The 243,793-nt window shown below is 42.7% G+C and overlaps 5 protein-coding genes and 2 pseudogenes across 5 annotated transcripts; 2 read left to right on the top strand and 5 right to left on the bottom strand.

The window, feature by feature from the left end:
- Positions 1 to 101,641: 101,641 nt before the first annotated feature.
- On the bottom strand, positions 101,642 to 102,704 carry LOC150013518 (POU domain, class 5, transcription factor 1-like; annotated as a pseudogene).
- Positions 102,705 to 110,259: 7,555 nt separating this feature from the next.
- ACTL7B (actin like 7B) lies at positions 110,260 to 111,513 on the bottom strand. Its single transcript, XM_090275950.1, has one exon. The coding sequence runs from the start codon at positions 111,511 to 111,513 to the stop codon at positions 110,260 to 110,262; it is 1,254 nt and encodes a 417-aa protein (XP_090132076.1).
- A 5,030-nt stretch (positions 111,514 to 116,543) lies between these two features.
- ACTL7A (actin like 7A) lies at positions 116,544 to 118,772 on the top strand. Its single transcript, XM_090275249.1, has 2 exons — positions 116,544 to 116,632; positions 117,379 to 118,772. The coding sequence occupies exons 1-2, from the start codon at positions 116,544 to 116,546 to the stop codon at positions 118,748 to 118,750; spliced, it is 1,461 nt and encodes a 486-aa protein (XP_090131375.1). The 3' UTR covers positions 118,751 to 118,772.
- Positions 118,773 to 122,555: 3,783 nt separating this feature from the next.
- ELP1 (elongator acetyltransferase complex subunit 1) lies at positions 122,556 to 180,220 on the bottom strand. The gene is made up of 37 exons (XM_090274528.1): positions 179,941 to 180,220; positions 176,814 to 176,976; positions 175,365 to 175,517; positions 173,726 to 173,807; positions 173,266 to 173,346; positions 170,299 to 170,384; positions 168,749 to 168,845; positions 168,330 to 168,420; positions 167,155 to 167,278; positions 166,135 to 166,228; positions 163,637 to 163,867; positions 162,106 to 162,276; positions 156,956 to 157,055; positions 155,128 to 155,310; positions 152,413 to 152,519; positions 152,009 to 152,112; positions 147,687 to 147,740; positions 147,497 to 147,602; positions 146,545 to 146,660; positions 146,116 to 146,189; positions 145,339 to 145,417; positions 145,167 to 145,246; positions 143,849 to 143,986; positions 143,651 to 143,736; positions 143,219 to 143,367; positions 139,896 to 140,019; positions 138,968 to 139,065; positions 137,298 to 137,499; positions 135,471 to 135,532; positions 134,639 to 134,701; positions 134,251 to 134,311; positions 132,555 to 132,671; positions 131,971 to 132,082; positions 129,034 to 129,161; positions 128,438 to 128,592; positions 126,123 to 126,198; positions 122,556 to 123,216 (listed from the first exon to the last, which is right to left on the bottom strand). The coding sequence occupies exons 2-37, from the start codon at positions 176,961 to 176,963 to the stop codon at positions 123,149 to 123,151; spliced, it is 4,002 nt and encodes a 1,333-aa protein (XP_090130654.1). The 5' UTR covers positions 176,964 to 176,976; positions 179,941 to 180,220; the 3' UTR covers positions 122,556 to 123,148.
- Positions 149,858 to 150,252, bottom strand: LOC150013522 (ATP synthase F(0) complex subunit f, mitochondrial pseudogene; annotated as a pseudogene).
- A 212-nt stretch (positions 180,221 to 180,432) lies between the features above and the next one.
- ABITRAM (actin binding transcription modulator) lies at positions 180,433 to 185,844 on the top strand. The gene is made up of 6 exons (XM_090274529.1): positions 180,433 to 180,567; positions 181,627 to 181,678; positions 182,259 to 182,388; positions 184,297 to 184,373; positions 184,453 to 184,522; positions 184,612 to 185,844. The coding sequence occupies exons 1-6, from the start codon at positions 180,435 to 180,437 to the stop codon at positions 184,747 to 184,749; spliced, it is 600 nt and encodes a 199-aa protein (XP_090130655.1). The 5' UTR covers positions 180,433 to 180,434; the 3' UTR covers positions 184,750 to 185,844.
- A 582-nt stretch (positions 185,845 to 186,426) lies between these two features.
- Positions 186,427 to 241,275, bottom strand: CTNNAL1 (catenin alpha like 1). The gene is made up of 19 exons (XM_090274530.1): positions 241,078 to 241,275; positions 226,055 to 226,244; positions 222,569 to 222,756; positions 220,771 to 220,890; positions 218,194 to 218,283; positions 216,967 to 217,137; positions 213,655 to 213,855; positions 211,702 to 211,788; positions 208,186 to 208,344; positions 206,368 to 206,460; positions 202,821 to 202,971; positions 197,476 to 197,513; positions 194,498 to 194,548; positions 194,243 to 194,397; positions 193,053 to 193,101; positions 190,469 to 190,525; positions 190,210 to 190,323; positions 189,472 to 189,555; positions 186,427 to 187,329 (listed from the first exon to the last, which is right to left on the bottom strand). The coding sequence occupies exons 1-19, from the start codon at positions 241,216 to 241,218 to the stop codon at positions 187,264 to 187,266; spliced, it is 2,205 nt and encodes a 734-aa protein (XP_090130656.1). The 5' UTR covers positions 241,219 to 241,275; the 3' UTR covers positions 186,427 to 187,263.
- Positions 241,276 to 243,793: the final 2,518 nt, after the last annotated feature.

Here is a 243,793-nt window from a genome sequence, read left to right on the forward strand (position 1 = left end):
ATAAAAGGATGGAAGTAAATTTTAAAGAGACACAACCCTGAACTGGGACAAACAAGTTGGAAAATAATTATCTTATTTATTTTAATTAATAATTATATGTATGTATAGCTCACATTTAGTTCAATGTTTAATATCTGAAGTGCTTAGGGTCTCTATGAGTGTGATGATGTTTTCTGTGACTAAAAATATGCTGTAAGAACTTAACGCTTGTTTGTATCAATTAGCCTATGGTCAAGTTGGTTTGTTTATATGTTGTTTCACTTTAAGTCAGTTCCTAAGACCCTATGATGGCCTGAAGTGAGGACTTACTGTATAAGCTTTGGAATGAAGCAGAACAGAGCATGAGTCATTTGTTCTACCATTTACTTGAGCAACTTATAAAAATCTCAGCCTCAGTTTCCTCATCTACAAAAGGAGCAAGAACAGTATGTCCCTCAGAGTGCCTTTGGACAGACTGAATGAAATAATGCAGGTAAAGCCCTTGGCACAATCCCTGGTATTTAGCAACTGGCCATTAAATGGTACTGATCATGACACTGATTCTGCCAAAAGATCCCTTTCCAACCCCCATCCCTGGCCTAGTAACAATCTTGTAACCTAACTTTTTCACTTTAACTATCATGAGCATTGTATGATATCCCATCCTGTGAAAGTTCTATAACTTGACTACCCCCTTTTTGTTGGACATCTTGTTTGTTTCCAGTATTTGTTATTTTTTTAATCACATACACTGTTTTCAACTTCAAATGAGAGAAAAACTGGACTTAAAAATTTTTAAATAGCCCTGGCTGCTGTGGATCAGTGGATTGAGTCTTGGCCTGCGAGACAAGTGTCGCTGGTTCGATTCCCAGTCAGGGCACATGACTAGGTTGCACGTCAGGTCTCCAGTCTGGGGCGTAAGTGAGAGGCAACCACATAGTGATGTTTCTCTCCCTCTCTTTTTCCTTTCCCCTCTAAAAATAATTAAATAAATAAACAAACTAACACACAAATAATTTTTTTAAATCAAATTATCAAACATTTGAAAATAATTTTTTTAAATAAATTTGTTGAGAAAGAAGACAGCTTGAATATTCCCAAATATTGTGAATTCCCTCCTGCTAATTCTTTCACCTCTCTTCTTGGGTTATATTAACTTTGGGATACAATATTCAGCTTTTTTAACTGAAAAGACCCCAAATTATGGGACCATTTCACAGGCCACAGGCAGAAAGAACTTCTAGCAAACATGTATTTTCTTCCCTTCCTGCATTCACGTGGGCCACCTTCAGCAATGCTTGTCCCTTTCCTGAAGAATCTTACTGAAGACAAAGAGAATTAGGCCACCCATGCCATCACCCTGAGCTGGTCCTACCATCCCCCAATAATGGATCTCCACAGGCTTACAGTCAAGAGCCTAAGGCATCACAGGTGAGATGTTAAGAAAGAAATTTGTGGTGACATTAACAAGAGTCACCAACTTCTCAACCTGAGATAACTGGGTTATCTCAGACCAGGACATTTCCTCTACCATTTAGCTACTCCCACATTAGGAAGGCTTGCAAATAACTCAGGATTGCAAATAATAACAAAAAAACAAAACAAAACAAAAAAAAGCAACTCCATTCAAAATGGCTTAAATGGGAATGCTTCAAATATTAGGATGAACCATATAAAACTGCCACTTTTCCAGCCCCTTCACCATCCCTCCCCCCCAAAAAAGGCCCAGTGTCAGCAATTTCATACTTTCAACCAATTATTTGACCATGAGGTAAAATATTAGAATTTGATTTCAAATAGGAATTATTACACAAATATTTCTGAGTGCCTACCATGTGACATGCAAGATTTAGGCCATGGATATATAATTCTATATAAACAAGACAAGCACAGTTTCTGTCTTCCTGGAGTTAACTCTGCTATGGCAAAAAGCAGGTAATAGTTCAGCTAACAAAAAAAAAAAGTAAACTAATTAAAACATGGAAAAGAGAAATTACTGAGTGCTCGGAGCTAGAACAAGGACACAGTTCGGACAGAGTGGTCCAGATGTCCCTTTAAGGCAGGACACTGAGGCTGAGAGCAGAAGGCTGAGACTGGGCCAGTCACGTGACAAGCTCTGAGGATGCTTCTAGGCGGAGACAAACTAGGAGCAGGCTCTGAAATGAACTGAGGCTGGTGAGTTCTGGAATCTGTCAGGAGGCCAGTGTGGCTAGAATGTCATGAAGTGGGTCCCCGGGCCGCAAGCCAAGCCTGAGCTGGTGTCTGTGTGAAGGAAGTGAGATGTTTTGTATTGAACGAGGATTAAGAGTTGGGTTTGGATTGGGCTTTTCATACTGGAAAGTAAGACATCTCTGACAGCTGAAAGTGACGACCAAGCCAGTCGGAGGCACTGTTGGGAAACAATAGAACCATTTCCTGACTGTAGCAAACGACTTTAGTCGTCCTACAAACTAGTTTCACAAGCTGGAGAGGAAGCCAAGGCCAGATCTAAGGAGATGTTGAACTTTATTTTAGAAACTAAAAGGAAGCAGTATGTTTTCGGAACAAACGCTTGTTTCTCCAAAATCAGAGAAGGGGTGGTAGAACCCTAAGACAGAAGACAGGGGAGGATTCTGCCTCCCTGTGGCGCTCAGCTGTGGCTGGGTCTGCATTATTTGTGCATACTTTAAAAGCCAGCAGAAAACTCCAATGAAATAAGATAAATTTTCATAGCTACCCCTAGTCAAGAAGGTGACTCAACTGGCCTGTTGTCATATTTCAGAAAAGACAAGTTGTGTCGGATGCTAGCTGAAAGGCCAGGGGCAGAGAAAAGCCCGAGCATGGTTTCAGCCAAGGCCATAAAGACTGGGCTTCTGGAGGGGAAGGGCCCCGATGACAGCAAGCTTTCCAGCACTTAGGCAAAATATACATACATTGTGTTATCAAGGGACAGAATGTGACATGTGGCAGGAGACGCTTGAAAGCCCAGGGTAGAGCAGAGATGGCAGAGAGAGGTTCCTGTCCGCAGGAGGAAACTGGATTGCAAGCTGGACCAAGGCTCCAGACCTTGAAAAGGCGAATAGGACCAGATATTTGATTGGTACTGGAGTGAAAAACAAAAAGAGATCTCCAAGAGGCTGGGGCTGTTTATTCAAATCCAAAGGGATCTAACACCTGAGCAGAGAACAGTTGGAAGGTGGAGAGTCAGCGAATCTGGCCTGGGAGAAGGCAGCAAAGCAGAGGTAGGGCAGGGCAGGGTCTATCTGGCCTCACAGGACAATTTCAGCCTGACGACAGCAGCCATCCAACTTCACCCCTTCCCTTTCCACGAGGAGGCTCTCCTCCCCCTCGCGGCCTTTCCCGGATTATGTCTGGGCATGTTAAAACTCTGACGTGAGCTATTGGAAACGTAACTTGCTACCTGAGTATAACAATGCAATAGAAGAATGAGGACACACTGAGCGTCACACAGAGACTCAGGAGCAATGGGCCATTTGTCACCTTGGTTACCGCAATCAAAACAAGTCCAGCTTTCCTGAAGCTGGAGTTTAATGATGGTGTTTAGCGATAATTGTGTGACACAGAGAGTAAGTAATCCCACAGTGCATTATAAACAGAGTTGCTAGTATCCAACATCATCAGTGATGGAAAAAAATACCTTGTAACTGGACAAAGTATGTTTCTCAGGGTGTATGTGCAGTTCATGCCAAAAACACAAGGGAATCTCTTTCAGCTCAGCTTGAAATCATTGCTTTATCCTAGCCTCCTTATTTTCCTCTCCACCCCAGTTTTTAGGGAGGGATAGCTTCATGAACTCTTTAAAAACATGATAAATTTGCTTATAAACCCAGATATGCATATCCCTAGCAGTACGGGTAAATCAGACAAACGTGTAATGGTTACTATAAAATATTCACATTTGAAGTAGATCTAAGAACCTCCTCTTATGTGATCAGGGCAATCTATAACCCAGGTTTATCTCTGTGAAGCAGACTGTTCCCTTCTAAATACCTGATGCAAATGTTGAACACAGCCTTCCTCCTCTTTCCTAATGCCCTCCCCCTGGCTGGGACGTAGGACCTGGGCTCTAGGTCCACTGCTGCCACCCACTGGTTGGAAAACCAAGTCACAGCTTCCCTGGGCTGGGTTTCCTAAGTCTCTCCAAGGTCACCTGGCAAAATCACAGTGATTCTGGGATAAAGTACAAGTTCAGAGATCTCTCTTCTCTGTTTCAAAGTCTGTTTCCCTTTCCATCTCCCATCCAGGTCTCAGAACAAGAGAGCCGTCTGGACAAGAAGGAAAGAAGCACACAGTGAAACCAACTCCAGTTTTCTTTTCCACTCTGACTCATCATTTGGGCCAAAGGCCCAGGACCAACTTACTCTAGTTCCCACATCTTATTTCAAGTTTGCGTGAAAAGTCTAAGTTGCTGATCAGGCAATGGACGGACCACCTGTCGTCGGGGGTCTACCACTGGACCAATCAGCTCTGGCCAGGGTGGGGCTATCTGGTACCAACATGACTGTCCAGTCTGTCCCCAGAGGTGGTTCCCAAAGAATGGGATATAGTAAGGTTCTCAGGAAACCATACTCTTCCTTGGGCTCCAACATAACTTAATCTTCAGCTGTAAACTTTCTTTCACTGCAGGTGCTATTTCCTTGACTTTAACATAGAAATAATGTCATACAAAGAGTACAACTCAAGTGCCTCTTTAGAGGCTACACCATTTTCTGGCTGTGTGGCCCCACAAGCAATGACCTAGCCTCTCGGAGCTTCCATTTTTGTCACCTATGAAATGAATCTGTTTCATGGGACTGTCTAAGACATTTTTACAATATCATGTATGTAAACTACTTAGCATAAAGCCTGATACACAGTCAATGCAAAATCACTATCATCTCTTGTCACCATCATCATCATCATCATCATCATCATCATCTAGCCAGGAAGGCCATTTTCAGAACTTCAAGTTGAATACTGAGTTTACTCCCAGCCAAGCTCAGCCACCCTTGGCCTGTTTATTACACCACAAATAATCAGCTGGTCACGTATTGAAACACTTGCTGTTACGACCCAGGATCTGAGTTTTCCCACTCAGCAAGGTGAGTGGAATAGATAAAGTCAGTTGTGACCAGCTTCCACCAGAAACTGGATAGGCCAGAGATGCCTAAGGACACCATGTGAGATGAGGGAAAAGAGGTGCTACCTGCACCTTTATGATTCCTGGATGCTGGAGTCCGATTCCTCAGAATGACGAGAAAGCTAAGGAAACCAACCAAGATGGAATTCTAAAGGTAAATCTGATCCTGTGTCAGGAAGTCCCGCTAGGAGAAAAAGAGTGCCTGAGAGTAGGAGAATGTTTCAAGGAACTCATCAATAATTCCTTAAAAAAAAAAAAAAGAGGCTCCCTGTTGTGAGTTTGTGGGTTTTGGGGGCCATTGCAAAGCAATCGGGCTATCGGGCTGCTCACATCCTCAAGACCCTAAAGGCTAAGCGATTGGGAAAGAGATAGACGGCACCTTCCTTTAGTTGCCCCTTGTGCAAAGAACTTTGCCTGGAGAGGATATTAAACAATACTTCACGATCTAAGTCACAGCAGGAACACTGGGGGTGGGAAGGGGAAGAAATGTAGGCAAGGAAACTACCCTGGACTTCAGAGAGCTGAGTTGGCAATATACCAGCTCAGAGACCCTGGGCAAGCAACCCAACCTCCAGGTTCCAGGAGAGAATTTAATGAAATCAATAATATTTGAAGGTCTCCACCAAGCCCTACAGTCCTCTATAAATTCAGAGGCCACTGCGGGTTTTGGGGAAAAGATACTTACAAAGAAGTGCAGGTATGGGTGAGCCCCTGAGTCCCACCTCCTCCTCCACAGCTCCTTCGGCTAGAGAACCGTTGCCCTTTTGATGTTCCATAGAAGATTTTAAGAAAAAAAAATCCTTCATGTTTTTGAAGCAAGAAAAATAACTAAGTGATATCCAAATCTTCTCCAGCCCTGACAGTCTAGATTCCAAAGGGAGGGGAGGGGATTACTTCAGGAAGAGGCTGGAAGAGAGGTTATAAGAGACTGTGAACAGCCTGGCACGCCATGCTTGGGCACTTGAGCTTTATCCAGTAGGGAGCCATGAGGGAAGGACAGTATGACCAGGTCACACTGTACTAGCAAAGCCCCATGAAGAGCTGAATGAGCGGAGGATACCACTGGGAGCTGGAGCACTATCCAGACAGGAAGTAGGTTATCTGTGTTTTACCAGAGAGGTGAAAAACAAGGACAGAAAAATGGATGGGCGAGGGGGAAGCCTCTTTCACTAGTAAGTAACCTTAATCCTGTTTTAGGTTTTTTCATTCATTTGTGTGTTTTGCTTTTGTTTTCTTTATCCTCTAACTCCATTCCCACCCTCAAAAAGCAGAGTAAACATGACTCTTCTCACTTGCAGCCAAGGTTGCTGACCAGTCCCCTTAGAGCAGATGAGCGCAAGGACACCGTGGCAGAGGGCATGTCTTCAGCTAATTAATAAAGGCCGGGACACTGCTCCCAGTCAGATCATGTCAATGGTGGCTGCCTGTCCTAGATGGGTCCTCTCTTCCCCAAGACCCAGATGCTCCCAGGCTCCTAGGTATGTAGCCGTACCTCCCTAACTGGCTTCAAAGAAGGACTTTCGGGCTGTCTCCGTCTCAGCAGCTTCCTGGCCCTCTACCGTACCTCCATCATCTGGGCCAGAGAAGGGAGTCCCCACAGATGTCCCAGCATACCTGTTAAAGATGGAACAGCCACATCTAGGCCTCTGATTGATGACACGGCATGAACTTGACACTTTTCTCATGCTCTTGAGCCCAACACAAATGACCAAAAAGCAGATACTTAAAGCTGGTGCTAAGAGACTATGTTGTGCCTTTAAGCACCTACATACGACATTCCTCAGCTGTCTGGCAGCCTGGTGTGGCCTGAAACCCAGTTCTGGAAAGAGCTGCTAGCTTATGCCCCCAGCACCGGCCTCTCCTCTCCCTCACTCTGAGTAGCCTCGTAGCCCTTCTGCGGCATGTGCACATGTTATTCTTCTGCCAGGAATACCCTTCCCTCAGACTCTTTTTAGTTGTTCATGCACTTAAGTCATTTTTGAGCTAATCCAGCAGAGGAATGAATGGATGACAACTGCTTCCTGAAATCAGAGCAACAAAATCTTGGAACCAGAGAACTGAAGTGCAAAATTCTCAATAATTATCAAGCCCAACCCATATACTTTGAATTTAAAGGAACAGGCCCAGAGAGGGGAAATGCCTTCTCCGAAATAACCCAGGGATAACCAGCGCTAAGAGTTATGGGTGCTAGGATCTAAGGAACTGTGCTCAGTCCTGCACACCCATTATTACATCTAACCCCCACGGAAACCCTATGAGATAAATGCTATTATTAGCCTCATTTCACAGATGAAAAAGCTGAAAGGGGATATGACTAGCCCAAGTGATGGAGGCTTGATGGTGTCAGATAAAATTCTAGACAGGTGACAACTGGGGGCTGGGCAGGGAGAAAAGGAGAAAAGGTGCAGTGAAGGGTTTTCCCCATGAACAGGCCAATCACGTCACCTCTCAGAACCACAGCTGCTGCATGTGGGAATTGAGGATAATTATGCTTAGCTGCAAAGCACTATACAAATGAAAGAGAAAAGAGTGTTTTTTCCAGACAAAAAGAGGATTTATTATTATTTTCTGTTTGAAAAAATAATACATGCTTATTCTAACAAAGAATAAAATATAACAGAAGAAAATGAAGCAAACACCATCCAAATTTCCACTGTCCATAGATTATTAGCATTTTAATGCTAATACTACAAGAAATCTGTTTGTTTATATATGTATGCATATAATTATTAATAAATGGGCCCATCCTATGAATGCTGTTTTCAGATCTATTTTTTTCACTTGTTATACATATGGTGAAAAACCAAGAAAACTTAATTGTCAGGGGGCCACTCTTCAGAGATGAGTTCGGCCCTGTGAAAAGAACCAGGTGGTTTATTTATTGTCCTCTTCATGGCTCATGAACCTGGTCCTTAGAGGAAACAGAAGTCACCTACAGTGGTATAGTCTGTGCCATGCAGAGGACCCAGGGAGACACACGGCAGCGAAAGCAGCCTGCTCCAGGCTCTAGGTCAACCCCCTGGCACAGCTACAGCACCCAAGGGAGTCCTTATGTGATCTGCACGAAGGCGCCATGTGTGCTGGCCCAGGAGCAGGGTTGATGCTAACTAGCTACAGAGACCCTGGAGCCAAAGAGCCTGCTTCTGAGCAACACTGGAGCCAGCAAGGGCGAGCGGAGCCAGCGCCATCCGCATGCCACGTCGGTGCCAGATCTATGCCCCATGCCCCCGAGCACAGGGCCAGGCCCTGGCCTGTACAAAGCGGGCTCTGAGAATGTGTGCTAAGTCAGCTGTGCGCTATGTATGGAGTGCTGGTGGTGCTTTCATTCTTTTCCTCTACGCAGATTTTAGGAAGATATCCAAGTGATAGGAAATTGAGCAAAGCTTTGGCCCAGACTCCACTCCTAGGCTGCCTCTGCTGGGAGAACCAGAGGCTCCAAGTCCAGTTTCCCAGTAGGCTGTCTTGGGGAGGGGGGGGGGGGGGTCTCCATATTTACCCAAAGTTCACTGAATGCCTTTAAAGCAGTTGCAGAGTTAATTCATTTTCTATTGCTGCATATTACATTATCCCAAAACTTAGCAGCTAAAAACGAAAAGCATTTTCTTTTATCAACGTTTCTGTGGGTCAGAATCTTGAGTGTAGCTTAGCAAGACACATCCAGTTCAAGGCTGCTCGTGCGGTGGCTGTGAAGCTGCCAGCCAGGACTGTAGTTGTCTCAAGGTGCAAGTGGGCTGGAGGATCTGCTTCCAAGCTCAGCCACACGTCTGTGGGCAAGTTTCAGTTCCTTGCCACCTCGGCCTCTCCACTGGGCTGCCTCATTACACAGCAGCCCACTTGCCCCAGCACAAGGGAAGCCCAGAGAGAGGGAGAGGGAAAGGAGATGGTAGGGAGGGGAAAGGAAAGAGAGGGGAAGAGAAAAATAAAGGGAGAAGACTGAGTAGAAAGGGAGAAGAGGAAGAAAAGAGTAGCTATAGTCTTTCTGTAACTTAATCTCAGGAATGACATCACATCACTTTTGCTGTATTCTGTTCACTAGAAGTAAGTCACTAGGTTCAGCCCAAACCCAAGAGGAGGGGACTACATAAATGCACCAGCCTCCACCCTCTTGCCTGGAGCATGGATATAATAACTACAATCCTCCCAGCCATTTGGCCAGTGAAGATAAGGGACATTACCCTAGGACTGGTGGGTGAAAAAACAGGAAGGAGAAGCCTGAGCCCCTGGTGATCTCATTATATCATCATTGCTTCTTACTCTAAAAAAGAAAAAGAAAGAAGAAGAAAATGAAAGGAAAGGAAAGGAAAGAAAAGAAAGGAAAAGGAAAGAACAGAAAAGAAAAGAAAAAAGAAAAGTAAAGTAAAGAAAAAGAAAGCCTAAAGTGTTAAAATTACTCTTCCATTCCTTTCACATGCAGGTGAGTCTAAGCTGATACAGGCTGTCAGCACTAGCATCATGAAGGGCTCAGAATCAACCAGTATTTCTTTCTTTTACAGATGGGACACCTAAACCCAGAGACATAAAGTCCTTCACCCAACATCACGCAGCGACAGGCTGCCAGGGCTGAGGCCCAAATTCCTGATCTCCACATTTACCCAAGCTGGTTCTGAGTGTCCCCAAAGTTTGCCGGACACTCGAGGCTCTGTTTGGGATGTTCCTGGCAGCTGGAGAAATTCTGACTCCCTCAGGCTATGTATTTGTACCAGAACATTCCCTGCTCTGTTTCTCTGCTCACCAAGTAAACAAGTAAAATAGAAAAGAAAAAATATTTTGGATGAATTGATGTTTGCAGTTCAAAAACTTTTGTCTTATGCACACGCAAGCCAGGAGCCATGGAAATGCTCACTTCCTTTCCTCAGCCTGTCTCTCTTTGCACACCATTCCTTCTTTTGGAGCTGAGAAGTTAGCAGCAGCTATAGATTAAATATGTTCTGTAGAGCGACAGGTGACATGTTTTTCAAAGGACCTTGGTACACACGTCCATAACCTGGGAATGATCATGTTTTCGTTACAGAGCTGTCTCAGGTGGCTTGTCTCTTTAGAAAAAGCTTTCCGCCCCACCTGCCAGAACTGTCAGCAGGGACATACAAGACAGAATCATCACATCAGCATTGTTAAACATTTTATGTTGCAGAAGACTCGCTTGGTGTCCTTGACCAGCCACATCCCTTGCTCCAAGAACAGCTACACTCAGCACCTGCTGAAAGGCTGGGCCTAAGCAGCTACATTTTCACTATGTGATACTGCTTCCACGGTCTCAGGTAGTCAGACCAGGGGAAGCCAATGTATCAGTTAAGAATCTTTCTCTTGAGCTTTTGAATAAATGCAGGGACTGTCATTATTGATGGTGGGCAGCTAAACTAAAAGGTCATGTAGCATGAGAGGTGGAGCTACCCTTTGTTTGGCCTTGTACATAATAAGAAAAAAAATATCTGCAAAGAAGAAGGTGACTGGCTCAGACAGGAAAAAGTGAAAAGAACTCATGTGGTCCCAGAATGAGAAAACAAGCAAGCAGCCATCTCCAACTCTAACGGCCTCCCAGGCCCCAGCTCTGATTCCCACAGGCCAGGGTGCGCTCCATTCCTCTGTCTCGCCTCAGGGCCTTTCAGGGCCTCGGGTCTGAACAGCTTTCTGGGATGCACCTTCACCTTACAAATCTTTTCCACCTACATTATGTTGTCTGCTCTTTCCCAAATCCTGGAAGATCAGTAGGCCTGGAAGGATTGCCCTCACTCTCTTTTTCTTTACAGGAAGGGAAACTGAGGCCCGGAGAAGGAAGGGAACTTTTCCAAGACTACTCACTCATCCAGCTAGTTATATGTTGCAGAACTTGGACCTCAGGTCTTCTGACTCAACGCCTGATGTTTTACCCAATAGATCACGTGATCAACAAAAACCAGAAATTCAAAGTTAATTTTGAGTGGAACTCCCATAATTCTCTTGGGCATTCAAGGTTTCCAGAAGAGACAACTAGATGTGGATTCTCAGTGGCGAATAAAACAAGCCAAATCATAAAGCCTGTCTTATCTTAATCATTTTACTTATTGGTTTCTCTCCTAACTCACATGCCTAGAGGGCCCAGAGAAGTAAAGAAAAAAGGAAAACAATTTTTTTTTCTTGGAATAATTCAGATCTCCAAGGTAACCCTGGGCTTCACAAGCCATGAATAGTCAAGGAAAATCATTTTCTAATGATAATGAGGCACACGTAGTGTAATCGAGTGGAAAGAACAATTCTATTTTTTTCTATGATAAAGACCCCTGATTTTTAGCCAGGGAGGTGGCTTACCTGGAATACAGAAATCATTTTCTTGGCCTCTTCGGTAGCTAGGTGTGGCCATGTGACTAAGATCTGGCCAAAGAGATGACAACAGGTTATATATGCAACTTCCAGGAACTATCTTCCAAGAGTGGGCTAGGCCCTTCTCCTTTCCTCTCCTTCTTCCTGCTAGAATGCAGATGTGATGCCTAGAGCTGAAGCAGCCATGTAGGGCCATGACAGGCAAGCCACATACTGAGTATGGTGGAACAGGAGGATAAAAGAAGCTAGGTCTTTAATGATTTGGAAGCTAGCTTAGCAGCAATGAATTGTTTGATTTTCCATGGAAAAAAAATACACAGTTCTACCTTGTTCAATGTACTGTTTTGGGGTTTCTAAAAGAACAAATCCTCATTCTCTATTTCCTCATCCGACTTCATTTGTTACTTATTTATTTATTTTATCCTCACCCAAGGACATACTCGCTGATTTTAGAAAAGGGGGGGTGGGGAAGCATTGATGTGAGAGAGAAACATTGATAGGTTTCCTCCTGTGTGTGCCCCAACCAGGGATCAGACCTACAACCTAAGTGTGTGCCTTGACTGGGAATCAAACCTACAACCTTTTGATGCATGCGATGATGCTCAACCAACTTAGCCGCCTGGCCAGGGACCATCCTGATTTATTTTTATTTAGCACTTAATCTAGCTAACATAATAGTATATATTTAATTGATTTGCTTATTATTTTTGTTCCTACTAGACTGTAAGCTCCATGACAGCAGGGATTTTGTTTTGCTTACAGTCATATCCTCAATGTTTAGAAGAGGGCCTGACATATGGTAGGTGCTCAAAAAATAATTGCTGAAAATAAACAAGATGGGTTGAAAGTGAAACAGAATTAAATAGCCCAGACCTACTTTCATACCAGCCAACATCAGCCAAATTTGCTCAGTTAACAAATTATCCCAAAGGTTTTGGTCAAATGCAAATGAGGGGGAAAAAATTTCAGCAATCCAAAGGACTTGTCCCAAATTCACAAAAATTATGGAAAAGGAAAAAAAATACCAAAAAAAACCCCCTCACACTTCCACTTTAAAAGGCGGCACTTGCACAACAGCTGCCCCACTTTTACTCAGGGACAGCCAGGCAACCAGTCCAGTGCTGCTACAGTGAGCCACTCCATGGCCTGGGTTCAGGGCTGGCCTCCTAGATTCTAAATAATATATTTGTAATTGTTCAATGACATTCCGATAGGAAGATAAGCTTCTGCTCTGAAAGTGAAGCCCCCAAATAAGGCCTGGGCCAGCCCAGGGAGAGCCCGTAAGACTGGACCCAGACCACAGCAGAACATGGCAAGCCCCCAGCCACTGCATGGTTCCTTCTCAGAGGGAGTATCAGTGATTTTCCTAATTAACAGAGCAAGCCCCTGGGGAGCTGGGGAACCCCAGAAGAGGTAGAAAGCCCAGATAAAAAAAAAGGTTCCAAACTCACAACTCTGGCTCTAAAGCTGAGGACCAGAGGCTAGACCTTTCCTGAAAGAACATTTAGAGGGAGGCAGGGAGTGGGAAAGAAAGACTACGTGTGCTAAAATGCCACATTATATTCTCAAAATAAACACCTGGCAGATCACCTCCGCATCTGGAGCACGTCACAAGACTCAATTACATTTGGTCAGGCCAAGTGCCCCACAGCTGTTACAGGGTGAAGGCAGATAATTAAAAACAGCAGGTTGCCATGGCACAAAATTGGTTGCTGCTGAACAATTTGTGTGTTTGTCTTGGAGCTAAAGGAGTAGAAATGAGTTATGTCTTTGCGGGGACAGGAAGGTGATTTCTCAAGACACCCAAATGAGAAGAACTAAAGGATAAAAGGAACTAACTTATTAAGTACCTCACCTGTGCCAGGCACCACGCGTGCATGTTTTCTTTTAATCCCCACCACAATCCTATAAATAGGAATTAGTATCCCTTTTCTCCAGATGATGAGATGGAGGCTCAGTGACGTGCCCGGATTTCCACAGCACAGCCAAGGGGCCTGACCAACGTGCAGCCCAGGTCTGACTCCAGAGTCATCCTCTTACCCTTCTACCACCCTGGTCTAGCTCCCTAGTCTAGGCTTGAAAATGCAGATGTGGTCAGAGGATGTCTAGGCACAGGCAGAAAGAAGGCCAATCAGCCGGTGGACATGGGGAAAGTGCTGATCCCCCAGGTCATTTCCAACAAGAGGACAATCTGACCACACAAATAGCACACACACTCAAGTATTTATTATCCGTTAATCATCTGGTAAAGATGGGCAGGGCTGAAGGCTTTCTGAGAATCAGCAGACGGCTCTTTGATCAAAAGGTGAAGGAAAGCTTCAGAGGGTGGTATGCCACTGCACATTTGCGTGAGAAGGGCAGGGCCAAAAACGGGCTCTGGGATTCAGGATCAAGGTGGCTGACTGGCTGAAGAAGGCGATAATGTATGTGCAGTACATGGGGTGAAAAAGAAGGACCACCCCACTCACTCTGTTCTCGCTAGCTGTACGCCAGCAGGCAGATAGATCATCAGGCTTCTGATCCTGAGCTCTTCAGTGGGCTGGATTGGCGGTCTCCAAAAAGCTATGGCCACATAACATCCTGGAACATGTAAATGTTGCCTTACTTGGGAAAAGGGACATCGCAGATATAATTAAACTAAGAACCTTGAGATGAGATCATTCTCAGTATCATCTGGGTGGGCCCAAAATCCAGTAACAATTATCCTTATAAGAAAAGGGTAAAGGAAGACTTGAAACACAGAGAGGAGAAGCAAACGTGAAGACGGAGGCAGAGATTGCAGTAAGGCCGTCACAAGGAATGCCAACACCCACCGGAAACTAGAGGAGGGAAAGAACAGATTGTCCCCTAGAGCCTTTGGAGAAAGTGCAGCTCTGCCAACACCTTGATTTCAGACTTCTGGCCTCCAGAACAGAGGAATAATAATCTATTGCTTTAAGCCACCCAGTTGTGGTCATTTGTCACATCAGCCCTAGAAAATTAATAGAATCCCTTCCGAAGTTTCCATTCTGGCCCAATGAGCAGGGTGACCACACATGGGCACCACCATAGAATGTCCACGGCTTACTTTTCTCCTGCTGTGTCATCCTTTGTCAGCTCTTGGGCCTCTGTTGAGTGGCAAGTCATGTGACTGTGTCTCCTGCCACCATACTGCTAGCACCCACCAGTAGGGTACAGTGAGTAAAGGGAGAGGCTTTGTCCCCGGATGCTCACAAAGCCACAGACCTGTTTCATGCTGCTGTTAATACTACTGTCACTGTCAGTCCCCATCAAATCCCCTGATGCTGCCATCTCATAAAGCTGCAGGTACCGTAATCTGCCACAAGGGAGCCTCAGGAAAATCCCCCCAATGGGGTCAAAAATGCCTGGCACCAGCCTTGACAAGACTGCTGGCAAGGTGCACAGGGGCAACTAATAAAGCCCAGGCAAACCCCATTCCCTCTGAGATACCTGCATGTCTGTGTTGAAGAAAAGAGGGTGCTGTCCACTAGACCCACAGAGACCTCCTCTGGTGTCAGAAGTGTGTTTGCTCTTCTAACATGTTAATCATCATTAATAAAAAGGTGCTTGTCTCCCTGTCCCAAATGAAGCAAAAGAGCCTAATTGAAATTCACCTTGAATCCACAATTTCTGCACTAAAGCAAATACAAAAAGGGCCAGAGGAGTAAAATCTGAGACAATTTACCAATCTCTGTTCCTAGTGGCCCAAAATGTCCATCCCATTAATGTTAATACAAATAGAAGAGTCAGGCCCAGAGAAAGAAGGTATCCCTAAGTGGGGAAGACCCTGAAAAGGCACTGAAGATTCTAATCCTATCCACTGAAGTCAGCCACTCCGCCAACACCCTTCCTAAGACAGCCAGTCTGGTGCTGTTCCCTGCCAAGTGAGAGAACTCCTCTCTTCTACAAGCGTGCCACATTCTACTGCATTGACCCTAAAGTTATATGGCCTTGGACTCAGTGTCACAGAATTATTGCATTTTATTTTAAGAGGCTTATTGAAGTATAACTGACACACACAAAGAAAATGCATGCTTAATGTATATAATTTAATGAGTTTGGATTCATGCATAGACCTATGATGTGATCAGCACATTAAGATAACAAACATACCCATAACCTCCAAAAGTCTCCTGTGTCCCTGTGTGTGTGTGTGTGTTATGAATGCCTAACATAAGATCTACCCTCTTAACAAAATTTAAAGTGTACAGTATTTGTTAACTATAGGTACCATGTTATACAGCAGATCTCTGGAAGTGAAACTTTATGCCGCTAGAGCAACAACGCGTGATTCCCTTCTCGCCTCCGCCCCTGGTCAACCACCATCCTACTCTGCTTCTACGACTCCGACAAATATAGACATCGCCTATGAGCAAAATCATGCAATAATTGCCCTTCGGTAACTGGCTTATTTCACCTAGCCTAAAGTCCTCCAGATTCATCCATGCTGTCACAAATGTTAGGATTTCCTTCTTTTTTTCAGGCTGAATAATATTCTATTATATGCACTGTATATATGCCACATTTTCTTTATCCATTCATCTTTCAATGGACATTTCGGTTGTTTCCATGTTTTGGCTATTGTGAATAAATGCTGCAATGAACATGAGATACAGATACCTCATGAAGATCCTGATTTCAACACAAAATGGTTTTAGACCAAAGAAAAAAGAACAATTTTACACACAGTACCCACTCCTCTCAGGATGAAGACAGGAATCCACCAGGGCTGAACCAGAAGAGAAATCTAAGTGGGAGCAGGATTAGCATTGCCCCTGCCCTGGAGGCTGGAACCAAGCTTATGCATCTGACTGCGTCTTCCTTTCAATGAACTTTTCACAGGCGGCTCCATGGTGGATGATGGAAGCAGATTACTGTTGGGCACACCCTCCCAGCGCCCTATCCGGGTTTGAGTCCATGGGTAGGGGGATGTTTAAATTAGGTTACTGGCCACACAGGTTCTGAACAGTCCCATACAGTCTCTACCTGACGACAGGAAACTCATCTTCAGTTCTGAGAGCCCCTTTCTTCTAACTCAAGGTAATAAGAGGTTGTGTTTATTAAGCACCTATTACGTGCCACCCCTATCACAGACATTACTTCATTTTGTCATCACCACCATTTAGGATAGGTTTTATTATTCCTATTTTACCCACTTCTACTGTGACCTATCCTCTTCCTGGGGACAAGATTGCAGGCAGCCTGCAACAGGACATGAAAAACATTGTGGCCGATAAACATTAGCTGCTCTAACAAGTCCTGGGCAGGGTGTGTCCCAGGCTAGAAGTTTTCATTCCTTCTCAAAGCACGAAGCCCACAAATTAGAGGGCACCCAGTCCAGACCATCGCGTCAGCATCCGCTTTCCTGGACTCTTTTCTTTAATAACCAAAGTATTTTTTTCCTGAAGAAAGAACTCTTTGAGTCCAGCACAAAAGCTGAGCCTGGCATGTTCTATGAGCATTTAAGACTCAGCAATCGAGTGAGGGATGGAGTGGGAAGGAGGTGTGGAGAACGATAAGTGAGAACTCACTGAAGTTGTTGAAAGCTTAGGACTTTGCAGCAACAACTCGACCAAAATAATACTACTCATGGTTTGGGGTATTTGTGTAAAAAGTGATGCATTGTAGTTCAGATGCAGTCAGACAAGACTATTGTTCCCACTGAAACAATAAGACCAAGACAGGTATACTACAGAATCATAGTTTTTTAGAAACGCATTAGAGAGGTGACGACATAAAGAAACCCAAATGAACTGAACTCCAGAAAGTGGCAAACTCTTCCCAGGGGAGACATGAAAGGTTCACCATAAAGAGAGAAAAGAGAACCCAGCTGAACTTTTAATGAACTGTTAACGTCTAGGTGTAGGGAGCAATAACGGATCAGAGCTCCAAGGGTCCCAGTCACGGGGTAACTCTGACCCCACAAACCAAGTTTTACCAAGGTCTTTACCACATGCATGGAAACAGTATTCCAAAGGATTGGACTGGGGTGGAAGAACTTGAGGTACATGGACGCTTGCCTACTCTAAGGCAAGTGGCCTATTGACAGCTATGGGTAGGAACAGGAGAACTAAGGAAAATCCCTCTAAGCCACAATAGGACTTCACAGAGTGCTCAGCAGTGGCCTTCCAAAAAACAGGGACAAGCAGAAGATCTGAAAGAACTTCCTCCCAAACACCCAAGCCATTTGCCCAGTGCATCTGAACACTGAGGGCAGGGCAGCCAGGTATCTCAAGGAGCAGAGGCTGAAAGCAGAAGAGATGAGGGAATGCATATTGAATGCATATTAAAGGCAACAAGTAAAACAAATGAGTACCTATAATACACATACATGTTTCTTTAAAAAAACTTAACTGCCCTGGCTGATGTGGCTCAGTTGGTTGGAACATCATTCCATACACCAAAAGTTTGGGGGTCTGATTCCCAGTCAGGGTACATTCCCGGATTACGGGTTTGATCCCCAGTTGGGGTGCATATGGGAGGCGACCAATCGATTTTTCTCTCTCACGTTGATGTTTCTCTCTCTCCCTCCCTCCCTTTATCCCCCGCCCTCTTTCCATCTCTCCCTCCCTTCGTCTCTCTCTAAAATCAATAAATATTTTAATTAAAAAACAATTAACTATCTAAAGCAAAAATAATAATAATATTTATGGGATTTATAGCATAATTAAATTTAAAGTATATGATAACAAAAGTACAAAGGTTAAGAAAGGGTAAATTGCATTATATCATTGTAAAGTTCTTATGTTCTTTGTGAAGAAGTGTGAAGATAGACTATTACAAGGTAAAGATGAATAATGTTCTCATGGGAGCAGTAGTTCTCCACCAGGGGCAATCTTGCCCCCAGCGAACATTTGGCAACGTCTGGAGATATTTTTGGTTGCCACAACTGGAGGGAGGGAGTGCTCCCGGCATCTAGTGAGTAAAGACCAGGGATCCTGCTCAACATCCCACAATGCACAGGACAGCACCCCACGATGAAGAATTACATGACAATAGTCCCAAGATTGAAAAACTCTGCTCTAGAGCAACCACAAAAAGAGATCTCATGTAATACAATGAGATATAGGAAAAATATTATAGTGGCAACAGAATGAAATACTTTAAAAAATATTCAATTTACCCAAAAGAAATCAGGAAAGGAGAAACAAAGGGACAAATAGGAAATAACTAGCAAGACTGTAGCCTTAAACTAACCATACCAATGATTACATTAAATGTAAATAAATGATACACACCAACTGAAAGACAATGATAATCAAACTAGATAAAAAAGCAAAAGCCAACTATATGTTGTTCTCAAAAAGTTTCTTTAAATGTAATGACACAGAGAAGTTGAAATCAAAGGGTGAAAAACATACACCTTGCAAACACTACATACAAGAGAGCTGATGTGATTATATGAATAACAGAAAAAGTAAACTTCAACATAAGAAATATGATCACATACAAACATTTCATGATAATCAAAGTTCAGTTCATCAAGAAGACATAATTCTAAATGTTATGCACCTAATAACAGATCTTCAAAATACATGAAGAAAAAAATTAACAGAACTAAAAGGGAAAAAAGAGAAATCCACAATCATAGTTGAAGGTTTTAACATTCTTCTTTCAGTAACTTAAAGAACATGTAATCCCCCCCAAAAAAATTAATAATAGAAAAAATTTGAACAATACTTTATCAACCAAATTAACCTAATTGATATTTATAGAACATTACATCCACAACTGCAGAATTTACATATTTTCAAGTACACACGAAACACTGACCAGGACTGACCATATGCTGGGCCATAAAACAAATCTCAATGAATTGCAAAGGACTGAAATTGTACATCTGTATTAAACAGTCAATCACAACACAATATCAAGAAAATTCTCCAAATATTAAACAGTGTAGTTATAAGTAACTTTTTTTAAATCATGGGAAAAATAGAAAATATGACCATCAAATATGTGGGATACAGCTAAAGTATGAAAAAAATTACATAGATTTAGATGCCTATATTAGGAAAGAAGCAAGGTGTAAGTCAATAATCTAATCTTGAATATTAAGAAACTAGAGAAGCAAGATCAAACTAATAAATAGAATAAATAAGTACAGAATCAATGACATAGAAAATAGAAAAAAAATAGAGAAAATTTTAAACATCAACACTTGGTTTGATCCAGTAATTCTACTCCTGGGAATATATCCTAAGCATCCCAAAATACCAATACAAAAAAAAAAAAAAATTCAGTCCTATGTTCATAGCAGCACTATTTACAATAGCCAAGGTCTGAAAACAGCCTGAGTGTCCACCAGTAGATAAATACATAAAAAAGCTGTGGTACATTTACATAATGGAATACTATGCAGCAATCAAAAAGAAGAAACTGATGAACCTGGAAAAGATAATGCTAAGTGAAATAAGCCAGTCAGTGAAAGACAAATACCACATGATCTCACTTATATGTGGACTCTACTGAACACAATAAACTAATGAACAAAATAGAAACAGAAGCATAGATACATGGAGCAGACTGATAGCTGCCAGAGGAGAGGGGAGACGGGATGAAATATGGTAACGGGATTAAGCAAAGAGCGTCTGTGCGTGACCCATGGACACAGACAACGATGTGGGGACTGACTGGGAGGAGAGGAGGGGGTGGGGCTGGGTGGAGGTGAGAAAAGGGGGAAAAGGCAGGAATAACTATAATAGCATAAACATTTTTAAAAAAATTTTTTTTAAAGATGGTGAAGGGATTAACCAAAGAACATTTACACATGACCCACTGACACAGACGATATTGGGATTGAGTGAGGGAGGAAAGAGGATAGGGCTGGGTGGAGGTGGGAAAGGGGAGAAAAAGGAGAAACAACTGTAACAGCATAAACCATAAATGTTTTTAAATTTTTTTTAAAAACTTGGTTTTGGGTCAGAAATAATAAAATTGATAAAATACTAATAACACAAAATAACAAAAAATAGAGAAAACATAAATTGCAAACATAAGAAATGAAGGAATGGACATCATTCTAGACCTAGCATGCATTAAAAGTATATTAGGGACATTATAGATAACTTCATGCTAACAATTTGAAAACTAAAATAAATAAATTTATTTTTAAAAGCACTTTAACAGAAGTGAACCAAAAAAAATGCCCTTATCCATTTTGTAATTTAATTCACTATCAAAATTCTTCCAACAAAGAAAACTCCAGGTCCAGATAGCTTCACCAGTGAATTATACCAACTATTTAAGGAAACTATAATACCAAATTTCACAAACTCTTTTAGAAAACAAAATTGAACAAAATACCAGGTTGATGTAAAAGTAATGTCCTGCTTTTTTAAAAGAAAGTTTTAGATAGTATTTATTAAATTTGTGCCTCTTTTTTATAATTTTTTGATGTCACAGTGACTGATTTATACCTTACTTTTTCAGATTATTGAAGTATTGTTAATAATCATCCGCAATATTTGCACCCATGTCTGTCCCATCTAAAGACTACATTAGAAATGATTTACTCTATGAGTTTCATAAAGGTGCCAATGCGGACAGCAGCAATGTCTATTCAGAGCACTTATGGGGACGATGCAGTGACTGAAAGGAGTTGCAAGAGGTGGTTTTCCCGTTTCTGAAGTGGGGATTTTAGTTTGAAAAATGAACCAAAAGAGGGTCATCCAAAAAAACTTGATTCCGAAGTGTTGGAAGCTGTTGTCACAGAAAACCCCACCATTACCTCTAGGGAACTTGCAGGACAATGTAACGTAGCCCATACAACCGCGCTACACCAACTGAAAAGGATCGGAAAGGTTTCAGTGGTTGGAAAATGGGTCGCACACAAACTGTCGCCAGGGAATCTGCAACAGCGTGTTGCTCATTGTGAATCATTGCTTTTGCACCTTCAGGGACCATTTTTAGGTAGGCCTGTTACAGGTGATGAGAAGTGGATCCTTTACCATAACATTAAATGCCGCTGATTGTGGATCAGTCGAGGGGGAAGAAGAGTTCAACAACCAAGAGGAGGACTTCATCCAAAGAAGATCATGTTGAGTGTTTGATGGGATATGGAAGGCACTGTCCATTACGAACTGTTAGACAACAATCAATTACTGCTAATCTTTACTGTGAATAACTTTGTCGTTTGAAAGCAGCTTTGAAACAAAAGCGACCCTCCTTAGTCAACAGAAAGGGGTCATCTTCCATCACGATAATGCTCGTGCTCACACAGCTCAACTCACCAAAAATTTCTTGAAAGAGCTTGGTTGGGAAATATAGCTTCATCCTCCATATTCTCCTGACCTTGCTCCTTCTGATTATCACTTATTTTGGGGACTACAGAACCATTTTGATGGTCTTAGGTTGACATCAAGAGACGAGGTTGAAAATGAGTTGGATTCATATTTTGCTTCAAAACCTAAAGAATTTTACAAGCATGGCATTTATAAGCTAGTTGACAGATGGAATGAGGTTCTAGAAAACAAAGGAGGTTATGTTAACAAATAAATATTTTCATAATCATGGGCTTTTTCATTTTTAAAATAGACCTTGAAATTGTACATTATTTTTGCACCAACCTCATACCTTTCAACCCAGTCAAGGCCAGCATTACCTGATCTCAAAACCAGACAAAACATAACAAGAAAATAAAATTCCTCATGATTATACATGTAAAAATTCTTAACAAAATATTAACAATACATAATTCAATGATCTTAACACCACCTCACCAAAGAATATACACAAATAACAAATAAGTATATAGAAAGATGCTCAGCCTTGTCCTTAGGGAAATAAAAATTAAAACAACAATGAGATACCACTATATACCTATTAGAATGGCCAAAATCTGGAATACCGACAACACCAAATGCTGGTGAGGATGTCAAGCAACTGGAACACTCGGTCATTGTTAGTTGGAATGCAAAATTGTACAGCCACTTTGGAAGACAGTTGGTGGTTTCTTATAAAACTCAACATACTCTTACCATACAATCCAGCAATTGCCCTCTTTGGTATTTATACAAAGGAGTTAAAAACTTACTTCCATACAAAAAAATGGCACACAGATGTTTATAGCAGCTTTATTCATAATTGCCAAAACTTGGAAGCAACCAAATGTCCTTCAGTAGGTGCATAAATATACTGTGGTACATCCAAACAATGGAACATTGTTAAGTGCTAAAAAGCAGTGAGCTTTTGAACCATGAAAAGACAGGAAGAAGTCTTAAATGCATAATATTAGTAAAAGAAGCCAATCTGAAAAAGCTACATACTGTATGATTCCAACTATATGATATTCTAAAAAAGATAAAGCTATGAAGGCAATAAAAAGATTAGGGGTTGCCAGGGACAGGGTCAGTGAGAGTTAGACAGCACAGAGGATTTTTAGGGCAGTGAAAATACTCTGCATGACATTATAAAGATGGATGGATGTCATTATACATTTGTCCAAACCCAAAGAATGTACAACACCAAGGACAAATCCTAAGGTAAACCATGGATTATGATGTATAAATGTAAGTTCATCCTTTGTTTAAAAAAAGAAAAAAAGTACCATTCTACCCTTTCTGGTTTTTATGGAGGCTTCATTACATAGGCATGATTGATGAAACCACTGGTCAGTGGCGATCTATTCAACGTCCAGCCCTCTTCCCCTTCCTATAGGTAGGGGGATGGTTGGTTCTCACGTCAATCAGCCCCCATCCTTAGGTGCTTTCCAAAAGTCACCTCATTAACAAACTCAGATGTGTCCAAAACGAGGTGGTTATGACCATCAAGATAACTTTATTGCTTAGAAAATTCCAAGGGTTTTAAGACTTCTGTGCCAGAAGCAGGGACAAAAACCAAATATATATATTTTACTATAAATCATAATGTCACAGGGGACTTGAGGGGTTCCATGAACTCCCTGAAATTGCATGCAGAATAGTGGGGGGGGGGGTGTAGATATATGCTTGGAATGGGGAAGGGGAAGGGATGTCCTTGGCTTCCACCAGATTTCCAAAAAGGCTTGTGACCTTTTTGAAAGAGGTTTAGAATACATAATGTAGCTTCTATAGACTCTCCTTCAGCAATTTTCCATGACTTCAACCCTTTCCTATATTCCAGGGACTCTCATGCTATGTGATCTTGGACAAGTTACTTAACCTCACTAAGGTCTTTATCTCTAAAATGAGAGATAATAAACAAATGAAATCTACCACATAGGATTGTTGTGAGGATTGAATGGCATAATTATCTAAGGAACTAAATGTACACCTGCTATGTCAGAGACCAGGGTTCAGCTAACTTTCTCTGTCCAGGGCCAAATTGCCCACACCATTCTCCAAAGAAACATTCTTTCATGCCTTTCCCTCCTATATACCTCTTACTACCTCTGACTCCAAAATCTTTCTTCAGTTCCCACTCCCAGGATCTCTAACTGGCCTTTAAGGAAAAACTGCACTTGAATCTTCTTTGAAACACAATGCACCAGGAATGGAAATAATCATTTCTCTTGTCAACAGGGTAGCCCTCCCCAAACCTAACAGCTCAACCTGTTTGACGTTCCCCAGACATGTCAGCACTCCCGTGCTTTTCTGCTTCTCCTCAGGCAATTCCCACCGCTTCCCTTCCACCGTCCACCTCCCCAGCAGCTGTGGAACTCCTTGCCCTTCAAGACCCAGGACAATGGCACCACTTCTCAGTGATGTTTTCCAACATCCACCCCACTCTCCTCAGCAACAACCTTGGGAGAGGGATTGTGCCTTGTGCACATGTCTGTGTTACATTCTTTTAGGGTGTATGTTGTTGTTACTTGTGCACATATCAGAACATGGGCTCCACAAAGGCAATGTATTTAAGTCAATATTAATGCAGAAATTAATCCGAATTAACGGAAACGTAATATGACAGGGCCAGTATTACAGAGAGGCAATTGAGATAAGACATGCAAGTTCTAGGTCAGTAGTCTTTATTTAAAATTTTGCTCATTGTGGATTTTTGCATTAATGTTGTCTTTTTTATATGGTATTAAAATATTATTTACCTTGATTACTGAGTTTGTTGGCGACCCTTTAAAACTGCACCCAGAGTTGAGTACCTCACTCTCCTCCCCCTCGTCCTGGCCCTGCATTTATAACTCGCAGTTCTGGGATTCAAATCTGGGTTCTCTGATTCCAAAGCCATGCTGCCTCTAAAAGTCAAAAGGACCAGACAGTGTCCAGCCTCTCAAGGAGCTTATGGTCTGTTGGCAGATTGCGACAAGTATACGGACAGTTACGGAAGTGACATCCGCCACCACTGGTGTGACTACAAGGGGCAGTGTACAAAGAGTGAGTAGCTAACCTTGCCTGAGCCCATTAGGGAAGAATCCACACAAGAGGAAAGGCTTGAACTTAAAGATCTCCTTGCTATGGATCATCCCACTCCCCTGAGAAGACAACAGCAACACAGTAAATTCTGGACCATTCTTCATCTCTCTACAGACTAGACTATGGTAGCCTTTTGCCTTCTTTGTGTTTTCCATTAAGATTCTGAGCTGCTCAGGGACAAGACTGCGTGACACACAGCAGATGCTCTATGAGCAGGGGTGGGATGTATGAGTGCACAGACCAGGGGTCGAAGGGCACTGCCATTCAGGGCACACTGACAGACCAGCATGGCTACCAGCACCAGGGCACTGCACAGGGACATTTGTGGACAGAGAATGGGGACAACTACACAAACCTCTTTCCTGAGAGGCATTGTGACAGACTATCTGATCCCAGGGGCCTCGCCTGGGGGCTGGGACACCTGGGCAAGTGCACACACGTGGGCCCACACAACACTGCCTTTGAGCTGCACATGGAATGTGCCCCTGGGTGGTATGTGCTGGGAAGAGCCTCCAGTGCCCACTGGGCAGGCAGATGGCACTGCCTGGGAAAAAGCCTAGCTCTGTGTCCACAGCAATAAAAATACCATCCACAGCCGCACTGGGCAGGACTGGAGACGCACCAAGGGAGGAGGCGGCACAAGATGAGGACCGAATAAGAAGCCACTGTCAGGTCAGACCACAACAGAGGACAAACGCAGGTGCCCTTACTGCTTTCTCGAGGACAGCAGCCCAGTCCTAAAGAGAGCATGGTGCTCCACGTGATAAGCATGTGACTTGAGCCACTAGCTCACTTTCCTCATCTAGTCAATGCGAGTGAAATTTCCCATTTACGTTATGAGCATTGAAGAGTTTAAGTATAAGAATGCCTCCCCCCACGCTTGACACACAGTAGGTGCCCAATAAATATTACAATACTTCTATTCTTGGTCCACCTTCTTAACTAGAGGAATATGGCGCCAATCTAATTATCACTGGGGTTGCATCAGAGCTGCGAGTCATGGCTGCCGGGGAAAATAAGAGCACAAAACACTGTGCTCTCTCCTCACCAGAGCCCGAGGAGAAGACCCAGCCCTGCCATTTACTGACGGCTGCCTTCTGCAAGTGACCAGATGGCTCGACTCTGTCTTCAGCCACGTAGTGCGGAAACTACTAGCGATGAGGACCGATGAAAAGCCTAACATTCCCTGCAAGTTGCTCATTGATGTATTGGCTGGGCCCACCCCGGGGTCTCCTGTGGACCAGCTGCTGTGAGCCCCCAGCTCCTGTGGTGCCCAACAGTTCTGTGAGGCAGAAACTGAGCCCAGAGAGGTAAAGTGATGTTCAAGGCACCAAAGGAATGAGGGGCAGAGTTAGATTCGAACTCCAGGTGTATCTGGCCTCAAAACCTCCGCCTATGCCATGACTAGCAAATAACTCGCAGGCCAAACAAGGCAGCAAGTTGTTTTTATAACAGTAAAAGGCAGTACTTTTTGAAGTCCTGCCCCAGTGAGTCACAGAGAAGGTGATATTTGACCTTGGTCTTTCCAGTCAATGCTGTTGGGACCCCTGACCCAGCCACTCTCTTTGGTTCATGTGCCCATTCTCCCCGAAGCTGTGTCGGCTGCTAAGGGCTCACAGTTGCACCCTTTTCCAGAGAATTTTTTGCAGAAACAGAAGCCACCTGGCCTGAGAGGTTATATACCTCCTTCCCCTCCCCCACCCCAAGAAAACCCACACTGGAGGAACCCTCAGTCACTGCCAGACTGACTCAGAGGAGCAAAGTCCTACTCCCTGCCTCAAGGGTACTCGGTGTGCCCCAGAGCTCCCTGCAGGACGGGCTAAGACAAGACCTCGGCTGAGAGCTCCTCTTTGGCTGGCTTCATCCCTGCCTTAGCCTGCTGCCCTCACTTCCTTACTGGTTTGTCTTCTGAGGGCATCTCCTCAATAAACCCCAGGCAAGACTATCCCCATCTCAGGCTCTGCTTCAAGGATCCTGACCCAAGAGAGTCTCAGGAATAGCTGGGGGGGAGAGGGGGTGTTTTAATGATCTTAAAAAGGGACGAACATTTCAGCAGGAGGGAATGCCTTCACTAAAAAATGGTTGAGCCCCTGCTTCGTGTCAGGCACAGCAGTGAGCACAGGGAGAAAGAGAACAAGCAATCGCAAATGCTCCCAGCTTCAGGGGGAAGATGGGCCCATGGAGTTCTGCCAGTGCTGAGGGGTTTTGTGAGGAGAAATGTAATCGGGACCACACTTGAGAAAGATGTCCCTGTCCTAGCAGGACCATGAGAGATTAAGTGGGTTGAAAGAGAGGCTAGAGGCAGGGAAACTGGATGTAAGAGGACGTTTTCATCCAAATGACTTAATTAGTTAGGACTCATATTGGAAGGGAAAGGAGCATCGCATTAGAGGGGGGGAAAAGCAAGTAGTATCTAAAAATGTGACACTCATGAATAACATTTTTCAAACATTAATGTCATCTGTACCTGATGAGTTCCCCTCTCCCCAGTGAGTGTTTCTTTCAGGGCTCAGGGATCTAAATAATTCTAAATCCAATTCAACTGGGAGCCCCTTGGGTGCCAGGCCCTGTGCTGAGCACCAGTCCCTAACCTTGAAGCCGTCACATCTGTTGGTTGACACCACGGGACAGCTGCCTTGAGGATTCAAAAACGAGCCAGCAATAATCTTTTAATATCAGTCCTCCCTTGGCCTCATTAGTAATATTTCTCATTTAATGGGCTCTAATTGAGTGTGGCATTGACGAATAGTATAATAGTATAATTGGGGCAAGACCAGAGAGTCCTGATGATCCAGGGTTTTTATAAAGGCTGCTGCAGTTTGAAAAGAGCATGGGCTCCAACATCATGAAGACCTGGGATCAAATCCCAGCTCTGCCTCTTGCTAGTTACTTGCCCTAGGCATATACTTTAACCCCTTTGAGCCTCAATTTCTCACCTAAAAGTGAGAATTATAATGTATGTCTTTAAAAGTGTTTGAGAGAATTCAATAGGACAAGAGAAATAAAGTGCTCAGGATAGTGCCCAGCTCAAAGAAAATGCTTAATGAGTGGTAGGAATTTTATTATTATCTAAACCCTTCTTCAACCATTCCCAAACAGGAACCTGGCTTCCCCATCTGGCCTTTCATCTCCTGATTTGCCAATCGCTGTGTCACTTAGAGGGCTACTGTTGAAAACTGATGTCATGTTCCATAAGAGCTGTTATGTGGTTTCAGGACAATTGTTGGCTCTGGTGGGTCAAGTGGCAGCTGAAAAATACATAGGAAATACATATCCTGGCACAATACTCTGAGAAGTGAGCCTTTTGTTCCCTCCACCACTTAACTTTCAAAGAAAGGAGGTGACATCTGTCCATCCATGTGCTACATGTCTGAGATGCCAGAGACATGCAGCCAGTGGGAGGGGCCCCACATTGGAAGGGCCAGGCATCTCAGCTGCACCCGGAGGCCAGGACCGTGGGGACTGTGAGGTAGACCACCCCGCTATCGCCCTGCAAGGCTGCTGCAGGCCTGCTGCAAGGAGAGACAGAAACCGAGGCCATGACTGCGGCCCACTACCCACATCAGGATCCTAAGGTCTCAGGACTCAATCTCTCTGCTGCTTTAGCTCTAAGGAAATGGGCCTCTGACATCTCAGGACTCAGGGCCATTTCCTCCATCCCCAGAAGATCCTCAGGGAGGGGAACCCTAGATGGCGGAGGAGTATTGAGGCCCCAGCAGCTGCTGCTGCTCCTGCTGCCACTGCCACTGCGTGACCGCCTAAGGACTGGTGCACGAGAGAACGGAGAAGAGACTCAAAAGACAAGATGGAGGAGCAAGATCCCCTTCCCCCCACCTTTCCCTGAGTGTTAACTGATCCTGTTGCTGTTCCTCGAGCGGAACTAGAAGTTTTCTCCTGGAGCTCTCTGTGTCAAGCCTATGCCTGCTTCTGGATTTGGGGTTACCTTAAGTGTAAACTGGAAGTTAACAAAGGCCAAGAAATGATAACCTCAATCCATCTGGTGGTGTTCTGGATTCTTTTCTTGTGCCATCTGCTTACTACTATTTACTTTTCAGCACCCTGAAGTATCTGTTCCATGTGTTCCATCCAGGTTTGATAGCTATATGCCGTGGGAGACACCAAACGAAGTGTGCTTGGCTCCATCTTCCTTGGAACCAGAAACTTGGGAGACTTTCATTAAAATTATGCCTGCACTTTCGAAGGATTAAAATTGTAGTATTGCTTCCATTAAAAGAAGCAGGAGGTGGATGAGAAGGAGGAGAAGGAAAACAAGAAGAACAAGATCCTCAGGATTGCTTTCACCACCATTAATGGAACAGGCCACAGGAGTAAGCAGTGAGGCCCCCATTGAGGGGAGAACGCAAATACGTCCCTGAATATTATTGTGAAGATGATCACATTTCTTCTTAAAGAATGATATCTAGTGGCCTCTTAAAGGTGTGAGAAAAGTCACAGAAGGAATTAGAACCACAAGAGGGTGCAGGCCTGACCCTATGTTCGACTGACAGTCATCACAGCAAACTTCTTCAGTACCACAAGGCAGGCTGGTTTGAGACAAATATCTTTTTTTAATCCTCACTCAAGGACGTTTCTTTCTTTCTTTCTTCCTTTTTTTTTTTTTTTCTCAGTTTTTTTAGAGAGACATCAGTGTAAGAGAGAAACATTAATTGGTTGCCTCCCATATGCATACCAACCAGGGGTCGAACCCTACCTAAGTTGACCAAGAATTGAACCCGGAACCTTTCAGTGTATGGGATGATACTCCAACTAAGCCACACTGGCCAGGGCAAGGCAGAGACTTTGGTGCAGGGTGGGTGAAAAAAAACCTCACATTCAGAAAACAAGCTCATATTCCCAAATGCTTACTTACACATGGGCAGGAACACCAAAATGGGCTCAAGGTGGTAGAGTCAGGCGGCAGAAAGAGTGGGAGCTGAGCGTCATGGTCTCAGCTCTAACACCGGGGTGGTGTGACCTTAGCCTGTGTCTGGCCCTCTCTGGACAATCAGTTTCCTCTGCCATACGATAAGGCTATTGAACTGGATTACCTGAACCCAAATTTCCATCATGTGAGCCCATCTTCACTATGTTTTCCATATCAACATACACCACCATTATGATTTCTGACATAACCACAAATCATCTGTACTTTTGACATAATATATAACATTTGATTAAAATTGCCTCACTTCCTCGCTTTTCTTCTTCTTTGAAATTGATTTGAAAAGGACACCAGAGGAATTACCATGAGTGGAAACCAAATTACTTACCAGAACAGAAGGCAGCCAAAAAGTAAATGCAAGGAAAAGAGAACAATGCTTTTAATTATCTCTGAGAAAGGCTGCCTGTGAGGGCTGGCTCCCTGGGGTGTGCTCTCTGTTTTTGAAGCAAGGAGATTAGTGAGCGGTAAAGAGGTGTTAAGGACCTTCCAGCGCTCATTTGAAAATACCCACCTAATCAAAATGACGGAAAAGATACCCTGGCCCACGCTGGCCCACCTTTGTCCTGGCTGGTGTGGCTCAGTTGGTTGGAGCTTCCCTCCTATACACTGAAAGGTCCCAGGTCCTATGCCCAGTCAGAGCACATACCAAGGTTGCAGGTTCGATTCCCAGTTGGGGCACGTAGGGGAGGCAGCCAATTGCCAATCCATGTTTCTATCTCAAACCAATGGTTCTCTCTCGCTCCTCCCGCACCACAAACTCCTCTTTAAAAGCAATAAAAAAGTTTCCCCAGATGAGGATTTACAAAAAAATAAAAAAGAGAGATTGAAGAAAAGATTGAAACAATAACTTCTCACTACAGGACTCAATAATATCTTAATATTCCTATGGTTTACAAAACAATTGATAATTTCTAAGGTCTTTTCCCACAGTGATACTCCATTTGGATCCTATTATAGAGAACGGATGATTACAATTAGTAGAAATTTTGAGTTACAGACTATTCTGAGAGAATAACTTCCAATAACCAAACAGAAACATTGTCAGAATGTTTTCCAATTAGAAGGACCTTGAACATGCAATAATGAGATAAAAAAATTATTTATGATTTTCCCAGTCATCGTTTATCTCAAATAAACACTTGGCAGTGCTAAAAATCATCTGTCCTCCTGAGTAATTTATAAACGCCATTCGCCAAAAATTGTGTCTGCACTATCAATTTGTTTCATAAAGCATTTTGTCAGGCACTATGCAAAGATAAATTTAACCAGTGCTGAAGTCATCAAGTTAACACAACTTCCAAATTAGTGAAGCTCCGATGAATCATGACATCAGAGAGATTATTACAGAAACAAAATGGCAAGGGGGGTTTCGGCTGTACATTCATTAGGACGAATTCGTTGGATTCACACTGCGAAGTCTTCATTATAAGACTCTCCAAAGCACTTATTTCATTGGAACCATTTAAATGTGATAGTACTTGTCTTACTTAAGACATAAAATGAGGGAGGACAAAGCCCCTCGAATATATCTTAATGACCTTAGAATAGCTGGTATGTCTAGCCTCTGCACAACGGCAGAATATTCACTAACATTTGTTTTTTCTTTCCTAAGTTTTGCCTTTTTGATTTTCCTAATTCTTTATGTGATCTTGGGCAAGTTCCTTTCTCTTTGTAGAATAAGTTTTCCATATTTAAAAAGGAAGGGGAGGATGTTGGACTAGAGCAGGAGTCAGTACACTTTTTCTGAAATGGCCAGATAATACATATTTTCATATGGTCTCCGTTGCAACTACTTACTCAGCCTTTACAGCAAGAAAGCAGCCATAGGCACTATGTAAACAAATGAGCATGGCTGTGTCCCAATAAAACTTTATTGACAAAAAACAGGTGGTGGACCAAATTTGGCCCACTGGCTTATAGTCTGCCTTTCCTAGACTAGAGGATCTCTGACTTTCGGACTTAATATTGTCTTTTATCTTGAAGGGAAGGAAGTTGCCCAAGGTCTGTCATCTGACAGAGCCAGGAATGAAATCTGGGTCTCTCAATTTTAAGTTAAGGAATCATTCCTTTTTAGCAGCCTGTCTCATCAATCAAGAAACCTGTAGTTAAAAGACAAAGCATCAAGTGCTTTTATGCAGAATGGGAAGCATTTCTGTGACCATTTCAGGTATATTCACTTTAAAATTACTTTAGCAGTGTGTCATTAGTTTCCATGACTAAGGTGACATTATGTTTTCCCCATTGCCAAGAAATGTATCAGACAGGAAAAGAAAAAATTCAAGAAGACTGAGTGGGAACAGAGGAGCTGATGCGGATGTTCGTCAAAGTCCCACAGTGAAGCAGAAACTACTTCCTCTTCACCTCACATGTGCACAGCATTACAGTTTATAGCAAAGCACTTTCATATCTGTTATTTGAGTTCATCTCCACAACAACTCTGTGAGGTGGGATTCATCACTCTACATTTATCGCTAAGGGAACCAAATTTGAGAAACTACAGTCACATAGCAAGTGATAGCAGAGGCAGGAAGCAATGGTCGATGCGATAGCTGCCATTCATTAATTCATTCATTCAGACAACAAATCTTTGTCAGGCAATTGATGAAGCAGGGGATAGGCAGTTTTAAAGCAATAACATCCCTGCCCTCATGGAGTTTATGGCCCAGTAGAGGCAAGACACAATGAACAAAAAAGAAACAATTAAGTAAGGCATTGTGAACAGCATAGGTGTGGTGGCAGAAGACTGGGGGTGGGGAACTTCCTCAGATACAGGGGTCAGGAGAGTCCTCTGAAGAGAGGGTGTACCTGAGCCTGGAAGGATGAGAGAGGCCATGTAAAGAGAACTTGGTCAGATTAAGGAACTGAGAAAAAAAGAGCCTGGGGCTTGGCCCTGGCCAGTGTGGCTCAGTTGGTTAGTGTTGGCCTATAACTGAAAGGTTGCAGGTTGGATTCCTAGTCAGGGCATACACTTAGGTCACAGGTTCGATCCCCAATTCCCCTTCCAGATCCAGATGCTACAATCCCCAGTCCAGGTGCGTATGGGAGGCAACCAATCAATGCTTCTTTCTCACATGGATGTTGCCCTCTCCCTTCCTCTCTCTCTGAAAGCAATGGGAAAAAAAAAAAAAAAGGAGCCTCAGGTGAGAATTTAAATAAAAATTTAAGAGAGCCTGGGGCCTGGAGTCAAAGAGCTGGAGTCCAAGGAGCTACCACCTAACTGTGCTGCGAACCCCATTTATTTATTTACTTATTTCCTGAGAGGCAGCCTGAAAGAATGCAAAGAGCAAGAACTTTAGAACGAGGTGTGGAAACCTACCCACTCTGGGCCTCAGTTTGGGGCTGATGCTGCCCACCTGGCAGAATTCTTTCAAAGACGAAATGAGACAATGTTGGAAAAATACCTAGCACAGTGCCTGGCTCATAATAGATACTCAATAAATAGTGGTTTTAATAGGATTTCTCTTGAGAGTCTACAGATACTAAAATGGTATTCAAATAATTCTTTAACCATTTCCAGGGAGGTTCCCAAGAGCACCTTAATGGGGTAGGTGGTGGAACTAAAGGTTAGAAAAGGAAGTGGAAAGAGGGAAAACTTGATATAATTCATTAAACCACAACTTCTCTGTTAAGCCTAACTTTTGTACTGTCTGAGGGAAAACGCATTCTATTCTGTTCTGTTCTACCCTATCCTACCCACCCGACCTATCCTACCCTATCCTACTCATCAAAATGTGAAGTACCTAAATGCAACCTGGTGTAACCGCTGTGGAAAATAGTATGGCGTTTCCTCAAACATTAAAAATAGAACTGCCTTATGACCCAGCGATTCCACTTCCGGGGATTTATCCAAAGAAACCTGAAACACTAATTCAAAAGAATATATGCACCCCTAGGTTCATTGCAGCATTATTTGCAATAGCCAAGATATGGAAGCAACCGAAGTGCCCACCAGTAGATGAGTGGATAAAAAAGCTATGAGATATATACAAGGTCTATCTGGAAAAAAGTCCAGCCATTGTTAATATAACGAGAATGGTTTGCACAGCATCGATGTAAACTGCCAGCCAAGGAGAGTGAACTGAAATACCCATGTGTGAACAATGACAACTTCACTGTACTAGTCATGGGGGCGGTAAACACCATTGAGTGAGCACGTGTACTATGTGGCCATTGCATTCAAAATGACTGAGGGAGTACAACAACGAATCTGCATCAAATTTTGTATTAAGCTTGAGCATTCCTCTGCAGAAACTATTTGGATGACTCAGAAGGCGGCAGCTGTGGGCAACTGGTGACTGGCAGCTTCGTCACAACAACACGCCTGTTCACGCATCACGTCTCGTGCAGTTTTTTGGTGAAACATCAAATCACCCAGGTGACTCAGCCCCTCTATAGCCCAGATTTGGTGCCCTGTGACTTCTGGCTTTTCCCAAAGCTAAAATCACCTTTGAAAGAGAAGAGATTTCAGACCATCAGTGAGATTCAGGAAAATACTACGGGGCAGCTGATGGCTATTGGGAGAACTGTGTGAGGTTCCAAGGGGCCTACTTTGAAGGGGACTGAGGTGTCATTGTCCCATGTATAATGTTTCTTGTATCTTGTATCTTCTTCAATAAATGTCTCTATTTTTCATTACATGGCTGGATACCTCTGGACAGATCATATGTTTATGTGTGTGTGCATAGTGTGTGTGTGTGTGTGTGTGTGTAAAATGTAATAATTAGTTGTCCATAAAAAGGAATGAAATCTTACCATGTGTGACAGCATGGACGGACCTAGAGGGTGTTATGCTCAGTGAAATAAGTCAGTCAGAGAAATACAAATACTATGTGATTTCACTTCTATGTGGAATCTAAAGAACAAAATAAAACAACAAGCAAAGCTGGAACACATTCATAGACACACAGAGTGACTTAGTCAGTGGTTGCCAGAGTTGGGGGAGGGTTGGGGCACTGGGTGAAAGGTGAAGGGATTACGAAGTACAAGTTCAGAGTTACAAAATAGTCACAGGGATGTAAGTAAAGCATAGGAAATATAGTCAATAATACTGCAGTAACTATATATGGTGCCAGGTGGGTATGGAAATATCGAGGGGAACACTATATGAAGTATAGTCTAACCACTAAGCTATATACCTGAAACCAATACAAAATAAAATTGAAAGAATAAAAAATCTGAAGTCCCTAACATGCCATGCAACACACCAAGCATTTTCTGTCCTTAAGGAGAAGCTGCCTGATGAGATGCCGAAATTGCGGTTTTTTTTAAAGCAGGGTGATTTGTACTTGAATGTGGATTATGCCACCTCCTCTTCTTTTGACCTCCTAGCTGGTCAGCTCAATCCTCTGAGCCTTAGAGTCCGTGTTTCTAGAATGGGGGAAAGAACACAGGAACCCCTGGGAGGAAGTGCTTGGGTTACCTGAATGCCTGAGATCATCTGACGGAGACGGTGCTGGAGACTGGGAAGGACCAGTGGGGACGGTATAGTTGGCAAAGACTGTGACAGACAGATGCAGCCTGCAGCCATCAAGGCAGGGAGTCTTCCTTGCTAGCCTATATGGTTGCTGCATTCATTTTGAACAGAACTGTGGCCCTCCCACCAGGGATCTCAGAGGCTCCTGAGGGATGAGGACCTGAGGAGCAGAACTGGGTCTCTGGAATTTCATTAGGATGACAGTCAGAGGCCAGGTAAACTGCAGCGTATGGACCCACCCATACCTGAGGTCTAATGCTGACCCCACTCTATGATCAATGTGACATCAGACAAGGACATAACTTACTCTCCACCTGAAAAACAGGACTGGGAGGGTAAGGAAAGGACTCACTCACTGCAGCATGGACATAGTGCAACAGGCCTCAGGTATAAAATTTTTAAAGTTCCCTTTCTCTTGCCAATCCTCACAACAGTCCATGCTCACTGAACACCTGCTGGACACCAGGCCCTGTGCTTAATGCCTCACAAGACAATCTCATTAAACCTCACTACAACCTACCTACAAGGTGGTTACCATTTTTATCACCTCAGCTTTCAAGCAAGGTCACTGAGTTGTAAGATGATTAAGTAACTTGCTCCTGACCTTAAATTCAGTGCAAAGGAGGGAAGGAAGGAAGGAAGGGAGGGGCCTGAACCCCAGCAGTCAGACTGCATCTCTGAAAGATGTCAGTGTTTTTATCCTGCCAATCATGGACCTGGGGCTCCAACTTGTGAATGTCACAGGAACAGGGGACGTAAATCCTTACCTGGATGCCCCTTTAAAACAGGCAGACCTCACCTGGGGCCGTCTGCTCTAGGCATAGTGAACTAGCCTTTTCACCTGGGTCTTCCCTTATCAGACCGTGGAGGCCAGGCCTGTCCTTGGCCTCCTAGTGTCCCCAGCAGTGACACAGGCCTGGCTCCTGATAGGTGCCCAAGAGATGTATGCATGGCCCAATGAGGCAGAAGCGTCAGAAAGAGGATAAATATCCTGGCAGAGGCTGCTAGGAGGTAAGAAGTCACGTGGGTAAGCTGTACACCAGAGCTGCTCCAAGTGCAGTCCCCCAACTGTCAGTATCAACACCGCCCGGGGGCTGGTTAGAAATTACATTCTTAGGCCCCACCCAGACCTACAGAGTCAGCTTGTCTGGGGATGGGCCCAGGAATTTGTGTTACCAAGTTCGCCAGGTGATTCTGGTGCCCATAAACACTAGGAACTGCATACAGCACCTCTGTGCGATCGGTGGCACTCACATTACTAGCCAGCCAGAGACTGGGGAAAACTAGACATGGAAAAGGAATGCACTGTCCTTGTGCAATGGGGATGTGAACCCAGAAAGCTTTGCTTCGGGTTCCATTCCCACCATGAGAAACTCATCCATCCTTCGCAGTGAGAAGGAATGGAGGCTGAGGCTGAAACAGGTTCAATGAATAGAATGTCCTGGGGCAAAGCCAATCCTGGCTTAGCAACCTTTGGGCCTTAATTTACTCACCCTCACTAGACCCTCAGTTCATTAGGGAAATTCTATCCCGGGTCAATTAGTGAATCTAAACCTTCCAACTAACCAGGGCCTGCTTTTCCCTTTGTGGTTCTTTATTGTCCGTTTGCGTGCATTCTCACAGTAGATGTTGAAAACAAAGTACTCTTCTCAATTTTCATCTTGGCAGTCCTTTTGCTTTTGAGTTGCTTGATTGCCTTGGGACTGATGCTACAAAGTATGGATTACAGATGCTTGAAGAATATTTATTAACTCCAAGGGAAAAAGAAAATTGTGAAATAAAGTCGTTTTTTTAAAAAATCCAATTCTACTAGTAATAATGTTTTGCCTTGTTTTTCTTAAATTGACCTTAAATGTATGTTCAAAAAAAAAAAAAAAAATCTGACTTCGCTTTATTTTGAAAACATCTTAAAATTGCAAAGCAATGGCCCATAATCTCAGCACACTAATGTAATTGTTTTCATTTTTCCCCATTCCATTCCAGGCCTTATTTTCATATTCATATACAACTGTGCACAGTGGTAATTACACCATAGAAGCGACAGTTAAGTCTTGCTTTTTTTTTTTCCTGGTTATAAAGTTTCAGCATAAGTGACTTTATGTGTTATCATCATGATGATCATTTTAAATTTCTGGGCAGTGGACTCATGAGTTGTATGCCACAGTGAGCCAGGAGGTGTTGAGTGAGTTCCTATGGTGTGCCAGATGCAACTCCAGGCCCCCAGGATCCGAGCGGGGAACGAGATGAAGTCCCTGCTCTCAAGACTCAGCAGTGCGCCACTCCAGGGGGCGCCATTTTTGCCTTTGTCTACGTGACTAACACCGCTGGAGTAAGGTGCACACACAGTCCACGTGGCTCACGCCGGGGGAGCCGCTTCCTTGGGGCAGATCCCTTCCGTCCCTCGAGGGGAAGGCGAATGGAACTCAGAGCCGGGAGCAAGCTCAGGGACACACACACATCTTCGTGACTATTGCTACAGATTGCCACGTTGTCCTCCTAAGGCATTATACCAATTTTATCTGCTACTGGAAACAGAAAATGTGCATTTTCAACAGAAATTCAACAGCTTTGAGTGTTAACGTTTTTTTTTTAAACATTTGCCAATTCAGTCAGTTCACAACAATCCCTGAGAGAAGCTATGGATTTAACAATGCATGCTCCCTGATGATCTTCTTCTTCCTCCAGATACTTCCTTTAGTATCTAAGATGATGCTGTCAGACCATGAGGGTCAAAGTTAAAATGGGACACTGATATGTTTTAAATGGTCTTCCTAGAGCTACAGGCTTCGAAGAAGGCTTCTCCACCAGGGTTTAAGTTTTCCCTACAGGATAACCTGGACCCTTGCGTTGGGCATGAGAAGTAAGGAGAAAAGGTGAACAGCCTCCCCCAACAATCCTTACCAACGCCTCCTCCCCGACTCCGAGAGGCAGCACATTGCTCCCCAGGAGCCGACTCTCTCCTCTTCACGGGCCCCTCGGTGACCTTGTCCATGTCCCCATTAGCCACCACCCACAGCTCAGACACCTCCTCCTTTCCCCGGAGGAATGAATTCTCCCCTGACCCCTGTCTGGAAGACAGAGCTTGATGCTCCGCAAGCCTCTCTCCTCAGTGAGGCAGGCAGACCTCGACTGAGGCCCTCTGCTCCAGGGATAGGGACCTTGCCTTTTCACCTGGGTCTTCCCTATCAGACCTGTCCTTGGCCTCCTAGTGTCCCCAGCAGTCACATGGGGCTGGCTGACACGGGCCTCAAGACATGTTTGCATGGCTCAGTGAGGCAGAAGGGTCAGAGAGAGGGTAAATATCCTGGCAGTGGGTGCTAGAAGGTAAGGAGCCATAGTCACTCACTGGGTTGGTGTGATCGCAGCAATCTGGCCCTTCAGGAAGCTCCAATGAACTGGAATCCCATCTTCCTGCCTGCCCTTCTTTCAGAAGCTCAGGGACATTAGCAGGTCTTGTGTATTTTTTCCATCCCTATCACTCTTCTCTTTTTCTTTTCAGTTGTCCCTAATTCACACTCTGCTGCTACTCACTAGAGTTCTTCAACTTCTTGTGTTCCACTTTTGACCCTACCTGAACTCCCATTTCAGGAGAGAAAAAGCATGTTTCATCATTCTTGTGCTTCAAGATGAAAGAAATAAAAATAACCTCATATTTCATTGGCACCTCAAATCCTTAAAAGCAAACCCTATGCAGTGGGTGGTATCATTATCCTTATCTTACAGGGAGGGCAGTGAGCCTCAGAGAGGTTTAGCTACCTGTCTGAAGTTACACAGCCAGTAAATGGCAGGCAGGATATAAACCCAGGCACACTCTGTTCTGAGACGTGGGCTCTTCCCTCTGTACTCTGGCTGCAGTCAATACAAAATGCCTAACATATGTCAGAAAAATGAAATCTCCTCCGAGCTTGGCCACTTACTTCCATGAGAATATTCATAACCATTGCCTTCTTGTGGCATGTTGTCCTGCTTAGCACACAGAAGTAAATACTAACGTTGTCCCAAGATCACAGGACTATAAAAAGGACAATTGTGGGCCCCAAAGCCAAGCAGGGGAACTGGAGTCTTTGATGTGTCCTTGTGTTGCTCATTAGAACAGCTTGTTCCAAGGCATGATGTCTACTACGAGAAAGCCCCAACATGGCTCCGGGGCTAGGCTGCCACAACACCCATAAATCTAGGGTTTACAACGTCTCTGTCTGCTCTTCATAACTGGAATCCACACACCTGGGCTTGTGAGCATGGCCTCTCAACTTGAACGTGTGAAATGTCTGAGTCAGCAGGGTCTTAGGAAATCCTCAACCCAATCCTTTTATTTTACCTACGAAGGATCTGAGACCCAAGGTTCGAGCCCCACTTCCATCCGAACTGCAGCATCTCATCCAAGGGCAGGCAGGTTGGGCTCGCTCTTCCTAATCTAAATGTGTCTGTGAGGCTGAGAGGCCCCCTTCCAGGCTCACCCCACACTCTTCAGACCGGAAGGGCACTGCTGGAGCTCAGGGACCACAACCAGAGACAGTAAGCCAACACAAAGCTGCGAACCACAAGGAACCACAGCACATCTGGGGCCAGAGATGGCCCTCCCTGATTATATAAAAGGTAATGGATCATGGCAGGTTTCACAGTCCTTCCCACAAATAGTCCAAACTCTTGGACCAAGACACCAGGTGTCAGCCCAGAGTGTTAGGTATACACAGAACAAAATGAAGGCTAAGCTTTAGGTACCCAAGTAACAAGGCTGGAACCCCAGATGGAAAGCAGGGAAAAAAAAAAAAGATAAAAAGAAGTCAACGTTTTACTTAGCTGGTTACACTGTCTTAATTTTAATGAGAATAATTTGAATAAATAAAGAATACAGGAGCAGGCCATTCAGTGACTCATAAATAATAAATTAAACGTAAAGTTGCAGAGCTTGAATTATGAAGACTGAGTATGGAGATAGGGAAAAAACTCAATCATGGAGCTCTTACGCCTCCTAGTGGCAAAGATGAATAACTACAGGGGAGGATTTCTCTTCCACTTGGAGCCATTAACCCTGTCCGCTGGTCACCGAACGGTTAAAAACCCCCCTCCCGCTCCCCCCCAAAAAAACCTCCCATGTATAAATGCCAGGTTCTGGGGCATATCCTTCACATACAGAGTTTCACTAATGCTCATATTGGGTGACTATCATTAGGCCCATTTTATAGACAATAAAGAAGCAGCTTAAAAAGCTTAAATCAGAGTTACCAAGCTAGTAAGGATTCCAACCTAGACCTGGGGAATTCCCAGAGTTGAGGACTCCTTCCTCAACATCACACTGAGTACAAAGCGTTGCGGACAGAGAGATGAGTAACATCAAGCCTCTGTTGGGCCATTTGATCTTACCATGCTCACATATTTTAACTGGGCAGGCCAACTCATTAAATAATAAGAACACGGAGTCCTGAGTGCTGTTTGCACAGAGGTAAAAACTGAGTGCATTCAACATCACCGCCGACCAGGGCATCCCTGCCCCCAAGGCCCAGGGGGAGCAGGGAGCCAGTGTCTGAACCTCTGCTCACTAATGGGCGTGGTGTGAAGAAAGGCCTCCCTTCTGCCTGACACCTGGGTAAGAAATAAGGCTTTGGGGTGAGTAACTCTAAGACCAGTAATCATTAACCAGCTTAAACTTTCAGAAACTCCAAATCAAGGCAGAGTCAGAAAAAGAGTTAACAAGGCTTCTAGTTTGTCTTTTACAGGGTTTAACATGTCAGGTCAAGGAAGCTAGGAATCCTGTGGGAACTCAGAGCCAAGAAAGTCAGGCTGTTATTTTGGCTTGTTGATAGGAGTGACGGGTTAAAAAATGACTGTGGACAAAGGAGAGCTGGGCATCTATTTTTGCAAGGTATCAGGGTGCCATTTTCTGTCTGGCATGGGTAGCAAACCATCCCACAAGAGAGAAAAACAGTCATAGATTTCTCCCAATGTTAGCGTTCTTTTAGAAACATACAACTTATACGGAGTGTAGCAAAAGTAGGTTTATACTTGTTCATATGAGAAATAATACAATAATAAATAATAACACAAGAATAAACTCTATGCCTCACAACTATAAACACTCTTTTGTCCCGCCATGTATTGTAGAGGGCCAGTGGAAGGGGGGGTCTTCTTCTTCTTTTGTCGATGCTTATAAATATACTTTTATAGAAATAACATTGTACTTGACACACTATTGTGCAAAATATCTTTTTCACTTAAATTGTGAATAAGTCTTCAAATACTTTAATATTTCTCTACCTCACTTTTTGATAATTGCCTAGAATTCTAATTTGTAGATACATCTAATCTTAAAATATATAATTATTTTAAAATAGAAAATGAAATTCATGTGGCTTCAAATTTTTAATGAAAACCCATTTTCATAAAAATATTTTAAGCTAAATCTTTGCTACAATTGCGTTTTTACATTTAAATCTGTGTGTGACGTTTATCTCAGCCTCTTTCATTGTTTTAAGGTAGAGATAGAGCGTGAACTTAGGTCTGGGTTCTAGTCCCGATGCCGTCATGTACTAACCAAGTGACTTCGAGCTGGGCAACAACTGCACCTGAATTTCATTCTTTCGTCTGTAATAAATGAGTAGTAAGAGTCCATGCCTTCTAGGGCTGACACAAGAAGTAAATACAACAGGCAACAGATAATGCTCATAAATGTTAGTTATTTGTACTTTTCCCTATTAACTCAAAATACTACCTCTATCCCATTTTAGAAGTGCATATATCCTTGTGTTTTTTTCTCTGAGGGTTTTTTTATTCTGTTCCATTGCTCTGTCTGGTTACCCTTGCGCCAGTAGGGCACTGTTTGAACTATTTTACTTTTCTCATTGGTTTCAATAAAGCTGAGGTGTGCCTCTCCTTGTTACTCTTTATATTTCTTAGCTTTTCTATTTTTTATTCTCCCAAAGAATTTGAGAGCATTTTTGTCAAATTCAAAACAACTCATGAAAATCTTCGTCAGAACTTTATTAATATTATGGCTTTCTTTTTAATACAAAACCAGCCAGTCAAGAACCCACAACATAACTTCATCTAATCCAGTCTTCTTTCATGCCTCTCTGTAACATATTAATCTTCTTCACCCAGGCCCTACATAGTTCTCAAGTTTATTTCTTTTTAAAATCATTTTCTATTTCTTTATATTTTGGACCCTCTAACTCTATAAGATTTTCTGCCCTTATTGCTGATACTCAGCCACTCAACAAGTATCTATGGAGCTGCTATATTATGTGCCAGGTACTGGACTAAGGGCTTAAAACATATTTGTGAATTAAACTCATATATGTACACACACATACACACACACACACACACCATTACCTCTGTAGAATTTACACACTAGTAGAGAGGGCAAAAAGTAAACGTGATCAATATTTGGATAATGTAATATTTCAGAAGATGTCAAGTACTGCGGGTGGAAAAAGCAAAGTAAGAAGAAACCAGAAGTGTCGGGGGCAGGGGTGCCATGTTAAGCAGGGTGGTCAGAGCAGGCCTCACTGAGAGGGGGTCATTAAGAAAGGACATGAAGACAGTGAGGGAGAGCTGTCTAGAGGGAACACTCTAAGCAGAGGCTGCAGCCCGTGCAAAGACCCTGATGGGGGAGCATGGACGGCAAGAAGAGCAAAAAGGACATGGAAATAGGAAAGCTGGTGATATTTGTGTGGCACCTTAGGGATAAGACTCAGGACCCACGCCAGCAGTGAAATCTTGGAAAAGGTGGCACCCACAAAGATGTCCTTGAACCTCAAAAGAGTCAGCAGTCTTGGTCTCTTAGGACGTGGCCCTTCAAACACCTTTACTGAGCCTTGTGACTCAGAACCAGAGAACTCTCTTATATCCCTGGAATCTAGCATTTCTCAATGTGGATGCCATTGGCATTTGGGGCAGGACAATTCTCCATTGTGCAAGCCTATCTTAGGCATTGCAGGACAATGAGGGTCCCTGCTCCCTGCCTGCTGATGACTGGCAACATCCCCTGTCACTGTGACCATCAAAACAACCCCAAATGTTTTCCCAATACCTCCCAGCTGAGAACCCCATGTGGGGCTGGCAAGTCTTGCTGTCAGCATCTTCTTTGCTTAGTCACGAAAAGGAAAACTATGTTGGGGACTGAACAGAGCCCTGTGCTCCATCTACTAGCCAGGACGGCAGAAAAGTTTACAATATGCTTTCAATATGAAGCTCAGAGAGGTGGAGAAAATTGCTCCATTAACATAGCCGGTAAGTGGAGGAATGAGAATATAAGCCCAGATCTTCTTGCTCCTTTTACACATGCAGGCATACCTTGTTTTATTGCACTTCTGAGATAATGCATTAAATGTGTTCATTGAAAATGAAGGTTTTTTGCAACCCAGCCAGTGCAGAGGAAATCTATCAGCACCATTTTCCAACAGCAATTGCTCACTTCGTGTCTGTGTGCCACATTTTCTTAATTCTCACAATATTTCAAATTTTTTCATTATTATCATATTTGTCATAGTGATCTGTGATCAGTGACTTCTGATGTTACTATTATAATTGTTTTGGGGCACCGTGGACTGTGCCCATAAAAAAAAAAAAAACAGCAAACAGAATCAGTAAATGTATGTTCTGACTGCTCCATCAACTAGTCTTTTCTCCATTTATCTTCCTTTCTTTTCTCAGGCCTCCCTTTTCCCTGAGACACTACAATATTGAAATTAGGCCAGTTAATAACCCTACAAGGACCTCTCAGTGTTCAAGTGAAAGGAAGAGTCCCGTCCCTCACTTTAAATCAAAAGCCGGAAATGAATAAACATAGTGACAAAGGCATGTCAAAAGCTCAGACAGGCCAAGAGCTAGGCCTATTGCACCCAACAGTTAAGTAAGCTGTGAATGCAAAGGAAAAATTCTTGAAGGAAATTAAGTGTTCTCCAGTGAACACATAACTAATAAGAAAGCAAAACACCCTTATTGCTAATGCGGAGAAAGTTTTAGTGGTCTAGAGAGATCAAACCAGACACAGCATTGCCTTAAGTCAAAGCCTAATTCAGAGCAAGGTCTAACTCTCTTCAATTCTTTGAAGGCTGAGAGAAATGAGGAAGCTGCAGGGGGGAGAAAGTATGAAGCTAGCAGAGGTTGGTTTACGAGGCTTAAAGAAAGAACTCAGAAGCAGCAAGTGCAGATGGAGAAGCTTCGAGAAGTTATCTGGGAGATCTAGCTGAGCTAATTAATGAAGGTGGTTACACTGAACAACAGATTTTCAGTGTAAACAGCCTTATCTTGGAAGATGATGCCATCTAGGACTGCCATAGCTAGAGAAAAGAAGTCAATGCCTAGAGTCAATGTTTCAAAGGACAGGCTGACTCGCTCGTTAGGGGTTAATGCAGCTGGTGACTTTAAGTAAAAGCCAATACTCATTTACCATTTCAAAAATATTAGGGCCCTTAAGAATTATACTAAATCCATTCTGCCTGTGCTGCAGAAATGGAACAACAAGGCCTGAAGGAAAGCACATCTGTCTACAGCATGGCTTAGTGATTATTTTAAGCCAACCATTGAGATCTACTGCTCAGAAAAGAAGATTCCTTTCAAAAAATTACTGTTTATTGACAATGCACCTGGTCACTCAAGAGTTTAAATAGAGATATACAATGAGATTAATGTTGTTTTCATGCCTGCTAACCCAACATCCATTCTGCAACCTCATGGACCAAGGAGTAATTTTGACTTTCAAGCCTTATTATTTAAGAAATAGATTACATAAAGTTATAGCTGTCATAGTGATTTCTCTGATGGATCTGGGCAAAGTAAATTGAAAACCTTTTGGAAAGAATTCCCCGTTCTAGATACCATTAAAAACATTTGTGATTCATGGGAAGAGGTCAAAATATCAACATTAACAAGAGTTTGGAACAAGTTGATCCCAACCCTCATGGATGACTTTAAGAGGTTCAAGACTTCAGTGAAAGAAGTCATCGCAGAGAACCAGACTGGTGGAAAGAGCAAGAGACCTAGAATTAGAAGTGGAGCCTGAAGATGTGACTGGATTGCTGTAATTGTATAATAACATTTGAACAGATGAGGAGTTGCCTCCTATGGATGAGCAAAGAAAGTGTTTTTTTGCACTGAAATCTCCTCCGACTGAAGGTGCTGTTAAGATTGTTGTTCTTTTACAATCGTCCCAATTTTCCTCCATTGCTCTCACAACAAAGGATTTAAAATATTACATAAACTTAGTTGAATAAGCAGTGGCAGAGTTTGAGAGGACTGACTCCAATTCTGAAAGAAATTCTACTGTGGGTAAAATGCTATCAAATAGCATCTCATGCCACAGAGAAAATGTTCATGAAGGGAATGGTAGATCAACGTGGCAAACTGCATTGTTGTCTTATTTTTAAAAATTGCCAGAGCCACCCCCAACCTTCAGCAACCACCATCCTGATCAGTCATCAGCCACCAACACTGAGGCCCTCCCCCAACACCCACCAGTAAAAACGATTCCAGCTTCCTGAGGCTCAGATAAGGATTACCATGTTTTAGCAATTAGGTATTTTTAAATTAAGGTATGTACATTTTTTAGACATAATTCTACTGTGCATTTAATAGACTACAATATAGTGCAAACATAACTTTTATATGCAATGGGAAATGAGAAAATTCATGTGACTCACTTTATTGCAATATTCAATTTATTGAGGTGGTCTGGAACAAAACCTGCCAATGTAATATCTCTAAGGTATACCTTTGTGATAATTTAACTCTTTACTGCTGTCCACTATCAGCAATTCTAACTTCACCTTAGCTCATTTCAATCTCAATAAAAGCATTTCGCATTTAAAAAAGGAGGCAAATGCAACAGATGAGCCTAATCCTATGTAACTTAATATTAAATTTAATAATAGCATTAATAATAGTTAATGGTCATTAAGTGTGTAGAAAGTACCAGGTACTGCACTAATCAGCTTACCTGCATTTCCTACTTACACTTCTACAGTGTAGGTATAGGTATGACTAACCTTTTAAAACTTAGGGAACTAAGCTTAGAGAAGTAACCTGCCAGAGTCATACACACAAAGACAGGCAGAGCTGGTTTGATATTCACAGCTTTTACCTTTACCATTAGTCTATACCACCTTCCTTATGCTTCCACAGCAACAATTACTAAATCGTACAGGAATAACCCTATGCCTATATATTTTACATCGGGCTTCTATACAAAACTCTAATCCAATGTCTCTTTTTAAAGAGTTTTCTGTATAACAAATCAGCCAGTCTCAACAACAGAGTCCCAGAGTGACATCTATAAGCTAAATATCTCCTCATTGTCATTAGGAAAGTGTTTGGTTGAAGTTAAGACTCTAGAGAGTCATTGGTTACCTTTTGGTAACTGTTAGCATCTAAGTTATTTTTTAAAGCAAATCAAACTTAAAGCTTTTTATATGTCAAGCCATAAAGGTTTCTTGGGTGTCAAACAGGTTTTGATGAATCCTCTGGGTGAGTTGTACGTACTATGAATGAACACCATATGCTATACCTTTCCCTGAAAATACTATACACCTGGGTTTTAGCAACAAGGGACAAAGGCTTGCCAAAGTTGTTCATTTTTTGCCAAACACAAAATAATTGAAAAAAAATCTTATACTACACTGAAACAGGTCTGGATTTACCTCTTTTTCTACTAAGCCATTCAAGACATTTAATAGCTGGAAAAACTCATAAAGTATAAAATGTCCAAGTGGCAGAATCACAGGAGAAGCAGTTTTGGAGTTATTAAGAGCCAAAGGGACTTTAAAGATAACTTAGTTCAACCTTATCTCAACATCTTTATACATGAGAGAACATTATTTTTTAAATGATTACACAACTTACGTATGATTATTCTTTTAATGAGTACACAATTCATTAGCAAAAGAACTGAAATTGCTTGTTTATTGGTTTGTACATGTATTTGTAATTTTTAACCCCCTGACACTTCCCGAAAATTAAGATCAAAACAGAAAGATATGGTAGAGAGAGGAAAATAAATGCATCTAAAGCCACAGTTAACAGGGTAACAGAGTTACTATAACAAAACATAAAATTTAACTTTGTATTTCTGGGGGTAAGGGGGGAAAGAAAGAAACTGTATTGGCTTACAAGGAAGATTTGTTGATTACCCTTTGTCAGGTGATGCAAGTAACTTTCTCGATACTAATTCCTGGGTGGAATATCTCACTTGGCACTTCATTCAAGGGACACTGGAAATCATTCCTAATGATATTCTCCACAATGATTCTACTAAAGTTATATAGATTTCTTTCCACAGTCATTTCTCATATTGACCATGAATGAAAGTTTAAGGACATGACATTAAACTGTTATTCAGTGACACTTTATTCTTGTAAGTGGCTGAGTTAATGTAGCCCAGGTATGCATGTTGATGCTGGTTGGTCTTAACTGCTATGAGAATAGAGCATAGAATACACAGATGAATAGATAAAATGTCACTCAAATCCCTTCCTCAAATAGCAACAGCCCTAGTCTAGCTTTGAACAAGGGCTGGATCAGTCCTCACTGAGATATACTCCCTGGTGAAACCCAGAATTGTAGCTACTCTTTTACTGGTTGACAAGATTCATACCCTTTGGTGGCTATGTTAAACAAAATAGCACAGAACAAGAAAGTGACAAAACATCTTGAAAACCTTATGACACTGTGGTAATAATGTTCAGTAACAACCCCTAGTGAATCAGGGGTCCCTTAGGTAGTCCTTTCCCATACTGACTTCAGACTTGGCTATGTGGCTTGCACTGACCAATAGGATTTGCCCTCAGACCACCACGTGCAAAAGCCCAGGCTAGCTTTCCAGGGAATGAGAGACCACGTGGAATACAGAGAAGCTGTCCCAGCTAAAAAATCAGTTTGCCATCCACCAGACATGTGAGTGAAGTCACCCTAGACCACTTAGCCCCAGCCGACTACAGAATTTCCCAATTAACCGTCATCTTGTGACCAATAGTAAAATGGTTCTTGTTTTAAGCCATTAAGTTTTGAGGCAGTATTTACACAGTGATGCTAACTAAAAGACACCCATTGCAAACTAACCAGACTGAAGTGAGAGAGAGACCTGAAGATATACTGGTATTTTCATCTCTAGAATGAGTGCTCCTGCACCCCGAGTGTACAAGTGTTCCTACAATTTGTGGAGATACTGTGTAATATTCAAAATGTATTTCCCCACAGCAACTCTGACCTAAATGATGATTGAGTTCCAAGGCTGGTCACAAAGGTGTCCTTAACCAATATGAGATATTGTATAAGACATACATTAAGGTATAAAAATATTTAAGTCATTATTATAATTAAAGTTGAAAGTGAACTGAATAAGCACATTTAAAATTAAATGACGGTGCCTGACAAAAACAAGTTTATTTTTAATTTTTTTCTTAATTACCCAAGCCAATAGTTTCTGTGTTAAGCAGCATTTGACATGGCTCCCAGTGATTCCCCACCCCTACCCCATCTGGTATTCATGTCATTGTGTAATCCCCTCTGTCTTAAGTGTTGACCAGCTCTTAGGGACTTGCTTCTAATAAATAGAATATGGCAATGTAATGGGAGGTCACTTCCATGACTAGGTTACAGAAGACAGGCTTCTATCTTGCTGATTTCTCTACTGCCCTCTCAGTCTTAAGCAACTGCAGCCCTCAATCCAACAGCATATGAGAGACTGAATCCTGCCAACAATCAAGGGAGTGAGCTTAAAAGCAGGTCCTTCCACATTTGAGCCCAGTGCACCCTGCCTGCATCCTTCTGAGAAACCCTAAAGCAGAGGACCTAGGTAAGTCATGCCTGGATGCCTGACCCACAGAAAGTGGGGCATAACCAATGTGTGTTGTTTTAAGCTGCTATGTTTTGAGGTCATTTATTACATAGGAATCGGTTATATATTATGATCTCTAAAGCTACATGGGCCTCAAAATCACATGAGGAGTTTTATGTTTTTTATATCTTAATTTAATTTTAAAATGTTGTCTGCTTTTTTTATAATATTATAAGTGAAAATATTCTAATTATTTTTAAATTTTTCAAAAGTAAAAAAAAATCACTTTCTTCTTCAAAAATAACCACCCATTTGGAATATATCCTTCCACAACATTTTGTATAATTGCATAATGGTATCGTACCATACATAGTGTTCATCAACTTGCTCTTTTCAAGACATAACATTATGTCTTAGAGACCTTTCCACATTGGCAAACACAGCTCTATTTTTAACTGCATCTGAGCATTCCATAAAATGAATGAACCATAATTCACTTCATCATTTCCCTACCAAGAAACTTTTTAATTTGCTTCCAATTTTTTATAGTATAAATAATACTTCAATAAATCAATAAATACTTTTGGGCATGCCTCTGTATGCATGTATACAAATAAAGAATAAATATATTTTAAATTTTAATAGATGCAGTCAAAATGTTCTACCAAAAGCTGCACCAATAATCAGTTATTGATACAAATATAATGTACAATATGTATTATATATTAATAATTAACATAATGTGTACATACAAATTTCCCCTCACCTTTATCAATAGTGAGTGTTATAAGTCTTTGTTATTCCTGCCAATCTGATGGATGAAAAGTGTTACTTCACTTTTAATTGTGTTTTATTACAATCTACAATAATACCACCACAAGAACATGTGGATTTCATTTTCCTGCACACAAGTGAATCATGACCCTGAACCTCATTATATGTGTCCTCCAAGACTTGGGGGATTTTAATATTTATGGCTAATATAAAAAGAAGAGAGTTTCCTGAGGTAACTCACCTATGTTGGACGATACAGAAGATGGAAAGGAATTATTCAAAAGATGGGCACAAAAGTAAAGGAAGCCAAGGACAGAGGGAGGAGAGTGGGGTGTTCAGCCAGGGTGTGAACAAGATGAAGGGGCTGTGATGAGCTAGCTACCTGGCGGTGATAAGCGAAGCACACAGATTGGGAGGAGGGTGGTGGTGACCTTAGAAAGATATTTGTTACCTTGGGTGTTTAGAACTCCGGACCTTGAAAATGCCTATACATATTTGTGTCTTGGGAGTACAGTTGTCTGTATCAATGACCCTTGAATGGATTCCTCTGAAGACATTATGAGCGCGAATAAAACCCAGCAAGCACAACTTTTTCTTTAATCATCTGAAAGGAAGTTGAAACACAGTAGTATTTCTAATATCACATCATTTCTTCAAGATACATACTATTCTCCTCGTTTTACAGATGGGGAAACTGAGGCTTGGCAAGATTAAGTAACGTTGCCCAATTTTACAAAGTCAACTGGCAGAGCAGAGGCTTGAACCAACAGATGTCTGGTAGCAACATGACCCTCACTGTTTCCACCAGTTCTGCTGCCTCCAAACAGCTGGAAAAACTTGACCCCAATACCAGTTTGTCATCATTGTTATAGTGTTCTTAGGAATGCCATTTAACCACTTTAGGTCTCGAGTTCCTTCCTTTTGGAAGGAAGAAGCCGAATCAGATAATCAATGGGGTTTCTTCCACATCTAACTTTCTTGGGCTCCATTTACATCTCCTGGGTTACAGAGCTGAATCAGGGCTACGCAGAGGGAAAGAAAGGGAAAGCTTTCGTCAGGAGGCTAATTTAGCAGGCGTATGTGCCTTGTAGAGACACAGTTCCAGAAAGATATTTTTTGCTCCTAAGGGAACAAGAAATCATCAGTTTGGGAATGGGAATCAGAGCAGGGCCAGGAGGCAGGTCCAGGAGACTGTTCCAGGAATCGTGAAGTTTCAAGAAGCCTTTGATGGGATGAAATATGGTTTGGAGACAAGCTTATATAGAAAGAAAATGAAAGGGAGGAGAAGGGAGGGCTGAAAGGACTCACTTTTTGAAAGTCTAAAGCTCATTTAATTTATATTTGTTTGGATAAAGCCAGTTTTTGCAGTTACTACAATTACCATTATCTATTTGGAACTGTTTTCTGGAGTGAATATGAAATCTCCCTTCAGGCATGGCTGGAAACTGGAAATGAAGGATAAGAACAGGACACCCTGTTTACTGTGAGAAGGGAAGGTCGCTCATCATTTTTAACGTAACGATATTTTCTCATGATTCAAATAGCATCTCTGCATTATAGAAATTTTTAAGTGGACAGAAATTATTTTTTAAAATCTCTTATAATCTTGCCACTTCATCACATAGGTGTTTCCTTATCATTCTTTACCTACGCACGTTTTTGTTTTTATTTTTTATTGATACAGCTGTGCCATGTCATTCTTTTTTTTTTTTATTTTTAATCTTTATTGTATTTTTCCCATTACTATTTAGTCCCCTTAGACCCCCCCTCCCTCCAGCAATCACCACACTGTTTTCATGTCGATGAGTCCTTTTTCCTTTTTGCTCAATCCCTCCACCCACCAACCCCCTCCCCCACCAGAGCTGTCAGCCTGCTCTCTATGAGTCTGTCCCCATTTTCCTTGTTAGTTCAGTTTGTTCATTAGATCCCACATATGAGTGAAATCATATGGTATTTGTCTTTCTCTGACTGGCTTATTTCACTTAGTATGATGTTTTCCAGGTCCACAGCACATTGGACTCCTAAGCACATGTTTTTAAAACAAAACTGGGATTCTATCATGTATGCAGTGCTAAACTTATGTTTTTTAAGTTTAATATTATAAAAAGATCATTCCTCAAGTCATTAGGAATTCTTCAACAACAGCATTTTTAATGGCTGCATGATATTCCATATTTGGGATATGCCATGACTTCGTGAACCATCCTCCGGCTGGGAGATGGGAGACAGAAGACAGCAACCTTACGTCTCAAAGAACTGCAAGGAGCTGGACATCTGGTGTTCCAGTAACCCACTGATATAACAAACTACCCCAAAACAATGCCACATTTATTTCATTCATGAATCTGCAATCTGGGAAGGGCTTGGGGTGGAGAATGGCAGCAGCTGGGCTGGGCCAATAGCAGGGGGCAGGAAGCATCTGACGGCTCACTCAGTGTCTAGCAATCAGAGCTGTAGACTAAGACCTTAGCGGGCACTGCTGACTGTACCACCTACATGTGGCTTCTCCTTGCAACCTGGGCCTCCCTACAGCACGAAGGCTTGGGTTCCAAAAGGTTGTACTGCCTTTTCAAACCTAGCCTCAGAAATCATAGAATCCCTTCTGCCGCAGCCTATTAGAAGTGAGTCACTAAAGCCAGCCCATATTCAAGGGGAGTTTAGACTCCACCTTTTGATGGGTAGAGAGTCACAGAAACTGTGGACCTGTTTTAAAACAACTGCATTTGGGTACTTCAGGATTCTTTTCCTAAAGCCACCGTTCCTCACCTAGGAAGTGTGCCTTCCTCCCCTTCTCAGCCCAGGCCAACGTAAAGGCTTCCTGGAGGCGAGGGCCCCACAGATGGGCCTGTCTTGGAGTTAACTGTGGTCCTTGAATCCAGAGCCACAAAGCAGGGAAGGTCCTGCCTCAGATGCATAAGCGTCTCCCTGTCTTGCCCTGCGCTAAGCCTGCCATGCCACGAAGCTCCAGGGTCTTGGTTCCTACTCCTCCAGAAACTTTTCCTGTTCTACCAAGTTAGGTTTGTGGGCCCAACAGCTAGTGCCGCCATGACAGAATTAGAACCGTAAGCTCACAGCCCCACCTTACTGAGCACCCCTCTCTACCCAAGCAGACCTTGCTAAAGGCCCCAGCCCTTGCCACACTCAGGATCCACATCAACACTCGGGCTGCAAGCTGCCTCCTGCAACCTCCCCACTCTCCTTCACTGGAGGAGCAGTGAGGCTGGCCTTGCCAGGTCTGACCCCCAGGACAGGCTCTGCATATGCACTTCTTCCTTCTAGAGCCTCCAGACCCTTTTCCTAGCCAGCGACCCCTGCCAGGGACCTGCACAGGGACCACATCCCTTCTCTGTCTCCTCATCCTCCCTGCAAGCAGACAGCTAGACTAAGAAACCCCTCTGACTCTGAGTGGTTTCCTAGGGGGAAACAGCTGTAGATGTGGACTAGCTGGAATCCCCCACCCAGCACTCTATCCTCAAAGATTTCAGCCTTAGCGAGGGGCCCAAGGTGTAGGTCCTGAAACAGCAGATTTGGGGCAGGGGGCATAACCAGCTGCTTCCGGGGGCTGGGGGAGACCGCAAACCTGGGGTAGGAGGCAGCTGGCCTGAATAAGGAGAGGAAAAGGCCAGGGAAAGTAGAGGAACTCAGGCTGAGGGGGAAAAGAGTAGAAACACTTCACAGAGGGGCTAAAATCTTCAGTGCATCCAGGAGGAGGAGGAGGAAATATCCCATCAGCCCAGCTATCTTTCATAATCCCAGCTTATTTATGCTCAGCCACATTTGCTTTGAACGATGCCAGGAGGCTTTGGTCTAACTCATTTTCAGGGTTCCTCAGTCCCAAAGAGGAAAACTGTGAACTCCACCTTTAAAAAGTAAGCCATATAAATAGGATTCAAACTCATAAATCCATTAGCCACAAAAGATCTTTCCTAGTCCAAAAAAAAAGGCATTTTATCTTCTCTGAGCAGCTGACATCACAAAACAACTCTTCTTTGAATGTTATGGAAAGAGACCCATCCCCACACTCTACATTTTTTATATTTCTCAATTAAAAAGAATGTTTTACTCCTAGGTATCTACGCTTACGAAAGGAAATCTTCAGAATATTATTTTTGGATGATTATATTTTGGATCAACTCCTTTATTGAGGAGCCTGGTGAGGCTTTTTTCTTTGAACCTGGAAATCTTGTTGTCGTCTTTTTCTTTTTTTTTTTTTTTTTTTTTTTTTTTTTAATTTCAAAAGTTCAAGACGCCATAGTTTGGATTTCATTCCAAGTTCAGACTGCTCGAAAGCCCGGTGGGATCACAACTTGGTAAAAAATATCCCTATTCCTAAAATTAAGCAACGGTTACAAACGTTTGAGCTTCCACAAGGGTGCTGTTGAAAGGGGCATTTTCATATCACAAGTGGAGACTTCCTGCTGGGCTGTTGGGGGGGGAGTTGATCTGGGGAGGCGGACGCAGCTGAAACCCTGTTCATCCCCAGTGCCTTTTTATCCACCTCCTCCACCCCCGTCCCCCGCCCCAGATTTGCTGGGCTTGTTATCGGAAGCTAAGTCCTATAGACAAATCCAAAGTTCCCTCGGGGACACGGGCAAGAAAAGACAACAAAACACACATTCTTCCCACCAAAATCTTTTCCCAGGCTATGGGGTATGGCCTGGCATACAGTAGGCACATTTTCTTATATTAAATAAGAAAGAAAGAGAGAGAGAGAAAGAAAGGAAGGAAGAAAGAGGGAGGGAGGGAGGCAGAGAGAAAGGAAAAGGGGGAGGGAGTTGGGAGGGCCTGGGAGGGAAGGAGGGAGGGAAGGGAAGGCAAAGGAAGGGAAAAAAGGAGAAAAAAGAAAGGAAAAAGAAAAGATAAAAGGGGGAGTGAGGCAGGGGATGAGGGCAGAGAAAGGAAGAAGGGGAAAGAGATTCTGAAGCGATTTTAAAATAAGTGCTTGTTTATATATTTACATACACTGTTGGTTTTTAATAAATTAATTATATATAAAGTTGGGTGCTTAATGTGCAGCAGGCACTGTGCTAACTGTATTACACACATTACCACAAACCTCATGATAACACCATGTGGCAAGAACCATTACTGAGCTCATTTACAGATGAGGAAACTAAAGTTAGATGTTAAGTAACTTGCCCCAAATCCCAAAACTAAAAAGTGGATCAGAATTGAAGTAGGGTCTGTCTGATACGAAATTCACTTCCTTCCTTCTTTCCTTCCTTCCTTCTTTCCTTCCTTCCTTCCATCCTTCCTTCCTTTCCTCCTTTTCTTTCCTCTGCTACTTCTCCTCAAGGCCCCAAGACACTATGTTTCGCTTCTTTCCCATTCTTTATAAGGTGACAGCCAATGCAGAGCACACGCACATGGGTGTAAGCCTTAGCAGCAAGCAATGACGTGGCTCATGGAGGTCATTCCCCAGAACCTGGGGTTTGTCACCTCTCAGGCTAGGCAGGCTGAGCAAGAGCCAGGCTGCCTCTTCATGACAAAAATGAGGGAGCAGCACTCTAGACAGAAGTAGTAAGGCAACGGTCTTAAAGAACATTCTAGGGACTGAGAGGACCCAGCGTGGCTCCAGCGCACCTTTACTGAGGGAACAGGGAGCCATGAAAAGTGATTTAGCAGGGGTTTTTTAAAATAATCACCTTTAATGAGATGGCCTAGAGAAGAGAAACACAGACTATGCATCTCTAATCAAGGTGACCTAAGGCCCACGAGCCCTCACGACCCAGTTTTGAGCACCTGCCCTCCACCTGCAGTTCCTCGCAAACGCTCACACATCAGAAGCCACTGGGCATATTCAGCTCAGCGCAGCCCCCTCCGTCCCACCGGAAGCCAAAGACACCCAGGCAGGGGAAGTACCGTAGGAAGCCGCAAAGGAGCCAGGGCGCGCACCAAATCCAGAAGAAACCTGAGAGTCCGCAAGCTCTGCACCAGGGAGCTCCGCTGTTTGCAGAGCCTCTCCGGACTCATCCCCTGGGACCCCCTTCCACTTCCCTGGGTGATTCCTTTCTGCCCCGTCTCCACTCTCTCTACTAAGCTGTGTGGGATGGTGGGAAAAACACAACTTGGCCCGGGAGATCGATGAACTAAACTCTGAAGTCTAAGTTCTAATACATATCAACTGCTCTCCACCCATGGCCCTCGGAATCCCATTAACAGTCCTGCCTCCCTCAACGAGAAAGGATGAGAAGAGCTTTTGATGGAACAGCAAGTCCATTAAAGGGGAAGAAAACCTCCTCCTACCCCAGAACATTTTTTATACTTGATTTTGAAACAACTGCCTGATGCTAAGATGGCTGTTTCCTCCCACCCACAGAGTCGGCACTCAGCACATTGTTGTTGAGACCAGAGAAGTTTCCAGAAGAGCCGTTCTAGAACATGGAGCTCACCAGAAGTGTCCTGATGCTTGCGGTTCAGCTCACGATCAAAACCCTCTAAGCCTCCTAAGAGGGTCATGATAAGACAGACCCAGGTCACTTCAACCAGGTCCCTTACATCTGAGGTAGCTGTCCCTCCGCCCAGCGCCAAAGGCCCCACTGTGGAGAGGGAACCCCTCCTTCCTGAGACAGAGATGGGCCAAAGGCAGCTCTGTAAAGGGAAGTGGGCTGCCCTGCCCCGAACAGCGGTGCCTGAGAACAGCCAGGCATTGTTCGCCCCCCAGCGTCTGGCGGGGCTGGGCCTGAGTGGGCCGAGAAGGGGAGCGGCTGGAGGTTCTGGCAGCATGGGGGGCAGCCGCTGTGGTGCAAGGGAGCGGGGAGTTCTGTGTCAGCCGGGCCTACAATGTGGGCATTGTTCGCTCCCTGCGTTACATCTGTTCCCCTAAGGGTGGAGGACAGAGAAGCACCGTGTCGGGAGCATCTGCCAGGGCCCAGGGACCGAGAGAGCTGCGCACCGCTGCGCGGCCCACCCAGGAGCCAACCTGACAAAGGTTAGAGCTGCAGCGGAAAAGTACTGACTTCCTCTGGCACACCCTCTCGCCCCGACTCTTTGATGCTTTCTCTTATTTCAGTCATTTCATACCACACTGTGCTTTGCCGGCCACGTAACTTTTTTTTTTTTTTTTTTTTACTGTCTAAGCACTTCTTTTACATGTTCAAAATGTCCCTACATACCTTTTTATAGCACTTATGTCCATTATATTGACTTTTAAAATTATAAAATACAATTCTGCTGAGTTTGTCCTCAAACCTGCATATACTCGTTAGGTCCCTGATAATTCTATCTTCCAAAAAGAAATGCGGTGATATGGATGAAGCAAAATAAAAATGTCTATCTTCTTTCAGCTGAAACTAACTCAGCTGGGTATGCTGTGTGTAAAATTCACCTATCTCATTAATCCTCATTCAAATCCTACAAGGTATGAACTTGTATAAATCAAGTTTACAGGTGAGAGAAGGAGATTTGACATGGGGTGGTGAGCACAGTACAATGTACAGATGATGGATTATAGAATTGTACACCTGAAACCTATATAATTTTATTAGCCAGGGTCACTCCAATAAACTCAATTTTAAAAGAAATTTACAGGTGAGAAAACTAGCTCAATGACATGAAGTCATTTGCCCAAGATCACTCAGGTAATAGATCAAAGAACAACCCCAAGCCTCCTTCTCTAAACCCAGTGCTCCTGCCGTGAAGCCAGGCTTCCCGGGTCACACAGTGATCCCACTTCCGGGGAACTGTGCTGAGGAATTGTACCTTTTGATTTTAAAATAAAAAAACAACAAGTGTTCATTTCATTGTTGACGACAACAAAGATTAGAAGCAATGTAAATATCAAATTATAGAAGAACAATTAAGCTGTGGTTAACCAACAGAAACAATATTACTCAAGCATCAGAAATGAAAAGTTTATAGATTACAGCAATGCAGAAACTGTTAGTAAGTCAAAAATGTGTAAGTATATTATGAACACACCTGTGCAAAACTGTACCTACGTAAATAAGGACAGGAGAAAGTCAGGCAACATGAAAGCACTATTTACAGGGAAGTAGGATTCTGGTGACCCTTCCAGGTGCTTCCTAGTACCGCCGTGAGGTCCTAAAATAGATAGGTTCGCAATATCCCTGCTGATTCTTTAATGCCATTGGCGTGTGCTTTCCTAATAATCTGTTATCTTATCGCAAAGTATCTATGTGCTGATTCAAATAAATTCAATTTTGCTTTACAGAAACAAACATAAAACCAAAACTTCCTTCAAACTAAGATTTTTTAATTTTCATATTTTATATGAGATCTTTTATAATTTATCACTTTCTCTCTGGGGACCTGATATCAAAATCAGTCCAATGTCTGTAATTGCCCCTGGTTTTGATTGCATTAATTATGCCATAACTATAACAACCGTTTGGTATTCAACCACTCTGGGAAAAGAGGAAGATAAAACAACAAAAAGTGAGATTTTGAGATTTCCAGTCTTTTAATTAGAGACTATTTGGTCACAAGGAGCAGGAGTCCACTTAGACTAGATGATAAGATTATTGGAGATATCCACACACACACCCCCAAAGCACAGGACGTTAGGCCAGTCTTGTGGGAGTAGGGAAGCCACGGAACTCAGAGCAGGTCTCTGCTTCTTTCTTTCTTCCTTCTCTTAATCAAGATCTCTCTCTCTCTCTGTGTCTCTGTGTCTGTCTCTGTGTCTCTGTCTCTCTCTCCCCTGGATCCTGCTCCTCAGACAGAAGCTCAAAGGAGACGCATCCCCAGCCAGCTAACCCATCAGAAAACAGCAGGCTGTTTCTAAAGAAACTTAGTCTCAGTCTAACAAGAACAAAGATTTAGCACAAAGAGCGCTCAGTGCAAACTCTAAAGTGTAGGTGGTGGTCCAGGAGACTAATGCAAGAACACCCATCCCATCAGGAGAAGCCAAGAGTGGGTAAAAAGTCAGGTGTTGGGAAAATACCCAGGGCAACAATCTGGGAGAGAGACAAAGAATATTTATCCTCAAAGTACACAGAAAAACAAATGGTGGGGAACTGAACAGGGTCCGAGTTCAGTTGGTGGGGAGCATTCTTACTGCGTGCTGGCCTCAAACGGCACAGTGCTAGCGGACACCAGCATGGTGCCACCTCTGCTGGCACGGACTTCAGGAGAAATCAGAGAGCAAGCAAGTAAAACCAACAAAAAGGGAACCATGGCTACTTACTGGGCAGCATCCAAGGAGCAAAGATAACAGAACTGGGCATAGAAAACTTGCTCTGCCACCAATTTGCCAATTGACCTTGTGTACGTCATTGTCCTCTTTGGACATCAGTTTCCCCATCTCTAATGCCAAGAGACCGGGCTAAAAGCACAGGAGGTCCCTCCAGCAGTCACCCTTGAGGCAGTGGTTTGCTGAAGTCAGCTCTTACTGGCTGTCAAAGTCGGGAAGATTTTATGAGCTTATTGTTAAACATAGCTGTTATAAAAAACAAAATGATATACATTTACAATGAAATAAATTGTATTGAAACCCAAGAGTAAAAATACTCAAAACTCATCACCTCCTAATTTCACTACATTGTACTATTATCTATGCCAGGGGTCAGACAGTTTCTGTCACGTACTGTTCTTTTTTCATTTTTATTTTTTACAACCCTTTAAAAATGTAAAAACCCATCTGAGCAGACGGGCTGCACAATAGCAGGCAGTGTGTCAGATGTGGCCTGGCCTCCCGGCCATACTCTGCTAAGCACCGATCTATGCTCTTGGGTTACTTACATCTACTTCACTTCTGTAGTAGGAATTCCAAACAATTGTGTGCGCCTGAGTATCTCTTTCCAGCTCCATGTTTAGTGATACCATGTTGGTGGCTAAAAACTGGCTATGGTGGCAGCATTTATACTATGGAAATGGGCAAATGCTGCCACCCAAGGGCTTTTCCTCCTAGGGAGCCAGTAGCTAAACATTTTCCAGCACACCGTGCCCCAAGGTCTCAGTGGGAGAGAACCACAGAAAACTGAAGTGCTTCACCGACTCACACAGGAAATACAGGCAGAGAAGCAGAATGAAAGGGGAAGACGCAGTGTGTGGAGGAGGCCAAGGAAAGAAAGACTGAGGGACACCAGCTCTGCACACCGCCTGCCCCAGGTCTCAATCCCCACGTGGCTGATGAGCCATCAGGGTCAGGCTTGCTTTTCTGTGCCTGAGACTGATCCTATTTTCTTCTTCTCTCACTTGGAAAATGCTCTTTCCACCCTTGCTGCTGCCCTGGACAGAAACAAAGCAGCGGAAGTCACCCAGAAGCCACCGGGACAGACACTGTGCAATGGCTGTAAAGGGGACGAGCAGACGCCGAAAGGAAAGACGGTGTTACATGGAGCGGCCTCCTCTGCTGTCCTCGTGAGGATCTGGGGCTTCTCTTAAAATAGAACCATAAACGTGCCAGTCTAGACGAAGCAGCAATTTTGGTTTTAAGGAAAGTTGATATCCAACGGGATGAGGAGAACCCCCCAGAAAGTTTGTTTTCAGCAATTTGGGCTCAATTAGGCAAGAACAGTGCCTGGCAAGGAACAAAGAGACAACCAAAACCAGAAGCAGCCCTTCAGGGCATTTGTAAGGTGACCTTCCTAGTCTCCCAGACTGTAAACACTGCCTTTGGGGAAATGAGGTGCAGCCTTAACCGTTTTTGGAAGAAACCCTCTCAATTCCTCTCTCTGAGCCCCAAGGAAAATCCCCCCTGGACATGTTCACCACACTCTCACCAGCCTGCTCTGCTCCTCCCGATCATTATAAAAACACTAATGGAAACCAGGAAAAAAAAGGTGTATCTTTTCCCAACTCCCAGCTGCCTAATCCAAATAATACCAAATGCTGGGGAAGAAGCAGAGAGCAGAAAAGAGCAAGGCTGGGGAGGTGGGGGGGGGGGGCGGGGGGGGGGCAGAGCCTGCTGTATAGACAGAGACCCTTGGACTGACCTTGGAAGGAACAGGCAGAGAATAAAAGGAAGGGGCATTTCAGATGAAGGTAACGGAGCATGAAAATGTAAAATACGGTCCTTATAGTTAAAGGTGCTCAAACTCATTAGTCGTTGGAGAAATTCAAATTAAAAATCACAGAGAGGGAGAAAGCCACAAGAGAACAGAACTCCCACCCCAGCGATGAGAGGAAGAAGCTCAGACGATCTAAAAAATCCTAACTTCCCTTGAGCCTTTCAGAGGGCTGAGGTTATAAGGCAAACAGAAGTGAATCCCAAAGAATGACAAGCCCTGCCACAGAGAGGACATACAGCTGTGCCACCTTTGCCAGAGCCTCTTTAGAGGAAGAAGATTAAAAAAAAGAGCTAACATTGTAACAAATTCTTAATTTTTTTAAATCCTCACCTGAGGATGTTTATTGATTGGAGAGAGAGAGAGAGAGAGAGAGAGGAAGGGAGAGAGCAACATTGTTACGAGAGAGAAACATCGAATAGTTTTGCCTCCCATATACAACAGGATGGGGGACTGAACCCAACAACCTAGTCATGTGCCCTGACCCAGGAATCGAACCTACAACCTTTGGGGCACAGGACAACACTCTAACCCACTGAACAGCCCAGCCAGGACATTATAACAAAATCTTAAAAGTCAAGTATGGGCCCTGACTGGTGTGGCTCAGTAGGTTGAGCATTGTCCTAAAAACTGAAAGGTCATCAGTTTGATTCCTATCCAGGGCACATGCCTGAGTTAAGGGTCAGGTCCCCAGGTGGGGGCATGTGAAAAGCAGTGGATGACTGTTCCTCTCACATATCAGTGTTTCTCTCCCACTCTTCCTCCCTCCCTTCCCCTCTCCCTAAAAATAAATAAATAAAGTCTCTTTTAAAAAGTCAGGTGTGGGCAGACACAGGAGTGGTCCACACTCTCAAGCTCTTTCCCATTAATTTCTACCAAGTACTAGAAGAAAGACTAGAGCAGACAGGAGAGCCTAAAACAGCCCAAAACAGGCACAAAATCCTGCCCGTTTTCCAGAACTTTCTCTTACAAGAAGCTAAAGCCTTAAGCCACTAGACGAGGAGTAGACAATCCTCCCACTCCCAAGGCCTAGGCAAAGACCCACTGTCTGTAGAAGCGGGTAGAAACACAGCCATCTGCCTCTGGGCAGGCAGCAGGAAACCTCTCTGTCCCCACAGTGTCCCTTACACTGAGTAACAAGCAACGGCATCCCCCTGCTGGGGGAAGAGCAGCAAATCCTCCCACAACTGGTCCTTGATAATGAGCTACTGCTGCACATCCCACCACAATAACCAAAATGAATGACACTGATGGTGCCGAGAATCAGCAAGGATGCAGGACAACGAGAACTCTCAACACTCCTGGGAAGAGGGTAAATTGGTGCAGCCACTTTGGAAACTGTTTGGCAGTACATGAGTATATCTTCTGACCCAGCAATTCCACTTCAATTTATCCAAGTGAAATGAATACATACATGAGCCAAAAGGCATAAAGCACATTTGCCCCCGCCAGGTGGCTCAGCTGGTTGGATCTTTGTACTATACACCAGGAAGCTGTGGGCTCGATCCCCGGTCAGGGCACGTACCTAGGTTGTAGGTTCTATCCCTGTAGGCAACTAATTAATGTTTCTTTCTCTCTCTCTCTCTCTCTCTCTCTCTCTCTCTCTCAAATCAGCAAACATATCCTTGGGTGAGGATTTTAAAAAGCAGCAGCAGCACATTCATGGCAGAACTATTTGAAACAAAATATAAGCAACCCAATAATCACCAACAGTATACGTATAAACTATATAATTGTAGTTTGCTCACATAATGGAATGAATACTATACAGCAATGAAAGTGAACCAACTACCACTACCTGCAAAATGAATGAAGCTAACCAACATGTTGAGCTAAAGAAACCAGTAAAAAAACAAATCCATGTATTCATTTATATGAAGTTCAGAAACAGACAAAACTAACGTATGGAACTGAAATCAAACAGGGATTATCCTTTGGAGAGCGGGGGAAAGGATGGGAGTGGTTTTGTTCTTTTTTCCTCATGCTCCTGTTTCTTCCTGGATATTATTCTATTAAACTGTTTCAAAAACAAAAACATTGTTGCCAGAGTTGGGGGGCGGTTAGTACATTGCTGTGTTATTTTTAAATTAGACCCATAGGAAGCCTCCAGGCACACGATCAAGTCTGACCTAATCCAGTTACAAAGGAGGATTAAAGGGGTTGATCTCCCACAAACAGGCAACTCCCCGATGTACTCATGGATGGCACACTGGGCCCCAAAGCCAGACAAGCAAAGTGCATTTCACACGCACACCAGGGAGCAAACCCATGCCCCACAGAAGGGCACGCCAGGCCTCAGGAACAGCCAGCCCCTAAGTAGAACTTCCACTCTGCTTCAAAGCTGCGAGCCAACCCCCGCTCATCCTGTTGGGGACACAGTCTCGGCAGTAAGGAGACAACCTATTGTATCGGGAGGTAAGGGCTTTCCGGAGGGGAACAGGTGAGCGGGGCTTAAAAGATGAGTGATTTCACAGGTAGAAAGGGGAGTGGAGAGTGGATCCCAAAAAAGAGCACAGCACAAGGCGAGGTACGGGCCTGGGGTGCACTGACGTGACTGGGAAGCGCCACATGCAGAGGGAAGTAGGGGAAAAGTGGCCAAAGGAAGGTGGTGTGGGATCACCAAGGACATTGTCTGCCATGATCAAGAACGTGGCCTTTAAGCCATGAGCAAGCATGAACAGTTTTGAAAGCAGGGGAGTGACTCCGTATTTTAGAAGGATGACTGAAGTGGCCTCATGAAGCAGCTAAATTAAAGGGGGCAACTCTGGTCAGAGACATCAGTTAGAAGCCCAATGCCTTCTCCTTCACTAAGAATGAGCCAGAAAAAAAAATGATCCAACTTTCCCAGGAGATTTACAAGTTAAGGTAGTTTGAGTCCAAGGGCCGCCTTCTCTCCTTGGGACATGACTCATCAAAACAAGAATCAGGCTTTTGCTGACTGGAAAAAGGAAAGAGCATTCATTCAGCACTACTTTAAAAGAGGTGGAGACACCCAGCTCAAGGCTGCAAGATCCAGGCTGTCCTGAGCCAGTTCAGTGACCCATCAGTGGGCCACAGAGCCACCACAAGAGAGATCTAGTGCTGTGTCCAAGCTGGGGAGTCAGGACGTCTGGCACGCCTGGCAGGTGTCTGTCATGGAGAGTAGCCGAGGAGCCTACCAGGAAGAAACACACTCTAAAGGAAGAAGAATCCAGTTAGGCTGTAAGAAAGCCCTAAAGATGGGGAGTTCAGCCAAGTATCTGCCTCCAACCTGTCTCTTGACCCGGCCCCCATTAGTTTGCGTCTGAGTCCTCTGTTGAGCAAAAGGCCTTAAGGAAAGATGGAAACAGCCTGGAACTCGTGTAGCGAAGGTGGAGGAGACAGTCCTCCTGCATACACCTCTGGCACCTGAGGGCTCAGGGTGGCAGTCGGGGAAGGACTATGGAAGAAGTCACAGCCATGTACAGACAGGCACAGAACAGTGTCCCCGGCCATACCTACCTTACCACAGCAAAACCCAGCACAGGAATGGGCGCACGCAGCAGAGTCACATGGGCACAGTGTCACAGCAGGGACACCTTAGCAGTGCATATGCTCTGAGCTCATGAGAAACACCCTGAAGTGTTGCTGGAGGCCCAGATGGAGCCTCTGCACCAGCAATCTGGGGCCAAAGTGGGTGAATCTGTGTCCCGGGGTGAAGGTGGGACTGCTTCTTCACCCAAGTTCTCAGCTGTCAAGTCAGAATGAGCGTTGTTCACACAAGGAAACAGGAAACACTGTGGAACTGTGTTCTATGAAAGCAGAATTAGAACTTTACTGGGGCAGGCAGAAAACTTCTAAGACTGCTCCCACTATCCCAACTGGACATCTTCTCTGAACCTAAGAGCTTTCAACAGCAGATCTCTGGGGGATGATTCTCCCAGTGTTCCTACAGTCCCCAGTCACATAAGTACCTCCCAATACCTCTCCTAATTCCCTATATCCCCTCTTAGGAATCAACCCGACCTACATTCAAACGTTTGTGTGACTTGCGACTTTCAAGCACACGGTCGTGATGAGATCATGGAACATCAACTGTCAAGACAAGATAGCAGGAGGAACTCTTACGTTTAATGGGCTCCCATGGTGAAAGGAGATTGATGGACTTGAAAGGAATCTAGGAGGGATTATAAAATCTTTGTGAAAGTCTCCATCATATCTGAGTCAGGCACGCACTGGGATGTTGCCCTCCTTGGATGTGGTGAAAAGCGGGGTCAACAAAATTTCCAAAAACTTTCCTGCTGAGACTCTGCTCCAATTTACTTTGGGATCCTGAAGTCCAACTTACTGATGGATGGAGCTGGAAAAGCAGTTATAATCAATGCTGCTTCCCTTCCAGTCCCCAGCCAAGAGTCGTATTACAAACACATAATTCAAATATTGCTGTGCTAAATCAACAGTCTGGTACAAATTGGCCTTCTTTCTGTTCCTCAAATGTGCCAAGTTCTTCCCCCTTGCCTTCTCAATTGTAGTCCTCTTTTACGGGAACACTCTGAACCTACGTCTTTGTACAGCTGTCTACTTAGCATGCAGGTCTTAACTCAAATGTCACCTCCTCGGGGCAGGAGGGTACCTCTGGGGTGTTGGCAATGTTCTGCTTCTTGGCCTAGGTGGTGGTTACATGGATGTGTTTACTTTGCAGGAATTCATCAAGCTGTACAGTTATGATCTGTGCATTTCTGTATGTATTTTGTATGTATATTATACTTCAACAAAATGTTTATTTTACAAAATAAGTTACTTCCTCAGAAGACCTTCCCCAACCACCCCTGCTCCCCAACTTCTCACTCTCATTAGTTTTATTTATTGTCTTCATGGCACTGTAACTATTTCAAATTAACTTACCTGTGTTTCTGTTTATTTATTTATTTTCTGAATCCTTCTCTGGATGATAAGCACCAAGAGAGAACACGACAATATCTGTCTTGTTGCGTGCTGTATCCCTGTAACAGTGACTGGCAAAGAGTAATCAGGAATGAATGAATGAATGAATGAGTGAATGGATGGATGGATGGATGGACGAATGACTAGCAGCTCTCCCCTAGCCCTGGTCTGAATATCTGCATACTTAGAATGTCTTTGAATGATGGATGAAGACGTCTCCTTTTGTGAGTCACATAAACCAGGGATTCTCAAGGTCTTTGAATCCACAAAACACTCTGGTCAGTGAAGAATCATACATTTCTTGTATTCTTGATGGGACAGCAAAGACCCTACCCTGGAGTCTCCCAGTCCCATGATCCCCCGAATGCTGAGTGACCTTCCAAAGCCTCCCTTCTTCAAGTATAAAGTCGTGAAAATCATCCTCACACCTCAGTGGCAGTTGTAAAAATTAAATGAGGAAATAAGTGTAAAGCTGCTTCTGAAGTAATACAAATGGAAATATAAGATCTTCTATTAAACAGACCATTATTATTATTATAGACATAATTCAAGGAATGGCTTTGCCTTTAGTAGTCTTCATTTGCTTTTCGATAGCATTAAGAATAGATGGGAACAAAGAAGGATTTCCTTCCTTCTGTGCCTAAGGGCGCACTTGGAGGAAAAAAAGCAGTGGCAGACTGCGAGGGGGCCAAGTGGATTTTCTACGGTACTTGTACATGTTCTGTTTCTTAATCTGAGTGCTAATTACACGAGTGGGTTCTAGTTGTAAAAACCAGAACAATAATGATTTTTATGTTTTCCTATGTGTAGTTATACTTTAATAAAGAAGCTTTTTCAACATGCGGCAAATTCGGCTGTATCTCCGTAAGCTACCGTAAAGAAAACCTCCCCCACTCCTGTGTTTCTCCTTTCCTCTCCCACCATCACACGCACAACATTCCAGACACCGAATATCTGGGAGTTTTTCCCACACCAAGTAATTCTGTGACACCAGCCAAGGAGTCCTACAATGTAACTCAGCCCTGACACCATCTACCTGGTTCAGGGCTCAGTCCTACAAGACTGTCCCCAGGGGCAGATTAAGGTCGGTTGAGGCCCCAGGTGCAGAAGAAAATATTGGGCCCCTTAAGAAAAAGAGAGAGACAGGGAAAATAAAAATACATCGTTTTGCGGGACCCTTCAGAAGCCAGGGCCCAGGGGACGCACCCGGTGCACCGCTGTTAAATCTACCTCAACCGTCTTCCTACCCCCACGTCAGATGCCAATCACAGGTCGACGTTGTTACCTAGGTTATTGAGCAATGAGCTCTAAATCAGAGATTCCTACCACCCCCTCCTCAAGTTAAATTATTTGCTAGAACAGCTCACAGAACTCAGGGAAACACTTACTTACCAGTTTATTATATGATAAAGGTTGCAGATAAACAGCCAGATGGAGAGAGAGATAATTCCAGGTCTGGGGGGGTCCTGCGCACAGGAGCTTCTGTCCTCCAAGAGTTGTGGTGTGTTACCTCCCGCCCCTAGTACGTGGATGTGTTCACCAACCTGGAAGCTCTCCAAACACCCATATTTTGGGTTGTTGTTTATTTTCTTTTTTTGTATGGACACTTCATCACATAGGCATGAAGGATCACTAACTTCACTTCCAGTGCCTCTCCCTCCAGAGAAAGGGGGAAGTAGTGCTGAAAATGCCAAGCTTCTCATCATGGCCTTGTATGTCTGGTGATCACCCCCATTGAGGAGCTATCCAGGAGTCACCTCATTAAAACAAAAGACACTGCTATCGCCCAGGAAGTTCCAAAGGATTTAGGAGCTCTGTAAGGACTCAGGGTCAAAGACCAAATATTAGAACGAAAGATGGTCCTAGTGTTACAATGGTTTTAGGAGCTCCGTGCCAGGAACTGGAAGCAGAGACCAATACAGACTTTTTTCTATGATTTCACAGCTAATATAAAATACACGAGATGGGCTTCCACCAGGTGTCCCTAATTGATGGTATTTTTAACTGAATAGTCAAAAGGTTGCCCTGTTGGCCGGAAGACTTACCTGATGGAAATGACCCATTTTGCCAATTAACAAATTCAAAATTCTATTTATACTACCACTGTGGAAAACCACTTATATCCTTACTCAGGTAAAAACATTCCTGATTACAATTCTCTGTGTCAAAATAATTTATTAACCTTGGATCTTGCCATAATTTACATAATAGAGACACACAGAGTACAGAAAAGTCAAACATTTTCATTTATTTATGGGCACTAATTCTCTCATTCAGAGCAAAACCATCTGCTTAAAGCTCATAAACAATTAGAATTGAACACAGTAATGCATGTGAGGCTGATTAACTAACTTGCAAACTGATACCCCCACAGAATAGCCAGAAATCTATTATGGTCTCAGAATTTTAACACATGAATCAATTAGGAGCCCTAATGAAACTCTACTGCTGATAACCATTCAATTCAACACTTATGTCCTGGGCCCCTGGCAATGCTTATCTCTGCACTGGTTACTAAAAGGACCAACATGAGGCAAATGCCATAGCCCTGCCCTGAAGCACCAGACTACCGAGAAATCCTGACCTCCAAAAGACAGTTGAACTTCCAATAATGGTGGGTATGATTAGTATTCACTGGGTTACAGGAAAATAACATGAAATGACTCATTTCCTGATTTTTAAAAAAAACTGCTTATCTATTCATTTATTTATACATTCGTCTTTATTTCCACATTAAACCTGTTTTCCTGAAATATTTTGAAATAAATAAAATTAAATGTGTGCTTTTACGTTTCCTGTGGAAAACAACTAAAGAAGTCTTTGGAAATCACGGGAATAGAGAAGAAAGGACAATGCTGCCTCCACAGAGGTTTCTGCCAGGTTCTAAATTCAGTGCCCACAGGCAACACAAATGTGTGAACTGAGCCAAGTTAAAGGGACAAAGGAAGAGAAAGTTTCTGAAAAATGTGCCCATCCTAAAGGTATTTTAAAATATACATTTTTAAAAGTACTTTATGCAGAAACTGCTAGTGTACTATCCCATATCTAAATGCCCTTCCTTTCTTACCAAAAGAACCCAATTTTTATTAAAGCAGAAATGGCCTATCTAGAAGACTACATTCCCAGCTTCCCTTGCAGCTAAGTGTGGTCATGTGACTATATTCTGGTCAATGAGATAAGTCTTACTGAAGGAAAAAACAAAAAAAGAGGAAAGGAGTGGCTGATGGGAGGAGAACCAAAAGTACCTGACCCAGGCCCTAACTTCAGGGATCCCACACAGTATACAGTGAAGGAGACAGTGGGTGCATTAACAGGAGTCATGGTGCATGTGATATTCCATTGTGCACAAAGGGTTATAAGGATATTAAGTGGGAATTATTAACTCTAATTTTGAAGGTGTTTTCCTAGTGTTACTTAGGCAAATAGATTTTATTTTACAGCAACGTCTAGTTACCAGCTGTGTGACTTTTAGCGAATACTCCCCTTCCTCTGAGCCTGGGTTTTCCTCATATTTGGATGGAAAAATAGATCCCACTACACCTAACTTCTGTGGAAATTCAGTAAGGTTAACTGTTTAAAGCATACAGCAGGGAGCTAATCACAGAGTAAATAATCTAAACCTGACATCCCCATTTCCATCTTTTTCTCATGTTCTTTGAGAACTAAAGGCCAATGTTCAGAGCCAAGGGGTGAATGCAGAGAAGGATGGGGTCTGATAAACTGTTTACCTGCTTGCATTTACAGGACAATTTAATAAAGAATTCACTTGCAAAGGAATCTTAGTTTCTGCCCTACCACTGAAACCAAATCTTGTTTGGAAAAGCGGGTATTTCTTTACCATTAACAGAGTACATATTTATTAACATGGTGTCACTCTGAGGTGCTGGAGCTGTTCCCTCCACACCATCATGCCAAGCACACCAAGTAGAGACAGGGAGTGGGGGCGCAGGAAAGAAGGGCATTCAAGAGCTTTATAGCCTATTTTTACGTGTTTGGCAAGTGTCCCATACACCTCATTGTCTTGGTTTATGAGGCGGACTCAGCCAGGAAAATCATCAATGATCTTCAGGGAACTGCACGTTGAGGGAATAAAACCAGACTGTTGAGCACGGAGTAAAGTATCTCTATCTGCAGGTCTCCTCCTCCACCCTCAAATTATAGGCATGTTCTCATAGGAAAAAGCACACACGGCCTCGCTCCAGGAATGCAGCATGAGATCCAAGAATCCAGTGGGCACCAATCAGGCCGCAAGTAAACAACCCCCACTTCTATACAGCACTCTGTCACAATCCCAAACCACCTTCCCACCACCAGTTTCAGGCTCTTGTACATCAACTCAGAAACGTCATGGTGGGACCATCTGGCAGCCCAGTTTCAGCACCATCACCTTTTCTGCCCCAGAGAAGGGTCGTTGCCTTGTATGAAGTTTAGTTCAGTGATTTTGTGATTTTCTTACATGTTGAGTTGGCAGCAATCTGTGCACTCCCCCTCAGAGCCCCTGAACCCCCTCCCCAATCCTGTACACATGTCCCCTGCTCCAAACACAGCCTGCTGCAATGCTCTGCCTTACTTATTGGGCTTGCACAGAAGGTTTCATTTGAATAAAAGGCAAAACATCAGAGACTAAAACTCTTTGAAAAGCATTGGGGGTTTTAATACCCTTAATATTTTTTAACAATGGAGAATTGAAAAAATGAAAGTATTAATACTATTAAGAAGTGTAGGATTTATAAATCTAATATATATATTTTTTAATGAGGGCACTTGTTAGGAGTGTTGAAAGTGGTGAATCTTTAGCCTCAGTGGTGCACTTAGTTAATGTATTTTCAACTATGAATACAATCACAAAATTATAAAGCATTGGAAAGATAGCATCAAAGGTAGTGCCTAAAAGACAAGGTATTATTTGAGACTCATTTCAGCTGTTGGGTTTAGTCCTCATCTTACAGCTGGTATGTCTATTTTTGGGTGTGTCGAGCTTTCACATAAGTGTTCAGGAACGTGGATATGTATAAAAGTAAGGGATTACCCACAATCCAGCTGTTGCCGCAGCTCTGTCCAATCATGTCCAACACTGGGGGGCATTCCAAGGAAACAGCCCACCAGCACAGCCCCGGAAGCACCAAAGCCAAGCTTCTACAATATAAAGTCAGGTAGAATTGGCGGGGAAGCAAGGTCAGAGTGGGGACTGAGTCCACAAGCCCAGGAAGCCTTAAGGTTGGGAGGCCGCTGCTCCCAGGCTGGCTGCCAGAAATAAGCACAGATGTGGAACTAAGACGCCTTCACAGAAGGTCTGAGCAAAACTCACTGAGCACCCACAGTCTCAACAGGTTTTGAAGGAGAAGTAAGTAACCAGTGTCTAATATTCTTAACAGATTGCTCCAGAAACTCCTTATTTGAGAGAAACTGAGTTTGAACTATTATTTGCACTGGTCTGGTCTGAAAATCCCTAGTTAAGAAGACACAAATGTTCACTCAGAACTAATTCTAGAGTAGTGCTATCCAAGAGAAATACGACGGGAGCCACATTTAATTTTAAATTTCCTAGTAACCACATTCAAAAGGAAAGAGAAACAGGTAAAATTAATTTTAATAACCTATTTTATTTAACCCAATATAGCCAAAGCATTATCAATTTCAAATATAATGAATATAAAAATTATTAGTGACATATTTTACATTTGTCACACTAAGTCTTCAAAATTCATTGTATTTTTACACTTGGAGCACATCTCAATATAAATGCTAAATTTCCAATGGAAATACTTAACACTATTTAGATCATAACATTTATAGTTGAAAAAAACAGATTCACGTACCCAAACTCTTTCACATATACTTAAAAGTTTTCCAGTAACTGAATTGAGCATCCGTTTCTACATTTAAATGTAGTAACATTAAACAAAATTTTATAATTCTCTTCCTCAGTCCTATCAGACACACTTCACGTTCCCAGGAGCTACAGGTGCCCAGTGGCTCCCATAGGAACAGCACGGTCCTAGGTCACCAGGCTGCATGCCTGACTCGTTTCACAACAGAACCACTGCCGAGTGCCCACTCAGGAACCGACAGCAATACCACAGAAATACTCCTTTCTTCTGCAGAATGCTTTGAGTTGTAAAATACCATATAAATCCAATGAAGTATGGTGAATAGTATATGAGCTTGGCTAAGAAAAATATTTGAGCTCAAATCCCAGCTCTGATACCTCCTAATTTCACCATTCACATTAGCCTTGCCCAGCCTCTGTTTTTTGTATGCAGAAGAAGGTTGATATTATGTGGCCCACTGAGCTCATGGGTTTGATCTGAGTATCAAATAAGATGATATATAGAAAGATGACTGAAAGTTATAGAGATGTTAGTTGTCATTATTATTGCAACTCTGTGATGTAGGTATCATCCTTGTTTTATAGTAAGGAAGCTCAGTCTCAGGGATTTAATAAACAAAAGTCACACAGCCAGGACATTATAGAGGACGGACCCAGAACTATAGTTTCTAGCTCCAAATCAAATACTTTCCCACTGTTGGTATCACAGATACCTTATATAAAATCTAAATACCCAACTCCAATCTGAGAATATTTAGGGGTTAAGTAAAGAAATTTGAATCAAGAAATTAGGATTCAATATAACAAAAGATGATGGAAAAAATTAAAAGCCCCAACATGCTATAAAAGAAATACGGACCATAAGAGAAATGACCAGTTTTATGACACAAAGTTTTAAAGGCAGTTTTACCAAAGTACTTCTCAGGACTGTCAGAAAAATACCAGAGATTTCTCAAGGACCTATTTTTCAAATATAGATGGCTACTGTCCCTTCAAGAAACATCAGCTCCTGAGGGGAAAATAATTTCTTAAAAAGGTACAGAGCCTTTGGGAATAGGTCAGAATCAGAAACCATTTCTAAATATGCAACACTTTCAAAGACAACTATTGTTTGAAACCTGTGGTTTAAATATAAAAAATATTGCTTCTTTTAACAATGTGAGATTCTTCTTGCAGTTTACTGTACTGATTTCTCTTGAAGTCAAAAGTGATGCTTATGGTACATTTTTCTGTGAAAGTAGAGAGCTGTTCAGTTAACAACAAGCTGGCTATCTTCTGGGGGCTAGGCATTATACGGAGTCCTGGCAAGAGGGAGGCAACACATGAATCAATGACCAGGAATCAAACTGGTGACCTTTCATTTTATGGGACAATGCCCAACCAACTGAGCCACACCAGGTAGGGCTATGTCCTTGCTTCTTAGTTCATGAGACAGGTGAAAACAACAAGAGACAACCTGCCAATGCTCCCTCCACCAAATCTACCATTTTCCTTCAACTGAATATAGCCTTCCCTCCAGTCGCAATGGGTGAAGTCAGAAATAGCAAAGGCAAGATCTCTACCTCAATTTTGCCTTCCAAATCTCATGAGCACATCTGATAGGTGGAAGCTGAATTACAGCCCGAACTCGAGCCACAAGGGAGTCAGGGATCATTTTTCTCACATCCCATAGACAACCCAGCAATTCTGATGATTCAAAATATATTCTTAATCCAGCTACGTCTCACCTCCTCTTTTGCTCCCATCCCAGTCCAAACCTCTATCATCTTCACTCAGACAGCAAGAGACTCCTAACCGGCTTCTGATTCCAACTACACCCCTTTACGATCATACTCTCCACACAACTGCCAGCAATTTTAAAAACTAAATCAGATCATGCCATGCTTCCGCCTTCAACTCTCCAAAGGCTTTCCATAGCCCCACAGGCTCTCCTAACACTACAGGAAATAATGAAAATAAACAGCCATTCTCTCCAGAAGAAATGCAGGAGCAGCAAAAGCTTCTGCCTTCCAAATCTGAGGTAAGTGCAAGTGATTGACAAAACCTAAATAACACCTAGAACTCAAACTGCAAGGCAGGCTGGGAAAAACGTTGTCTCTCAGTACAGGAAGGCCCTCGAAAGAGGTGGGAATACATATTAAGGCCACCCCACCATGTCCCCACAATGTTCATTGCAGCAGCATTTACAACAACAATCAACACATCAAAAACAGACTTAAATGCCCAAAAGGAAAGAGTTGGTAAAATACAGTCTACTATGTCCCGGTAATAAAATAACATGTTCACATTTTAAGGACATTTTGTCAAGGAAGCGAAAAGTCTTACGATATATCATTTACCAAAATAAAGGGGTCAAAAGCAGTACATTCAATGTGATCCCACCTTTGGAGCAACCAGGGAAATTTAAATATGGCATATTTATTATTTTTGCAGGTATGATAATGATATTGTGATTATGTATGAAAATGTCCTTGTTCTTAAGGACTTTTAATTACTTTTAAAGAATTCAAAATAAAAGCAGACAGAGGGCGTTAACAATGGATGAATCTAGGAAAATGATACATGGATGTTAACTATACTCATCTTTTAACTTCTCTGTTGGTTTGAAATCTCTCAGGGTAAAATTTTGGGAGAAAACTGCTGGGGTGCAGTGGCTAGCTTTATTTATTTGCAAGGCTGCTCTGCGTTCAGGATGTTTCCTTTGCTCATGCCACATCTTTAAAAATGTGTGCTCTCAGACTGTATGTACACAATGTTGTCATTTCCAGTAACCCCATGGACGTCTGGCAGTTCTTTCTTCCTTTTCCCATTTTTTAATATGTTCTGAGAAACTGAAACTGTCCCAGGGAATAATACATACACACACACACACAGCAGAAATAATTACACCAATGATGTCATATGCATGGCATGTGGGCCACCAGAAGCCCTCCTACACTGATGGCAACCATCCCTAATAAATCAAGGTACTCTTTTCCTGCTGAACCTCATTACGCCTCAGGATCCTGCTCAACGCAGCTCTCCAGACAATCTTGATGAATGCATGGAAGCTGAAACGTCAAGATGAAACCTTTGCCTTCCTTTTTATGAAATAGTCTACTTTTGCAAAACCTGAAACTACTAGGATTGTCACAAGTGTCTCTGAGGTGACTGAAAAAAAAGAGCTTAGGACCTGGAGCCAAAGACCTGAATTCAAACCACCCTCTCTACCTCTTACTTCTTGAACTCTGGCAAAGCCTGTTAAAGTTCTTCGGTCCTCAGTATCCCCATCTGTAATGAACCCACCTCGCATGAGGACAGGGTTGTTGAAGTGAGATAAGGGACACTGCATGAATGCCAAACGTATTTACATGTAAAGACTGGCATCATGAAGAAGGGCAATTAATCCTGGGAAAGACAACTGTTATGATTCAGAATCGAGGATGAGTTCTAAGAGCCTGAAGTGCTTCTTGTTTCTTGCTTGCTTTAAAAAAAAAAAAATAGCCAGTCTAGAAACAGAGAAAATTCTGAATGCTCCTTCTGTGTCATTTCTTCAACTTATAAATGTCTCAGGACTCAGTCCTTAAGACCTTTTCACTGTTCATGCCATAGGTGATTTCCTCTAATGCAGTTGCCTCTCAAATTTTCAGAGCGTAACAAGATGTTTAAATGGAAAATTTAGGCCAAGGCTCCGACATAAAAGTATTAAATACTAAAGTAAGGGGTCCTACAAATCAGTATTTTCAAGGTGGGGCATCTGAGACAGTTAAACTTGGACCCCTCACTTTAATCAAGGTCCTAAAATGGTTAGGTTACTAGAGATTGAAGGGAGGAGGACTTGTGAAAAGATTTCTTTGAAGGAAGCTGTGCTGTGGATAGTTCCTCTGCCTGGAGAATAGAAAGAGGATAGGGAAGTCCTCCATCCATTCAGATCTAGGGATAGACCTCGTATGTATTCACTGCAGTTTGGAAAAAGGGGGCGGGGGAGCTGCTTAACTGCCTGTAGTCTGACCCCCTCTCGGGAATCTAAAGGTGAGAGGCTGCTAAAGCAGTGGGTGGTATCCCAAAGAGATGCTTCTCCTGGGGATCAGCCAAGGCACAGGATGTGCTTCCTGTGGACAAGAGGTGAGCCACACAGGAGAGTCAGCCAGGAGCCTTAGTGCTCTTGCTCAAGCGTTCCGCCTGGTGGGTGATGGCACTGCAGGAAAACCAGGGGCAGCTGGAGGAATCGGATGCATCACCCACACCAGTGATGTTGCAGAAAGAGGAGCCACAGCAGGGAAGCAGCCACAGAATCCACAGAAGAACCAAGGAAGACAGAGAGCGTGAAGTCATGTTGGGACAGTTCCAGCCTAGGAAGAACTTTCCAATCTCTTTTCCCTCAGCCTTCCAAGGTCTCCAACTCTGGAATGGTTGCAACCATAGCTAATGAGGAGAAGACCAGCGTGAAAGAGAAAAAAAGCCAACCATCACTTCTTCCCCAATGTAGATGGCCTACCTGCTGTGGGCCCTAGCTTGAGGGGTCTGACCATGAAGGAAGGTGGAAGCAAAAGAAACATGACTTTTAATAAAGATGTATCAGTTAATGGTCTGAATTGGACATCCTTATTTCTGGACCAGGACTATGGTTTCCTACTTAAAGAGAGCAGTGGTACTTTCTGATACCTAATAGTGACCAGGAAAATCATGGTGCCTGCCAGAGTTTTCACCCAGTAGCAGAGAAAACTGTTCCTGCACCAAATAAATGATAAAGAGACATTAGGAAGCAAAGATAAAACTGCATTCTGATTGGTTCAGAATGTGTGTCTACACTATACCTGTGGTAGTGTTACAGAAACAGGGGAGTCCCAAAACAAACCAGAGTTTGCGGCTGGGAGATAGGGAAAAGGAAGCAGGTTTCAGGATGCCTTTGCATGCCTGGGGCTAGTGGCTGGAAACTTTGTTGCACAAGGATCCGCTTTGAAACTTCCAAGGCTCAGGAAGATGGGAGGGGTCTTGGACTGTGGGATGGTACGAAGGAGCCTACAGAGCCTGCATAGGGTTCTGTGAATGGCCAGAACTGTTTGCAACACCCATTGCCTCAGAGGACACAATTAGGGAGAGATAAGCAGCTGAGGACATTTTAGCTGCTGCACTCTCTCCAGGAGCAGGTCTCTCCAAGCTGCTTTAAGGGAGGCCTCCAGGCTGCTTTAAGAAGAGGCTCTTGCCACGCGCTTTGCAGGAAGAAGGCAGTTTACAAGGAGGCTGAGAATCCAGGCGGTCCTGCATTGACACAATTCTTTTTCTTTTCACCAAACTCTGGTATTGAGAGTTATAATTCTGGCGGCGGGCAATCGGGCCCCTAACTAAACAGCCCGGGGGTTCTGTTTCAATCGGAGCAGCCCAGGGTTCTGTTACAATAGTGGTATAACTGGCGTCTCAGAAGCATCATACTCAAAGATGCAGTAATTCTTGATTTCCACCCCCCGCCCCCATCTTCTTGATCTCATTAAATCAGAACTCCCTCATTCCACTCAAGCCAACATCTTTTGTCATCTTTTGCCATATTTGAATCCTTTCTTCCTCTTACACCCCAGATCAAATGATCGGCAAATCCTACAAGCTCTACTTTCAAGTTATTCTGAATCTAACCACTTTTTACCACCAACTGATCTAAGCGACAATTGCGTCTCCCCTGAATTATCCCACTAGCCCCCAACAGCACTTCTTGTTTCTAATCTTGTCTCTCTACAGTCTACTCTCAACACAGCAGCTCAAGTGACTCTTATAAATCATCTAAGATCTGCTCAGAATTCTTCACTTTTAACTTAAAATAAAGGTCCCTAGAATGCCTAATAGATCCAGCCCCTAATCTTTCTTAAACTTCATCTCCCACCACTCCACAGCCCCTTGCCTCACCCTGATCTGGCCACACTGGGATCCTTGCTTGCCCTCAAACAAGCTAAGCACCCTTCTACGTCAGGGACCTTTTCACTTACTGTTCCTTCTGCCTGGAATTCTCTTTCCCTTTTAGGTTCCTGCTCAACTATCACCGTATCAGAAAAGTCTCCCCTTAGTGCCTAATATAAATAGCAACTCCATCCTCCCCTTCTCCCACACTCTGTTCTCTCCTACTCCTGAACTCCCGATCTTCCTCTTTTCACCATAGTTATGTTCCTGTCCTTTATAGCCACCTGCAGTACTACACACTGATTGGTTTGTTCATATCTGCCTTCCCCTACCATGTCAGCGATCCAAGGCTAGGACTTAGCTTTGTCCACCAATGCAGGCACTGAATATTTTCTAAGGAATAATTCATATAAAATACTTATAAGAGCTCCTAAGATACAATAACACACACACACACACACACACACACACATAAAATCTTCCATGGTCTCTTATATTTGGAAACAAATTCTGAAATGGAGGTGCCCTGCCCCCTCAGCCTCCTCCAGTCTCCTTATAGGCCTACCCTCCCCCCATCCCATATCGCAACAAGGACACACCCTCTTCCCACCCTGGGAACGTTTCCAGGAAGACAGATGCAGGGGGAGGGGGCCCACGGGGTCTCTCCTTGGCAACTGTGGCTGCACATCAGGACTTGACTCTGACACATGCAGGACCAGGGCCAGACCCAGGGCGCTCTGGGCCTCTCTGTTCTGACCGCCAGACAAGAATGTCTGTCTCTGTTAATTTGACTTAAGCTCTGTTTAATTACTAACTTGGTAGTTTCTGCTCTCTGCTGAGCTGCTTGTCAAGTATGTGGCACTTTTGATAATTTAAGGGTTGGAATTTAGTCTATTTTTGCAATTGAAAATCAGCCTGGAGCCAGAGTTTCCCTTTTATTCAGAAAGACGAAACAGACGGCACATCAAAGACAGGCGTACTGGAATTCTGTCTTTTCGGATACATTAAAAGCAGGCCTCTGCACACCGGCTGCTTGCTGTCATTTGGAAGTCTCTTCCGGGCCTGTAAATATGAAGTCCCATGCTTTCCTATCATTCATTTTTGTCTTTCTGTCGCCCAGCTTGGTCAGAAAAATTACCCTGCAATGTCAGGAGGCCACACCGAGAGGCACCTTGAGAAGTGCCCGGAGAGCATGGAAGCTGGGAACTGGAGCCTGCGTTCCGTCACGGGCACCACAGCCTCTGGGCTCAGTGACTTGAATGCTTACCTAAGATAATGTTCGCTAGAATGAAGAATGCTACAGCGTTTGTTCACTCAAGCCCACATTTGCTTGGTGCCTCACAGATACCAGGCACAGGGTTCCACAAGTGGGATCCAGTCTCGGCCCCCTGAGGAGCACACAGTCTGATGAAAAGATAAGACGGGGAAAGAAACATTCTCAGTTCCCATAACTGCTGTAACCAAGGGGGAGAGAAAGCAGACTGGGAGTGTGGGGATTAGAGGACGTCAGTCTAGGAACTATTATAACAATCTAATCAATAAAATATACTTTAAAAAAATTAAAAAAAGAGGACGTCAGTCTACTTGAAGGCTGGGTAGGTTCCTACCAGGGTTCAGGAAGCAGGCTCAGGGCAGAGGCCTGAGACACGCTGCAGCGGGCAGGACAAGGAAAGCACAGTGGAAGCTGCCTGTGAGGGTGAGTGAGGCGGAGGAGGGGGTGGGGACGGGACTGGGAGGAAAGGATGAAGGTGTAAAAATGAAGAAAGTTGAGACTTGACCTTTAGATTGAGAACCAATGAAGGGTTAGGTTATGGAAAAACTTGAAGTCCCTTCGTAAAATGGGCAGGACAGAAATAAGAGCTAACAATTATTCAGCTTTTATTACCATGTTCTAAGTACTTCCCACTTAACCTGTGGGGTTCAGAGACAGTAAGTTATACTTGCCCAAGATGATTCAGCTGGGAAGAGGTGATGCTGGGAACTGGAAAGCCATCTTCAGACTGCAGAGCCCAGCCTTTATCCATCACACTATCTTGCCAGGACTTTGCAAATATGAAATAAATAAATGGGTATACAAGTACTCTACAAACTGTAAAGTGCTTCCCAAATGCAGCCACTGGTGTTTATTAGTTGTTTTTACAAGGATCCCCCAAACAAGAGGTCTTTCTTATTCATTGACATCTGACAGAGCAAGACTAAGCATTCATTCTCCGGCTCAGACTATCAAGCAAGAAAGGCTGACACAGAGATCACTCTGGATGAAAGGAAAGGAAGTCTGGGCTTTCATGAGTCACACGGAAGGATGGAAGAATGAGCAAATGAAGTGAAACAGCCCTTCTGAAAGCTTAGCCTGTGCTGGCACCTGCTGGTGCCCATGGTAGATGTGCCAACTTCCTCTGGAAATTTCTCCCAGAGGGTAAATGGCCCAGGGAAGCTGTGTGTGAGAAGGGGATGGGGGCGGGAGTTGCAGCTGGTCTAAAAGGAGCTGGGAGACTTCTTTTTCTAGCCTGAGAGGGTGTTGTGCATCTTTGGAAAACAGCCTAGAAATCACTAATTATAACTACTACTAAGCACCTACTATGGGCATGCATCCCGCTGAGGGCCTGACACATCTTCCCCGAGAATGGCACCCCACCCCACCAGTTCTGCAAGATGTCATTCTCCTTGCTTTAGAGATGCAGGTAACTCAAGAAGGTTACTTGATTTGACCAAGATCACCTAACTAACTGGTAAGTGACAATCCTAATTTAAGGTCAAATTTAATTTAATTCACACTCTTTTTGCAGCACCAGGTTGCTTCTAAAACACTGAAGTTCAAAGCTTAATTCTCCCAACTGCTGTGTGTGTGATGCCAGCCCAGTCCATTCACCACTGGCAGCTTTGTTTTGATTGACTGTTGCGGTGACGCCCTTGCCTTATTCCAGAAGAGGCTTTACAAGGCTGCCTTAAATCGTTATCCGTACTTTGGGGAGAAACCCTCCCAAAGTGCTTGTAGAGATCCTGAAAAAGGGATTACATCTGAAACATAAAGAGCAATGTAACTGACCTCATAAAATATAAAATATATCTTTGAACTTCATGGCTCCAAGTACAAACAAGAATTCTAAAATGCCTTCTAAACTGGTGTCTGAACGCAACCCATGTTAATATTCAGATGCTGGAAAACTCTCTTCACCATAAGAGTGCCCAATCAAAGCTCTAGAAAACTCATTTTCTGGAGATCAGTTGAAATTTAAAGAAAACAAAGATTCTAGGTAGAACCCTGTGAAATCACCAAAGGGATTCAACATAATTGATGCAGGTCTTCAATAAGACAGTTCCTTTATCACTGCAAAATGACTGGACAAGCCAATCCCGGGCCAAACATCAGCACACAGGCACGAGAATCACCTGGGTGACTGTTTAATATGCAGGTTCCCAGCCCATCCCCATACTGGTGAGGTACTGGAGCTGGGGAAGGTAGTTCAGAAATTCTTCCTTTTTAAAAGGTATCCCAGATATCCCAAGGCAGGGAGATTGCTCTAGGGGAAACTCCCCCTTACATTTCTGGACTGGGAGAATATTCTGTTCCCCAATACTTAGAAAACAGCACCCCAAGATTCCGCCCTTCTCAATGGATATCGTTAGTCTGCTTACGGGTGGGCCAGTTTGAGGCCCTCCGCTGTAAAAGTGGGCAAGAGCCGGGGGACAGTTTCAAATCCAAACTCCACACAACTTTCCAGCTGTCCTTTGAGCGCCCAGCTTTGTTTAAATGATCCCCTCCACACCTAGATTGGGTTTTTGTTTATTTTCTTTTGTTGCCTGAAATTAATAATCACTGCAAGGCGATTCAGTCCCCTTTTCGAATAGCTGCCTTTGGGTAATGAGCCCAGCCCCCACCCTCTCCGGTCCAGGAGAGAATTACCGCATTTCCACTTGTTGGTTTAGAGACTATTTATGCCCATCTTCCACATCTCAGATCCAAACCAAAGTCTCGTTATTTCTACTATGTTTGTTTTGCTGCAGAATAGTAACATTTACATGGAAATGGGTTTTTTCTCTATCCTGTAATTTGGACTGTTTAGTTTTCCTTTTTGGACTTCTTTGATGCCGCTGAAGGAAGTCGGCAGGAAACTGGGGAAAGGAAGGGAGGGGGCTGCAGGGTGCGGAGTAGGTGGCAGTGCTGCTTGCTTCTCTGTCTCCCTGGACCCCCACCACCACTTCCCCCGGCCGCACTGAACTATCTCCTTCCTGTTCTGCTTTCTTCCTCCTACAGCTGAGCTGGAATATATCAGCACTTAGGGCCAGCGCTCCAGCTCTACCACTGACCTGCTGCAGGAACCTTGTTTCCCTTGTGAACAGTGATCTCTAAATCCAAACTTTCATAAGGTCACTGGGCTGTCACTCATTCCACCGACAGATGACCAGAAAACACGCCCTTGACTAGCCAAGTGACTTTGGGCAAGTTATTTAAGCCCTCTGACAGACCATCAAAATGAATCACATTCTTCTCTTTTCTGTCTCTGACGAAGAAAAAAGTTGCTTCTTTACATCCAGGACATGAAAATCGTAACCAAATCATGCTCCCTCAGACATCCCTGAGTTTCAAACATGGAGCCATTACTGTATAAGCTTTACCAAAGACATTCCAAGACTTTAAAACCCCAATCACATCCATACCACAACCACCACGATCACTAGCCCCAATGCAACCCTAAAACCTTATAGGTTTTATTTTGGCCTCGCCTCTCCCCTCTGATTCTTGCTGGAGAGTTCTATGAAAAATATAATTCCATTTTAGGTATGTATGTTAGAGAGGCACTTGCAAATGTCTGCAATAAGGCATACAGAAGGATGTTCAATGGGACTTTGTTTACCATAATGAATAACAGGAAACAATGCCTATCAACTATAAAAAAATTCTGTAGGAAATCCATTTAATAGAATGCTATGCAGCAGGTCAGAAGAGGCAGATCTAGACACACTGATATGGGTAGACAGACAAAATATAGTATTGAATAAAAGAAGCATGCTATAGAAAGGCATGCATTTTCTATTTTTTATGTAAAAAAACTATACATATTCTAAGTATACATCTGTGCAAAATACAGACACAAGAACATATGTATGTAAATGCATACCAACAGTTTGGAAGATGTATAACAAACTGGGGCTTTATGTAAAACTTTTAGTATTTTTACCCAAACAATATAAAATTACTTAAAAACTTTAAAATTAATTTGAATTAATATAGCCCCTAAGTATATGACAAGAGCACAAAGAATGGGAGGAAGAAAAGTATTTTGCTAAAAGGGTCCTACACTATACATGAAGTGGTACAATATTATTTGAAGATGACTATTTTACAAAGTGATAAATTAAAGATAAATATTGAAGCTGTAAATTAAAGACAAATATTTTAATCCTGCAGTAGCTATAGGACAAAAATTAGTAAAAAGAGGTTTAACATATAAAGACATGAGTGATGAACAATTAGAATCATAAAAAATAACCCAAAAAAAGGTTGGCGGGGGAGGGGATGCAAAGGACAGATGGAACAAATAGAAAACAACTAGCAATATGGTAGACTTAAAAAGAGCCACGATAATAAAAACATCAGTGGTCTATACACTGCAATTAAAAGGCAGAGATTGTCAGGTTGGATTTTTAAAAAGCAATACACCATGATAATGCTGTCTACAAGAAACTCAACTTCAATATAAAGATATAAATAGGTTAAAAGTTAAAAGAATGGAAAAAAACACGCAAACACTAATCAAAAGAAAGCTAGAGTGCCTTTATGAATACCAAAGTGGACTTCAGAAAGGAATATCACAGGAGATAAAGAGTACATGAAGCAATCACCAAGAGAGAGTATATACTAGGTCATAAAATAAATCTCAACAGTTTAAGCATTGAAATTGTAGAAAGTATGGCCTCTTACCACAATGGAATTAAATTATAAATCAAAAATAGAAATATATTCAGAAAATTCCCCAATATCTGGAAATTAAACATACTTCTAAATAAAAAGTCAAATGACAAATTATAAAATAATTTGAATTAAAAATGAAAACACAACATAGCAAGGTTACAGATAAATCAGTGTTTACAGGGAAATTCATATCATTCAAAGTTGATAATGATAGTGTAACCACAAGCATGGTAAATAGCCCTAAAACACATCAGACTTTCTATAGGAAATGTAGCAAACACAATCCCACAAAATGACACAGTACAAGAAGAGCAAGGATTCTCATCTGTCCCGGGAAAGCAATGTTACTACAGGAAGCAGAGTGGCTAAGGTGCGCAGACTAAGCTTATTTTCCAGAAAAAGGCTATAACTACAAAGAAGACTGTGCTGAGGCTTCACTGCATTGAATTCAACTATACATCTAAAAGAATGTTGGTTATTAAGAGATGCACACATTCTGAACTGGGAAGAGATACAAGAGAAAGGGCCAAATGATCCAGTTCTGAGCTTCATCTTCTGTTTTATTATGAAGGCAATACAATCTTGAGGTTATGTTCACTTCAAAAACAGGTTTATATCAAGAAGAGAAGAATGGTCTCAAATCAATGATCTAATAAGTATTCACCTTAAGAAACTAGAAAAAGAAAGGCAATATAAACCTAAAGGAGAGGGAAAGACAATAAAACATGGGCAGAAATCTATAAAATAAAAGCCAGAAAAATAATAAAGAAAAAAAAATCAATGAAACCAAAAGCTGTTTCTTTGAAAGACAATTAATAACCCTCTAGTCAGACTGGTTAAACGAAAACACAAACACCGATACCAAGAATGAAAGAAAGGACATCAGCAGATCTACCAACATGAAAAGACTAAAAAGAAAATATTATAAACAATTATGGAATAAATTCAACAACTTGGATGACATGGACAAATTCCTTGAAAAACAATACAGCCCCTTTCCTACTGTGGTAGACCGTGAGAACTCCAGTGATGATCTGCCTAAAATACTCTAGATGAATCATGAGCAAAGACATGAAAGCATTGAACAAAACTGGTTTATTACTGGAGTAGAAAGATGCACAGTACAGAGTAACAGAAACAGCTAAAGAATAAAGAGATGAGTAAGTGGACGCCCCTGTTCATCACGTTGGGAAGCACAGGCTTCATGTGATAAGGAACAGAGTCAGTGGAGGATTTAAAGCCATGGCCACGTATATTTTAGGCAGATTGCTCTGACAGTAGTGAGGGGGATGAATTTAGGAAGGACAAAGCTGGAGGCACAAAGTTATTAGTTAAGAGGCTACTGCAAAGTTTGGTGAGAGATGATAACGGCCTAAAGTTCCAGGATGGTAGGAAGAATTGAAAGAATAAAATGTGAGAAATATATAGCAGAAAGAATCAGCAGAGCTTGATTACTGGGTAATTAATCTGCATGGAGCAGGATGAGGGCAGAAAGGCTCTTAAGTGCATCTTGGAGACCACGTGTTACTAATTGAGACGGGAATAAAGAGAGCAAGAGTGTTTGGTAGCAAAGAAAGGTGGGCTAGATTTACCGACTTTAGATTTGGGGCACCTGTGGGAAATCAAATCTGGGAAATGTTTAACAGGCATTGAGATATACACTTAAAGCAAAGGGGATAAGTCAGCACTGAGATAATGGGTAGCTATCTCACACAGAGTATTAAAAAAAAAAGAGAGAGAGAGAGAGAGAGAACTGGTTCAAGGGCAGAAACCTGGATTAGAAAATAATCTGTAACTCAGGAAAACTTTATAGTTTTTCGAATGGACAGTTCATAAGCAAGTACAATTATGCACAAACATTATTAAGTAATGTGTTAATATATTTAAAACTTGGAAGAAACCTAAATATCAAAGTAAAATAGAATGATTAAATTAACCTGAAAGACATTTAAAATATTTAGGAATAGTGCACAATAATGCAGAAATTGCTTATGATAAAAATGTTAAGTGTTTTGTTACCTTTTAAATATATATATATATATATATATATTATTTAAGCTCTGTAAAATATGCATAGCAAAGTCTGGAAAAAATACTGTACATCAAAATGTTAATATTGTTTTGAGGTTAGTACTCTATGAGTACTGCCATCTACTCTTCCATATCTTGCAAATTCGCTATATAATACTTATGCAAGAAAACCTGTCCCCCCCCCCCAAAAAAAGCAGAAGAAACACAGTATTTCCTTCCATCCGTAGTGACGACCACAATGGCCAGTCCCCGTCTAATACAGGACCTGACATTGAGGGGCTCTCAATAAAAGCACGGTGGTGTCTATACCTGAGTTGTGAAGACAGCTGCTGAGACAACGACCTGCTGCAGCTCCACCCTGTCCTCTGGAGGCCTCAGCACCCGGCGTGGGAGGTGCGATCCTGGAATCTGCACAGGGTTCCACCTCTGCCCCTCCGGAGTGACCTCACCTCCACCGTTACTTTTTGCCCTGGGGGTTCTCATGTACCAGTCCCCCGGGCCTTGCTGAAGGCAGCAGAATCTTCCTTGGCAGCTCCTCTGAAAACAATTCCCAGCGGGTGGTGGGCACCTTCCACGGTATGGCTACTGGCTCTGCAGGGGCCTTACATGCTGACCTCGCCAAGTCCATGTGGCAACTGCAGCAGAGTGTGCGTGCCAACCCTGCGTCCCCGCACTCGGGGTCTCCCAGGGCCTTTGCAAGCCGCAGCCTGGTCCCAGTGCAGTGGCGGGCGGACTGCGGTAATAGGACAGCTGGTGGAGCGCAGCAGCCCACGGAGGAGGAAAGGCCCCTCAGGCTGCCATAAAGCCTCATCATAACCATAGGTGTGAACCCCCAGCACTTACTTCGGGACTCAGGTTCTTGAGAAGCGAGGCAGGACGCCACTGGAAAGCAGGACACATGCAATCTAAGGCCCAATCTAGGCTCAGGCCCCAGATATGGCCCCGCCCCAAAACGGGCTGGGCGGAGCCTGTCCCCCAAAGATTCTTCTGCCAAGCCCTCCTCATTAGTTCTCCTGAGCATTTGTTGACCATTAACTCGATGCAACACACCGGGCCAGGTGAAGGTCCCCTGTCTTCCGAGAAGCTAGATAATAGCCCAAAGGTTCTACGCGATAGAACAAGAGTTGTGATGGGCACCAATCCCTTCTTGGAAGGGTCAAGGAAGGCCCCTCCCAAGGACCCTTCTTTCACACAGCAGTAGTTAAAGTGGAAAGGAGGGTGGGATACAACAGTTTTTGAAGATCTGATGTTAAAAAGTTCTCCTCTGAAGGCTTACGGTTCCTTTCAGCAGAGGGTGGGAGGGGCACTTCAGGAAAGTGACGGTTTGATACAGTTTTGCGGAAGACCAGTGGGAGCTGACTCAGGACCAATGATGTAAGCGCCACCAGGGCAGTCAGCTTTGTTTTTTCTTTCGAATGTGTCTCAAGTGTTTGGGACAATGACTGATACTTCACCCAAAGACTCCTCTGGTTTCAACGGGGTGTGAACAAGGCACAGATGCTGTACATGTTTACAAGTGACCTTCTTGCCTTTTGCCTGGTTTCCTGGGACAAAGCCAAAGAAATAAGCATCTCACTCTGTTCCCAAGTGGCTTTTTGTAGAAGTCTAACCCATCTGGGGCAAAAAGAAGGGGTCTTTTTCAACTAAGGTATCAGCTATGTCCCTGGTCTGAGAGGGTAACTGGGTTGGAAAGTCCCTAATCCCACCTCCCCTCATTGATGTATCATATTTATGCTTTGAATCTCCCAAGTTAGTCTCATCCTTTGGGGCTACACTCTTTTTTTGGCTTTTCCTGAGGTTTGAAGCTTAGCAAAGCAGGGCTTCTGCTATTCCAGGCCGCACCAGAGCTGGGCATTTCTTAGCCTTGACTACCTCCCTAGACTGTTTAACACTTGAAAGAATTCCTAAATTCATCTCCATCAGCATATTCCTAAAGTGGAAATGCAGAGAAGATACTGTTCTTTCTTGGTGAGCTCCTTCCCTCAATGGCTGGGGCTAGGCTTTAAGGTGCAGGGGAGCTCTGAGACCTTGAGAAACAATAGGGGATGTATTATCTGCATTTAGATTTGGGGGAGGAGGCCATTAGAAATTGAATAAGAGAAAGGGATCCTGGTGGAAGACAATTACCAAAGAATAGGAGAGAAGCCAGCAGGGACATCCCTGTACAGAGAGGAGGAGAACCCTCAGAAGAGCCAGCTACACTTCTGCTACAATCTCCCAGGGTTTGGGCATCTGAAAGGTCATACAGCCTCTATGCAGTTACTCTGGTGGGCCTTCACATCTCCAGAAGGGCTGGAGAGCTGTGGAGCCATGCTCCACAGCAGACGATGCTAAAGGAGTCACAGAACAATAAAGTTGGCAGTGTGCCCTCTGTCGTTTTAGAAATGACCCCTTCTCTTTCTCTTCCCACACTCTTCATGATTTGTATCTCCAGGAGCTGGAGAATCTGGCTGCAGGATCTCCCTAGAGACGGAGCTCAGTGGATGGAACGAAAAAGGTCATGCTGGAAATCGCAAAATGAGAAGGTAGGGAGAAACCAGTCCTCAGCAGACACCTGCCACCAGGAAGAAGCTTGAAATGGGTGAGTTTCTGGAGCATTGAATGCCTGCTGTTGCAACAGAAGAGGCCAGACGAAAGGAGGTTTTCCAAAGATGTACTCTCTCTGACAGTGTACAGTAAAATTGAAATCAAGCCAAACTGAGTGGTCGTTTAAGTAGGGTCTGGCAATGGTAGGGCAGAGACAGTTGGTGGTGGGGGTGACAGGCAAATGAATCAGTAGGCTTTGCGCAGTGAATAAGACACTGAGACAGATCAGAGGTTGAGGTCCTGACAAAAAGGGCAGGACCATGTGAAGAGGTGGAATCTGGCTGGAGAAGAAGGTCTAGCATCTGAGTGTGTTTTAGGGGATAGAGGGAGGGACAAAAGATGAGGGTAGAAGATGGTCCATTAAGACTGTAGGTCAGCCCTGGCTGGTGTGGCTCAGTGGATTGAGTGCCAACCTGTGAACCAAAGGGTCACTGGTTCGATTCCAGTCAGGGCACATGCCAGGGTTGCAGGCCAGGTCCCCAGTTGGGGGCACGCAAGAGGCAACCACACATTGATGTTTCTCTCCCTCTTGTTCTCCCTCCCTTCCCCTCTCTCTAAAATAATAAAATATTTTAAAAAATTTATAGCTCAGGCAAAAAGGGATCTGGTTCCCCATGTTGATGCTGAATAAGGCGCTGGGGAGGAGGTCAGGGGGGTTGAGGCAGAGAGGACCTTGGTGGAAAAGATGAGAAAGCTGGTAGTAGGAGTGAAATAAGGATATGTGAAAGATTAGGAGAGACTGAGGCAAGGAGGGCTCCCAGGCAGAGGAGATAAAGCCATCAGAGGAGTGGGGACAGCAATGAGAAAGAATGTGGGAACCAATGCCAGAGCCTTGGTGGCAGAGAACAGGCCAGTAGTGATGTGAGAGGAGAGGTGAGGGAGCAGGGCCCATTGCAAAGGGCAGAGCACAGTAACAAGAAAACAGACCAAGGGAGAGCAGAGTCAGACACAAGATAGGGCGCGGCAGGGAAAGATGAGACGCTGCAGGGTCGTGGGAAGAGAAGCTGATGAGGAGGCCAGACGTGAAAGGGCTCCAACAGGAGGGCTGGTAAAAGGGTGGGGGCCAGAGTAAAAGAGGGCTCAGGTAGAGGAGCGGTGGGAACCGAAGGGAACACAGAGGAAGCAGTATCTTTCACAGGCTTCCCAGAAGCAGAAGGTCAGCCTCCACAATGATGCTTTCCCAGCCCTCCCTGCACAGGTCTTGACCCAGCAGTTACCCAGGAGCAAGGGAGCACTTCCTTCCCTTCCCCCTCCCCCATGTCTTAGACTTTGTAATACATACTTTTTTGATCCCTCACCCCAAGGCTGGCTCTCTCATTCTGTCCCTTATGGTCTCCTTCTTCAGGAACAATCCCAGACTGCCCTGGGGCCCTAAAACTGCATAGCCCATGCTAGGAAGTGGGAAACAGGACAGAAGGAAGAGAGAAATCACTTCCAGAAAAGGTCCCAGGCCACTACAGCTTCCTTCTGGCAACTTCCACAAGCTGGTAAAATGAGACTGGGTTACATGTTGAGAAAGTGAAAATTAGTTTGGCCTGAGAAAATGGAAATCCCCCATGCCATTCATCAAGCTGGGAAAACAGACAAAGAACACACATGAAGCCAGCTGCAAAGCTGGCAGAAAATTGTTTCTCCCAAGGAAACGCTGCATCTGTAAAGTGTCCTGACCGCATTCAGTAGCATGACTATTACTTTGCCCCTGAGAAATCCTGTTTTCTAAAATCACAGTTTATCAGAAGCGTTGTTTGAAATCATTTCAATAAGAGCAAAGCTTCTCAATCTTGCCTGCAGGATCTAATTCAGTTTGTCACAGAGCAGCGACCTTGATTTCCAACCCAGGTGCAGATTCAGGTAAGAGGGCTGGGATATAATATCTGCCATTTATCTAACTTTGAACTTTCTAAGAAAAGGAGACCTTGTGTCCACTTTGCCATCCAGAACTGGGGTTACCCCTTTACACACAGCCCTGCTTTGCTTTCACTTATCAAAACACTGTTTTATATAAATTTCACCTAATGCCACCCTTCCTCAAAATTATATCATAACTTTTCCTTTTCTTGGTGACATGCCCTGTGGTTCCTCTGGCGTGTAACCTTCTTGTCACCAATAAATGACTTTGTCAGATGACAATCTTGCACCTGGTGTCCTGATTGGGACATTTGGAGGTTCTCTTGAGATTTGGTCAGGACTCCCTTCAAAGGACTGACCTCAGTAGTAATGTACATGTCTGAGACTTCTTGAGTCTTAAGACATGGGAGGTCTCTTTCTCTTTGGTTGTGTGCCGAATTTAGACTCTGGTTGTCTCTTTCTTCCCTCAGTATCGGTTTATTACTTGTCTCCTGGAATTTTTAGTTTCCTATCAGTCTTTGGTGTCCCCTGGTAAAATCTGGCTTTTAACACCAGTTTTCTCCTGTCTTCAATTTGCCCACCATCCTCTGTCTGTTCTTCTCTGAGTAAGAGAAATTGGCTTTGGGAAAGAGCCCTCCACACATTCTGTGAGTCAGGTGGCTGCTGATTTTTCAAGTCACCAAGTAGAGGCAGCCTAGCTTCAGGGCTGGGAATTCGAAACACAAGTAATACTTTACCTTTGATCAACAGTCAAGCAGTCTTTCATGGGCTTTGCTAATAAGCTTGTGTTGCCTCCTGGTACAACTGCACTGAGGATGTATTAGAATTCTAGTGGCCACTTGGGGAACCTCAGCAGGAACAAGAATGTTCATTTGAGAAATGCCTGAGGTAAAAAAGGCAAAGAAACTCTCAAGAGAAGGTTGTATATCTGGTCTAAGAGAGAAAGAGATCCCTGTGATTAATGTGGGAGATTTCCCCTTCTTCACGGATTAATAAGCAGTGGCTTTTTTAAAAAATTGACTTGAGCGAGAGGAAGGGAGAAAGAGAGAAAAATAAAACATTGACTTGTTGTTCCACTTATTTATGCATTCATTGGGTGGTCCTTATAAGTTCTCCAACTGGAGATTGAACTCACGACTGTGGGTTATCAAAACAACGTTCTAACCTGCTGAGCTACCTGGCCAGGGCGAATAAGTACTGGTTTCTAATTGCATGACGTGATAAAATTGTCCAGGATAGGGCTTGAGTTACTATTTAAACCAGCTGTAATGACTTTCTCTTTTGTATCTATGTCCACATGAAAGATTTTCCTGCATCAAAACATTCTCTCCTCTCCTAACAGAGAAGATACTTTTACAGTGGTAATTTTATATTTGTCTAAAACTCTCTCTCTCTCATGTCTTTTGGTTGTTATTGTTGCCCCTGTCTCTTGCTTTTTCCCTCACTTGGGAAATTTTAAAGATTAATTGCACAGAAAAAAAAAAAAATCATTGTCATTATTTTGTATACTAAATAGTTGAAAATATCTAAGAAAAGGTGTCAAATTGTATACTTTGCAATATAAAATGTAGACAAATATATTTAAATAGCCTTCATTATTATAGTTATAAAAGAAAATATCAGCTTTATAAGTTTTTAAATATCATTTTATGATTATTTAAATTTCGTTTCATGATACAAAATTTATAATGTATATTTTTAAATTATCCTGTAATATTTCTGATAAATTTTGGACAAATGGGAATGAATTTATCATATTTATTAAAAACAACTATGTGCCTATATTGCCCTAGCTTTTTATATAAAATGAATGCTAAAACAATATTCTAGCTTATATAAGACTAAGATTAAAACTGCTGAAGATTTAAACTTTCTAAATTTTGTACATTGGTTTTATAGGGCAAGAAAAAGATCATTGTTGGAACAAAATATAAAATTGTGTTTGAATGAAATCATAAAACAGATGTCTTTTAAAGGTTTTCATCTTGTAAACTCATACAATACTACAGATCATGAGGATTTAATGTTTTGGGTCGTCGGCAGCCGTCCGTCTCGAGAGACGATGGTGTAGCTTCTTAAGTGTCTATCTGCACCGCCGAGAATGGCTGTGCAGTCCGACTCGGGAGTGACACGGCATCTGTCTCCTCCCGTGTTGAATTGACATCTTGCGATGACGCTGGAGTGTCCTCTCCAGTGGAGCTGAAGCTACAGAGCCTGGGCAGGGTGATATGGAGGGTCTGCTGTTGCCCATGCAGCAGACCCCCCCTCTCTTCGCAGCTGAAGGGTCCAAGGGAAAGACGGAGTCGATACAGCTTGGCTTCAGGTGCGCCGCAGGAGTTGCCGGTGTTGACTACAACGTCAAACCGCCTTAGGGACTCCGGCTCCGGATTTTCTGTCGGGGTTTACTCCCTTAGCCTTTCCCCAGAAGAGGTATGCCGCAAGGCAGCGGAGGTTTTTTGGAGTCAGAGTTTTCCTTCTCTGATGTACCCTGACTGGAAGATCGAACCAGCGACACTTAGCTCGCAGGCCGACGCTCAATCCACTGAGCTAAACCAGCCAGGGCCAATGTTTTGGGTAAAACTATGATTTCCAGATACTTAATTAAAATGCTAAGACTTTAGAAAATGTTCAATTACTTGATATATATTATCTGGATACCTGAACAGTCTCTACGGTAAAAAAAAAAATACACACACATATAGTTTTAATAGATCCTTATTCATATACATTATATAAGGATTATAGATTAAGAGAATGTGTAACTGCCTTTGGATAATGTGTTTATTCTGTCTCCTAAAAAGATAAAAGATAATATAAAATACACACTACTAAAAATTTAGTAAGGCAGTTCTCAGTTTCTTGCCTTCTAGTTTTCCCTGTATCTGGAAGAAAAAAAAATATTGGTACCTTAGCTAATTAACAAAAATGATTAAGATTATACTTAGTATAATAATTACAGAAGAATGTGAATGTGTGTGCAAGATAATGAATATGGCTTGTCAAGGAATTATCTGTTTATTAAATGATAATTAAATGTAATATATACATTTGTTTCAATATGCTAACATAAATTACATTCTAAAACTAAAATTTTACTATATGTGCATTATGTATTCTACAAATACATAAAAAATAAAGTATATTAACTTTATTTTAAATCTATAAATGACAAAAAGATAAATTCAAAGATATATTCCATGTTAATGGATTTAGTCACAGAAAAAGGCTTACAAATCTTTTACAGCTGGTTGTAACGTAGATGACACACAAAAAGAGTAAAATTAGGGTTTTCCTTCCATAAAATGACCAAGTTATTTTGTACCTAGAGAGCAGTTTTCCTTTGAAGCACCAAAATACTCTGTTAACTCTCTCTCCTTCTGTCAGTCTCTTGAACAATAACAAATTTCCTTAGTTTTCCTAAATTACCGGATCAGATAGCAGAGACTGTGGCTGAGCCTCAGTGACAAGGATCTTCCCCAAGTACCGTTAACAACTGACCCCGCAGTAGCCCGTGCCATGGGTCAAAAGGCATAAATTATATAAATCCACTGCAAGGCTGTCCTGAGACCTCAAACAGAGGACTCTGAGGAGTCGTTCCAAAACAAGTGACTGCAGGAAATCGCACCTCCCACCCCAGACCCTCAGGACCAAGCTGATGGCTGTGGCACGTGTCCCCACCTCCCAGGACCCACCAGACAAGACTGTCAGAGCCAGACTGCTGTACTTCAAGCTACATGTGCTTCTGCTCTTTTCCTTTGTTCTTGACTCTCTGCAAAGTTAACTAAATTGCTGACATGCCTTATCTATTAACTCGGTTACCCCTAAAGTCTTTGTCCTTATCACTTACTGAGTCATTCCTCCATGAGTCCAACGCCAGGCTGCAATTTGCTCATGATTTAGCTACAGGGTGCAATTACACCGTCTGCTGAGCTTGTACGATACTTACTTTCCTCTGGGTGCCCCCCACCTTCCTTTGCTAGCAGATTCAGGGAATTAATCAGCTGGTTTCCTAGGTGATAAGACTCAACCAAGAAGCGATCTGGAGATGACATATAGTGTCATAGGCCAGAAATAAGAATTCTAAAAACAATGCCCAGAAACCTTTTGGGAAATTTAGCTTTTCCAACCACATTGTCACAAAAGGAAAGCCCATGACGGGGGTGAAAGGAGTGATGAGGAGGTGCTTGGAGGAAACAGGACTCAGTTGAGAGGAAAGGAGACTGAGTTCAGTGAGGGAAGGTGGGCCCCATGGGATACTCAGGCAGAGGCAAAAGAGGTAACCCTGTCTCTGGAGAGTCCACCGTGAAGCTGGAAGTCAGTGTTTCAGAGTCCCCAGGCCATCTGCACCTTGGGCCTCTGTAGAATCCAGGGAGAAGGTGGAAACCACAGAGGTACAGGCATGGAGAGAAGGGCTAGTTATGGGTCCTCTGAGGGTCAGTGAGAGGCTGAGGGCAGAGCCGAGCCCCCAGAGGAAATGCGGGAACCCTCCGAGGCAGGTTCAGCGTCCACAGCTGCTGGGTCACACCACGCTCAGCAGGGATCTGGACAAAACAGCTGCCACCAGCTGCCTGCATCAGGCAGTCTGTCCACATGGCTGCGGAAGACAAGGGGAATAGGCTACAGTCAAGAAGGCGGGGCTGGGGGTCCGGCTGAGCAAGAGACACACTGTGTCCCCCACGTTCCAGACTTCACAAGGCTCCTCCAAGTCCCCACACCAAGGCTTTCTGTCACATTCCCTGTCCTTTAGGTTTCCTCTCCACTGTCAACCCCGGGCTCCTCTGGGCCTGAAACTGCAGAAGCCGCCCTAGGAAGAGGGACACAGGAAATGGGGGAGAGAGATTCATCTCCTGTTCACTGGGAAAGCTCGTCCTGTGCTCCAGCAGATTCCCTCAGTCAGCCTCTCCAGTCCGGGAATCCAAGAGTCTGGGTCACTGCCGGTGAGGAGAGGAGCTACGTGACATTGTAGGAGCCTGTGAGGAATGTCCTTTGGGGGAGACTTTTGGGAGACTAAGACTCTAAAAACACCAAAATGAGTATACAGAATAGTCCATGACGATATAGTAAGGCCTTTCACAGACATTATCTCATTTGATCCTCACAACAAGCCTGTGAGGCCTGGCTGCCAGGCGTTACCTCAGAGGAGAAACCTGCCCCTTGGGGTTCCAATGCAGTGACTTAAAGCACCACCAGCATATGCCTTCACAAACCCGTAGGTCAGGAGCCCAGGGCGGGTCTCACTACACCAATCACGATATTTGCAGGCTGCATTACTTTCTGGAGACTTAAGGCAAATCTGCTTCCCGTTCATTGGGTTGTTGGCAGAATTCAATTCCTTGTGGTTGTAGCACTGAGATCCCCATTTTCTTGCTGGCTATCAACTGAGAACAATTCCCCGCTTCTAGGGACTACCACATACCGTGGCCTGTGGCCCCTGTCCTTCACCTTCAAAGCCAGCAATGGAGGGCTGAACCCTTCTCTTACCTCTTCATCCTATCCACCTGCCCAAGTTCAGCAGCTTCTCCAAAATCAGGACCCGGGAGTTCTGCCTCCCCAACCATCAGCGGTAGATTCCTCCGTGCATCCAGCCAAGTAGATTCCTTCTAGATCCTTCTGTCCTTCCTGGGCCTTAGTATTTTCTAACTCTATCCTCGCTCCATATCGTAGATACACTATGATCATAAATAATAGTGCTGTTTTCTATTCATTCCTCCTACAGCCCAGATACTGAGTTGCCTGTTACCCTCTTGGTCACTTGAGCTTTGATCCTACCAATTACAGTAGTCCCTTTCTATATCACGGTTCGCTTATCACGGCCTCACTGTATCGTGGGATTTTTAAAAGTATTATATTTAATTACTTATTGCGGATTTTTCACTGTATCGTGAGATTTTGCGGTACTGTATATGTATGTTGTTAAAGTTACGTAGGTTTAAGAGTGTAGAATAAATGTAAGGTTCCTACTTCATGGGGGGGGGGGTCTAGAATGTAATACCAGCAATAAGTGAGGGAATACTGTATATAGCTTTTGAAAATGAAGTTCTTCCAAGAATTTTTGCTAATTCCCAGGGATTTACATTCTCAGGATTTCTTCTGTTCCCAACTCCAGCTTCCCACCTTGTATCCACTCAGACACAGGACACAACCTCACCTGCACATTCACCCCAAAAAGTCTACTTGTACATAAAAGCATTAGTGAGCAATGTAGAGTTTGCAGAAGATGAAGTGTGAGGGTGATGAAAATGGCCTGGGGCAGAAAATGACAACCAATTTGGGAGTTTCTAACTGCTGAATTAAGCACTGAATTATTTCCTTAATCGAAATAGCCTTGGCCCAGGGCACCCAATTATTTTCCACCCATACAGCACAAGACTTTGCCAGAACTGGCAGCAACCTATCAAGAAGGAGGGATATGATGAAGTCCTTTAGCTTTATAGGGCAAACGGGGAAATATTGGGACAACTATAGTAGCATAATGAATAAAATATACTTTAAAAAGTACTGCAAAAATAAAAAAGAAGGAGGAATAAATTCCCAGTTAACATTGCTACTGGGATGTTGTTCTTTTTAAGACCTTTCAGTGAACTCAGGAAATTAAAAGAAATTATGCCTGTGCCTTTAGCATCCCCTCTCCTTCCCCAAGGAGCGTTACCTTTGCCTTTTTCTCTCCTAAACTCCAACGGCCCTTCTTTGGTTTTTGTAACTTGTTTCCTGAGCCTCTACAGCCCAGCTGGCTCAGTTCTGCTACCTTTGTAACTTTCTAAATAAACTTTCTCTTATAATTTGAAAAAAATTAACCCATAAAGTCATATTTATATGTAAAATTCAAATTTAACACAGTTTTTATTTTGATTTTTGTACATATCACATTTTTCTCACAATGCAAATTTTGGATCTTAATAACATTATTGTTCTTATTCTATCTTAATATATAAAGTACTTTCGAGATTATAATACAAGTATTACTCCTAATGATAAAACTACTGAGTGAAGTCTAAATTTATTTGAATTTTTTTTTTTTAGAATATAGTCCACCAAGAACATATACCAGGAAAACATGTTCCAAAGTCACTTGAAATAATTCCTTTCTCTGTGTTTTTTCCTCTGTGTGGTTATGTAAGCAATTTGATAAAGAGCTAAGATTGTTAGTTTCAAGTTTAGGGTTAGCTTTATTTTCTCTGTTGATTTTATTTTTCAAAAATATAAAACATTTATATAGTTAAAAAGTCCAGAGTAAGTAAGTTATACTTCAAGAAGTCTCACTTCCATCCTCTTTGGGGCTGATGATGGCTTATTTCTTCTCACAAGATGTGGAAGGAATGTGAAGAGCAGGGAAGAAGAGAGACATTGTGGAAAGAAACTATGGTCTGAATCCACTTACTATTTGAAATTGGGCATTTCCTAGACTTTTTGAGACTCATTTCTTCACACGAAAATGAGAATAATAATACCCATTTCCTAGAAATGTTCTAGGGATTAAATGAGATAACATGTGAAATGCCTGGTCCATAGTAAATATTCAAAATATGAAAGCTATTCAGAATATTTTATCTTAATAGATGAATGGGACTTTGAAATTTTAAACCAACTTGTCTAAATGCTAGACCAATACCTAATTTTGGTGTCCTTTTAAAAATCCTTTTACATAAAAGAAAAAAAAAATCCTTTTACATAATGTAGAAATAATAATAATGTATGATAATAGTTTGGGACAGAGCTCAAAAGATCTAAACAGGAACATATCTAAAGAGATAGAAAAGTGACTGTTTTAACTATTAGAACCAAAATATCAGATTTGTTTGGATGGCAGTAGTGAAGTAGACTACCAAGAGAAAATATAAAAAGAAAGAAAACTCAAAAGAGACTGTATTATGAACTAAATGTTTCTGTCCCCCCCCCAACCCACACCAAATTCAACTGTCAGAACCCTAACCCCCAATATGATAGTATTAGTATTAGCAGATGATTAGGATTAGATGAGGTCATAAGTGTGGAGCCCTCATGAACAGGATTAGGGCCACTGAAAAGCTCTAGAAGGTTATTATCTTGGAGTAGGCCTAGTATTACTATGTTTTTAAAATATTTTATAATAGTAGAACATGCTTTTTATAATAAATTCAAACAACACATAAATATGTGTATATTTAGCATTCTCTTCATCCCAGTCTCTAGACATAAGTACAGTTAACAATCTGGTATGTATGGAAAAGAATTTTAAAGTACAAGTGGAAAAACCCAGAACTCTTAAAGGAAAAAGACTGATTCAAAGGACAATATAAACATTTTAACATTTCTGTATTAAAAGAAAAAAACAAGGTCAAAACAAATGAGAAACTGGGAAAAACTGGAACTCAAACTATAAGGAACTAATAATGTTGTTTTACATGAAGAATAGTGCAGATCAATACAGGGTTTTGAAACGCCCAGGTATTTTATACAAGGTCAAAAACATTTCCTCTTACTTAATCATTCTGTTCTTCACATTTTACTGACAAGGATTTGAGGCTATACAGAGAAAAACAGAGCAGGTTTCTTTTTCCCTAAAAGGCATTTTGTATTTCTATTCTGTCTTTAAAATCCCCTGGAGAATGGGATTCAGAGCAAGAATGAAAGATAAGAAACCTGCTGGTTAAGTCCCAAGTTCCTGTTTTGGGGCGGGTCTCCACACAGCGGCAGTCAAAGTCTTTCAAACCACACCTGCCTGTCTCCCACAATTCAGTAGATAGATACGTGTATATGGAGTTCAGTAGAGAGGTCTGGATTGGAGAAGCCAAGTTCAGCCTGAAATTACAGCTTCCTGCCAGCCTCTACCTGCATGAAACAAAAAAGCTCTATTTACGATCCTCAGACTTTAAAACCACCAAGGCATAGAGACCACTTATTTTCATAAATATATTATGGCTTACTGGGAGGGGCAGTGTGCCACAGAGCAAAGAACCTGGACCCTGCAGTCATACAGCCCTGGGATCTAATCAGAGCCTCATTTATTTAACTGTGTGACCTTGGAAAAATTACCTCCCCATCTGAGTCTCCATTTTCTCTGCTATAAAATGGGAGAAAACCTCATTCACAAGATTATTATAAGGGTTCTATGACAAAGCTGACTTATTCAGGAAACTGTCAGAAAAGGAAAAGAGACGGGGAATAGCTAATTCTCCAAAAGAACGGAACTTCTACCTGCTCTGCCTTAGGATCCTTTTAGTTTTGCTCAAAATACCATCCACTTCCTATTGTGCTCTCCCATTATAAGTCAGAATGAAGAATAAGCTTTTATATCCAAAAGACATTCCCTAAAATATAGCATGTAGCTTAAAGGAGATGGAGGTTTGTCTCTGTCATTAGGGGCCCTAGGTCCAGGCTGGACCTAGGTGCAGCCGTTCAGGAATCCAGGTTCCTTCCATCCTATTGCTGTGCCCTCACCAAGGGTGTTATCCTTGTCTGCATGGTCAAAGCTGGGTCACAGGAGCAAGCATGTTCCAGCTCAAGGGAAGAGGAAAGGCAGAGCTGCTCCAGGGCATCTTCTTTTAAACTGAAGGAGACCCAGAAGTTGCATGTAGCACTTCCATTCATACCTCATTGGCCTGAATTTAGTCCCAAAGCCACACTTAACTACAAGGGAGGCTGGTAAGTACAGTCGCCACCTGGGCAGCCATGTGTCCAGATAAAAATCCTATCAAGGAAGAGGACTGTTTTGCTGGACAACTATCATTCTCTGCCATGACCTTCCTTCTGCTTTGCTCATCTTCAACAAGAAGGCTTGGCTTGTCGGTCTAGCTGTGAGCCTTTGTCATTTACTAAATTGGACCTTGGTGGGGGAAAGATCCTCAATGCCCGTGTTGAGATAACAATGGGCCCTTTGGGCTCCCTAATGCTAATGGGAAATCTGGGGCCCAAAGACGGAGCTCTGGGAGCTCAGGCCACAATCAGGGCTCCCCCCAGAGCACCACCGTTGTCTTCTGAAGATATGGATTTGATGAGCCGGGGACTCTCCCATACCCCCCACCCCCCACCCCTGCCCTACCCACTATCGTGAGAGAGAGAGATACTGGCTTGGCTGTTACTGAAGGTGACTCATTCCTGCTCTTTGCAGCGGGTGCACAATAGCATTGTTCCTGCAAAGAGTGTGCTCCTGCCAGGTCACTGGCATCTGCAGACAAGTCTGTTCCTCTTTAAGTGATCCTTAAAGGATTAAAAAGCACACAGTGCAAATGCTTTGGATGCGCCCAGCAGCACGTAGCTGAACTAGAAGTTCCAGTGGAATAAAGAGGGTGCGGGACCAGATGTTGGGAAATCTTACAATGGTCTCAGCTCCTCCAGTCGCCAGCTATGTCCTTGGGCGGGTCACTTCCCAACCCGAGGCCTCCGTTTTCTCATCTCAAAAATCTTTGACCAGATCATTTCTAGATTCTGTTTCTGTTCCAATTCCCCAGTTGTCCGTGACCTTTTCTTGCCTGTTCTTTGTTTGGAATATTTCCACAGTAACTATAGGAAAAAAGGCAGTTTTTTGTTTCTCTTTCATTTCTCCCCTATGCCCATTACATGTTTCCCGTATTACTGAGATCTTCCATTAGTGTGGCGCATTTGTTATTAGTAATAGACCAGTGCGAACACATTATTATTAACTAAAGTTCATAGTTTCTATTTGTGAATAACGTTCCATTGTATCGCTGTAGCACCATTTATCATTTCCCTACTTAAGAACATCTCAGTTGCTTCCAGCTTTATAGAGAGAACTGCTATAAACATTCGTGTGTATGTTTTGGTGTGGACATAAGTTTCAATTTCAATGGGTGAATACCTAGCAGTGTGATTTGTGGGATCATATGTTAAGAATATGTTTATCTTGGTAAAAAAGATAGTAACTTGCCAAATTCCCTTTTAAAGTGGATGTGCCATTTTGCATCTTTTATACAGAGTGAGCATCTTTTCACTTGTTAATTTGCCATCTGTATGTCTTCTTCGGTGAAATGTTTGTTCTGATCTTTTGCCCATTTTTTAACTGGGTCGTTTGTTTCCTCATTGTTGAGTTTTAAGAGTTTTTTGGATATAAATCCTTTATCAAATGTGTTTTGCAAATATTTTCTCCCATTCTGTGGTTTGTTCCTTTAATAATGCCTGTCATGGAGCAGAAGTTTTTATTTTAATACAGTCCAAATTATCAATTCATTTTTCTCCCATGTAATCTTATAAAATTTTCATAGGTTTGCATTTTAAACTTAGGTAAATGATCCATTTTGAGTTAATTTTTGTGAACAGTAAAGTCTGTGTCTAGGTTTGTTTTTTGGCAGAAGGATTTCCAGTTGTTCTAGTTCCATTTATTAAAAAGATTATCTTTTCTCAACTGAGTTGTCTTTATTCCTTTGTCAACCATCAACTGACTATATTTGTGTGGGTCTATCTTGGAGCTCCCTATACTGTCTATTCTTTCACTGATACCATACTGACTTGTTTATTATAGCTTTACAAAAGTCTTTAAGTTATATAGTGTCAGTCTTCCCACTTTTTTCCTCTTCTTCAGTGTTGTGTTGGCTATTCTGGGCCTTTTATTTTCCATATACACTTCAGAATCAGATTGTTGATATCCACAAACTATTTGCCTCAAAGTGAGTATAAGATGAGGAAGAGGGAGCTAAGTGCCAACTAATCCACCTTTCTCTCTCTCTCTCTCTCTCTCTCTCTCTCTCTCTCTCTCTCTCTCTCTCCTCCCTCCCTCTCTCCCTTTCTCTCTCTTTCTCTCTCTCTCTCTCTCCTTCTTTTCTTTTTTTATGTCCCAGGTTTCTTTATTTAAGATCAAAGTGATACATGATGTGAGGATTAAAACCAAGAGTATGGCTGAACTTCACCTTCCCTCCAACCAGTTCCCTAAACTCCCTGCTCCCACACCCTTTGTGTTCCCAATTCTGTAATGAAGAAAGAACTTAATCCCAAAGCCCTAGAACAATGTTCAGGGCTCTTTCCCTAGCTCCTGCCTGTCCTGGAAAGGCAGGCACCTCAGTTTGAATGCATGGGAGAGCCCAGAGTGGTGACAAGCACAGAGGGAAAGGCTTCAACCTCAGGGAAAGGGAATGAGGAGTACAGCGTAGTGAAGTGAGGGCCCACATAGCCTGGGGTACCACAATGGGGCTCTGGTGCCGGAGAAGAGGATACCGGTACCCCTGAGAAAGGAGGCCCAGAAGCCTCAAAATCCTCTCATTGAGAATGGCCACTGCTTGATCATTTGCCCTTCTGGTGACAGTTGCAAAACCACACTCAGTCCACGTCCTTCTCCAGACCGAGCTGCCGGGTGATGTGGCTGATCTGCAGCAGGGTGGGCTTTGGGCAGGGCTGGAACATGTTCTCCAGGTTGCGCCTCACTCGGTTCTCCATACAAGGGTCTCTGCTTTGCCTATCTCCTGCAGATTCTCATTGTTGGCAGCCCCCTCCACCCACTTCTGCATCAGGGAGGGGCCGCAGCTTACATCTGTTCTTCAAACTGAGCTGCGGAGCCTCAAAGCGGCAGGTGGGCGTTTGGCTGAACACCTTCCCAAAGAGAACGCCCAGCGGGAGCCCCACATAGGCCTGGGTGTATCCCAGGGCGGTCCTTCTGCTTCAGGAGCTTGGCAAATTGCTTGAAGTCTTTCTGCAGAGCTCTCAGGTCCTCACTCACCTCCTCCTTGTGGGTTGGCTCCAGCTCCTCCTTGTCCAGCTTCAGGGCCCCGGGTGGGGCAGCACCGGGCTTGGGCAAGGTCCCTTCGCAGTTGCTCTCCACCCGGCTCCTGCCTTGACCTCGGGCTGGGGGTGGTCTTCAGGCCATCTTGAGGCACCAGCCTGAGGTCCACAGGAAACCACCGCCCCACAGAACTCATACGGTGGGGGGGCGGGGGGGGACACGGGGGAACCCCCTATACCTCCACCGCCAGGACCAATCCCTGGCCCAATTCCTGACCTGTCAGCAGGTCCCCAGAAGCTCAGCCATGTCCGGGGGTCAACCCAGCCTGGCTCCGGCCCTCCTGGCCCATCGCCTCCACCACCCAGTGGGGGAGAGAAGGCAGTCGGAAGCCAGGTGGCCCGCCATCGTAAGGATGGCACCCCAAACCGGCAGCCTGATGAAAGGAGCTAACCCCACCTCTCATCACCTTATTTTGCCTCGTTGGTGTTGAGTGGAGATGGAGGTACAGCTCACCTGAGACCCACCAACACTACCCCATGGAGTGGGAGGGTGGGATGGGAGATCACCTCCTCCTTCAGCCCCATTGCAAACGATTGTGTTTTCTTAGATTCTGTGTTTGGTTTGGCATCCAATCATCACAGGGCCAATTATAGTAACTATATTTCCTCTATGTGTGTGTGTTTGTGTGTGTGTGTGTGTGTGTTCTTGGTGCTCTGGCATTTGGCAGTCTTACAAAAAATAAAAATATATAGTTAATATAATTAATTCCTAAAGGTAATAATGGCTTGCTATGAGCATATCTCCTTTCACTTTTTAGAGTCTTCTTATGGTTGTCTTGCTGTCAAAGAAAAATAAAGCTGGACACTAGTTTAAGGTGTGAGGACAGATTTTAATCAGTAAAATACTACTATGGCAGGGATAAGAAAGCCACTTCAATTTACAAAGAGGTGACTGGGCTTCTTAAAGGGAGAATGAGGGCCTGGGGTTGGCAGGGAGCAGTCAGAGACGTGAAGAATTGCGAACAGCAGGAAGCAGTTGGGCTCCTCCCCTCCCACAGAGGCTGGGGACAGGGACCCTCTCTTCCTTCAGGTGCTGTCTGGGACAAACAGTAAGTTCTTCTGGCATCTTTGAGTTTTCTCAGGCAGTCACTTTAAGGAGCGATAGGGTCATCCTAAGGATGCAGCCTTGAGCTGTTAGAAACTATGTTCGCGTTTGTTCAAGTCTTTACAGGTTAAGGTTGAGGCCTAGTGGAAAAGGGGCTCAGAGGAGCCTGGCTAGAGTTTGGTCAAGGAGAGTATTTCTGTCAACTTCCAGGGGGTTTTACTTGTAAGAGGGAGGACCTGAAAGAAAAAGGCTACGCCATCTTGGCAGAACCAGAGTCTTTGCCATTAGGAGTTATAAAAACTCCCCAGGTGATTCTAACATGCAAGAAAAATTGAGAACCACAAGGCTGAGACAAGAACCTGGCCCTCCATTTTTTTAATCTCCCCCTTTACAAAGAAAGAAATCCCTCTAAGCGGACGGCATGCTCTGTGGTGTGTGTACATGTATGTACATCTGTATGCACATACACACCCAAGTGAGGGGAGAGAAGAGGCCTGGTCCTCTCAAGAATAGAAAGTGGGAGGGTGCTTGTCAAGGTTGAGGTTCTGGAGTCAGCCATGCAAGACCTTATGGGTTCATTTATGGTTCTCACGGTTTTCTCTGATGGATACCTTCTGTCTGAAACCATGGAGCTAACTCTCGGTCCCTCTGCAATTGCTCCAGGGTATCCTTAAAGCACCACTTTCTTGCCTACTTTCCCAGAACCCATTAAACATAGTTCTATTGCTTCTTCCACGGCTCATTTGGCTTCCAATTCTTATTTTACATATTTGTGCAAACGCAGAAGCCAAGAGGGCTAGAATTTCTTTCCAAAGCCAAGCAATGGCCTCTGGAATGCTAAAGGCTCAGAAAATTGGCAGGTTCTAGGGCTCTAGCTCAGGAAGACTCTAGGGCTCTAGCTCTAGACTGAGTGATGCCTGACAGGCTGTGTGGCGTTTCTGTGAAAATGAAATACTAGGTAGGGCCTGAGACTTCCCCAGAGCCACAGTTGTCACCTGAGCTGCACATCAGAGTCACTGCCCTCTGAGACCACACTGGGGCTTCCACTCCACTCCTCTTCTCCAGACATTGGAATTTAATTGGGAGTGTGCTTAGGCATCATTATTTTAGGAAATAATTTTTTTAAAGATTTTATTTATTTATTTTGAGAGGAGATGGAAGAGAGAAAGAGAGGGAGGGAAACACCAATGTGTGGTTGCTTCTCATCCATCCCCACCTGGGGACCTGGCCTGCAATCCAGTCACATGCCCTGACTGAGAATCGAACTGGTAACCCTTTGGTTCGCAGGCCAGTGCTCAATCCACTGAGCCACAGCAGCCAGGTGGACATCATTATTTTTAAAAAGCTGCCCAGGTGATGCTGACAGGCAACTCGGGTTGAAGGATTAAGAACCAGCACACTAGGAGTTCTGGAAAGAAGGAACAACAAAACGTTAAGAACTAGGAAATACAAAGTAAGAAGCCTGGGAGCAACAAATGCAATATACCTTCCCCTAGGCCCCTGCTCAGTGCCAGGCCCAAGCGTAACCTGGAACGCAAAGAGAGAAAAGACACGGTCTCCACTCTTTCCGCCAAGTTGCATGGACAGTAAAAGCCAAGACAGACAGGCAAAGTCATGGTAGTGCCAAGGAGCACAGGGAGGCGGCGCCCCACCTGAGTGTATCAGGGAATACCTTCCAGAGGTGTGGATATTTGGGCTGTACCTCCAAGGATGAGTGGCGCTTAGACAGGCAGTGAAAGATGTTCTGACCCAAAAAAGCAGCATCTTAGTCACTCAGTACCTTTGGCTTGTCCCACACGAGGCCACAGCTTCTGGTTTACCCTAAACACTTACATTGTGCTCAGTATGTGCCGCGCACTCTTCTGAGCAACTTCTTTACTAGAGTGTCTTTTAGAATCACCTGGGGAATTTCTCAATGGCTTCCCAGATGTACTGATTTCAGTCTTGGGGGGGAGGTACACACGGGTCCAGTTTGGTTTTGAAATAACTCCCTGGATGATTCTGCTGCCCACCATTTTTCTCCAACACCCCTGTTCCCCCTTTAAATAAATTCTTCGGGTGGGGGTGGCATGATTTGTAATTCTTGCTGATTTCTATGAGGGTAAGTACGCCCCCCATGGCCAATGTCAAGCTTTCAAGCCGTAACACAGTTTAACAACTGGCTCACAAAATTCCTGAAGAGTTAACAATGGGCTCTCACAAGCCGTTAAATTAAGAACTGCCCACAGCATAACCAATAACCCACACTCCCCTCTTCCCACCGGCTGAGAACCACTGCATTACAAGAAAATGTAGGGTCAAAAACAAAACAAAACAAAAACTTTCATCAAAGAAAAATGCCATTCATAGTTTGTATTGTAATTAAATTAATTAATTGATTGCTTAAGCCCACCTTATGTAGATAACCCTTAGAGCATATTTGGTAATAAATACTTGGGGGAGAGAGATCAATTGCCCAAAGAGGCAGTAAGGATAACAGGCCTCCTGCCATGCCTAAATAGTAGGATGTCACCACACGATGTCACTCTAATACTTGCTTATTTCTGTCTCTGGAAATCTCGGGCAAGATACATCTCTCCTCTGCTAAAAGAACAGCATTATTAACTTGCGAACCTTGGGATGATTATAAAATTCTCTCATATTTGTTGTTCATGACTTGAAAGCAATTTTTTCATGTCTTTATTTTTTCTTATAAAAGAGATTGATAATTTGCAGAGAGAGGCATCAAGGACAAAGAGGCATTTGGGAATCACAAAACTTCAATTTAGTACAAGACTGATTCACTGGGTGGGTGAACACGGACAAGATTCTTAACCTCTCCCAGCCTGTGTCCTCATCTGTAATGTGGAATGAAACCCTGTAGCTCCTACCTCACAGCCCGGGCATACTCAGCATCCACCTTGTGTCAGGGTCTGCACTGGGCACAAGGAAAACGAAGTCAAGGGAATCGAGGTTCCTGCCCTTAAGCAGCTCCAAGCCCAACCTCGGGAACAAATATTTAAACAAGAGACTATATAGGACAACGGCGAGCAGACACCCTCTTAGTCAGGTTTCCGCACTTCAGCGTTAGTGTGTGATGACATCCTCTAAAGCCCTGATAAAAATTCTTCCTGCGTAATAGCTTTTTTGTCGGGAAATAAATTGTTAGTCTTAACGTTTCCATTATAAGTGCCTCTGCACACCTGGTCCCTCCTCGTGGGAAACCGCTCGGGAGGAATTCCCCTGTTGAGAAAGGCACAGATGCAGTGACAAAGGTCTCAGCTGCAGACACACACTCACCTGATGAGCCCAGGCGGAACGCAGTGACACGTGGGAACAAAAAGTCTGACGGTAGAGGGCGTCCTGGGCGCGGTTTCATCTGGAGGGCACTTTGTCGTCAGGGCACCGGCTCTCTGTTCTACACTCCTTGCTGGTTCCGCTAACAGTTGGCTTCCTTCCTGGGAACAAATGTGACAGTTCTAGGCCGCACACCCCAATGCTGTGCCGACCTTCCAAGCAGAAGGCCTGGGAGTCCCTCCTACCCGGGTGCCCTTAAGTCACGTGCCCACCCCCAGTCCATCGTTGCGGCCAAGCAGACGGACAGCTCTGACTGGCTTAGCTCAAGCCACGTGCTCCACCCCTGGTAGTCAGCCCTGGGCATGTCTGGTGCGCAGGCAGAAACTGGGAGATGTGGGCAAGGGATGAGGGGGAAACGGAGGCACCAACTGTAGGTTCCACCTGGGGAATATTAGCTGGGCCTGAGTGTCCCGAGGTCCAGGGGGAGAGACAAAGGGACACAGGCAGGGTTCATGACCTGCTCTTCAGACCTCCTCTATTTTTCCCTGTGCTACCACCGCCTTCGTGGAGAATTCTTCAATTTTATTTATTTATTTAGCCTCAAAAATAGAAGCTGGTCATGTCACTCAGCCGTGTACCTGGGGGGAGTGGGAGGGGCACTGTGCTCTCAGGTAGAGGCCATTAGTTACCATCCCCGCCCTTCCCCTGTTCATCTCGCGTGCTTCATTCCTATGCCTCCTCTACTTGGCATTTCAAACCCCAAACCGCTTTCCAGTCTTCAGGACAGGGTGCTGCCCTCCCCCACACGGAGCACCCTGCACGCCCCCCGCTGCAGCCTTCCTGCCCTGCACCTACTTTCCCTCTAATAGAATCACGGAGGAAATCCTAGCCCCTGGTAGTCTCCCCAGCATCCTCGTCATTGCAGTGAGAGTATACATCCCTATTCCTCTACCAGCACCTTCAGTTCTAGGAGGGAGAGGAGATAAACCCACACAGTCAGTCATCTTAACCTGAAATCGCTGACCCACATTTTCTCACCCAAATGAAATCCCCTGTTGTGCCTGCAGTTGGCTTAAATAAATTCACATCAAGGATGATGGCAGTAGGCTTTTTATAGGCTGTGCCACACGAGGGATGCTTCTGGAGGAGTTGACCGCATGATGAGGGCACTGAGGCTGTGCCTGTGGGGACAGGAGAAGTTGCTGAGGATGTGGGGAGTGAAGAAGAGGAGATGGGGGTCAGAAGAGGTAGACACTGACCAACATGTGGAAGAGGGTTCACGTGAAACACTGACTTACTGCCTGTGTGATTTGGGGCACATCGCTTTCCCCTCCACAAGCCTCTCTTTCCCTCTGTGTACCTCATCAGGTTTTTAGGATTCGTACTGATCAAAGGTGCCTGGGTTGCAGGCAATAGAAATGAATGCTGCCTAATTAAGCAAAAGATGCTGAAGAGCAAGTATGTATGAGGACATTAGGGAGGTAGAGACTCCAGCAAGCTGAAGAATGTAGGTCCCACTGAGAAAATCAGCACTCAAGAAAAAAATGTATACACTGTGCTGACCAAGCAAAATGTGTCTACTGGCACCATTAATCAACCTACAGGCCTCTAGTCTGCACCCCCTCTCTACAGGAAAGAGCCCAAGTTCCTGCACAGCACCAAGGTCCTGCCAGCCCAGGGGAACTCAAACTTCAGGCTAGAGGCCCGGTTGTGGGCAATGGGGAAGGACAAGAGGGAAAGGTGCTAGGTGATTGGGACCATGTTTGTTGGCTCTTTGCCAACTCTGCAGCCCCCGGTACAGTGTCCAGGACAGAAGCACCTTCACGGAGTGCCTCCAAACAGGTCTAAGGTTAGAGGTGGCTCAGAAACATTTGGTAGCCCATTAGATACACAGCTCACCAATGTTTGATCCCACGGACACCTGGTCATGGGCCCCTGGTCATAGGCTCCATCAGAAAGCTAGGGTAGTGAAAGAGACAGGAACCACCATTTTCTAGATAGACAGTCATTCACCAGTGAACTCTCACAAGACTCAGAAACTTCTCCCTCGGCCACAGGGTCACTAAGTGGCCAACGTGCCTAGCACTTCTCCAACACACCAGTGCCACCTTCATACCCACATAGCTGTCCACTGAGTGTGCCTGAGTCACTAGCCGTGCCTGAGTGATCCCCAGAGAAGGGCCACATTCTGGTCGTTTCTTAGTCTTCAGCTCTACGAATCAGCCCTGGCTGGTGTGGCTCAGTGGATTGAGTGCTGGCCTTCGAACCAAAGAGTCGCGAGTTTGGTTCCCAGTCAGGGCACATGCCTAGATTGCAGGCCAGGTCCCAGTTAGGGGGGGGTGTGAGAGGCAACCACACATTGATGTTTCTCTCCCTCCCTTCCCCTCTCTCCAAAAATAAAGTCTTAAAAAAAAAAAAAAAAAAGAATGTTTGTGCCCCACTCCCCCTGCCCCAAATTCATATGTTGAAAACCTAATGCCCAAGGCATTAGAAAGGGCCTTTGGGGGATGATTAGGTCATGAGGACACAGGGCAGAGCCCTCAGGAATGGGATTAGTGCTAAGAGGCACTCAGAGAGATCCTTTCCACCATGAGAACATGGCAAGATGCTGGCATTCTGCAACCCAGAAGAGAGCCTTTACCCAAACCCATCCTTGCCGGCACCCCAATCTTGGACTTCCAGTCTCTAGAACTGTAAGAAATAGTTTCTATTGTTTATAAGCCACCTGGTCTGAGGTATTTTGTTACAGCAGCCCAAACTAAAGCAACTGTGTTTGCCCTTCTGGAAATAATCATGACCTGGGTCAGGAGACTGGGATTCCTCCACTCACATGGCTCTTCCCTCCTGGTCCTCAGTTTCCCCACCTCTAGAAGAGGGAGAGAACCACATGATTTCCAAAGGACCCTCTGGGTCCTTAAACATCCTCCGGATTCAGTGACTTTACTTTGTGACTGCAAAAAAAACCCCTGCAAGTGTGGCTGAAGTCAAAAGGCGGATGGGCAGAAATGGGCCCTCACACTCAGGAGATGCACACCTGTGGGCGCACCTTTGAAAGGGGCAGGCTGTGAGGGAGCCTGGGGCCATCAAGCAGTGATGAAGCTACGGGCAGGTGACCACGGGGCAGAAACAGGAGCTGGAAGTCAGACACCTGGTGGTGAGTGTGCCCCCCACCACTTAACTACATGACCCAAGCTAGTCCCTTAAATCTGAGCCTTCATTTCCCCCTCAGTCCATGGGCAGGTGAGTAAGCACAGTGAGTGTCTGCTGAACTGGGAGAGGACCTCATCGAACAGGAAGCCACACTCTGGGCCATCATCTGGAGATGATGTCAGCTTCAGGAGGAGAGAGGCCAGTGAGGAGACCCCTGCCCACCCACCTCCCACCTCTGCTGCTCCCCACCCAGCAGAGCAAAAGGTGTTCTGAGCCCTAAACCCAACTCCCCACCACCTTCTGCTCTCAACTAAAGCAAGAAATCCAGACTAGACCAGAGCCTTTGCATTAAATTTTTATGTGAAATTCTGTAAATGTATAGAGTGGCCTGAGGTCGCCCCCAAGGCCCGGGCCGCCCGGGTACCACCGCTCAGCACTTGGTGTGGATGACTGCACTGCCCCACTCCTCAAACTCTGCCTTGCTCACCCAGAGCTGCTGGAACGCCTGCAGGCATGCCAGGATGGAGCCTCCAGTCCACACGGAGGTCTTCCTCTCGGGTGCAGCAGCTACAGTGGGGCTGTCCCCGGGGCACAAGAGGCTCAGCTCCCTCTGGAAGCGCTCGGGGAAGCCGTCCAGCATGGTGCAGCCGCCACACAGCAGCACGTTGGCGGCCATCTCCTCCTTGAAGCCTGCCTTCTGGCAGTGGCCCAGGCACGTGGCTGTGAGCGCAGGGAGGCCGGGCTGGTCGCTGCCCACCAGGCTGGGCGTGAAGAGCATCTCGGCGCACTGGACGCGCTCACGGCCGATGGTGATGAGCTTGCCGTCGGGGAGCTCGTAGTCCACGCGCAGCTCCTCCAGGCCCAGACTGAGCTCCTCCTCGGGCAGCAAAGCGGAGTAGCAGCACGTCTTCTTGATGTGCTCCACGATGTGCAGGTGGTCGTCAGTTAGTGCGTGGCCGGCCTCGTTGAGCAGCTGCCGCAGGTAGTTGGTGAGGTCGCTCCCGGCATAGTGGGCACAGCCCGTCAGGCCTGGCAGCACGTTGCCCTCTGAGATGGGGACCGCGTGCGACACGCCGTGCCCGCTCTCCACCACCAACCCCGTGGTCTTGCCGTAGGAGTAGACGGACAGCAGCGACTGGGACGCCACGTGCACGGCGGGGGAGCCGAAGGCCTCGAACAGGAGCTCCGCGTACTTCTCGCGGTTGCCGCTGGGGCTGAGCGGCGGGTCGGAGACCAGCACGGCGTACTCCTCGGGGGGGATCTTCATGGCCGTGCGGAAGGTGTACTCCCAGATGCTCTGGACACAGTCCCAGTCCACCACGACGCCGGACTTCAGAGGGTTAACCAGCCTCAGAGGAGCCTCCACGTTGATGAGCTCATGGCCCACATAGGTCTCCTTGCGGGCGTCGCCCACATCAGCCGCCTCGGAGTGGCACTTGCCCACCGTGGAGGAGATGAAGTAGGTGGGCCTCGGCTCTCCTGCATAGCCACACTTACAGTACTGCGAGCCCAGGTCGATGATGAGAGCCTTGATCTTGCGCACACACGTGGGCTTCGTCTTCACCTGAGTGGCTGAACCTGTGTTCCGAATGCCGGCATCTGGAGCTGACAGCATTCCTGCCTCTCCGGGGTCACCCTGAGCTGTGCTCATGGGCACGGGGCTTTGGCTGTTCCTCGTAGCCATCTTCCTTCCTTGCTCGCCTTTCTCACATCCACATCCTAGAGCTCCGTGGAGAGAAATGAGGGTCCACCCCTAGAAGTGCCTTGGCAACCACTCAGGATTGTGATATCACTGGGCGCTGCTCCATTCCATGAGCCAGGGGAGAGCTTGGTCTTGTGGGGCCTGTGATCTGTCACGCCCACAACCATCTGCCTAAACTTGACTTTGCTCAGGACACAGCAGGTGGCCAGCACAGTTTTAGAAACCAAGCATACTGGGGTCTCAGTTTTATGCTCCTGGCCCCCTTTCATCCCCTCTGCTCACTAACTGGACACCTTTTCCTCCTCTGCTTCTTGGATGCAAGGGTGATCCATATTTGAGCCTTTACAGGAACTAGCCAGGCACTTTACCAGAAACCCCATGTTATTTCACAGAATCCCATGGGTAGGTAGAGGAAATTGAGCTCAGAATTCCAATAGCTTGCCCATGAGCAGACAGCTCTTGGAGTGTTTGTACTTTATCCCAAGTTCATCCCATTCCAATGCACCAGGTCTCCCCAAAGAGTGTGAGGGTCCCAGCATTTACTGGGGTTTGTGGTGGGTCCAGCCAAGTGCAGCCTGCTGGTGATAGATGGAAACCCAGCCACAACCAGTGTGCAGTCTAGGTGGGAAGAAGGTGGAATAGATGCAGAGGAGTTTGCAGGTGAAAGTCTATTGGGAGAACAGAGGTGCACAAAAGAGGGAGCACTTACTTATCCGTGGGACGGAGTCAGAGGCTCCCTCAAGAGGTGAAGCGTAAGTCAAGTTCTTAAAGATATGTATTTGTCAGGTAGTTAAGAGGAGGAAAAGACATCCCCAGCAGAAAGCATGGCCGGAGCAAAGGCTCAAGCGGGGCATGGTGGGGAAGTGCCTGTAGTTAAGGTGTTTAGAGAAATGGATGAAGCTAGAGGAGTTGTGGAGCCAGTCAGGGAGGGCCTCCAATGCTAGGAGCAGGAACTTGGATTAAATTGAGGACAGCTGGAAAACCATGAAGACTAGGCAGAGGAATGGTCAGATTTGACATCTAGGAAAAAATTAGAAAGAGCTGTGTTTAAATATAAAGGGGCAAAAATCTGAGACCTAAAAGGAGAATTGAAGAAATTCTTATAAAACTTGGCATTGGTCTGTGTGGCTCAGTTGGTTGGAGTGCAGTTTAGTACACCAAAAGGTTGTGGGTTCAATTCCCAGTCAGGGCACACACCTAGGTTGTAGGTTCAATCCCTGTTCAGGGCACATATGGGAGACAACCAGTTTATGTGTCTCTCTCCCCCTTCCTCTCTCTCCCCCTTCCTCTCTCTCTAAAAATCAATGAAAAATATCCTCAGGTGAAGATTAAAAAAATTCTTATAAGACTCAAAAGTGGCCTAAACTAAGACTGTGGTAGTGTGGAAGAAAGCAAGGGACATTTCCTAAAAAAATTTAGAAGGTAGAATCTAATCTAACAAGATGGTTCCTCAACTATCTTCAATTCAGTCAAAGCTCTTACTCTAGCGTTTGAGGCCTTCTCTGGTTGGCTCTTGCGCCATCTCTAGCTTCAAGCATTGCACGTACATTAAATGATTGGATTAGATGTGGGGAGTGAGGGAGAGAGATGAACCTCAAAGAAAGATGATCTGTCATCCAGAATGCATGAATTCATTAGATTTCCATAGGGCCCTCCATTCCAAAATGCCCCCTGCTCACCCCACCCCCAACAAACAAACATATTAGGGCTATAGTGATCAAGAAATTAAAGGAAAAAAGGAAGAGAAACAACTGGGGCTGAGTTTTCAAAGAGAATTAAGAGCAGAAGTCGCTGAGGGATTACGTGACATGGATAGGAAAGGGGGATTTTTTCTTTTTAATGTATTTTATTGATTATATTGTTACAATAATTCGAACTTTCTCCCCTTTACTCTCCTCCACCCAGCATCTCCCTCCCCCAGCAACCCCCCCCCCCAAGTCCATACCCATGGTTCGTACATACAAGCTTTCCCGCTTCACCCGGAAAGGGGGATTTTAAGATGTGATTAATAGTGCTGTCAAGCATATAAGAATGTTAATGGAGAACTCATGGGCATTTTTGTTTGCTGAACTGTTTCTTGGAACATGGCACTCTGAAACTGGATTGTGTGGAGAACAACTTTATAAGGATTAGAGTTATGAGCACCATCAGGCTCCATTTGTGGTATCACAAATCACAGAACGTGAGGCCCGGGCACGTGATCTGGCATGAACAGCTGTTATAAACTCTTCCTCCCTTGGATTTACCTATGTGCCTCTCTGAGGACACCATTAATTGGTCTTTTGAGTTTGTGCAGGGCAAGCTAATTCTTCCATGTGACAACCCTTAATGAAATTGAACAGCAATGCTCACGGAACCCCCTGAGCCTTCTTCCATTCCTATGGAAAGACAATACAGATAGAAAGATGAGTAAGGAACTGGACTCCGAAGACCTAAGTTCAAATCTAGCTTTGTTACTATTAATATAATCTGCATCACCTTGGGCAAACTGCTCTAAATGTTAGTTGACTCTGATTATGACAGTGCTATGTCCCCTCATCACTTGATCCCTATCCACTGCCACCTGGTTTTTATCTTGACAACTAAGTGGATGGTGGGGCCCTCATATAGGTACAGAGAATGCAGGGGCAGGCACAGTTTATACAGAGGAAGATAATGAATTCCAATGGGGGCATGCTGACTTAGAAATGCCTGGAGACCACTAGACTGTGGTCAATGGACCTCAGGAAGGGAAATGACCCAGATCCAGATCTGAGACCTCAGTGGAGTATCTCCTCTTTCTGAAGAGATCCTTTCCCTTCCACCTCGAGAAAAATGGACTTAGTCTTGGTATTTGGGTTACCACACTGGGGGCTGAGCTTTGGAAATGAGGCTCGCAGTGTCTCTTTGGCAAGAAATGCTCTTCTTTGCTTTGCTGGGAGTTCCTGACTCAGGGATTCTCCAATGTCAATATTGAAAGAGCTAGATTCCTAGGCCTGACAGTCCTCAGCTCAAAATATTTAGATTCAGTAAGGCTGGGGTGGGAACCAGGAATCTGTATTTATGAAAAGAAATGCTGTATTTTGGCCTTTTCCTTACTAGATTCTCCTTCCCTCCCACAACTGCTGAAGTTACAGAAGCCTGATTCACCTTTATTCCAAAGGTCAAGGGTGGGTGGTGTCTCAAAAACTGAAGCTAGGAGCTAAGATATCACCTCAGGATTGTTTTCAAGAAGGAGCACTTCATATTTTGTTTGGTTTTGTTTTTGGTCTTGGGCCAGCGGAGCAAAAGTAGGTGTGATACAATGAGAAACTGTAGTCCGAGATAGTCTGAGCAAATATAGAATGTCTTTACCCAGAGGGGCCCCACCAGAGACCTCAGGAAGCCCCCATATACCTTGGATGGCTAGTGAAAAGTTTGAAGAGTTTTGTGTGCCAGGCAGTGGAGCTTTTGGGTGTGGAGTGCCCACAGCCTTTATATTCCTCCTCATTATACCACTGTGGGATGGCTCAGAGAGCAGAGAAGGGGCACAAATGGTCACGTGGAAGCTAAGGGGCAAAGGGTTTCCATTAGGAAAGAGCATGCAAGCATGCGGTATCCTGAGAGGTGAAATAAAAGGAGTGAACAGTGTCCATTAGCTGGAGCCTGAGGGATGGATCCTGAGGACCCTGTGATCATGGACCTGACAGATCAGGTGGAGAGACTGGCCTGAAAGCCGGCACAGTACCTCTCCCACCCACGATGACAGAAAGGGGGAAGGATGGACACGTATAGGCAGTTGGGCAGGAGCACGTGAAACAGCAGATCAGGATTTGAGTGTCTTGGTGAAGCAGGGTGCACAGACTGAGTCACAGGTGAATACTGGCCCCTCAAAAATGTGCACAACTTCATCCCTGGAACCTGTGACTATGTTACCTTTCCTGGCAAAGGGGACTTTGCAGAGGTGTGAGTTAAGGAGTTTGAGATGTGGAGGTTAACTACCCTGGGTTACCCCGGTGGGCTCAAAGGAATTACAATGATCATACGAAGGAGAGACAGATCAGAGGTGTGACAAAGAAGCCACAGTCTGAGAGGTCTCTGAAGATGAAGGAGGGGGCCAAAAGCCAAGAACTGTAGGTGGCCTATAAGAGCTGGAAAAGGCAAGGAAAGAATTAGACCCTGGAGCCTCCAGAAGGAAGCAGGCCCCGCTGACATCTTGCTTTTAGCCCTCTAAAACTAACTGTGGAGGGTTGTGAAGGACCATAGATGATTCTAAATTAAATATGCCTTATCATATAAATTCTTTCGAAATAAAGTCAAACAGTCCGAGTTGGCCATGGAAACTCTGATTAGCAGAGGGAAGTAAACTATTTTTCAGGCAGCCACGCATACAGAAAAGTACTTTCCTACTCTTCTTTCAAACCTCTATGCTCTCTCACCCTCTACCCAATGAACCAAGAAGCTGAGATCTTGTTTCTGAAATGATAGCATGGCTGCTCCCATCCAAGTCATAAGGCTCATGAGACTGGACTTGGTCCTTTTCTTCTCTCACAGCCCACAAGGAGCCAAGAACACCCCCAGTTACTTCCTTAAAACCCGCCATTGTGGTGACTGCCTTTTCTGAAGAGCACGCAGCTACACAACATAAGGTTGGATTCTGGGTGCCTAGAGAGTGGCAGGTATCAGCACCAGCATGCCCAGCTTCAGAGATGGCATGTGTGGTGATCGCTGAGCAGCCTCGGAGACCTATGTTGGTCCCGTGAAGGTGTGTCTACAGCACACCCCTGGGAAGAAGTTGTAGTCAGGAGAGCTTGGCCACTGCTGGCTGGACCACCCTTGGGTGAGTTACGCACTTAGGAGCGTCAATATTCTCAGCAGTGGGACTCCTTAAGGTCTAATTTCACTGCTGACCCAATGACCCAGATGAAGGGCAAATGTGTACAAGCAGGTGTAAAAAAACAATCCCTCTGCAGATTGTCCTAAGGAACAAAAGAGGCATAAGTTCTTGGCACAATCACCATGGCAGCAATGATTCCTGCTAAAATCTAAATCAGATGGCGTTCACTCCCTGCTCCAAGTTCTCTAGTGCTGACTTCATACGGAGTCAGAGGCAAAGTCCTAGCAATGGCCCACGAGGCCCAACGTGAGCTGCTCACCCTTCCTGCCTCCTTAGTTCCCCTCTCATGTCTTTTCCTCGCTCTCCCCACTCCAGCCACACTCACCTTCCAGGCATTCTCTAACTCGGGGGCTGGTAAGCTTTTTCTGTATAAGGCCAGGCAGTCAATATTTATTTTTAGCTTTGGGAGCCATACAGTCCTTGTTGCAATGACTCAACAAATGCAGCCACAGACAGTGGCTGTGGTCTAATAAACTGTTATTTACAAACACAGGCTGCAGGCCACAGTTTGCTGACCCCTGCTCTAACTCATCAGAAACACGTCTGCTTCCTCTCCTCTACATCTGTTGCTCTGATATACCCATGGCGCTCTCCCTCACCTCCTTCAGGTCTTCACTCAATGTCACTGTCTTAGGGGGCCCTGCTCAGGCACATTAACATGGCCACCTTCCCCATCCCTTTTTGGTTATTGTCTGTGTCTCCCCAACTCCCACTGATTAAAATATAAACTACAAGGGCAGAGAATTTCCTTTTCATACTTCTGCCTTGTATTCCCAGCTGCCTTACATAAAGCAGGCACTCAATAAATATTGATTAGATGAATCAGGTTTATTACAAAATTTAGAAAAAGGTAAATCACCTAAAAAATACTACCCAAATCAACCCTAACACAGGACAGTTTCTCATTATCAAGAAAGCCCCAGGTCACTGGATTATGTCATAATCAATGACATCATCTTCGGGAAAATTCTCAAGTTGCCCTCTGATTTAAGCCTCCCAGTCCTTGAAGCCTGTGGGATCAAGGAACTTCCTGAGAGCAAGACAGCTCTTGATAGCACGCGGTCTCCACAAACAGCAGTCATGGGGGATGCGCCTGACAAGAGAAAGGGTGACCAGGCCCCCCAGAACACCCAGGTCCTCCAGAAAACCTTCTTGAAGGATGGCCCCGCGAAGCGCGCAGTGTGGGTCCGCCATAAGGGTTCAGAGTCAGAAGAACCTACTCAATCAGCAGACGCCAACAAGCAACCCACGGTAAAGGTGACCAGAGCAGTGGTCGTGGACCTTGGCACTGGCTACTGTAAATGTGGTTTTGCCGGGCTGCCAAAGCCCAGCCACAAGATCTCGTCAACAGTGGGCAAGCCCTACATGGAGACCACCAAAACTGGGGACAATCGCAAAGAGACATTCGTGGGGCATGAGCTCATCAATCCAGAGGTTCGTCTCAAGCTAACCAACCCTCTGCAGCACGGCATCATCGTGGACTGGGACTCGGTGCAGGCTATCTGGGAGTATCTCTTCCATCATGAGATGAAGATCGCCCCAGAGGAGCATGCGGTCTTGGTGTCGGACCCACCCCTAAGCCCGCAGACCAACAGAGAGAAGTACGCTGAAATGCTGTTTGAGACCTTCAGAATGCCTGCGATGCACATCGCTTACCAGTCCCGCCTGTCCACGTACGCCTATGGAAGGACCTCCGGCCTGGTCGTGGAGGTCGGCCACGGCGTGTCCTACGTGGTCCCCGTCTATGAAGGCTATCCTTTGCCCAGCATCACGGGACGGCTGGACTATGCCGGCTCTGACCTGACAGCCTACTTGATGGGCCTGATGAACAATTCAGGAAAATACTTCACGGAGGACCAGATGGGCATTGTGGAGGACATCAAGAAGAAATGCTGCTTCGTGGCCCTGGACCCCATCGAAGAGAAGAAAGTCCCAGCCACTGAGCACATGATCCAGTACACGCTGCCGGATGGACAGGAGATAAACCTGTGCCAGGAAAGGTTCCTCTGTTCAGAGATGTTCTTCAAGCCGACTCTGATCAAGTCCATGCAGCTGGGCCTCCACATCCAGACAGTGTCCTGCCTCAACAAGTGTGACATCGCCCTCAAACGGGACCTCATGGGGAATATCCTGCTCTGCGGGGGGACCACTATGCTCAGCGGTCTCCCTAACCGTCTGCAGAAGGAGCTGAGCAGCCTGTGTCCCAATGACAGCCCCCAGGTGAACGTGTTGCCTGAAAGAGACACTGCAGTGTGGACGGGTGGCTCCATCCTGGCATCGCTTCAGGGCTTCCAAGCACTGTGGGTCCGCCGCTCTGAGTACGAGGAACATGGGCCTTTCTTCCTCTACAGAAAGTGCTTCTGAACTCGGGTGAAGCATGGTCGCTGTGGCTCTCTGTGTCCGCTTTGCTGGGTGAGCACATGCCCCACACCCAGGGTGCTGCCCCAGCACGTTCACTCCGGCGACATTAAACAATCTGCTCCCCTCCACCGTGTGTTTCTCTATTTCCTGACTTAATGAGAACATACATGCAGCTCTGCCTTAAAATATACATTTGCCACCACAAAAGCGGAGGTGGGGGTGGGATGACAGAACAGACAGGCTTCACATGTCAACTGCTTAAAAACATTCTTGGGAGAAACTCGTTCTAAAATTATGCTGCCCCCTATTTTGTATATTTCCCACTTTGGGAACTACTGTATTGTTAAGATCTGCTTAGAAGGGAGAGTGTGATGACAGATGACATACTGTGGTGACAGATCCCTTTTGATGAACACCAGCAGGAAGTATGCTGTCTGGTTCAATCCTCCACAAAGCACCTGAATAGCAGTGTCTGGCCTCCAGGAGGTCATCACCAGTGTTGTTAGGACTATCTTGAAAACTTCTCTTACACAGAAGCCCGCAAGTCTTACTGTGGTCTTGAGTCCCCTGTAGCCTGCCTGCCCCTCCAAAGGCACACATTCAAGCACTCACGCACGGGTGAGCTGTGGCATCTCTACCATCCCCGGGGAGAAGGCCTGACAGAACAATGTTCCTAGCCCCCAGGTTTGCCTAGACAGCCTGAAACACGTACATGGCAGAGCCTGGATTCGGGTCTGGTGGGTAAGCACAGCTGGCTGGCACCAGCAAGCTGAAGTAGGAAAGCAGAGGTAGCCACAGACAGGCACCTGGAGTCCCTGCAGTTCAGCAAGGATGACTCAGCCTTACCTGGGGACACTGACATGAGAAGGAGGTATGTTCTGTTCATCTCAGTTTCTGCCCAAGCCACTCAAATGTGAACACTCAGTGAACTTTCACTGATTGGCAGGTTGAAGTTTGGTTAATTCTTAACCTTTGAACGTCTTTAGCAGGGTGATAAAGCCTAGGATTACAGAGGAAAAAAAAAATATACAGAAATACTATCTTCAGATCTTTTAAGGGTCTATAACCGAAGTCAAGAACCACCCCCAAAAGTGAGGATCTTGAATGGGAGGCACAGGTGGCTCTGGAGGATGAGAATATCTAGGCCAACCTATGCCTAAATATCATACTATATTTTAACATGAATAATACCAGCACTGACCAGCATGACTCAGTTGGGCATTCGTCCCAAAGTGAAAGGTCGCCAGTTTGATTCCTGGTCAGGGCACATCCTGGGGTGTGGGCCTGGTCCCCCATCAGGGTGTGTGCAAGAGGCAACCGATCGGTGTTTCTCTCACACATTGATGCTTCTCCATACCTTCCTCTCCCTTTAAAATAAATAAAATCTTTAAAATAAAATGAAAACTACCAATATAAGGCTAAACAACTATAGTCTTTTTCAAAGCTTTTTTATGAATTCCCTCACTTGACCCTTACAGAAGAAAATAATCCTCCCAAGAAAGTGAATACTTTTAGTATTTGGAAGTCATCTTAGCCCAGTGGTTCAATGGTAATGTCTGAACATATTTTGGGTTGTCATAACAGGAGTGGAATTATGTAATACTGGCATCTAGAGAGCAGAGGCAGGAATGTGGTTCAACGCCGTACAATGTGCAGGACAGCCCCTACAACAAGGAACGATATGACCCAAAGTGTCAAAAGTGCCAAGGCTGAGAAGCCGGATGGGCACACAGATTGTAGGAAAGCAAGATTCAGTGAGATTAAATGATTTTGTCCAAGGACACTACAATGGATGGACCCGTGGCTTTGTTCTTTCCTGAAAGCCAGGACGGCATCTTAAAAGTTATTCTGGAACTTGTTCTTCATGTTTCTGGGACTCTGGGGCCGATGAGTAATGGTAGAGCGGCCTCCCATGAGGCACCGGCAAAGGCCTGGGGAGCAGAGAGAATACAGGAATCCAGAGCAGGTCTTCAGTGTCGCCAAACAGCACAGTATTGGCTCTGGCTGGTCCACAGAATCTTGGATATTTATGGTTACCTAGCTTCTAAAATGTTCATGCTCACCCCAGTTACTAATAAACATGACAGACAAGGAAGGACAACCAAAAATTCCCTAGGGCTTGTCCAAGTAGTGCTTCTCGTGAAGCACAGAGGTTCATGGGTCAGCACAGCCCAGGGGGCTTGGGGGAAAGGGGACTTCATTTTGCTTCCCAAACTTATAGTTTCCTTAAATTATGAAAAATCATCAATTTATTTTTAAAAACACCTTCAGTTATGGCCATTAAAAATCTCTCCGTGTGCATGTGTGCACACACATACAATATGTGTGTATATATGGAAAATGTTTACAAATATTGTTATGTGGCCATGCTAAGAAATGACACCAAGCTATACTCACAAAGACATGAAGAAAACATTAGCTCCTGCCTTAGTCCACCCCCCTCCTCAAGAACTGTAAATTGAAAATGCACTTTGATCCTGGGAGATAGGCCTCTAGCAGGTACCTCTTGATGTCTGAAGTATCAGAGCAATGCTGACTCAGTGGAACCGACAAAAAACCAAGGCTTTTAGCTTAGTGCAGCATAAACTCACTTTGGGACACAGTCCAAATTTGGAGGAAGAGTTATATACTCTTCTAGAACCTGTCAGAATCATTCCCCAAAATGAAGCATTCATCACTCCCAGGAGTTTCTCTTTTTCCCAGGAGTTACTGCATTTCCCCCTTGAATTCTTTCTCAACTTTGCCTTCAATTTGGAAGGTCTGCGCCCACCTGCTGCTTCTCCAAATGAACAAAATTCCATCTTGCTCGGATCAGAGAGATGATAACTGATAGTAATATGAACTGAAAGAGTTCACACAAATTCTTTCTTGTTGCTTCAACACGTTACTTAAGGAAACTGGTCATCCATGAAGTCACCGTATGATCAACAGACACATTTCCTTATACTTCCAAGCCTTCAGCATGGGTCCCCTCACTATAACTTATTGGAATCTGAGCTCAGTCACCATGTCCATTTACCCATGTCAAAGAGGAATCACAAAGCACTCGCAGCCTTTCAGTGCTAGGCACTTAATTACAGCAAATCTACATGGAGATGAGTCAAAAAGTCAATTTCTCCAAAGCAGAATGTATCTTTATATCTTCTTTTTTTTTCTATTATTTTGTGAAAATTTTCAGACACACGGAAAAGTTGGATTATACAGTGAACACATCTAGATTCTATAGCTAACATTTTCCAACAGTAAGAAAAGACTTAAATTACAATTCTGGATATATCTATACTCTAAGACTCAAAAGCAGCATTTCCTGTTAGTTTATATATAGTAAAAAAGGTCTGGTTCTGGTATTAAAGGCATGGAAGAGATTTTTAACCTTACCGAAGAATCAGCCACAAAATTATTGTCAAAATGAAATGAGCTTTTTCTAGACTGACCAGAAAGAGAAAACATTCTTATTTCTTTCAAAGAAAATAAACTAAGACAGAGCTCAGTTAAGAACCACACAGAAAAATAAATGAAACGGTCTAGACACTGACAAAACATTATAATAAAAGCAGCAATATTTGGAGAAAGAGGAGTGGCTGACAACTGTGCGTGCCAGGAGATGATGAGCACAGCTCACTGCAACAAATGCGTGCAATGCTGCCTCAGAAATTCCCATCTGTTCCGTGGCCTCTAGCAGAAAACTCACAGGCAGTGAAAATAGTCCCTATGCATATTGTAGTGATGGGAGGCTCAACCCAGTTATAACTGGAAGCACACAGCCAGCTAAGATATTACAAAATTACAGCTCTTGGCAGGGAAAAGCTTTGAATTTCAAAGGATATATTTCGCTTTTTATTCTGTTTTAGTTCAAGGTGAGAAAGTCATGTGAGTGATTAAATGTGCTAAATGCCGGTAGCACTAATAGCCACGTTGTTTATATATACTGCTCTTCTCCAGGAACGTAAAGCAGTTTAAAAGCATTATTTTACTTTTCTTCACATGTTTGAGGTAGAAGCTATGAATCATTATTCCCCATTAACTGAGGCACTGATTAGTTACGTGGCTTGTCTAAGGTCCCAATATGAATAACTGGGAATAAAACACCATCTCCTGATCACCATAAATACCAGAAATATGCTCTTCAACAGCACTAAATAAAAGAACAGTAATTCTTACACAATGATGCTATATTGGCTAAAGATTAAAGTTTTACTAATTAAAACTCTATGGAAACCAAAATAAAATAGAATAGAATTGCTTGGTGTCTGCAGGTCGGCTGTGCAGAGCAGCTCTTGGCAATGCTGCGGTAGGTAGATCATCATCCTCCTCTTCCTAGCTCTCAGCAGCCAGGCCTCCAGCAGTGAGGAGTGGAAGGAAGATGGTCTTCTCTGACAGAGCCCTCCTAACTAAGGTCTGTCACTCTAAAAGGCTCAGTTTCCACTGGGTTCTTTTGTTGATCTTCGGCGCTATAAAAAGCTCAGCATCTAATAAAAAGGAAAGAGACTGTGAGAGAACACACTCATTCTTGTTGGTGGGGGCTGAGGCAGTAACTCATCTAAATCTAGGTTACTGGTCTCTGCACCCACAAGACAATCAGAACCAGAGTTAATGTTCCTATGACCTTACAACCTCTGCGCAGAGCAAACACAGCCTGGAGGCCTTGCCCCAGAGAGGAATTCCATTACAAGGGATAAAAATGCCCACCCAGTGAGTCAAGGTGAAAGAATGTTCTATGCTTCGGATGGGTGGTGGTGCTGGTAGTTACAAGGTCATATTATATTGAATCCCATTGAACTATGTATACCTAAAATCTATGCACTTTACTCTAAGTAAAACTTACCTCAGTTGTAAGAGTAAAAGAAACGTGGTGGCATGTATTCACTAAGTAAATTACAGGACAGAAAATATTTATGATAAAAACATTCTATAACTGCATTGATCAATAAAAATGTCCCTACTTAAAAAACAGTGGAGTGGGGCATGGGTGAGGGAAAATTGTCACTGTTAAGATAAAACGCCCAAGCTCTTTTTCAGTTAGATCTGTGGAGTCTCTTATCTAAATAAGAATCAAATTCAGAAAGCAGAGATATAAGAAAATATGTATATCTACAGTTGTTCTGTCTTAGCAGGATTCATGATAAACTTCCAACAGTCTACCTGTACATATGAGCCACACAGACATTAGAACTTATTTTCAAGACTATTTAACAATGTGAGAAAAATGCTCAAAGTTTTTAAAAACATGGTTTTCATATTATACATAAATACATGTACATATACACACATATGACTAGAAATCATCACATTTTAATTTTCTTCAACATACTTTTCTGTACAATCCAGATTTTCTCTACTAATCATATCAGTTTCATAATTTCACATACACTTACTATTCTCTAGTCATGCAACAAAAAACTATATAGATAAAAAGACCATAGGAAGTTTTGTTTACTTAAAAATACTTATACTGGAAAAGACTACTTAAATAAATTCATTGTCAACAAGGCCCACAATTTCATGTTAAACAGTGATCAAACTTTGATTGAGATGTCATCTGTTTTTTTTTTTTAAACAAGTTATGAAAATATATTCTATCTTATTAAAAAATTAGGCATAACTATGTCAATATGTGATTCGTAGACTTAACTAAGAATAAACACTAAGTATGGACTTTTTCTGACACACTGTACAACAGCAGGACATGGCATCTTTCACATTTCCATGTCTGAATTTCACAGCACAAAGAGTAACTTGTACACAAATACACAAAAGGCTTTATCAATTTTCCAAAACCTCGTTTAATCTTTTGATAGTCAGATCATTCTCATTTGAAGCACTTATTTTGTTATCAATTGTAACAAGTCCAACTCAGCTATGAATTAAGCACTTCTCTGATAACACTTTAATCCATTTTATAAAATCCTGCATTTTTGCAAGACTTGTAAACTGGTCTGCATGATGTTACACTGCACTGTAAACATGAAACAATCAGAAAATACCTCTTCAAGTCACTGAGCCCACTCCTGGGATGTATGAGTGCATTTAACCACTATCGTTAGCTGGAGAGGAGTAACTGATGAATATTTGAGTGGAACTACTTTTGTGAGTAGTTCATCTGCCTATTTTGGCATTATGAGAACTTCTCTTTTACTACATAATCTTGTAACCACACGGACCTTCTTGATAAGACATATTCAGATAATGAGAAGCCTCAAAATATTATAGTCGTTAAGGCTCAGCTAGAAAATGGAAGTGCTTTTTGATAAATAAAGCTATCTAGGATACTCCAGGGAAAGGTGTGACTGAACTTCACCCAAAGGTCAGCATCAGACCAGCAAGGAAGAAAATGGGGCAGAGATTACTGGATTAGATACAGTACAAATTAAACAATTACTAAACTGCCTCAGGTCTAGGATGAATTTGTAGCATCTCAGACATAAGTATGCTTTGGGATTGATACCAAAAGCAGCTTGCCAGGAAGCTGCTTCTTCCAGGAAGAAGGGGAGCTAAGGATGCAGTAGCTCCTGTCCAGATATATAAGTTTAGCTGGGATGGAAGGTAGTTAGTTGTTTATTCCTGGTAGCAACACAAGTTGTTAAAGTTAAACTTAACCTGAACCCTCAAAGGCTACTCCAAATGTCATCAAAATGTTATTATAGCACATCATTTAAATAAAAAATTTCAGACTGTTGCCTGTCACATGCTAGAAATGCAAATAACAGTAGTAAAAATCACCATTTTAAATATGAAAGCTAAGAGATTGGCATGTGTGATTAACCATCTGAAGGAAAAATACTCAGGTACCACATTTACCTGTCAAACATTTCTAGTCAACTTTCTAAAGAAAGCCTTCGGGCTTTTAACTTTGATGGATATGTAATCTAACTGAGAATCATCTCCCCTCAACAATGTTCTTTGGATTTGCTTTCAAATTATACTGTTAATCCTGAAAATGATTAAAAAGGTCCAACTCTTAAAGATTATGAAAACATTCCCAAGATACAAATATGCAAATGTCAATTGCCAAAAATTATGATTCAGGAGAATATTTAAAATATATGTGTAAATTTGACCGTTTATACTCAAACTTCAACTGTGATGTGCCCATATGGACAAGAATGCCATTGTATTGATAAGTGTATGTTAGGACAATGGAAAAAAGAAATTATACATTTAATGTCATGTTGGATTTCCAACCCCATCCCCACCACCAGGTTCCCAACATTAGAAGCATTAAGCTGATTTTACCAAAGACATATTTGTAGAAACTGAGGGGAAGTTTTAGCCAGTACCCTGTCTCACCTTATACTGCTGAACTTCTCAACACGTACAGAAAGATATTCATTCTGCTTAGCACTATAATAATTTAGAGGGAAAAAAAAATACTAACCTAGAAGAGGAACTGAAGTCTTCTGTTGTTGATAAGAGGCCATGATACTATTTGCAGTAGAATTGGGACCTAGAACCTAAGCAGAAAGTAGACTGTGTCAGCAAAGATTATTTGTCCTTCCGATGGCCCCCATACCAAAGGCCAGGTCTCCACCAGCAGTAAGGCACCCTTCTCATGGGTAAGGCGACAAACGCAGTGTTTCTTTTTTCCTATGTGATTTTAATTCGCCCATTTAATTTGCCCATTTCTCAACTCAGACCTCTAATTCTCCTTTCTATCAGAAGAACAAAGTGATGATGAGGGTTAGGAGAAAAAGAAAAAAAAGTCTGGGAACCTCTCCTGTACGTGAGGTCTCTGACTCTCATGAATGTGGGGGTCCCATAAATATGTAGGTATTAGGTATTAAATCTGGGTGTTTTCTCTTGCTAAAAAAAAAAAGGAAGCAGCAAGGAAGAAAGAAAAAGAAAATCTACAATGTTATAAGCCCGATGCTTTCCAAATGAACAAGCCATAGCCTGAGGGTAGAGAAAGCAGTAAAGAGGCTACAGAACACAGAGTATCACACTGTACTCAAAGAGTTGTAGGAATTTTTATAGTAAGATAAGAAGGTGCCTATCCTGGAATAGAATGAAGACTCTGCACATGTGCTCAAGGTAAAACAAGGGACCTCACGGGAATCCCACACCCGCACAAGCCCAAGCGTACACACTCCAGGTCCTCTGCCCTGCCTTCACTCAGTTCTGCAGAGTGAAGGGCAGGCAGCCCCTTGGTGGCGCCCTGAGCAGCAAGGTCATGGGCTCCAAGCACTTCCACGTGACTCACGGTATCCGGCACGTATGCCATTTCCATACTTCAGCAACCAAAACAAAGCCGCAATATTCCTGGTCATTCTCCTTAAGACTCATAAAGTTAGTATGACCTGAACAGGGGCTGGGTGGGGGAGAGCATGGGGAAGCATTATGAGTCGTTAGCTTTGAAAGCACTACAGTTTTAAAGGTGATCACATTTCTTCTAGGAAATACCTATTAGAGAAAACTCAAGTACTTTTAAGGGTAAGGTTGCTTTTATTTTATGGTGTTTACGAAGCTTTTTCATCTATCCTTTTTATCTAATGTTCAAAATATTTCATGAGGTGTACAGGGGAAGTACTACCCGACTTGTAACTGAGGAGCCGAGGGCAGGACACCTGCTTGTCTTTAACCAGTGAGCTGATGACCAGCCTCTCTCTCTGTACTTCGAGCCCACCTTCAACGCCCTGCTCCTGACGCTGGGCTGGTTGGGAGCCTGAGAAGACACTCCTCTGTCAGCCAGCTCCACCCTAAGGAGAGAGAGCAGGGCCGGGGGAAGAAGGATCTGCTCCTTCATTCACTCCCTTTCATTCAGCAGTACCAATAGCCCTTTTTGCCACTACAGGTTTTCATCCCAGTCTCTGTTTGCTCCTCCGCACTGAAACCCAGCCTCATCATGCCTCCTGAGAAACACCAGCACCAGCTGGCTGGCACCCTCTTTTCCGAGGATCAGGAACCAACACAGTTGGGCCCCGCCTGCAAACTTCTGAATTCTAATCATCCCAAACTCTTCTTTTTGTTCTTTCAGCAGCTTCCCAGGTTCTGTCCTCCTCTAAGGGGTCCCTTCTTGCCTCTCAGCACTCCCCCCCACTGCCCCCAGCTCTTGTCTAAGCAGCTCCACATATTAAATTCACTGATAAAAGAGCAGCCGGGGGCTTTGATTTCCTTATCAGGCCCTGACCAATAACACTGCCTTTCTGAATCCAAATCAAAACTCTTAACAGACCTCAGTTGTGAGAAACTGAGCAAGAGTACGAATAATAAATAGGTGATAATACATTTTAATTTTTGATGTGACACAAACAGCCTGCAACATAATTAGCAAAGCTCATCATAACACAGAAGTGACAAGTTGAATTTTGCATAAAACAAAAGGAAAAGCAATGGTCTAGGGGTTTTTAAAGAACTCTGATGCCACCCATAAAGCTGAACACCTTCCTCCTCCCACCCCAGCCCCATCGAAGGCCAGGGACAACTACCTGACTTTCCTATCCTCCCCATGACAGCTGTTCCATGCAAAGAGAAGACATAAAAGCAGACGTGATCTAGGCCACGGTGCAAGAGTCACTGTTCAGTCAAATATAAAATCTCAATGACAGCTTAAACGTAAGCTTTGGATAATTTAACTGTGGCATATTATGTTTTAAGAGCAGGAAAGTCTTTTGTTTTGACAAGAGTTTTGTTTTGTGTGAGTGTTAACCTGTGAAATGATGCAAAATGCACATTCTGTCTTTGAGAAAAACTTACAGGTGTAGCTGAATTCTGCTGGAGGCTGAGAGTCCAAATTTCTGGAAGGGACCTTTCCATTAGCTGCAGAGTATCTTCAAAGGCCTTCTGTAATTCCCTTCCTTGCTCATCAAACTCAAAGCGGAAGAGCACCTTCAAAATACAGTGTATTTCATCTAGAGAATGGAAATGTGAGGGAGTGTTAAGGTGTGTTCCCAGCTCCAAGGAGAATCATAATACAGTTATTTTCTTATAGAAAAACATGTAATATCACAGTACAGTTGCCACCTCTCGCACTTTCTACACAAAAGGAAACACACACATATACGGGGGCCCCAAGCTGGAGGCAGCGTCTCCACCGCCCTTCCCCTTGCCTTCGGTGCGAAGCTCTCCCGGCTCAGGCGCTGTACGTGACACCGGGGGGAGAAGGCTTCGAGGCTGCGGCTGAGAGGGCTGTTTCAGGAATATGCCCCAAGACCACGCTCCCTGCTGACAGTTTTCGTCTTTCCTCAAGTTGGGAACATTGTACCTTCATTGCGGACTGAACTCTGCCTGTCTGTGCAGCCCAGGCCCTGTCTATCTGTGGACAGGAATCATCGGTCGGTACTGAGCAGTACCTTTCAGCTTCTCCGTGCCCTGTACCAGTTCACTCAAAGCCTCCAAAAGCGCCAGCTCCTCCAGGGGGCTCCCTTCCTTGAGGCTGTGCTTCTTCCGCTCTGCTTTGCGGCGATTCTTTGAGGATCGCCTGTTAGAAATTAGAGAGATGATTAAAAGGGCCCTGTGCTGAACGTGTTAAAATGAATGTACCTGTTGGCCACCAACTTTCTGAGAAACCACGTGTCTACAGACGGATTTGTACTTGGGAGAAATGGTGAGGAGGTGTGCAAGTGATACAAGAAATAAAACGGGGAGAGGCCAGTCTCACAGGCAGGAATAAGGAAAACCCTAAAAAGTAATGTCTGGAATTGACTCTTTAATTAAAATACGGAGTAAAATAAGGTTACATCTGATAATAAGAGCTGGAACAATGAACAGAACAACATCAAACTTGAATTTTATAATAAATTTAAAGGCAACAAAATAAAACTTAAATAAGAAGATACAGATATACTAGATTGGAATTTGAATATAATAAAGTATATACGGATGACTTCTGGCCAAGATGGAGGCTTAGACGGACGCGCTAGGTCTCCCTCTACAACTAGAGAGGAATACAACTACTTCAAAACAAAGGATAACTAGAAATTCCAGAAAATAAAACTACACGGAAGCCCAACATATGAAGTTATAAACCAGCGGCGCCCTTTGGGCAGGTAAGAGCGAAAGGGGGCGGCGCTGTTTGCGGTCGCACCTGGGACAGCGGCGGGGAGAACAATCCCGGTTGCAGTCGAACCCCCGGCAGCTCGCGACCCCAACGCTGGGGAAAGCAGCCACCACATCGCCTTGAACAGTGAGGCCGAGGGGGGCAGGAGGACGGATCCCGGTCTCCTAGCGGAATAACTGTGTGAATCCATCTTGGACCCCCGCCCCCAAAGAAAGCGCCACAGGGCTGCGAAATAGGTCGCGGACAGGCACCGGTCGCTGGATTGTGACGACAAAGCACCACGGCACAGCAAGAAAGGTTGCCGAACGGCGCCGGTCGCTGGGTCTTTACGAGTACACAGGCACTGCCCCCTACAGCCGGCCCAAGAAAACAAAACGCATCTGTCAAAATGAGGCAGACAACTATAGAAATCCCGGTGGCACAGCTCACCAGGCAGCAGATAGAGAACCTGACAGATGAACAGATAAGAAACCTGTCAGATACTCAGTTCTGGGCCATTGTTATCAGGTGGCTTACAGAATTCACAAAAGACCTGGAAAAAGATGAGAAAGAAGCGAAAAACACTCATAACGAAAGGAACAAAACAACATACGAGACAGATGGTGAGGAAAAAAAATCCAGAGTTCATTTCAACAAACTGGAATATGGAGAAGGAACAAGCAGTCAACCAATGCAGAGAGAGGAAATGGGAAGCAACGATGAGAGGATCAGAAACCTCTGGGACAGCTATAAAAGGCCCAACATAAGAATCATTGGTTTGCCAGAGAGCGAGGAAGATGAACTAGAACTTGAAAAATTGAGTGAAAATATAATAAAGGAGAACTTCCCAGACTTGGGGAAGGAAATAGACTTACAGGTCCAGGAAGCACAGAGAGTTCCAAAAAAACTGGACCCAGGGAGAACCACTCCAAGACACATTATAATCAAAATGTCAAAAATTAAAGATAAAGAGAGAATCTTAAAAGCAGCAAGAGAGAAGAAAAGAATTATGTACAAAGGGGTCCCAATTAGACTATCAGCTGACTTCTCAAGGGAGACCCTGCAGGCAAGAAGGGACTGGCAAGAAATATTCAAAGTAATGAAAATCCAAAACCTACAGCCAAGAATACTCTATCCAGCGAAACTGTCATTCAGAATAGAAGGACAGAGAAAGTGTTTCCAGGACAAAATAAAACTGAAAGAGTTCATTAGATCCAAACCACTGTTATATGAGATGTTAAAGGGACTGGTTTAGAAAAAGGAGGATCAAGACAATGAAATCTAAAATGAAAACTGCATCACAAGAAACAACAGAAGCTAGGGAATTGAAACAAAGGCAAACTAAACAGGCAACGAGAGTGGAAAAAGAACTATAGGTACGGGGAACAGATTGGGGGGAGGTCAACAGGGAGGGGGAATGGGGAGAGGGAGGGAGATGATATAGGAATTAAGGATCATGGTAGGAGGGAATGGAATAGACGGAGAGAGGTTGAGAAGAACTGTATGCACAACTAATGGACATGATCTAAAAGGGGGGGACAACTGGAGGGAGGGGGGCCATCGGGTGGAGGGGAGCAGAGGGAAGGGAAATTGGCACAAATGTAATATTATAATCAATAAAACACATTAAAAAAAAATAAAGTATATACGAATCCCGTATTCTTTCCTGCCTCAGAGGTCTTTAACATGCCATTTGTTTCGTCCGGGACTCTCTCACCCCAGCTCTTAGAAGTCCAGTTCTAGTTGCCTTTCTTGCAGTTCCTGATTGCCTCCCACACCCTCAAGATCAATTCAGTTTAAATATATAATCTTGCATTGTTTGGTCTCCCAAGTAAGGCTATAACATAACTCAAACCGCCTTAAAAGTTTTTCATAACCTTCACTACAACTAGCATATGGGTGCTCAATAAACACTCCCACAACCCTGATTTTAAATTGAAGAAGCCTAAAATCTTTTCTTTTTTTTCAGTGCCCACCCATTACAGTCACTTACTATGTGTTAAATGCGTAAGATCAGATGTTTTATAAGCAGAGTACCCAGTGGCAGGTCCTTGTGGGCACTGGGTAAGCACAGAGGCCATGAAGCTGCAGCAGAAAACATCTGGACACCGGGTCTAATCTACGAGATATGCCGGGAGAGTCCCACCCACTGGGCCCCGCTACAACGTCCTGGTGGAAAACTGATCTGTTTACTTGTCGTTTCTCCATTTCCCCAGGGCAAGGTCAGGTGCTGGATAAACGTGATACGTACGCTGATATCCTGGAGTTACTATGGGAGTATTTGCCACTCGTGTCGCTGCCGCTCATGACACTGCCAGCTTCAGAGAAGAGGTCAGACTCCTGACCGTGGGCCACCTCATCATCTAGAGAAGAACGGATGAGGAATGAAAACTCCCTGCTAAAGCGGGTTAGCCCTCACTGGGGTTATAGTTAACCAGGGCATATCTAACTAAGCACAGATGAAAGTCATTACAAAGTCAATCTCAAAATGAAATAATATTAAATCATTATTACTACATACCAGTACCAAACCTGTTTAATCTTTTCTTTTTATTAGAGCAAAAGAACTTTTAGACATGAGGAGACTAATTTTGTAAAACACAGCAGTCAACCACTTTGGTTGGGTGGGGCGGGGGAAGGTTTGGACCACGTGTGGTCCAGCTCCCAAGCCCTCCTGACGCACACGGACAGACGGACACAGCCCCTAAGGGCTTTCACAGAGGCCTTGGGCTGCCCCACGGCACAGAACTCACACTGCAGGAGGCACACAAGCAGCTGAGACAGAATGTGAAGCTGCCTCCCGTCCCGGCACCGACGCGTTCCCTGAACACTCACCCAGATGCACACGCTGCTGCGCCTGCTCCTTGAGCTCTCGAACCACCAGTAAACGCTTTTTATGACGACTGAATGTGGCTGTCTGGGTGTCGAGAAGTGCCACATAATTTTTCTGGGCTGGGGGTACAGATGGAAAATAATTTCAGTATGATGTTTACACATAGAGAGGAAACTAGAGTGGGAGGGGCGAGAGAGTTGGAATTTAGCAAAAAGAAATGGGTTACCAGGTTTTTCATGCAATATTTTTTCCTTAATAAATATTAACCTACGTTGTTTTAGGAGAATGAACTAGAGACTAATTCCAGACCTCAGAGCTCATCCACGTCATCCTAGAGTACCCATTACCATTAAATGTACAAAATCACCTGAACAAAGACTTGATACCTAACCCAAAAGAGGACTGGCAAATAAAAGTACAGAGGAAGCTGTTAACAAAAATAGGATAAAGTCACTGAAATGCTTCCTAAACACAGGTGGTAGGCCTATCTATGCAAATGGACTGTTAGCATTTTTCTAGGTTCTCAGTAGTGGAGACAATTTAAATAAGAGCTGGCTACCGGACTACTGTAGGGTCAGGAAGGATGCTTTCAGTACTCAGTTAGGGGTACCTAAAGTGAATGGTACAGGAAGAACCCTCCCAGTTTTCATTAGGATAGGGGAGGATGGAGCAGGCAGGGCTCGGATGTGAATGAACACATGTCAATGTCAGGAAGGCCAGATGTTACTTACATGGCAGACTGTGCAAAAATGGCAGGGCTGAAAATCAACCCCCTACCCCCCAAAATTTCCAGAAGTCAAACTGATGCCCTTCTTTTCAGCTTTGCGTGTCAGGTGCCACAGTGGCCACAAGAGTATTCGAGAACTGATAACACTCATCTGTTCTCTAAGAACTGTCAACTTCATTTACAAATGTTCTTTTCCTACCAAAAGCTGCAATAGAGTTCAATGTACATACATAATCCCTATATAGAACCTAGACTTACCAATTCTTAACATTTTGTCATATTTTTGGCTTCCTGATTCTTCTCTCTCTCTTATTTTTGTCGAAACCTTTGAAAATAGTTTGCAGATATGATCCCTCCTTAATACTACAGCATCTCTTTTAAGAATAAGGATATTATCTAATATTATATAACATAACCACAATAAAATTATTAAATGCAGGAAACTGCATTGATAAAATACTATTCCTTCCAAGATAACCAACTATTCCCAAATACAAAGATTCTTAACCTATCTTATCACAGCTTTTTAACCTTCAAATATTTTACATGCTATCACTTAACTACTCAGCATACTAAAAACCCTGGTCTACACCAGTGCCGAACTTTGATTAATTCCATGTAACACATGAGTAAAGGAAGTAATAACACAAAGAGCACACTGCCCCCCCGCCCCAACTTTATACTTCCAAATGAGAAATTCTAGTTAAATGTAATCCTCACTGCCCTGGCCTGTGTGGCTCAGCTGGTTGGAGCATCGTCCTATAGACTGAAAGGTCGCAGGTTCAATTCCCGGTCAGGACATGTACCCAGGTTGTGTATTCAATCACCGGCTGGGGGTGTGTACCCCAGTCAGGGAGCATATGAGAAGGCAGCTAATCGATGTCCCCCCACCCCACCCCACATTCCTGTCTAAAAGCAATGAAAAAAATGTCCTCAGGTGAGGATAAAAAATAAGTAAATGTAACCCTCACCTTCTAAAATGGAAGGCTTTATGTTGGTTTCTACAATATCCAGTCTGTTATATTTGTATACCTAAAAGGAAAAGGACAGTACCTTTAGGCAGGAAATATTCAAGATACTTGGAAAGAAGTGCATCCCTTTCAGAGGGATCAGGATATTTTTCAGAAGTCATTCCAGTAGAAAACAGTAATACTACACATTTAGAGAACCAACTAATTCCCAACATCAAAAATAAATTTTAAAACAGTTTAAAAAACACTGCTTATCTTTAGACTGAGAATCTGAACTACTACTTCATTTCACGAGCTCAAAGGACAAGGGACTCCAGGTGACCCTGTCCCCCTCCACTCCCGCTCTGCTTAGCACCTAACGCTTGGAGGATATTTAAAGTTCTCTTACCAGTCTCAGAGCTTCTTCCCAGGCAGCTCCTTCTAACAGCAAGAGCACAGCTTCTTCATAATCCTGAAAAAGGAACATCAAGGCGAATAACAGGTTAGTCAAGCAGGTGAGTCGGATGCCTCCACCTGCCTTCCAGCTCTCCCGTACAGTGCGTCCCAGGTGTAGCACTGCGCCTGGCCTAGAGCACATGCTCAATAAATATTGATCCAAAAGACAAAAGAGGGTGTGCATTCTGAAAATAAAAAAAAAAAAAACCACATTGCAAGTATCGCCTCTCTATATCCCTGAGCATCAAAACCACCTGAGGTAAAAGAGATACTTCCAACAGAGAGAATGAGTGTAAAAGCCAAAAAAGTGAAGTTTAATCACCTTGTTTTAGAATGGTCCTTTCTCATTTCTCACTGGTTTCTACTTTGGCTAGCTCACATCAAAAGTGTAACTTCCGGACAACGGGGAGGGATATGATTGTGGGAGAGGGGGTGGGTTGGGTGGGGGAGAGAAATTGGGGGAAAAGGGGACAACTGTAATTGAAAAACCAAAAAAAAAAAAAAAAGTGCAACTTCCTTGAGATTTAATTTAGTACTTTGTACCAAGGTCAAACCACTAGCGCATATTACGGTAGAGCTCTTTGGCGTTCTAATTCACAGAACCTATAAAGAAATGCTGAATTTACGTTTCCAAGTCAAGTCAGTAAGACAGAAGACCTGTAAGGCCAATTATCTCTGACCTTCCTAATCATTCACAGGTCTTTTAATTTCCATGATCTGAGGGGTACAACTTGGAAGTCCTTGCTTGTTAACTGGGGAGTGTTAGGAGGGACGAACTAGCTCACCTGGGCGTACTGCTCCAGCACTGTGGCCGCCTCACTGTGCTTCCTCTGCTCAACCAGCTTTCCTGCAAAGACATCAGTAAGCGTTTGACCACGGCTGGCTTGCTAACAACAGTATCACCGAACCTCCAGGTAAAATGGTATTTGGTAGAACTATTTAAATGAAAATGGTCTCAATACAGATTGGAGACTGAGCTCTACAGAGCATACATCCAAATAGAACTGCTTTAAAACAACAGTTTCAAAAGTGGTAAGACTGTTCCATAGGATAATAAAAGGCAGTACCAAAAAACCATTCTCAGATCAAATAAGTTTGGGAAGCACTGGGTAAAACAAAGTTTAACAAATTCTTCTGGTATGTCTTTGTGCATCAAACTATGTACTTTGTGAATTTCTCTGCGGGAAAGAGGCAGTTACAATCTAAATTTAGCATGAGAGGTGAGAATCATGTACAAAGTTAGCCACGGGAAATACAAAGGCATGCATACGGGAAACTGACCTGGCATCTCTCACTGACTTCACTACATTTTTTACTCTAGCAGGAAGAGACTGCTGTTTGTTTGGTTGAGCACTAGGTGGAGATAGTTGTGGTGTTTGGGGACATGCAGTGTTTCTCGATCCTAGAAGCCTCCTCAGTCAGCCCAGCTGAGATAATCACACTATGAGAGGCACACCTCCCACCTCATGCTGCCTCCCGGGCACGTGATCCCTGACAAAAACAGGTCCAGTCACCTCCACTATTTAAATAGCTCTTCTCTTTCTTTTGCTGGCTTATGTATATTAACTAAGTTAATATGCCCATGAAACGACTCCACCATATAACATTTCTCAAAAATGTCTGACCACTGCCTTCCCACCACTTTTTGCTAAACATCTGTGAGAACTAGATGTACTCCACCATGAGGCAAACAGCAAGCCAAGGGTTGTAAAGAATATAGAAAAAGATCACAGATCATAGATCCCAGAGCTGCAAGGTATGAACTACCAATAACCATCAGTTTCTAAAGAAGAAACAATGGAGCCAGAACGAGTGACCGAAAGGCCTACACCTGTCCTCCGCTCTGGGCGATGAGACGCTGGTACAGCCTTGCCTCTGGTCGGGGCGACCCTCACACGCTCAAAACCTTGCTGAGGATGTGCCATGGATTCACTCAGCAAATCATGACGGGGTGCTGTTCAGGGCAGTGGGAATGAAGCTACAACGCCAACGGAACCCTTAAACTGCCTTTGTTTCTCAACTGCAAATGCTTACACATTTGGCCTCTCCTCATAGCTCATTTCTGAAAACTGCTATAATGGTTTCCAGCACTCTACTGTCTATACCTGAATGGCCTCACCTCAGAACTCATCTTCACCTTCATGTAAGGCACATGGCCACCCAGTTACACTCCAGTAGGTGTGACCACACGCTAGTTTTGGGGAATGAGATGGAGAAGTGACAGGGTAACTTATGGATCATTCCTGACTTAAAGGTAAAGTGTTCGCCCATGACTTTGTATTTCCCCCTTTCCAAGGAATGGAATGCAGGTGTGGAGAAAACCCAGCTACAGCTCTCTGCCTAAGAGATGGCAGAGCCACAGGATGGAAGGACTTGTCAGATGAGGGAGAAATAAACTGCTTTCTTTATCACACCACTGTGTTTTCGGTCTCCCGTTGTAGCAGTTTAACCTTCACTCTAGTTAATAAACATTCCAAAATAATTTGCATTGAGTATAAGACTGCCTCAAGGTATGCTGCCCTAAATTTCTCTGCAAAATAGCCAAAGAAAGAAAGAAAAAAAGAACGAATCTTTGGAGGTCTCCTTTGGGAGAACCTAAGTGACATGTTTACCTGCCAGGGCTCTGCTGAAGCCAGCCAGCTGGTCTCGGCTCAGGTGAAGCTGGGCTGCCACACAGAGCGCTTGCTGCCAGCTGCCAGCCGCCAGCAAGGCATCCAGAGCTTTCTCGTGGGCACCGCAGCGGGCAAACACCAGCCCCGCTGGCTCACAGAGTTGCTCCTGCATCAGGTGTTCCCCATAGGCAATGCTGATCTCCTGTGACAAGAGATGGAGGGTTGGTAAGGAGAGGGGACAACCATTTTCTAAATCTCCGTGTTGGCTGCCCTAGTCCCCGTACTTGAAACTCTTGAATTGCTTAGGAAAATCCTATGGTCGATTAGTGAATCCCATCTTTTTTCCATTCAAAACCTTGCTGAGGATGTGCCATTTATTCCCTCAACACGTAATTACTGGGTGCTATTCAGGGCAGTGAGAACGATACTAGAAGGCAAAAAATGAAGCCCAACGAGCAAAACCCCAACAATAACAAGAACCACCACCCAGTTACTGCTCTTGTGAAAATAGAGAAAGGACTTATTGTGGGAAAGGCAGGGAGCTGCAAGGAGAATAAGCCACATGAGGAGTCAGGGAGAGTGCTCCAGGCCGAGCGCACAGAGGGCGCCGTGGCCATCCGGCAGGGGTGTGCAGGGACACCCAGGAAGGAAGACGCAGGATGCTGGTGCGAGCGAAGCAGACAGAGCACAGGGGAGAGGAACAGACAATGACAATGAGAGCAAAGAGGCAGCCGTTGGCCAAATCCTCTATTTCCCTGGCTCAGTGTTAGGCAGGGACACAGAAGGAATGTGACATGGAGCTTTTGCCCTTAGGAGGTCCGCTGCCTGGTGGGAGAGATAAATCAGCAAATGAGCAGTTTGATAAATGCCACCATCAAATTAAGAACAAGGCAGTCCGGGAGGTCAGCGTTTGGAACCTCATCCAGGACCGGCTTTTTGTGGCGGAGACCTGAGCGTGTTGAAGGACCAGTGGGGCTAAAACAAGGAGGAGGCAGAGGGCTCGCGCAGGCAGCTGATGCTAAAGAAGCTATCAGGGGCCAGGTCCCACGCAGAAGCACGTGTACGATCTGCAGGTGACTGAGTGGTGGTGACGGTGGCCTGGTGAGCACCGGTTAGCAGCACGGACCCCAGACCCCTGGCGGCCACTTCACAGCCCAGGTCCACAGGCAAGTGACTTCCTCATCTACAAACTGTGCACACCGCCTATCACTTTTCGATGAGAATTATATGGTGTGCTTAGCTTACAAGCAAAGTATCTGACATATAAGAAAAGCTAAACAGATGTTTTTTTAAACAGACGTCGCAAACGTTTTCCTTTTATCCTGAAATAAACGAGAAAGAGCTGCGCTTTCCAGGATGATCCGCTATGCAGCAGTGTGGCTTGGCTGCAGGAGTGGGAGAGGCAGGGAGCCGCAGGCGGAAGCTGCTGTGGGTATTTCCCACAAGGAACCTGGGACAACGCTTAGGTTTCTGGCCTGGGGAAGTTCTTCAGAAGCGGAACAGGTCAGATAAGAAGTTCAAGGTGAGGCTAATTTGTCTGAATATGAACCTTGTTTGTCTGAATATGAATCCTGACACCAAGGACAGTGTTATGGACTCAAGACCCTCACCCCTTCCCAACTAAGGCACCAAAGTGACACCAGGAGAGCCTCGTTTTGTACACCACACACCTGGTACTGCTGCGAGCTCCGTGGATACAACTTCAGAGCTTCGTTATACAAGTTTTTATCTTTGATTAGGTTTAAGCATTCTGGGAAGTACTCGGGTCCTGCAGAAATAAGGTTCATACACACACAAGCTTAAGACTTTGGAAGCAGAAAGGATTTCATTTTTACCAATGAGCCCTAAACGAAATCAACAAGGGACCTTTATAAGACCTGCATAACCAGAGGATCTAGAGACGAAATCCAGGAATTTGAATTTTAATGAACACCACTGTAGATTCTGAGATAATAGAAGCATTGATTGGGATTAGGGTTCTACTTAAAAAATTTTCTTTTCATTACCCCTGATAAGTGACCATCTAGTCCAGTTTGTTCCACCTGCTTAATAAGAATCACCTGGGGAGCTAATTAAACCATACACACACCTGAGTCTGACCCAACCCAACTGAGGCTGATTCTCCAAGGAAACCAGAAGCTGGGTGCTTAACAAGCACCCCAGGTGACCCGCCCTTCCTTGCCCTGTTTCAGCCATCAGGAAAGAATCACACCTGCTGAAGCCAGAGGCCCCAGCACGGGCCAGGGACTGGCACAGTGCCGGCTTTACTCCATCACTGACAACTTAAACTGTGGCTCTCAGGGCACTCGCATCTCGCTCCAGACAGGCCAGGCTTCCCTCAGGTGTTTGCCAGAACCTCAGGGAAACAGGACTTGTTCTATTTTCTTAGCTGTGGAGCTCCTCGGCTCTTTAAAAGACATCTGCTTTACTCCCAGATTCTCAGAACATCGAAACTAAGGTGCACGTATGTAACTGTTAAAAGTTTTTAGGAGTGGAAACTGAAATCAGTCTATATCTAAACTAGTATTTTAATTTATACCCTGCCTAGTTCCAAAGAAAATCTGCAGCAGAAATAAACATACCAATCCTCATACTTACCACATTTGCTGAGGTGGCCAATGGCTTTTTCATACCGTTTCAAGTATTTATCTATAGTGAACCGCTGATAATTAGTTTCCATTTTCTTAAGTGTATTAAGAAATGGAAGATATTCTTTGGGATCCTAAAAGAAGTTATAAAAAGAACTTTATTGCTTGTGATTATATTTATAAAAATAAAAATAAATAATTATAGCAGTAAGTCCAGAACCACATAGTTTTAAGAATATGCACCAACCCCTGGCTGCTGTGGCTCAGTGGATTAAACGTCAGCCTGCAAGCCAACTGTCGCTGGTTCGATTCCCAGTCAGGGCACATAACTAGGTTGCACAGTCAGGTCCCCAATTGGGGGCGCGAGTGAGAGGCGACCACACAATGATGTTTCTCTCCCTCTCTTTCTCCTTTTCCCTCTCTCTAAAAATAAATAAATAAATTATTTTTTTTAAAAAAGAATATGCACCATATTAATTATTTTTTACTCATTGATTTTAGAGAAAAAAAGGAATGGAGAGAGAGAAACATTAATCTGTTGTTCCACTTAATTATGCATCCACTGGTTGATTTTTGTTATGTACCGTGCCTGGGGATCAAACACGCAACCTTGGCATCCTTTGACCAAGGTGAGTGAGAATTAGTCAGGTGAATGGGGAGTGTGAGAGGGGTGGGAGCCCATGGGCCCAGAGGGGGCAGAGTAATGTTACCTGCAGAGGTATGTGGTGGCTGGGGCAACAGAAGCACTGCTTTTCCTCCACGGGCAGAGAGAAGGGATAATGTCAAGAGATAAGAACATGGGCTTCCGGCCAAGATGGCGGCATAGGTAGACACGCTTTACCACCTCCACAATAAGAAGAAATACAACTACCTTAAAACTAAAACAACCAGAACTACCAGAAAATTGAACTGCATGGAAGTCCAACAAACAAAGACATAAAGAAGAATTACTCATCCAGACAGGTAATAGGGGTGGAGCCAGGGTGGAGAGGATGCGGTGTGGTGGCAGTAGTAGTGGTGGCAGCAGTGGCGGCAGCAGCGGAAGCAGCGGAGCCGGCAGAAAGCGCAGTCACACATTATAAAAGTCAGGAGGGACACCTGGGAAGCATTCTCAGCACCAGCCCACACAGCTCATGGCTCCAGTGCCGGGGAAAATAAAGCCTCATTGCTTCTGATGGTGCAAATCAGTGGGGGCTGGCGCGGAGGAAGAAACTGCCGGTCTCTCAGCAAGGGCCCCCACTTTCCTAGAACGTCCGCAGACGCACCCACTCTGGGAACGACAGCCAGGGCCACAGCTAGAGGGGTGCCAGTCCCATATGAGAAGTGGGATAAGTGCCGGGAAAAGGGGTGAGTGCTGATCAAGTGGCATTGTTCCCTCTCAGACCCCTCCCCCACATACAGCGCCACAACATGGTGAAATGGGCCACCCCACACTGATGAATACCTAAGGCTCTGCCCCCTTACAACATAACAGGAGCGACAGCTCTACCTGGGATGCAGAGGCAAATAAACACAGGAGCCTGTCAGAATGAGGAGAGAGAGAAGTATGGCCCAAAAAGGGAACAGATCAAGGTTCCAGTGGGAGAACTAAGTAACAAGGAGATAGCCAACCTAACAGACGAAGAGTTCAAAACACTGGTGATGATGCTCACAGACTTTAGACATGCCTGAGTATGGCAAACGCATAAGGGAAGAAGTGAAGGCTCTGCTAAGTGAAACAAAGGAAAATCCACATGAAATCAATGGTGAAGGGAAGGAAGCCAGGGTTCACATCAACAATTTGGAATATAAGGAAGAAATAAACAGTCAACCAGTACAGAATGAAGAAAGAAGAATTGAAAAAAAAAATGAGGAGAGGCTTAGGAACCTCTGGGACAACTTTAGACGTGCCAACATCCAAATCATAGGGGTGCCAGAAGGAGAAGAGGAAGAGCAAGAAATTGAAAACTTGTGTGAAAAAAATAATGAGGGAAAACTTTCCTTATTTGGCGAAGGAAATAGACATACAAGTCCAAGAAGCACAGAGTCCCAAACAGGCTAGACTCAAAGAAAACCACACCAAGACACATCATAATTAAAATGCCAAAGATAAAAGATAAAGAGAGAATCTTAAAAGCAGCAAGAGAAAAGAAGAGAGTTACCTACAAAGGAGTTCCTATAAGACTGTCAGCTGATTTCTCAAACAAAACTTTGCAGGCTCAAGAAGGGACTGGCAAGAAGTATCCAATGTGATGAAAAGCAAGGACCTACAACCAGGATTACTCTATCCAGCAAAACTATCATTTGGAATGGAAGGGCCAATGAAGTGCTTCCCAGACAAAGTAAGGCTAAAGGAGTTCATCATCACCAAGCCATTATTATATAAAATGTTAAAGGGACTTATTTAAGAAAAAGATCAAAACTATGAACATTAAAATGACAACAAACTCACAACTATCAACAACAGCACCTTAAAAATAAAAACAAAAACAAACTAAGCAAACAACCAGAACAGGAACAGAATCATAGCAATGGGGAGCATTTGGAGGGTTATCAGCTGGGAGGGGGAAGGGGAGAAATGGTGAAATGGTGCAGGAATTAAGAAGCACAATTGGTAGGTACAAAATAGACAGGAGGATATTAAGAATTGTATAGGAAAGGGAGAAGCCAAAGAACATACACACATGAATGAACTAAGAGGGGTGGGACTGCCAGAGGGAAGGGGGCTACTGGGCTGAGGAGAGCAAAGGGAAAAAAATTGGGACAACCGTAACAGCATAATCAATAAAATATAGTTAAAGAGGTAAGAACAGAGATATGCGGGGAACAGATCAGGGAAGGGTGTTTAAGTAATATCACAGCTTCTGAACTTTATCCTGGAGCAAAGGGGAGCCCATGAAAGATTTGAAACAGAAGAATTAAGGATCGAATTTTCCTTTTTGGAAAGATCACTCTGGCAAGGGCAAAGAAAGGAATGGCAGGGGATGAAACCAAGGCTGCAAAATAAGATAAAAAATATGCAAACTAGTGCTCAAACTTTTTGACTGTAGCAATACAGTGGAAAAAAAATGAGCTACATGATAGAAAACTGAATTGGAATAGAAATCACTTATTTCTCTGTAAGAGGATAATTTGTTCACACATATGCCTGTAATCTTAAAAATAACTAAGTGATTTTATTTCACTTGCTCAACCCAGCGATCCCAACACTTCAATAGAGGACGGTGCTGGATGCGAGGGCCCTGGCCTCCCACACCTGCTTCCAGGACACTGAACTGGCAGGAGCAGGGAGTCGCGCTACCGTGATTCCCTAAACAAGAGCCAGAAAGATGGCAAAGGAGCAACTCCACGCACCTTCTGTGACTTCTCAGCTACCATGAGGACCAAATTGAAGTCGTAGGTCCCAAGAGAATGATCGTATAACTCATTCACATCTACCAGCAGCAGCAAATACTTCAGGGCCTCTTCAGCACTCACGGCATCAGGCACAGGGGATGCATTTCCTGTCAGTATGTCAGAAAACAAGAGAAAACCATTTGGGGAAAAACCCACACCTAGGAACATAACCAAAAAGACAAAGTAACAAATTTTCTAGCAAATATATACTTTTGACCCTTTTGTACATGCAGCACTCAGAAAAATGACACAGATCTTTAAAACGGCAACCCAAAGGCCACATGAAATCCATGCCGCGGCCCTGGTCCTGGTCAGGGTGGCTGCCCAAAGACCGAAGGCTGGTGGCCATCGAGGCCTCATTTAACATCCTCTCTGTGACCAGGTCCTTACCTTGAAGCTCGTGGACCTTCTGCAGCACAATTTCCAGTTCTGGGGTTGATTTCTTCACATGAGAGGTGAGTATCGATAGGCAGTACCTGAGGTAAGAAGGGAAGACCACCACCAGAATGAGGGGGATGAACAAACTGAGTAGGGACAACTATATGCTTCCGATACTCAGAAGATGCCAGCTGACGCCAGCACGCGTACTTGTGAGGATCGATGCTCTCCATGGCTGCTCTCATGGCATCGCAGATAAGGTCCACCTTCCTCCCCGCAGGGCCCCTGGATGGCTGGACAGTGCCGGGAACTGGAGGAGGGTACATGGTCTTTGTGACGTCTTCTTCCCTAAGAACAATTATATATTAAAAGGTCACTAATCAAACACGTGACCCCACTCTCAAACTACTAACACAAACCCAGGTGTGCTGATAATAAAAATAGCTTTTGGAAAACAGTTTAATTATAAAAATACTCATAAAAGGTAAAATATGGAGAAATTTAAATAAGTGAAATGAAAACATGCCCACAAAAGCCTTGTATGGTAATATTTCATTGTTTTATCCAGGTGGCCCCAAACTAGGTAGAGTCCAGGTGTCCACTGAGAAGGGAATGACAAACTGTAGTGTATTTATACAATGGCGTACTATTGAGTAATAAACAAGATGAACTTCTGACATGTGCAAAAAGGATGATTCTCGAGATCATAACCACAAAGAGAAAGACGCCTTATTTACACAGAAAAGTAAATACTCCATTTACAGAGTTTTTGAACATGCAAAAATCATCTATGGGGAAAAACACAAAAAAGTGGTTGCCTAGGGGACAAGGACTAACTGAGAAGAGACTCAGGGGAACTTCTTGAGATGAAGGAAACATTCTCTTGGTAGGAGTTCAGGATACACGGAAGCATACATTTATCAAAGCCCACTGAATGGTACACTTACTGATCTGTGCGTTTCACTGTAACTATGACCCGGAGGGGACCCCAAACACAAACAATACACTCTAGATACGCTATACAAAGCAAAATACTGAGATAAGGTGGACGGATGTCTCAATTACCTTGAAATTTTTCTAAAAATAGATGATGAATGGACAGATGGTAGTGATAAAGCAAATACAGGAAAATATGAATTCTAGGATCTAGATGGAGGTACAGGATGCTCATGTGACAACTCTCAACTTTCTGCATATTTAAAATTTCTCATTAAAAAATTGAAGCAAAAGTCAATGCAGATATAAGAAGACACCATTTTATTTTACTTGCATAAGAAAATCAAAGTTTTATATGTCTACCTACAAATAAAGATCAATAATATTCTGACCTATATACTTTAAAGTCTTAGTTTTAAATTGACTTTTTAAGAAGAAAAAAGAGCAAAAATCCAGTACATATGGCTTTTGAGAGTTATACTGATAAAAAAATACTAAACACTAATTTTTCTCCTCTACCCATCTATTTGATTTCCTTAACTAGAAGAGAAAATTATGGATATAATATTCATGAGACATTCAAAATACTTACTTCAATTCTGTGAAAAACAAATTAATGTGATTTACAGAATCTATCTGTTTTATGAAGGCCTCCACATTTTCCAGAAAAACCTAACCAAAAAAAAGGACAAAGCATTTTAGTTCAGATCTCATTAGTTCAAGTCTAAAGCAAGCTAGGGTAAACAGCAGATATAGAAAGTTACCTCCGGGTTATGATCATGAATCAGATTGAGATTAATTCTCAGTTTCCTCATGCATTCAAATGCTTCTTTAAACATAAGTCTGTGAAAAGAATGGACAGAAAAGGAATTTCACAAAAATAAGCTCTCTGGACCCAGCACATTTTCACTAGGATACAAACCAGTTCTGATTAGATTACAGCCCAAATGTCAAACAACTGTTAATGAATTTCCACTCCGAAATCACAGAATAAAAAAACAGGGTACCAAGTTCATCTGCCTTCCGAACAGGTATGATTTAGTCATTGTGGAAGGCTGAGGACAACATCCCCACATACACACGAAAGAAAGACCATCATGGAACTTAGGAATACTTCCTTTTTTTAACAAAATAATACAGTTTCCCCCATACAGATTCAGAAAAGGGATCACTGCCTTCCTAACAGTGGCTCAGGCACTTTGGGGTCACTGGCCCCATGTAAATCTGAAATCTTTGGGCCTTCTCCTGGATAAACATACAGACATGGTTTGGTGCACAATTTCCCTTCTAAAGCCCTTCTGGGTCCCCTGAGGCTAGGAAGCTCTGACTTACATGATGAGCTTCATGATTCTTTCTGCTAGAAATATCTACTACACCACACAGAATTAAAACCAAAGTGTGAAAAAAAAAATGCTCTGAGTACATGGTTGACATCTGTAATGAAGGTTTTTCAGACTTTTAAGGTCTGAAAACTTCAAAAGAATAGTTACCATCTTCACACATAAGTCATAACAAGCTAACTAGTCATACATGGTACTTACTTATCCAACCACTTCCGAATCTGAGCTAAAACCAGGGCTCGGTGATGAACAACTTCTAAGTTTCCCCTTGGCATCTTAAAATAAATAAATCAAAATAATGTTGTTAATTAAATAGCAAACATTTAAATACCCAGGATACACAACTTTACTTTACTTCAAAGTGAACTAATACAACAAGGTAGTTCAGACTTATGGCAGAGTTTAGTTGTGCTCAATATTTAGCATCCTTTTCCAGAAGTTTCCTTATCAGCCTTCTTAGGCAGAGCTTGTTATGAACATCCCTTTGCATGAAGCTAACAGAGAACCTAGCAAGGAAAGGCTTAGGATAAATTATTGCAAATGATAAGAGAGCCCACAATACAATCTGCAAGAACTGTTTGGCACTGACTGTAATGACAACCAGAAACAGAGCCTAAAAAATCAGCTTACCTGCAATACCACCTTTGTGTCCTGGGGCACAACAGTGACAATGCGCGAACCCCTCTCCACCTTCCGCAGAGTTTCCCCATGAGAGACATGACTGCTGCTCAGACTTGCCTGTAATGCTAAAGACACCACCGGCTAAGCCTTCAGAATCACTGTCATGACAAGCCACTCTTCATTAACTGCAGGTGAAACTACACGTTATCCGAAATAGAAGAGAGCAGTTAACAACCAGCCTCCTTTGCTCTCCCACTCAACCTCAAGACCATTAGCCTTTCTGATGAGCAGCCTGATCCCTTGGACTTGCCCTCTCACGGAGTCTTAACGCTTATCAATTGATTTGGAAAACGCAGGGAAGATTAGGAAGCATCTCTATTTCTCAGCACTACAATCATACCAATGAATGATTCCATTTCTAAGTTAGAAGCAAAGAAAGTAAGCGGAGATCTGTAGAATAGGGAACACACACACACACACACACACACACACACACACACCCCAATGGAACAGAAAAACAAAATGAAGCCAATTTCCTACAAACCACAAGGTGGAGTCCTTCAGATGGTACAGTGGAAGGTGGGCACAGGGAGATTACAAAGGAAGATTATAAAGATGTTACAGCATATTGTCAGCCTGGTATTTACTGGTAACTCAAAAGTAAAATATTAAATTGGTTATATAATAAAATTTCCTGAAAAATTATTTTTTTAACTTAAGAATATTCCGCTAAAGGGAGGACTTCCTCCTCTGGAAGTCTTCGCTAACTAGTGTAGCATGATCTAACTGAGGTGGTGCGATGAGATTAGGGACTAAGCAATTGAACTCAAATGGTTTTCCTCAGGCTAGGACCCTAAGACCAAAAGTCAGTGTAGGTGAAGGACTTGAAAGTCATCAAGATTTCAGAGGAAAACAGGTATTAGAAAGGGACTATTTTCTATTTTATACACTGAAAACTTACTTTTAAATGAAGCATCCCTCAGGCAGAAACACTGGCAGGTATGAGAATGTGTTGTCAACAATAAAAACTCATCATATACTGCAAATGATGTGATATTTGAAGCAACCTACAACGAGGCAAGGGGGAAATTTAGCATTATTACTTGGAAGCAACACTGAAAAGGATCTGGCACCAGACCAAGCCTTTATACCTCACTGTCGTTGATGAAAAAGCGACACCTGTCAGTCAGACCAAGGACACATTCCTGCAAAGAAATAAAACTGAAATTACTAATGGTTCTAACCAAGCTAGTTAAACCTAACTTTTCTATTACACAGTACTACTGCCCTGTGATTTTTACATCTAAGTCTCTGTAATCAGGACAGAATATAGAAACAGAAGATGTGGTTGGTCCCATGCCAGCTGGAGTATGACGCCATCCGATTCAGCTGCAAGCGCTGTCACGTCTGTCTCCTACATGTATCTCAGATATATCACCTCCGCCCCTCACTGCCTCCACTCCAAGTCACTTCCACTCCCATTCCTTTCCGCCCTGCTCTCCACTGGGTGGCCAGAAAAACCTTTTGAACAACAAAGAAAATCACATTACTCTGATGATTAAAAATTATTAATAATTTTCCTAGCTTTATTAAATAATTTTTTAAAAAATTAACCCACCCTCCTTCTTATGGCCCTTCACTAGTTCCAGACACACTGCTTCCATTCATTTCCTGGAATCAACTGAGCTCTTTCCAAGCTTACCATGTATACAGTTCCTTCTCCCTGGAACACTCCCTTTCTCAGGGGAAGAGCTTTCTTTTCTTTCACATGTTAGTATGTACATCACACAGCAAAGAGCTTTCCACCAAAGCAGGTCTCCCCATCTTCCAATTAGCCCCAGCACCTCACTATTGTCTACCATTACACCCTGCTCATTTCCTTCATTCTAAAATCCACAAGAACAAGGGATTAAACAGCTGTTTTGTTTTGTCTGCATCCTACCACCCACCACAATTATAGGCATTTTAATATTTAATGAATGACAACCACTGAATACTTCTTTCAAGATTACATTTCTATTGTCCCCCAAGGGTATTTAATAAAACTAATTTGACTATTCTATACAACGGGGATAAAAATTTGCTAACCGCATTCTTCTATTTTTACATTTTTTAAAATTATATTTTGATTATGCTATTACAGTCGTCCCAATTTTCCCCCTTTGCCTCCCTCCACCCAGCAGCCCCCACTCCCTCAGGCAGTCCCCCCGTCCTTTGTTCATGTCCATGGGTCATGTGTATATTCTTTGGCTTCTCCATTTCCTATATTGTATTACATCCCCATAGCTATTCTGTAACTACCTATTTGTTGTTCTAAATCCCCTCACCTCTCATCCTTTCCACAATACCCCCTTCCCATCTGGCAACCATCAAAATGCTCTCTGTACCCATGATTCTATCTCTGTTCTTCTTCTTTTTTTCAAAAATTGTTTTTCTATTACAGTTGTCCTACTTTTCCCCCCACCCCACCCACCCCTTCTCCCAGAGTCAATCCCCATCCCATTGTCCATGTCCATGGGTCATTTATACTAGTTCCTTGACTGTCTCTGTTCTTGTTTGCTTAGTTTGTTTTTTAGATTCAATTGTTGATATATTTTTGTCATTTTTTGTTCATAGTTTTGATCTTCTTTTTCTTAAATAGGTCCCTTTAATACTTCATGTAATAATGGTTTGATGATGAACTCCTTTAGTTTTTTTCTTGTCTGGGAAGCTCTTTACCTGCCCTTCAATTCTAAATGATATCTTTGCTGGGTAGGGTAGTCTTAGCTATAGGTCCTTGCTTTTAGTGACTTGGAATATTTCTTGCCAGTCCCCTCTAGCCTGCAAAGTTTCTTTTGAGAAATCAGCTAACAGTCTTATGGGAACAAGTTCCTGCTTTTGCCTTGCTGCTTTTAAGATTCTCCCTTTATCTTTAACCTTTAGCATTTTAATTATGATGTGTCTTGGTGTGGTCCTCTTTGGGTCCACATGTTTGGGACTCTTTGTGCTTCCTAGACTTGCTTATCTATTTCCTTCACCAAATTAGGGGCATTTTCATTATTTTTTCAAATAGATTTCCAGTTTCCTGTTCTTTCTCTTCTTCTTCTGGCACCCCTATGATGCAAATGTTGGACCTCTTGAAGTTGTCCCAGAGGCTGCTTACACTATCCTTGGTTTTTTGGATTCTTTTTTCTTGTTCTGATTGGTTGATTTTTGCTTCTTTATCTTCCAAATCACTGATTTGATTCTCAGCTTCATCCACTTTACTGTTGTTTCCCTGTAAATTGTTCTTTATTTCAAATAGTATATCCTTAGTTTCCTTTTTTTTTTTTTTTTTACCAGCCATCTTTTATTAAGTGTTAATTACAATATGAAAGGATTCAGGGGTACTGTGCAAAGATAATGGTCAGGGATACGGAATCCACACTGGGTCCTCTTCAGTGGTACTTGCGCCGGCGCTCATGTTTGAGTTCCTTGTAAGAACGGCAGTAGTTAAAAAGCACATAAGCTACCAGCACCATAGAAATCCCAGCAACACCCCCTTCCTTGACATTGATATACTTGTTGTAATACCGGTAGTAACCTCTTTGAAATGCTCCAGCAATGCCTTTAGGAGTGAAATCCCGCATCAGTATCCAGCTTGGCAGCTCCCCTAGTTTGACATCCATGAGTCTCTTCTCCTTCAATGGTACGACTGACGCCATCTTGGAGTCCGGGGTCTATCCTTAGTTTCTGACTGGATCTTTTTTATGCTATTGAAGTTCTCACTTAGTTCCTTGAGCATCCTTTTAACCAGTGTTTTGCACTCTGCATCTGACAGACTGTTTACCTCCACGCATTTAGTTCTTTTGCTGGAGTTTTGATCTGTTTTTGTTTGGGCCGTGTTTCTTTGTCTCTTCATTTTGGCAGTCTCCCTGTGATTAATTTTACGTATTAGGTGGAGCTGCTATGACAGTTTCTTGGTAGCATGGCCTATTGTAATAGGTGTCCTATAGGGCCTAGTGGCAGCCTCTCCTATTACCCACCGGTGTACTTGAAGTGTGCCCTTTGTGTGAGCTGAGTACACCCTACTTTTGTAGTTGTGCCTTAATTGCTGTTGGCAGGTCATTGGGAGGGATTTACCCAGGCCAGTCAGCTCCAATGACTGGCTGTGACCACTGTCCACCAATCTCAGCCCTCCATGGAGGAATAGCTGTGCAGGGGCAGGGTAGTGGTGCTAGGACATGATCTGTAGCTGTTCATGGGGGGCATAGGCCCTGGGGTTTCCCACGTGATATTGGCCACGGTCAGCCCCACCTGTGTTTTGCCTGGGGCCACCCTGCCTGAGCTATAAGCAATCTGAGATGACTGCTAGTTGTGCTGGGCTTGGAGATTCCCAGGTGAAGCCAAGCTGTGAATCTAAGCTGGCTGCTGCTTGTGCCAGGCCTGGAGCTCAGAGGCCAGCTGTTGCTTGTTTGAGAGGACTTAGGAAGCTGTGAAGCAGGAGCCAAAACCAGCCATTCATATAGAAAAGCAGCTTGGGTGGGCCCATAAGTTGGGTGGGGCAGAGTATCTGGGGATCTCCAAGGTAGGTCAAAAAGTGTTAGCCAGGTTGATACAGTCTCAGATATGGCACCAGCTTGCTGGCTCTGTGGGGGAAGGGTTTAGAAAAGAGACAATGGCCTCTGCTCACCCTGATGCCAGACACTGGTGCCTTTCACACTGCCCTCTGGTGCTGGCGCTCAGAGGGAGTGAGGCTGAGTAGGTGAGTCTATGTGTGGGTTCTTTAAGAGGAACTTCTTGGGGCTCTAGCAGTTTTTTCCACCAACTCAATCCCTGCTAGTTTTTGCAGCCAGAATTTGGAGGGACTTACTTTCCTGGCACTGGAATCCTGGGACTGGAGGCCTGATGTGGGGCTGGGACTCCTCACTCCTGAGATATTCCTCCCAAATTTTTATCCACCACCTGTGGGTGTAGGATCAACCTGTTCTGCCTCTGTGCCCCTCCTACCAGTCTGGATGGATGTGGTTTCTTTAATTCTGTAGTTGTCAGACTTCCATTCCACTCGATTTCTGGAGGTTCTGCATGATGGTTGTTCTATATTTTAGTTGTAACTCTGATATTCTGATATGATTGTCTGAAGATGCAAACTGATTTACTGGAAGTCCACAAGTCATTTTGAATGAAAGGTCTAACAAAATTCAGTAGTTCTCCACTGTGGCTACACATTAGACCCACCTGGGATGCTGTTAAGAACATTATCACCTTCTTCTATTTTTTTAATTTACACCTCTTAGGGAAGAAATCAACTAACTACTGCATGCCAGGCAATCTCTTAACCCCATTTCATAGATGAAGAAGCTGAGGCTCAGACAAATGGGTAACTTCTCATTGTTGCCGTAAGATTTAGTGAGACCCAGGTCCACCTCCAAAGCTCACATTCCTCCTACCTAATGCTATGAGATCCTGGGTCACTGCTTTAACTGGTAAACTTTTCTGCCCTGAGTTCACTTACCTCCCCTCCAACCACGGCCAATTCAGTCTGTGTGCATGGATAAGGAAATTGAACAGGAAATCCAGCTGGGTTCTTCCAAGGTTCAACAGCCAGAGAAGGGGACTCTGCAGGATTGGCAGATGAGGTTTGTAAAAAAACTGTCACAGCAAACTTGCTAAAACACTTAACATGCAATTTGGATTACTTTCCAAATGTATTCAGGAAACTCATTAGGGTGCTCCAGCTGACTGCAAGAGAAAAACAGGTAGAAAATACATGCCAAGTCCAAACTATAGCTTAGGGTTTTCCAGAGGAGTTACAAGCTCTAACAATCAACGTGGCACAGAGAAGATACAAGTCATATTTCCAAGAATTAAATATCCACACAAATCATAAACATGCTTTCCTAACATTTTGATACTCACCCCAAAGGTACTTAAGTATCTGGCCACCAGCCAGCTGTAATGCCACTGACTTAGTCTTGGAATTGCAACACAGGCCGATTATGACCCCATCCACTGTCACAGATGAACTGACAAAAGTCAAAAAAAGGGAGAAAGGGGATGTGAACAGACCATTTTTCTCAAAAGTAGTGACATTTCACCAATTTTGCAAACCAGAAAAAGAAACAAGCAATTTCCTTTTGGTGCTGCTTTGCTTATTTCAATACAATATACACATAATACATATATACACACACACGATCATGAACAACTGCAATCGCAAGCCCAGATAAAGCAATCACCTGTCACATCACACTATTTTCCACAACACAAATAAGCCAGGTGTCTGCACATTGTGAAGACATCACTCCTATCCTGGCAGCAACTCATTAAAACTTACTGAAACTTATAATTTATTGCCTTCATTAGACATGCCTCGTACTAATATTATTTGCTGTCTTAAAATACAAACTGCATTGATAAAGCAGCGCGTCTGTAGGAAAACAGAGCTCTCTCTAGCGCTACAATATTCACTCATAGAAATCTGTAGGTCTTCATTATTGGGAAGAGGGGTATCCGCTATTGCCATTATGGTTTTACCTGAGTCAATGAAAAGAGACCAGACATGCTTTACAGTGGAAGAGGTCATGACAAAAACAAATGCCAACATTTATTCAAAGAGCTTTTAACCAACCTATAAACTTCCCAAAAAGTCCCAACTTTTCTGACTGAGGGTCAATTATCTGTAAGAGAACAGACTCTGGAACTAGACTTGCTGAGACTGGACCGTGGCTTCCCTGTGATCGTAGGCAAGTTACTGGAGTGCTCTGTGCCTTAGCGGTCTCGGCTGTAGATGCTACCAGCACAGAGTCCAAAGAGGTGCTGTGAGAAAGTGAGTTAATATAGCAGAAGCGCTAAGAAGAGCACCTTTTACGAAGCACAAGCGGTAGCAAATGCGAAGTCTTAATTGGTAAGAGCTAACTGCAAGACTTTACAGTTCTCAAAGATATTGATATTTTATATGGACAAAGCAGTCTTTTTTGAGAAATAAAAATCAATGCAACCAAAATACATTTTTAAAGGACTCTTCATTCCCTTTATAGTAAATGAGATGATGGCATCTTACTTTTTCTTCCACAAAGAATTTAAAGTTTTGAAAAGTAGAAACTGGCATAATTTAGGGATATCTAATGGAAACTGTCCTGCTTCTCAAAAGTAAATAAATCCCTAGTTACCTTTTAAGTGCTACACATTAGCTACATCATTTTCTGCAACCAGACACATTCAGAAAAAGCTTTTTAAAAATATAAAGCATTATGAGTCAAAGATCAGGAGTTAATGACTACATCAGAATGTTTTATGTATACAATAATGAGAGGGTCCGAATTTTACAACAACAGTTTTCAGACTTTAACTACATCTTCAATTACAAGTGAAGCTGAAGGTTAATATCAGCGTATGCCTATGGTGCCAGGTTCTGACACTGGAAACCTCAGCATTTCCCAGAGCGGTCCAGACAATGCTATCTACTGCACAACAAGGCTTGCATTACAAAAAACAGCCTTCACTAACTAAAACCTGTGACAAAGACACACTCAGGAATCAAAATGAAACTCAGGGTCAGAAAGCAGTGAAATTTTAGCAAAGAAAAAGAGAGGAGAAAGAAAGAAGGAACTCCTGCCATTTGCAACAACATGGATGGAACTAGAGAGAATTATGCTTAGTGAAATAACCCAGGCAAAGAAAGAAAAATACCATATGATATCACCTAATACAGGAAACTAAAGAACAACACAAACAAAGGAACTAAATAGAACAAAGAGCAGAATAGCAGTCAATAGGGGGGAGGGGAGAGAGAGAGAAGGGGGATAAGTAAGGGAAGGGATTAGTCAAAGAACCCGTATAAAAGACTCATGGACATGGACAACGGGGAGGGATATGATTGCGGGAGAGGGGGTGGGTTGGGTGGGGGAGAGAAATTAGGGGAAAAGGGGACAACTGTAATTGAAAAACCAAAATAAAATTAAAAAAAAAAAAAAGAAAAAGAGAGGAGACTTTCCAGTAGTAAATATACCTTAGTGCCAAATAGAATGTAAAGAGGAGGCCAGATATCAAAATGCAACACATGAAATAGATCTTATAACTGATTTTAATAACTAACAAGGGTGAATAGAGTGGCTGATTCCCATGGGTTAGCAATTACCCTGCTGGAATGTAAGTATGTGCTCAGTTAAAAATCTTAACACAACCTGCCCTAACCGGTGTGGCTCAGTTGGGTGGGCAACATCCTGCAAAGTGAAAGGTCACCACCAGTTCGATTCCTGGTCAGGGTGCGTACGAGAGGCAACCAATTGATGTTTCTCTCTCCCATCGATATTTCTTTCCTTCTCTTTCTCCCTCCCTTCCCCTCTCTCTAGAAACAAATAAATAAAATATTTATTTAAAAGTTTTAAACACATCTTAAAATGATTTGCCTCACCTGCTGGTATTTGTCGTACTTTCACCCCTTCTTGATACATTTTTAACCTATATTTTGACATGATTCAAAGCTAGCCTTAACCTCTTGCTAACTGTGTCTAACAAGGAAGCTATTACCCCTCAGTTTAGCTCACTAAAGACAAAATATGTCCTATGCTCATAAAGACGAAGCATAACTCCATCTAGTAACACATGACATACAGGAAAGTGCTGTAATACCTAACAGTGAGCTGTCCTTGCTCATCATCCGTCTCAGAAGAGGCCACAGTCAGATGGTAAATGACAGACTGTGGGCTGGCCTGACTGTGGCTGATGGCCAGGAAGATGTCTTCTTGGATCCAGGTGAGAAAGCTGAGCTTCAGTGGATTTACTTCTTGATCTTCACTATTCTCAAATTGAATTCTGTTTTAAATATTGAAGAATATCCAAGACAAGAATAAAACTTTTAATACCACTGAGATTTTCCTGAATGAAGGAAGAATAAAGCACTCCGTATACAGTAAACACCTAATTATTTGGAGAGACAGAGCCCTGAAGTGATGTCAAATACTAAAAAATCCAAAGATAACATTTGCCTGGCTCTAAAATGTGTTTTCTACTTAATACTTAATATTGTTTCTTATACTCTGAGAACTTTAGATTTGAAAAGAACACTTCACGAACTGACCACACAAGAAAATCACCTGTCCAGGGTCGACCCCAGACTCATAAACCCCAGAGGTTTTCCACCGTCCCTGCTTAGTAGAACTCAAGCCAAACTGCAGCAGATGTCATACTTGGATCTCAGCAGAATGGGTCCTTTCCTAAGCATCTCACATGGGCTTGAGAGTGAGTTTCCCTGCCTCTCACATCTTCCTTCTACAGCATTTTTACACCAGAGGAGAGTCTCTTTTGCCACCTCAGGCAGGAACTCATAACGGCTACTTCCTGCTGTTGAGCTGAAGCAGCAAACCCTTGGCACATGCTGAAGGAGCTGGGTCACTGGCCTCACCTTCCTTGTCACCCAGCTCTCCAGGACTCATTCTCTCCACTGCATTCAGCCCCACGCAGGAGCATCCCCACCTCGTCCTCACCAATGCTCTGCTGCCCGCCATACCTGAGGTTCCCAATCCCTCTGTCAATGCTAACCTAGCCCTCCTTCTAGAATTAAGTATTCCTGTCCTTCACGAAACCGTCTCTAAATGACTGGAAGCTATCCTCGTGATTCTAAAACATGAAACTATATTCTAAATTGCCTCACACTCTCTGTCCTCCCGTAGTTTCAAGCCTATGAAATAAAACCATCCTTGTCAATGTTCTTTGAACACTATTAAGCATTATATAGGCAGACCCCAAATCATACACAGGTAAGATACATATATATTGTACATTTATGAAATATACTGTATATATTTAAGAAAGTTATTTGTTCTAGTAAATTTATTATTCCTATTAATTTAGAAATAAATTCTCCCAGGAGGCAGAACAGTGCAGTAATTAAGAACATGGGCTCATCAAATAGAATAAGACTCAAATCCTGGGTTTTTACAGCAATGGCATTATCATTAATAATTTGGCTTCTGGGTCATTTTATAATACCTAGTGTTCCTGCGGTATTCAATTACACCCAATCATTTATAATATTATTTCCATGGGAAAATGCACTCTGATTTCCCACCTGAGCACCTCTAAACACAGTACCCAGAGGCGGCAGAGTGGGGGATGAGGCAAAGACCGAGGCTGCGCTTGGTCAGCTGTGTGTTAACAACCCAGACATCCTCGCTGAGGTGAGCGAAAGCAACTCTGCCTGGTCAGCTTCGTCTCCATCTCTCTCCTGTGACTTTTCCCTGGAGAACACCGGGCTGATGGGAGGAGTGGGTTTTAGCCTGGCTATTACCAGGGCTCTCCTGCCACCCATCACCATACACGACATTTGGGATACAAGTGGCTTCCCAACAAGGCTGAAAAACCAGCGCTCATGTTCTCTCTACTGGCTCCACTCAGCAACAGTCAGGTACATTTACTCCTACGAACCAATTACCTGTGTCTCTAATTAAGAACCACCTACCTGTATCTCTTTTCCAGATGAGGTGTCCTAAGGGAAATTTTAAATCCATTTCCACCCACAGCTCCCAGTTTCACTGTAGGATCTGTACTTGGACTATCACCTAGAAAACAAAATTGCAAACACTATCATGGTAAACTACAAACATTTCTCCTGTTACTAAGGCTATGGGGTTCTAGACGTCAAACTACTTTACAAATAAAGCAATCTAGAAAATAATCTCACCCCCTGGCTGCTGCAGCTCAGTGGACTGAGCATCGGCCTGCAAGCCAAGTGTCACTGGTTCGATTCCCAGTCAGGGCACATGACTAGGTTGCACGTCAGGTCCCCAGTTGGGGGCACGTGAGAGGCAACCACGCAGTGATGCTTCCCTCCCTCTCCTTCTCCTTTCCCCTCCCTCTAAAAATAAATAAATAAAAAGATTATGTGAATAGAAAATAATCCCATCTCAATCTCTTCTTAAAACCTCTGCCTGCCTTTCAGGCTTAACCAAAATGTGCTGTCCCGTTCACACAACGTCAGTGACAATCCTCACCTGCCCCAGCAGTACCGGGGGAGGGGCTGCCCTTTCACCCCAGTGCTAGCTCCTCCCACTGCCCCACAACCACCTCTCACCAGCCTCGCATCCTAGATTAAAAGCCATTCTCTTTCCACTCTCATCCGGTTCACCACACAGAGGCCAATACAATCCTCTCAAAACTGAGTCAGAACACCACACTCCTCTGCTCCCACGGGTGGCTCCCTGTCTCACCAGAATGCCAGAGCCTTCAGGGCGACAACAGCTGTTTCCTGTCACCTCTATGACCCCACCCACCACTCTCCCCTCACCTGCTCTGCCGCAGCCACCCTGAACCCTGGCTGTTTCCTACAAACGACCAGCACCTTAGCGGCAACTTCGTCCTCTGCCTGGATGTCCTTACCCCAGGTGTTTGCATGGTTCCCCCTTCAATTCCCGCCTGGCCTCTGCCTAAACGCCACCTGCACAGAAAGGCTTCCTGACCACTTAATGTGCAAAAGCCACCTTCCCCGCGGGCCCTTATCCTCACGCGCTCCCCATACCCCTGCTCACCGAGCAGTGCCCAACGCTGGCATTCAACAGCTCCAGCCTCACGTGGGCTGTGCGCACCAGGGCCATCATCTGAGACCGCTCCGTGTCTGGAAGGCTAATCACTAAACCCCACGTTCTAGTAAAAACTCCCACAACCTTTTTCTAGACTCTTATACCCAGACACTCTACAACGTGCTCTGTAACTTCTCACTGGCTTTCACTCCTGGATCTGCATGACCTTTTTCTTCTTTGCATTTCTAGACAATTGCCTAGTTCAGCTCTCACCATCTCCTGCCTAGACGCTCTGCCACAGCCTCACCGATACGTCTGCCTCCAGGTGCCCACACCCACGGCCCACCCACACACTGACACCTGACAAGTCCTCCACAGGCAGAGCACGCAACCTGCGAGTGGTTAAGTATTAGTACAACGAATGTAGGGTGTTTGCTATAGGGTTTCATTTAGGGGAAATAAAAGTGTTCTAGAATTGACTGTGGTGATGGTTGCAGAATTCCATAAACATATTAAAATAAAACCCATAGAATTGTATACCTTAAATGGGTGAGTGGTATGAATCTAACTATTTTTTTAAGTGAATGTAGGACAAAATATTCTGTACATTGTAAAACGATATACAAACTCAAGTTAGTATCATACGGTAAACACCACAAAAACTTACTCTACATCTGATTTTTAATCTCACAAACCAGCAGTAAGATACCCGAACAGTAGTCCACTATAAAGACAATCACTTTGAAAAGCAGTTAATTTTTGCTTTTTCTGATTTGCCTTAACAATGAACACATTACTATTATTTTTTTAAAGCTATTAAGAAATAAAAAGTCCAAGGAGGGTTGTTACAGCATTTTGTAGAGTATCCAAGTACAGTAAGTCCTCCCTTAACGCTGTCAATAGGTTCTGTGACTTCAAGCATAACGACATATAACGAAATCCATTTTATCCCAGGCTAATTGATATAAACAAGAGCTGAGTTCCTACGGCATCTCGTCAACATTATAACAAAATGACAGGGAATGAAATGAGGGCCCGCTGCAGTATTAGTGTTAGTAGTAGGTTCCTGAATTAACAGATAAGCTGATATGCAAGCAGGGAATTCCAACAGTTAATTTCGACTATTCTCTCCTAGCAGCTACCTAGACTTCTTCTGAGAACTCAGCAGCTATTTGAAAACAAGGTCAGCAGTGCCGTTTGCCAGTACAATCCAAGACGTGACCACAGAGCTCACAACGCAAACGGGTTTTAGGCTTCCCAGTCGACCAGGAAAGCAGCTGGAAACACGGCAGTGGGGCTATGGGAGACAGCTGACCGAGAAGCAAGACATCCTGAGCTGGGGTCCCTGCCCGGTCCTGCTCAGCAAACCGCAAGCCTTCTGGCCATTTGTCCCTTCATCTCTAAAGATGGAAAACTGCACCAGTGACACACCAACCAGGAGGGCTGTGAGAGCAGCTGAAAACACGGGCAAAGGCAATGGAAACTGTAAAACACGTTCAAGATGTAATAACATGCCATCTTATTTCCAGGGCTGAATGTCATTCTTCAAATAACTGACTCTTCAAGTTCAATAAAGCAAAAGGAATAGCTCTCATAATACAGAATAAGACTAAAACCCCAATGAAAAAAAATCCCATTAGCCAATTATTGGGTTGGCCAAAAAGTCTGTTAAATTTTTTCCGTAAAATAAAAACACATTTTTCATTTTCACCAATAACTCTATTGATCTGGATACTTAAGAGTGTGTCGGCTGCCTCCCGTTATTGGCTTCTCGTGGGCAGAGGCCAGGGGTGCTGCTAAACATCTTCCAGTGCATAAGACAGCCCCACAGCAAAGAATTATTTGACCAAAATGTCAATAGTATCAAGAAACTCCACAAACCACTTTTGACAGGTTCAATCAGTCACAGGACCTTCTCCATATGCTGCACAAATCTTTTTGTATTTTAGTTGTGTTTTTACCTTTCATGAAATAATAAAGCATAATATACCTATTTTCTTCCATCTTCAATATTAAAACGGCTGCACAAAACTTCACCAATTTTGGACTTCTGGCCAAGAGGAAGGCTTAGACTGACACGCTCGGTCTCCCTCTACAACTAAAAAGGAATACAACTACCTCAAAACAAAAGATAACCAGAAATTCCAGAAAATAAAACTACATGGAAGCCCAACGTATGAAGTTATAAACCAGCGGTGCTCGTCTAGACGGGTAGAAGGGGCGAAAAATGGTGGTCCTGTCTGTGGTAGCCGCGGGCATAGCATCGCGACAGCAAGAAACGCCAGGGGAGCAATCCCAGCTGCAGTTGACTCCCGGCAGCTCGCAACCCCAACGCTGGGGAAGGCAGCCACCCCACTGCCTTCAACGGTGAGGCCCAGAGGGTGGGGGGACGGATCCCAGTTTCTCAGTGGAGAGGAATGACAGGAATCCATCTTGGACCCCCACGCCCACACAAAGTGCCACAGTGCGGGGGGTGGGGAGGGGAAGGTCACCAATGGCCACCAGTCCCCGGGTAGTGAGGAGTGCATGGGGCTCCGCCCCCTATAGCCCGCCCAGGAAGCAAAGGTAAACAGAAAACTGTCAGGATGAAGCAGACCATGATTGAAATCCCCGTGAAGCAGCTCATCAGGCAGCAGATGAGGGACCTAACCGATCAGCAAATAGGAAATCTTTGAGGCTCAGTTCAGAGCTATAGTCATAAGGTGACTTACAGAATTAACAAAAGATTTGGAACAAGACGGGGAAGGACTGAAAGCTAGTCACACTGAAACGAACGAAAACACATACGAGACAAGTGGTGAGGAAAGGAAAACCAGAGATCAAATCAACAAATCGGAACATAGGGAAGGAACAAACAGTCAACCAGTGCAGAAAGAAGAAACAAAAAGTGAGGAATACAAGAAGAGGCTCAGAAACCTATGGGACAGCTATAAGCGAATGAACATTCGAATTACAGGGTTGCCAGAGGGTGAAGAAGAAGAACTAGGAATAGAAAAATTATGTGAAAAAATAATGAAGCAGAACTTCCCGAACTTGGGGAAGGAAATAGACTTACAGGTCCAGGAAGCACAGAGAGTTCCAAAAAAACCGGACCCAGGGAGAACCACTCCAAGACACATTATAATCAAATTGTCAAAAATTAAAGATAAAGAGAGAATCTTAAAAGCAGCAAGAGAGAAGAAAAGAATCATGTACAAAGGGGTCTCAATAAGACTATCAACTGATTTCTCAAAGGAAATTCTGCAGGCAAGAAGGGACTGGCAAGAAATATTCAAAGTAATGAAAATCAAAAACCTACAGCCACAAATACTCTATCCAGCGAAACTGTCATTCAGAATAGAAGGGCAGAGAAAGTGCTTCCAGGACAAAGTAAAACTGAAGGAGTTCATTAGATCCAAACCACTATTATATGAGGTGTTAAAGGGACTGGTTTAGAAGACAGAGGATCAAAACTATGAACATTAAAAAGAAAACTGTATCACAAGAACCAACAACAGAAGCTAGGGAATCGAAACAAAGGCAAACTAAGTAGGCAACAAGAGTGGAAAAAGAACTATAGGTATGGGGAACATATTGGGGGGAGGTCAGCAGGGAGGGGGATGGGGGAAAAGGAAGGGAGATGGTGCAGGAATTAAGAAGCATAGTAGGAGGGAGTGGAGTAGACAGGAAGAGGTTGAGAAGAACTATGTGAACAACCAACGGACATGGACTAAAAGCAGGGGACAACTGGAGGGAGGGGGGCCACCAGGTGGAGGGGAGCAGAGGGAAAAGAAATTGGGAAAACTGTAACAGCACAATCAATACAACATATTAAAAAAAAAATTCACCAATTTTGATAAGTTGGTTCTAAACTCACTGCTGATGTGACAGCTGTCACAATACAACCTAACAAAATTGTCTCGAATGAAGTTCAAGACAAGTAAGCACAGCTAGAGCCATTGTATGAATAAAACATAACAGAATTATTGGCCAAACCAATAAATGTCATAATGATACAGATACTAATTACAAACTTCCAAATTTTTAGAAACACTAAACTTGCTGTTTAGGGGAGGAACCTGATTCAGAGCATCCGGAAGAGATCTGAACATACCACACTTATACACCGAAATCTGGTTGCTGGCATCGAGGACAGCAAGGTCATTACTCTTCTGAGGATGTACAGAGAACATGACTTGATTCACAGGCTGTGGTAGCAGCAGGCGGTATGTGCACATGGGAGGTGGAACTACACTCTGCCGGAAGACGGTCACCAACACCCTGTCTGCATGTGAGAGAGAAACAGGAGGATTAGACACCCATGGACGTTCAATCTGTAAAATAAGGCATTCGAACAGCGCAGTACCACTAGCTCAAAATGGTAGAAGGACATACACAGCAATTCTTTTAAAATAACTTTTGGTGTTTTTATTATGAATAAGCTTAAATATCGTGTCAGGGAAAAAGGGGAGTATCATGGACTCTGTCTGTATCTGGCTCCTGTCCCCTCCAGACCTGGAGAAGTCCATCTCTGGTCTCGGAGTTTTCAGGTGCCAGGACTAAGACAAAGTCGAGAGGTCAGAGTTCCAGCTTCGGCTTGCAACCAAGCCAGACTAAAGCAAGGGACGCAATATTTTTAAATTCCTTAAAGCACTCCCCTCTGCACAGATCTGGTAATAAGGCAAGTCCTCTATACAGAATACATCATTATTAAATCAGTATTATGACCACATAGAACATGAATTAGTACACCAACTCACGTTACAACCTCAGAAGCAAGTTATTTTTCTTTTTCTTTTTTTAAAAAATTATTTATTTATTCGTTTGTTTGTTTTATTTTATTTTTTAGAGAGAGGGGAAAAGGAGAAAGAGAGGGAGAAACATCACTGTGTGGTTGCCTCTCACTTGCGCCCCCAACTGGGGACCTGACGTGCAACCTAGTCATATGCCCTGACTGGGAATCGAACCAGTGACACTTGGTTCGCAGGCCAACACTCAATCAATCCACTGAGCCACAGCAGCCAGGCAGAAGCAAGTTTTTCTTTATGTTATCAGCAAAACGTAGCCTGCCCATCCAGGTGCTACTGCTCTCCCCAATTTTCTCCCCTTCACCAAAACAAAAACAACAAAACCCCTCAACCTAATTATGAAACACCCAGCCAATCTTCAGAGTAGACAAGAGACTGTGATTCAAACTGAACATACTGGAGAGGTATGTAATCCACAAGTGTTTTATCAGAAAACAGAAAATAAAGCAACACAGGGGGCTGATGCAGGGTCAGTGCAAATCTAAGTCAGGACAAGACAAGGCTGGCACATCCACAGCCTCAACACTCCTGTGTCCCCTCTCCCCAGGGTCAAAATTCTCAGTCTTCAAAGGCCAGATCAGTAAATATATGAAGACCATGGATGCAGCACAACGAGGGGCTGGGGTGGCAGGCAGGTGTGCAGAGGAGGGACCATGGTCCTCAGGAAAGTACATGCCCCACCTATGGGCATTCCCATCCAAACAAAACAACAAGTAAAAATAAACCAAACAACCAACCCGATAAGTAATCCCCATTGTTTTAGTCAAACCATCACGTCTGCAGGCACCGGGCCCAGGGACCCCTTCCAGGCTCTAGACACCTTTCCCGGCTGCTTACTTCCATCGATGACAGCCACATTTGCCATGTCACTTGAACTATCTCCCGAGCTCCGGTCGGTCGTCCAGTGCCAGTCATAGCGGAGGTAGTGCCAGCCCTGACAGAGAACATGCAGCCGGTACGGGGTCACTGGGTCCCACATCAGAGACACAATCCTGCTCTTCCCATAGGCACTGAAGGGCAGACTCTGCTTGAGATACCAGTGGTAGTTTCCGACAGTCCAGAGCTGAACTGCAGGGGGAAATGAAAGGAAGGCCCTCAGAGGTGGGAGGGCCAGACTTCCCACCACTTGCTAGAGGCGGAAGGGGGCAATCTTCTCCTCTTCAGAGGATGGGAGGCTGCTAGGACAAGACAGTATTGTAGTGAGTTATTTTTTTCATAAAGTTTTAGGAAGAAGAAAACTGACAGATTAAAATTATTAAAACACTCAATCCAAAAGTACTGGACTAGCATTGCTATGTTCTATTAAGCTTAAGATGCTTATTTTCTCCCAGGTGCTCTGCATGCAATCATGTGCAAGGCTCTCTGTCCAAGGGAGATCAGCTGTCCAAAGGAGATTAGCAAGCAATTATCTTTTCCAACACTTATTAAAAAGAGTAAGACCTAATCCTGAAGGTTGGGGGAGATGGGGCGATGTTGGTCAAAGGGCACAAACTTTCAGGTAGAAGATGAATAAGTTCCAGGGACCTAATGAACAGCAGGGTGACCTGAGCTAACAATACAGTATTGTGAACTTGAAAGTTGCTATGAGAGTTGATCTTAGATGTTCTTAACATAACGATAAAAATGGTAAGTATGTGAGGAGAACCTCACTGTGGTAAACATTTCACAATATATATACATGTATCAAATCCTACCCTATACACCTTAAACTTACAATGTTATCTATCAAGTATATCTCAATAAAGCTAAAAAAAAACCTAACCGTGTCAAAGCCAATCCCTATTAAACAGATGAAACACATAAATATTTTGATGATAGTAAGAAGTGTATTTTCTTTATACATCTTGCTCACTAATTCGTATCTCACTGATCACGGCAAATCTAACCCAGTTCTCTAACCCAGCTACTGCGATGCTTCTCCCTAACAGTGAGCTGGTAAGTTAGACCCTATGCTCATGCAACACACGCTGAGGAGATCACAGTGCCTGCCCTCAACACCCTGTGGTTCTTGACCCTGGCTGCGTGTGAAAAATCATCTGGGACCCTGCTGAAAAGGAAAAAAATACTGATGGGTAGTCTGCATTCTGATGTAAAGAATCCATTGAGACGAAGCCCGGAAAGGGTTATGCTTTTTTCTTTTTCCTAACGGTGCAGCCAGGGTTGTAAACCACTGGGTCGAATGAATGAATCAATGAGCTTCCTAATAACATCTGAGTAAAATACAAAGTTCCACTGAAGAAAAAGTTTGAAACCCACTTAGAAATTATCAAGCAAGTGAAAAGATTTAATAACAAAAATATTCAGTGCATTACTGCTGATAATGAAAAACTACAAAACTTTACAATGTCTAATAGAATGGGATTTAATAAACTGTGGTACAAATGAATATCACGCAGCAATTTAAAATAATGCAGATGGAGATCTGAAATGCAAATATATCTAATAGTGGAAATGTATATAACAAAACTGCATGTATCATACCTATATAAGTAACGAAAATAAGATCATTACTGTACTGAGATAAACACATAAAATCTGGAAGATGAGAACATTTTAATAGTGATTATTAGTGATGGAATTATGGATTGACTTTTTTCCTCTTCATCTTTATTTTCTAATGGTTTCACCTATTATATAGTCACTAAAAAATACCTATTTACACAATTTAAAAGGTATAGAGAAGGTTCTTAAATCTAATCCAATATCTCTTTCACTTCCCCAGTGTAGTACTGCTTTGGCCAATGTTTTGATTTTCTGTAGCAACACCATGTAAGAAAGTACTGATGACTTGCAATGGTAGATTTTACATGTCAGCTTGGCTAGGCTATGGTGCCAGGTTGTTTGGTTGAACAGTGGTCTAGATGTGGCTGGGAAGGTATTCTGTAGATGTGATTAACACAGACTATCAGTTCTAACTTTAAATAAAGCAGATCCTCCTCCATAATGTGGGTAGGTATCTTCCAATGAGTTAAAAGCCTTAACAGCAAAGGTTTCCCAGAGAAAAAGGAATTCTACATCAAAAGTGTAATGTGGAATCCTGCCTGTCAGCAGACTACAGGCAAGTCCTATAAGTTTCAGACAAGACTGAAATATCAACTCCTACCTGAATTTCCAGCCTGCTGGCCTGCCCTGATCCTATTTCTCTAAAGACCCTGGCTGATACATGACTGAAATCATAAATAATCAAAACCTAGCCACTGGCCCACCTCCACCTTTGCCCTCAGTCCTCTCAGATTCCACTACAGGATTAAGTAGAGGGATAAGGGCAATGCCACATCCTCTACTTTGAACTACATTTTATGGAGCAAAAGGCTGAGATGATGCAGTTGTCTTACCATAGCTTTGTACGGCGGAATTTTCTTCCCTCTGAAGGTCTTCCAACCAAATTGCAAGCACAGTGGAATCTGCATTCCAGAGCAGGTCATTTACCTTATAGGGAAAAAGCCTGTCATTGTCCTTTACCTGTGTATTTACTTCAACATATTTTTGCTAGCTGAATTCCCTGCTCTCACAAACCACGCCATCCCGCTACTTTAGCTGACTCCAGCTGTAAATTATTAACCTACTGAGCCATTAAACAAATCTGTACATTATGTGATTTTATGTAGAGGGCTTTAAAAATGCATTACGCTTAAAGACTTAAAAAGACTTAACAACCAAATGCAAGGTGACATTTTAGATAGTCAGGGACATTTGAATATGGACTAGGGATTAGATAATACTAAGGGATGATTACTAATGTTTTAAGATGTGATAATGTAGTTGTGGTTATTTAAGGAAAAATGTTCTTAACTGTTAGAGATGAATGTTAAAAATACATTTTCTGGAATTAAAAAAAGAAAAGATAAGTTTTTGTGTGTGTAGGCCAGAGTGTGTTGGACAGATAAAAATAATTTTGCAAAATGTTAGTATCTTACAAATAATAGGTACACTGGAGTTCCTTAACCTCTTCTGTCAACATTTTATATATTTAAGATCACCATTTGATTTGTATCTGCTCCAACAAAGATCCTAATGGCACACAAGCTGCTGTTAAAATGTTATGAATGAAAAACATATTTATCACTGGAATTATACTTCTGTCAAAATAAACAATAAAAACTAATATTTCTAATTCCTATCTATGTTTTATCTAGGGTGGGAAAGGAACGTCACTTCTTTAAAATTTTCTAAGGAGAAGAATTTCTCTTTTTTTTTTTTTTTTTTAAGGAAAAACAACTTAGTTGTAAGAAGCCACTGTTTTTATTACTAGCTACATGAAGCTTCTATTTTCACACCCATATCAAATATACACCTTCTCTCTGTAGCTGTATAAAGTCCTCCAAATTTGATGGTGAAACAGCTCAGGCACTTACCTTAACCTCATCTTTGAGGAAAGGAAGGGTGAAATGTCCATGCAAAAGTCCATTTTTCTCAAAAAACACAACATCCTGCTGGTTGGGTTTATCCTGTGTGGATGCAATCAAGCTGCCTGAGGGCCTTAAAGCAAACCGAGAGCGTTAGAAGGCCCCGAAGTGCATCCAGCTGGCTTAAAACAAGATAAATTAGGAGAAACAATATTTTTAAGCAAAGACACCCCCCCCACCAAAAAAAAAAAAAAAAAATTCCAAGGAAGTTTTAAATTCCCTGTGTCTCTTGGTAAGCAGTTACCCTAGGGTGAGACTACACGTGTCCAGAGGGAAGTATGCTCCTGATTGGCACAAGCCCCCATTTGCCCACAAAGCCTCAGATTTAAATTGCATTTGGGTGACTTTTTAAAAAACCAATACATTATTTAAACCATGCCATGTATAATGTCCTACAAAACCGTAACCTACTGTTCCTTCAAGTAGGTAACTGCAGCCAATAGCCCATGCTCAGGCAGGTATTTTTAAAGACTTCTCAACTCATCTTGTTTATATTTGTCACTAGGTTTTAATTCGAATACATTTTTCTCTTTGCTCTGTCATCCAACTGCCACTCAAATACGGATGGGAAACAAGACGTCTAACACCTAGAGCCCTAGTGGCTTTGCATGTAACAGCTGCTTCTGAGACAGGGTATGAGAGATTCCCTGTCTATAATCAGGGCAGCCGCATATCGCAGGCAGGCTGGTGTGGCTGGCACAAGGGCGCTGGGCCTGAAGTCAGCCTGCATGTTCCTCGGCAGACAGGTGCCCTCTGTGGGAGTTTGTGCAGAGGAAGGAAGCCTTCCTCCTCGTCCTCACCAGAGCTCCACTGCAGACTGCGACTTCCCTTCGAAGCACCCTTCTCTGTCCTATACAATGGCTTCATGGAGACCCTGCCTATAACCTGCAAAACGTGTGGGCCTTAGAATGATGAGATCAGTGAAGAAGCTCACAATCTGCTATGCAAATTGAAGTCAAATTTCAGGGAACTAAAAAGGAAAGAAACATATAGGCTTACAGCCAAATGAAAAAAGTAATTATCTTTTTGTGTTACAGAAACCCCTAGATTCAGTAGGCACCACCACCCCTACCCCAGTTCCAGGACATTCCGAGGAAGGGTTACAAGGTTTCTCTGCCACTCACTTCCAAGCCAGGGCCGGGCCCAGCCCTGCCACAGGCTCGCTGGTTGACTGCAGAGCAAACTCTCGGTTCCACACGCGGACCTTCCGAGCCCCTGCGTGGTCGGTAGAGGGGAAAAACACAACAAAACAAAAAAATCAAACTTAAAGCATTATGACAAATGTAGTCAAGTCAGAACTTTTCAAGCACCTTCGCTATTAATAAAAAATGCTTTACAAAATCAACTGGAGTAATCTGGTTAAAAATTTGTGTCTAACAGGTAGGAGGCTAGACCAAACATTCTCAAAGAACACTTCTAAATCTCAGCTCTAAATTCATTAACATCTAAAGCAGCATAAAAGCCCTCAATGAAAAAGAAAAAGACTTTCCTGAACTTAATAAGATAAAAAAATTTTTAGTTTAACTGAAATTTACTTCCATACCTGTCACTGGGCAGACAACACTCACAGCAAAAAACTGTCCATCGCCACGCCAGGTCACTTGTGGTCTGTGGTCATCCCAGGGCAAAGCAGACTCAAGCTACAAGATGACGAAAGACAAATGTCACTGGTGCCTGAAATGGCCCAGAATCAAAGAAGCTGCAAGCTATTAAATCTAAATCCTTTACATGAGGTTCAAGCTATCCAGAACACCAGCTTCACAGAAACCTCACGAACTCTTCTAATAAAAAGACCCTTAGATCCAGAAATCATTAATAAAAGACAGAAGAACTTAAAAAGAAATCCTTTTGGCATGAAAAAAAAGCAGCCTCCAAGCAATAGAGGAAAAGAGCTACAGACCTAGATGGTAAAAACAGGGAAGGGGGCGGAGGAAGGTGGAGAGGAAACAGGAAGAATAAATGGTGACGGATGGAGACTGGACTGGGGGTGAACACACAACACAGTGTGCGGACAATGTATCTTGAATTGTACACCTGAAACCTGTATAATTTTGTTAACCAGTGTCACCCCAATACATTCAATACAAAGAAAAAAAAAAAAGAAACAACGGGAAATATTTTCTATTAAAAAAAAAAGTGAGCTGAGAAATCTACCAGATAACCATGATAAGGAAATAAATGTTGTTTTGTCTAAACATACGAGTAGGGTTTTATCTATTTTGTGAGCGTCATGACAGCACCCGAAGAGCTGAGCCAGAGGTCATAACGGGACCAGCAATGATGAGAACGTGAAGCGTTCTCTCCTCAGTCCCAGAGAAAGAACGGTTTCCAGTGTCACTTGCATCTCAATCCTGAAGGCCTCGAAGACAGAAACCAGCTCTGCGGGGTTGGAGACCAGCCCACCTGAGCATCCAGCACCACATTCCAGTGACAAGTCAGAGTGGTGCCCGTGCCACCAGCTGCACAACAGGAGCACACGGGCCAACTAACGAGATCTGTTCTACATGGAACGGCCCTATCAGTATGGAAGGCAAACTTCCTGATGAAACAGGAGCCCCACGAAATGCAGCTGTAAGTAATGAAGGGCGAAAAATGGAAATGGCCGGCAGTGTTTCACTAACTCAGTTATCCTAGAAGGGCAGCTCATGGAAATTTCTACCTATAATACACTCGCAACGCCTCCATCTGCCCAGGCCCAAATCCTCCTCAATTCCACCCTCACACACCCCATACCTGATCTATTAGCAATAAATCCTGTAGCTCTACCTTCAGAATGTATCCAAAAAGAGCAAAAACAAGTTTCATCCAAGATGAAAAATGGGGAAAAAAAATCTGATCTCTACATATGTAGGAAAAGTATAAAACACGCATGAGAATAATCAACAGTGAAAGCAGGACTGCAGATCTTCATAGGTATCAGGAAGGGATACACTGAGTTTTATTTCTATCTGTGATTCATGTTTTTAAGTGGAATATTGGTTATTATTACTCCGTCCACTGAAAAAAAATGACAAAGCAGCTTGGCATTAAAAAAGGCAGAAATCCTGTTTGTTCCAATCAAGCTTCTGCATCCATCAGACGACCCTTACTTACGATTTGCATCTGAAAAGCTGCTTGCCTGCCTTCTGATCCATGGAACTGGGTCTCCTTCCTGCCCCATCCAACAGTGATAAATTTGCCTAGGGAACAAGTGATTGAGAACACGCAGGACAACCAGTAAGCTAAAATGAAACGAAATTAGAGCAGCCTCACTGCTAGTCTTCAAGAAGCTAGGAACTCCTAATTCCTTGGGTCCCGAGACGGCACAATAAGCTGACCAGCAGTATGTTCCATCCATACTGCATGCTGCAATGATTCTGAAGACGGGGAAGTGCCGTTATTTTGGACAGAGCTATACTGCCATCACATATATTCTAAATTCCCTTGATGACATTCAGCAATCCACCCCACGTTACAAGTAAGAAGAATGAAACACAAAGAATTTATACAATACATCCATTGATAACAAGACATGAAACTCAAGACAAGAGCTAGGAATAAAATTAGAATTAGAAGCATTCAATTCACGAAATGCTCCCAACCCCCAGTTAGTGGTGGAAGGGACTGTAGATGACGGAATCCAACCCATAGAGACAGAGACTGGGACCCCCCACTAGTGGCACCGGCCAAAACTGGGACACGGGGCACCTGCCTTCCAAGCTGAGGTTCTTTCTAAATCATGCTTCCCCTACATAAAATATGAAGTCAGAGCTGCTAAAACAATGCAGCACCCCCATTCTTGGAGGTACGAACTGGCACCCATTTGCCAGATCCCTCAAAGCACTGGCCAGATCCAGGGCCCAATACTTCCCTCCCACCATTGATTCTGATGCTGCTGAAGTTTATAATTTCTATAAATTAGGGGTCAGCATGACCATTTCCTACTTGCCCTGCATTGACACATCCCAGTACTGCCGTGCCTCAGCGCATACCCTGCTTCTGGGTACAAATGGCAGTGCTATCCTGTGCACGCACCTGGGCTTCTACCCCAAGTTTCCACAGAGAGGCAGAGGACCAAGGAGTGAAGCAAGAGCACTTTTCCAATGGGATCAGACAGTAAGGGATGGGGCCACCACAGGACTCAGCAAACTACAGCTGTGACAAGTCAACTGTTACTGAAACACAGCCGCGTCTGCTCCTTTAAGAACTGTCTGTAACTGCTTTCACATTAGAACAGCAGAGGTGAATAGCGGCAACTGAGGCCATATGGCCTGCAAAGCCCTTTACAGAGCAAGCCTGTCAATCCTTGGGTTAGAGGAAAAGTATGTGTTCACCCCTCCATGAGTGACTGTTTTGTAACAACAAAGACATTTCTGAGATGTAAGACCCTAACTTGGATTCCCTCGCTCCCTTGATTTACTCTATTAAGCATCTTATAAAAAAGTCAGTGGGATTAGCCAGGCCCAGGGCACTTTCCCATGCAAAGGTGTGCTGTCTCTCTGACTGTCCTCAAAGCTGGATGCCACAGGGTTTCACCCTGACTCTACACCCTTCCAGTACCATGCCTGCTCCCTGAGCAAGTTCACCTACTCCCAAGATTTTAAAGACTCCTACATGCCAATGACTCAGCACCTTATATTTGCCTGCCTCACATGGGGATCTTATATGGCCCTCAAACAGACCCAAAACAGAATCCACCCCCTGCCCCTGACAAGCCAGCGCTTCCCCACATCCCCTCTCAGATCCCTGCATCTTTACTCCCACCCCGAGCTTCTGACTGCAGTTCCATTAAACTTCCTTCTTCACCTTACATGCCTGAGCCCACTTATTTCACTTTCTAAATGGCTATTTCTGCAATTAGTTAAGGCAGGAGAGGAACCATGCACATATATTCAAAAAAAGTCTCTCAGATAATTCCAAACAATGTGCTCCCATCCTCGCTGAGGATCAAACGTTTCTTGACTATTTCCTCTGCTGGCTCACACCCGCCTTCTTTCTCCTTCACCTGGATTCCTAGGGCCACCTCGGATCAGGTCACCCTGCCTCTTCCCTCTGCACCAATCACTCAGCCAATCCTGTATCACGATAATCTTTAGTGGCTGATCACCTATAACTCAATGTCCAAATTCCCCACCAAACTTAATTAAAACCCATCCTCTTTATTCCATTCCACACTCATGTCCTGCGCACCATCGATACTTAAGTATTCACAGGTGTCTGAATAAGCCATGATGTGCCAAAGGCTTCTGTGAGATGCCTCTGCCTTGGAATGGCTTCATTCCCTTGCTTGGACCCAACACCAGCTCGGCTAAGACTCAGCTCAAGTGGCCTCATCTGAGAAGACTTCCCTCTCCATTACTCCCTTCCTCCTCTCTGCTACCCTAACACCCGCAAATCAGGTACTGAATTAATGGGACTCCTTAAGAGAAAAGCCAACTTATCCATAGCACCAAACACTGCTGGGTTCATACCGCCTCAAAAAGTACTGAATAAATAAGTTACTTTTGAGTTAATAAATGAGTAGTAGTTTTCCCAAATGACTTCTCAGAGTTGGTGGAGCAAAGCATGAGGTTACACTGAGGTGGTTACTAGGGGATGGGGGAATAAGGGGACTAATTAATTGGTAATGGAAAAAAGAAAATACAATAAAGATTAAAAATGTTTTTTTTAAAGGCATGAGGTTAGGCCTCAGCAAAAATTAAAAATCAGCCTTCTATCTGACCTTTCTTGTTTCCTCCCCAGAGTTGTATCCCGGAAATGCTCTCCCCATTCTAGCTCATATACAATCCTGTTCACCAAACCTCCAGCCTAAGCCTTTCCTAAGTTTTGGGCAACAACTATCTAGGTGACCCTAAGCACCTGGGTTACTGGCACAGCCAACTCTCGGACCGAGAGGCCCCGGCAGTACGCCTCTCAGGACCTGGGCTGGGCTACAGGAACCGGGCCACCAGACATTTAATAAATGGGACTTCAAGCTTCATCATTCTTTGGGTTTATGACATGGATATTAGTGTGCAAGACAATGATCCAACCTGAGAGGAACTTCAGGTCACAAAATGTTTCAAACAAAGTTACACTCACTTTCACCAAAATCATCCTGGTGGATCTGCTGCTCCATGATTGGTTCAAAGTCTTTTGTCATCATAATCAGGGTCTGTTGACCTTGGAGGGACACAAACAAGAGTGACTTCATTTTCATGTAACAAATTTGCCATTCCATAAGTATCAGTAACACTGGAAGCTACAGAGCTGGTGTGGAGGAGTTTATAGTCAGAACAAGGCAGGTAGAATTCATTCAGCATGCTTTGCCTCTCGTTAAAAACAAACAAACAAAAAAACAGTTCTTGATGTGGAGCTTATTCTCAGCTATTTATGTACATAAGGCTAACATAAAAGTCCACATAACCTTCCTCTCTAAACTATAATGCTGGTATAATTGTTCGAAGAAAAATTTTGAAGCCTACATAGCCCAGAACTTAACCCATAAAGATATTAGGGGCCATGCTTGATAAAAGTCGGAGGGGGTCAATGACAGGCTTACCTGTAGCAAGAAGCACCAGCTCTTGGTCAGGACTCCAACTCATGACAGAGATGCCACTGGCTACACTCCCAACACATTCCAGCTGAGACACAGCAAAATAAGGGAGAGTTCAAAATTCTACTGTCTCAGCGAATATTTACTACAACCTTAATCAAAATAGTTAAAACAAAACACATAAACATAAATTTATTCAATAAACACAGGAATGATGGGGGAGGGGAAACGCTAAAAGGAATGTGGGGAGTGAAGATCTTATTAAGGCACAATAAGGAACATGGGTTCTGTCTTGCAGACACTGCGAAGCCACAGATAGGGAGAGTCAGTACCATCTGATTACATGAATGGACTGAAGGAGCTCAGTAACCAGGGAAAAAATGCTATAAAGTGTTTTGAAAGTAAAAAGATGCCTTTTAAATATGAGAAATACTAATTAAGTTGTCCTTGATGGCTTTGGTATTTCTCACCATGAACTGAAAGTAAGATTCATCACTGCACCAAGGGGAGCGGTTGAACGGCAAGGTGCCAGATTTAGACTGCCAGGGTTCCCGTCCCCTCTGGTAACTGTACGCCTTCAGCCTAGTTACTTAAGCTCCCTGTGCTGCAATTTCCTCTAGCTCTCAAGAATGGGAACACAATCTACCGCCTAGATTGCAGTGAATAATACTTTAAATAAAATTTTGCATGAAAAGCACTTGATAAAATGCCTGACATATTGTAAACACTGAGTAAACATCAGCTACTATTATTATATTATTAGCAATACTATAACTCCTATTGCACGGTCATTGTTAAAGAGATGACAACTAAGGGAGTAATCAAAGAAGGGTGAAAAGAATCAAACAATTAGAGTGCAAAACTCTTCTTTTTTTTAAAAATTTATTTATTTATTTATTTTTAGAGAGAGGAGAAAGGAGAAAGAGAGGGAGGGAAACATCACTGTGTGGTTGCCTTTCACTCGCGCCCCCAACTGGGGACCTGACATGCAACCTAGTTATGTGCTCTGACTGGGAATCGAACCAGCGACAATTGGCTCGCAGGCCGACGCTCAATCCACTGAGCCACAGCAGCCAGGCTAGAGTGCAAAACTCTTACTGTTAAGAAGGTAAGCACAGAAATTCAGAAAGTCAGGCTCACACTAGAGTAGAGAAAGAGGCTAATGGTTGAAATCTAGCTCCTCCGGTAATTATAAAATACGCATTGTGATAGCATATTACTATCGTACCTGTAGTTCAGACTCTAACATTACCCATCAATAAGAGACTTAATCAGCATTCATAACAGAAAACATAAGCCATATAAACATTTCAAAGACTTTCTAATTGAGAAATATAGGTTATAACCCAGGATCAGATTTTGCTAAGAGGTGAGCTACACCATACAAGAATGGCCCGGATTATTTTCTTGTTGTAATTGTTCTAATTAACATATGCAGTAGACAAAACTGAGTTTTATAAGAATCGTGAAATCCAGCTAAAGCCATGCCAACAATAATTTTTTGTAAATAAATATATAATGCAAAGACTCTTAATTTGCAAAATGCTTAAATATTACAGCTCATGAATTCTTAAAACTTCTATGCAAAACAAAGTCTTGATTGAGGACACATGAGATTTCCTCCTCAGCAGGCTCTTGCACTTACCTGGTGTGTGTTGAGATTGCAAAGTATGACGTCCCCAGAGGCTGTGGCCATACACACAGACTCCTGATCCAGCAAGTCCTGAAGACCAACAACGCAGCCACTGCCATCCTCCGGGAGGAAGCCCTCCACCACTAAAGGAATTTCATTTCTCACCTTTCACCAAAACAAATACATAAGCAAACTAAGCCAATCTACTTTCAAGAAAAATTCATTTCCAGAAATTACATATTTTAATGTTTATAATATAAAAGCTTTCAAAACCAATTTTTTTCTAGATTGAAATCCAAACTTCCATTTGAGAACTCTTATGACCCTACCATCTTTAACAAGAAAAATAGTTACTGCAACCTTTTTGCCAAGAAAATGCAAAATAAAAGCAAGAAGCTTGGTCTCCTTAAAAATGTCCAATAAAACATGAAGGTAATAACTATGATTTCCTAAGATTTCTAGCATATGGAGGAAAAGTACTAAGAAAGTAATCACCTAAAATATATCAGTAGCAAAATCTAATTGAGGGATGATATTAAAATCAATCCAAAGAGCTTTTAAATATACACAGGGTAGCAAAAAAGTAGGCTTACAGTTGTGAGTATGCAAAACAGTTCATTCTTATATTATTATTATTGTATTATTTCCCATACAAACAACTGTAAATCTACTTTTGCCCCACCCCATGTGTGTAAATGCATATGTGTATATATGTGTGTGTACAGTCTGTCCGGAAAAAGTCCAGCCATTGTTAATATAACTAGAACAGTTCGCGTGACACTGATGTAGCCTGGCAGCTGAGGAGTGGACTGGAATGCACCACTGAATGAGCATGCGGGCTGTGTGGCCGTCACATTCAAAATTACTGAGCGAGTAAAGCAATGAATCGGCATCAAAGTTTGCATTAAGCCTGAAATTCCTCCATGGAAACTATTTGGATGACTCAGAAGGCTGCAGCTACGGGCAACTGGTAACTGGCTGCTTCATCCCAACAATGCGCTCGCTCATGCATCACGCCTCATGCAGATTTTGGTAAAACAGCAAATCACCCAGGTGACTCAGCCCCCCTACAGCCATATATATATATATGGTCAGGATCCAGGAGTGAAGATTCTGATTTAGTGGGTATGGGATGGAGGCTGAAACATAGTTTTCAAAAGACAATTTCCATTTGCATCCCCGGTGGAGAACCACTGTTACACACAGTACAAGGTAGAAAAAGCAAAAAGTAGGGCGCCCACATGAAATAGAAGGTCAGAGTTTTGTAACTTTATAGCAGTAAAGTTAAAGGTTGGTTACTATTTAAGTTATATCTAATGTGACATCACTATAAAGCGAAGGAAGTGCTCATTTAAGAGGATAAAAATTCCGTACGATTTAAAGACTAGTGGGGGGAAGCAAGTTTAGAAAAAGATAAGTCAATGGCCATGTCAGGTGCTGGTGTTCTCCATGGAAACTCACTTCTCGTGAGGCGGGGTCCACTTCCACCAGTCCACGCTCGGAGCCAATGAGCACTGTGCCCTGCTCAGCTCGGAGGGAGAAGCACTGAGGTGTCCCCGGAGCCTGAATATCCCTGAACTCCAGGGTCTGGAGTAACTTCAGATTTCTCATAATGGAACAATTCCTAAAAGAAAAGTACAAATATCCTTTGATGAAGCACTCACTTCTCAGAGGAAAAAAAAAAAAAATTAACATCGGTTATTCCTCAGGAAAGTTGAAAAGAACAAAATAAATGGGAAAGCATTTTACTTTTGAACATGAGGATAACTTTATACCTTCACAGGCTTATAAAACCACATAAAATCCATATACATACATATATTTTTTAAAAGAAAATCTGGAATAAAATTACTTTATTATCACTAGATACATTTATTTATAAACTGGGATAAACTTCTACTAAAAATTAAAATTTTAATAAAAAATAGAAATAAATGTAAGTTTATATTGTTCTAAGGGGGAAAACAAGACCCTGTAAAGTTACAACAGTTTACTTCAAACCGATGACCAACATTTGGGGAGCTCGTGACCTGATATAACTACTTCATATAACTCAGCTTCTCTGGCCTGGTTTTCATCACTGCAATGGAAAGGTGAGAAAAGAATGAGAAATAGGAAACCTATGTTGGTCTGGTAAAATAAGACTTGCTTTAATGCATACTATTATCTAATTAAGAGAAAGACAAAAAGTTATCATGCTTAATATTTATATTCAGATCCCTTTAGGGTTTATAATCAGAAGTCCCTGAGTTATGTTAGGGATGGCAATTACACAGACCACACTGGCCTTAATGCCACCACATGCTAAGGTGAATTCTCCCACCACGGCATTTCATACATATAATACTGAAAAAGATGAGTTAGTCCTTCTCCTACAAAGCAGATAATGTGAAGTGTACCATGAATGATACAGCATATAATGTGGGTTAAGAGGAAGGCAAAACCATACATGGTGGAAGCAAAGAAAAAAAAATCAAGGCTGACAATGGTTTTGCAAGCTTTGGTGATATTTATATTCAAGAACTTCTAGAAATTTCTTGAATTTGTATAATACCACAAAGGTTTCAAATTTACAGCTAATTCTATACAGGAAGTTTAGGATTTCAAAACATATAAAAATTACATCTTTTATCTTTAAGCATAAAGATGACCACTGGTATAGGATGGGTAGATTTGAAATATGAGCAATTTGAGAAAGGAGTGAGCAGTGGAAGAGCGGCAGGACAGGCGAGAGGGCGATCAAATGTGTTGGTTCCTGGGTGTCTTTCATTCTGGTTGACCTAATAACAATCATGCTGTTACTGCTGCCATGATGAGATCACAAGATATCTTCATAGCCCTCCCTATGAACTTGGATTATTCACCAATAACCAGTGGAGCTCTGAGGTTCATGGACCCCAGGATAAGAATCCGGAGGGTAAAGGAAGTAGGAGATGAGAAGGACTCACTCTTCCCTGTTACCTTGTTGTTCCCATCAGTGTCCCCACTCTCCAACCTCACCCTGGCAGGGCCCTTGGTCCCAGTCTCTCGTACTCCCAAGACTGGCCTCATCACCCCCATCCCCAGAGGTACCAGCAATAACCAGGAAGGCCCCCCCAGACGTCTGAAATCCAGCAACATGGGGGCTTCTCTTCTGAATTCTGGAGGTGTCAGGACCAGAAGTCTGAGTCCCAGCTTACGATGCCTCTTTCCAAGTTTAGGACATGATAATCCCGAGGGCTTCCCTTGTTTTGAGTGCCAGCCCTAGCTAAGTGTTGTTTACATTTCTGTTATTTTACCTTTTGTTACTCCGTTGTTCTTTTGCTGCTTCTTCCTCCATCAGCTATGTAACCTGTTCTTATTAAATTCTGTTCAAATAATGTGGTTTCTACTTTCCCAACTGGACCTTGACTGCCAAATACCACAACCAACCTGTGTTCTCAAATCACTGAGCTTAGAAAATCACCCGCCAAGGTGAGCTTATCATTCATCTCCCCGCTCCCCAACTCTCGCAGTCTCAGAAAGAACTTCTCTGAATTTTCACACCCATTATCCTCACTCCTTTACCCCCTCAAGTGTCCCCATGCCTTTGCAGGATAGGAAGGGAGTACCCTCCAAACTTCCCCAGGACCTCAACTTATTAGTTTCCTTTCTTTTACATCTGCAGCCTCAATGATTCAACTTTTCTCAGCCTTTACATGTGGTAAAGATCTCTCTACACCAGAGATCCTGATCTTCTTCAAAATTTCAGACTTCTCCATTCTCTTCCCTTGCTTCTTCACCCATCTGTCTCTGAGCTAATTATCATACCCCTGACTACGAGTAGGACCAGGTGGATCACTAATATGCTGCCGAGATCCATCTAGCCCTGACTCTCCTTCAATTGAACACTAAACCCACATTTTCAATCTCCTGATATTAACACAAGGATGTCTCACAAACACATCAAGTGCAACCTGGAAAATGAAGATAGTACTTGCTCTTTCCCATCAAATGTTTTCCCTGTCTGGGGACATGGCATTTCCACTCTCTGTTCCCCAACCTGAAAATTCTCTGCCTACTTTTTGCTCACGTTTTTCATACTAAACTATTCACCGGTTAACTCCATGGCTGCCACTATACAGCTTGAATCCTTTATACGGTAAGTACCTAGTCCATCCGATGTGTGGCCTACATCAAACACGGATTGAGCACTTTATCAGGTGCTCAAATCTGAAGACAGTGCCTCCACGGAGGCCACAGTTTAACGGTAGAGAGGGCCACATAACACATCACATTAGATGGCGAGGCACAGGGGACATCTCCATGAAAAAGTCGCAGTCACAGTATTCGAACCTCCAATGACCGTCGCCCTCTATCGTGTATTAATTGATTGGCTTTCAGTGGTACTGTTCACTCCCACAAGGAATCCGCAGGGTGGGTAAGTGTGTAGTTGGGGAGTAGGGCCCTCTACCCCCACCCACCCCATGGCCGCAGGTGGAAGGCCTGCAAAAAGAGCACTTAAGGCTCGAGGGCACAGGTGGTAACAACGCTGCACTCCGCGCCTGGGCTTGCAGCGGGCAGAGGCTGCGCGCTCAGGGGAGGCCGGAAGGGTCTCTAGAAAGCCCACCTGACGCGGCTCGCCGACCCCCAAACAGCGGTGCTTCCACCCTCGCCTCCCGGGCCACGCGCAGCCGGCCTCCCGGAGCCCGCCCGGGGTTGCGCACGGGCTTCTCTCCGACAGCGGTTCCCGCGCTCTCGTGGCGCCTGCTGGGCCTCCGGGCCGCCCGATCCCCGGAGATAGTGTCCGAAGCCGGGCCGAGGAACACCTGGCGTGACGTTGATGCTGGAGAGACACCGAGCAGACACACACACGCCTAGTGGCGCGGGAAAGACGTCATTAGACTGAGGGGGCGTGGCCGGCTTTCTCGGTAGGTAGCCCCAGCAAGGGAGGGGGGAGAAGCTACGTCCTCCTACCCAGCCTATTGCATTTGATCCCCATTTGAACGTCAGTCCTAAAGTCCAGTGATTGGCGCCGATGGGCGGAGCCTGCAAGGCCCGAGTTGCAGCGCGCGTGCGTACGCCGTGGAATAGGGGCCGCGCCGGAAGGACCCTGGAGCCAGGATGGAGGAAGCACTTGGGTTTCGGAGGGAGGGGGTAGCGGCGCCAGAGGTCGCCATGGCTACCGAGCGGGTGGCCGTGGAGCCCGAGGTGCCATCACTTGTGGATCGTTACTTCACTCGCTGGTACAAAGCGGGTAAGTGGGGAATGACGTCGGTCTCTTGTTGGTCGCATTGGCCTGATGCCGTAGGGACTACGGTGACACATCAGAAGCCACGCGCGCTCTGCCTGGCGCTTCATTCCCACGTAGGAAAGAATCGGACCTCTCTATTGCCTCAGGCAGGACGAAGTGGGCATTTGCAAAGACATGTTGGACTGAAATGTAGCAGGGCGCATTCCGGGGCTGGGGAGTGCTGTGCGAATTCCAGAGTGGGTTGCTTTCGGGAAGATGGGAGTCTAAGGTGAGACCCCGCAGTAGGCTGGAGTTAGATTGCAATCTCCTGGAGTGCCTGAAGGAATTTGAGGGGCACAATCCTTAAATGATCAGGTCGTAACTAAGGTAAAGGCCGTATGGATGGAGAGAAGATGATCGGTTAGAATAGTACCACTTAGAAAGCAGAATCTAACAGTCACTGAAGAAGAAGCCGCCAGTATTATGTACACCTGCCACTTACTAAGTAGGTATATTCTGTTGTGTTGTGTACCTAGTAAATATCAGTGGTGGAAGCATCGTTTAGGACCTTCCTCTAACCCCATACTTGCTCTCTTTCATTCAAGGATTACAGGTGCACTCATTTAAAAAATATATTTAGCCAAATTTAGGGTGACTAACAGCTCCCATTTACCAATCACTGAAGGGTTTTCTGGATTCCCAGACATTCAGCGATAACATCAGGACAGTCCTAGGCAAACCAGGGGTTAGTCACTCTAAAATCGACCAACAAAACATGCGCTATTGTATTATATAAAGAATGCATTGCTAGCCGCATTTTTCTAATAGAAATGTGTACTCATTTTAAAGTGGGGATAAAGCAAGATGGAGCAGAGTTAATAATTACTTTAAGGATGAATGAATGATTCCATCTGGGCCACATCTGTTTAAGTACTTGATAGCAAGCCTTTTAGGTATATCTTTTTGAGTAATGAAAAGATACAAGGGACCAGTCTGCATAATTAACTATCTCTATGAACCAAAGTACAATGCAGTGGTAGTAAATATTGACTCCACAACCAACTGACCCATTCATTCTTCTAGATGTCAAAGGAAAACCCTGTGAGGACCACTGTATACTACAGCACTCTAACCGGTAAGCAAATTGGGAGTTTTTTAAATTATCAAAATATTTTTTCTGGTATTGTAGCTTGGTATGGTCTTGGACTGAATAAATGTTCAATAAATGATAATCTTCTGCTGTGTTGAAATAGTATTATTTATTATAGGAATTTGGTTGACAAGAATAAGCTTTCAGTGCCCACTCAAGCTAAACAAACTTGATTACCCAAACATCCAAATGGACCTCCACACCCTCAGTCAGCTACTGCGTTAAGTAACCAACCTGTGCTTAACCACTGAATCGCCAGAGCCCATGGAGTGCTAGGGTGGAGCCCAGGGTGGTATCCTGTACATACAGGCATGCCTTACTTCTCTCCCACCCCAGGGCTACCCAAGACCCTGTACTCTTCCCTTCTCTGGGAAGGATATAACATCCCATTTTCTCCTGTTTTATTATTGTGTTCCCTTCTACAGTAACCAGAGGAAAAAAGAGGGAAAGATAGTTTGACTAAACAAACGTGAGCTCAGATATCCTTTTGTCAGTAGGAATATTGTGTTGTAAGAGGAAGAATTACCCCAAGCAATAATACAGGATCAACTTTTGCTCCTTGTAGAATATGTGTCATCACATTGGCAGAATCTCATCCAGTTCTTCAAAGTGGAAAAACAATTAAAAGCATTTCCTATCAAATCAGTACCAACTGTAGCAGACTTCAGAACAAGGTCTCTGGGAAGTTTAAACGGGTATGTTCCTATAATTCTCTGCTTAAATCTTCTATATCATAGTAATGATAGGTCCACTCAGTCTTAGAATCCAGTGATGTATGCTCAGCATTCTTCCCTGGCAGTTTGAGATGTTGATCTTAAGAATACTTTATCCCTAAAGAAATTCTCAGGCCAATAAAATGAGGTATTTCAGGACGTATAAGATCTATCATTTCAGGGTCTGTCCCACCATGCCTATCATTCCCAGGATGGAGGACAGGGAAGGTGGCCTTTGAAAGGACAACCCTAATACAAATAAAATGAGATATTTGTCCCTTCTAGTTTTGTTAAGCCAGTATTTCGAATTCTATAGAATGTTGGTGACCAACTCTTCTTTACCATATATTTCCACATGTAAATTAAAACCAAAAAGTCATTTCCTGAGGTAGTGAAAAAAATCATCTGAAAAAATATACAGTATTTGCTCCTTAGCATTTTCCATTCCTTAATCATGGCCAATCTCATTCACATAGCTGCATCCTCTAACTCCACATAGTGCTCAGTTGTACAAAATGTTCTCTCTCCCCTCTACAGCTCTAGCAGGGTGGACACATTTTATTAAGGAGAGTATCACTTTTAGTAGATCTGTCATAGAGGATGATTTAGGTCCATCATTTACTGAGTTCATACTAACAATTTCTGCTAATAACCCTCACTGTTCTATACTCCCCTTTGTAGGCCTGAAATCCCCTAATAATGTGACTTGTGCTTACTGATTTTTCCTCACTCAGGAAACACATGGACTTAGAAAAGCATAGACCATTCTTAAAAGATAAAAGTCTACAGATCACAAGTAAAACCATTAGTGCTTGTGAGAGTCCTGTGATAAACCTTTGTCTAAAATATTGTAGTAACACTATTGTTACTACTTAGAACAGAGGGACCTGAAAACAGAACCCACTACAGATAAGTTTTGATTGGATCTGAGCACTTCCAATCATTTATTCTTCCAAAGGAGATGATAAAAAGGAGTCAAAGCACTTCTGCTCTTTTGACACAGTCCCAGTGGTAGACAAACCCTCTGGGATGAATACCCAATCCCTCCTCCTAAAGGTGGGGAGTTGCACTGACTAGTATTCTGAAATGGAGTACCCACATGCAGAGGAGTGAAGCCAGTGTGATATATCTGAATGCTGTCTATGGTTTTGAGTAGTAGAGATGATAAGGAATAGCATGGTGACCTCAAATGCCTATGTTCATTACAGGAAGAATTCCAGGAGGGGGGAAAAAAGCAATGCATGAGACATGCCTGCATCTGTTTCCCATGAGCATCCTTGTAGACTTTTGTCAGAAACTCCCCACATATAGCCATAGAGTGGAATACATGAAACGATAACCCTGCCATAGAATACTAACATAATGTCAAAATGTGGTATTTACTTCTGGGTGATAGCATAATGGGTAAATGATTTGTTATTGAAAACTTTTCTGTGTTTTCCAAATTTTCCTCAAATTTCATTACTTTTTAATTAGAAAAACATCCCTTTTTCAAAAATGTCTTGAGAAGGTAGGAATCTTAATGGAACAAACTTGGTACAGTATTGCTGTCACACTGTGTCATGCTGAATTTTCTGTTAATGCTTATTGACAGATTTCCCTACACTTTTGAAATTTATATACCTGGCTATTTGCAGCTTTCTCATTTAAAGTTCATAAATATATTCTTAAATCTTTAAACTAGCTATTATCACATGTGTCTTAGTTTGCTTTTCCCCCTAGAACCTAGGTTGGTACCTGGCCCATAGCAGACACTTATATAAATGTTTGAATAAATGAAGTTTTTAAAACACTAATTCTAGGAATATATATAACACTGAGTGTTACCTCTCAAAGGAAAGTGAAAATGTACATCAGTTAATTACCGTACTTCTTTCCTTTTATTATCAGGGGGCACAGTTTCTAACAGAACTGGCACCTCTGTGCAAGATTTACTGCTCAGATGGAGAAGAATATACTATATCTAGGTGAGTTACTTTTTAACCATAATTTAGGAGAAAAAAAGGAGGTAATACTTTTCTTCAAAACAGTTCTTTTTTTCAATAGCTGTGTTAGAGGACGGTTGATGGAAGTGAATGAAAATATTCTCCATAAGCCTTCTATTCTTCAAGAGAAGGTAAAAGGTGGGGGTATCTGACCCCATCCACACGCTCTTCATCTGATTTTTGTCCTTTGACAGTGCTGAATGTTCTATTTCCTTTCCAGCCATCCACCGAAGGTTACATTGCAGTTGTCTTGCCCAAATTTGAAGAAAGTAAAAGCATAACAGAAGGGTTGCTAACACAAAAGCAGTATGAGGAAATGGTGGTAAAACGCATTAATACCATAACTGCTACATCGTGAGGCCTGAGATGGAATAAAAAGCGATGCGGCATCAATCGGCGCACTGAAGAAGCACCAGCACATGGCAAGAAGCATGCTTCAGAGCCAGCCTTCTGCTCGGAAGCCCTGGTTCCCATTCTGTCTCCAGCCTCCCAGACCTGCCCTGCCATGGACTTACTGTGCGCTTTTTTGCTTTTCTCTTTCTAAAAACTGGCAAGCAAAGGAGTTTTTCTGATTAAAACAAACAAGCAAAACACTTTTGAGGAAAATTTGGAGAAGACAAAAGTTTTAAGTAGTAAGTAAAAATCATTTACCCATCATTAGTAAACACTACATTTCGACATACTCCTGTTTACATATTACGGCATGGGTAATTGGTTTTGCCCAAACTTCCATCATTTTGAAGGTAAAAGAAACAACGGCTGGCCTTTCTTACCCGTTCTGCTTCGGTGTGACACTACCAAAAGGTCTAGTCCCACCACTTCTGCCCCATCCCCTCTCCAGGTTGTAGGGGAGAGGCAGCATTTAGAGTGTACCTTCTCTAGTCCTTAGCCGGATGGCCTTCCTCTCTGAAATAAGGTAGAACTGCGGTTCTTATATGAGGGCCAGCATGAAATGGCTTTGAGAAATACAAAGGGCTTTCCTAACTTGTGGGGTATTGTAATGTACTGATCATACATTATAGTAACAGGGTAATGGGCAAAGGAGAAGTTACATACTGTAATTCAAAGACACAGGCCTTTGAACAGAACAAAAGCTTTCACATCATTTGAACTAAAAAACAAAACAAGACAAAACTAAATTTGTGATTTAAGATTGTATACTTATTTTCCCTGAATTAAATTCCTTTGGTTCCCTATCTCCTGCTGTAGAAGTCATGTTATCCTTTCCCCACTCCCACTTGCATTTAAATAAGAGAATATTCTCACTTCAGGCATGTAAAAGTATGTTGTAATTAAGTTATTTTTGACTCACAAGAAACACTTGTAACTCGAGTGCCAGCATGACTGTCCCCAAGTATACCCACCAGACATGACACAGGTAGTAGTTAACTGCAGACATCTGCACTGACAGTGCTGTGAACTGAAAATGGAAGCACAAACCAGGAGACCGCCCCCCCCCACCCCCCCGTTTGAGCAGCACATTGATGCCTGAAGACAACATAAAGCTACTAAAGATAGTAAAAAAATTATATAACATTACCTCACATCATTCACCATTGTTTTTAATGTAATCTAATAGAATATTTTAGTTTCAGGGAATAAAAATTATGCTTGATGATTTTTATAAAATATTTCATAAAGATCATTAACCAAACTGAGCATGTCCCATTCTCCCCAAGGCCTATACAGTTCAATTTCCCTTCAATAAAATACTGACTAGCTAATTGCTGGTACTGGAGTTCTTCAAAATCTTGTGAATATCGTGACAGCTGACCCAGAAGACAGTACTCAGGCACGCTGAGAGAAGTGCAGCCATTTGGCAACTGACATGTCCTATCAGCTTTCAAAGCATCAGGATGCAACCACTATCAAACGAACCCAAAACAAAGTTGACCATGCAATTATCATATGGGCAGGACCTATAAACCAGATCCTTCCACCAAAACCCCACTGTACAAAAAAAAAAGCTTTAAACCCTGAAATTAAAAAGACCAAAGGTGTTTGTTTTACAATGAACATTCCAAAGGCACATATATAAAATGTATGATTATTCAAAATTTATTTTAAACTTCTTAGTTCCATCATTCTCTCACTTATATCTTGCATTCCAGCAGTCACTACTGAGGAAGGTTCAAAAAGATATATTTTTTTAAGCCAGTAAGATAGGTTTAGCATTTCAGCTAATACTCAGGGCAGATAGGCCACCTCCGCTAGAACTACAACTAAAAGCCACCGGCTAGTGAGTTCCTCCAGGATTCCATGGAGTGAGCTCCACGACCCTGCTCTTGGGGATGAGGAGGGATAGGCATCACAACAGACAGCCTGTGCTATGTGAAATGCGTGTCAGAACATGTGTGCTCTAGCATGATCTGTGACAGCAGGCGGCCGAGAGGCCTCATCACATGGTGGACACACAGACTGAAGGAGAGTCTACAGGTTTAAGGAAAACTGCTTTCAGCCAGACCACCATGTACTTTCTGCTGAAAATTAGTGTTCTAGATAAACTTAAATAAAAAAACAAACCTAAAACAGGAAGGCAAAATATGCCAAAGGTGAGCGCATATTCAAAATAGCTTCTTTGGATTAAATTGTCATTCAGACAGTTGGGATATTTGGTTTGACTTTTTAAAGAACAAAATTGATGGTAATGTCTTGTTTTAAAATCACACTGCAGTTAGAATTCTAGCAACTACCATAGCATTTATTAGTTGTCAAAAAGCCACAATCAATTTCATGATCAGAAAATAAAGCAGGATTTCAGTGTCATTGTCTTTATAAAATTATTGAATTTCCAAAAATATAAAGAATCATTTGCTTCTTAAAATGTCAGCTTTGCCATATGGTGTTTCTGAGATCTGACCTCAAAAAGTTCTCAAGTTTTACCATCCATGGAGTCTTTACTTGTAACTGAGACCCATCTGTTGTTTTCCATCTGAAGCTGGAAAGAGTTAAGACAATTAATTTCTGCTTTACTCTCAAAATAAAAATCGCAAAATTAAATAATAGCTGTTTTCTTTTTGCATAATCCTTTAAACAAGATTTTAAAATGTGAGTGCAGACTTCTGGCCAAGATGGAGGCCTGGACAGACATACTGGGTCTCCCTCCACAACTAAGAAGGAATACAACTACCTCAAAACTAGAGACAACCAGAAGTTCCAGAAAATCAAGATGCATGGAAGTCCAACAAACAAAGATATATAGAAGAAATACTCATCCAAACAGGTGGGAGGGGCAGAGCCAAGATGGTGTGGTGGTGGCAGCAGTGGTGGCAACAGCAGGCTGGCAGAAAATGTAGTCACATGTTTTAAAAAGTGGGGAGGGACACCTGGGGAGTGTTCCCTGCTTCTGACCAGACCTCACAGCTCACAGTCCCAGCACTGGGGAAAATCAAGCCTCATTGCTTCTGACTGTGCAGACCAGTCAGGGTTGGGGTGGAGGAGGAGGCTGCCAGTCTCTCAGCAGAGTCTGCTTGTGTGGAGGGCCCCATGGTCCTGGGGCGTCCGCAGACCTACCCACTCTGGGAATGACGGCTGGGGCGACGACTGGAAAGGCGCCAGTCCCATGCAAAGTGGGAGAGGTACCTGGAAAAGGGGCGAGTGCCCCTCCCCCACATACAGCGCCACAACATGGTGAAACAGGTCGCCCTGTACTGATGAATCCCTAAGGCTCTGCCCCTTACAACATAACCTGAGACACAGAGGCAGACAAACACAGGAGCCTGTCAAGATGAGGAGACAGAGAGGTATGGCCCAAAAGGGGGAAGGGATCAAGGTTCCAGTGGAAGAACTAAGTGATGAGGAGATAGCCAACCTAACAGATGCAGAATTCAAAACACTGGTGATTAAGATGCTCACAGGCTTGACAGATATGCTTGAGTATAGCAAATGCATCAGGGAAGAAGCGAAGACTATGCTAAATGAAATGAAGGAAAATCTACACAAAAACAATGATGAAGGGAAGGAAACCGGGGTTCAAATCAATGATTTGGAATACAAGGGAGGAAAAAAAGGTCAACCATTACAGAATGAGGCAACAAGAATTGAAAAAAAATGAGGAGAGGCTTAGGAACCTCTGGGACAACTTTAAACGTGCCAACATCCAAATCATAGGGGTGCCAGAAGAAGAGGAAGAGCAAGAAATTGAAAGCTTATGTGAAAAAATAACGAAGGAAAACTTCCCAAATTTGGTGAAGGAAATAGACATACAAGTCCAGGAACCACAGAGGGTCCCAAACAAGCTAGACTCAAGGAGGACCATACCAAAACACATCATAATTAAAATGCCAGAGATTCAAGATAAAGAGAGAATTTTAAAAGCAGCAAGAGAAAAGCAGAGAATTACCTACAAAGGTGTGTGTATATGACTATCAGCTGATTTCTCAAAAGAAACTTTGCAGGCAAGAAGGGACTGGCAAGAAGTATTCAGTATGATGAAAAGCAAGGACCTACAACCAAGATTATTCTGACCAGCAAAGCTATCATTTAGAATGGAATGGCAGATGAAGTGCTTCCCAGACAAGGTAAAGTTAAAAGTTCATTTTCAGCAAGCCATTATTATATGAAATGTTAAAGGGACTTATTTAAGAAAAAGAAGATCAAAACTACGAACACTAAAATGACAACAAACTCACAACTATCAACAAATGAATCTAAAAAATAAAAACAAAATCCAACTAAGCAAACCATAATAGGAACAGAATCATAGGTATGGGGATCACTTGGAGGGTTATCAGCTGGGAGGGGGGAAGGGGTGAAATGGGGACACAGTGCAGGGATTAAGAAGCATAATCGGTTGGTACAAAATAGACAGGGGGAAGTTAAGAATAATATAGGAAAGGGTGAAGCCAAAGAACTTACATGCATAGCCCATGGACATGAACTATGCGGGGTGGGATCGCTGGGGGAAGGGGGATACTGGATGGAGGGGAGCAAAGGGGGAAAAAATTGGAACTATTGTAACAACATAATCAATAAAATATACTTTAAAAAATAATAAAAAAACATTTTCTTAGTCCATGAAAAAATAAAAATTTTTTAAAGCAAAATAAAATGTGAGTGTAAGACAGAAAAACTATCTCACCTTCTTTAGTAGTTTAAAGCAAAGTGACAGAAGTTGGACCAAAATAGCCATCATGGATCTCGTCTTTGTAATGCATTTATCAACCTGTAGTGACAAAAAGCAAGTGAGTCAAGTGCCTTTACAAGAGGTACTTCAAAAACACTCAGTCATTATTTAATTTTAAAGTGAGACAACTTCTCCATTATTGAACTCTAAAGGATCTCCCAATGTATTAGTACACACAAGATGACTGGATGGTTGCGGGCCCCAGAACACAGATGCAGGGACTACTGCTGGGTCTCACGCCTAGTTCATGACTCCCCAACAAGAACCCATTCTACCTCAGCCTGGTTTGGGGCTTCTCAAAGCACTCCAGACAGAGGTAGTGTTCCCCCTACTTTGCAATTCTCTGTGCTCTGCTTTGATGCACTCCAATTCCCTAAGGAGGGAGCCTACACTCTGAGGAGTCGGTGCCCTGGTTAGACATGGGATGCCATCGGGACTTCAACTGCTTGAGGCTATGGGATTAAGCATGTCAAAAGCCCATCTATTTGGTGAATGTACTGCTCCCTGGGGCCATCTATTACTGCAGATAATAAGTGACACTTATAACTGCAGTCATGGCATGAAAGATGGAAGTAAATTGCTCTTCTGTGGTTGTTAACCCTTTATTTGAAGAAAAAGGGGCTGGAAGCTAACCTGATAAAGAATTGTCAAAGTCTCAAGCGCCTACCTGAATTAACCCACCCTCACTGTTACCTTTAGAAACACTTGATTCTGCAAAGGTGTCTTAGTTATTGTCTGGAGCTGGTGGCACAGAGGAATCAGCTTGTTTATTTCCAGGAGAAGCATAAGCTTGTCATCATCTTTCAGCTGAAATGTAATTCAGGAAGTTATAATAACTCCAACCAAACTCCTTATCTTTTAAATCTTAAACACCTCTTTATCTTAACAATATACCACCAGAGTGACTATTTGTGACATCCCCACCAGCACCAGGCAGGTAGACCTGCGTTACCTGTTTTGAGAAAGCTTGAACACTTGAAGCAACCTTCAAGCCCTCTTCAGCAAAAACCTGGTGAAAGGAAAAAAACATCACACCTTTAGATGGATGTCTTCTGAATAGTTGGTAAGAAATATACTCATGGAAACCAAGAGATCAAAGATCTGTCATGGAAACACCTTAATTTTTTATTGTACCCAGGAAAACACAAAATTTTGACTGTATTCAGAAGGAGGTTTCTAGGACCTGCTGCAGAATCAGTCACTGAAGAGACTCCTCTGCACCTGGACACCTCCAATTACTCGGGGATCTCACGGACATATGATACTCAGCCATACAAATTACGTCTGGGCTCCGGAGGAATCTGAAGTTCATCTAGTTAACAGCCCCAGTTATAAAAATTAAAGGATGATTAATCTTAGAGTGTGAGCTCAGAAGGGTTAGAGCTTTCCTACTTCCAGCTGAACAAGACAAAATTTGTCACCACTCACGTTCCTTAACCAGCCAGTCCAGAGGAGCAATTCAGATTGGTTTTTGACAATTCCCCATGCAATTTACAATTTAGTAGTGAGAACAGGATGATAGGAAAGAACAGCGACAAGAAGATTTAGGATGAGTGAAAGATACCAGGGGAGTAAAGGAAAGAAGACTTAGCTTAAGGCAGCAGCAGTAAGAACAAAATGAACAGGGCAAATCTGAGAACAATGATCTGAGAATGGTTTGTGAAGAAAAAGAACAGGTTTTGGTAATAAATTAGATCAAGAACAAAATGAAGGAGGCAGTAATTTTAGGGTAAACTTTAAACCTCTATCAAACAGCCTCAAACACCTTGCTGTCATTGAATAAACTGATATGAAGGTCAAATTGTTCTTTGCATCCTTCCCTATCCTTTAGGAAAACCAAGAGTTTTACACCTCGCTTCCGTGCAAATGGAGTGACTCACTTACCCATATATGTATATTCTACTTCGGCAAATCAGTGCTTGATTTCCACCTTCTAGATTTGGTGTTGTCCCTCAGTGTCCCCTATCCCCATTTACCCTGTTGGTCAACTCAAAAACTGTTTAAAACATACGTCAGATCATGCTACTGCTCCCCCAAACCCACAGTGTGTTTTTCCATCCTATTTGAGGGATGCAGCTGTTTTCCGTGGCTACAGAGACAGCCTATGTTACTGTTTTCCTTGTGGCTCATGCCATCGCATCTACACTTGCCTCATGTACCCCGAGCCTAGCCTCATACCTCAGGGCCTTTATACTTGTCTGTCTGCCTGACATAGTCAACCCCAAGATATCCATCCTGCTTACTCTGTCACTTAATTAATATCTCTATGCAAATGTTATTCTCTCCTTAGGGAGGTCTGTTCTGACCACCCTTCTAGCACGTCTCTCTTCTTATCCTACGTGATTTTATCTCTAAGTACTCACATATAGGCATTATATATTATACCTTTTATTGTCTATCCTCCCACTAGGATGTAAGTTCCATGTGGGCGGGGGCTTTGTTTTGTTCACTTTTGTCCATAGAGTCCTTATCCTCAGGGTCTGACACATGGTACAATAAATATTCGATGAACAGTGTATGCTCATCAGCATTTGTAGACAATTCAGCAGATGGCAGTTTAATGAATAAGCTCACAAAGAAAGAAGGTGAGCGGTGGACCTTCTGTAGTGAATACCCCTACCAGTGTGCTGTGACTTGGAAAGGTATGGGCCAAACTGAATAGAATGAAGCCAGAATGTTTTCCAACTGCTTTAAGAGAAAAATCCAAAAGAAATGTTTTCTATAATTCTTCTGACTCTGCTGACAAACGTCCTCTCAAGGTGAAATCCCTTTCCTAAAGAGGCTCAGGTAGAAGCACAGAATGCCAAAGAAAAGGTGAATAAAGGAGAAAAAGTGACAGAAATTTCATGTTTCAGATGCTAGGAAGCTCTTGGTTCTGGAGAGGCAAATAGAATAACATGAGAGTCAGGAAAAATAAAAGGGAATCTTACAATCTGCTTGTCAATCTACAGCCTCTAACTGGGAGATGTAGAGATGGGCCTATGTGGAGTTCCATTAAGACACACAGGGGCACATGGGTGGGCAGTGGTGTATCTGTCCCTCCCTGAAAGCCCTAACGCATCAGGAATATGGAAGAAAATAAGGAAACGGACATACACTGAGTAGCCTCTAATGGTCTCAAGCCTGACAGATGCTCTCTTATGTGCTATCTCATGTAATCACTATCATTCATCCAATTCAATAATGAAGAAAGAGGTCAGAAAGCCTTTCCGGCATTCAGGAAAGTCTAAGAGACATGCATCTGCTGACAGAATACTAGATATTTGGGAAAACCTAACACTACCTCATCTATTGACTATCAAAGCCCATTCTACTTTATCCCTATGATACGTGGGCCCCCCACTCCCAATCAGATAACCAAAAAAGTTCCAAAAAATACTGCTGCAATTCCTCTACTTGTCTACTGCTCTCTATGGTACACATGTGTGCGCACAGGTAAGAACACAGACATGACACAGTAAATCATTTAGAAATTAGTTATTATTCATTTTCAGCCCAGAATTGAAGTAATAGCATAAAGTGAAAATCAAACATACCTCTAGTTGATGAGTTAAATCCTGGGACGTTTTTAGTGGTCCCTCTCCCCTGAAATAAATGAATTATTAAGGAAGTAAGAATAAGTTATTGCCTGGGAACTGGTTTTGTAATATTAAAGTTTTGGAGCATTTTGTATATTAAGGGATCACAAATTTTTAAGAATATTGAATAGATTAATAACATTGTGATTTTACTTTTAAAGCAACTTTAATATTTATTATTTCCTAGGCACTTTAAAAAATTTTAAGTACACATTTACATCTTAATTTTACAATGTAAAGAAACTAAAAGCTGACAAGTTACATTTAAGTTTTATTTTTCCTGTCTATCCTTTTTCATTTTGCTCCATAATAAATATATAAGATCTAAATATGTCTTAACCAAAAGGCCTTAGTTACGTAATGAAAAGAGGATCAGACTGAAAGTCAGGAAAATTCTCATTTCTGATTTCAATCTCAGATCAGCAGGAATTTAGTTGTCTGTGATGAGGCATGTCATTTAAGTTTCAATGCTGACTCTATAAAATAATCATAATAATATGTCTGTTCCTCTCTTATCAGAAGGTTGGGAAATATCTGATTGAAGACCACCAAGAAGAATTAAGACCTCTACAAATGAATAGTGAATTATCAGAAAGAGCAACAGAACTGTGAATCAGGATGAGGCACAAATAAGGAGAACTGAAACCCAATAGCAACCAGTTCTGCCTCTTAACAGCTATGAGACGTAGGTCAGATCAGATAACGTAAAGTTAGGTAAAATCTCTGGTCCATAATAAATCGTGATTCATAGGGATTTGGTGCTCTACTGAGGTGGTAGGCCTAATGGCTTTCCTCTTTGACTGTGTCTAATCAATCACTGGTATGAAGATTTAAAAGACATGTTTCCTAAACTTACTCCTGCTGGCTGGGAGAGACGGTGAAATATAGGATGGAAAAAAGAAGAATGCAAAATTACTTCAAAATTATGAAAAGAAGAGGCTACAAACCTAGAAGAGGATCTTTTCTAAATCTAAATCTTAATTAAATGTCTTCTTGTTGCATTCACTTAATTGACATAAGAACTACATACACAGGCTTTTTACCACATATATGGAACTGACTTGACCTATCAGGGATTTAACATGGCACTTTTTCTCTACCCTGGATATTAAATTAATTTTAAAAGAACGAGATGTAACAACATTTACCTAGTAAATAAATATAGAGAATAGGCCATACTGGACATGTTCCGTCCGTGTTGAACGATCTCATTCTCCTGGCTCTCCCACTTCTCGATCTCGCAGTTGGCATCAGAGGTGAGCAAACCCAGCTTAAGCCCAAGCTTTGCAATCTTGGCCTTCTCCTGTAAAATATGCAGAAAATATTTTAATCACAACAATTTTGTTATTACTGAAGTAAAAAAGAGATTAGAAGTAAAGCTAATACAAAGAAAAAGGTCTTACCTCAGAGTCTGACTTGTCTGGCTTTAATGATTTCAGGTTTGCGTTATTCTTCTGTGATAATAAAAAAATTAAGAGATCTTAAAAAGCAGTACAGTTCATCATGAGGAAATAGACAGTAACAGAAAGCATAACAAAACACCTGTAATAAAATGTTAAGGTAAACACTTTCAGTACATATTTAAAATGTATCACGTTGTTTAAGTTAGAAAAAGAACGAACTGCCAGTACTCTACTAGCATGAGAGTTCAGCTCGGAACAGCTGGTCAGTCAGAAATCTGGGGCGAGGGCAAGCACAGCAGTGTCCCAGAAGGACTGAAAGACTTTGGCATTTTCCCAGAGTCCAGTTATTATGCCCCCAAGCCTTCCTGGCCCCTCCGTTGAATTATTCTATGAAATGACATAATAAAATTAGCCACTATCTGTAAAGGCACATGTATTCCTAAAGTTATGACTGGAATTCAACTCCTTTACCCAATTTGCCCTTTGAAGGCTAAATTTCAAGACCCTTGCTTCACTGACATTCTGATTCCCAGGCCTCTGCCCAGGTTGTACAGGAGGTTATATGAGTAGTTAGAATTTAGGGGTTAGTATTTGAACCAACGTGTTTGATAGGCCCCTAGTTTTGAAACATCAAATTTGTTTCTATGTAAGCTATTGGGAACTCAGAATAGATTTCTCCTAGAAAAGGAGAAAACACTGTGCACTGGTTAGGTTACCAGGCTGACCCACAGATGCCTGTCTACTAGAAGGACAGAAAGCACTCCAATAGCAACGGTCCTTTGACAAATATGCAGTGATCCCTCACTTATCGTGGGTATTACATTCTAGGCCCCCCCGCGATAGGTGAAAAGCCGCGAAGTAGGAACCTTACATTTATTTTAGTATTTACTGTACAGTACCACAAAATCCCGCGATATAGCGAAAAATCCATGATAAATAATTAAATATAATATTTTAAATAACCCCGTGATACAGTGAGGCTGCGATAAGTGAACCGCGATATAGAGAGGGACTACTGTATTCAGAAGCTCTCTGAGATGAGATGGTGGCATGGTGGGCATTCTCTCACTATCTTCTCTCACTGTGAGATCTGCTGGGAACGCCCATAGTTGGGGTAGGACTTCCGCAACAGCTGGGGCTCATGTAGATAAAGGGGCCAGAAGACACAGGGGACTTTTTTTTTAAGGAAACATTTATTTAAACAACACATGAGCCCTGGCTGCTGTGGCTCAGTGGATTGAGCATCGGCCAAGTGTTGCTGGTTCGATTCCTAGTCAGGGCACATGACTAGGTTACACGCCAGATCCCCAGTTGGGGGCGCAAGTGAGACGCAACCACACAGTGATGTTTCTCTCCCTCTCTGTCTCCTTTCCCCTCTCTCTAAAAATAAATAAATAAATAATTTTTAAAAATAAATTATTTTTAAAAATAAATAAATAACACATGCACAGAGTAACTATTCACACACATATGCAAAGTATAAGTTACAATAAAGTGCCATTTAGCTTAAGACACAGATCACCAACACCTCTAAAGTATATGTGGACGGCTCCATTTTTTTGTTGCCCTCATTATTATACCATGACTTTTTACTTCTAACAACCATTGTGTCATCAGGTTTACTCTAGAACTGAATATGCTCAACTTTTCCCTTTTTCTACCCCATAGTTTATATTGGCTCATTTAACATAGCCCTTCTGAGAGTTTCTAGTGCCATTTACTATAGAAGAAATGGGAGAAATTAAAGGACAAAAATGATTACAGGTGAACTATAAGGCTGCACACACACACACACACACACACACACACAAGCTGCCTCTCATGTTCACTGGAAAATAAAGGGAGATAATCAATGATCTTTTTGGCTCCTCCTTCTAAAGTCACATCATCTCTATCTTCTTCCTCAGTCTAGAGTACAAAGCAATTAATAACACATTTAAGAAAGTTAAGAATACCTAATAGGTTTATAGGCTTTATTTTATTTAGAATTTTACGTTCCGTGTTATTATTTTAAATTGAGTTGTATTTTTCATTATTTTTAGTTTTACTTTTACAAATTATTATTAAAGTGCTTTATGAAGACAGGAAGAGAATTGCCTTAAAAGGTACAGAAGCCAACTTAATAATGCAACCAAGTTTGCCATCTAGTGGACACTACTTTGGAATGTAGTCAGATACATCAGCTTCAGTTACATAAAGCTATACATTTCCAGTCTCTAAATACAAATAGCATGGCATATTTTCATCAAGGCAGGAAATGTTAAGAAAGTCCCTAGCTTGTGGAAAATGATTCCAACATGACCTTGTGAATTAGATCCAAGATATAAACAAAAAGACCTCTGACTTCAGATTATGGCTTCTTATTAATCATACAGCCTGTTATCTATTCTCTCAACCCTCGAAACCCAACACAAATAGGCATAGCATAGACTACAACTAGATTGTTATCCAGAGTAACTACTATGACAGCCGTCAGAGGGGAGCAGGTGAGGTAGACCGGATGAAAGGTGAAGGGATTAGCCAAAGAACATACATGCATCACTCAGACAACAGTGTGGTGATGGCCTGAGGGAAGTGGGGCAGGGGCTGGGTGGAAGTGGGCAAAGGCGGGGGGAAATGGGGACATCTGCAATAGTGTCAACAATTAAAATAAAGCAAAAAATAAACAAACGAACAATGGTCAAAAAAAGAATAACAGCTATGGGAGGAAGGTAAGAGGGTGGAGGGATCGAGCCAAAAGGAAAAAGAACTCATGGACCTGTACAATAAAGTAGTGATGGGGAAAGGGGGGGTGAAGAGGGAGCTAAATGGTAATGGAAAAATACAATAAAAAAAGAATATAAACTATGAACAAATAACATTTAATATTCTATTTTCTTTAATGTCAAATATTGGAGGGGGGGTAGCAACAGGCAGCAAGAACATAATTTGAAGTCTGAATCAAAGCATTCTGAAGTGTACAAAACTCTTCTACTCACCGTTAGCTTTGGAAGTGAAAGGTAGCCATACTTCTCTCCTACGAACAACATATATAACTTAAAACAAATTTTCTATTATTCACATTTAATTTTAAAATATTTTTAAATAAACAGGAATGTCAGTATATTAGTTTTTATAATCTTTTCCCATTAATTGCACATGATTCAGAAATAAAATTGCAATTTGGTGAACACAAAGACTGTCAGCAATTGTATCTCTATAAGGCACCTATGTTGGCCAACCTCTACCTCCTCCAACCAAATGGCAGAAAGGCAAAATATCTCACTGACATTTACTTACATGTACAACCATTTCCATTCCTAGTGAATGCTTTCACAGCAGCCTGCCTCTAATGAAACCCGATTCTTCTTTTATCAGTACCAGTCATTGGTGCTTGCTTCCTTTTCTGCAAGTACCAGACCAAATCATTTACAGTTACGCACATATTCTCCCAGTCAGGGAAGAGGACAACTCAGGAGTCCAGATAGGAAGAAGAAATATAACAAATAACAGTCTCTTGGCTGGGAATTAACACGGGGCAGGAAGCACAACTGCTAAGGAAAAGGAGGAGATGTGTAACGCCCACTTCACCCCTGCCCTTTCATTTTTCCAGCTTCGGGGTCATGTATAAAGTCAGCTTACAATGAATGATCCTTTTTTTTTTTTAAAGCTACTTTTATTATATCTGGAGTAAAAATTCAAGATAAGATTTGAACAGTAACTATCTATTGATTTCAAGGAATGTGTGTTCAGCTATAATATATTAGGTGGAACCATATAAAAGTACTGACACTCAACTACTTTGAAATATAAACACAGCAATTTCACATGGCTCCACCTAATCAAAGCCAATAATATGTAAAAACACTAAATCATGCCCTTCCTTATAGAATGACTATTACATGAACAGGGCAAACCTGTTCATAACATATTTAAAATTTCATCTAGAACTGTGCTGTTGAATGTGAAATCCACTAGCCACATGTGACTGCAGTATTAAGCTACTGAAACATGGCCAATGTGAATGAAATGAGATGTGTGTCTGTAAATGTAAAACACATACTAGATTTTGAAGACTTAATATAGAGAAACAATGTATAAGACCTCAATTTTTAAATACTGATTACAAATGGAAATAACATTTTGGATATATCAGGTTAAATAAAAATATTATTAAAATGCATTTCAGCCCTGGATGCTGTGGCTCAGTGGATTGAGCGTCGGCCTGGGAGCCAAGTGTTGCTGGTTCGATTCCCAGTCAGGGCACATGACTGGGTTGCATGTCAGGTCCCCAGTTGGGGGCGCGAGTGAGAGGCAACCACACATTGATGTTTCTCTCCCTCTCTTTCTCCTTTCCCCTGTCTCTAAAAATAAATAAACAAACAAATAAATATTTTTTTTTAAATGAATTTCACCAGTTTCTTTAAAAAAATTTTCTTGTGCCTCCTAGAAATTTTAAATTACATATGTGGCTTACGCTGTATTTCCATTGCACAGTGCTGATCTAGAAGATGAACTATCATGAAGGTTCACCTTAATGGTACTTGGGCATAGCTCTGTGATTCAAATCACTTCTTTGTAACATCAGAATTGTAAGGGAATTTTGTTGATGGTTTTCTGGTCTCATGCTTGTGAGAGAAAAACACAACTCTAAAGAGGAAGTCGTAATTTCCATGCCTTATTTCCCAACCCTGATGTAAAAAGTGCCTGATTTAGCTGTGAAAAGACTAACAGAAGGCTGTCTTCAGGTCACTCAGAACCTAAAAATTCACTATCTGTCCTAATTCAAAGCATGAATGCTGTCCATAATACCCCTTAAAAAGTGGTCTTAATAGGCTAGAGAAGAGGGTGTAATCGTTACCTAAGTATAATTAGCTTAGGTGAACAATCCCATACCCTGAAATGTTGTTTCAGTGTTTCTTATTTCTCCGAGGTACAACAGAGTTAAAAGAACCAGAGGTAGGAAGAAATAAACGCAATAAAAGGAGCCGTTGCGTAGTCTGGTCTGCTACCATCACCCCTCACCAGTTCTCAGTCACCTGGCAGCTCCATTCCCTGTGGCCCTCTCACGGCCACTTTGTTTTGCTCCCTATTCCCAGCCTTCAGTTAGACACAGAACACTTCACAAATTTGAACATCATTGCGAAATTGGTCTTTCTCCGAATGCTACGTAGGCAAAGTTGTCCCTCTTTTCCCCAATTCTAATAAAACCAACTTGATAAAATACCAAAAAAAGATGAATCTGAATCATTTTATAATTTTATAGTTGTTTTTTTTCCATACAAGTCTAATTATTGTCATTGATTCGAAGCAGAGCAAGAATATATTGACGCAATTTTATTTAGCTATTATATCAAATTAAAGAGGTAGTGTAAACAAATAATTTCTGTCTCTGATGAAAATATGTTACAAACATTAGAAGTAATTGGAAAAAACAAATGTTTGGGGGAAACATACTTGGTACAGATATTAGATTTAAAGAATTATTTTCAAAGCACTAAATCCTTTGTCTAATACTCCCTAAATCAAAACCACAATTGGGCCATCTTTACTTCTGAGTTTATATCTCAAGATAAATTAAGTTCCAAAGCCTCTCTCATCTTATGAAAGTACCAAAATGACTTTTTATGCAAACCTAATTGAGAAGCACTGTTCTCATTTTCAATACTCAAGAGCTTTTCAGCATCTCTACAAATAAATTCCTCAAGGACATATAAGCCTCATCATTTCACTGAAGATGTGCTACATTATTTCCTATTAGAAGTTCAGTTAGCTTTTTGGGGTGCTGGAGGGGCTTTATACAGCATGATCAATAAAAAAAAATTAAAAAAAAAAAAAATCCATGTTCCAAGACCCACTGAAAATGAAGCCCTAACCACTGCAGGAAAGGCAGATTATTGCCAAATCTCAGGAGTAGTACTGAAATAGTGTAATCCAAACCCAGTTGTCAAACTCAAACCCTCCCTTACTTCTGCAATTGATCACCAAATCCTACCAATATTATTTGTAAAATTATTCTCCTATCAGTCCTCTTATTTCCTTTTCTACTACCATCACCCCATCATCTCTGGTATAGATGGATTACTCCCTTGTTCCAGACTTATATCCCCCAGATAAGCTTGTGTTTATGCACAAGCATGTTCTTCTTCCTGTACTCCCCATGCATTCCACCTGCCAAGTGAAACAGGGCTACCACACGCATCCTTAAAAACTGAGCTCAGTCATGTGAACTGTAAGATGGGTCCGAAAGAATGAAGGAACTTCAGCTTCCTTAAAGGGGGGAGGGAGTCTGCAAACTATGGGAGAAGGCTTCTTTTTGATATTAATTTGTCTAAAATAACCTCAAGGTCTCAATGCTGATACATGATCATCAATAAGGGAAAGGTTTTTTTTTTCCTCATTCCTTCTAATATGAAGACCATGGCCTCCCTGGAGGTGTGGGCAAAAAGACAAAAAGGTCAAAGACAAATATTGATTCTTGAGTTCTTAAAACAATCCCAGGAGGCCCTATCGTAAAGTTTGAGTGTCTCGAGTAAAGAAGGCAATGACCCAACTCTCAGATTGACTTCAAATATAAGAACACTAATGGCTCCTTCTCATTATTTAGCATGCTGTTTGCCACTTAATTTTTGGCTAAATGATACTTAAAAACCTATCTGAGAATTTTCCCAGTTCTCAGAGTCAAGATATGCAGAGTAGAACTAAAGTGGCTAGAATACAGCAAAGGCTTTTCGATAATAGTTATAAGGTGAGTTATAAGAGTAGCTGAGAGGAGTTAGGATTGGAAGAATACACTCTGTCCTTTGTATGGCAAGCAGTGGGCAGGGGCAAGGTCACAGGCAGGTTTGTCAAAACCACACAGAACAGGAAGAGTGACACTGTGGCATGACACTAGACTCAGCCCCATCAATAATGGCTAACTCAGAGCTGGACTTCGTGTTAAGAGCTATTCTTATGAGCTTCATGATAAATAGCAAGGATAAGGAAAGGCAGTACAAGAAATCAGCCAACGCTATCTCAATTAACCCCACAAAATGATGTTTTCTGAGGTCTTTACCAGTTCAACAGTGGGTGTCTCACTGACTGAATGCGGTAGAGGTTTTCCCTCCTAAAGAGGGATTTCTGTTCAGCCCTAAGGAGGTTAAGGTAGTTCTTAGGATAGGTTACCCAAACCTAAAGAAGAGGTCATTTATAAAATATCCAGCTTGAAAGGAAAAGAAACAGCGACCATGTAATCCAAAACTAAGTCTATGATTTTTCCTGTTTCAACTCTGGTCTCTCTGGATCGCTGCCAGAGCTAGGAAATACTGGTGAGGCTGCTGCTCTTCCTGCCCCTAAACAAGTCCTGTGGCTAAGTGATCGTTCTTCCGTAATGCGGGCCACTTACATCATTTTACCTTTTAATGTATGAAACTTGCCTCATGTAAAAACCCATGTAACTATAAATACTTTATCAAAGCGTCAAAATGATATGCCATTCAGACCCGCTATCCCAGAAATCTTTAAATGTGGAAGCATGGTAAAATTTATTATACTTTACAAGTTATGTTATATCTACAAAGTCTGCCATTCCCTGATTTTAAAGCATGTCCGCTGTTCTAAATGAATATTTTAAAAAACAAGTAATGTTTAAAAGTTCATATTCAGTAAAACTGTGTAATTTGATATCGTGACTTTAAATATTATTTTACTTAAGAAAACTAAGCATGCTTGACACTAACAAAAGCCATTTGAAGGGAAAAATATATAAAAACACAAATATAAATCATAGGACACACGGTACAATGAAAAATAAACAAAATTTCCAGGTGATGTTAAAATAAAAAGTTAAAATGATGCCTTCCTGCACATTGTACAGTGTTATTCTACATGTTGTAGAAATAATGAACTTACCCACCATAGGAAATATTCCAAGATTATGTAGTCATCAAGGAAAAAGATTCCATCCAAGTGGAAGGAAAGCAATTCAAAAATCAAATAACTACATTCATTTCATTATGAAATTAGTAGGATTAAGTCAGATAATTACTGTGTTGAAGAAGAAATTTGTACTACAATTAAAAAGCAATTTAGAAAAAATATACAATTATTTAATTTCTCAATAGGAAAATGAGAATGTTAATATTAATTCAAAGACATCTACTACACTGTTGTACAACAAACTTTACTGCTTAGATACTAAATAAAAGAAAAATACTATTTTCATAATTTTGGGAGGAGATACTCTACCATAAAAATAACTCAGTTTATGACAAAATAACTTATTTCACATCTAAAGTTTGAAATTCAAAAACTAATAGAGTTACATTAAAATAATAATATATGTCAATATATGGTTTCTCACCTCGTCTTCCTTCAAACACGTCGTTGATTTCTCTAAGCAATGTTGACATGTCACTAATTTGAGATTCCCAAGCTTCACAAAATACATCTAGGTTTTCTTTAGCAATTTTACTAGATGGATGTAATGTTAATGTTTCGGCAGCAGAAATTATCTAAAGAAACACAATATAAACACAGGTGTGAATTTCAAAATCTTAGCTCTTAGAATCACCTTGGAAACCAAACTTAAGTCTGTACTGTCCAAAGCAACTCAAAAAACATCTGTGAAGTAATTTCCATACATAAGCCTCACGTCAGGCAATGTGGAGATACATGGTAGAACAAAACTTACTATTTCTTATAATCTCATCTATAGACAAACAGTATGCATTATCCTACACAAACCTTTATTCAGGGAACAATTACCTTTATTCAAGGAAAGCTCTATTTCAACAGTTATTTCCACAGCATAATTCAAAGTTATGCTCAGACAACAAAGAGTGTACTGAATACAGTAGTAGAAGAGATAGTAATAGTAACAATAGTAGTAGTAATACAGTAGGTAAGCAATAGTGGTAGTAGTAATGGAAGTAGCAGTGATGGTGGTAGTGGTAGTAATAGTAGAAGTAGTAGCAGTAGCAGCATTGGTGGTGTTTGCAGTCGTACTGGTGGTATAGCAGTATTTGTAACAGTATTAGTGGCAGTAGTAGTTGTATCTAGAAAGTAGTGGTGGTGGCGGTGGTTGTAATAGGTAGGTAGTAATAGTGGTAATGGTACTAGTAGTAAAATATGCACACACCTATGAGTACATTGTAGATATATTCTTGAGATATTATATTAGCTACTTGAGATACATTAATATTAATCCTCAAAAACACACAAACAGAATACTACTCTTCTCAAATAAGCATTTTTCCCATTTTAGAGCTGGAGAAATTGAGGCTCAGAGATACCAAGTAACTAATACAGCAGGTCCTCAAAATAGGTTGTTTCATTCAAAGTTGTTTCGTTATAATGTTAATGAGATGCCATAAGAACTTAACTCATGTTTATATCAACTAGCCGATGGTCAAACTGGTTCTGTTACATATAATTTTATTTCACGTAAAGGCAGAGAACCTATCGACAACGTTTAGTGAGAACTTACTGATATGGCTATTCATTTACCTATTATGTGCCAGCCAGTATACCCATTGGAAACAGCTGTGAGTGACACAGATCAATGTCCCTGTCTTCATGGGGCTCACATTATAATGTGGGGAGACAACTGAAAAAATACAAGTAAATTATAAGATATTTTAGAAGATGACAAATGTTATGTAAGAAAATAAAGGGTAAGGCGGAGAGAGGGTATGAGATGATTGGTGAAAAGATGACATATAAGCAAAGCAGTGACAAAGACAAAGGAGCCACAGAAACAGGGAAAGTGGTGTGGGGTGAGACGGGAACATTTCTGGGGTATTCGAGAAACAGCCAGTAGGCCAGTGTGACTGGACTGACATAGGAAAAGAAAGGAAGGTCACCAGTAGCCATGTGACAGGGAAACACACACAGCAGGACCGGACTGGACTCTGAGTTGAGAGGAAGTTGCTCATGAGCTGTCAGAGACAGACATGATCACAGGTATGCCACCTTTGAGAGAATTAGAACCAGGTGCTCCTCTGGAGTGGCACAGCCCCATGGGCACAGGGCCTGACAAGCCGGTGGTAGCCTTATGAGTAGAACACAGCTCCCTATCTTCAGGGAAGGTGGGTACATGGCTTGCCAGCAGGCTACAAGCTAGACTTCAGCACTGCTGCCCTCTCCACCAGGAGCCATTGCGCAGGGCGCCAACTGCTCAACTGTGCCCTGGGTGTGATCTAACATTTTAAATAAGTATAAAAATGACATTGCTAAAGCAGAGATATGCAGAAATAAATATAAATTAACCCAGAGGCATGCTCTATTTCCTTAAATGATCCCCTTGTGAGACAGATGGTGAAGACCAGGTAAAAGCTGAGGTGATAGGAACAGAAAAAGCCTCCAAGGTACAAAATTTGGAGAACAGGCTCTATCACCAGCCTGGAGAAGAAAATCTGGCTTTTCCTAATATCACTGCTACAGTATAAACAGTAGACAGAGAACTGCAACCAAAGAGCTGACTGTATATAGCAGGAGGGCCAAGCCCTTTAGTTCGACTGCAACACACTCTCGCTGAGGCAAGTAGGATGGCTCCCAACTGGACAAGCCCATGTGGAAGCCTTGGTTTCCTCCAATAAACAGAGATTCTCTGGTAATAAAATGTTCACCAGATGATCACTGGTGACAATCACTCATATCTCGCTGACCCTTGAACAATTCAGGGTTTAGGGGCGCTGACCTCCTCATAGTCAACAATTCACATATAAGGAGGTACTGTAGTTCCTGCTTCCATGGTGAGCCTTTGACACTGCTTTCCACAGGAGAGCTTATAATCATCCCTCCAACATCCAACATGGTTCTGTTGGAGGGCACATACCACCATTGTCTCCAGGCCACTTTCACTGTTCTCAACTATAAATCCAGGGGCTTAACATCGATCTCCACTACTGCAATTAAAAGGAAGCCAGGGCCAGGTAGCTCAGTTGGTTAGAGCATCATCCTGATACACCAAGGTTGAGTGTTCGATCCCCAGTCATGGCACATACAAGAATCAACCAATAAATGCGTGAGTGGGACAACAAACTGACGTTTCTCTCTCCCTTCCCCTCTCTCTCTAAAATAAATTTAAGAAGAAAGTAAATTTTTTTGGCTGACCATGATGAATGAAACAAGAACACCTGGTAAGTTGTATTTTGGGGGTTAGAAAGGAAATTCTGTCCCTCACTTTTTCCTTAGATTGACTTGACAAGGATGGTATTAAATGGGATGTCAATTTTTAAAAAGCTTTGAAAATTACTACAGAAAATTTAGGAAAAAAAAATCATGGTTCTCGCAAAGAACTTTCATTTCTGCATATTTCCAGTCATTTTCTTATATATAGTCATTTTATATAATAGCAAGTATAGTATACAAATCTATATTCTACTTTTATCACCTAACATTTTAACAAAACACATTTCAATGTTGTTCATTCTAGTTATTGTTATTTTAATTCCTATTATTTAACCTAACGTAAGATAGCTATTTTGCTTCCAACTGAATCTTATTATAAGTAATATTGTACCAAACATCGTTTTGTTTTTCTTGTTTTTGATCTCCTTATGTTCTTAGGGTCAAAATGTGTGAATATTTTTAGGGCTTATTACATAATGCCAGCTTACTTTTCAAACATGTTACAACAACCCACACTGTAAACAGCTTCATTAAAACAGATATAAACTAGGTCGTTAATTTAATGGGCCAATCTCCAGTTTGGCAGATGACCAGAAAGCCCAATGGAATGTCAGCTATGTTCTAGCACTTACCAAGGAAAATCCCATTACCTTTGTTTCTCTGGGTAGACCCGGCCTGTAGTTATGCAGAACCACTTATATCTTCCTTCCACACAACTTGTTATGACACTCAGACAATGACTTAATGTAGAAAAAACAATCTGCTGTGGATCATACCTGTTGGCCGGTCACCTGAAACGTCTCCTCTGCATGTACACAGGTTATTTCAAGAGGTTCTGTCCCAGATACATGTCTCAACAATCGACAGGTCTACAAGAAAACATTTCGACAGTTCAACCTCCAACAATCTCATTCTTCACAAGACATAGTGTCATTTTATAATTCATAAAGACACTAACAGATTGAAACCTATAAAAATAGATTTTTGCACTAAGGAGAAATTATAATACTCTCTAAAAACAAATAAAAGTACAGCATATTGTTTTTACTTCCTATCTAATCATGGCAAGGTGGTCACAGACTGTTAGAACCAGGAGGAATCTGGAAAGGATCTAGCAGTACCCACACATTTTATGTATACTTTGCTCAGAGAAGTGACTTGCCCAAGGTCTCTTGGCTAAACTAGATCAATTACTAAAAGCTACACATTCTTTCTGTCAACAGTAACCATTTTCCTTCATCGTCAATTAACACATCTTTCACTGGAGTTAACACTGAACTAGGCAAGACCAACTGTAATCAGCAGAGAGCCATTACCAGTGAAAATTACTAAAAACCTTGAGGCTTACCACAGAAAATTAGAAAAAATATTTTTTCACCTTTACAAAGATTTACTGCAGGATTCCTATAATTAACAAGTTTGCTTACAGTCATAATATTTGGTTTATAAGCAAAACAATGTCAAAACTATTCTTAAAAGAAGATGTATCCACAGTCATTTTAAGAATGCTTGTTAGTAGTTTTCAGATATAATTAAAGGAGAGGAAGCTAGTACAGTTGATCTAAAGGTTCCTTCAACCGTTAGTCTTTGAGATTTGGTGATCAGGGCTTATTAGAAAATCTGGAAATAGCGAGATGTTTCATATTTGTGCATTTATATGCATGTTGGCTAAGGTATACCTTTTATATAGAAGGTATATATGGGTTAAGTATATTTTTGCCTGGCAGATCAGACGTCTGACATCCTCAATAGGTAGAAGGCTTAGAATATCAATAAATAATTGAAATGATAACAGAAGTGGCAGGCAAAGCACCAGTAATGCATAACAGAGATTTGAGAAGAACAGGAGAGGTTCAGAGAAGGTATATTGTACTGGTTGTCTTCTGTTTGACCCTCCGTATCCACTCTCCTTCTGACCTATGTGGTCTGCAGCTCTGTTTGGCCAACGGGAAGCCCCAGCAATAGACTAGCAGCGATGAGAAGAGTGAGGGCCTTTATTCACATGTTCTTTCCCTGCAGGGTCACCTTGGATTGTCTCTGTGTCTAGTCCTAAAATTACCTCTCTGCGTGTCTCTGGAAGACTCCATGCCCTTCTAGTTTCCAGTAACCACTCACTCCCCTGTCAACTGGTCTCAGGGCTGGTACCAGCTCTGCTGTCACTAAGCCCAGTTACTGCACTCCCATGGTTCCCTCCCCCACCCTGTCTATGCAGTTGTAAATAGCTCCTTTACTAAACCCTCTTTAAATTATCCTAACTTGAGTGTACCATCTCTTTCCCACTGAGACTCAAGAGATTCCAACAGAAACAAGGTTATACAGTGTATCTCCATTGCACTCCCCAAAGTCTAATCTTTCTGAGAGAATAAGGAAAAGATTAAGAAACACATTTGTGGGTTCTAGCAATTTTGGTTGTTTTGTTTTAGAAGCCAGACTGTTGTAAGGACAAAACAGATAAACATAAGACCTTTAAAACTACGAAGGAGAGAAAATGCTCTTGTAAGTTAACGAAACACTGTATTTGCATTAAGATTGCCTGATGATAGTACAGCTATCAATATACCACCATTTCTTTAACAAGTAAACCGATTACTCACCTCGACAAGCTGTTCTTTCTGTTCTGAGAATTTACAGGCATATTCAGCCAAACCTTCTAAATTTCCTTCTACCCCAGTAAGTTTTAATGCTTTTAGAACCACGTGATCAGCATGGTATTTTAACAGATCCGCCGCCCGCTGGGTTGCTGTACTATGAAGCTGCAGATGCGGGGGGTGAAGGGTGATGAAAGAAAAGACAACAAACCATGAGATTTGGGGACCAAGCCCCCTCAGAATCACTTTAAAAACCAAGGAGTAGCAACCTCAGCACAGTCCCACTTGAAGCTTTTAGGGGAAAGTGTAAAGGTCCCCATAGTGATGGAAGCAGATGTGTAGATCTGGGGAGCTTGGAAGGTGTCCCCAGGGCAGGAATGATATCAACATCTCTGAGTCCCCTGTGTTGGCAGTAGCGCTGTCTGTAAAAATTGACCTGGTCATCCTGGCAGAAGAGCCTGGGCCCTTGATCATTCTACCAATCAGCTCTTTTCCACATGGCTTCTCTCTTACCTTAAAAAAAAAATGCTTCTGCTACCCTTAAAGTCATTGAGGAATAGAACAGTATTAACAGGGTAGTATTCAAAGTATTAAGAAAGAAATCAATTAGTGTTTTGCGATCAAGAGTAAGTTTTTTTTTAATCGGACTCTTGAAAAAGTATCCACGTGGGATTCCATCAATTGGCTATTCAACAGAATTTTATTAAGTACCTACATCAAGGCAGGCACTGGATTAGGGCCGGACATGCATGACAAGTAGGACATGACCCCTTCCCTGAGCAGGGTTACAGTCTATCTATAGTTGTTTTCCAGAACTTTACTCTTTAACTCTTGGGTCACAGGAGAAACAATACATAAAACGGTAACAAAATCCCCAAGGTTATATTTGACTTGGGAGTGGATTTTAAGCATGGCTCACTCACACTGGATATCTGTGGGTACTACTAACTCTCAAATCTTTTCCTTATCCTGGCCTTTAAAAAAATAATGTGGCAGGTTATTTTAGGGTTCTGCAGAAAGATCATTTTTAATAACACCGTGCCCAGAAAAATCTGACCTTGAATTAAGCCAATTTGAATGAAGTGATTTTTTTTTTTCCTGGAAGTAATCCAATGTCAACTCAAATTATAGGACTTTCTACAAAACTAACAATAGGGTAGTTCACATTCATGCAATCAAATGAGAATAATTACAGTCAGAAACAAAGACATTAAAATGCACTTTCTTTTAGAAACAAAATACTGCATAAAAAGTTTCAAAGATTTTGTTGAGCCATCAGGGCCTTTGACAATACTTAATGCCAGTCGTTTGTTTTAGGGACCATGAAACAGGTCCAGTAGCTTGCTTGTCCAAGGTCACGTAAATTTTACAAATGGTTACAGAGACAACTCATTAGCAACTCTAAGGGAAGAAGGGTAAATCACACAAAGTTCCTGCTCCATGCAATGTACTAACAGCTTTATAGACAATATCTCCCTGAATTCCAACACAAATTCTAGGCACGTGTTGTTACACCCATTTCAGAGGTAAGAAAACCACTTACGCTATCTCCGAAGGATTGTGTGTTCTTGGATAGTTACGTTTTCAACAACAGTTTAGTTAAAATTGAACAGGCTGGGAAAAATAGGTAGGGTTTTTTTAAACCATAGAAAACCATATCCTTCTATGTTTGATAGGATGTTAAAATAAAGGTTTCAATAGCGCTCAGTACCAAGATGTTAAAGAGATCACCATGTATATTATTTATAAAAGAAACATCCCAAACCCAATTTCATTCTCTCGACCCCTTGACCTACTTCAAAACTATAATAGAATCAAGAAATTAGAGATGAGGGAGAGGAGACGTTTTTGTGAGGAGGGTCTGTTTGGAGAGCTGATGGGGCTCACTGTGAGTCCCACCTTCCAGCACAGCCAAGGAGAGGGGGCGATGTGACATGGGACTTGTAGTAAGGGGAGCGGAGGGGGACCGCAGGAGCGCCTCTGAAGAATACACTCAAGTATCAGCAAGAGAGTGTCAGCTTTAAATATCTACTCAGCCCCGGGCATCTTACAGGGCGCCAGTCATTAAGAACTTCCCGCCTGCCCACTTCCTGTCTGCTCTCCCCCCGCCACAGCTGGCAGAGATTAGCCACAGAGACCAGGTCATGAGGGATGAGGGGCGTGGACAGGAGACAGGAGACCACGCTTTCCCCAAAGCTCGCACTGGGGCTGGGGGACCGGGCGGAGACAAGTTCAACTGAAATAACGATTAATAGGTTGGAGTGAACATTCTCAGTTTTGAACTGAGATTGTGTTTTATGATGTAAAGCAGAGATCGGCACACTTTTTCTGTAAAGAGCCAAGTAGTAAATAGTTTAGACTTTTCAGGCCACACAATTTCTATTCCAACTACCCAATTCTTCTGTTGGTGTGAAAACAAAAACAAAAACAAAAAACAGTGGACAAAAGCAAATGAGCAGGACTGTGTCCCCTCAAAACTCTATTTAGAAAAACAGGCAGCCTTGGTTATAGTTTGCAAACCCCTTACTTAAAGTGACTTCCAGTGACCTGAGAGTGACCAAGTAAGTCATGGGAGGACCAAGTTCATTTAGGGAACCAAAAGAACATTGTTTAAAAATTACACTATCAAGGTAGAATTTCTAACAATGAAATGTACCAAGAGGACAGTTTGATGAGTTCTGACAAACATATACACCTACCACCACAATCAGTATTTACATTTCCAATACCCCCAAGAGTTTTCTTTATAGTAAAATCCCCCAGCTTCTGACTCCAGGAAGCCACTGATCTATGTCACTTTAAATTAGTTTGACTTCTCTAGAATTTCTTCCAGATACCTATATATCTGTATCTACATCTATCTGTGTAATGAGACATACATATAGCTACACACAGAGAGAGAAACAGAGATAGAGAAGAGACAGAGACAGAGACATTCACACACACTCTTTTGTTTCCAGCTTCTTATGTTCAGTATAACATTGTGGCGTCCCTATTCTTTTTCTTTTTTTAATTGCTTTTAGAGAGAGGGGGGAAGACGGAGAGAGGGAGAAAGAGAACTATCAACCTGTTGTTCCGTCTATTTATGCATTCACTGGTTGCTTCCTGCATGTGCCCCAACTGGGAATTGAACCTACAACCTTGGCACATGGGAACAACGCTCTAACCAGCTGAGCTATGCAGTCAGGGTGTGACATCCATATTGTTGCTTAGATATCAATAGTGTTCCTTTTATTGCTGAATAATATTTGGTTTAGTTATACCCAAATTCATTTATCAATTCCCACTGATGAAAATTTAGGTAGTTTCCAGTTTGGGGCCATTATAAATAAAGCTGCCATGAACATTCACGTACAAGCTTTGAGAGTGATGGCACTAATAAAATGGTAGCTTCAAAAGAAAACTTTAGAAATCATTTTTTGCACACAGGGACATACTAATATTTATGCATTTCATACACACCATACACAACATGAAAATTCACAAAGATTTAAAAGAGCCTAAATTTCAAATAATACTTACTTCTTTCTTAAGTTCATTGAGGATGTGACTGATTTTCAGCATACTGAGTTCCAGTTCTTCAGCAATGCTTTTTGTTTTCTTGCTTTGCTAAAAATTTTTAAAAAGTATATATGTATGGTTAGCTCATCTTTTTCATCCTGTAACTCCAATTTTACTTGAACTACAAATTATAATAAATGTTTAATATTCTGTGCACTGTAAGAAAAGTAGACTTTAAAAACTCAGCTATTTATGGTTAGAAGATAGAATTTTAAACATTTAGTTATATCTTCTAAAATCTAACTTTCTTTAATAAATGTCTCATGTCTAAAACTAAACTATTCTATCTTATGCCTGGAATGCTCATCTCAACCCTCTTAACCTAGTTAAAAACCAAAACCCCACTCCTCTTCAAGTCCTTACATAAATGTCTCTTCCTCAGAAAGGCCTTCTCAGATCACACAATCTAAACTAGACCCTCTTCTTACCCACTCTAACCTTTTCCCTAAGTACTCATCCTAGTCGGGCATTACATATTTACTTTTTTATTTTTGTTTGTTTGTTTGTTTAATGTCTATCTTCCCCACTAGGCCTTGGTAAGCTCCATGAAGGCTGGGATCACATTTATTTGGCTCACCACTGAATCCACAATACCTGGCACAGCAAATGGAAAGGAGCAGATATTCAGTTCTTTGAATGAGTAAATCAAAGTAAAATGTCAATATCTTCAAGAAGCCATCTTGGTTCCTTTCCCTACATAAAAATCCAACCTCCTTCAAATTCTTTCAACACACAATTTATACATTCTTTCTGGACACTTACAAAGCTTTTAATATTTGCCTCACCCCTTCCCACATTTTTCTACATTGCAAAATTGTTGCAGGCAAAGATTTGATCTCCTTCCTTATCTTTAGATTTCCAGTGCCTGGTAACAACCGCTGAAATAAAGGAATGAATGAACAATACATCTGGCATGCAGAATCGGAGATCTGAGTGCTTGTGAAATATGTAAAAGGTGCTAATTGCAAATTTAAGTACTGATATAGTCAGATTCCCAGCACAAACAGCATTTCCTTACAGAAACTCTTTTCACTGAATGTTGGGCTTCAAATGTAACACCGAAGCAATCTATACTTTAGATTAGATATCACATAGGTAATTCAAATGAAATGCAAAATATTGTTTTTATCCCTGACACCACTTTAAGTTACGTTTCCCCGTAATTATGAGCATCTGTAATGCTGTGATGCCAAGAAAATATGAAAGAAACCTGTGATTCCTATCTACTCTTCATTCATAAATCAATTTACTAACAAGGATGTAAACTCTGTTTTTTCAGTACACTCTCAGCCACATGTTCCCTTCTTCTTCATCTTTACTGTCAAAGCTTTGGTGTAAGACTTCCAGGTTTGTTCTCGCCATACTACATGCTGAAAAACATGTTAAATACTATTTTGACATAGCCAAGGTCTAAGAAACAAATAAAGGGTCCAGAGACAGGTCAGGCCTCTGGTCTCTCAAGCTGGAATCCACACTCTGCAGGAAACTGGGTACATGCTTTCCGTGTTGTCGCACTGCTATCAGCCTTTACCACACTTGCCAGATGACCGCCCATGTGTTATGCATACCAGCAGCCTACGTGAGGCCCTTTAAGAGGCTGCCCACCAATCTCAGACCAGGAATCTGTACAAGAATGAAAAACTTTTCCCCTGCCAGAAGCATTTTGGGGAGGAATATTTCAGAGGTGAGTTTGGAGGAAGAGTAGGGACGACAGGGTGAACTAGGGATGGTGGCAGGGACACAGAACCCAGATGGGCCTAGAAATGCCAAGTCCTGTGAGTGCTGGGCCCAGTAGGAGGGAGACATGGAATGAGACAGTCATATTCTTGGTGACTGTGTTCACTTCCACATCTCTCAAAATTTTAGGGGAAATGCCATTACATAAAGTTGACTTTGATGAAAATGGGTTCTTACAGCCTGAATCCACACAGAAACCAGCTGCTGGAGTTCCCTCCTCGCTTGAGCTGACAGTTCCAGGATGCGCTCCCTGTGCTCGTGGCTGGTGTAGGCAGAATCCGTGAAGTCCTCTGTACGCTCCAAGATGGCTTCCAACGTCGCAGAAAGATTCTCTTTCGATTGAAAATAAAGATTCTCCCGAAGAGGTTCAATATTCATCTGACAACAAAAAGGTCACACACCCACGTAAATGTTCCCACCTAACTAAAATGGACTGCACTTTCCAGCAGGGCCCAGGAAGACACTAGCAGTCTCTTTCCCTGTCTGCAGGCTCAGAGGAAATGCAGCCGCCAGTGATAACTCTATTCTCCACTAACCCAGGGGGACACGTCGTTCAAGAGGCACCAGTGGCCACACAGAGCCTCATTCCAATAGCTGTTACTGCAGCATTCCTGTAACATCAGTGAATACCAAGGCAGAAAGAGCACTATCATGTAGCAACTGGTAGAGAAAATGAACCAGCCTCCGGTTAAAGGATCTGCATCTGAGAAATCGCTGAGGCAAAGTCCTAGGAAATGTTACACCCAAATATGAATGTGTACTGAGCCCAGGGGAAGGGTGTGGAAGGTGGTGGGTACGGGAAGGGCTGGGAAGGGCACTGATTTTTCCTTAATTAATTCAGCAAAAGTCGACCAGTCGCCTTGCTGGTCTCCCTATATTCTGTCTTATGTGCCCAAAAGCACCTCCCTGACCAAAATATCCTCTACGAGGGGGCCTGTTTAATCTTTCTTAAAAGGTAAAGCTTCTGATTTTGCCACCTCCCTCTAACTGGCTCCTCACCACCTATAAAATCAAGCACAAACTTCTACAGTATAACACAAAACCTTCTAGCATCCTGCCTTTACATACCTCTTTAATAGTCTGTCTCACCCCTCCCCCCACTTTCACTTCAGCCATCTGGTACTTAGAGTTCCCTCAGTATGTGACAGACACGTGTTTGCTGGTGCAATCTTCCTCTCTCAGTTTTCTAAGACACGCTACACCACTTCAACCTTCTATAAACTCTAGGCCATGAAATAAATCACAAAAACAACTTGGGCCAGGAGGCAGTAAGAGGTGACCATCATGACTGTAGTCACAATAAAGGTGCTGAGAAGAATGGCTTATATTCATTTAGGGCTTTAAAGTCCTTTCACAAAGCCTATTTCAAGGTAATCCTTACACATGACCCATGAAAATATTAAGATTTAGGAAGACCAAGAGGCCACAGGGGGCTGCTTGCTGCCCCTTCTCCTCCTGGCCCAAGTTGTCTTCAGCATCACTCCATCGTATGTAGACAGGATTTTTTTTTAAGCTAGGAAAGAACATGGATAAAACTGAGGCATGGAAATGACAATAAGGATTTGATTGAACAGAATTACAACATCATCCATGTCGACCACACCATTTACTTTAAGGTTTTTTATTTTCCTCTTAGAGATAGCATGATGTGTTTCTAAACAGTAACTTAGGCGAGTTATTTCTTTGAAGACCATTCACTTTTATGGTTTCAGAAAATTCGTCCACATACAGAACCAAATACAGTAAATGTATTCCTTCTACAGATTATACTCTCCATCCAAAAAAAGGTAAGATGCCAAAAAGAGAACCACAGGTAGTGAAACTGAGTCCATTCACAATAGTTCTGCCCTTCAGAATGCCTGGCGGTGACAAGGTCAGTGGCTGGAGCCGTCGGCAATGGCGACAGGTGCGGCACTGCCTGCATTAACCTGGCCAGAAATGCAGCATCGAGGGGCAAAAGGCCTGGCTGGCTGTAACCCTACGTGCTTCCCTCATTATCCTCTGACCTTTGACATCTCCCCCCTCAGCCTTGATAAAAAGAGGGGATTGAAAAATAATCTCTAAGATCCCTGCTATGGACATTGGGATTAAAGAGTCCTGCTTTTAAAGAAGGTCTCCATCACTTACTAGCTTTTCTCCTCAAAAACGTGGAACAGACTGACAGCGACCAGAGGAGAGGGGAGACTTGGATAAGGGGGGAAAGAAGGGAAAGGGACTAGTCAAGAAACACGTATGAATGACCCACGGACATGGACAACAGGGTGGGGATTGACTGTGGGAGCAGGGGATGGAATGGGTGGAGGAGGGCAAAGGGGGAAAAACTGGAACTGTAATAGAATAACAATTAAAAAATCTTAATTAAAAAAAAAGGTGAGTATAATAATACCCACCTAAAAAGGAAGTTAAATAATATTTATTAAAAGCATAGTCCCTAAAAATAAAGGTTCTTTCACCCCATGTTCCTTCTTAGAACTTCACATGATTAAAAGCCAAAGTGGAGGAGCCAAGATGGTGGCTGAGTAGATGAAGGTCACACTCAGCTCCTCCCAGGACCAAACTGGAATTACAACTAAATTACAGAACAATCAACCTGAAAAGTCAAAGTACAGTAAGATGAAAACAATGCCATCATTGTCACAGCCCTTCCTATCAGAGAGGCGGGAACCCTCAGGCATTTTAGAGAACTTCTTAGGGCCCTAGTTCTTCCATCTGTGGACTAAGGGGTTGTGCCAGATGACTTCCCGGGGCCCTCCTGACTCAGACACGCTCTCACTCAGAGAGTATCTTCACCATCTCTGACGTCTGATGAGAAGTTCTGCCCTAAAATGATGGGGATTCTAGAGTCAGATTTCCTAACTTCCAATCCCAACTCTGGCACTTCCTAGCTGGCAAGTACATTTAAATCTGCTTCTCAGTCTCTTCAACAGTCTAATGGGAATGATAACAATCATTCTTGTGAGAATTACACATATGCATACATTTAAAGAACTCAGAACAGGGCAGGCACAGAGTAAGTGCTCAATAATTGTTAGCATGTATAACTGTTCATTTTTAAATATGAAGTATAATAAATACTATTACTACTACTACCATCTCCAAATATGAATCCTATAGCACAGGGAAGAGCGGAATTCCAGCAGAAATGACTTGCTGTTTGTCATCATCCATGAATGGTAGAGCACTGCTCCAAAGCCGTGGTTAGGGACATGCTTCTAAACAGGTGGCAGGAGGCTGCAGGTAAACCATATGGCTAACCAGAGCCAGAGTAGCTACTATAACCCAAGACCAGTGTGCTTGGTACATACCACACTAAATCAAAAGTTACTCATTATTAAGTTTGTACCTTGTGGCATTTTTGAAAGAGAAACATCTGCTTTAGTGAAGCATCTATTCTAAAATATTACACAAAAATAAAGACACACTACCTATAGCAATGCTCCTTTAAAATGGAAAGGAAAAAAAATCGAGATATATTCTTTTTATTCTTACCTTGAATTCTTTAATTCCAGTAAAAATACTGATCGATGCAATGTCGGTCTCTCCCTTGGGTTTGCAGTCAGTCACAATTTCAATTACCTTATCCAGTGCCACTTTCATTCGGTCAAATACGCCTTCTTTGTTTTTATGGGCCGATTCACAGCTGGGATGCCTGAGACAGGTCTTCAAAACAATTGAAGCTTTTTATTTTAAGATCTGATCCATATCCTAACACACAAAATCTTACAGAGAACATGTCATGCTAATAAAAATGGTTCTTTACCAAAATCTCCCGGGTCCCTGGCTCACCCAGCTGCTTCTCCTCACTAAAAGTGGAAGCAGGATGAGTAAAAAGCGATAGCAAGGTTAAGTGAAAAAGGCAGAGTGCAAAACTATATCTTTATACTTCAATAATCCGTTTACGTAAAATTGGGGGGGGGGGGGGACCTATATCTTATCTTTACCACGATTAAAAAGATTTTTAAATGTTGCCTTGCATGTGCAAGAACTATAAAAGAATGAGGTAAAAGACATAAGTGTACATGACTATGGCTGTATCTTTAACTTCTAAAAAGTGATATAAATGAAAAACTACTCAAGGGCCTAGATAGAACCAGAGGCTTCCAAGTGGGCTCCAGTGAGATCTGTTTTTGTGGCTTTATGGATCCCCGCAGAGTAAACATTCTGAGCAGAAAAGGCAATTCTAAACAGACTGCTACCACGATGTTTACTAGTTAATTCTCGGATTGTACCAATTTGCTGGCCAACTGCTGTTTGGAATTACAAGCTCTTGATTGACAATTGTGTTTAAAGTTGGATAAGGGATTAGAGATATGAATTTACAGAATAAACAAACTAAGGGCTGACTTAATACTCCACTGTTACTTAACAGATTCTAACTTGCCTAGCTTGTGCTAGAGATACGTGTGCTGGCTCCGCAAGGAGACTGGCCAAGCCCCGCAGGCGGTGACCATGTGAGGCAGGCCCCCACTCCTGGCACTTAACACACCATCTTCTGCTTAGTTGCTCAAGCAAAGCTGACTCGTAGGGTAATTGCTGTTTGGAACCGGGGAAGAAAGTCAGCATTCTTGCTAAAAAAATAACTGAGATTCAAACTATGAGGGCCTATATTCTAATTTATCACTCCAATCTTTTAAAACATGTAAAATATGTAAATTAGATGCACTTAATCGGGTTCTCTAATTAACTTACAATACAGTAAAAGAAAGGTTTTCTTACCTTCGAAGCTGTAAGAAGCATCATGGTACACTTTTCAAGCACTGCCCTCGCTGCTGCCATTCTCGCCTTTTTCTTCTCATCTTTCAGATCCTAAAAGGGAAACAGAACCGCTGAGCAGTCTGGGACCATGTGAGCAGTCCAAGTTCTTGAAAAATCACTTACTCAGCAATGACCGTACTCAACAGTTAAGGAGCATGGCTGAAAACGTGACAAGAGTGAAAAGACACAGAGTAAAGTTTTATAAAATGTCACCTTTTCAGTCTAAATACATGAAGGGGATTGAGTCGAACAGCTGCCCTCATGAAGGGCGGCAGAGCCAGGGACTGAGACCCAGGGAGAGGCTGCCGCATGGCTCACGCTCCGGTCGCCTGCCACACCTGACATCTTGTACCCGGTGGACACACCTCACTCCCAACCAGAAATCGCCACCCCATGCTTTTCTTAAATGAAAGTGATGACTTACTGAGCATCTATGGGTTATTATTTCCTTCAAAATATATACTTAGAAGTCCACTCTTTCAGGGACCTTGTCTGATTAATCCCATCTAAGTACTTACTCATCTCAATGTGTGGTTTGTTCGTCCTAACTTAACCAACATGCTGCTCTGCAATGTTCTTAAGATGTTTTGTGGGTGTATAATCTCCCCCAACTATTATGAACTCTGAAGCAAGAACTGTATTTTGAATTGTTTTCTTACAGTCTTTCCTCACAGAGCCCTTGATGGCATGGGTGCTATCACAGAAGTATTGAATGTGGCTCATCAAATCTGGAACGAAATACTCCTCATAACAATTTGGTCATGACCATCTAAATCAGAGGTCAGCATGTATTTTCAATAAAAGGTCAGATATTAAAAGTTTTAGGTTTTCTGAAGGATATGGTCTCTGTCACAGCTACTGAAGTCTATCACTGCAGTGTGAAAGCTGTCCCAGACAAGACATAAACAAGTTAGCATGGCTGTGTTCCAATAAAATTGTACTTATGGACACTGACACATTAGTCTGTCTTTGTTCATTTGTGAGTTGGCTGAAAAATCCTTTCCTACAATAACAGAGACCTAAAGTTGGAGAATGATTTACAGTATTCCCTCATTTATCATGAGTATTACGTTCTAGACGCCCCCCACAAAGTAGAAACCTTACATTTATTCTACACTCTTAAACCTATGTAACTTTAACAACATACATATACAGTACCGCAAAATCCCGCAACATAGCAAAAAACCCATAATAACTAATTAAATATAATATTTTTTAAAATCCCGCGATAGAGTGAGGCTGCGATAAGTGAACCACAATATAGAGAGGGACTGCTGTACCTTTTATTTGTTTTAGTAAATGTGTATAGTAGATTCAAAGTTATCCCTATAATATCACTCTTATTCACTTGCATCCCAATATAGCTTTCTTTAATGGAAAAGGAACTCCCCAGGAATCAAAAGTTAATTCAGTTCACAAGGTTACATCCCGAAAGACTGTGTCCTACATAGGAATATCACCCATCATGAGTATCTATCAAAACTAAAAGTCAAAGTCACTTCTAATTTCCACTTTGTCTTTGACATACTGAATAGGACATTTTGCAAAACAACCTGTGGGTCTAGCTGACAATGCACTAAGCGTGTATGGCATATGTAACACTTGTAAGCCACCCATGATCGCATGTATTATATGGTGATGGAAAAGATGGCACCCCAATCTCTTAGAGAGCTAGTCCACAGGACAAAACAGGGGCCTCCATAAACCCCAGATGGCCCAAGAAGCACTAAGTGAGGCATCCCGATCTAGTCTGCCACTTTCCAGGACAATGTCCATCTCCCAACTCTAGCTACAACCAAGGAAGTTCATGCCCCATACTATAGCCTATGAGACTATTCCAAAGCACCTCAAGAAAAGGTCAATTATTATATATTTAACCTGCTGACAAGGTAGACTCATGTACAAATACCCCAACAAGTGAAAGTCAATCCTGGATATAATGTGGTCTTCCATCTTCCTCAACTTCTGAACTTATAGACTGAATTGGGGAACAGATCAATAAAGAACTAATATCATAACTCAGTTTGAAACCTATAGGCTTTGTAAGCAGACATAACTTAGTTCAATCTTCTAGAAGAGTGACCTTGAGAAAGTTCATTATCCTCTCAGATCCAATTTCCTCCCATGTGCAATAGCAATGACAACACCTACTCTGTAGGGATGTTTTGAGAATTAAATGAGCTCATGGATATTAAGTGCTTAACACACAGCCAATGCAAATAAATAATGGCTTGCATTATTACTATTAATCTAATGTAGAATAATTACAGAAAGATATAACAGAATAATATATAAAAATTACAGAAAGAATAATAACAGATATATAACAAAATACTGTCAAGAATGTATGTGACTTATTTGCCTAAGACCTGGCTGAAAAGTCAAATGGGAAGTTTCACAAAAGAGGAAGTACTTGAGTTGGGCCTTGAAGGCAAGTATGACCTTTCCCAGTGTGTGAGATGGGAACAAATAACTGCTACATGTGCAAAAGAGAAGTATGCATGTATTTGAGAGCCTTAAAATATGGTAAACACATACATTTTGTCTGTCTCCAGTTAGATGTGCAAACTCCACCATTTCATTTCCAAACTGACTGAATATTTGGACAAACTCTTGAAAGCTATTCACTTTCTCCAGTCTTTCCATAGTTGCAAGAACCTGCAAAACGGAGAATATGTTATTATCTGGTGTAGATGTGAAAGAGTCTGAGATGTCAAGGCTGAGTGGAGAGTGGGAAGAAAGATAAATTTTCAGTTCTAGGGGAGAGCTGAGAAGGAGGAGTCTGAGACGAGGTCGGGACGCAGGGCTCAGAGAAGCAGAAGCAGATTCAAAGGTTAGAATCATCTAGGGGATGATTTGTTTTTAGGATGGGGAGATGGGCTTATTTGGAAATTAAAAGGAAAAAGGAAAAGAAATGACTAAATATACATGAGAACATATACAAGTAAATACACAAAAGAAGAAATCATTTATGTAGCAAATTCTGGAGAAGGTGAGCATGGGCAGGACTAAGGTAATCGAATCTTCAGAGGCCCAGGAAGGGGGTGAGGATAAGAGACGGTACTCAGAAGCTTGAAGGTTCAGTTAACCAGAATTGGGAAACCCCATTCTTCTTAGGACAGTAGAAAGAATGTATCTGCAGAGTGAGAAGTGGCAAGGGAGATTTGGGGACTTCAAGAACAGGAGAAGGGTGTGGATTGGTCAGAAATTGCCTGTGTTAAAGAAATTCATTGCCAAGAAGCTTTGGGCAGCCAGAGGTGAATAGAGAGCATGAACCTCCAAGTAAAGGCAACAGAAAATGTCATGCGTATTCTTGACGTTAGAAATGAAGTAAATAGACGTGAAACATAGTTTCAAATACTTTTCTCTAAAATAACACTACTGGATTAGTTTTAGTCAGACCCAGATAGGTAAAGAAAACACAGATATCCTGTGTTTACTTATTTTTAATGAGGATATGATGGATGTTTGGCGTGTTAATCTGCCCTGGCAGCTCAGGAAGTGCCGGTGACTAGCGCAGATAAGGCATCACCACCCCTGAGCAGAACCTCTGTCTTTCAAAGAGGGGGTGGGGAGGAGGTCTTTCTTATTCCTCCAGCACTGCCCGATCCATTCACCTCTCCAATTTCTTTTTCTCTTTAATCTTACCTTCTGATTCACTCAACATTCATCAGGTGGCTTTGTCCCCAAACTCTGTGGGGACTGTCCCTTCCCTGGCCAGTTGCCCTCATCCTTGCCCAGTGAATTACCCAGGGAAAGAGTGATTGTACACACCATGCTTCCCGGATGACCAAGGAACACCATTATCTGAAACATGGGAAGAGTTTAAATCTATTCTCTAAGTTTTGTCATTATTCGGTAATATTCAGGAACTTTGCATAGAGAGACTTTATAGTGTGGATAAATGTGGTTTCAGGTGACTGAATGTTTTCTTACGTTTATAAATTGTTACCCTCTGATTTGGGGGAAAAGGCACTGAGGAATTCAGTGTTTCTTATCAATTAGGTTTCTACTACATACATCTGTCATGGTGCTCAGCTTTCCTTTCCAAATTTGTACACATAAAAGGCTTTCACTAGTAAGCCTCAATGCGCAGATAATAGTTTTCTCAGAAAAAGTTTAGGCCCAGTATACACATCATTTAGGAATTAACAGAAAATACCACTCTCAAGCTATAGACAATTAGAGTTATAATTAAACAATTATTATAGAATTAAATTGTTAATTAAACAATTAAAATAGACAAGCATTGACAAATTACCTGCAATTACCTTAAAAACAATTTTTTTAAGCACCCCTGAAAGACTAAGTATGGAAACACCAGAAAGGGAAGTACCTTATTTCTCGATGTTATTATCTGCTTAACGACCACTCGGTCTGCCAGCAGCAACACTTTTGTCACTGAAGAAAGAAGTAATCTTGCAGCCTTTATAACTCCTGTCTTGTCTGTAAAAATTGTGATCTGGCCACCAGATTCTGGGTGATTCAAGCTGCTTACATCTGTAAGTGCTGCAATTGTTTCTCCTAACAAAAAAGGCAAGGGACAGATGTCAAATTGGCAACAAGACACACTTGAAATTAAAATCCAGACTTCTCTCTCATCTTGAAGGTCATGTGCACAATGGGTAGAAACTCGGCCTCATGGTTGTCATTCTTAATTTATGTGTAACTAGCTAGTGTTGGACCTTAACACAAAACCCAAAGTCAGTCAAATACGAATATTTATTGAGCTCTCATATAAAATATAAAACTTGACTGGTAGCCAAGTAAAAAGTAAAAACACAAAGAAAGAGTTTAACATGGGGGAAAAAAGGGAAAAAATAATAATTATAATGATGACTAATATTTACTGAACACTTCCTATGTGCCAAATGCATACATGCTTTATATCAAAACACTTCTATAAACACTAACATTATCCCTATTATATAGATGAGAAAACTGAGCTTTAAAAAGTTTACTGGCTTGCCCAATACCACATTGCCAGCAAGTGGAAGAGTTGGGACTAAAATCCAGGCAGTCTGACTCCAAAGACCTAGTTCTTTATCACTATTTTATACCATTTAAGGTCCAGAAGAAAAAATGATTACTATGGGTTAATTGAGCTAGAAACATTTCAGGAGTGATTTAAGTCTTAAATTTGTCCATCTTAAGGGAAAACAGGGCTTCCATATTATACAATTGTAGGAGACACCTTTCCATTCTCCTACCTGAGTGTGTCTAAGACGCAGTTTTCAAGATGAGAAAGAACACGTCAAATGAGAAGACACAAGATGTGGAGCCTGAGACATCAGCTGGCTTCCTAAGACTCGTGTATGGAGCTGCCCAGGTTTCTAGTACTTCTGGAGTACCAGCCACAGTCTACTTGGGTCAGGGTACCATGTCTCTTTCCTCCCGCTACACTGAACACAGTGACACACTACAACGCCAATAAGGTGAGTGGGACTCCAGATGCCCTTCGTTAAAAGACTCTGCTCTTGCTTTAATTAAGGGTTGCTATAAGAAACAGTAATATGAAGATCATTTCTACATTTTCTATTGAATTGTCCATTGCATTATGCAATGTCTTTTGTTTAAGTGCCCAGACAATAACTTAGTGGCAGAAAAAAAGTCGATCTCCTCTTGACAAGCTGGTTTGTTTCCTTTCAACAGTGAGAATTATATAACCCTTTCGTTCCCACATTTCTGTCTTGCCTTTCAGGAAGTACAAACATAAATTCCATGCTTAATTAGAATAACAGTGTTGGCTGTAGTTTCTAGCTTATTTTCATCTCCTGTTTTAATAGGTTCACTGAACATATATCTTCTTCGTAAGTTATTTCAAATCCTTTTAAATATGTAGGCAAAATATAAATCATAAATAGAATAAGGGCCACCCCCCTACCGCCCTCCACATAAAATCTATTCTCTACCCCATGAATGGCTAGAAATCTAAGAGTCAAACCAGAATCCTCCCTTTCCTTTAATCAATAACCAAGTTCTACCTGTTTAACCACCTTAGTGAGTATTTTGTGTAGCCTTCCTGCTCTTTCTGTCACTATGACACTGCCTCGCTTGTAAAAGCTTCCATATTAATGACCCTGCCTTTAGTCTCAATTCCCTCTCAATCAGCCCTTGTTTGTTCATCTCCTCCATGCTACCAGAAAGACCTCTAACACAAAGATCCATATCTTTCATCTGGCTCAGAAGTCCTCAAACTGTCACCTGCAGAATAACACCCAAAGTCATTCATGTAACATACAGAACCAGGTAGGAGTCAGGTGACCTCCCCATATTGACTTGGCCTTATCTCACCCACCCGCTTGCCCCCGTGACTCTCCAAAAACACCTGCCCTTCCCTCAGGGTTGCCCGAGGCAGTAAACAGCACCATCATTTACCCAGCTGTTCACACTCCAAACCTTGACCCTTCTTTCCATCACATCCCACAACTAAACTATCAGCGTCACCTTGACAATATAACCAAGTGCAACCTCTTTTCACCACCTCAAATGCTATCACCGCATCTAAGTCACCATGATCTATCACCTGGGTCCCTGCAACAGCCTCTTCACTGGACGCTCAGGTTTCACCCTCAGACCCCCTAAAACCTATTCTCCATATAGGAGCCACTAGCCAGCCTTTTAAAAGATAAATGAGATTATGTCACCACCCTACACCAACCCTCCCACTCGCTCCCCTGTTACACTTAGAACACTATCCAAAGTTCCTATCGTGGCCTGGAAGGTCACACCTGGTTTTGCTCTTCTCTTTGCCAGGGATGCCCTTCCCCCAGAAATCCATGTAGCTGGGCTCCCATTTCATCCACAGTTTCTGTTCCAATGTTACTTCCTTAGAGGGACTTCCTGACTCCCTATCTCAGTAATTCTCAACTGGGGGTCATTTTGACCCTGCAGAGGACATTTGGGAATGTCTGCAGACATTGTGAGTTGTCACGACGCGGGAAGAGGGGAGCTACTGGGATTAAATAGGTAGAAGCTAGGGATTCTACTCAACAGTCTACAGTGCACAGGACAGGTCCCACCACCAACAAAGAATTCTCAACAAACAATTATCCAGCCCAAAGTATCAATGGCACCTATCCTGTGTAAAATATACTTCCATTGGTTTCCTGACCCTTACTCTGCTTTGTCATTTTCTCCATATCTATCACTACTTGACATTAGGTATCTATTTATTCATTTGTTTATGGTCTCACTCAGTGGACAGAAGTATGTCTCCTTACCAGAATCCGAGCTCCACGAGGGCGGGCTTTTAAACTAATTTGTACACAGCTATATCCCTACGGCCTAGAAAAATGCCTGGCACACAGCCAGTATTCAGTACATATCCATGAAAAGAATAAATGGGTAAATGATACTTCAACAAAGCTGAATCTGCCAAATACCCCAGGTTCTCTCGGGCTTCTCAGCCACCAGCTAGAGAATTTGCGAGACAGCATGAACTTTGAAGTCACTATGGTTTGTCTGCTGTAGGGTACAGGCACATGCTAATTCTTATTTCCATTTCCTGCATGGTGACAAGTAAGCTTATATGCTCCTTAAAGGTGGAGTGATGCCTCACACTCTTTGCACATTTCAATGGTTAATGATGGTAGTTTACTACCTTGCCCAGTGAAAGAGTTCAATGTTTCAGATTTAGGACTTGAGCCAAGAGTAGTTTAATAGTCTTAGAAGCTGATGGCAGGCTTTTAATGTCCCAGGCATCTGTAATAATAGGGCTAAATCACAGTGCACATCTTTACTCAAAATAAGACAATAACTGGTCATCAAATCCAAAGCAATAAAATTGGTATAAATAGGCTTCAAATGAATACCCACATACCTGCTTGTTTAGCTTCAATACAGGCAATATTTATTTCTTCTTTCAGATCCCAGTTTTCGTTGGCTATCGCTTCCCCTACTCTAACAAATCTTCCAACTGCCAAGTTGACGGCTTGTCCTACACGCTGAATTGCTTGCAGAGTTTTATCAGACTTTTTGGTATTATCTTTATGATTGATAAGTGTGGTGATCTAAAAAATAAAACATAAAAGCAACTTGTTTAAATTTTATCTCAATAACATTTTTTTAAAGCTAGATCACAAAGGCCAAGTAAATTAAGCCTGGCGTACTGGACTAGGCTAATCCACTAACTTGATAGTTTAATCCCTCAACCCAGAGGCAACTAGGAAAGCATCCAGTATCTCTCCTCAGGACAATGTTCCCATTGATAACAATCCCAACTTTATCAGAGGACAGATACCTGGGGCACACGGTTCCAGAAACCCTCCAGATATTCCAACAATTTTTTAAGACAGGAGAAAAGGAGGAGAGGCTAGATCACTACATTCAAAGAATCCACAGAAAATCAAAGCACTTTGGGTCTAGTTTCCTCTGCTATGACTTGAGCTGCTATGAGGGTAGAGACAGCATCTTCACCTTGCATCCCAATCCATTGCCTAGTTCGTTGTTGGCAGCCGTCCGTCTCGAGAGACGATGGTGTAGCTTCTTAAGAGTCTATCTGCACCGCCGAGAATGGCTGTGCAGTCGGACTCGGGAGTGACACGGTATCTGTCTCCTCCCGTGTTGATTCGACATCTTGCGATGACGCTGGAGTGTCCTCTCCAGTGAAGCTGAAGCTACAGAGCCTGGGCAGGGTGATATGGAGGGTCTGCTGTTGCCCATGCAGCAGACCCCCCCTCTCTTCGCAGCTGAAGGGTCCAAGGGAAAGACGGAGTCGATACAGCTTGGCTTCAGGTGTGCCGCAGGAGTTGCCGGTGTTGACTACAAAGTCAAACCGCCTTAGGGACTCCGGCTCCGGATTTTCTGTCGGGGTTTACTCCCTTAGCCTTTCCCCTGAAGAGGTATGCCGCAAGGCAGCGGAGGTTTTTTGGAGTCAGAGTTTTCCTTCTCTGATGTGCCCTGACATGATAACATGTTACATGGTACATGATAACAGTTAAAGTAAAAATAATAATGAAACTCAAAGAGCAACAGATAATTTGATAATGTGGACTCTGGCTAAAATACTAGCATTAAAAACTTCAAAACTCCTTTTGTAGTCTGATTCCTCAACTCCCTTTAATTAGAATAGAGAAGCTTGTACAAAATGTTACATGTGCCCTACATGTTTACTGAATTAAATAGCTACTGAGAATGACCATTATAATCTATGTTTTATGCTTCTCTGAGTTCTGCTGTAGACTCAAAGTAAATGAAATACCAAGAGTATGAACACTTGCTGCCAGCCCCTGAAATAAAATACAAAAGTCACAATTTAGGCTGGTTGAAACAAAGATGAATCTTCAAGACATCTTACAAAATTAGCACATGAACTCTGCCGACATATAAAATTATTTAAAGAATGTTACATAAAAAATATAAATCCCAAATAGTACATGTCCACTAAGCATAACTAAGAAATGATTTATAGAAATATAGTATTAACAAAGACTGGATAGAGAAAAGAGAAAATGAATCACTCTCTGAGCAGTAATTATGTACCAAGCACTTTATATGTTTTGGTATTAATAATTTAGAGTCAGGAAGGCCTGGCTGTGAGCCTTGGCTCTGTCATTACTAGCTAAATGACCTAAGGAAATTTATTGAATCTCTCTAAATTTCTTCATCTACAATATAATACTGTTTTTCAAATTTTGACTATTTCCTAGATACCAGGTCCTGAGGATGCATCAGTAAACATTACAATCCTGTTTCCATTTGGTTATAGAATAACAATAATTCAATCATACAAAATGTATTGGTTGCACACCTATCATATGCCAAATAAAATTCTGAGCAATGATGAAACGGCATTTAACAAGAAAGGTCCATGCTTTGATGGAATTTACATGCTAGTGTCTGGGGAGACACAAGAATCACATAAATAGGTAAACAAAAAATTTTAATACGCACGTTATGCAAAAATATGTATATATGTAGCTACCTGAGATTAGCTGATCTTCCTTCATGAGAAAATGGTATTTAAGCTGAAATTTAAATGATATCAACTAGCCAGGCTGGCAAACATCAGGGGACTAAAGCATTCTAGGGAGAAGAAACAATTGGTATTAAAAGGGGAGGTCCCCTAAGGAAGTAAGACCAGAAGTGGTTAACGAATGGTGGGCCGGAGGGCAACTATAAAACCGATATCCCACAGGTAGGCATGGACCAGCTATTAAGGCTGCAAATTGGAGTAAAGTGTTGTATTTTATTATAAGTGTGATGAAGTCACTGGAGGGTTTTGAAGCAGGAAAGTGACAGACTCTAGTGGTTTTGATGTGTCCAGATTCTTTGCTATTCCACTTTTCAATAGGTGGAGCTCATTCCTCTCTCCTTAAGTATGGGCTGAACTTAGAAGAAAGCAGAAGTGGCAGCATGCTACTGTTGAGGGCAGGTCATAATGACACTTTAGTTCCCATCTTACTCCCTCTCTCTGAAATTACTCATTTCTAGGGGAAGCCAGTGGCCATGTGGGGAAGACAACTGACCAGCCAGGTTCAGGGGCTGCTGTGACGGGGAACTGAGGTCTCTGACCAACATACATGAGTGGCCCGGAACCTCCCAGGTGAGCCACTCCCAAATTCCTGACACACACAGAAACCAAGATAATAAATGTTGGTTGTTTTAAACCATTAATTTTGGGGTAATTTATTTTGCAGCAGTAAATAACTAATGCAATCCCAAATGTACGTTTTTATATAGAACACTCTTTTCTCGGGGGGGAGAGCAGATTGGTCAAGTGGCAAAAGTAGGAGCAGGGAGACCAGTTAGAAAGCTGTTGCAAGTACTCCGGGTAAAAGATGACGCTGGCTTGAAACAAGGTGGCAATAGTCAAGATGGAAGAAAATGGACTAATTGGGGGATGTCTTGAATATAAACGACTTGCTTAATAGATTAGATTGGTGTTGTCAAAGAAGACTTCTGAATCAGTGGCATGAGAAATGGGGTACATTGACAAGACATTAACATCTCTATGTGGCAGGCACACAGAAGAGTGTTTTGCATAAGTAATCTAACTTAATCTTCGCAAATCTTAGCTCCTAGGCACTACTTTATCCCCTTTTTACAGGTAAGGAAACTGACATTAAAAGATGAATTTTTAAGGTCACACAGCTATTAAGTGGTAAAGCCAAGATACAGTCAGATAATCTGACTCTGAGGCCATACTTTTTTTTCCAGCTTTACTGAGATATAATTAACATATAACATTGTGTAAGTTTGTATACAATATGACTATATGATACATGTGTATACTGCAAATGCTTCCACAGTATGGTTAATTAACACCTCCAACACTTCACATAATGTGTGTACACGTGTGTTTGTGTGTAGTGAGAACATTTAAGATCTTCTCTCTTAGTGACTTTGTTAACTATTAACAACCATGCTGTACATTAGATCCCCAGAACTTTTTCCCCTTATAACTGGAAATCTATATCCTTTGACCAACATCTCTCCATTTCCCCTGCCACCCAGCCCCTTGGCAACCACAATACTACACTCTATCTTGGCTTTTTGGGTTCCAACATAAGTGAGATCAAATGGTGTTTGCCTTTTCGGCCTGACATTTCACTTTAGCATACTGTCCTCAAGGTCCAGCCATGATGTTGTAAATGACAAGATTTCCTTCTTTCTCAAGGCTGACTAATTTTCCATTGTATATTTATTCCACATCTTCTTTATCCATTCATCCATAGAGGGACACTGAGCTTGTTTCCACAGTGTGGCTGCTGTGAATAATGCTGCAGTGAACATGGAGCACAGGTATCTCTTCAAGATCCTGATTTTCATTCTTTTGGATATATACCCAGAAGTGGGATTATTGGAGCATATGGTATTCAATATTTCTTTCTTTCTTTCTTTCTTTCTTAGGAACCTCCATGCAGTTTAGCACAGTGGCTGTACCAATTTACAATCCCACCAACAGTGCACATCTGCACCAACACTTATTATTTCACCTGTTAGAATAAGTGCAAAGTCATATCTCATTGTGGTTTTAATTTTCATTTTCCCTGACGACTAGTGATATTATCTTTTCATATATCTGTTGTTCATTTTTGTATGTCTTCTTTTTAAACATGTGTATTCATTCAATTCCTCTGCCCATTTTTAAATTTTTTTTTTTTTTTTTTTTTTTGTCTATTAAGTTGTATGTGTTCCTTACATATATTTTGGGTATTAACCATTTATCAGAGAGATGGTTTGCAAATATCTTCTTCCATTTTCTTTTCCTCCTGTGGCTCGTTTATTTTGTTGTGTGGAAGCTTTTTAGTTTGTTATCCCACTTGTTCATTTCTGCTTTTGTTACTTGTATTTTTGGTGTCATATCCAGCATTGCCAAGACCAACATCAAGGAGATTTATCCCTATATTTTCTTCTAGGAGCTTTACAGTTTTATCTATTACACTTAAGTCTTTAATCCACTTCAAGTTAATTTTTTGTGAGAGGTGTATGATTTTTGCCTGTCATTAACCAGTTTTCCTGACATCATTTATTGAAAAAACTTTCCTTTCCCCATTAAGTATTCTTGGCTCTCCTTTCAAAATATTAGTTGACTGTATATGTATGGGTTTGTTTCTGGGCTCTTGATTCTGTTCCATTAAACTATGTGGCTATTTTTATGCCAGTACCACACTGTTTTAATTATTGCAGAATTGTAATATAGTTTGGAATCAGGAAGTGTGATGCCTCCAGCTTTGTTCTTCTTTCTCAAGATTGCTCTGGCTAGTTGTGGTCTTTTGTGATTTGATACAAATTTTAAGATTGTTTTTCTATAAAATGCCATTGAAATTTTGATAGAGATTGCCTTGCATCTATAGACAGCTTTGAGTAATATGGACAGTTTAAGACAATTAATTCTTCTGATGCATGAACATGAGATATCTGTCCATTTATTTGTATCTTCTTCAATTCTTTCAACAAAGTTTTATAATTTTCATTGTACAAATATTTCACCTCCTTGGTTAAATTAGTTCTTAAGTATTTTGTCTTTGATTCTATTGTATATAGTATGGTTTCCTTTATTTTTCATATATTTTGTTAGCATATAGAAACAACTGATTTCTGCATATTGATTTTTAAAAATTAAATTTATTGAGGTACCATTAGTTAGTAACATTATATACATTTCAATATTATAATTTGATACCCATATACTTTATTGCATGCTCACTACCAAAAGTCTAGTTTTTTTCCATTATTATATAAAGCAAGAAGAATCTTCAGGCAGTGAATGACATGCTTTTATTTTTTAATTTTTATTTTTAATTACAGTTGTTTGTTGATTTTCTTAAAACTGATTTACTAAATCTGTTTATTAGTTTTAACAGTTTTTTTGTGGAATCTTTAGAATTTTCTATAATAAGGTCATGTCATCTGTAAATAGACAATTTTACTTCTTCCTTTCCTATTCAGATGCCTTTTATTTCTTTTTATTGCCTGAGAGCCATATGGCTAAGACTTCCAGTACTACATTGAATAGAGGTGGTAAGAATGGGCCCCCTTGTCTTGTTCCTAATCTTAGAGGAAAATATTTCAACCTTTCACCATTAAAGATGATATTAGCTATGGGCTTATTATATTGCAATATATGGCCTTTATTATGTTGAGATATGGTCTTGCTGCACCCAATTTTTTGAGTTTTCAGCATGACAAGATGGTATATTGTGTCAAATGCTTTTTCTGCATCTATTGTGATGCTCGTGATTTTTTCTTTCATCCTATTAATGTGGTGTATCACGTTTATTGATTTTCATATGTTGAACCATCCTTGCACCCCAGAGATGAATCCTACTTGATCATGGTGTATGCTCCTTTTAATATGCTATTGAATTTGGTATGCTAGTATTTTGTTGATAACTCTTTTGCCGATATTCATCAGGGATATTTGGCCTGTAGTTTTCTTTCCTTGTAGTGTCCTTATCTGGTTTTTATATCAGATAATAATAATGGCAAAGGCCATACTTTTAAATACTACCCTATAACAACAAAATATACACATACACACCCCAAGAAAAAAGAAAGAAAAAAGAAATCCTACCCTATAATACTTCACAAAATCCCAGTGAAGCAGATATTGTACTAATGAGAAAACTGGACATCAAGAAGATATTCTGAGTCCAGAGCCTAGCCTGTTAACCACTGCCTTCTCTGCCTTATGATGTTGATAAGGATTAAATTAAATGATCCACATATATTATGTTTAACAAAGTACCCAGTTTATGGTAAGCACTCAATGTATATTATAATTAGGTCTTTTATTTAATCTTTGGGTATTATTAAAGATAAGAAAACTGAGGCTGAGTGAAATTAAGTATTGGCTCACATAGCTAAGAAGTGGCCTAGTTTACAATGTGAATCCATGTTTGTCTGACACCAAAGCCCACCCAATACTCTTTCCCTTGGCGGAGGCTTTCAAACTTCCTGTTTGTTTTTGTTTTTGTTTTTGTTTTATGGAAGGGTTGCATAACACTTTCTTTAAAATAAAGTATTATCTAAAACCATTAGGCTATCATGTCAAAGAGGAGCTGCTATGGTTGAATTCTGAGGATGACTGTGGGTCATGCTGCCGGGAGGCAGGGAAACAAATGGGAATCCTATAGCACAGGCTTAGTTTTCCTCCACACCTGGTAGACTAGGGAACTCCAGATGCCACCTGGAGAACAGAGGGCTTGATCACCATTGATTATTCCAAAGGACCACCTTGGAAGTGACTGTAGTAAAAAGGAGTGCAAGCTGTGTGTGTTAAATCCTTTGTTTACATAAAACTTTAAGAATTCAATCATAAAGAAAAGATCCTGCAATTAGGCTAGAATACCAACTATTGTTCGGTTCTGAAATACACATTTGCTTTCAATACAAGCATCCTCCCTAGTGCATAATTAGGTGTGGCTGTCTTCCTCTTACTCCAAGCATTTGAGAAAATATTCAGTCCAAATACAGGTATGCCTTTAAAATTGATAGTTAGAGGAGCCAAGTCAAATTTATAGAATTCCTTACTAAAAGGTCTACTTATATTCTCAAATTATGTTCAAACTTTTAAAAAGGGAGTTTCAAAAATTATACATGTTGTTTAAAAAAAATTTTTTTTTAAAGATGGAAAAACCAAGAAAGCCTAAAGAAAACAATCACCCATAATTCCACTACCCCATGAGCATTTTGGCATAATTCTTCCATCTTGTTTTATACATATACATACTTAAACAGTTATACAAAATTCAGATCAAACTTCAATTTCCTCATCATGCAAAAAATAAGAATAGGTAGCATTCAACATTAAGCCCCGCAGTAGCAGGCAGTATTTTGTGTGTTTTACATGTGTCAATTCATTTAATGGTTATACCTCTGTGAGGCACCCTCTTATCACCCTTATTTTATAAAGAACCTAAAACTTGAAGACAAGGTCACAGAGCCAGTAAGTTGCCCACACTCTTAATCACTGCACGTTCTCTTTCCTCCTAGGCTTGTAGTAAGGACCAAGGGAATGACAGCTGGTGAAAGTGCCTGGTAAATCATATAATGTGCCAGATCATATTTTAGCTATTATTCTGCAAAGAAGAAGGCATATTATTATGTCAGGCGTCAGAACCTGGAGTTGCCTTGTCACTAGTCTCAAGAATGCTGGAATGAACCAAAAAAGAGGGCAGAGAAGGCATCCCATGGGAAAGAGAGCATCTGATATACCGAAGAACTCTGCTGTGGAATAAAAGAATTAAAAACTAGGGCTTACTTGATACTTTCTAACCAAGGGTGTCAAGAAGTACTAATCTCTACCAAAGTATATCCTTGCACTGAGAGCACGATCTCTGGTGTCACTGTGCCTGGGCTTGCATTCTGGCTCTGCCATGTAGCAAGTCAGCTCACCTTACTGTGACTCAGTGTTCTCGCCTGTAAAAACGGGAGTGATACGAGTACCCATCTCGTCAGGTCACTGTGGGGAATAAATTAGTAAATAAAGTACTCAGAGAGTGTCTTGTAAAGAGTAAGCACTATGTAACTATTAGATAGCATACTGTTTAAACTTCTAGAATCTCTGTTCTTTCCTGTTTGTGATGTTATTCTTATTTTCTAGAATAACTGACAGCAATCTCTTGATTAAAATGGATTTTCTTAAGTTTACTTACTTATTCTGTGGGGAGGCAAGAAAGTAAGTGAAGACAAGGAAGAAAAACAAAAACGGGTAAGAAAGAACAAAGCCTTACTTCCCTGAGACCTAAATAATAAGGAAGCTGCCCTGGCTGGTGTGGCTCAGTGGATTGAGCGCTGGCCAGCGAACCAAAAGGTCACTGGCTTGATTCCCAGTCAGGGCACATGCCTGGGTTGCGGGCCAGTTCACCAGTTGGGGTGCAAGAGGCAACCACTCAATGTTTCTCTCCCTCTCCCTTCCTCCTTTTCCCTCTCTCTAAAAATAAATAAATAAAATATTTAAAAAATAAATAAATAAGGATGCCAGCCCAGGACAGAGACATTTGTCTCTGGGCTTAACTCATGTGGACGAAAAAGGGGCCACATACTAAACCTGACAAGCTCAGGGGAGGGCCCAGAGACTGAAAGTAACCACACAGGGTGGTCTGAATATAAAAATTACTAATTAAAAGGGGGTCACAGGGGTAGTCATGTCCTAGGCCTGGAGGCATCCTTCAGAAAGGCCAGTCTTTACCTCTGAAATTGTCTAGTGTCTCTGTGCCTCTAGGATAAGATACCTTTGGAACGTCAGAGGAATCCTTTCCAGACCCCTCGAAGGCACAACCGCAGGACCGGAGCACGGACCGCATAGTTACCGCATCCCCCACACACCTTCTCTGCGCTGTAACCGCTGTACACACTAACTGTCCTGTATTCGCCAATGTAAAAGCAGTGCGCGTCTCTCTGCTCTGCTTTGTATCTACTCTCAGCGGCTCCCTGCTTTGCTTTCTCCCACCTCCCTAATCTACCACCCATGGATTTCATGTAACCCCTACTGGCCTTATGTCTCCTCCTTTGATTTTAAAGCATAAAATAAGCTGCAAAACTGCCATTCGCCGGAGCATTTCCTCGGTCCACTGAGATTTTAGTTCTCGGCAATTGTCAGTTTGGCTCAGATAAAATCCTATAAGACTTTCTTAAGGCTGGACATTCTTTTGCCGATACTCTAGAGTAAATGCTTAATATTACAAGATATAAAAATCAACTTATCAGCTAGAGAAATCAATATGAAAGAAACCGTACCAAACCATGAGAGATGCTTTAAGAGGCAGAAAAAAGGGCACTGTCATTTACTTTATACACCATTTTGTTGATTGAATTTTGTGTGTCTTATCTTTTTATTTTTCATTTTAATCCTCACCCGAGGATATGTTTATTGATTTTAGAAAGAGAGGAAGGGATGGAGAGAGGGGGTGGGGAGAGGGACTAGGAGAGGGACTGGAAGAGGAAGAGAGGGAGGGGGGGAAGAGAGAGAAACAGAGGGGTGGGAGAGAGAGAGAGAGAGAGAGACATTGATCAGTTTCCTCCTGTACCCACCCCAATTGGGTACCGAACCTGCAACCTAGGTATGCACCCTGACCAGGAATCAAACCTGCAACCTTTCTGGTGTACAGGACAAATGTTCTAACCAACTGAACCACCCAGGTGGGGTTGCGCATTTTACCTTTGTAATTAAAAACACATATATATTCATATACATAAATTGGCGAAGAGGGCCCCATATGTACTCTTATTTATCTGCAACTTAGTGAGACAAGGATCCTGAAAAGCTTCTAGGACATTGCAGAGAGAAACGGGAAGACGGGTGAGCTTCTCAGAAATGTAAAGGGTCTGTACAATGGTGAATGAAGTAAATCTATCACAGACAGGAAAGGACTAGTGGGTGGTAGAATAACATTCCACACTAGGGTGGAGCTGTGTGGCAGATCCCCCATCTTCCCTTCCTTGCATAAAAACATTTTAAGACTGGGAGTGGGAGTTCTGACAGGAAGAATAAAGTGATTATTAAGGAAGGTGGGGAGTTGCTCTGCAGAAAATATGTTTGGGACGTAGCCCAGAGCTTTAAAAAAAAATGTCTAAGTTAGAAAATATATAACAAATGAGTGTATATAACATATACACACAGTTTAAAGAAATGAAAGGAAGGTGTATGCAAGCATCCACCACCCAGCTTGAGAGAAAGAACATTGCCAGTACCCCCGACTACCCACGAACCCTGTGGGCCCTTGCTTTCTGTATCACCCCTCTCGCTCCCCAGAAAAAAACCAGTCCCGACTCTGTGTTCCCCAGTCCCTTATAACTACTGTATATTGTTATATTTCTAAATGATATATGGTTTTGTTTTGCCTGGTTTTTAAGCTTTAATTTTTTTCATTCAACACTATGTTTTTGAGATTCATCCATATTGATAATTAGATCCATGGTTCATTCATTTCACTGCTGCGTAGTATCTCATTGTATAAACATAGCACAATTTATTTAAACATTCTACTGTTAAAAGACATTTGGGTTGTTTCCAGTTTGGGACCATTAGAAGTAAAAAAAAGAAAAAAAATCAAATCAAAATTAATGCATGTCTCTAACACACACACACAGGAGTTTCTCTTAGGGCTATGGATCCAGTCTCATGTGTTTCTATTTAGATAACCAATTGTCCCAAACCCATTAAAAAAAAAAAAAATCTTCCTTTCCCCACTGACCAGCAGTGCCAACTCTGTGATTTATCAAGTTTCCATATAAATGTGGATCTGTTTCTAGGTTCTCTATTCTGTTTCACTAGTGTACTTTCTAGTCTTAAACCCACATTGTCATAATTTGCTCGAGTTTCATAATAAGTTTTGAAACCTGGTAAAGTAAATCCATCTACCTTGCTTCTCTTCTGGTTATTCTTGGCTCTTTATTCTTTCATATAAATTTTATAATTACCTTTATCAAATTCTACCTTTAAAAATCCTGTTGAGCCCTGGCTGATGGGGCTTAGTGGATTGAGTGCCAGCCTGTGAACCAAAAGGTTGATGGTTCGATTCCCTGTCAGGGCACATGCCGGGGTTGCAGACCAGGTCCCCAGTTGGGGGTGTGGGAGAGGCAACCGATTGATGTTTCTCTCGCACATCGATGTTTCTCTCCCTCTCTTTCTCCCTCCCTTCTCCTCTCTCTGAAAATAAATAAAATCTTCTTAAAAAATCCTGTTGAAATTTTCATTAGAATTGTATTAAATATATAATTAATAGGGAAAACTGATGTGCCTACAATATCAATTCATCTAAACAGTGCTCCTCTCCCATTTATTTAGACCAGCGGTTCTCAACCTGTGGGTCGTGACCCCTTTGGGGGTTGAACGACCCTTTCACAGGAGTCGCCTAAGACCATCGGAAAACACATAATTACATATTGTTTTTGTGATTAATCACTATACTTTAATTATGTTCAATTTGTAACAATGAAAATACATCCTGCATATCAGATATTTATGATTCATAACAGTAGCAAAATTACCGTTATGAAGTAGCAACGAAAATAATTTTGTGGTTGGGGGTCACCACAACATGAGGAACTGTATTAAAGGGTCGCGGCATTAGGAAGGTTGAGAACTACTAATTTAGACCTACTTTGGGTTTCCATAAAATTTTTAAATTTTCTCCACAACGTTTGACATCTCTTTTGTTATACATTTATCCCTAAGAACCTCATTTTTATTCTGTTTGGTATTTTTTTAGAATTTATTTTTCTGTGTTATTAATGTAAAGAAATGTGGTTGACTTCAGTATCTCATATTCAGTGAGCTGACTAAACCTTCTAATTTTTATTATTTATTTGTAAACCCTTGAGTTTTCTATATAGATAATTACATCAAAATTACTTTTGATTTTTTTTCTTTCCTATATGTATACTTTTCACTTCTCCTTGTGTTACTGCACTGGTTAGTATTCCCCAGACAACACTGATCAGAAGCTACCACAGCAGGCATCCTCCTCTTGTTTCTGGTTTTAAAGAACATGTTTGTTTTAAATTTGACTTGTTACAATGTTAACTGTACGTTTCCTGCCGATACACTTTATAGTAGGTTAAGGAAGTTTTCTTCCGCTACTAGTTTGCTAAATGCTTTATCATGATTGGGAGTTGAATTTAATTGAATGCTTTTTCTGCATCTATTGGAAAGAAAATATATCTTTTCTAATATGTGAATGCAGAAAACTGCACAGTTTTCTAATATTGACTCAACCTTGCATTTTTAGAATAAGACCAGTAATCCAGAACTTTTTACTTGGAGGGTCAGAGAGGTTAACTGGTATCAGATAGAAACTCACTAAACTGTACAATGCTAGCGCTACTTGTTCACCTCAAGACTCTGTCTCCTCTACGGCATCGTTCCTGACTCATCCATGCCTTCTCTGCACTCTTACTATTGATAATGTTCATGTGACATATGACATGTGCTATTCTGTACATGTCTGTCTCACAGCTACAATACAAGACCCTCAAAGAGCAGCAACTAGAAAACACACAACAAATGCTTTCTTAAAATATTCTTGTGGATAAGATGATGAAGCATGAGTTGGATAATAATGCTGCATCCTTAGAAAAGGAGACTCCTGTACATGAGTTTTCTGAAGAGCTGCAATTTTAATCTTCTAACATTCACTGAAACTTAAAAATCATTCTTAATTGTACTCCACACTTTCCTGCTTTGTTAACACTATTTTCCGGTTGTGCTTTATACTTTATACACTTTAAAAAAAATTTTAAGCATAATTTAACTTTTTCTTGGTGAGTACAGACTATCATTAGGATCATCAGTTACAGCATTGTGCTAAAGAGACTGATGTGAATATACAACATGTGGGATGAAGAAACTCAGTTATGAGCCTGAATCAGTCTTTAATAGGGAAGAAAAAAACTGGCATTTCCCCTCTTGGCATTGACCTCTAGTTAACTCTCAGCAGCGATTCATGTATTCCTCCCCCACTCTTCTGCTCTGGACACCCTCTTTTACCCCAGAATTACACAATGCACAGCTGTGGGACTGATACATTGTTAGCACTGATACTGTGAAAAGTTAGCATTTCTTCAGATTACGACAACCTTCCAGCTTGTTTTTCCATTGCAGACTCTTATGTGTACCTACTACTACTAGCTGACCTCATCGCTGCTTCTAATATCTAGAAATGACGCAGCATAAGGGGGTAGCTAAGAGCACAGGCTCTAGAGCGGGGCTGCCTGGGTTCAAATCCCAGTTTGACATTTGTAATTCAGTTCCATGACAAGTTACTTAACCTCACTATTTCTCAGCTTCCGCATCCATATGCGAATCATCATCTATCTCCCTCACAGGATTGTTATGAGAATTAAATAAGTTAATACTTATAAGATGCTTAGAACGTGGCCTGTCGTATAGTTTACGTTAAATTAAGTGAATAAAATACTCTCACCTTGAACTCCACCACTCTCTTACCTCTGTGTCTCTTAGAACTACTCCAGTATTTCTCATTTTGGGTTGTGGTTGTATTGGTGGTGGTGGTATTCTTTTGGGGAGAGGGGCGGTGCGTGCAGACATCCTAACTGATCCTAGCAATCCTTCCCACTGGTCTGTGCTTCTATCAGACATGGAAGGGGTGGGGAAGGAGGCTTGTCAGGTGTATTTCATTCACTATTCTGTTTGCCAGGCTAAAAGGAGCACAGGTGAGGAAAAGGGGGCTGTTCTTTTAATCAGCCAAACAGGAATCTAGGGAAATATGTGATTGGTGTTTTCAAGTATTAAAATTTTATGGACCAGCTCTGGGCTCCCTATCACTGAATACAGTTTAAGCAAGGGACCGGCGACCAGGTGCCAAGGATGCTGTAAGAAAGATTTTTCTCTTTTAAATTTATAGTCAGATAATCTTTAAGATTCCTTCTACCTCTAAAAATTTTGGCAATACTAGTGAGTCACCAGGACGTTGCAATCCAGTCGTGAGTCACACCACGCCAACGCGCTCCCGAAGGCGCAGGATTCTGCACTCCCTGCCGCACTTGGCACACGACAGCAGAGCTAGGTGAGGAATTCGAGCCCTCGGGCTGCGTTAACTCGGCTCTCGGTAACAAAAACTTCTCTCCATTAGCTGATTCCAGACTTCTGTTAGGACCAGCGAAGACCCTAAAGCATAAATCCCAAATGGGATTTGCCAAAGAGATGTGTATCCGGATTAACTCTTGAGTCCTTCACTTCGTTTTTCCGAGGCTGGACAAAAGCCGACTGGAGTGAGCGGGCAGGTTATGGGGAAGGGGCAGGGTGACCCCGGGTGAATGGGAGCCGGGCGAGCCGACACAACGCGCGCAGGGGTAAGGGACAAAGGACTCAGGGAACACACGCTGGACTGGGAGGCGAGCAGGAATGCCCCAGCTGGAGTGGCCACCAGTCCGGGTTTGGACTAGGGATGCAAACGTGAGCCGGCGGGGTGTTAAAAGAGCGGCGACAAGGAAGGCCCCTACGTGCCAGCGGGGCCCCGATGGGGGTCCTCTGCCTCCGGAGAGCTGGGCTCGGCCGCCCACCCTCGAGAGAGCCTCGTTGGGCCAGGATCTCCCGAGCTGCAGCCCCGAAGCGGGTCCTGTGGGACAAGCCGGGCCGCGCACCTGCCGGCCGGGGACTCAGGTCCGCACTGGAATCAGCGCTCCGCAGACTCCCCTGCCACTCAACCCACTCGGCCTCGCCCCGGGATTTCAGATTTCGGAGGGTCCCGACTCCCGCCGCCTCCCCCGAAGAGGGTCCCCAAGCCCAGACAGGCGGTCCAACACCCACGCCGTACTGAGGGTGCTGAATGTGGACCAGCGGCTGCGTCCGGCCCGGCCCCACAGTGCGAGCACCGCCGCCATCACCGGCCGCGGCCAGAGGGAGACGAGGGGCCGCGCCGAGAGCCACTTTACCTGAGATACAAGCGGGAGCAGCGTCTGCTCCACCGAGCGAGTTTTGATCTCAAGTCCTGAGTCGAAGGTGAAGCCGGAGGGGCCGGAGCCTTGCACTGCCCCGGCGCCGCCAACGCCGGCGGGGCCCGGAGAAGCGGCCATGGCTATCAGCCCGTCGCGCTGCCGGGACGCCGCGCCACTGCGGGCCCACCGCCTGCCAGCCAGCCCGCCCGCGGCGGCGGCAATGCACCCGCGCCGCCCGAGGGCCCGCCCCCAACCGGCCGGCCCCTGGGATGGCCCCGCCCCCAGGCTGCTCCGCAGCCGCCGCTGAGCCCCGCCCCTGTCTCTCCCCCAAGCGCTTTCTTCTACGGCCCGTCCCACAGCCCCGCCCCTACCCAGGCCCCGCCTCCTGGCCCCGCCCCGTCCGATTTTTGAGACCACCCTGGTGGGTTCCACGCACGGCTCGCCCCATTGGAATAAACGGGACACCTGAGGGCCTCCCACCGCCACGTGGCCTCTTACCACGACAAGGATAACCACCCCCCCAGCAAAGCTTCCTGTCCTCCGGACAGATGACTCATCCTAACTCCATTCAGTGACAATTTCTAGAAGCTGCGCTGGTGTTGAAACGATCAGAGCAGAACTAGAGTCAAGGCTGTAGAGGAGGAGCTCTTACTCTGCGACGGGAATTCCGCCGGTAATACTACTTCTGAGATCTATTTCCCCTGCGCCCCCTTCCTTTTTCGACTGTACCTTTCTCTTAAATAGTTGCGAGCTAGATTGAAGATGAAATATTTGGTTATGCAATTAAGTCGTATCTAGGTGCTTAGCAAGAAGGCAGTGGTCGGCTATCTTTCGGGCTACTGTTCAGAATTACTCTTGAAAAGGAAATAAAATAGGGCATATGGAAAAGCTTCACTAACTGTTCCGTATTTTCAAAATTACTTTTCCCCTGGTGTCTAGCATAGAACAGTTTCTTAACAGCTGTTCATTGACGAGAAGATCGTTAGGGTTTACTCTGGACTAAACTCGCTTAAGGGTAAGGCTAAGAAGTAGAGCCCCTGCGTGATTGGGATGGGAAAGCTTAACTCCCTTCCCGTAAGGATTCCAGAAGCAAAGCCAAAAAGAAGGCCGTCAGAAGCACACTCCCTCTGAAGGGGTCTAGGCTTAAGCAATGGACTGAGAAGCTGTGAACTAGCTTATCTGAGGATGAGAGACACGGAGTAGAAAGCACTGTGTGGCTGGCTACTCCACCCTTCCATCTTGGCCAGGATCATTTCCCCATCCACGATGTCCAGTTAGGAGCTAAAGACCACCGGCTCCAGGCGTCAGCAAGCTCTTTCCCAAGCATCACTGAAATGTGTTTCACAGTATTTCCCCTTTGGGTTCAGCGTCACTGGTATCTCTGGTATTGAATTTAGCCATAACTTAGGCTTGTTTTGTACATTCAAAATGTCCTCTTCCTTTATACTTTACCCTCCTCTGATTTCATCCTCCCCAGCCACCCAACACATTTCCTTATCTACCCACCTTATGACCACCTTATCTTGTGCACCAAGGGTTTCAATGTCAGCCTTGGACCTTTTCTTTCACCTCTTTAAGGTGCCCAGTATCCACTCCCTAGACACATTTTCCTTTATGCAAGTTGCCCATATAGCAAAAAAATTCAGTGTAAGCACTGGTGCCAAAGGAAAAGATAGAAGACTAAGAGACGGATGTATTTATGAAAGTCTTGACTTCACTAAAGATCAAATTTCTCAACAGAAATAAGACTAAGGTTACCACCAGATTCATTCAACACCAATTTTATTTCAAAATATAAATATTTTACATTTACAAAGAAGTTACGTCAATAGGTTGTCAAAGCAAGTTAAAGCTAAGAAACAGCATTTGTGAGAGAATAAAGATCTACTGTTGTATTTGAATATGAATACTCTTTTTTACTTTCAAACCATCTCTACTTTACCTGAGAATGCAGAGATGATACATCTTCCAAAATTACATAAGCAATCACACTATATTATCCAATCTTGGTTTCAAAATCAAATGGTATTTGAAATACACTTCAGTCACCTAAACAAATGGCAGTGCAAGGAACAAAAGAAGTTTTCTTTGGGATAGCTATAATAGGAGTTATGGTTTCTGAGTCACTGCAATAAAGAAACACTGTTTGATAATAAGCCAAAATGTATTATTTTAAGAATTGCTTCCACACCTTTCATTGCAAAATATAAAGCTAGAAGGAAAATAAGAAACCAGGTGTGAATAACTCTGGACTTGGAGTCAGAAATTTTGAAACTGAATTCTGGCTCCATTATTTTGTGGTGTAAAGTACAGGGAAAAACAATCACAAAAACCTTTGTGAGTCTCTAGTGCCTCATTTGTTAATACTTAACACCTGCCTATCTCACAGGGTTGTTATGAAAGCAGTCTGAAAAGTATAAATTACCATACAAAAGTATTAATAAAATGTAATATCAATATATCACCACTGCACCTGCACATTAATTGATCCTTGAAAAACTTGCAGAACTAAACACAAATACTGATTTCACACACCATAGGTGGAAAGACTCTCTATATGTATAGCTCTGAAGGGCAAATATGTTTGCTTTCTAGTATCTCACTAAACTTTGAGATTTATTACTATTACAGGGTACCATGGTAACAGATTTACCATTCAGACTTCCCAGTACGGATGTCTTCTACAAGAGCTGTAAACTTACTATAGAGCCAC

Source organism: Furipterus horrens, unplaced genomic scaffold, assembly GCF_987537825.1.
Source record: "Furipterus horrens unplaced genomic scaffold, mFurHor1.1.pri manual_scaffold_4, whole genome shotgun sequence".
Taxonomy (NCBI): Eukaryota; Metazoa; Chordata; class Mammalia; order Chiroptera; family Furipteridae; genus Furipterus; species Furipterus horrens.

Coding starts and splice junctions, on each gene's coding strand:
- ACTL7B (XM_090275950.1), bottom strand. CDS start 111,513: ATGGCTACGAGGAACAGCCAAAGCCCCGTGCCCATGAGCACAGCTCAG.
- CTNNAL1 (XM_090274530.1), bottom strand. CDS start 241,218: ATGGCCGCTTCTCCGGGCCCCGCCGGCGTTGGCGGCGCCGGGGCAGTG. Junction 208,345..211,701: donor TCAATGAACTTAAGAAAGAA/GTAAGTATTATT, acceptor CCGCATCTGCAG/CTTCATAGTACAGCAACCCA. Junction 190,324..190,468: donor TTCAAGCTTTCTCAAAACAG/GTAACGCAGGTC, acceptor ATTACATTTCAG/CTGAAAGATGATGACAAGCT.
- ELP1 (XM_090274528.1), bottom strand. CDS start 176,963: ATGAGAAATCTGAAGTTACTCCAGACCCTGGAGTTCAGGGATATTCAG. Junction 175,518..176,813: donor TGGACCCCGCCTCACGAGAA/GTGAGTTTCCAT, acceptor TTTTGGTGAAAG/GTGAGAAATGAAATTCCTTT. Junction 132,083..132,554: donor GCAGCAGCGTGTGCATCTGG/GTGAGTGTTCAG, acceptor GTTCTTCTCTAG/ATGATGAGGTGGCCCACGGT.
- ACTL7A (XM_090275249.1), top strand. CDS start 116,544: ATGGCGTTCACTCCCTGCTCCAAGTTCTCTAGTGCTGACTTCATACGG. Junction 116,633..117,378: donor AATGGCCCACGAGGCCCAAC/GTGAGCTGCTCA, acceptor CTCTGATTTAAG/CCTCCCAGTCCTTGAAGCCT.
- ABITRAM (XM_090274529.1), top strand. CDS start 180,435: ATGGAGGAAGCACTTGGGTTTCGGAGGGAGGGGGTAGCGGCGCCAGAG. Junction 180,568..181,626: donor CACTCGCTGGTACAAAGCGG/GTAAGTGGGGAA, acceptor TCATTCTTCTAG/ATGTCAAAGGAAAACCCTGT. Junction 182,389..184,296: donor TCTCTGGGAAGTTTAAACGG/GTATGTTCCTAT, acceptor TTTTATTATCAG/GGGGCACAGTTTCTAACAGA.